The sequence below is a fragment of the Vidua chalybeata genome, chromosome 3, assembly GCF_026979565.1.
Source record: "Vidua chalybeata isolate OUT-0048 chromosome 3, bVidCha1 merged haplotype, whole genome shotgun sequence".
Taxonomy (NCBI): domain Eukaryota; kingdom Metazoa; phylum Chordata; class Aves; order Passeriformes; family Viduidae; genus Vidua; species Vidua chalybeata.
This window is the reverse complement of record NC_071532.1, coordinates 6,815,854-7,104,211: the sequence shown is the minus strand read 5'-3', so window position 1 is coordinate 7,104,211 and position 288,358 is coordinate 6,815,854. Positions and strand designations below refer to the sequence as shown.

Below are 288,358 nucleotides of genomic sequence, written 5' to 3'. Positions count from 1 at the left end.
AGTCACTGTGCCAGTAATCATACTTATTGCAGAGGCCTACACCTCCTTTATTCTATTTACATAATCCTAAAACCTCTCAATACTTACATTAATTTACAGCCCTTGAAAGACAGTGTGTCTACACATTCAGCATTTTCTCTGTGGAGGAAATAAGCAGTCACTTACAGGCTATACCATTCTTACCTGCACAGAAAAATTGGTTAAAATCTGTTCTGGATTTTGAGCAGAAAAATTCAGTAGTCTCTTCTACATTATCCCCTGGTTACAGCTAACAATGGCGTATAGTCAGGGGGTCAGGATGGCAAATTCACTGTATCAGGGCCTAGAAAACATTGAGATTCCCAATTTGTGGCCAAATGCTATCACAGTTACACAGTTACTACTACACCATTTCATCAGGTAAAGCACAATTGCTGGATATCTTTTCACGGTCTGACAGCCTGAAATGTAGCACAAAGGTGTCAAATGACACAAATGAGAACAAATGGAGATACCTCAGGTGCTTCAAAATAAGATGTCAATATGCTGAAAAATCAATGCCTAACTCCAGCAACTCAAGTGAAGGAAATAAACTTGCCTGATTCCTCCAGCTATCCTAGCTAGAAGGAAGATTAGTAGGAAGCTGACAGACTGAGCAGGGAGGTTGTCAGCACAGCTGGGTCTGAGCATCACCCCTTTCTGGGGTGCTGGTACCTTAGTATGGTGCCTCCATCAACCCAGCTGGTCTGGAGAGGTCAGAAAACTGCAGAGGACTTGCTGTTATGAGTGTGCAGCAGCTTCATTGTTTTTTGTTTTGCTCTTTTCTGAGCATTGAGAGGTCTCTACAGGTGACACATTCTCATTGGTGCTGGCCCAGTAATGAGAGGGGCTTCCCACATGGCTGTCTTGCAGGAATCTCTAAGACACAAGGATCAGGGGTGGAACCCTTCCAGCATTAATTCAGATTTATTTCCAGCATGCTCTGATCAAGAGGGTGTAAGGCCAGGGTAAGCACTGGCATGGTCCCTCTCCCTCACTTGGGTTCAGATCCTCATTGCTCCAAGTTTTGCATGGCTGCTGCCATCACACCTCAGTTAAGCCCTTGGCCCTTCTTCTTGTGATCTCACCTCACAGATCCATGGTGTTTTGCTGTGGTCCTTACCCACGCACCCAATTCTTCCTTTAGATATCAGGAGCTCCTGCCTGGTGGTCACATTGATCTAAACAGCTAGATTGCCAAGAGACCAGAGCTGTGTTCTCAGTTTTTGGGACTTCCTCCTTGGGACAGCAGGTATTTTACAATTACCCTTATATGAGCATAGCTAACAGCTTCCACACTCATACTGGTCTGGTAAAACTGGCATCCTCTGTGTTTTTTTTTACCTCTCTGTCTTCCAAGGCAGTAACTGTCCAGTGTGTGGTAGGTACAGCTATTGTGGTCTTTTTAAACTTGTCAATGTTTTTAATGCCTGTATCATCATAAATCTGCTTGCACATAGAAACCTAAGTCTTGAATTGCAGATGACTGAGGTTATTGGGAGGTTACAGACATGTCTCAGTAACCACACAGTTACTGAGTTACAGGTACTGCAGGCTCCTGCAGCTGGAACACAGCTGTTTTTCAGGTAAATGTCCAAACATTTGGATGCCTTTGTAGCTTGGCTTTGAATCTTCTGGCAATGTAATATGGGCAAGTTTGCTTTAAAAAGAAAAGAAAGTTAAAGGAAAAAGTCTTTAAACAATATTCCTAGTATTGCCTGCTTCCAGCATGGCATAAAATAGATTTCCTGGATGCAGTTCCGCCTGCAGATCCAGCTGGCTCTTGAAGTGTGTAAGCATGAAAAACAGATTATAAGAAGTACATATATATCTTGTACCTATCTAAAGGAACCCAAGTTATCTTAGAAATTGATGCATATAGAGATCACAAAATCTGCTCATGAAACCATTCCCTCTGGCATTAAACACAGACAATGTTTAACAGTACTAAGTTAAAGGTGTGATGTTTAAGACACAGGAAATCTTTCCAAAGTGGAAAGAACTTTCAAGGTGAGCCTGGGGGAGAGATATTCATGTCAAGATTTGGCTGTAAAATATGGTTAATGCCATTTGTTCTTACCACAACTGCTATGGGATATTTAACCACCAGAGGTAGCCATGACCTGAGGCTTATATCTGATCCTGGAAGCAGCAGTGCCATGCAATGTATTAGATTGCCAGAACCATTTCCTTCTTGTAATGAGGTCTGCCATTCAAGGATAGATATAGCTTGCTCTTGCCCAGCTTGTGAATCCAACTAGATCACCAGTGCACAGCTGAAAAAAACTGGAGAAGAATCTGCGTGTAGGAGGGAAGGAAATCAGCTACACATAGTCACATTCCAAAAGTGAGAATGAGCACAGAATGCCTTTACTTTTTGGCAAAGGTTTGGTCACAGCTTTGGGTGTCAAAGCCAGTTTGCTCCTTGCTAACCTGCACCTGTAATCAGCTGGATACATATCCATCTCCAAGAGGAGAAGGCAGGATGACATTGGCACTTTCACACCTCACAACTGACAAAGTCATTTAGAGCAAAGATAGTTCAGATTTTGCTCCAGTGTGCAAAGTTTGCCCTTTGAATGTTGTGATTTTTCTCTAGCTAGTCTTAGGGATAAGAAAACACAGCTGAGTCTTATCCAGGCCTGGAGAGGCTGGAGCACATCAGCTGCTTGCCATATTGCTGGAACACCTGTGGCATTTGCTTTGAAATCTAAATGCAGGCTGTTCACCTGTATTGCCAAGTACAACAGAAGCTTCCTTCTGGCTGGCAGGGTGGTATTAATTGAAAGGGAACACCATCTGTGGAGCCTTGGAGAGCAGCAGTCAGAAGAAACAGGTAGAGAGGTCACCAGGAATAGTCTTGTTCTCATCTGGGGGCCTTGCCGCCTGCATCTATTACCCATAATTTCTAATTAGCAGATGTATCTTGGGGAAAGCTACTCCTGTTTGCTTTCCTGAAGATGCTATTCTTACTAAGAGATATTTTTGCTGAGCCTTGTAAGTTCATTTTGTAAGCTTTCACAGGCATTTGGGGTGGTAATGGTCTTGGTAGCCCAATAATTAAGGAGTTCTGTACCTCCCTGCTGCAGACTGCCCCTTGTATTTCCCCTTTCTTCTCAACACTGCTACCAGATAGTTGGAGATTTTTCACCCTTTCAAAAGCTTTGTATTTCCCCATCTCATTGAGCACATCTCAGCAATGCTTAATTAACCTAAGGCTTTTCAGGCCCCCTTATTTGCCCCCCAGAAGATAAGTTAAGGACTTGAACATTTTCAATAAAGTGCTTGGAAAGCAAATCCTTAGAGGCAAGTCATAGGTGCAGGAGAATGTTATTTAGTGTTATTTAGTTGTTTGTTCTTTCTTCACTCTCTTCCTTCTGCTTGTATGTCCTCTTATCTGTACATCCTTCTGCCCAACCTCTTCTTGTCTTTCAGAACATTTAGGGATGCCCCTTGTTTTTTAGCAGTGGTTGACACGAGCTGATGTCTGGTACTATCCAGAGAGCTCTTACCCTTGGGCCAGTTCCTGAATACAATTGTTTTTAACCTGTTTTAATCTGTTTAAATCCCCTGAATAAAAAATGGCAAATATAATTAGCTAACCAGTACTAGGAGACAGTTGAGTTAAGGTGTTTTGATTTAGGGTTTGGGATTTTTTTTTTCTTTGTGTAATTCCCACACTTGCTTGAAACCAGCTTGTAAGCTTTATTTACAAGATCAGCGCAGTTGAAATGAAAGTCTGGTCAATTAACAGAAAAATATATTTGCATCTTGATTTGTGTTTGACACTGAACATCATTTGTTTCTGCATTGTCACATATGCTCTTTTATTATTAATCTTTAAGCTGTAACTGTACAGCTGCAAATGAGATTAAAAAAAAAAAACACAAAGCACAATTTTTTCCCTTCTTCCCTCCCTCCCTACAAAACATGAGAGCTAGCTGCTTAACCATGTGAAGCACAGATTTTATGTGGAATTCCAAATACCTCAGAGATAACTGTCATATAATTTTGCCACATAATTTCAGTGGCTGGTGTTTTACATTTACAGGTAGATGAGAGCATCTATCCATCAGGTGTTTGCATCACTAGAATTAATGCCTACTAGTTTTTCTGCTCAGGAGATAAATATTTATATATCATTAAAATGGTTAGCTGTATATACATGGAAATGTCCATGGATGATGGGGGAAAATGTGTGAGAGGGTTTCCTTGCAGTCACAGAGGACGTGACCTCAATTACTGCAGTTTTTTCCCTGACACTTTCCTTCATGTTGTACATAAAGTGGTTGCTGCTGAGTGCTTGCTGCCCAGAGGAGGAAAGTGCCTTATCTAAGGCTAGATTAAAATGCTCCTCACATGCTATTCTGATTTTTGGCATTTTTAAGCCACTGAGGGAAATAAAATGCAAAGAGTGTGTCTAAATGAATGCACAGTGTAGGTTTGTGTCATGGGGGAGTGTTATCTCTGTAATGGTGCTCCCTCCATTTTCATAACTCAGGCTGTGGCTGAAGAGGAGCACGGCACCCCAGTGTATTAACATCCCTGTTTACAGACCACGTGGCAATCTTTGAAGTGCTAATTGGCTTCCTTTTAAGTGAGTTGTTGCATTTTTCTTTTCTATTTGTTTTCCATTAAAAGGAATGCTAGTATTTTTTTGATGGCTGGTGCTTAGTGGAGCTCCTCTGTATATAGATAACAAATGAGTTATGTGACCTGACATTCTCCCTGGGACTGTGCTTAGAACAAAGCAAGCCAGTGGCATTTCAAAGCCTGCTTTTAAAGTAGCTGGTTATATACTCTGTTTATCAGAATCACTAGGAAATGCCATTTCTCTGGTATTTTGCATCTTCTCTTAATTGCCTGGGAGGTGGAAAAATCTTTGGGCAAAAACTTATGGCAGGGGTGTTGGAACTAGATGATCTTTAAGATCCCTTCCCAAACTAATCTATGATTCTATGACCCCAGGACCCAAAGGACACATGTGCAGAAAGCTTGAAGCTGCTCCATGCTTTCTGTATCCCTGTGCTGTCCAAGAGCTTCAAGTAGCTGGGTCTGCTGCAGGCTTTAGGAAAGAAGAGGTGAGCTCTAAACCTTTGAGAGCAGCTACTGCAGGTACAAATTTCTGGGCATGTTTTGGAATTGACATCTTGATTTTCCTCTTCCTGCCCTGCTGCTGGGAGTTGCTGAGGAGGCATTGCCTGGAGCAGCAGGGGCTCCCCAGTTGCTCACTGAGCACCCCTGCTGCTGACAACGTGGAATAAATCAGAATGTGGAGGGTATGTGCAGAGGAAAGCTGGAGGAAGGGGCAGGGGCTGGTCCAGCCTTGGCTGTGCTCAACCAGTGTGGCTGAGGACACTAGAGGGACTGTCACCCATCATCCCCAAAGCCTTGGTGATGAGGTTTGTGATGATGTTGTGTTTCTGCAAAATACGTTGTCTTTGATCCAATACTCCATATAACCAGGAATTTTGTTTTGGCAAGAAGGCAGCTCTTTTCCCCACATTTCACAGATTTCTAGTTTCTGGAGACTTCACAGTTTTGTTGCTATAAACCATTACACACTGAAACTGATTGGCCCACTAGCAGCCCTTGGCAAAATTTTTGAAATAAAGCCACCTTTTTGAGGCCTGGTATTCAAATCACTGCTGTGCTCCCCTTGGGAGGGATGGCCTTTTGTTGTAAGCGTTGTTTTGTCACTGGAAGCCTGCTTTCACATGGCTACACCACCAGTGATCCAAGGACTGGACTGTAATGAAGAATGTCAAAAAGCACTGCTGCATGGGCTTACTCCAGGGAAGCCATTCTGTGCACAGAATGTGATCCATGGCATGTGATCCAGTTCTTATCATTTCCTTCAGCTATTTGCACAGTTCTTTTGTATGTGGGCTGTGAAAAGAGCTGCATTAATTCAGGGTTTGTAAATTGGAGGACGGGCAGAAATAAAATGAGTCTAAACTTTTAGGCTTGCTGTAGTAAATATGCCATGAGATGAAGAGTAGATAAACTGATTTTAGAGAACTTTAATTTGGGTTCATTTTCATTATACTTTCTATTGTACATTAATGGTTACACTGTTAAGTTGTCACTTAGAGTATGAATTGCTGTCTGTTAAGGAAATGAAACTTAAGTGAAGAATTTTTCTGATAGGAAATATAAATAGGAATATAGAAGGATAAGCAGGATCTTTTTACCTATTAGTGCTATTAGTATTAATTAGGACTTTTACTATCATTAGTGATTACTGCTGTGTAGTCCAGTCTCTAAACTTAAACTGGAAATACCATGCAAAGTGCCCTTCACAATTTTCTTTATCCAAGGAATGCACAGCCTAAATTCCATGATTTTGCATGCTCATCAGCCTAATTGAGGCATCCCTTTCAAGGACTGCCAACACAGTGGCACCACTGTCTGATACATGGATTCTCTGTGACCAACTGGCTTCCTCCAGCTCTGCTGCTTAAAAAATAGCTTGCTTGCCTCTGCCAGAAGTACTTGTGTCATGAATGACCAGTAAACATATTCTTAAATGCTTCCTGCTGGTAATCAAGAAGCAGTTCCTCCTTGTTCCTCCCTCCATGAAAATGTCTGACAAAATTGAAAAATACTCATGTCCTTTTAAATTGAGGGAGGTTTCACTTTTTCTTTTAATTTTTAACAGCAATCTGGTAGCTTCAGTTTATAGTTTTGGCAAGAGCCAGCAACATTTCTCTGGAAATCTTGGGCTTCACAGGATACATTTGTATGACTCTCTGAAAACATTACATTTCCCATTATACTATCTGTTCTTTTAAACCAGGAAAAACAAAGCATCATTTGATTCAGGAGAAGGTTTGATTAGAAATATTTTCGTAGACTACACGTGTGCCTTTGCAGTGGCTTCCCTGTACAGCAGGACCACCCCCTGCCTGCAGAATGCAGTAGCTGCAATGGCTTTGTCACTGTCAGCTTCTGCCAGTCTCCAGCCTGAGCTAGACACAATACTTCCAAATTATGGCAGGTTTTATCAGGCTGAGGATCAGTGCTTGGGTCCCTCATAAGATTTTCAACCAGTTCTCAGCATTGTCATAGATATCCAGAGTGACTTAAAACAGCCCTTTAAGGCACTAGGCTTATTTCTTCCCTACCACCCCAAATAATCTCTGCACCTGTTAAGTGAAATGCCACAGACTTTTTGGACTTAAAGCACATCTCATGTATGGACCTCTTCTTTGTGCTTACATCAAAATAACTGGGCAGCTAAGTTGGGAAGACCTAGATTTGCTATGAGCTATAAACTTTCTAGGCAAAGACCAATTTTCTGTCTAACAGACCCTCCCCTTTTAGGGTCTGTATCATTTAAAATAGGTTCTATGTCAAGAGAGCCATGCAAGTGTTTATTTCCTGTATTTTCTTAGATGCATAAACATCCAGTGCACAGTTGTGAAAGAAATTTGTTTGGTCTCTTCAGATTGTCAGATTGATGTATTTTAGTGCACTGAAGTGTAGTAAAAAATGGAAATTGTACAACTATGAGCCATCTAGACTTTTAAGCCTACTCAGGAAATCAAGATATATATCTGAAATATATTTATATATATTTAAAGAAATACAATAAAACTTGTTTTTAAGATGGTGAAATTTGCTATTTTCAGTGCCCAACAAAGCCATGATTCAAGGCCAGTGACTTAATTCTAGGTGACACCTCTCCTAATCCTTTATGGCTTAATCCTTCAGTTTTATCTGTGACTCTGAGGAAATGTCTGTCAGGGCTGAAGTCACCTGCATCAGGAGATTAGCACTTCTGCATTCTTTTGAAATCTTCAGTAGCTCCCATGAAAGTAAGAGTTGCCAAGGTATCTGTAGAGACTGTGGGCAGTGGCAATCCTTACACCAGCGTACAAATTCTTGCAGAGCTGGGCCATGTGAACATTTGTAGAGAGCACACCTGTTACCTCTAATTCTTACCCTTGGGCTATGTGCTGGCAAAAGCTCTATATTCTTCCAACTGTGGGTATTCAAGAAGAGAGGAAATATTGCTGCTTTTTGACACAAAGCTGGAACCATTATATCAGGTGATTTTTTTTTTTATTCCTAAGCTCAAAAGACTTGAAAGATAAATAATGGAAAGGCTCTAGGCATCTGCAAGTTCCTAAGCTAAGAAGGTCTTATTATAAAGAAATTGTAAAGCATGGTCTGAATCCAGCAATCTGAAGAATTTAGCTTGAGGAAGTGTTTTTAGTGTTTGCATGTCACCCTGCTTTAGCAGGACAGAAGTCTGCCACTATCAGCTGCTAATACAATTATTCTCTTCTGGTTTAATTGGTAGAAGTCTTGACTTTGGTGCTAAGATTGCAAAGACAAGCCCTTATGTTTTCTGGCACCCCGTAGGAGGGAGCTGGCATTCCAGGAAGGGCTAAGTATTCCAACATGCCAGCCTGGAATTCAGTACTTTTCTATGGCCTGTGGTATTTCTGAGTATCCCACAGCCCTAGCTGCTACGTTCTGGCTGACCTACAGGACAGCTCTTAGTAAGGAAAGAGCTCATCAATTACAAAGAGGATTTGAGGAGATGTTACTGACTAGTTTCAAGGAAAATTATAGTTATCTTTTTAGACTCAAGTCCGCTAGTTTTCATGATAGACACCAGTTTTATTAGGAGTTCTACAAATTCTCAGATTTCCCTCAAATTCTGTTCAGGGAAAGAGAATGGAAAAGCCAGGTTGTTGGTTATAATGTCACTTAGCTTTCTAAGCACAGATTAAAGAAGTGCAGTGAGAATTGGCATGGATTTTTAAAGTCCATGTTTAGGATTCAAAATAGGTGCCCTGAATTTCAAAAATGCTGAGCACATCCAAAACACTTTATGAAGTGAGCCCCCTGTGAAGCCAGATGGAACTGGTAGAAGCTTGAAGCTTTTGAAAAAAAGGGATTGAAACTCTATTTTAAAGTGCTCTTAACATTAGTCCGCTATTGTTGAAAATGTTGACCTGTGTGTGCTGGCATCTGGAGCAACCTCTATGTTAAAATATAGTTTGATGGATAGAGGGGATATGATTTCCAGTGCTAAAGGGAAAATCCTGCATCTTTTTGAAAGTATATTCTCTGATAAGAAACATACAGAGATGGTTGTGTGCTCCTCTTTTCCCCCCTCTTTTTTGTTTCTTAAAGACTTTTGTTCAGACTCCGTGTTATATGGTTTTGGCCTCCAGTTTATATTTGGTACCTTGAGGTATAACAGAACTTTGAGAAATTTTCAATAGTATGGAGTGAAAGCAGGATGGTTGAGGAAAAACATGCCTTAGCTTTCAAAACAAGCTGCTCCAGTTTTTACCCAATGTCACAGGAATGATCTAGACATCTATTAGCAGAACTTTGTTCAACTTCATATGCCTCTCCGTGTTTGTAAATAATGTGTTCTATTTTAAGCTGCAAAATTTAGGTTGGGGTCTCTGGATAAATATCAGGGAAGAGTCTTTCTCCCACATTGTATATTGTTACTGCATTTCAGTTAGATCCATACACCCTCAGCTGCTGTCCACCGCTACTTTGAAGCTCATTCTTCATTAATTTTGGTAATAGTCTTCTTGAAAAGGAATTGAACAGAATATTTTCTAAGGCTACTCTTTTGCTCAGCAGTAATTTCTTTCAGAAGCAGTGGCCTCAGAAATAAGTGCTTGCAAGCCAGAAGGATGAGAAACCCCATCAGTACATTATCATAAGCTTGGGCAAAGCCTCCTTTTGCCCTGTGTGGATGGAGTGGGTTCTCCATGAAAGGTGAGGATGCTTCTCTGAGAGGAACTCTTCTAACTTTCAGCTCTTGAGTGGTTTGAGGTTCTCTGAGGTTCTTCCCCTCTTCCCCATCTTTTCCTTATAATTTCTATTATAAATATTGTTTCTGTTCTCTACAGGTACCCATCTGCTTCTTGCCCTACTGCTCAAAGCTGAGGACTGACTCAGTCTCCTTTATGTTTGGAGTTATTACTTTGGAACAAAATGGAAAGTTTCTTTCCCCTTTTTTTTGAAACAGTGTCACATTCTGACAAATCTGTCCTGCTTAGGAGATCCAGGATCTCTTTGCTATCAGAGTCTGATTTTCTGTGGTTTTCTCAAGATCATTTGAAGTGCTCAGAAAATACAGTGAATAAAAGATTGAAAAGGAATAGAGACAGAGTATGTGCTGCTGATGGCAACACAGGCTATTAAGTTGTTCTGGTTTTTAGTGGAGGGACCAAAGGGAAAGAAAGGCCTATTAAAGCATTTGGGCTCCCACATTGGTTCATCAAAATTAAGGCCAGGAATCCTCACCACAGATTAATGGTGCAGAGAGGAATTAAAGCTGCTGGAGAGAGCTGTTGTGCTAGCAGGTATGCGGTGATGAGCCTGGTGAGTGTGTGGAGAACAGTGATATTGTGATGGGAGTAGAGGTGCAGATATCATTCTGGCAGGAAGCTGTCTTTCAACAGGCTGGCTCACATGGCCATGGAATTCAGAAGATATTTCTGAATGCCCAGCATCATTCCCTCTGGTAAAAGGTGTGCCCTAGGAAATATGTAGATGTTCTAAGGCTTACACAAAAGGGTCCCCTAGTGCTCTAATTCCTCACACCTACACAATTCTCAGGATGAGGCAGGTAGTGATCAGGAACTGAACCAAATCACTCATGAGTTTCACAAACAGCAGGAAAAAAATGACAGAATGGTAAAGAGAGGTAAATAATCATACCATTTCTGTTCCCTTCACTCGTCATAATGCTACTGAGCATACTATTTGCCTTCTTTGTAGGCAGGGGTGGAGCATAAGTGCTTTGGAAGTCATTCAGGACAGGTGATCTACTAGTTTGATCACAACCAGGCAACATTTTAGTCGTGTTAACAGCCAGCAATTGAGGGATGAGATGAAATTTTTTGGGTGCTCCATTTCAAACATTCTATGCTTCAGGTTCCTTCTCTGATGAGGGAAAACAATGACATGGCCTTTTACACATTTTTCCAGAATTAAAGAAAAAATCAAAAAGGCTTTTCTTAAAACAATGTGCCTTGCATTCATCAAGAGCCTGCTATGTGCAGGTTTATCCTGTTTTTAGAGAGAGACAAAATACACAAAGTGCTCCTGTTGGACATGAGTGGTTTTAGATGTGCCAAATTAGTGTGGCTCTTATGGACTGTATTGCTGAGTGACAATCCTCACTAGCCTCCCATACTCACCTTTGGAGAATGGTTGGCACAATGGGATTTTACTAACAGTATGTTTAATAAAAGGCTTGAAGGGGATAGGGATAAGCAGATCTTAGACACTTTTAAATTGCATTTTTTTTTTTTTTTAAATTGCTGTTCAGCTTGAACTGGGAATAACAGTGGCTGGGAGCAGCATCATGCCTTTAGGTACAGTTGTGTGCACAAACAGAGAGCTGAGCTGACACACACTGCACTGGAGGAAAAGGGAGATTCATCACTCTTTGTTGCTCTGGAAAACAGAAGTACAAACAGAAGCTTACTCTGGGAAGCCAAAATGCCAAAAAGGAGGGTACACACTCCAATTAATAATGAAGGGGCTGCAACACAAATCCAGAATGATGCTCACTCAGTGCCTTGAAAAGCCCAGAAAAGCTGGTACCATAAACAGCACACCCTCCTTTGAAATCTCCGTCCTGGAATTTTCTTTCATCTCTGTGGAGCATAATTGCTGGGGACAGGGTGGTGGTTGATGGAGGTGTCGTATTCCTGATATAACAGATGGAGTTGTTTGTTGTTTACTGAGCCACGCTGAACAGCGAGAGGCATGGTGGTGGCAGTGCCATTCCTGCAGATTCGGAACTGTCAAGCTTGACCTGCTCATTGCAGAAGGACAAAAATGGAGAAAACTGCCCTCCAGCTCAAACATAAAGAAGTACAGATGGAAAAGGATTGCTGTTTTTTTTCTTAGTGCCCCAAGAGCAGCAGGTTGAGTGCTTATACCTGTAAAGTCATACAAAAAGACAGCACAAATATTTGATGTGGTAGAATCCGGTCTGATTAAAAGGGCCAGTCATCCCAGATGGATATCAAACAGGAGTCAACCAGAATCCTTGTATCACAGACAGCTTCCGTTTCTAAATGAGGCAGCCTTTATAATGTTACTAAAATACAGCAGTAAACCAAGGATGTGAAGGCTTGACAGTCACATTAGCAAAGTGCTACAATGAAATGACTGGAAAGAAGGAAAAAAACAACTCCGACTATTCGCAGAGCAAGAAAATGGGAACTGGTTTTGACAGAAAAGACAATGCAGCTGTTGGTCAGAAGAGCTTTGTCTGTTTTTTGGGTTTGTTTTTTTGGTGTTTTTTTTTGGTTTTTTTTTTTTTGGTTTTTTTTTGGTTTTTTTTTTTTTTGTTTGTTTGGTTTGTTTGGTTTGGTCTTGTTACTGCAGATGAAAAAAGGTGTGTTCCAATTTTAAACAGAGAAATTTGGATTTTTTTTTTTTTTTAATGTGCCTGACTCTCAGAGTCTTGTGATTAGGGGAAGCATATTTACAACTGAACTCAAAACAACAGTGGGTATGAATTGGAGAAATCTGGATTGTTCAGTATAGCTGAACACAAGTATAGAACAGAAGTAGAAGCAACTCCTTTACAAATAATTTACAGCTAATGAATTTCTTCAGGTTGCACCTTGTCTGTGGGCAGGATAGTATTTTATTTGAATTCCTGTGGCAACACCCAGAATTGTGAAGCAGACTAGCTATGAGAATAATGGCACTGCCATTTTGCCTGTAAAAATAGTTTTCAGGATTCTTGTAGTATTGCCAACTCTTTTCTCCCTCAAATATTCAGAATGATCTTAGGGCCAGGATTTCCCACTTATTACAAGACTTCTATAATTGGGGATTTTTAAAGATTTAAGTTACCATGGAGTATGTGATTACACTGACAGAACGAATTTACACATAAAACCGGTTCTTCTGTTTGTCTTAAAGGGGGTCTCTGACATTATTTACAAGCTAGAAATTAATAGCAGGAACCCAGGTTCCTGGTTCAGAGCCCACTTGACATCCCTGACTCACATCCAATGTCAAGGCTTGTCTCGAAGGTTCTGCCAGGAGAACCCCCCTTGAAACTCATCAAAGAGAAATAAGCATCCTTAAGGTAGGCAGCTCAGGGCAGAAACTGAGTTTTTGGGTTGTAACAGCTCCTAAGCCTGGATTGCTGCCTGCTTTTGTTGCTTGAAATAGATGTAAACCTTGTGCAAAGGGAGAAAGAGGATGATGAGGAAGACAAGGGTTATGCTTTTTACTCATTAGAATTTACTGGGGATTCATAAAACAGATGCCTAACCTCTATGTTTGGGCAATTTTAAAATCAATGCTAAGGTACCGAGAGGTACCACAAGAGCTTCATGTTAATCTTGTAAACAGTATGTGAATTTAGAGGGGGGAAAATCATCTCTAGAGAAAATGTTGTATTAACTGTAAGCACATGGAACAAGTGATTATTAAGGGAAAAAAAGAAGAGATTATATAAGTGTATACAGATTTCTGTCTTCCTGGTATATACTTGTCTTATGCATTGGAAAAGGCTGGGAGCCCTGCTCGCCCATGCCAGCAGCCCATTGTTTCTCAGTGCTGAGCTGATTGTGTGACCAGTTGGCAAAGGGTTCAGGTAATGAGCTCTGGCAGGAGCACAATTGGAAATGAGAATTGATATTGAAAGCGGTATCTCCTGGGCTCCCTCCCCTCAGGAGCTCTCGGCTCCTGCATGGAGACCTAACACCCTTTGCTTGTTTGTGCTTTAACCTGAAGGAATTAGATCGAGGGAGAGGCCTCATGAATAAATTGGTTGTCAAGGCAGTTTCTGGTATTGATCAAATTCTGCTGTTTATGTGAATTGGGCTGATCTCAAAGTGAACTTGAATTGACTGCACAGCAGGGGAGCTATTTTGGATAATACCCTTCCCACATGCATGGCAGTATAGTGAATGTTCCTGTGTCCATCCCATAGTAATAATGAAGGAAGAAATTACATTTATATTAAGTGAATTTGTAAATTTTCCCAGAAAATGAGATGGTAAACTGTGAAAATCTCCTCCCAAGATTTGCAGAGGTGCTCAGGTTAGTAAAAGTTTAAAATATCTTCTGCCTAGGTTGCCCCTGAACATTGTTTCCCACTATAATTTTCTTGCTGACAATATCCAACAGTGAACTCCCAGTGTAAAAACCACTGATACTGCAACAATCCCCTCCTAGAAAGGATGGGGAATCAGAGTTTCAGACATGGAAAGAAGGTGAAAAAGCAGAACAAAAGCAACTCTTCTGACAGTATTTATGATCCTAAACCTCTGAAAAAAATTTTGCAGATCTGTTGATGCCGTTGTTACTCTTCCTAGCCTCTTTCTAGGTTTACCACCCCCCATCCCATGCCTGATGTTATCACTGCAAATGGAAGACAACTGGAACTAGGCACGTGTGCACAAATTTACATATGCACATGTGTCCATAAAATTCTCTTTCATTAGCCTCCATCATCACCTCGCACTGTGCCAATAAACCTTTGCACCTGTCAGCTGCATGAGAGATTTCTGAAATGGAAAGCAAAAGACCTTTCAGCAGTGTGCTGAAGCCAGGCATGCTGGCTAGTTAAAGTTCTTGTGATAAGGGCTGGGAACTTCATGTGGTCATCTTCAGGCAGTGACAAGAGGAGAAACTGGGAGGCCAGACATAACCTGTCATATCATATCTCCTTTATTTGGTTAATACATGGTGGTTTAGAGGAGTCAAAGATTCAGAGGTAGCAGCTGCCAGTTGGAGCATGTGGGTGTTTAGCAGACATCCCAAATACCTACATCAGACATCAGGGTGTCTTCATGGGTAGAGCTGCATCCACTGCAGGCTTCACTCATGTAGAGACAGTCAGTAGGACAAAGAGGAATGTTTTTAACATGAAAGAGTAGATTTAAGACTGGATATTAGGAGGAAATCCTTTACTCAGAGGGTGGTGAGGCCCTGGCACATATTGCCTTGTGAAGCTGTCATTGCCCCATTCCATTAATTATTCAAGGGCAGGTTGGATGTGGCTCGGAACAACCTGGTCTAGTGGAAGGTGTCCCTGCCCATGGCAGAGGGATTGGAACTAAATGGTTTTTAAGCTTCCTCCCAGCCCACCTGATTATTCTGAGATTTTTCAAAATTTTGTTATCAAAATGCATCACAATCATAACGTCTGTGTATCTTCCTTCATTAATCAGTGTTTTCATGGTCCCTCAAATTTCATATTGATTTTGCCAGGAGAAGTCAGGCAGGGATTTTGAAACACCTATTCAGTCTTGTACTTGACAAATTCCTGCTATATACATATTATTTGTGTCGGGTCACCTGGGTTTACCTTTTGCATGAGCCAAAAAGACAGGTGGGTGAGCACTGGGAAATCTTGGGGAAGTTGGTACATAAAAAACCACAGGAGATAACCACGCTCACTCTCATGAATTCCCTGGAGAAGCATCTGGAGCTTGATGCACCCACAAAGGGGCAATTTCAGGCAGATATGCAGCATTCACAGATATTTACAAGCATTTTGTTTGCTTCTGTGGGGAGATGTTTTTAACCAGTGAGGAAGAGGTGAAGCTGGTGATATGATGATCCACTGAAAAGTTTCTGCGTGAGAAATAAGGACTGTTAAAATGATAAGTAACATTTCTATCACTGTAAAGTCGTCCATCCCCCAAACTTGGTAGGACTGTAGGTCAGGCATTGGAATAGGCTGCCCAGGGAAGCGGTGGAATCCCCAACCCTGGAAATGTTCAGAAGGTGAGTGGATGTAGTACTTGAGGACATGGTTTTGTGGTGTACTTAGCAGTCTTGGGTTAACAAGATATAAAAGATATAAAGATATCTTAGATATCTTTTCCTACCTTAATGATTCTATGATTCTATGATTCTATAGGTAGTGTGGCAGAAGTTGCCAGTGAAAATCGCATTGGCCATCACAGCAAGCAAAGAGAAAATTAAAGTCTCCATTATACCATTGTTTTGCAGATAAAATTAGAAGGAAAAGTGGCTGAAATTTTCAGTAGTAGATACATTTTTATGGACAAAATAAATGTAGTACACTCCGGTGGACTTAAAAACCCCACTTTAGAATTCCACAGGAGAAAGAAGGAGCTTTTTGAGACACAGTGAAGGTTTCATCTGTGTTGTTGAACGGGTAAATTATTTCAGTTTATGAATGAAATGTTTCTGAAATATCTGAGTCCTTACTACACTCCGCTGTCTCATTATAACCACCCACATGCCTGGATCCCTTAGTGACCAATCACCTGATATCCTAGAGTTCTGTCACAGGATGAGCGCAACAGGCTTTACAGCGGCCACAGAAGTAGAGAAGTAGCATGATGGAATGTAAATAAAAATTGGCTTTTTAGCCAATGGCAGAATAGTAGAACTCTGTCTAAAACAGCAAATTCATTGTTTTTCCTTTTCAAATACTGTTAGTTTGAATCTAAGCTTCCAGACATGCCTGGGGCAGAAGAGATAAAAATATTGAGTTACAGTGATAAAATGCATTTTCCTACATTCATATTCTAGTTTGTGTTTGGCTACCCGATGTATTTGAACACTTCACTGTATTTTCTTTCTGCTGGCTATAGAAACTTTATAACTGTGATTAAGTCTCCATCATATATTTCATTTTATGAGCAGAAGGGATTCTTTAAAAGTGATGAGAAAGGAATGGTGGGGAGGCAGAAGCACACACCATGATGTGATTTTAACAATCTCAGTTCAAAAATAATTTGAATTGCTAAAAATATTCAGGCAATTGTTTTCAAGTCGTGTTCTCCCTATATCCTTTGTCCTCTTCTCTAGTGGGTGCCACTATACAACAGTGGAGTCTACAAAGGTAAGAGCTTGCCAGAAGGAAAAAAAAAGCCAGACATGAAGAGTCTGAGAATTAGATATTAATCAGGTACTGTGGGTATTGATTTTTCTCCTTCTTTGGCTTATATTACAGGGATAAAAGAGCAAGAGGAAACTTCCATGGAGCCTATGAAAATTGACCTTGCAAGTCAAGCAGCAGATGTTTCAAATAAGGATGGTATGTTGTTCTGTTATTTTCAATTAATTTTTTAGGGTAATGGCTTTAATCTGACAAAGAATGTGTTTAGATTGGATATTAGTAGGGAATTGTTCACTATGAGGGTAGGGAGGCAGTGGAACAGGTTGTCCAGAGAGCTGTGGATGCCCCATTCCTGGAAGTGTTCAAGACCAGGCTCATGGGGGCTTGGAACAACCTGATGGTGAAAGGTGTCCTTGCCCAAGGCAGGGGAGTACAACTACATGGTCTTTAAAGTCTTTTCCAAGCAAAACCATTCTATGACTCTGTATATTGTCCTGAAGTTGATATCTAGCATTGCCTTTCTGGAGTTTGTTTCTATGTTTCCTCCTAAAAAAAAAATTGAATTATATTTACAGTCTCTTCAGCTGAGTCTTTCTGAGAGTTTACACCACCTCTACTGTCTTGTGAGTCTGGTGGAAGTAATTTTCAGCACTGTAGCCCTGCTTTTTAATTTGATTGGGTTAATGTGTTCAGTTGATATGTTCTACACTGCCTGCCTTTTAATTAAGTAATATTTTAGACCCACTGTAATGTTGGTCTTGATACAGAATTGGCCAAGAGGTTGGGGGTCTAACTGCAGTCAGAGGATTATTTCTGAATATTTTTGTGCTGGTGCCTAACTCCATCAAGGGGGAAGTGTTTGGAAGTATAACCACTCTGAACTTGTATGTTAGTCTCATTCTTGGTCAGCTGTGAGACTTTTACTGTTAATAAAACAACCACAATTTAGTTGACCCAACAGCAGTTCCAGTCAGGTTTGTGGACATAATCAACACATAATTCCTGACTTGACAATTATATTCCTCCAACATTGATCTTGGTGAGCCAATGACCCATCTGTGTGGCAAATTCCATCAAGGGCTGAGTACTAGGATGCTACTCAAAATCTACAGTGTGAAATATCCTTGTAAACAAAAAATAATTTACTTCCTTGACTCATCCTGTGTGTAAAGAAATTATGGTGGGAATCAGCATATTGGTGCTTAGGCTTTGGTGAGGCCTTTTTCACTCATTTTGGTCAGCTCTTGTAGTGTAACAGAGCTATATACAGGATTTTGTTGGGTTTTACACAGAGGGGCATTTTTACTGCCCCAAACAGCAGTGGGTTTGGGATTGGGTGTCCAATCCTTATTTTATACCCACAGACTCCTCCCTGTAGTGAAGGCTATTTTTTAACTCTTTCTTTAACCTCCTCAACATTGATATAATATAAATCGAAGGGACACTTTTATACATCTCAAAGACAAACCAATTATATAGTTTTTGCTATTAGTTACACAAAGAATCTGATGCTGATTTCCTTTCTCTGATGTCAGATTGTGCTGCAGCATTTGAATTGGTGACTGATTAGATACTGGCCTGTAAAGAAGTTTGCAAGCACAGGAAAAGCAAGTGTGCATAATGAACTTTTCTTTATTAAAAAATGCTAGAGATTATGCTATTACAAGTAGAAGTGCAGAATAAAGCCAAAGGAGCCTTCTTGACTCATTCTTTGAACAAGCCCAAAAGTCACAGCACATTAAAGCATTTGAATTGTGAATCCATGGGATACTTTGGGCTCCTTAGTGAAAACAAATACAAATTTACTAAAGGAATATCTTAAGGGATTTCTGGCTGGAAAGGAAAGTGATTGCATAGCTGTTTCAACATGTGCCCATAGGACAGGACAGCAGGACCAGCTAGCAGTTTCTGAAATGAGGATCTTGATAGGTTTCTCTGTTTCAAATCTGGCTTGTCTTGTAACGTCTTCTATATATGACTCATCTTGTACCTTCCTTTTCTTTGAACTTTCTAAGTTATATGAAAGAACAGGAAAAGGGTGTTTGCTTAGACTGCCAAAACGTATTTCACTTGTCAGGGAAGTTTTTATTTCTAGACAGCTTAAACTGCTATTAGGATTATGTTACAGGGTGATTTTCCTTGTGGACATACACTGCATGTTAAAAAAAAAAAAAAGAGAGGAAGGATCTAACTCATTCCCTTTAACAGTAATTTTTATGTAAATTGCCAATTTTTTCTCTGGTCCCCTTCTTTCCACCCCAGGAGAGCTCATTGCTTCAGAGCTGAAAGCACAAGCATGTATCACTGCATCCCCCTTGGCAGCCCGGCTCTTGTGGTTTAATTTCACGTTCAAGGGCACAGTGGAAAATGCATTAGAGATGCAGAGAGTTTAGACAGCTTAGGTGGATCTCGATATTGTTCATCCAGTGGGCAGGTCCATGAGGGTGATATATTTGAGAAATTACTATTATTTGAGACCTGGGATTGATTCTCCATCAGGAAAACTGTCAGAAGGTGCATCTGTAGCCTGGATTAGGGCTATGTATACAGACACATACTTGTCCTGCCCATTTCCATCAGCCATCAGAACAAAGACCCTTGTATATTAAATTTCTTCTACCCAGGACAGATTTGCTGATTAGTTTTTTTTTAATGACGGTAATCCCCACCTTTGGTGATTAGGTTCTTAGATGGTATTTCCCTGACAGCAGCCTTCTTTTTCCTTCCCTTCCCTTCCCTTCCCTTCCCTTCCCTTCCCTTCCCTTCCCTTCCCTTCCCTTCCCTTCCCTTCCTTCCCTTCCCTTCCCTTCCCTTCCCTTCCCTTCCCTTCCCTTCCCTTCCCTTCCCTTCCCTTCCCTTCCCTTCCCTTCCCTTCCCTTCCCTTCCCTTCCCTTCCTTCCCTTCCCTTCCCTTCCCTTCCCTTCCCTTCCCTTCCCTTCCCTTCCCTTCCCTTCCCTTCCCTTCCCTTCCCTTCCCTTCCCTTCCCTTCCCTTCCCTTCCCTTCCCTTCCCTTCCCTTCCCTTCCCTTCCCTTCCCTTCCTTCCCTTCCCTTCCCTTCCCTTCCCTTCCCTTCCCTTCTTGCTTTCTCTTTCTCCCTTGCTTTTTCCCTCCCTTCTTTCCTTCCTTCCTGGAGTCTTCCCTCCCTCTCTCCCTCCCTTCCTTCCTCCCTCCCTCCCTTCCACCCCTTCTTTCTTCTTCCACCAAAGCTCTAGAGATTACTAAGGCAATTTTTAGTTTCCAGCTTGTATTAGTCAAATCAAAGTTTTCACAATGGGGTTGCTACATCATCTTTTTTGTTTCAAGCCTGTGGGAAGCTGCATCCTGATTTAAACCAAAACACTAGTATTTTGGTGTCATCTGCTGTCCAGGTCTACAGCATAATACCCTAGGCTAAAGAAATGCACTAATTCTCTAGCAATTACTTTAACTTGGCTCTCCAGTCTCCCATTTGCCTGTCTTCTCCTCTTACATGCCGTGCTGTCATTGCTGGCTAGCTAACCTTTAAGCACATAGCTGTCTTGCAGGGATGAGGAATAATGTTGCACTGCCAAAGCACATCCCCCAGGTCAGCAACAACCACAGTTTTGTTATGGATGGGAATTATTTGCTGGGTTATTTCTTCTCCTCTTGCAAGGAACTTTCTTTTGGGGGAGAAATCCCAGCCCAGTCATCATTTGAGAGTTTATCATTTTGTCCCCCAGTGGGTCAAAATTTAAAAGAAATCAGTCTGAGAAAGTCCACATCCATTGTTCAGAGATGTCCATTTCTGGCATAAAAACCATCTGTGAAGGTGCAGAAGGAGGTGCAGGTAAAACTGAATTTAGAAGATATGATCTTTTTGCACTCCAGGTGCTCCTCAGAGTTGTTGGCTGATGTAGCATATTATGGGGAGATGCAACCAGACTGCTAAATTGAGTTAGCAGTTTAAAACCTCGAAAAACCTTGCTTATCAGGGAGAAGCCCTATTTCAACTTGTGATGTGATTGGATGTAGAACACCCAGGGTTAATGATGCCTTTCTGACACCACCTTGTGCTGAGAGGAACAGAGGATTGTGAGTCACATCCCCACCATACCTAGTGGCAGTTCTTCCCTGTGTTCTTGTGCTATGTCCTTCACTGCTGTGCTTCACTATGCTTCCAGCTAAACAGAGAGAATTGTGTGGAATCATAGTGGCAAATGTTGGGGTTCACTCAGTGGTCTGCAGAAGCCCATCCTTCAGTCAGACCTCCCTGCCCTAGTAGAGCTCATGCAAAGAGCTGAGCTCCAACACAAATACGAAGGAAAAAGTTCATCTGGAATGCTGACAGAGCCTCACCACAGGTCTCGAGTCCAGATTTATTTTGCAGGAGGTTTCTGTAGAACATGAGTGAAGGCTGACGGTATTTTCAACAAATACTGCCAGTGGGGCTGTCCAGCATGATGAGGCTGGGAGAGGATGCTGCTGTCAGTGTGCAGCAGCCTTCCTTCAGTGATTTTTTTTATTAAGCGTCCTGCCTTTTCCATGAAAATATTGTTAAAGAACACAAGCTTGTTAAATGTGATGTGCATCAGAGCTCTGTAATCAGGAGAGGATACTTTTCGTATTATTCATCACATACATCCAAGAAGCCATTACAGTATCTTCTCTGCATATGGGTGATGAATAATTTACAAATAATTAATCAAAACTGTAACAGGTACATTGACATAATATTGATTTAGAAAAGACATCATACTGCCTGGCTAGAAGTAGCATCATTATTGATTTTGGGGTTTTTTCCCTTCCTCTCTCCCATCTTAATTTCCAAATCTTCTACTCATGTTTGAGGTTTTTCCCTGTCGCCCATATCAAATGCCTCACAAATCTACAGGTGATAACACAACACAAACCCAGAGTAAAGAAACAAAAAATGGTTTTACTATAAATGCTTCATTCAAATTCAGTGCAGAACAAATACTAGATATTAGTCTTAAAACTGCAGATATTTATGTTTAGCCTCGCTATGATCAATCACACCTGCCATAATTTAGATGACAGTTTTGACAAATGTCATAGTGAAATTAGTTTAAGCCTTCTATTTATTTTTTTTAATTTTTTTTTAGTTTGGTTTTTTTTTTTGTAATTTTAAATGAAAATAAGATTGCCTTTTAAATGGATCTTACACTAACAAACTATTATTGTAGGAATATAGTAGCATTGCCTCTGAATCCTCCCCTAGGTTCCAGTAATTTGCAGTTCAAGAACTTCTGGAAGCAGCATCTCTGTAACTGAGATGGCATCAAAAGTGTCACAGCTTGACTCCTGTAATTTAGAGGCATGATTTAGTGGGCCTTGGCAGTGTTAGGTTTTTGGTTGGATTCAGTGATCTTAAGGGTCTTTTCCAACCTAAATGATTCTATTTTCTATGGAAATGGATTTATGTTCATCCTGCAGCTCAACCTGAGTCCTATCAGGGACTTTGTCAGAAGCCAGTGTTTGAATCTGAAGGTCAAGGTTTGAATCTGAGGGTCAAGGTTTGAATCAGAGGGTCAAGACCACTTAGTCCAGCAAAACTCTAGATCACTCTTTGGCAATACCTGTATCTCTGTGGCTCTGTATCTCATGTATCTCTTCAGAGAGACATGAAGGTCCTTTTGACCTTGAGCTGGACTCCTTGGTTGGGTGCCCAAGTCAGACTGGATGGATGTGGACCAAAGAGCAAATCTAGAGCCAGAGGCTTGCATTTCTAGTGATGCTAAAGCCTTCCTCCTTGCAGGACTGTTTCTCATAGTGTCCAGGGACCTCCAGGTTAGGATGGGTCCCCTGAGAGACCTATTTGATGACTTAAGAGATTTCTTAATGCAATTAATGTCCCTTTTGGTTTAAAAGCAGTTATTACTCCACATGATAAACTTAACGAGTATCATTAATAGAGTTTAATGACCATCTCATTTCTTTTTCAGCTGAAATGAATAGTCAAGTTGAAAGTATAAACGATCCAATGGAAACAGAGCAGAAAGCTTAAGTAACAGGTAAGATATTCACAACTATTTTTTCTCCCCTATTTTCCATACAGTTTCTGTATGAAAACTTGCTTTGAAAGCACCTAAATTAAAGTTAAAATTTAACAAATATTTTTAAAAAATAGGAATACCTAATACAAAGGAGAAGTAATTGTCTAATATGGCCTGTATTGCATCATAAAAAGGAAAAACTTTATTTGTCAAGCAAATATTATTGCAGCAGTCTGCAGCTCTAATGGATGTAGGTAGTGCATGGTCTTAGATCATCAGAAGGCAAAACAGCACTGAGACAAGGAACAGAAGAATGAGTGAGCAAACAATTTTTGGCATTGCTTTGGAAAATGACAGGCAATTTATACTGGTTGGAACAACGCTCAGTTCTCTATGAGCTGTGTTCTGGGAACAAAAGGTTCACACTGTAAGGGGCTTGTTGCCCTTGGCTCTCCATACCTAATGTCTCTTCAGCAATACCACTGAAAAACAAGGCAAAGTCAGAGAGCTGTCTTCTGGAGCTCTGCTGCCTTTTGGAGCTTTTTATGGCTTTCCACACTAAATGATAGTGCTGTGGCTGGAACAGTGGTGGCTGTTGAGGAAGTGTTTTTCATAGGCATAAATAGCATTTCTTCTGGACTAAAATGAATAATGTAGTGGGAAGATAGAAGGCCAAGTCTCATCCCTAACAAAAATAAGCAGGAGCCATTTCTCCCTCAGAAGTGGTTTTCAGTGCTCACTGCTTCCTTTGGTGTAGGGTTTTTGAGAAGTACCAATGTCATCAACAGCAACATGCTGTTTTTACCCTTGTAATGGGGTTTCATGTAGCACAAGAGCAAGGTGCACAATGGTAGCATCTGTAACACAGAGATTTAAAATACAAGGTCTTATTATTGAATGTGACTCTTGGTCCTTATCAGCATACAGGTGATGTGCTACTATACTGCTGGAGTGAGAAGTAGCCCTGATGGTGTCCCATTTAAAAAGTACTGAAGTAAAAATAGGATGCACCCTCAAAATATTAATTAAAATACAGCATCCATAACTCTTCCTCCCACTCCCTTAGCTTCTTGCTCAAACAAAAAAAGAGGAAATAATGAAATCCTTAACTTAAAAATACATCAATATGGTAATACCCTTCTTCTGTTTAAAAAAAGGTATTTGAATATTGCAGTTTTCATGTGGCCCTTAAGCAATCTATTTCTCATGCTGCATTTTCCCATAGAAATTATTATCTGTAAATGTTTAGGGCTGGAGTAATTTTTGCTCATGAATTAGTAATCAATTAATAAATCTCTTCAGTTCCACTGCAAGATGTGGCATCTTTCTGATGCAAAGGGGCCAGATCCTGGGCACACCATGTCTTGCTCCGCAGTTCAATGGCACGCACAGGATTAGAAGCAGGCATCGAATGCATTGCAACTCACTGTCAAAGTCATCCAAACTCCATTGCTACTGTTTTAATTACTAGGAGTGATCCCCGGGGAGGATTGATCAGCCTGTTAAACCTCAGAGAAACTCATAAGGGTTGTTCTGGAGCAAAGGAGGTCCATCTGCTTCCTATTTTTAGTACTTTAATGTGTTGTTTGTCACCAAAGCACCTGCCAGAGATGGGCATCTCTGGTATCAAGCTGTTGCTTGGTGGTGCTCTGGAAAACCAAGACACCCTGATAAGCACAGGTAATTTGCTCACCCAATAGTAGCTGTTATACATAAGCTGTGTCACACAGACACATTGGACAAAAAATGAAACCATAGGCATCTGTTGCTGGAAACATGAGATGTGGGTTCTGTGCAGACATTTGAAAATTTTACTTTTTTCTTTCCACTTTTCTCTCTACTGCTGTGGCAAAGGAAGGATGCAGGAGAGGAGAGACCCAAGGAAACCCTACGGGCAGGCGCTGACATCCTACAGCATCATTCTTGGCCGAAAAGAGCACACAGAGATGATCAGCGGGTTGGGAGGGGGGGAGCTTTTGGGGGAATGAGTCTTTGCTTTTAATTTCTCTTTGTTCTTCATTGCATTTCATTCTGTAAGTCTGTTGGAAAGAATCGTAATGTCACAATGTTTTGCAATTAACCCTGCAAATTTACAACCCTGCAATTTACAACAGTTTCTTCTGAAATGTGAGTCCCTCTCTTAATACTGGGTCTTTTTTCCTCCTGCATCATATCATCAGTAGCCTGTTTCCAGGCCCACCCCTTTTCTAGCATCTTTATCTTCTTTCCCATGATCAGCCTATGCTGTACCATGTCCTTACATGTGACTAACACATGTAGCCTCAAACAGCCAGCACCCTAAATCCTGATTTTTCCAGTTAGTTCTGCACATCTCAAAACCAGTGCTGTAAGTATGACCTTTGGGTACATGTAGACAACAGACATTTCCTCAATGCTGGAAAGACTCTGCATTAGAGGCATCTTTAAATACAGCTCCCAGCTTTAACAGCTTTACACAGTAGCTTTTGTGAGCCCTCATTACATTTTCCACTGCATATGCATGGATTTTTATTTTTTTTTAAAAAGCAATTAACAGTTATTTGGATAAGAATGTCTCTCCATATGTCAATTGTTCTGCCAGTAAATGCTGCACTGAAAATTTGTAGAAAAGGAACAAAAGGTTTTCATGTACATTTCCCAACTGTACTGTAACCAAAACTGATGGAAAATACACTGGATGGAAGAGCATGCAACCTTTGTCCCTAGTGGGATGTGCTACAAACTGTATTTTAAAGTGCTGCTAAGAATTATTTGGTAATTTTAAGCAAAGTAATTGATTCTAATTTGATAATTTTAATAAAAATAATTGGTTCCTTACTCTTATTTTCACCCAAAATATTCCTGAATCACAGAATAGGTATTTCATATCGGGACAGGAAAAAAAAGTAAAAAAAAAAAAAAAAGGTAAGACATATCTCTATCCTCCTGTGATCTGGGTGCATCCCAGCTAGAGCAGTTTCAATGGTAAATCCTGTGCTGGAGTAACAGCAAGTCAAGGTTGACCTGAGCGTACCTAACATGGGCTATGACAGGCAGTGGTTGTTGTTAATTCAAAAGGGTGTCAAGGAAAAATAAGGATTAGAAAGGAAAACAGGAAAAGCATCAGATTACACGCAGAGAGTATAGGTCCTAGAAAGTACAGCTCCCCGCCCACCTCCCCTCCTCCCCTTCTCTGTGGCACTCCAGCAGGTTTGCTTGAGGTGGGATCAGAAGGGTATTTCTGTGTGCTGCCTCCTGTGGTATATTCACCCAGGCGTGACTAGCACCAGAGGGGCTCTCAAGGAGCTTCTTCATCACCTGGAGTGGATGAACAACTCCAGATCGGATCAATTGTAGGAGTAAATGAGCTAATGTTAGACTATTAATCAGTCTGAGAATTTTGCTAAGATTACCTGTATTTGGTAACTACCATTCCTTTGGCTCTTGTTCTCTCCAAATACTCTTGAAGGGACTCCTTGCTCCCTTTTAGGTGCCTCTGATGCTCTTCTTTCCCAATCTTGGGGTCATGCTTGACAGAACATGTCTTTTGGGATGTGGACTCTTCTGCATGGTCCCTCATGTTTCTGTGTATTTCTCATACTGTGTTACTATGATTGAAACAGGCTGTTGTAATAGGTAGATCAGGAGTGGATAAATACATCAGGAGGTGGTATAAATGTGATACCTTCAACAGACTATCCAGTCCCTTGAATATAGTTCTGTACCTCTTCTGATCGTGATTCCCCATGGCCAACATTAACATTAGTGGTCATTCAGAAGGAGATAAAGATCCCTTAAATGTCTTGTGAAGACTGGCAGTTAAAGAAAAAAAAAATAGCTGCAAAGATGCATCATATTAGACACTCTCTAGCCCCTGTCAGTAATTTTATTTTGCTTTTTATTTAACCTTGGTAGACAATAGTGAGTCTTCGAAACAACCATTTGCCCAGTGATGTGTCGGCAAAGCATGAAGTCCAGAAAGTGTAAAGCAAGGAAACCTATGAGTAGATTAAGTCCTTACTGTACTATTTGCAGCCTTGTTTATATCTGTCTTCCTTTGGGTGGGTTTTGATTTGAGTTGTTGGCATTTTTCACTGCTCATAAAGTGAGTATACTTTGGCAGCATGAGTTTTCAGCTGTGTTAATAACAGTCGATGCAGTCAGTCTCTGATGTTCTTCTGGAGATGCAGAAAGGTAAGGGGCTGGTTTTGTAGAAGAACAAATGTTAGATGGAGAATCACCACACTGGTATTTATGTCAAGGATTTTGATTTAAACTCACAATGTATTCACAGTAGGTGGTGTAAAGGGAGTAGCAGCTTTTGGGTGCTGATGTTTGCATTCAATGTAAGAGGCTGTGCTTGATTGTTGTTTCTCCTGTGTCTGAAAGTGCTCATCCCTACCATTCCTCAGGCTGGTGACTGCTCCCATGATGACATCCAAAGGTGATACTGAGACATAGTCTGTAATAATGGGTCACTGCAGCTAATTGTCACTCTTTCTATAAAGCACTGAGAAAGCCTCTCTTTGAATTAACACTGTTCTGCTTTAGGACTTGAATTAAATTATATTTAAAAAAAGAAAAAGTTTTCTCTATATGCAGTGCATGCCAGCTTTGCTTTTAAAATTACAAAATTTAACAGAGTATGTGGATCTATTTTCTTGGGGAATAGGGATTTTTATCATATTGTTCATCCAGGATTTGCCTTACCCTGACATTTGTGATATAAGTTTTAAAAAAATGTAAAAATTGAAAAAGGTAATTTTCTTGACCAAAAAATATGTTTTTACTTCAATGCAAAGAAATGTAGAATGTTGCTTGCAAAATGTCTTCTAATAGATGGTCTAGTAGTTATATGAGTTAAAATATGCCTTTCTTGTTACTTTGTCATTTACATGCTGAACCTGAGTCTCATTACTTTCCTTGTAGCCTAAAGAACCAATGCCTTCATAACTACCTTGTTAAAGCAAATAGTTAATAAAGCTTGTCCTGAAGACAAGGCAATGCCACTCGTGTGTTTATGCCCTCCTCACCATGCCAGTGGTGCAGAGGTAATTTTGGTTGTCAACGGAGGACGTTTTGGTTTGGATGTGCCATCAGCAACGCATGCAGCTGGACCCTCATTAAAATTTGTCATTTGGCAGATTCTTGTAATAACCAGATATCTCCTGGCAGGGGGGATTTTTAGAGGATCTTACAGCTCAAAGGGGGAAGGCATCTTGACTGGTCCCAGTGCTGCACAAGAGATGTTACAAAACCTGTCCTGTTGCACTAAATCCCAGCATCTGTTATCTGTCAAAGAATACTCCATATAAATGCAATCCACAAGTATAATAGAGAATTATGTGTGCTAGATGTTATCTGTTCTTTCTACCATCACTTATTTAAAAAATGGATAGGTAGAGGATACCTCAAAGATCACAAAAGTGGGGTTTTTTCTTTCATGACACCGACATCGGTGAAACTGTGTGTACCAACCCGGCCTTACTCTTCTCAGCCAAGGTTTTAAACATCAATAACTGAAGTGAGGGGGCTGGGCTATGTGGGTTCAACACTCTCCAACAAATGGCCTCCTTCTCTGAAATTTCACCTTTCCTTGTGTGCAACCCTTGGACTGCTAAATGGAAGAGGACAAGGTACAGGAGATGCGTGGCCGTGGGGAATGTCTGCCTTTTTGCTGTATGCAGGCCCCAAATGTACGTATGGTCTGAGCTAACGTGAGAGAGAGAAATACCAGAAATAGCTGTGCTTCTCACTGGCTTCAGCTGTTTTCACTTTATGTCCAGAGCTGTACAGCAGTGGAAGCACCTACTTTACCCACACTGTAGCCAATTTCTGCTGCAAGAGTGTGTATGTTTTAAGAGAGAGCAAATAAATTGCCTTCTTAGCTGAGAAAGTGCTGTCCATCCCACCCTTCTTGGTCAGCACAACATCAAGAGGAAAAAGTCCATGCCATTGGAGTATGAAGAAGGGCATGTGTTTGAAGTGGCGCAGATCTTCACAGAGATGGATGTTTTTCCAAATGATGTGGATTAGGAGAGTCTTCTTGACAAATTTCTAAACAAGGTCTGAAAGGGAAGGTGTTGAAGTGGTGGATTTGTGCCTGGGAAAGTCGTCTGTGGATCTGATTACATTGGATGTCAATATATGTCTACAGAAACAGAGGCTCTATTACCAATTTCCCTAATCAGCTTCTCAGAGAGAGTCTCCAAGAGAATTCCATATGAATCTCTTCAGAGGGTTATGTGCATGCTTTAAATTGGCTTTGATTCCTCTCCCTAGCCCCTGCACACAGCAGCTTCCAAAGGGGTCATTATGACCTTGGTTTATTTGTAAGGTAGAAACTGTGCTTTGGGATTTTAATTAGTCTTGAGGGTGGGCTTTTTTTTTTTTTTTTTTTTTTTTTTTTTAAGTAAAACTGTACAGAGACATTTAAATACCCCATTTCTCACTCCACTAAAATTATCAGGAACTCCTTAAAGTAAATGTCAAATCACTATTAATTGTTTCAGAATTCATTGATAAAATATTTATCATAATGAATGCCTTCAGAAAAAAAAAAAAAAAAAAAAAGATTTCTTTTGAAAATACAGACGGTGGAGGAGGTAGTTGAGGAGGTTGCTCCATCTGGTGGCAGCTCAGAGTTCATGGTTTGGGGGGCTACTTCTATTTGCATTACACAGGTGAAATTTTCCTCCAGTTTAACCCTGTTGAGCATCATCCACTCCGTAGCAGAAGAGCGAGTCCATGCACTCGGTTGATATTGGAAAATGTGGTTGGCATTTGCAACTAGACACACCTCACCTATTAAAAATAGTCACTCACCTATTAAAAATAGTCAAACCAAGATCTTCCTGGTTTTCCCCAGGAAAAAACAGAACAAGCTTTTATAAATAATTTTAAGTGCAAGTCTGCGTCGCAGTGCTGACACCAGCTGTTGCACAGGCCGGGGAACCTCTTTGGCCTTTGCCCTGTTTGTACAAGTCCTACTTATTTCACACCAGTTTCCAAGTACCTGCTTGGTAGAAGTGTCCTTCTGGATCGGAAATGTAAGCCTAAATTATAAAAGACTTTAATATATTTTTAAACTATATCACAGCAGCAAGTCAGGAAATTGTTTTGAAATAAAAGCAGAAACAGAGAAGTAGAGATCAAATCACAAGACAGTTGAAAGAAGCAGCAGAGACACACAAATCCAGAAGTACACAAATGGGCATGATGAAATTAAAAATCCCCTCTCTGCTCAATGCGCCCTTCACAGCACCCCACAGCAGAGGAGGGTGTGTTTATTTTTTTCTGCAGAAAAGGGAAATGAGAGGCCAGGTGCTGAGGAGACATTGATTACCTCTTGCCCCCAGTCAAAGAAAAATTTATGTGTTGTGTTTACAGTAAATACTTTGTGCAGTGTAAGATTCATTATAGTTCATTATGATAAGATTTATTATGCTTCATTATGTAATGTGTTGTATCTTGCTAATGACATTTACTAGACAAACAATGTAGTATGATATAATTCCTATATGGTATGACACAAATAAAATATATGATATAAAGGAGTAGTATACAATGGAATAGCATAGGGATTATATACTACATAATACAGAGTGTTCTGTTGTGTGCAGTTATATCCCAAGTTACATTTATCTCATATAAAACACCACTATTGTGCTACTGTATATATAGCTACATATACATTGAATATTAAATATTATATAGCTTTTATGTTATCTATGATATGTGGTCTAAACCACATACCAGTAGACTGCTGGTATATATTATCTCCATGTTAGATGATACCAGGATGGTTTAGTTTACGTAATACAAAATATTTTGTATGCAAATATTGACTTTATGTTACAGCTTTTACCTGTGTTTAGGGATTATAAAAAACCAAGTTTGATAAAATGAGTTTTCTATAGAGCACACATTTTAGGTGCAGTACACATACAGCATATAATAACATACATTATACGGTCCAAAGTACATTAACTACCCATCATCCACTATATATGGTTTATAGTTTATATTATTATGATTATTATTATGTTTATGTTATATGATGTGTTATACAGTATTTAGATAAGTTTTACTATAGGCTGTATTTTATATCTTGTATATATCTATTGCACATACAGTATGTCATTGTAGATTTTTTTTTGGCAGTATATCCACTTAACAAAATTGAACAAAATTCTCTGTAAAATGTCATGTAGGATCTATCACATCCCAAAGAAAACTCCCAGGATAGCTATATATGCAATCCCCATGTATAACATAGAATATGTAATATTGTACACAGGATTTTATTGAGAAAATTTATAGCAGAACAATAGTATGACATGAGACCAGGAGTCAGAGAACAAATAGGACTCTGTGGTGAAATTGATTTCTATCATGAGCTAAAAACAGAAACGGAAGTTTTAAAAACCATGTTAAAAAAAAGCACTTCTAAGTGTTGCTTTGTTGCTGTTTCCAGTCAAGCCTAGCACAAACTGTAAAAGAGGAAAAAGTAGAATCTAATGTCAGGGAAAAAATAAAGGCTGTAGTCCCCTGTAGCTTTCAGTGGAAGGTGTCAAAACTTGTGACACAGAGAAGACAGACCTTCACACTTGTTTTTTTTCTTGACACAAAGGGAGCCCTGGATCATGTTTTGGTTTGTTTTTTTTCTGCTTGACTATATTAACATACAGTTGGATGTGGGGCAAACTAAAATTTTTTAGCCCAGTGAGCACCACAGCAGCTCACTGGAGTTTGAGCTAGCAGCCACTAATCCTATCTCACAGCTGAGGGCTCTGAAAGAACAGCCATTGGCCAAAGTTCAGGCCAACATTTCAGCAGGATGCTGGAGAACTGGAGGGGGAGGGAGATGGGGATATACCCGTGTGCTTGGGAATGGGAGGCAATGGTAGACAGTGGCAGACAGAGACTAATCCAGCTGTGGAGAGCACATGGCAGCCCTAGCAGTCTGACCCCAAAGAGGGGAAAAAAAAAACCCACAAGCAAGAAAACAAAAACCACAACAACAACACTTTTATTTAGCCAAAAAGAGAACAGGACTGAGATAAAGCATTGCCTCCTTTGCTTCAGCAGAATTACCCAATTCATGAGCCATTTTTTCTGCTGGCAGAGACAACCTGCTAGACCTTCCCTGCAATGGCTGGCCTTGTATGTCAAGCAAGGGAGACAACATGATTGACACTGCTCCTGCTAAAACTCTGACTTGCATTGCTGAACCCCGAGGAAAAGAAGACTTAAAGACGTGATATGCTTTTGGGCTTGGTGCCTTCCCAAAAACAGCTAAAAGAATAACAGTGCCATAGGAAAGGGGAGTTAGGAGGGGTTGTGGGCAGCAAATGCCTGTTTTGGTTCAGCACTGCTGCATAGCAGACACATCTCTTAAGCCCCCTATCCCCAGGGAGCTGCTTGGAAGAGTTGATGTCCCAAAGACATCTGCAAATCCTGGGCTGCCTCTGTGATGCTGGGTTTCCATGATCCTCTGAACCTCATCATGAGCCTGAGCCTCTGGTAGTCAGCATCTTGTTCAAGCCAATGTGAAAAGAAAAGCCCACCTTGCAGGCACTTGGTCAACACAACCCAACACTCACTGTCTCCAGTCAGCTGAAACTAAAACCAAGCTTAAACAAACCACTTGTTTCAGTTAAGGTGCAGCACTTCATATCAAAAAAATACCCAACTGTATTATTTGATTTACCTTGTTCTGCCTTTACAATCTGTCAGTAACCTAGGGCATGGAAAATCCAGGAAACTTAAGAGGGGTCAGGAGTAACCCGTGGTCCTGGTAGTGCCAGTCATTAAACAAACCATCCAAAGACACCCTTGCTATGAACAGGCCAAGCACAAGCAGGAGGTGTCCTTGGCAGCTGTGGAAAGGTACATCTTCATGCAAGATGTAGAAAGAGATGCAGGGATTTGCAGCCCTAATATTAAACAAGGGAGGACAGAGCAGGGAAAGCAGCATACACAGCACAGGACACCAGTGAGCACCAGTTCTAGTGACCTAGGCCATCATCACTCCCTCAGCCTTCACATGAGCCTCAACACAGCAGAGCTAAGAGGAGAGAAGCAAAAAGAGCAGTCCCAAAACCTGGATAAATTTACATCATCACACACATCAACTCTGGGCCTGGTAAGGGAGGAGACTGAGATGCCTGCATCCAGCAGAGGTAGTGATGGGAAGGAAGAATGCAAGGGAGGCAAGGGCAGGATCTCAGAAAGCCAGGAGATGTTTCTTCTTTCCCACACTTCTTACACAGAAGAAGCCAAACAAGCATGTAGTGTATGACTGTATCCCTTTATACTCCTTACCTGCACATAAATAACCGAAATTTGAAGGCATTTATCCTGAATCTTGTAAAATTGTTTTCTTCACTGCTTCTGCAGAGCAGTCAGTGCCACAGGCCAGTTGCCTGTCCAGAGGATGCATTTTTTGTTGTTGTTGCATTTAGCACCTTCCCATTTGTTGGACATCTGCACCTTGGGCCACATTCATCATTGTTGGTAAGGGAGGATGACTTAAAGATATCTTGTTTCTCCTTTGGGTAAGGCATCTTATGGGCTGCAAGCATGAGAAGAGAAGGACAGACAATACAAATAATAGAAACAAAGAGAGTGGCTGGATGTTACAGTAAACTTTGGATTTAGCACAGATTATGCTGGGTACAAAATAGAGTTGTTGTCTATCAAGGAGATCTACCAAATGTCCTTGGCTCAAAAAAAAAAACAAAAACAAAAACAAAAACGAAAACAAAAACAAAACAAAAAAAAAAAACAAAAAAAAAAAAAAAAAAAACACCCCGGAATAAAAAAATATAAATAGTTAACAAGAAGAAAAGTTAAATTGGTTAAATTGGTACTTAAATTGGTACTTAGTCTCCTTTTCAGGGTGCTGTGTATTCTCCTCTGGTCACTGCTGCTGCCCATCATTGAGACAAGCAGCAGAGCACAAACTAGGAGGAAGCAGTCAGGTCCTGTCTTTAATGTATTCCCTCCAGGTGAAGGTCACACCCTGCAGTTCTCTTGGATAAACTGCCCTAGGCAGTGGGCAGGCACTTCTACAAGATGTTCAATGCCAGTCACCATTCAATCGCTCACTCCCCCACCAGCAGGATGGGGAGAAAATAGGAAGGGTAAAAGTCAGAAAATTGTGGATTGAGATAAGAACACTTTAATAAGGAAAGCAAAAATCATGCACACAAGCAAAGAAAAATAAGGAACTCATTCACCACTTCCCATGAGCAGGTAGGTGGTCAGCAATCGCCAGGAAAGAAGGGATTCATTACATGTAATAATACTTAAGAAGACCAATATCATAACTCCAAACTCTCACTTTTTTCAGCCCATTTTATATACTGAGCATATGGTCCAGAATATGCCTTGGGTCTGTTGTGGTCAGCTCTCCTATCTCTGTCTCCTCTCAACTCCTGAGACTTGCAAAGCCAAGTGCATTTCCTGAGAAGGAAAGGGAAGAGATACTAAAATAACTATGGCTTTCTCTGAGTGGCTGAGCATAAAGGGAGATTTTAAAAGAAAGGCATGTTGAAAAAACCCTCTGTCAGAGCCCTTCTGCCGCTTGCTTAACCCACCCTGTAATGGGCAGGGGAGCCATGGCTGGCAGGGTGACAGGAAGGCATTTTCCTCCCAAGGATAGACATCACATTCTCACAGCATTCCTGACTGTCCCTCCTGCTCCTGCCTCCTTCTCCTCCACTGTTTCCTAGTCTCACAATAAATATGTCACCTCCAGGCCAGAAGCATCCCCTCGATTAACACCAGCTTCCACGTGCAGTTAAACAGCCTCAGCTTCCCCTCCAGGACTTGGGCTGCAGCAGCTACAGGCATCCATAAAAATCATCCTTTGAATCAGATCTGGCTACCAAGGGGGGAGGACTTCAGAGGACAGAAGAACACATGGAGAACTTGGATCCTTTAGGAAGTGAACCTGAAGTTACTCTCCCAGATCAGCAAGAAACTCCTTATGCCTGAGAATCAAAACAGTGGGGTCCCTCTTATTGCTGCTATTAGAGCAAGGTTTGTATCACTTAGGAAAGCTGACAGCCTCTGAACACTTCTGGTTTGTGTGTGTGTCTGAGTATTTCATATATTCTAGAGAGAATACTTGACCTTGAAGGGTAAGGGTGTGCAAGGAGTGGTACAAGCAAGTTCATGTCCCTGCGTGCTCATGCTAACACTTGGGAGAAAGGCGAGAATTAGTGGTTTATTTCTTGACTAGCTTTTTACACCCTTTTAATTTATTTATTTAATCTCATGATTTTCAGTTAAGCTTTTCATTTTTTCCAGGAACACAGAGGGATCTGAATGGGATTAAGAAGGGATGTGTCACATAGCAAATATGTCTTGGGCTAGTTCGCTCCCTGCAATCCCCTATGGCACCACAAAATCACCAGCAACAACATGACTTTGGAAGAGATCCCTCAACCTCATTACACTGGACATGTGACTACATTTTATCCAGTTTTCCCAAAGCCTAAATTTATTTATCCAAAATTATCAACATACAGAAAGCCCCTTTTGTTCTTGGGTCTGGGTTGCACAAAGGTGAGATGGGTGACACTGTGAAAAACATGTCTCTTTGAAAAAGAAGTTTAAAAAACCCACTCCAACCATGAAGAGGAGAATTTGGCATCACATGATGAAGCCATGCATGGAGTTCGTTTTTACCCTGATTCCCTTATTGTGCCTTGCTACTTCTTCTCCTCCAGGACAGGTTGAGGAAAAACTGGATGGGTGATTTCATTAGCATCAACATTCATTACTGAAAAGCAAGAGATAGGAAGGGTAGAATAATTATTTTAATTTTCCTAGTAATTTATCAAACTACTAGTTCCTCAACATGCATCAGTCCCTCATTTCCTACCTCTCTTTGCAGTGGTAGCCATGCAGGGGCTCATTCCTGACCTGTGAACCTGCATGTCTTCAGTTCAACACTCACTGCCTTGCCAGGCTCACCCTCTGCATCCACTATTTTATTTTATTTTCCTCTGTTCTATTTTCTTTTCTTTACATAGATCACCTTAGCCAGTTCTCTAGCTCCATGAAGTGATGAGGAATCCTGCTACCACAATACATTATTTTGGCACAGAGCATGAGGAAGATGTAGAGGGGTCAGAGTAGCTCTGCTGGAGGGTCTGTATCATCCTATGTCCCTGAATTCAGGAAACAGCCCCCAGGGAGTCAAATAAATATCAAATTGATATTATACAGGAGAAACCATGGCACATTTGGAGTCTGTTTCTCCCCTTGGCATGACATTAGATCTGCAGAGAGAAAAAACAGGTTCTGCAGCTGATTTCTAAGAAGTTTTTAGTCTAATAGCTATCAAGATTGGAACTTTCCCTGTGGCATGTGGTCCAGGAAGAAGAAAAACTGCCCACACAACACCAGCAGAGAAACATGCTGTGAGGAAGAAAATAAGGGAAGGCTAGTGGCACAAACAAATTTTAGCAATAAATATGGCCATGCTGCAGAGAACACTCATTTGTATATAATTAATGGGGATCTAGGGAGACCTTTAGCTATTTGCAATGAGAACTGGAAACATACCTCAGAAAGTACACCAGCAATGCTGTGGGTGTGAGAGCACTTCCCACCACTGCACCCAGGAGCTCTGTGCTCCACGGACTCCCATGCTGCATCCTTCCTGCCCTATGCTGGATGTGCTTTTACTGTGCTGGATGATTTATCTCCTTGCCTCGGGGTAATAAAAAATATTTGTGTGCTTTGATGTTTCTGGAAGGGAAAGGAAACATTTTCAACCTGGAGAAAGCCAGAGAACGTGCAGGCGTTTACTGAGCTTACAAGGCCTGCACTCCAGTGTACTGTGCCAGTGTTTATGTGTGAAATTAATTTACACAATAAGATTTTTTTAAATTATGCCTCATTAATGCTCAGCTATGCTTTGTCTTTGCACAGCTGGGGAATCTGTGACTAAACACACACTGCTAAGTTGTACAGGAATTAAACTGACCCCAGCAGGACCAAGTGCCATCCTGGGCATGGCCTGGACTTGAACCTGAGCACTGAGCTCGGACCCAGCCTTTCCTCTTTTCACATTGGGCAAACCCTCAAAATAGGGGATTCCAGTGCCTGGAAAGGTCTCTGTAGCTGGGAGCCACTTGGTGCCTGTGCCAGGCTGGGAGTGTATGGGGAACTCAGTCTCTTGCTTGCAGAGTGAATGGCAGTCCCAAGGTCCCCTGGTCCTCTGGCCCAGGGACCACAATGCTTAAGAGAGCTGGGAGGTCTATCCTGGTGCCCAGTTCTATGCTGGAATGCAGCTCCTAGACTCATACACTTATTCTCCCAGAATAATCCTCAAATCACAAGGATGGGGAAACAGAATATTCACAAATGCTATCAAACAGATGAAGAGGAAATTAATGGGCATCTTAGGGGGCATCTTACCTTTATTATTTTTCCATCTAAAGAAAGTGCGTCTAATAAATTTTTGTTTCTTTGAAAAATGTGTTTTTTTCAAAATATAGAAAGGGTTTTTTCTAAAACCCTTCATTTTTTTAGAGCTGTTTGCCATGACAAATCAGACAGAGGTCTGTTTTGTGGTTACCCTGCTAAACAACAATACTATGGAGGCTGTGATCTCATACCCCTCTCAATCCTTCTCTGCTGTCATGCCTCAGTGACATCCTCCTTTCCAAATTTCTGTTGCTTTTATACACCTATATACAGACAAAACAGTACAACCTCCTCCATGTTCTCCCTTGTAAGAAGTTCAAAAGTTCATCAGAGACCCATCCTGACATGAAATGCTTTGCAAAATAACTAAGTCATCTCTAATTAAGTGCAAGATGGCAGTATTCATTTAAAGATGTCATCTCAATCAGAGCTAATGGTGTGCCAATCCATCATTCAAATATAAACTTCCTGCCTCTCCAGGAATCAATACCTGCAAATAAAACTATTTGGCAATTTAGATGGCTTAATTCTTATCAAAACTCCAGAAATCAGAAAGATCTCAAGAGGAAAGTTTAGATGGGTATTTGAACAACCAATGCTGGTGGAAGGTGAGGAGAGGAGAGGAGAGGAGAGGAGAGGAGAGGAGAGGAGAGGAGAGGAGAGGAGAGGAGAGGAGAGGAGAGGAGAGGAGAGGAGAGGAGAGGAGAGGAGAGGAGAGGAGAGGAGAGGAGAGGAGAGGAGAGGAGAGGAGAGGAGAGGAGAGGAGAGGAGAGGAGAGGAGAGGAGAGGAGAGGAGAGGAGAGGAGAGGAGAGGAGAGGAGAGGAGAGGAGAGGAGAGGAGAGGAGAGGAGAGAGGAGAGGAGAGGAGAGGAGAGGAGAGGAGAGGAGAGGAGAGGAGAGGAGAGGAGAGGAGAGGAGAGGAGAGGAGAGGAGAGGAGAGGAGAGGAGAGGAGAGGAGAGGAGAGGAGAGGAGAGGAGAGGAGAGGAGAGGAGAGGAGAGGAGAAAAAGTGGCCAATTGTATAAAAATATTCTCTTTAAAAAGTCTGAATCAGTCAGAGGGAAAAAAAAGCTTCCACAACTTCACAGGATTTCCAAGGCATTACAATGAAAGCAATATTTGGAAGTGACCATCATCTCATCAGGGCCCATCTCCACTGTTCATGATTCAGGCCCCATCCTGGTAACCTGTGGGTGAAGGAATCCCATTTTGAAATGAGGGAAAATCTAACTTCATCTGCTTCTCAGGGAGCTATGACAACCCCTTTCTTTTGGCAAGTTCCTCTCTTTGCTTACCTCAAAGACTGTTGTAGTCTCTGAGAGACCGTTGCTTCTCAGAGCAAGATTATCACAATTAGAAAGCCCCTGATCAGATCCCCCATTAACCTGATGCACATTTAAATAACACCAGGAGCCACTCAAAAGCTCCAATGTTCTGTTGAGAAGGAATTGGACTATCCCAAATTTTGACATTTAAATGTTTAGAAACCTTTTTGTCATCTTCTTTACTGCTTTACATTTTCCTTTTCCAAGTCTTCCTACAAGGTAGAATTTGTGGAGGACTGGCAGCTTAAGCTGTGAAACAAAAGACAAGAAGACACCAGCTGGAAGCTCAGAATGCTTGTTTAGGCATTTTATGCTGTCTGCTGCTGAGTGACCCCAAGCAGGTTCATGCTTCATGATAGCCAGGAATTATTGCCCTTTTATTATTCTCTTTGGGGGAAATATGCCTTTCTCAGGGTTTGGGAACATTAGGGGAGGCCCTACAAGTACTCATTGCCAGGGGATAGCTAGACAAACACAGCTGCAGGGAGGGTATAAGACTGCATTAGGTTTGTATATACTTTCTCTCATTGGCAACTAACTGCCAGGCGCCAAACATAAATAACTTTGTGACAGGAAAAAAACCTGAGACAAGGTATGCTACAAGACAGGGTGTCTCAGCATGGTCAGGTTGCTGCTGGAGGCATTTGAGGCAGATTAACCTCCTGTGCAGTGTTTTTAAAGACTAAAAGAATGGAGAAGGCCAAGAATTAAGGAACTCATTTATCTTTATACATCTCCCTGGGTCCATTCTTCATTTGGTCTCTTACAGTGTCCCTACAAATGCTACAGGCATTCATGCAAGGCAAAGCCATATCCATCTTTGAACCTGGGTAAGGTGATCATTGGCCACTCCAGGACCCTCTGGATCCCAGTCACTGTGGTGAAGTGGGACCCAAGGGTCATCCACATAGATATGTGAGCATATCTAGGATGAGTCTTGAGGCACCTTCATCTCACAGTGCAAGCAAAGCTCCCCTCGGGCATCTACACCCACAGGGTAGATGACAACCTGGTTAGGTGGTATGGCACATGGCCTTGGTTAATCCTCTGAGCTGGAACTCATTCTCCTCTCTGTGAACTCTACAGTAGAGAGGCAGGTCTACCCCTTTCTCTGACAGAGGCACCTCTAAATGTGGATGGGACTTAGGAAGGACCCAGCATTGTTGGTGTCCAATTGGGAGCGTCAGAGATATTGTGTTGTTCTGATTCTGGATCACATTGTCCTGATCAGGATTATTTGGTGTTTAGCAATTGAAATTTGTGAAACTTCTGATTTAGAGCATCTAGCTCTGCCCCTAACCCTTTGCATACCCATGCATAAACCAAAACAAATCCCCCTAACCCATGATGACAGGGTGCACTTCAATCCTGCATGCTGTTTCATCAGCATACCTTCCTGCAGGGAGAGTTAATATCTTTAGTGGGCACAGATCTCCTTGGGGCATCCTTGGTGCATACTGGAGGGTCAGCTAATCGAAGAGGCCACAAGACACCCCCTGCTCATCTAACAGCCTCAGGAGTGACAGGATCACTCAGGACATGAGGCATGTGCTCATCAATCACACTGCTGTAGGGCACTTTATAGTGGCATTAAAATATTGTAGCACATACAAAGTCCTAAGAAATGGTTAGTTTGGGCTTGGAGACATTGTCTGTGTGCAGCTGTGGATGGTGAAGATGGTGTGAGTGCTGGAGGCTGCACAGACTCTTGCAAAGACAGTGCTGAAAGCAAGCTAACAGCACTACTCCCTGCTGTTGGAGTATGATGACCATGCTCTGTGCAAGTAATCTGCTCTCCTTTTAAAACCCTGCAAGGAAAAAAAAAATAAGAGGTTTTGCTGCAGACTAAGCTTTTTCTGTCAATTTTGACTCAGAGACAAATTCTGCTCAACATGAGCTTGCAAAAACACATATTCACTAAAGCAAAGAGCATACGCAAATACAGAAATAAAGATGTATATGCATAAACCAAAACAAATACCAGAAAATAAGGCAATAATTCTCTTCTTATGAAATTAGAGCATTGACATGATAATTTTCCTCATTTGAAGCACTAAACAACCAAGTCACAGCTAATTAGCTGCAATATTCATCAAATATGCCGTATTGATTACAACGTGCTCCGAAACCAATCAGTCTTTCCATTTTAGATATTGAGCCATAAGTGAAGCATCAAACATAGCCAATGTTTCCTGATTGCTATTGATAACTTCACACTCTGTTCAAACACCCAGAGACCAAAAAGATTTCAAACCCATCATCCTAGTCCTTTAACACCACATCTCTCTTCCCATCCTTCTCGCTATCCTTATTCTGGGGGATGTGCAGAGTATTGTTATTTTGGGGAATGTGCAATGCACTCAATGCTGTATCAGCCAGAAATGTGGTGACAAAACCAAAGTATGACTGCTGGTCTCTGTGGATGCTTGACTGGCATTTAAATGCATTTTTAAATACTGGAAGGGGATCTTTAAGCAGTGGATCAGCTCTCAAAAAAGGAGAGATTTAGGAGAGAAAGGGAGAGCTTGTTTAATTTTTAATCTGCTTTAAAAAAAAATTAAATCAGCCCTTAATCAAGTGAATTTATATTTCAATCAATTGGGCCTTATTTCCTGGAGAGCTTAAAACACACACTCATCATATTTCTCCAGACAGACATACATATGCCCTGGAGTGAGGAAAAAACAGGGTAAATAAGCCCAGGGTTTCCCATCTAACTGATTTCCCTCTTCCTCCCCAAAGCTCCATTATTTAAAATATATCTACTTGGCATTAAGAACTGGCACACATGTACCCTTTCCCTTCTAGCTCAAGTTTAAATGGGAAGGTAGGTCACAGCATGCTTTGGGCATAGGCCAGGGGAGGTCACACTGCATGTGATGAGAAAACACCTTTTACCCAGTGTGGGGGTCAAAGAGGTCACAGTCCTCATATCATCTGAGTCTGTGGTCTGAAAGACAGAAACAGCAGCTATCACCTCTGAGGGGACATTTGGTACCCATGCTACTGGAGAAAAAGTGCTTGGTGAAACACTTTCTATGTTTACCCTTTTAGGCCAGTTGCCCTAATTTGGTGGGGAAGGTATTAACTCCTTGTTCTGAAAATATAGGTAGGTAATAGCAAAGAAAACCCCAGCATTGTATGGCATTTCTGGCAAGAAATAATTTACCATTTGGAACCATTCAGAGAGTCATAGAATGGTTTGGGTTGGAAGGAATCTTAAAGATTGCCTGTTTCCAAGGCCCCTGCCACACCTTCCACTAGAGGTGGAAACTCCCTGAGTCAACATGCTCAAAGATCCCTCCAGTCAACATTTCCAGAAATGTAGCATTTGCAACTTCTCTAGCTAATTTCCCAAGACTCCTCAGTCTATTAATCACAAGTGCATGTTATAGTGCACCAGCAATACACGAGACTTGAAGTCTAGAAAGATGAGCAGCATGTTATGATTTAACTTAGTGAATACAAAAAATTATTTTCTCAGTTGCAGGCTTCAATGAGAAGCTTGCAGCAATTGTTTGGGACTCCTGGACAATAAAGAGATAAACTGTAATTAACTATATGGAGAAGAAGTAAATATTTTGCTTGGAGTGAATATGGCATGTTGTCTCCCATTCATTAAAAGCTGGGAACTGAAGAGTGGATTTTTTTTTTTTTTTTTGGGGGGGTGGTGGTGTAAGAATCATGTTTCCAGTGAGTTATGAAATATAAAAAAAAAAAAAAAACAGAAGCAGATAGTGGAAATTCTTTAAATGCAGTCATGCTTTCTGCACAATTTCTCTCTTAAAGAAAGGCTGTTAGGCATTTTTAAAAATGACAGTGAGGGAGAGGAAGAAAACAAACAACCAAAGAAAAGAGAATGGAAGAGAACAGCCCCCAGACCATGACATTTGTTCACAGATGCGCCAATCTCTTTCCCACTAGATTGGATGAGAGCAGAGCTGTTCTGCTTGTCAGGCTACCAGCTTCCCGAGCACTTACACCATATGTGTACAGCTGATTTAAATGCCTCTTCCAACAAAACTAATTGCAGAGTTTCTCTCCATTGTGAATTGGATGCTTTCTCAGCTTCCTTTAAATTTTCAGCTTTGTTTTCAGCCAAAGCTTGTTCTCAAACTTGGTGTGTGAGCCTGTAGCAGAACTAGGAAGGGACGAGGCCAAATGATGAAATGGCACTTCCCGAAGACACTCCTCTCTACAGAGCCCTTGGGCCCTGCTAGTAGGGGGCAAGAGGCTGAAGGAGTTTGGACTGAAGGCTCCAGAGGCCTGCAATGCTAGCAAAGAGCAAGATCCAAGAAACCTACAGGGGGGGAAAAATTGATATATTGGCTTATTTTGGAAGAAAGATTTTGGATGCACTGACTATAGAGACCAGATATTATCACCAAGCTTGAGATGTGCTGGAAGCTCTCCAGCAAGACAGAACTAATTCAGAGCATCTTAAAGCAGCTGACAGACTTATCTGCACTTCATCTCTTCTGGATAAAGTCCCTGAGAAAACTTCTTGAAAACATCAGGTTCCAGAAAACTTGTATGTTTCTAGAAAGCTCTCCTAGATTTTCATTTAAGAAAATGTATAGCTATTGGTGGGCTCAAACGAGACACCTTGAAATGATTTAAAGAATGATTGAATGTTGAAAAAGTAAATTTTCAAATAAAAATATGAAAGAGCAAGAAGTAAATTTTGTATTTAAAATATTATCTGTATTTTGTAGTCTTTACAAAGAGATTCACACATCATTTCTATTCCTTCCCTTAACCATCTGATTTTGAACAAGATATAGCAATTTGCCACAAAAGAAAACACCCTTAATTATTGTTTGAGGCCAAAGTCTTGTGGAGTCTTACCCAATGGGAGCTTTGAGGAGGGGGGGATTTTGTCTCAACCCCAAAGGCATCACCACATATCTCATTACAAAGATACTTATCATCAGACTAGAAACTGACTCATCTGCTCCTACAGAAATTGCTGTCAAAGCATTAAAAAAATATTTGGAGTTCCAGTTTGGATCAATTCTATTAATTGAATTTTATCTCTCCTGCTATCTTCTGTGCAAAGGACATCAGATTCAACAACACAGACCATTTGGATGGCCTGAATTGACACGGATCCTTCAGAGACAAAAAGCGTACAATCCAATATACACCAAACAATGACACACGTTTTCTTCCAGATTTTCTTATGGAATCAAGGTGTCTGAGGATATGCAATTTAGCCAAGAGATCATGAGCTTCATGCACCCAAAGTCCAGAGGAAAAATCTTGGCACTCCTGACGCTGAAGGCAGAGCAATCTCAATATCAGGGGCCCCATGTCTGGGGCTTGACATGATGTAGGAGATCCCTGGATTTTTGGAGTCATGGGATATTGTTCTTCATTTCTCAAGACCCTCTTGTATTTGACAGCTGCCAATTTGCCTGGGTCTTTCTTGACACTACCTTCCTCTGCTCAGCTCTACAGCAGCCCCGCTAACACATTGCCTGGGTTCCAGTTTATTGTATGCTTTAAGCTCAACTCCATCCCATCTCTTTCACATTAAGATCCCTCAGTCTTTTCTCTGTCCCTTCTTTCAGTATTCCTAATCAAGGCAATGTTATTAAAGTCAAAAGTTCATGAAGAAGCAACCAAAGTACAAAGTAGAGTACTTATAAAATGAGCAGTCATTTAGCACAGTGGTTTTCTTCTAGAAAGCAGCAAAGATTTTGCACCCATTATTTAAGAAAATCTGTCTGCAGCTTTTAAGAATCAACATTTGAGAAGAGATGATGGTGATTATTTTTAAAAATCTGTACTCTCCCACCAGTCATCTACTCATAAAAAAGAACAAAATTTTCATTTTTATTGTTGCTCATCCAGTTTCTTCAAAGATAAAATACTTCTTTTCAGGTTTTTATCTGGTGAAAACCTTCATGAGCAAGAATTCCCTCATTAAGATGATAAAACTATTTCACTTTACTGAACCATTCCTAATGTCCCTGCCCTGGTTCTGAGGCAGCTTTAAGCTCTAAGTCATGCCAAAGCATTTAATCTTGTAGTTAAAACCATACAATTCAAGAATAAGAAAATAAACAATATTGAATAATAATACTAAAAAAAAAAAATCTGACTGAAGCTGGAAAGAATTTGCAAGAATCCATGCCTGGTGGAGTTCACCTCAGTGCAGCTCAATCTGACTGTCCTGAGGTCTTTCTTTTTCTTCTCCCTACCACATAGTTATTAGCAAGCTGTCTGGGGGTGATTTTATGATGATACGCTGTCGCTATGACTTAGTGGTAGAGATAGAAACGAGATGAGACATTTCTCCAAGCAGTGAAAAAAGGTACCAGTTTATCCCCAACTCCCAGTTCATATCGGGTTTGACAGTAGTATTGTGCCCATCTCTAATTGGTCAGGAAGTAGCTGCTACCCCATTTGATCGGTCAGCACACCAGACGTGCTTACGTAGCAGCTAATGTGAGAGACAACTCCTCACTTTAAAAATTTTAAAAGGTTTATTACCCCTTAACAAAAATACAACAAAAGGACTAAATAAGGAAAAATTGCAGTGCTGGGCATCGCCCTTGTGGCTGCCTACCACATGGCGGGTTCATCTTCAAAATGGATGCTCAGTCTTTTCTACGCCTGGGCTTGCATCAGCCAACCCTGGCCGCTCCCAAAGTCTGTCAGTCAGCTCTTCTTTGCCGTTTATTGGTGGAGATTGCTTTCTTGTAACTTGATTGGAGGTCAGATGTTGCCATGCCGTGCCCCCTTAGCAACAAGCTTTTCTATTCCCAGCTGCCCCATGCAAGGGGCACATGTGCTCACCTTCTTTCTACCTGTCCTAGACAACCCAGGCTGTCTGATGGCAACAATACAGAGGGGGAAAAGGGAACTATGGGGAGAACAGAGGACATCTAAACTACAATAACATAACTATACATCACTAAAACTTTTCTTAATATTCACACAATAGTCATCCCTTAATTGTGAGATCCAATCATCTCATTATCCATCTATAACACTTGTGTCTTTTTAGATACTGTTTGCATATTTCTCTTCTATGATCTAGGATAGTTTATACAGGTGTAAGTAACTGTCACAGTCTTAGGATTTTTTTTCTCAGGAGAACAAGCTGTTTTCCACTGTTACAGGATTCCATTCTCAAGAAGAGCTGGCAGGTACGGCTGATCAAGTCAGAGTCCAGTCTGTGAGGCCTTACAGCCCTGCTGTTCAGCCATCACAGTATTACTCTATAATACTCTATTCCCTAATCGTCTGCTTTATGGCTGCTGTAGCTTTACCCGGCGTGGGCTTTGTTCAAAGACTCTCTGTGGAGCGTGCTGGGTGCAGTGCTGACCAGATGACAGATTGTTGCTTTGCTAGATTAGTTTTTTCCTAACTTAAGCAAGAAGTTTCTTTTTTTCCTTTCCCTTGGCTTGGAAGCTTCTGGCAATCCTTTCGGTGGCTTCTGTTTTGTTTTCTCTTCAACTGTTTGGCTTGGTTTTGGTCCGAAGTCAGGCGGTCGTCGAGGCAGTTCACTGGGACCTGCAGGGGGAATGTCAGGGGCTGCTCCAGCCAGCCTGAGACCTTGGGAAAAGCTGAACCAGCAAGAGAAAGGACACCAAAATCCACCAGGTTTGTCTGCTGTGAGGAGGAGACCAACGCCAGAAATTCAACAGGTTCCCATCTGTTGTGCCTGAGCCGCTGCATGAACTTTTTCCCTTCCCTGAGACAAAGGGAAGGCCACCGTTTTGCCTTCCCAACCACGCAGCAGCCAGTGTGTTTCTCTTCCCCGGGCATTTTTAGTGTTTTGTTCTGCTGTGGGTGGGAGCGGTGGGGGGCAAGGTTCTGAAAGTTCAATATCTAGCATTTATTCAATCTTTTTTCCTGTGTTGTGCAGGCACCTTGTTTGTTAATAAACAGTTGTGTTTTTTTCACTTTCACCCACTGGTATTAATTTCTTTCATTGGCAGAAAAAGGAGATTACTGAATCCCTTCTCTTGAGAAAACAATGCTCATTCCAGAGCGTTTTTCTCTAAATTTGTCTCTAAACTGAGACACATGCCATGTGCTCTGGCTATCTTGTATTTGCTTCTCCTTCTTTGACCTTTCAATATCTCGTGGCTATGTCAAAATAGATTTTTCCCAGAGAATTATCGCAGAAAGGAATTGGCTTGCAAAGCCCACTCCAACATTTCTGAGCCAGGACTGAGGTAGCCTTATTAGCCTCCATGGGATGATAACACATTAAAAAGCCCCCTTTGCTGTCTTATTTATTACCCACAATGGCATTGCATGGAAATATTAGAAGATACAGTATCCACAGAGATAGGCTAATTTTAATGATTAACTGAGGAACTATTAAATTTGACTTCACTGCTCCACTGTCATTATGGAATTAGTATTAACAGCCATGTACTTACTGCGAGATAAGTAATGAGACTTGCTGGATATGACAATGCCAAGGATCTGGATCTCTGTAATTATAAACTCAGTACATATAATTCAGAAAGAAAAAAAATAATTTAAAAATCTCTCATGAGCCTCAGTTAGTTGCCAAATTGTGCTTGGGTCCCTGGAATGTGAAGCCAAATAATTTTATTTTTCCTCCCTCTTGTCTTCTCTCTGAGTCTCCTGCTCTCTGTGGTTGCTTTTAATTAAGCCTGGATAAAATTAGCAGACAGAAAAATCAGCACTTTTAAAAATATCTCATTGCAGGATGATGGCAGGACAGCTTCTTGAAAACTCCAGCAGTTTTTCATTGCAATGGCCATAAAGAGTGCAATAATGTCAAGCCTCCTGGATAACCTGTCATGGCTGCTTAGGAAAACAGAGGACCAGAAGAGAGTAAATCCAAGACTTGTGACATTGCCCTTTCCCCCATCTAAGTTGTACATTGGTATGTTAAAATTTGCCACTCCTTGCTTTGCTGGCAATTCCCTCCACATGAAACACATCCCTCTTTGGTGTCCACCAGCACCATACTGTGTGTCATTTTTCTTTGGCCTTTGACTTAATTTCTACCTTCTTTCTGGCCCTTTTCAACACCATTCTGACTGCATCCTTTGTTCAAAGCATCTCAATCCTCCGGTGAATAGTCTGGTGGTCTTGGAAGATCTAAGCTCCCCCCTCATCACTTGTTTTGGCTGGTTTTACTTTTCTGTCATGAGCATCCGATCCACCCACTGGAGTTTCCTATTCTCTGACATCCATTTATGCCTCATCATCTCCTCCACAATTGCATTTTTCACTTTGTCTTCTCTTGATCTTCCCAATCCTTCTAAAACATTTGTTTTCACATGTATTTCAACTTTCTCCTTTTCTTTACTTGCGCTAGCATCCCATGTCCTTACACCATCTTCATGGCAATGCTCACTTTTAAATGATTAATCTTCCTCTCATCCTGAAGACCTCCCTGCCCCTTCAGGCTCTCACATATCCAGTAGATGAACAACTGACTCTCTGGACAGATTAATCAAGTATGAAATTTTTTTCCATGATGAGTCGTGGTCCTCTTCTGCCAAAACAAAGAATATCCTGTGGATGGCAGAGGGTCTAAAATGGAGGCTCTTACAGTACAAAGAGACGTCTTGGACTTTGATCTTTTTTCTCCAATCTTTTTCTCCCCAGGGATGATGGATGAACATAGTCCTCGTTCTTACCATCATTTCATAATACCCATATTGGCTTGATGTGTCACCTTCTGTCCAAAATTGAATTTTATCTCCAGTCCTGTATGTTCTCTGTTATCTTCCAGACAGGAGTTACTTATCACTGACCTTGAATAGCAGCTCTTGCCCCCAAAAAATCTGCTGCACCCACCTGCAAATTTACTTTCATTTCCTTTTTTTTTTCTTTAGCCCAATCATAGTGCAGACACCTGCTCTGTATTACACAAAATACAGAAATTGTTTTTATTTTAAACCCTCTTCTTCTTCACAAGATATAGCCTTCACAAGATACACTGTTTGGCTACCTGTAGGGAATGTCTTTGTGATTCTCTCTTTTTCCTAACTTCTCTCTCTAACATTTACAACAACTACATTTGATACAATTTTAAGATTTTATTTTTTAAGTGAAAATATGGGAGAGTATTTTCACTCCAAAATTCTCATCAAATACTCCTCTTCCATGGTTTCTCTTCATAGAGACATCTCTATGGAGTTGATAGTGTCTGTAATGCATCCTAGAAAAGTTGTCCTGACCTGTTCCAGAGCTTCCAAGAGATGCCACTATGAATGTGTTAAAGCTGATTCTAGAGATGCCCTTCAGTGTCCACCCTGGCAAATTGTTGTCAGGAGAGCCGAGGATCTGGCAGCAAATAACTGTTCCAATTGTGTTATTGTTGACAGTATTTCTGTCAACATAAAGTCTGCATCAAAACAGAGGGAGAAGTGCAGGTGGCAATGCAGTTCAATTGCTATGGATTTATCTCTGGAGAAAGAAGGGATTAACAGACTTTTCTTAGATGACTCTGACTTGTGCCTCCTCACAGACAAAGTTACAATGGTTTTTTTTCAAGACATACAGCTTTGGGATTTAAAAGAGTAAATTGGCAGTGGTATTGTAATGACAACACAAAGCAGCACAAGGACAGAAAAGGCTGCTGGGATTCACGAATTTGGGCCCTCACAGTGGGAATAAAAATATATCTGTGAATGAAATAAGATATTCACTATTTTTATGGAGTAATTAAGAAAAAAAAAAAAAGAGCAGGCTAACACAAATCTGTCTTTGTTCAATGGGGTGTTGATTTTATTTTTTAAATTCACCCTGTGGTGCCAGAGTGCCCACCTCTGTATCCTAATTGCAGATGCTGTGTGTGCTGCTAATGGATAGTGTTTCAAGGTATCCCCTAGAAATAAGTATAAATTGCTGTAAGTCAGCACCCTTGAATATGTTGCAATATTTAAAGTCAATATGTGGGATACTTGTGGTCCTGTTGCTCACCTGCCTGTCCTTTCTCCTCTTGTGCCTCCTCTTCTGCCTCTTGTCAGTAGCAGCTTATCTCTGGCAGCCCAATCAGGGCTTTTTTTTAATCAACTGCTGTGAGTCCATGACCAAAACAAACCTTGAAACATTTTGAACAGACAGATGATGATACAACCGGTCCGAGGTTTTGAGTGACTGCTATTACCACCTACTGTGCTTACCTTTCTTCAGCAACAAAGCTACAAGAAAAAAAGAGAGAAGCAGAGGGAAAAACTGCATTTTCTGGAGTCAGTGTTCTAATTTCTCCTTTTTGACATTTGCACATACTGTTTTCTGTTTTGTCTTCAAGAATATAGGATATGCCCTTCATAACAAAAGAAAATGAAAGTTGAGCTGTTCAAGTCTTTTCAGCATCCAAAAGAGGTGCAGGAGTATGGTGAAAGGTCTGGAAGAGAAGCTGTATGAGGAGTAGCTGAGGTCACTTAACTTCTTCAGCCTGGCAGAGACTGACAGGAGACATCATTGCAGTCTTCAGCTTTCACACAAGTGGAAGAGGAGGGGCACGGAGCTCTTCTTCCTGGGGATCAACGACAAGACTCAAGGGAATGGCCTGAAGCTGAGTCACGTGATGTTTGGTTTAAAAGTCATGCAAAGGATTTTCACTCAGAGGGCATTTGAGCACTGAAAGGGGCTCCCCAGGGAACTGTTCACAGCACCAAGTCTGACAGATTTTCAGAAGTTTTGGACAATGCTCTCAGGCCTGTGGTGGGGTTTTGGGCTTGCTCCCTGCACAGTCAGGAGTTGGACTTGATCACCCTGTGGGTCCCTTCCAACTCAGGATATTCAGTGATTCTCTCTTTGTCTCCTGTCTTCCAGGAGATATTTGGGTCACCCTTCAAGTTAACAGACAGCTGAATCAGGGGACTCTCCTTTTCTTTGAAGAAAAAGAAAGAAAAAAATAGCATTTTTTGAGCCATTGAGTGTCTAGAAGTCAAAAGTTATCATAGAGAGATCCATGTTGAGCTACATGGCATAACTTAGTGCCAAAACAAAGTTATCACCCTGTGGTTCCCATAGCCATTTATTCCCTGTGCCAGAAAAAAAGCAAGCAGGGATTGACATCATGGCAACTGTGCATGTTCCATTGCACAGCTTCTCTGGGGACACCTCTGGATGGCCCTCTTGCTACTGCCTGTGCACAGCCTGCCTTGCTGCCCACATTGCAGTAGTCAATACTATTTCCCAGCACAGCTCAAAAGTTGTTGCCCATTGGTTTCTCCACTTCTGTTTTATATTTTATCCAAAGTCACAGGTCCAGACAACCAAGTATTTGGAACCCTTCCCTGGCTATTTGCTGGACACAGTTTATTGTGGAAGCAAATCTTGTTCAAGTGTTAATTGACCTCCTTTCTTGTATTTATTATTTTCAGCAGTTTGCAGAATGAAAGTGTTTAATATAACAGGTATTGCTTGCTTTTCTTTCTGTTTCTTGAGGCAAAGTTGGTGTCATCCCTAAGTTTCTCCTCATAGTATCTCCTCATAACAAACCTGAGTAACCTGCCAACTTCCCCAGCACGGTGGGAAGTTTACACTCTCCCTCTGCACTCTGCTGTGTGGCTGCTGCACTCTGGTAGCAATTAGTAGATACAGGGTCATGGAATGAAGCTTCAGGAAGGAGATGGGGAGCTGCCTGTAGGTGAGACCTGTTGATTGGTGGTGGATTTTAATGCTGTGGCAAATAAGGGAGATTTTTCTATGAGGCTTTCACCTATCCTCTGCTCCCTCTGGCTCACTTCTTCAGGCTGCTGGACTCCAAAAATACTTTCTCAAAGCAAAGTGATGCTGCAACATCAAAAATAGGAGTAAAATGATTAACAATAACTTCACATAAGCAGGGAACAAGATCAGAACAAACTGTATAGCTGTGAGGACTTCTTAAGGCAGAAAATTCACAGGATGAATTTCAAAATAAAAATATATGGAACAAGCTTAGTTAACTTGCCACCTGAATGAACATTATATGGACAAATATTCTGTACATATGCACCATTCTGCAGCATGTTTAATTTGTTAAGCACAAATGGATTCAAAAAGTGAGCCTCTTTATCTTCATTAAAACTGATGAGAATGAATTGCAAGATGTGGCATTATTATTCTGGCATGATTCACTTCATGTGGAAATCTCTGAAGCATTAAGGAGCACAAATAGGCTGCAGCATGGCCACGTTAGGCTTTGCCATCACCACCTTGACAAATCTGAGCCTTTTTTCTCCTGCACTGCAGGACGCCTTAAAATAATGGCAATAGCAGCAGCAAATAAAATCAGGCACAAAGCTCTCTCGCATAAGAAGGTATTAGAGGAATTTGCCTTCTGTTTTCAAAAAAGACTGCCACATACCCAGTAAGCAGATGCGTACACAGCTCTTCAGCCTTTGCAAAATATTACATCATGTTCCTCATTTTATGGCAAAATAGGTCATTAATTTTGAAACTGCTTTTTCTAGGCTTACAAATATTTTAATTGATTTTTTCTTCATTATAAAGAGGTAGAGCTGTGTCACTTTTTGCTTTTAGGTTTTCTGTACTACATACCCTTCTTTTGGGCTCTCTTCCCCTTGTGCTGTCATTGCTCACAGAGCTTTTCAAGGCTTCCTGAAAATGGCCATTACTTGAGCCATCAGTCTAAATTAAGGCAAAAAAGAAATTTAAGAGTGAGCAAAGCTTGTACACAGATTGCTCCAGCCAGCAGGTGCCTGTGGGCTGGGCAAAACACCCTTGAGTTTCATAGGCATAACCAAAAGACTTACTTTGAATGTCAATACCCCAACAAAGTCCTACGAAATGCTAATGACTTGGTGACAATGATGTCACGGCTTTGGGAAAAGGCATATATGGGACTGTTAATGAATTTGCACTGTGTGGACAGAAGAGTAAAATGCTACAGCTGGCAGTAGAGACAGTTTTCAGCAAATCCTTGCTTTCACGGTGGAACCTGTCACTGCATCATCGGGCCCCCAGCCGGGTAATAATTAGCATTGACTCCATGATTCACAGAGGCTGATCAATCTCTTTATTATATTATTCTGTATATAATTATTAAGAAACCCATTGCTTTTATAGACAGTTACGATCATCACTGGCTAATTAAGAAACAACCCTTTGGCAAACAAATCTCCATAACACATTCCACATGTTCACAATAAGAGGTGCAGCAGTTTCTCAGTCTTTTCTCTGATCTTCTCACAGCCCTCTCCCCAGGAGGAGAAAATTGTTTCTCCTGGGAAAATTGTTTCTCTCTGTGGCCAGAGAGCTGCTGCCACAGAACCTTTTGATGTAGCCCTATGTGGATGCCAAGGTCCTTAAACACGAGAGTCCAAGCAGTCAAGTGAGGCACCAGGAGTTCACCGCTGTCAGAACAGCCTTCCCTTGCACGTATGCAAACACAGCAGTAAATTGGTTTTGTCCCTGGGACAGTGCAATGGCCTGGTCATCTGAAGCATCTCAGAAGATTTTGGCCCAGTATCTCATTAGGACAATCCCCTTTCCACTATTAGTTTGTGATGAAGCTGCTCCCATCTCTGGTTTTCTGGAGATGAGCTAGAGTTCACAAAGAGAAACCTCAGAAATGAGACGTCCTAAATGCACATGTAGAGTAGATTAGACCTTCCATATTATAGCTCCATTACAGCAAATCCACAGCCATTCATGGACACAAGCAGAGTGACTGCCATTTAAGAATCAGACTTCTTCTTGTGGCCAAAAATATGTCTTCCCCCCCAACTCTCAATTAGATCACAATCACAGCATTTCAAATCAACAACTCATCAACACCTCTATGTACTTGCTAGCCAGGGATGGAACCTGAGTTTCATTCATTCATTCATTCATTCATTCATTCATTCATTCATTCATTCATTCATTTGTGAGAAAAAAATCACTCACTTTAAAAATTTTAAAAGGTTTATTACCCTTTAACAAAAATACAACAAAAGGACTAAATAAGGAAAAATTGCAGTGCTGGGCATCGCCCTTGTGGCTGCCTACCACATGGCGGGTTCATCTTCAAGATGGATGCTCAGTCTTTTCTACCCCTGGGCTTGCATCAGCCAACCCTGGCCGCTCCCAAAGTCTGTCAGTCAGCTCTTCTTTGCCATTTATTGGTGGAGATTGCTTTCTTGTAACTTGATTGGAGGTCAGATGTTGCCATGCCGTGCCCCCTTAGCAACAAGCTTTTCTATTCCCAGCTGCCCCGTGCAAGGGGCACATGTGCTCACCTTCTTTCTACCTGTCCTAGACAACCCAGGCTGTCTGATGGCAACAATACAGAGGGGGAAAAGGGAACTATGGGGAGAACAGAGGACATTTAAACTACACTGACATAACTATACATCACTAAAGCTTTTCTTAATATTCACACAATAGTCATCCCTTAATTGCAAGATCCAATAATCTCTTTATCCATCTATAACTCATTCATTCATTCATTCATTCATTCATTCATTCATTCATTCATTCATTTATTCATTCAATCATTCATTCCTTAATAATCTCCTTTTTTATAAAGCTGTTGCTTTAAATCCTTCGGGCAGGAGCAGAGGCCTGTGTGGAGTTTTGAAGATGATTCTTACAGACTATTTCTCAGAAGTGTCACTGCTTGTGACCCAGCAACACTGCTCTCAGTTTCCTTTCTGCAGTTCAACAGCTGGTCCCCCTGTTGTGGGTTAGGTTTCTCAGTGAATTTTTTCCCATTTGTCGCCTTAAAAGACACTGGGAGGAGGAGATGATACCTCAGGGAAGGATGGCAAGGTAATTGAGTTAACAAAAGCGTAGCTGATGGCTCTGGCATAGCACCAGAATGGTTTGTGGGGAGGAGAGGGGAAGTGAGTGGCAGTTTTTAGCTCTGTGTGTGCAGTCTGTCCATGCAGGGAGCGGGAACAATTGTCTTGCGGTTTTGTCCTGGACTTTCTTGCCAGTGACCGCTGCTTACAAGACAGAGAGAGGTCCCAACCACCCCCTGTTGACTGAGACTTTGGCCATGGGCAGGACTGAGAGAGACCAAGGCCTCCTGCCTGAGTTTCAGGACAATTTCCCTGCTTCATCTTGTCCAAGGCCACCAATGTCCCTCATGAGGGCTCACACTCCTGCTGGACAGCAGTGCGCCACTGCAGCCCTTGGCTCAGCACCTGCCAGCGCTCCCTGCCTGGTGTGGTCACAGCTGGAAACAGTGCTTAGTGCTTGGGAAGTGTTACAAATGAATCAGTCAATTTAATTATTAAAGTGTTATAGGTAAAAATTAGTCAAGCCAAATTTAATATTTAATAAAAATAGATTTTTATTACACGACCAAACTTCGGTCTGAGATAGCCACAATCCAATCAAAAAGGGGATTGGCGCTGGGTGAGACACAGGTCCGACCTCTACAGCAGAGGGTCTCCTATGTTCACACTGACTGTCCTGTCCGAGTGGTTTTTATACAGTTTAATCTGCCTGAGGCAGAGTTCTTGGAGATCAGGCTTTTCTTTCCTTTCAGTCTCACATATTCATAGAATTTCTTTTCTCTACATTGAGTTGAACAAAACCATGTCCGGAGAGCGATGTATGTCCCTGATTGAGTTACGGGAACTTGGCATTGAGATGTATCTCTCTGGTCACACCAGCTATCTCAGTCTTAGATAGTTATCAGGTTGATCATCGCTTGGGAGTTACTTGGATCATTTTGGGGAACGACCCATCTCCGGCCAGCTACATTTATTCGTTTGCAAATGAAGTCCTCCTCCCTCTTGTTGGTTTAAAGATATGTGAGGTAATCCCTTGGCTCTGATTCGCATGCTTAAAACTTTATACAAATATTTCTTGGCAATATAACATATTATATCTATATATATCCCTTTATAGGCATGAATTATCCATATTATACATAACAAAAGGAATTTATTAAATCAAAACAAAGTAAAATTGGAAAAAGCCACAAGCAAATCAGCACTGAGCCAGGCGATTGGTGCTGGGTGAACTGGGTCTGGATAATGCAGCTCTGTACCCTGGCAGTTCATGGGGTACTGATTTCACAGTGTCTTTTTTATACTGTTTCCAGACTTAGAGGGATTCTGGGGGGTCTTCCTGTTTCCCTTTGTCCTTTTTCACATATTCATGTGTGTTCTTTTCTTGTGGAGTTTATAAACAGAGGTTTTCCCAGAATACTCTGATTGTTGAAATCCTGTTAGCTGGTAATCCCCTCGAATATCTTGTTCTGGCAACAAATATTCATGTTATCATTCAAGGCATATCTTCTAGACAGAATAATCCTTCAGAATAGCCATCTTTTGAGACAGAAATTCATCCTGTGTATATCGCTCTTTCCTGTCACTTGGTTCCATTAGAAAGGATACTGTATTTTTTAGTCCTGAGCACGAATTTATTCTAAATCATATATTACAGGAAGTATCTGTTATTGTGATGCTGTTTGTTCTGTTCTGTGGGTGTTTTTTGGGGGGTTTTGGGGTGGTTTTGGTTTTTGTTTTTTTTTTTTTTTTTGTTGTTTGTTTTTTTGGTTTTTTTTTTTTTTTGGTTTTTTTTTGTTTGTTTGTTTGTTTGGGTTGTTGTTTTTTTTTTATGGTAGAAAACTGTTATTCCTTTTTCCTACATTTTACATGGCTTGGAAGCCACGTAATTTTCAAAGTTGTAACAATTTGGAGGAAGGGGATTTTCCATTCCAGGAAGGTTCCCTCCTCCCTTCGGAGACATTTGTCTTTTAAATCAAGACACCCTCCCATCTGTGATTTGGATCTGGAGAGGGTAGGTTCCTCTGGCATACCAGGTCCAGCCTTCATCAAAGATAAAATTCAAGACCCTTAACTCAAGAGCCTCTGAGGCTCTGGTTCAGTTTGCTGTTGAGAGGCCAGGTGTACCCAACAGATCCTCGTATCAGATCTTGACTGGCTCCTCCATTAATTTCTTTTTCCTTCTCCCTCAGTTTTGCTAAACTCCAAATACACGCCCCTTATCCTTGTGTGTCCTGCTGGTGCACCCTGTGACCTCTCTCTTTAATGTACTGTCGAGGAAGGATGAGGAGGGAATCAATCCCAGCACATTGGTTATTAGATTTTGAGGAACCACAGGCTTTTTCTGGCATTTCAATCACAGAAGGAGACAGCTCTGTTCTTTTTCAGTGGAACTTATAAATATGGGAATAAGGAAAACTTCAGAAACAAAAGGCAGGGAGAAGCGAACAGGCTGGCTCTGACCTTTGGGGTGGGTGCTCGCTTGCTCACTAGCTTTGCTGGTATTAAATCTGTAAATAGATGCATATATCCAGAGCAAGGTTTTTCCTTTGTGTGTTTGCTTTCTAAAAAAACTGGTAGACAAACCAGATTATCCCTTGGGTGTTTGGCCACATCACAGCTTCTTAGGAAGAGATTTGCATATTAAAATGTCTTCTCTCTGCTGGAAAACTTGTAGCTTCTCCCTTGGCACCTCTGGGTGCAGTCCTTGGGCACCAAGGAACAGATGAAGGTTTTATATTGCCATGTCTGTCCGCAGAGGGATAGGGAATGAATGATGGGACAGGGGGAGCACAGAAACCCCCCATTCCCTGAGGCAAAAGAGCAGGCAGGCACCCAGCTTAATTCAGAGAAATTAATATTTGGCTCATCAAAAGACCTCAAGGTATCACTGAATACTTTCAGGGGGAAACCCAGGCTGGGGAGCTTTAATTAAACTAAACAGCTGGCAAAAAAAGGATAGCAAAAAAATGGATTAAAAATATGTAGTGTCAACAAGATGTTAATATAAATATTAATAATTAATATAAACCTGAAATCTCATCAGGGATGAAATCCTTCCCTGCTGTTGCAGAATGCCCAGCTCCTCATCCTCCCTATCAGCTGATTTAGGATTAAAAGATCTCACCCTGAAGGATGGGGAAGAAGCATGCCAGAAGGGATTCATGGTCTTGTTGGAAGAGGGAGAAATTTCATGGCTGGGAAGCTGGCTTTCCTCTCACTGCACCAGTGCTGGCTGGTGGCCAGGTTTTCTGGTGCTGCCTCGCCTTGGCTCGGAGCAAGGTGCCAGAATCACTTCATCTTGTATTTTGGAGAGTACAGGAATGGATTTTTCTTTAAACTGTCTCCTTTCAGACAGCACAACTCGACTCTGTCCAGATTGTATAATTTTTCCCCAGGCTTCTCTGGACAGTGTTGTGATATTTTGCTTGGTACAAGGATTTTGCTGCCCTTTCCCTGCTGTCTGTGTGAAATTGGACCCTCTTGCTCTGCTCTTGTTTGGAACCCCAGTCTGAAAAATGTTGGCACTCAATTTGCTGTCAATTTCATTATTTTTTATGGTCAGCACTGAATAAATTTATCTGGAAAGTTGCCTCCTTTGTTTAAGTGAGCATGGGGGAACCTGAAAGTTCTTAAAAATAAAGTCTTATAAAATAATCAGACACATTAAAATCTGAGTACTCTTTATTTCACAGTGTCTATCATTCAGCAGCAAACTCTGTGCTGTACACTACAGCACACTGCAGCTTCTAAGTGAACCTGAGGATTTCATGATTCCTCATAGAGGGGTTTGTCACATGACTGAGACAAGCCTAAAAAATCAATGGGTGGATCAATGCAAGTGAATATTTTACCTCTGCAAAAGGCACAAAGCATCATCCACCCCATCTCACAGTGCCTGACTGCTGGGGAAGGTTATCTAGGATACTGGCAGACGTGTGTGGAATAAGGACTTTCAGAGGAGAAGGTTCAAAATTAATTTCAGGGTTAGTTTGCTGATCTTCATGGTTACAGGGGCATGTCTTCAGACACGGTTGGTTCAGAGGCACCCTTTATGGGGTTGAAAACCAATAAGCAGATGACAAATCACTGGCAGAAGTGTTTGCTGGCCCACAAGAGCAACTCGTGCAAGGGAGGCCAAGCATGACCTCACTTCCTCTATTATGCAGTGCCATGCCAGCTCTGAAGACCATCACAACCCTTGGTGCTGGGCATTACAACATGCTTGGTTACAGTCCTTGAAGCAGCACATGTAGCTGTGATGTGCTGCACATCAAAAGTCAGTGTGGAGTGAGGTTTCCTCCCCCACCACGGGGAATTGTGACGATGCATGCCAGAAGTCTCCCTGGCCGTGATGGGGCACGTTGGAGCCAAAGGGACTGTGCCAGGTACCTGCTCCTCAGCCACTCACCTCCACAAGTTCTGTGCTTTGCATATTGCCAGTCCATGAGAACTTTTAAATAATCATTGTTTGAGGGAAGGATAATTACTACCTCTTAGTTTGCCCACTGACATCAATGCTATCAAAGAAGCCAAAACACACACTACCTTTTCTGAGGAATTATCACACTGTAACACATTACCTTTGGCTCTTATTGATCCACCCATTGAGCATTATGCAGAGCTGTCGACAGATAAGACTGAAAATATGAAACAGCCACCTTGAAATGCTGGTACCATACAAAGCTTTCACTGAATACAAATCTGAACATTCAGACTGCTCCTCGCAGATAGCCTAATATTTTTCTATGTTAACATTCCACAATGAAAGGAATCAGTTATTATCTATCTGTCCATATAGATTTGATGCTGCATTTTTGGAAGCTTAGTCTTGTTCTTTCATTATTGAGCAATCAATAAAACATTTCAGTAGGAGCATTTTACGATTACATAATGCAAAACTTCATATATGTTTGGCTTCAGCTGATCCTCTGTGTTGTTCTTTTGTGAAGGTTGGATTTATAAATATTTTTCCCTATGACTATGAACTAATTATAAAAAGCAGCCCTGACATAGAAATCCAATCTGTTCTTTCACAAACAGAGCATTGTGTTTGCTGCTCATAAGGAAAAACAACAACAACAACAAAAAGATTAACAATAACAAAAGAAAAGTCAGATGTAAATATTTCATATATTCATTTTCCTTGAATAACTGTGACTCTTCCCTTTTCAGGAAGCTACAGAATAATTGTCACAGCAATATTGACAGCTCATTGAGGGAACTAGAATTGAAATACAGTCCTAGCTGTGCAGGGGGGGGGTTGCATCAGTGCCATAGGTTAGTGTAACTGGAGTGATGGTCCAGCCAGGCTGCGAACACAAGCAGTCCACAAAAAAAGGCATCAGTAAGATTTTACAGCAGTGTTTGAGGCAGTGGATGCTGCTCCTTGTCCTCCCAAGTTTTCTTAACTTGATCTCCTTTTTCCTCAGAGAGATTTATCACTCTCTCTGCATGGTATTATGTGTCTCTGTATAGCTTCTCCAACACTGGTGTGCCAAAAAGAGGTGAATAAGACAGTGAATTTAAGCAAAAACCTTCAATAACACATACCTGTTTTGCCAGTTGATGGGTGCGACAGGAAGATCACAGACACCAGTGGAAAGAATGCTCTTTTTTTACTATTAATATCAAGGCAACACAGAAATAAAATTATACATTTAATAACATAATAAGCTTACTATGCACTCAGTTCCAGCAACATACAAAATAAGCAAGATACCAAATCATTACTACATGAGAAAGAGAATAGTGGCTGAGAAAGTTACATCACCAATTGCGCTAATACATTGCCACCATCCAGATCTGCAAGTTGCTGGGGAGACCCTGCTGCAGCGACAGTTTGGAGGATTTTCCCAGGAATTGGGAGGTCCTATCAAGGCATCCACTCCTAAGTTGCTGCAAGAGGGTCCAGCTTTTACAGACCCAGATCAGCAAGTCAGAATGACTTGGATATCTTGCTGTGCAAAAACATCTGGTGGTACACTTCCCAAAGTCCCCGGACCAGGGATTGGCCAGAGCCCATGCCATGGCTGGGAGGGTTTCTTAAAATATCTAGTGGACAGACATTTGGTGATACTGGCTGGGAGGGTCTCTTAGCATATCATGCAGACAATTGCACAAGATCATGCAAAAATCTCTAAAGCATCTGGTTTGGCATTAAAACAGCTAGCATAAGTGGTTTGGTGAGTCTGTAAACAATGTTTATCTATTTTTAAGTAAGTAGCATAGGGGGTATTAGTTATATAATGCACAGGATTCATCTGTAAGTCAGCTCTGGCTTGGGCCTGTTGTCCAGACTCTAGCACTACAAAACCCCCTTTTAAAAAGTAATCAAAACAGAAGCTTCCAGATTCCCTAGAGAACTTGGCATATGTCCCCCGGGTCAGCATGAGAAGACCTGGGATTTTTTCTTTTAAACACAAATATGCTAGAACGCAGTATGGTTTTATCTAGTTTTATGAAGGATGTTTTCAGCTTTTAAAAAATTTTTGTGAGGGAAAACTGTACCTTGACTACGGATTAAAAAATCAGCATTCTCCACTAAAAATTCTTTTTGAAAACAAATTGTGTCTTTACAGTGTGTTTTCTCACAAACATTCTGTGCACAAGAAAACTCTGAGTAGCTCTCTGTGAGTTGCTTTTATACTGTGTCTAATGGCATATTGCTAATTCCAAGTACATATAAAAACCTATGAGCTAGACATCCAAACCACCAAAAGACTATCTAAAGAAATACAACAGTGATTTTATCTGCCATATAGTTTCTGATATCTAGGATTTATTTTAGTATTGTTTCCCAGCCTTTTTCTGTAAACATGAAGGGTATAAACCTGGAAGGAGCAGGAGAGAGGGACACTTATTTTTTGGCATCTGGGAGATAATGATAGTCAGGATTCTGAGGGGTGACCCACCCACTGTTTTCTAGGGCTTTTATGATATTTCTCAGCCGTCTTTACTCCCCTCTCACGTCTATTAGAAGAAGAGATCAAAAATCTGTGTTCTTTTCCAGGCTGCTTTTTCACATTAGTAAGGATGGCAACATCAAGTCCTTCTGCTCTTTCATGATGACTGTTCTGACTGGTTTCTCTCAAACTTAGCCCTAGCTAAGACTGCTGGCAGGAGCCTGCACTTCCAAGGGAGCAAGGTGATTCCTCCAAAGCCTTCCTTGCCACCAGCACAGCCTGCTCAGCACTGTGCTCTCACACTCTGTGGTTTTGTTAATTGCTTGTTTGCTTCCATTTTATTCACTAAGATTTAAAGACTCCCCTGCCTCCCTTCTGAGGTTGGAAATAGAGGACTGTGTTCAGCTTTTAAGGTGTGTCTGAAATGCTTTCAGGCTTTACCTTCTGTCAACCACTGAATACATCAAGCTCTTAGTGCCAGCGAACATACTCCGTCATCATCAGACAACAGTGACGGTGAGCAGAACATCAAGGTGTAAGAATAAGAAAAGATGAATATCAGTTAAATGTAAAATGTAAATGTAAAATCTGTAAGAACAACAGTGCACTAAAGAAAATGTCAGAGACACTCAACAAAGTGTTAACAGAAATGTTTTTTCAGACTTTACTGAGTTAAGCAAAAAAAAAAAAAAATTGAAAGCATGGCCAAGGAGTCATCAATGCAATAATAATTTTGTAATTCTCTCTGCTGAGACAATCGCTCTGGAAAGGACTCTGCATCCCAGAGCTTGTCAACAGGTTCTTGGTAGAATACCCTAAATCCTACCAATGGGAAACCCATGGTCAGTAACTAATAGGAATATAATATGCCTGCTCTTTGGAAACAGCACTTCAGAATTAAGAGAAAGAAAAGGTGCAAATAATGCTTTTCCAAACATCATCCATGGCAGGCCATGCATGGAATGGAGTGGAATGGAATGGAATGGAATGGAATGGAATGGAACCAGTGTTTTCAGTTGGAAGTGACCTACGATGATCATCTAGTTCAAGTGACCACTTCAGGTCTGATTACAAGTTCAAGAATGTTATTAATGTCATTATTTAAATGCTTCCTAAAATGACAGGCTTGAGGCATAGATCGCCTCTCTAGGAGGCTTTTTCCAGTGTTTCTTATTTCTCAGCTCCCTAATATCCAGTCTAAAACTTGCCCCCTTATGCCTCTGGCCCTGTGGCCCTTGGGATCCCCATGAATTCAAGGAGTATTTACATATGGCCAGAAATATCTTCAACATCTTCTGGATGCTGACACAGGGAAAATAAAAGGTTCACCAGGACAAGAACATCGAATGAGGTGCATTTGAAATGTGGCAGCCCTGAAAAAGCAGTGGAATTCCAGAATATAAATGGAAGTGAGGAGCCAACAGAGAGGGTTACTCTCTGCAGCACACTTGGGGTCATGAAGTGAAATTGGCATTTCAGGACCTGAGGGCCACAGGAGAAGTTTCAAGTATCAGTGCAACCTTGTTATTTTTAAGTTATTTTTCTGGTTCTCTTCAGTACAGGTATTCTGATTCTGTAATCAATTGCCCAAAACTTTTCTTAAAGAAATGTAACTTAATGAATCTTCTGTAATTAAAAGAACTGATATACTGTGGCATCTCTGAAAGCATCTGTCCTCAACCAAGACAGGACACCCCTAGATCAAGTCACCAAAGCAGATTTGCAGCAGAGCCTGGTTTCTTCATTTTTTGAGATAGATTATATGCCTCCCACTCAGCTGTAGCAACAAGTGAAAGGGCCAGTGATGAGAAATACCATGTCAGGGCAGAAAAATCTCCTTTGACGTAGAGAAGTAGGGGCTTAGTTAGTTCACAGAGAGAAGTGTGTACATCAAAGAGCCAGCCTGTCATCTGCATGTTAAATGCCTTAATTAGGCTCTTGGTCTAAACACCTTCAAATACCATGATTTCAGTAACAAACAAAATAAGCAAGATACCCAGTCATTACTATATGTGAAAGAGAACAGTAATTGAGAAAGATACATCCCCAGTTGCTCTAATATGTTGCCATCATCCAGACCCACAGTTGCTGGGCAGTCTCTGTTGCAGTGGCTATTTGGAGAACTGCCCCAGGAACTGTGAGATCCTAGCAGTGCATCCACTCCTAAGTGAGATCTCCAAAGCTGCTCCAAGAGGCTCTAGCTTTAATAGACCCAGATCAGCAAGTCAAAATGATTTGCATATCTTTTTGTGTGGAAACATCTGGTTGGTAGTGTTTTTCTCCCAGGTACTTCAAACTGCAAGTTGGATGCCTGCATTAGAACAAATTCACAGTTTTCCCCACTCACCAACCCAACACATTTATCGATCTCCACTTTTCTAATGTTCATGTAGTTATTACTACTAAATAATGAAACAAATAGATATATGATAGGCTAAACATACATATAAAACATAGCAAAAAAACAGGTATTATATTACGGAATTACAGTCTTATATAGGCACTAACAACATCCTGGGCAAAACCCAAAATAATGCAGTTTTTCCTTTGTGGTTCTGCAAGACACAGTGAATCCACAGTCATTCACTGACCTCTCCTTAAATCCAGAGGGGTTTGGTTCTTTTTGCCCCTCACTGGGTTTTCATTTGGCTAAGTTGCTTGTAGCACCTGTGGCATAAAAACACCTATGAACAATTAGCCTTCTGTAAAACACTTATAAATGGAATCATGCAGTAAGTTGTAACAATTTTTTGCTGGAGAAAAAACCCACCACATCTATTAGGAGCACTTCTAGATGCATATTTAAAATTCATAAATATTGAGTTTTGAAATTCTCTCTTCCAGACTCAATTACTCTTACATATGTGAACTCCAAAAAGCTGGAAACAAATCTATTTTTAATTTAGGCAAAGAGGCAGTTTCCAACTGTATACACCTAACTCTATGTCTATAAAAATAGGTCCTTTGCCCCCAAGCCTTGTTCACAGTATGTGTGCCTTCCCCATGGCCTCTCTGAGGGAGTGGTAGATTTTAAACCCTCATATCTACAATTCTCTCTAAGGCCCTGATAGTTTCTAATAAGGAGAATAAATTATTGATATGGACCTAATGTGTGCGATTGTTTCTGTAAAGTAGCTCACAAGTACGGAATTAATTTTAGAAAACAAAATAGAGGGAATTGTTATAGTGCTGCAGCATTTGTTCAGAAAGCTTTGGTCACAAAAATGCCTAGCCTAAAGTATTTCCTAGTACAGGGGAAACTGAAGTATTGACTGCATAGCAGTTATAGGTCTTGCAATAGCTGTGGTGTAAACTGGTCAAAAGAAGGAATAAATCAACTTAGTAATAAAGTCAACAAGCTTAAAGTTTACCTTTTCCTCTAATGCTTCTGGCAATGGCTACTAAATCAAAGATATCATAACAAATTAGCAAGATATGTTACAGCAAAAATGAAGTTTAATGACACACATAAATTGCTGAATTTTTTAATCAATTCTTTGCAGCCTAGGTCCTTAAATATTTAACAATGGAGGCATAATGTAAAGATTATCTCAGAACAAAAAAAGGAAATTCCCTACTAAAGTTGACAATGTGGAAAGGGCTTTTTGCTCTACAATGCTACAGCATTCTCACACTAATTTCAGTTGGCGTTTCAGTGCCACTTAAATTAAACCACCAAAACAAAACATAACTCCAAATGAACAGATTTGTTCATATCCTCCTACCTTTTTAAAGGTATGAAATGGAAGACAGGAAAATTACTAGGAGATAATAAAATTACAGGATCCCTATTCACACAAATAAAGACTCCTCTTGGGAATCAAACCCAACATATTTTGATGTTCTTAAAATTGCTATGGCTCCTTGCAAATTTTGCATGCTTTTTTATGTCTCCATTGATTATGCAATATCTTTAAGATGCAGAATGTCTTCTCAGAAAAATGTTGACTTTTCTGAACCATTTGCCTTCTCCAGGAAAACAAAACATTTTCTGGTGCAAATCTGGCCCATTTGAAAACATCAAACACCAGAGTAGACATGAGGGGCAGAGGCAAGAAAAGAACACAGACAATGTATAGGTTTTTAAGCTGTGTTGAGTACAATTCATGTTCTTGTCTAATTTTATGCTGCTGTAAAGCAGAGGACACTAACGGTATGCTCCAGAAATTCATGGAATTACATTCATATGAATGAAAGGAGGAAGAAAACAAATTGCTAAAGCAGCTGCAGAGAAACAAGATGGGTGTCCAGGTATGCCTCTGAGGGCAGAGGTATTTGTGAAAAATTGGGCAAAGAGAGAAATGATGAGAGGATATATATTTCCAAGAATGAAAACATAGAGATGACTACTGGGACCACTGCTGTCTAAGGAGAAAAGCAGCCTTTGTAGAGAGAAGGGGTCAGAATGACTCCTGCAAAACTTTACAATCTGTCTGCAAAGCCAAAATTATTAAATTGTCTATGCGATTAAAAGCTGCTATGCAAATTTGAATACTGGCAAAACAAAACTGTGGGATGAGAATCTCTTGCTAGCTTACATAATGCCATGACATCAACAACATTTGTCAGGAGCATTTTCTTGCCCGTTCACCTTGGGATTAATTTTCAGCAGATTTGTGTTCCTTTCTGTGTATATGTGCCTCTGTGATTTTGAGGGGTGAGCCCAGAGAAGTCAGTGCTGACTTCTCTGCAGATGGGCTTTGCCCCTGCGGTGTTGGCCACTGAATCTGTGTTTCTCAGCCACTCTGCTGGGCCTTGTACAAGACATCTGACCAGCCTCCCTATGAAGACAGTGTCTACTTATCCTTGTGCATACGCCAGCTGGGATACGAATGTTGCATTGGGCTCACTGCAGAGTGCTTAAATACAGGCAGGAACTGTGTGTGCTCTTCTCAGGAGGGGAAACCACCTTCTGCTGCTTGCAGGAAAGCTACCTGGTATTGCCATGGTGAGGGAGCAAATCCAGCCCAGAGCTACATGATGGGGCTGCTGCAGCATCCTAGAAACAACAGGTAAAATGCCAGGTGCAAGAGATCTCAGACCCACACCCAGAAGTTCTGTGGTTGGAGATGAGTCTCAGTTCTGTGAGTGCAGTGCCAGATGTGTTGGGGCCATGGCGTGGGTCAAGGCAGCTGGGCAGAGACTACACACTCCATACTTCCTATAATTCACTTCACATCTTATTTGCTAAAGATGAGACCATAAAGTGCAAGTGGTTTTTCTCACAGGGGCTCATTGATTACTGCCTATTAATTGTATTTATGTTGTTCCAGTATTTTTAAGCCCCGAGAAATAGGATTTTGTTATGTGACACTCTCCTACTGGTAGTATCCCAATCCTTATAATATTCTCTCACTTGCAAAGAGTTCACAGTCTGTGTGAATGAAATGCCACCCAAATGGTTCAGCACCTTGGAACAAGGATGAATTTTGCTATCAAGTGTGCTTTTTCTGAAGTATGAACCAATGCTTTGATCAGCAAATTCCCAAAAGGAATGTAAAGAGAATACTAAGTTCAGTGTGCTGCAGGAGATCCAGAGAGAAAACTGTGCAGTGCTCGCAGAAGTCTCTCTTGCTGATGTTCTGTGGTGAATAGTACAAAGAATTAAACACCATACTTTCTCCTTTCTTCTGCAGGCATCCAGGTAAGAATTGAACACAAGCAGCAATTTCTACCTAGCTTTCTGGTGAGAGGCCTCAAAGCATCCTTCTCTACCAGATACACTTTTTCTTTTAACTGAAGGCTTTCATTTTCACTCCTCATGCTTTGCACTTGCCACCATAAAATCTTGGTGTTACTCTTATGCCACTCTGGCTAAGACATGTCCCAACGCAGTGACATTGGTGCCAACAGTGATCACAGAATCACAGAATAATGAGGTTGGAAGAGACCTCTAAGATCATCAAGTCCAACCTATGCCCTAACACCTCAACTAGACTATAGCACCAAGTGCCATGTCCAGTTTTTTTTAAACACATCCATAGATGGTGATTCTACCACCTCCCTGGGAAGACAATTCCAGTACTTTATTATTCTGGTTCAAGACTTCAAGTTCATTTTTACAACTACACCATTGTTCTGGGTTTGATTTTTGAGTGAATTTTCTCCCACCTGCTATCTGGAAGAAGGGCTATTCCTTGCCTGAAAGACAAATAAGGGCAATCAGAAAACAAAAGATGCAGCTGGGTGTCACAACAGCCCTGGCTGGGGGCGGATTTCAGGTGATACCATGAGAAAAAGGCAAGGGGGCTACCCTGGAGGTTTGGTTGGGGTTTTGGGCAGTCCCATTCCTGGGTTCAAGGAGGAAGTAGCTGCTTTCTGATTGCCCCCATTTGAATTTCAGGCAATGCATTGTCCTTCTTCCAGATAGGAGGTAGGAGAAAATTCGCTGAAAAACCAAACCCAGAACAACCATTTATCTCAAAAGCATGCACACACATCTATGTGAAAAAGCATTTTAAAGATGTTTTCCACTATAATGAGATGCAGAAATTGTAAGCAAAGCTCAGAAAGTGACAAGATGAACTGTCCTTGCTCTTGAAAACAGCTATGAATCAACAAAAAAGGACCCTCTAATTCATTCTTTAGCTTTTTAATCTAATTTTGTTTTTGCATGTGATAGGGAGAACTCTTCCTCCTTCCCTCATGTGGTTCCCCCAGTGGACAGGATTTAATCTAAAAGCAAGTATGCCAGGTTGGATGAGGAGAGTGTCTTCATCACCTGTGACACCAGCAACAGACAACACACCAGCATGGGCACTCTTTTTTTCTGACACCTTGCAAACGAAAGGACAGGGATGATGAGAGGGAAGATGTGAGCAAAGCTGGAGCACTTCTGACTCACCTGAGATGACACTGAGCTAAGGTTGGACAGGCTGAAGGAGTGGAGAGCAGTCACAGGTACAAATCAATATCCAAACACCTGGCTCTAAAACAGGTTTGTCTCACTCTAAAGTATTCATATGGCAATATGTGGAAACCTAGTTCAAAACACAACACAAGACCCTTCCAACCACATCAGTTCTGAAAGTCTGTGACTACCACAGGATTTCTCCTCCTGCTGCAGCCCTGAGCATGTCATCCTTTGTCCCTAAATCTGATACACCATGAGTGAGCAGTGTCTCTGCACCATCTTGGGATCTTGGTATTTGGGGAGTTCAGTCCTACTAAGGAAAAAGCAAAATATCCAAGTGAAGCCCAGGATGGCAACATTTGTTCTGTTGAAAAAGAAGTAGTTCACTCTGCACCAGTCCCACAGTGGTGGTTGCACATTTGAGAATGCACTGGAGGCACCAAGGGGTAGGTCTGGACATGAAGTCAGCCAGGCACAAAGGCATTTAAAGAAAACTGACCCAATGGCTGAGAATTGTTTTCCAGACACGTATTTATCTTTCCTTGGCTTCTTAGGAAGACCACTGGGGTGCTTTTCTTTTGCAGCAAGGCCATGCCCTGCCACATGCACTGAGCAAAGGACTTCTCAGCCAAGGCGCTGCAAAACTGAGAAACATTCGTGCTGCAAGTAAAAAGGAGAAACATCAAAACTTACATCTTGGTGAAGCCCATTTGATGATGCCTCCTGGTTCCCTGATTAATCTGTCCTGGAACGACAGCGTCATCTCTCGTATGCTCTGGTTTTTTTTCCTGTTTTGCTTTTAGAATCATAGAATAATTTGGGATGGAAAAGACCTTTAAGATCATACAATACAATCATTATCTCAGCCCTGCCAAGTCCACCACTAAGCCTTTTTCCCAACTGCCACACATACACATTTTTAATTACCTCCAGAATATTTTCCTCATGCTTTATCCTTTATTTGACTGTTTACAGTCTTTTGAAGTTAGTATGAGAGAACAGATTTAAAGTTAATATTTAGGCAGGAAGAAAAAAGCTTTTGTGAAAAAAGCAAACATTTTAAAGGAAAAAATTAAACTTTTATTCTTCCCCATCTATTTGTCAATTGCCTACTGAAAGTGAGTATTTTCAGCATTCCTGACATTCCTGAATATATCCCCCTGGAGGAAAAAACAGACCAATGTACCTAGTTAGTATGATTTATTTTAACATCACATCTTTTAGTTTATAGCTTTACCAACTACCAACACAGAGGAGCAACATTACACCTATGGTCTGCCCCAGGACAACCTGGAGACATCTCAGCCATGTACAGAAAAACTTCAACAGACAGATTTGTCCAGAGTAGCTAAGACCCCCAAAGAAAACCTGAAAAACAGGTAAATTTTATTGGATTATTTATTTTCACTTTGCCTACTTTCTCTGAACACTGTCATAAATGCCTTGGGCATTATGTAAGAGTGGACTTCTATAAGAGCTCGGGGCAGAGTTCAGCACATGGATGCTCCTTCTTCCTGGTAGATCTGAAACCTTCCTGCTATACCCTTCTCCCACTGCCAAAAGTTTTTTCTTTTATTTAAAAAAAATCTTAGCTATGCATTCTAATGAAGAACAACAATTCATGAGCAAGAGGTGTCTGGGACTGTGCTAATGGAGTGGCATTACTTGCTGTATCAAGTGCCAGAATAGCATTTATTAACCATCTCTGCTGAGGCCTCAAGAGTTCAAAGGTGGATTCTACAGCTGGGACACCAAAAGGGGCAACAAGAAAAATCCCACCATTAATTAAACATTTACAAAATATGTATTAAATTTTAACTTCCCTTGATGCACAAGATAATGGAGGAGGATTGTTGGGATTGTCTGGTTTGTGTTTTTTCATTTGGATTTGTTCGGATTTAAAGACTTATTATGAGACTCAAGATCAATAAGAAATGCTTTGGTGCTTTTTATTTATTTTAAGGGAACTCTACAGGCATAATGAAAAGTTTTAATCTTATTTCAGACATGTAATTAAAAAAAATGCAGCTTCTAAGAAGGTCAATATGGCTTGATGACAACATTGATTTTTGGAATATTACTGATACACATACTGAGATTTTTTTTTTAAGATGACTTTCATCCCTTCAAGACCTCTGTCAGATATAATTTAATTGGTAAATACCTACTCTAAATTAAACTCACACAATAATTACAGTGCCTCATCACGATATATTTGAAAATTACTCAAAATGTTTAAAAACAAGTAATAAATTTACTTTTACTTCACCTTTGGGACTAGACCTTTGTTTGTGATGTTTACAGGGCACAGAGGATCCCTAAAGTGCAAACTTGGTCCTACTGAACTTCGGGTGTTTTGAATATTGATTTGCAGGGGACAACAATTTTCACGGTGGTTTTTAAATCAAACTCCACTGACAAACTGGGTCTTTCTTGACTGTAAATTGAGGCTTATAGTTTGCTGTCTATCTCTCATAGCCTTACTGTAATTCATGCTTAGCAAGCACTTTGGGAACTTTAATTGAAAGGGTAAGGGTGTTTAACTACTCATTATTGTACTGCCCAGAGAGAACACCAAGCTTGGAGCAGGGATCACCGCTACAGAATATCCGTCTGATAAATCTGTCTCACTGATTTTTGTTTTCGTTTATGGGACAAAAAATTGGGAATAGCCTCCTGCTGGGGCTGGAGTGAGAGAATGAGCTTGCAGTCAGTGTGGAGGGCTCACTCAAAAGCACAGATCAGCTGTCACTCAAACACCTTTAGGTTCAGCCTACTCAGGTCTGTGTGTGGGGACAAATGGTCTGGCTTGCCTTAGCCCCACTTTACCAGCAGAACCAGCCATTTTCCACGAGTACATTAGTACATTAGCAACGCTGCCAACACAACAACCTGCTTATTGCATCTCCCACTCAGCCCTTCTGTGGCTCATTTAAATGATTTCACACTACTCCTGCATGCAAAAGAGATTTGTGGCTGTAACCTTGAGGGGAAGGAAAATAAATAAAAGTTTCATTCCCACAGAAGTGAAGGATTTCCAATGGTAAAGCAGCCCTCACTCAATAGGTACACCTTGTTAATGGCTTTCACTAAAGAGAAATCCTAGCTGTGGCTCTCTTTAGTGATCCTGTAGTGATGGATATGGATTGAAAACAGTCTGATTTATTAATGGTAAATAACACCTACAACTGCCACGATCCTAAATAATCATGTCCCCCAAAGCGTACGGCCTTCAGAAATGCTTTCTGAGAGATGAGGCCCAGCTAATGTAATTGAGTATCACCCCATTTTAGGGGACTTAGCAACACCAAAGATTACAGAAGATGATCTATTAGCTTAAGAAGTAGACGCAGTGTCACATATAAGTAAATTCTTGGCTATAACCGTAATTTTAAAAGGTGTTAATGAACACTAAATCAGGTTAAAAAGCTATTCTTGTATCTTTATACAGCAAAGGAGGTGCCAGCAATTGCTGCAAATTTTCAGACAAAAATAGGATCTTTGTTGGGTTCGGTTTGTTTTTTTTTTCTCAGCAGACAAGTGACAAAGGCTCCAAGGACATCTGTCGGCACGCTTGCAGATATCTGGGTTTTGTCCTGCAAATACCTCCTGGTTGTCATTCTGTGCAAGGACAGGCTTTTTGCTTGAAAGAAAGCTTATACAAGAAAAAGGATCTCAGGCACAGATGTGCTTGTGAATCTTCTTTGCTGGCCTCCACTGGGATATTCCTTGATGGGGACACACGGAATCTCTGGATTGAAAGCTTGAATGGGGCTTTCATGAAGCAAATGCCAATGCTGATTACTCCTTTTCTGATGAGCATCTGCCAATACTCCCACCCCTCCAAACATGATTGCTTTGGAAGCCCCATGCCCAGGGTTTTTCCTGTCCTGCCTGTGCACCCAAAAGATGCACAACCTCAACCATGTCATGCTGAGCTGGCCACGAGCTGCCTCAATGGACCAACTGCACACGGGGAGAGCACCTTCATGGGGTGGGATTGCAGAAGCTGCTGCTCCTGCAAGAGACCAACCAGAGTCTTCACTGCCAAGAGCAAAATGAAATCATTGCTTGAGACACATGGGAGATGAGACTGCAGGATTACCCCAGAGCCAGTGAGCCTCTGCAGGCAGGCAGCTGTGTGCCATTACTCTCTCACATGTAAACTTGAAACAAGGCCTGGAGCAGAGTTTGAGCGCAGCATTTCGGAGTTAAAAATCATTCCCTGTTTCCAGCCAAATGCTGGCAGATATTAGGGACACATCAGAGTTGCTGCTTCGCTGCAAATGGAAACCACTAATATCATCATCTTTGAGTTCAGGAAGGGTAGATGAAATATATCAGAAAAAAACCAAAATAGTAATCCCCATTGTATAACTCCCTGACATTCTCTCAATTAATGTGAATTAATTCCTGTCCCACACATACATGGATAAATATGTAAAATGTACCTTATTACTTGGCATTGCAGCCTGCTGTCAATTTGAATTAGAGACTCTCCACAAAGTGCCAGGCAGGAATTTAGCTCATAAAGGGGAAAAAAGATTGCCACACTTTATACAGTGCTATTTTCCAGTCATAAAAGGTAAACATTCCTAAACACCTTCAAAACTAAATCTCAAGCAGAGGAATGCACAGAGGAGTATCAGGTCCTGGTGCTCATCTCATCAAAAATGGTAATTCCTCCCTCATATCCTAAACTGGATTAATCATCTTCAATACCAGCATTATGAATTAACTTCTCATTGACTTCAGGATTTGAGATGTAAATTAGTTTATACTTGTGAGAAGTAGCACTGCATCAGACAAATGCTTTCCATGTCACCCTGAGACACCTGCAACAGATCTTGTAGCTGCATATACTCAAACTCCCATTTTCCCCCCAAAGTACTTGGATTTCCCAGTTTATAATCTGTGTTACTCCAGTGAACAGGTATTGGATAAGAGAGGACTTTGAAGCAAAGCCAAACACTGTGTGACCTTACGGGGCAAAATCAGAATTACCTGCATGGGCCTCCCTTTCCCAGGCTACCTGAGAAGAAAAGAAAAGAAAAGAAAAGAAAAGAAAAGAAAAGAAAAGAAAAGAAAAGAAAAGAAAAGAAAAGAAAAGAAAAGAAAAGAAAAGAAAAGAAAAGAAAAGAAAAGAAAAGAAAAGAAAAGAAAAGAAAAGAAAAGAAAAGAAAAGAAAAGAAAAGAAAAGAAAAGAAAAGAAAAGAGGATCAGCAGAGGAGGGAAAGCATTATTTCCCTAGAGCAAAACCAGCCCTAGGTCTAGCAAGCAATTACACTCATCTTTCAGTCGAACTGTTTGTCTTTTCATTCACATTGAGAAAAGAGATTTTTGTCAGACTTTGCAACACTTTTTTCTCTTTTCAGTAAATATGTCCAGAGGAAGCTTAACCTTCTAAAAGACAGTTAATTCCCTAATTAAGCATTTTCCCCCTCTCTCATCAGTAACAGTGAAAATATATCAAGACATATTCCCTGTACAAGCTGCCTGGCAATGGCAGCTTTTCTTTCTAAATCCCCTGGACAAATTCAGTTAACTGCAGTAAGAATATGAGGGATAACATCTGAGGCCCCTCTGGCCTTGCAGCCAGGGACCAGAGATGTCTGTTCTCTTTGTAAAGTTTTCCATCTGCTCCCTCTGATCACAGAGAGAATAGAGGGAAGCACATAGTGGAAGTGAACCGTAACTTATACCCTGCATGAGACTTCACTTCCAAATTAAGAGAAAAACAAGGGAAAAAATGGGAGTGCTTCTTTACAGTAGAGTTTGCAGTGGCAAGCAGATGCTGGGCAGGGCAGATGGACATGGGCAGGCTATGAGCTTGATGATTTGGTGCTGGAAGAGGGAAGAGCTTCGGTGGTTTGAATTTTCCCTTGTCTCACTTTTGGTTTATAGCAGGTAGCAATTGCTCTTGCCTTATGAAGCAGACTGGGAGAAGCAATGGGACTGAATCTATGCTTAAGATACCACATTTTGGTAAGTCACAGTCTATCTAAGAAAGTTCTCTTTTGTTTAATTCAGCTGCATAAATAATTTGAATGAGACATTTCATGCAATGAGAAGTACGTCATTTGCCTTTGAGACTTCAGGAAACGTCATGAAAATTATTCACTGTCTCTGGGAGCATGATCCTTCTGTGAAAAAGCTCCTGGCCAATCCCTCCTGGCCAGCCATTCCCAGGTCATTTCTCAACAAAGAGAGAGGGAAGCTGCTGCCAAGTCACAACTGGGATTTGGGTTCCTCCTGTGATGCTCAGCCTCGTGGAAGCTCTTTCTGTACCTCCCAATGCTCAGCTGGTCTCTAACATCCCTCACAGTGGACAGAGAAACCAGCTCTGAACGCTAATAAAATACCCAAGTGCCCCAGCCCCACTTGCTGCATCGGTACAGTGTGTTTGCTCTGATCATGCAGCTGGGTGCTGTGCATGTCCTGGACACCTGTCATCTGCCTGCAAATCCTCCTGGCAACAATCTCCTATAGGTAATCCTGCCCTTTTACACCTTGAGATGCATTATTATTATTACAAACTCTGCTCCCAGCTACCTTTCCCCATGCAGAAGCCCAAGTTCAGCTAGAGAGCCATAAGACACAGCTACACAACAGAGGAAACACCACAAAGATATATAAGCAACATGACAGTGAATATTCTCTAATTATGTTGAAAAAAGAGGCGAAAAGCTCACACCAGCTGACACTTGGCTGCATTGCCATGGTGCTAATTGGCTGCAATTAATAAGGTGACAGCACTAATACTAGAAAGAAGCCAAGCCAGAAAGGAATGTCACTGATTAGCTAAAAATTAAGGTAAACCAAGAAGATCTCCCCATGCTACTTACACTCTGCAGCCAGCCTTGGAAAAGCTTGCCAGGAGAGGGGCAGGAAAATGTGAAAGAGAAGTCCCAAAATTCACAGTGCTTCAAAACTGTTCAGAAAAGTCATAGGTTATCTACCAACTCCACGTACACCATAAAAGCCCGTGGCAGGTGCCAAGCACAGGTCTGAAAATGAATAGTTGGTGTTCAATGTTTCAGCCCTTGGCCTGGCTACCCCCATGCTCTGAGGAAGCATTACATTCTCATAAATGCAATTTTCTCCTATTTATATTCTTAGGTACAACCTAAAATTCTGAAAAGACAATTTGCCAGTTGTCCAGAGGGACAACAAGCCCATAGGATTGCAGTATTCCTCAAAGACTGGTAATTTCCCAAAAGACAAAGACTAAACAAATCTGGCTTTTCATCTACAGCCTCCAGTAAAATCACCTTCAAAGAGTAAGCTTGGGAAAGCAGCATCTAGTCTTCCTTGTTTATCCACAGCAGGTTCAGCCATGTGGCAAAGCCCCCTTTCAGAAGTCCTAAAACAAGAACTTGGCATCAAAGCCTCCCTATTCCTGCAAGAGAGGAGATTATGACCATATAGCTTTGAAGTTGAATCAACTTCTTGGAAGATTCATATTCCAAGACCAAGGTAATCTTCATCTTCCAGGCCTACCTTGTACTCAAAGTTGTAATCTCTCAGAGATATAACATGGACAAAACTTAGGTGAAACCAACATAAATGAAAGTTATTCAGTGGCCTGTAATATAATCATGGAGAAGATCTGTAATTTTTAAAGAATTTTAAAAGAAAACCTCAAAGGCTAATAAGGCCTCTCCACCTGAGCTCTCTGACTTCTGATTTTTATCAGTCCCCCATGCCGGATTCCTCACTCTGTGCATAAATAATCTTCTTGCAAAAGAGCAGTTAACATTCTTGACACTAATTCCAAAGTACTATTTTTGAGGGAAATGTGCATAATGCAATAATGAGATGACCTAAGAAATTAATTAAAAAATAAAAAAAACAGCATAAAAAAAGCCTAGCTCTCTAGTCCTAGATACTGAATAGGACTGAAGACAATAGAAGGGGCTGTGATGTTTTCCAGTTCTGTCAGTGTGAATCACTGTAGTGAATTACAGACCTGCCATACAGAGCAGAAACGTGGTTACGTGCCCAGAGGTGAGAAACGTGGATATCATTGCTGCGAAGACTTGGCTCCTGTTTGCAGGTCAAGGAAGGGATTCAGAGCGCCTCTATAAGCCTGGATCAGGTTTCTGACAAAGTCATTATGAACTTTTAAGCACTAAACATCCACTGTTCTCTGAACACCTCCCAGATCTAAGGATTGTGTGATGAGAACACCGACCACAGCATTTGGCTTTGATCAGGTCAGCACAGCCTTTTTACCACCCATGATTCGGCTGATTTGAGCAGCACAGAAACAGCCCTCCTGTTCTTGCCTCAGCGTCATTTGCACAGGATTTCCAAGGCCTAGGGTTGCTTATCTTCCATGTCTTCCTAATTTTGCTTTCAGGTGAAAGGCTTGCCTGTGCTGTCAGTCACGCCTTCATTCTTGTGGTCCTGGTGAGAGAAATCTGCTGCATTTTATTAGGCTCTTGTAAATCTTCCAAAGTCTGAGGATTTTATCAACTTCTGTGCTTCATCTTATCAGTGATCTCACCCTTTCATCTTGTCCCATTCACTCCCTGAGAAAACTTCAGCCTTCAGAAGTCCCCTGATCCCACATTTCCCTCAGCTCTGCCATTCTCTCGGTTTAGTCTGGTCTGGTTAGTGATGCTGTTCACCTCTGATGCAGGGGCAAATCATGCCTGGATCTCAGCAGATGAAGGGATTGCTATCAGTCTCTGCCTTGTGCCTTTATCCAAGAGGAGGTTCAGGAGCAAGCAGAAAGGGGTTTCTCGGAGCCCTTTACCAAGCTGATTTTGCAGATCGAACCTGCTTTAATTATGCTTGTGCATGAATTAAATATCACCTCTTCCCCAAGCACACTTTTTACCAGGTGGGTACGGGGAGCAAGCACAGCTGATTACAGTATGATGTACATTGGGCTGCCAAGGGAAACATCCCATGCTCCTCCAAAGCCTTTTATTTTTCACAGGTTCTGAGATGAGTTGATTTCAAGCATAGCCATGAAACCTGACAAGCACACTTTATACTTCTCAAGCACATCCTCAGAGCATCACCACCTAAATCCTCTGGCACCTTTACAGAGCATATTCCCCTTAACCCTTCCTCAGCACCTCTGTCTGGGACATTTGAAGGACAGGTGGAGGCAACAGAGTTTGCTCAGACAGACATATCTATAGGAGAGTAGGTTATCAACTGCACATCAAAGGCTTTATCAACACAATTGTGGATCATAGCATTAAAAAGGAAGAACTAGAAAACTTTGAGGAACTGGGAAAAGTTGAAGCAGAAAGAAGCTCCATATTACAAGGAGACTGTCAGGCACTTGAGGTTTAACAAAACATTTGACCTATTTTGGGGTGCAAGAGATGAGTGTGTATTGAGGGGAGGTAATGTAAAGCAAAAAATGGCAAGATTTTGGCAAGGGAACAGGGCTGAACTACCATCAGGTCACAGAAAATTTCCTCCTAAATGGTGGTGTAAACAAATACTTACAGAGGAGCCAGAGATGCCAATATCAGTGCATAGCCACCACTGCTGCATCTACTTTTACACAGCAGTGAGATTCCTGGAGTGTACTGCTTAACTCTTATTGCTGCTGTGATTTTGTTTGCCATATAAATTGTATCTTGGTGAAAAATCATGCCTATTATTTCTAGGCAAGAGGGGAAAGGAGCACCGTGGGATGAGATGCTGAGCCGATCTGACCGCAGGATTTGCTTGGAGATTGTGTTTGATCACTTCCAAGCCTCCCTAGGCCATGTAATTCACAGTGACCACCACCACCTCTCCCAACAGGTGCTTATTTATACACGGAAATCATAAAATGATCACAGATACCCTTGGAAGTGGTCAAGGCCAGGGGCCACAAGCAAACTGATCTAGTGGGGGACATCCTTGCCCATGGTGAAGGGGCTGGAACTAAATGAATCCTATCAGTTCTAGGGTTTTATGTTCATTCAATAATTTTATTCCTGTATACATTTTACCTCAAAGGAGCTTGGCATTATTCAAGCAAAAAAACATTTTTAAAAGCTAGCAGGAGGAAGGCACTCTATTTTGCTCTAACCTGAATATTTTCTTGAAAACCTGTGAGCCAAGTCAGCTGGGGAATACATGGAGCTGCTCTTCTTCCTGGGGGATTTCCTGGCTCAGTCTTCTTGATATCACTTCTCAGCTGTCAGTCCTTTTCTGTACACATGCCCTTCTCCATCTTAACCTTCAGGCTGGTGAAATCCCCAGACAGATAATTTTGTGGTGAAATAACTGGATAGTACAGGGTTCTATAGGTCCCACTGAGAGCAGTGCATATGTACAGACCATCACTCATGGAAAAGTGAGGCAGAATTAAGAAACATCACTATAGGAAAATAAGACCAAATTAGTCCAAATTCACAGAAACACTCTATCACAAGTATATCACAAAAGACAGTTTCACACCTGAAAGGACTTTTCAATCCACATCTGAAGGGTAGTATAAAAATGTTACAGGTTATTTAATTTGGCCTTTCAAATAGTATAAACTGGAAAGTCAGCCCCAATATTAATCAGAAGATAGATGTTAAGTCAGTCTGAGTTCTTTTTGTTGGATTTTTCAGCCTGCACTGCCACATTTCTGACCATTTTTCTTACGCCATGAGGACTGAAGTAAAAAAAAAAAAAAACACTTTTTTGATGAAAGCTGATACTCCGAGAGAACCAAAAAATTCCCACTGCCTGTGGTGCTTTGTAACCCCCAACACCACGAGACACAGGGTAGGAGTTCACAACAGTAAAACCTCTGCAGGGCTGTGCCTCCATCGCAGTCTGAACCCTCATCATTGGATTACTTCTCCCAGAAAGGCTCCTCTGCAAGGTCTCACACTGTTCCCTTTGAAAGTTCATCAGATTATGTTATATATCATGATACACAATAACAAATAAAATGCTATTTGCCTTATCCCCAGAAGGCAACTTTTTAACCAGAGAATAATACATTATTTACAAGATTTCTTAGAAACATGTTCAAACATACAGAAAAAGGATTCTTTGAGCACAGTGAGTCGTGGTATGAATCATTATTCTCTCCAGCTGCTTAATTACTGTGAGATTATGAGTGCATATGATGGTCTGCACTTTTATTTATGAAAATATCCATTATTTTTCTTTTATGTGGAGCCAGGGCACACTAGGAAGCCTTCCACAGCTGAGCCCTCTATGCCTACAGTATGACTTAGGTAAAATATGCCATCAAACACTTTTGGATCATGATGGATTTAACTGCTAGTGATCCTGGTCTAATCATAAAGTGACTTTGAAATACCATACATTTGAAAAAAAAGTCTAAGTTTTTCATGAAACAGGCTTTGGGCATATTCAAGTGATAGGGAGGAATGTGTCTTGCTGAGAACAGCATTTTGAAGTTGCTCCCATCTGGATAATGAACGATTAAAGAACAAATGAGTTAAGCCAAGTTAAATGCGTAGATGTGCCCTGACCACCCTTCATCTGTGGAGCACCCAGAGCATTTCAAAAGGGAGGAAGTACTTCTGTGCAAAGGAGTACTAGATACAGATCTGCATGCCCCCAGCTGCTGACAGTGCTCAGAAAAGCCCATGTGAGCATGCAGGCAATGGGTGTGCGATCCAGCAAACTCATCCACATGGATGGCATGCATCAGATTTGTAGCCCTGGGTTAAGAGATGCATCGTTTGCAGTTAGGAAAAAGGCACCTGAAGATTCATCTCAGACTGGTGGATGCTATATGGGAAGTACCACAAGATCTAGTACGAAAGCATTTGCCCAGAGAAAGAAAGTCTCCTCTACACCAGGACTTATTTTCCAGGTGGTGTGGCAGAGAAGGGATCAGGCACATTCCCCAGTCCCTAAATTTAAGTGCTGTGTTAATTCGTATCTCCATTTCAAGGCTGTCGCCAATGTGGCAATTGTTGTTGCATCCTTTTCCTGCACCCAGCTCTATGTTTGCATGATGGGAGTGCTAAGAGCTTTTGAGCTTCTTCTTCCATCTCACACAGGTGGGACAGATCCATACTTCACACCCCTTGGGGAGGTCACGGAAAGGATTTCCATTTGGGAAACTCCTCCCTGAGTTACACAGCCCTTGATGAAGAAATCGATGCAGCACTCTGAATAGATAATAGATAATTAATTACAGTGGAGAAAAGGCAGACACTCCTCAGACATCTGTGCTTTTCCTTTTTAAAATCAAAGGAATGGCAGTAAATAAATAAACATGGAGGAATTGAGGACAGAAAAGGCAAATAATGTCTGCAGATCCCCTGGAGCTAAGGGATTCCCCAATCACCTGCAGAAACACCATCTGAGAGAAAAGCACAGACAAGAAATGAAAGTGAATATATTTAGCTCAAGAGGAATTAGATGCAAACTACTGGCATCTGGCATTCCAATTTGAAAAGCACATCCTGAGAAAGGATACCAAAGGCTAAATGCTCTTTTTTCAGTTTGACAACCTGACTTCCATTTGAGACTATGTCCAGTAAAACTTAGATCACCAGAGGAGCTGCAAAAGACAGCAATGCTCTGACATAGTTTTTTAGCTCTGGACATTACTGTGTCACTGTGAACAGCAGGGGATGCATAAGGAGGTGGCATAATGCTTGTTTGCAGAACTTTTATGGCTAATTGACATTACTGCAGAGTTCCCCAGACAGTCTCTGGTAGCACTGGATGGCTGAGCCATGGATAACTGTCTAATGCTGCCTCCTGTGGTACCAAAAGGGGGCCATATTTCTGACAGACTCCAGCAAAGAAGTCACAGACATAAATATATCTAAATGTGTTAAATCTGAGCAAAGACACTTGCAACGTATCTTTCTTCAACCAATATAATTGTCTTAGACGTTGCATATTTCCTTTAATTTCCACATTCATTTGAGACAAGCTAAATCCCTAAGGGACCATCAAAGGATCTCATTTAAGAAATATCAACACATACAAAGGAAAGCCTTCCTTTCAACCAGAAAGACCAGCTGCAGAAGCTCAAAAGGGCTTTTTTTTGTTTTGTTATTCTCTGTGTTTAGCTCATCCATCCAGGGAAGTAACAGGATGTGAAGACAAATTGCAGGAGAAGGAGAATGTTGTTAATGATTTCCCTTTCAACTGCTTGCTCAGCTTTACCTTTGCTAGGAAGGATTACCTGTTGCTGAAAAAAGATGTCATCTTCACTCAGATTAATTGCACTCAAATTAATTACTGGCATGGACCAACACTGGCTATGTGTAACATTATTTCAGCATGTTAAATCTAAAAAGTTTTAAGCAGAACTTGCTGTAATAGGACAGCACATGGTTTGTCCAGTTAGGTATAGAATTTTCAACCCCTTTACTCACATCTAAATAATCCTTTTAATGTGATCTGAACCACAATGCTTGGATTTTCGAACCTTTTCTTTCTCATTACATCTCCTCCCTTTATGTCTGCTTTTCCTGCTTTCCAACATGATTCATCACAGCATGTTGCCCCGAGCTTTATTAGGTGACTTGTGGCAGCCCATTTCCCAGCTAAGAGCCCTGCAGGAGCAGTGTTCTGTGCTGCTGAAATTCCATCCCCCTAAAATATGCCACTTTCATGATTATATTTCCCCACAGCTTGTGTTGAGTGCCTCACACTCTATAAAACGCTGTAACACCGCTGACTTCACCCAAGGCCCAGCAGCAGGCACATGTTGAGGATTGAAGCCAGCTTCAACAATCCTATTTAAGATTTTGCTGATGCAATGAGGACAACAAACCTCTCCATCTACCAAAGCCTCCAAGAAAATTCATGTATGCTATGCTGGTGAAGCCATCAGGTGACACAGCCTCAGGGATGATGCACTGGTGCCACTCCAAAAGGGAGAGGACCACAATTCTGCCTCCGAAGTTTTGTGACACTGGGGTTGGGATTAGCATTAGCTTCACCACCTGTAAATTTTCACTAAGTTCAGCACATTAGCTATGTGCTCATTAGCTATGAAAGAATATGAGAAGTGGAGATGAGAAACTAAGAGAACCTTAAACATTTCACTCTGTCCATACCCAAACTCGGCACTCAGCAATGTTGCAAGTGTTCATTTGCCACCAGCCTGAGGGACCGCCCCGAGTCAAAGTGCTGAAGGAATTTTTCACCAGCAAGGCTCTACCTGAAGATCAGAGGAGCAGAGCCAAGGAATCAGGTTTCCTCACCTCTAACTGCAATCTGCTTTGAGAGGCAAAGCACTTCTGAGCCTGGCCAAAGCTCTTTACAGGCTAAACCAGGACTCCTGAGCTTAAATAATGCTCATTAATGGTATATAAAGGGTTTCCTTTCACTTTTCTTTCACTGAGCTTGGTGCTTGAGAGGACAAAACTGAGCATTTAGGATCACCGTAAGCAGAACAACTTTGCATACAGGGAGCTTAAATGATTTCTCATACAGCCAGAGGGCAAGACACAATGATTATACCAAACAGCTTGGCATTTTCCCTCATCTCTTCTGTCTTAATAAATCAATAATGTGGAATGCAAAAAGTCCAGAAGGCCCTTGTCAGCTAATCTCAGCAGACCCTGTCTCTGGCCACATCCAGACCAGCCTTACCATCATGGGATGACCACAACATGACTTTGTGGCTGCTCTGCAGAGTCCCAAACTACAGATACAAGCACAGGGCAGTCCTGTTCATGGTTCTGAGCAAAACCCAGACACACACAGTTCCTCTCAGGACCAGTCCTGGAGACTGGTCAGTCAGAATCGAGGCTGCCTTCTTTTTGCAGGGCTTACTTAGGCAAAGCTCTGTTACATACCTCACGTGGCAAACTGGGGCGTCCCACAACTAGAACCCAGGAGAAGACAGCCATGGGCCTGAAGGAAGACAGCAGGATCTGCTTCACAAGCCCATGATCCCATGTGAGCCTCTTCCTTTGAGCTGCCACCACAAATCCAAATAAATCCAAATAAAGCCCCAAAATGCCTGATCAATATTCGATCAACTGTGCCCAGCACAGTTCAGCTGCTTTGTGACGATCATGTAGCTCCGTTACCAAAGGTTCTGTCAATATGCTGGTAAGCAGCAAGAAAGTCAAATTAGTTCAGTTCATACATATTTTAAGTACCATGACCTACATTATCAAGCTCAGGCTTCAAATATTTGTAATGGCACAATTAGCCCCAGGCACATTATCTCACTAGTATCAGCAACTGTATATATTTATCTACAAATCACACAGAGGGGTATTAAATGTTGCTGTCACTGTTGTCAGGGAAACAAACTTCTTCTAAATTTTTAATTTTTTAATTTAAAATGCTGTGTTCTAAGCAGGGATAGTCATTAAAATTGTATGAAGATAAAGGAAAAACAAAATCTGGTGTATCTACCTATGGCAGAATTGATGTACACTGTAATTACAGCAGGTTACTGAGGGAAAAATGGAGCTTTCATGCAAGACTGTGGTTATGAATGTTTCTGCACATTACTTATGATTACTGTTGCTTAAGAAGAAAAAATAAGTTATTGTGCATGTGTAAATTCTTGTCGAAAATTGTAGATTAGAATACACAATTTACCTTGTGTACTGCAATTTTAATGTAAATACTAAGATCATCACCATAAAAATGGTTACTCAGTAGAGACAGACTTACAATTACATAAATGGTAATTTGTGTAGTAAGATGTAATAACTGATATCCTAATTTAGTACTTTAACAGAATGGGTGGTACAGAGAATACTCCCTCTTTGAGCAAATATCTTCTAAAGCCTCCAGAGATAAACTATCATATCTGCAGGGAAAATTGCTGCAATGTCTTGTCAAGGCATTTCTGTAGAAGCAAAAACAGGCAAGAGTAAGAGGAAAATAACATAAGGTAAGACAGCCAGTCACCAGCCTTACAGACCCTAGAATTACTTGTAATCTATGTTTCACTGAGCAAAAGACAATACATATAAATATTTTGTGAGTCCACTCCTCCAAAAACCTGGATGCCCAAAGATTTACCATCCTCTGCAAATCCAAACTCACTGCCACATTCTCTCCACTTTCCATCTCCTTGTGCTAAATCACATCCAGAGTTTACTTTTCAAATTAATGTGGTCTGTGTAGTCAGAAAATGATGCTGTGTTCCCAGTCCATATTAGAGCAGTGCAGGAAAAGATAAAAATGCCAGTGCAGAGCTGGGAGAAGAGGTGGGCAGCACTTGTCCCAGGGCTGCCTGCACCCTTGGGGTCCTCCTCACCATCTGGCCAGGACTCTTCTTTCCATGCCATGCAGTAAAGATTTGGCAACAGAGTCAGAAGGGAAGTTTGTTTTTCTGCTTTTCCTGGCCTTGTTTGTGTTACCTGAGCTAATGGCTGGCAAGGAGGGGCTCTCTGGGGTACCCCACGTGGCCGCAGAAATCCTGGCTTTGATTTCTCAAACATGCAAACCATCTGTCAACAGCTCCCACACTGGGAGCACGGGCAGGGGGATGCCTTGGAGCCTTTCAGTGCTCTTGTGTCCTGGCATGGCCCTCTGGAACCTGGATGTGCCCTTACCCAACCCTGCACCTGGGCTGGTCCCACGTATGCACAGTCACATGGCCAGACTGGCTGCTGGGGGACGTGCCCAGAGCTGGGGGATGTGCAGGGGAGCTTGGCTAAACCCAAGAGCCCTCCTGCAGCCAGCCACTCCAGTCTGCCCAGTCCACTCCAGGCCCCTCTGGTGCCACCAGCACCATCACCCTGCAGCTGCACTGAGGTTAGAGAACTGGAGGAGCTTTTTTATAATTAGCAGTTTTGGATTTGGCCTATGGCCTGTTAACATGGCATACAATTCTGCTGCTTTCCACTCACAGGCCCTTTATTCTTTTTCCTTTTTAGAGCTGTGAATTTGTTTGGTTTTCTCTCAAGTCTCTCCCTGACTAAGAGACCTAACAACATCAGTTCTTGGACATTTTTGTAATGGGGTTAGTAAATCAACATAATCTACGCCATTAGCTGCAGATTTAACCCCTTGGTGTGTCAATATGTTCCCAGCTTCAATGACTTCCACTTGATGGAGTTGGAAAACCCTTGACGTTTTGCACCAAGGGGTTAATTTGAAAAGGGACGAGAGTTCAGTTTCTGTTACAAGCTTAGGTTCAATAATAAGGGAATCGCAACTTTAGGTTACCTGGAGACCAACCAGTGTAAAATTTTCCTTGAAGGTGTATTTCTGTATGAAGGTGAAAACAGGGGGACATCATAAAGCTGGAGGAAGAGAGAGGAAATACAAAACAAATGGGTACTTCAGGTCCCTTATTTTTTTTCCCCCAGATATTGCACATCTCTGCAATATGTAAGGGAACAGTAAAATTGCACAAGGCATTGAAAAGGGATGAAAATTACATATGCCTTTAATAAACAAGACAAATGCAACTGAAAAGTGATTTACTTTAAAAAGGACTTGACCAAAGGAACCAGAGGAATGGAACATCATTGTAACCTGCAGAGAAAACACAGAGCAGCTCTTTCACCATGACTTGTGGGAAGTGATAGGAAGTTAGCAGTGTGTCCTGAGTCTCATCAAGCAGGATAACCTGGGGAAGGGGTGTTAACACATGGCTGTTGGGGTGCCCAACTGGCACCATCACCTTTCTTGGTCCCCTTTTGCCTCTACCATCCTGCCACCACTAATTTCTTGCATTTTGAATGGGTACCTGCCAAGGGAAGAAAAGTGTCTACTTGAATGGTGGATATTGGCCAAAGTACAGACAAATCAAAGGCTCATAAAACAAATCAGTTATTTTAAGTTCAGTGTATCTTGTCCTGGTTTTGGCTGGGGTAGAGCTACTTTTCTTCCTACAGGCTGGTACAGTGCTGTGCTTTGGATTTAGGACGAGAAAATGTTGATAACACACAGATTACCTGATGCTGAGCAGTGCTTACACTAAGGCAAGGACTTTTCTGCTTCTCAAAGCACACCACCATGGAAGAGGCTGGGAGGGGCACAAGTGCTTGGACAGCTGATCCCAGCTGGTCAAAGTGATATTCCAGATCACATGGTCCAGCATAAAACTGGGGAAAAGCTGCTCGGGAGCCACTGCTTGGGAATTCGCTGGGCAGCACTCAGCAAGCGGTGAGCAACTGCACTGTACAGAACTTGATTTGTGTATTCAAATTACTTTTTCATTACTATTATTACTACCTCTTCCATTTCTGTCCTATTTCAATCTACAATTTTTACTTTTTTTTTCTCAAATCTCTCCACCATCACACAAGGGGTGGGAAGTGAGTGAGCTCCTGTGTGGTATTTACTGTGGTTTAACTGAGAGATCTCCAGTTAAACCAAAACAGCACCTTCCCAGAGAGAGATTAGAGGTTAGGATTAGAGGTTGGATTAGGATTAGATTGGAGGTTAGGATTTTTCCTTTTATTTTTTCTTTCTCTCAGAGAGTTTTCTCCCATTTGTTGCCAAAGAGATGGGAACGATACTTAAGAGAGAAAAGATGTGGCCAAGATGGGGTAAGGGCTCTTAGCTGGGGGCTTTCTCTTGGGAAGGGCAGAGATACCCGAGATTTTTGCAGGGGGATGAGGGGCTGGGCTTAGCTCCTCTCTCGCTTTCACTCTTGGGACTGGAGGTGAGACAGTGCTGCTGTTGATGTGGGGACAATTCACTGCCACTGCAGAGTTCCGTCCTTCAGTGCTTCTCCTACCGTGAATGAGGCTTTGCTCCTAAGAGTGGCCATTGAACTGGGACCTTTTCAGCACATGGGAAGGACTCTCACCATCTATTCGGGTGCCTCAGGGGAGAACCCTGAATCCCAACCCCTTCCCCCCTCCAGAGGGAGCATCTCCTGGCTGTTTGCAAGAGCCTGGCTGTCGCTGCCCAGCCCCGCTGGCTTTTTTCTGCTGCTGCTTTGGGGTTTTTTTGCTAGACTTGAACCCAACATCCCATGTCCGCCAGGCTCCTGATACTGCTTCGGAGTTTATGCTACACTTCATTTGCCACCCTGGGCTGTGCTCACATCTGGTGTTCCAGCCTGCTGCTCCAAAGTTCCTGCTAGAGTCTATCCTGCCATCAGGATTGGCAGCGGGACTGGCTGCACCCCACACGCCCCTGTGAGTTTGTAGAGGAAATCCCTTTTCCATCTCCCCTGCAGGCCCGCCCGCCATTGCCCACATGGAGACAGCGCCCCCTGCAGGCGCGGGGGAATCATCGCACCTGCCCTGCCTGGCTGGGAGCCAGCAGCGCCCCTGCCGGCTGTGCCTGGAACTGCACCGCAGGGGAAAGTGCCTGCAGCCCCGAGAGGCTGGGACTGCGTCTGTGCTGCTGCTCGGTGCTGCTGGTGTTGTTTGTCTGCCTTGTCTATATTTATATATTCTAGTAAAGAATTGTTATTCCTTTTCACACATCTTTTCCTGAAAGTGTCGCACTGCGACACGAAATAACTCACACATTCACGCTAGATGCAAAAGAGGGGAAGAAGAGCAAAAGGGGAGAACTTTTTTTCTGACCTCGCAATATATAGAATTCCAAAAGTGGCAGTGGATTGGAGGATGAAATTGCCACCTCTCCAACCACACTGGTCAAACCAAGAGTCCATCAATTCTCTCCTCCCACAAAGAAGAATGCAAAATAATCATTATTTACATGAACAGTGTGAGAAACTCCAATAGAAATATGTAAACATCAGAAGGCATAGAAAACTTTTAGAAGAACTTTAAAACTTTCAAAAGAACAGGGCGACATGAAAACCTTGTAATTTCAAAGTTATAATAACTTGGAGGGAAGGGGATCGCATTTTCTATTCCAAGGGAGCTTCCCACCTTCCCTGGCAGACACCTGGTCCTTTAAACCAGGACAGATACTTATCAAGAAATTTCTAGCAGAGAGCTCTGTGCAGCCTTAATAACCACAGCCAAAGTCTTCATGCCTGGATAATAAATCACTTAACCCAAGAAAGGTCTCTTGTTGCTGATTTTCCAGAGTATCATCAAGGCAATCTCATGTAGCAGCCTTGTCAAAGGTAATTCAACAGTCTTCAAAATGGTATAGTGAAAATTATTATGTGGCTTTTGTCCTGCAGTGTGCAGGATCCCAGATGAGTGCTAATAAACAGGCCAAAATTTTCCTTGTAAAATCTCATCATGCTTTTAAAGGCCCGATTACTCAATATGACTTTTAAATTCCACCCTTGATTTAATTCACACAGAATGAAATAAATGTTGCCAATACACCCAGCAGAGTCCCAGTCCCCTAAAACCCTGTTCCATCACTACAAAAGAACAGGGGTAGTGAAATCCCCTTGCATATGAAATGAGCTGTGCTGATAGACTTGACAAATTTGAGCAATTCTGTGTCCATTCAGTAAATAGTGTTATGCAAATGTTAAGTTATCACAGATTAAGAAGTTTGTGATACCTTTGTTTTTCGAACAATCACTTGGTTTTGTTCTGTTTGTTTGGTCTGGGGTTGCTTTTCTTTTATTTTCTTGCAACTTTTTTTGCATACTTCCATTTGCCACTGCCTTTTCTAACAACACCAAGAACTCACACTATAGACACAGCCAGAGTCTGGCATATAATTAAGATGTTAAGAGGTAACTTCATTTGGGCACATAAACCTGAGCACCTGCTTATGCAAGCAGGTGCCAGAATCAATACGCTCAGGCAGCTTGGAAGCTTGTCCAAGGTTCTGATTTTACACATTGCTCAGCAACCTTTCTGTGTTGGAGCCCAGAGGGTGTTTGCTGTACCTCCTGGAAGCACTTGCTTCCCAGAACTGGCATGTTCCTTTATCCACATTGCATTAATGAACACTCCCAAGCTCAGAACAGTACAGATCTGAACACAGGACAGACTGAGATATGTATTTAATTGTTCACATCCTCTTATGCTAATGCCTCTGCATTGTCCAGAACTCTTCTCCTGTTGCTCAGCTACTAAAATAATGAGAATTGGAGGTGGTTATGAATGAAAATGTGCCATGTTTTTTTTTTTTTTTTTCAGCAGTAGAGCATTGCCTTCTTCTCTTGAACTCAATGAGAAAAACGATTCGATACACACATCATTAGTTTCCACAGAACAATTCTTGAAGCTCTCATTATCAGTAGATTCATTTTGCACTTATTATCAGCATGCTACTCTGCACCATGGAAAGGAGTCATTTGCAACCCATACATCTCCAAGGTATTCACATTTGGGAAATAAAAACAACCATGATGCAGAAGTCCTGAAAACACACTGATTTCCCAGGCAGAACAACGACACCACCATTAACGATTTTCACTTGCTCATTTTTGAGATTCTGATTTCTGTTGTAATTCCCAATACCAAAAATCAAGGACACCAATTTTTGAGAACACAACTAAAATGTGGCTTCAGTTGATGATCTCTGATCCATGCCTTTAAGGAAAAAGAAGAACAGGAGATCAGAACAAGTTATCAGAAGATGGTAACTACCATTTGTCATATAATAAAGAATTTGCTTTCTCTTCAACTCTTCCCTGCACATTCTTATAAACCATCTGTAAAATAAGACTACAGACAGGAAGTAATTGAAAACTTACAAAGAACGAGAACAAGCCACCCAGACAAAACTGTCATGAGAAGATAGAAGCAGCTGGCAAAAGAAACTGAGGACTTTGAAAAAGTCTGTATACTTTTTTCTTAGACCTATTTCTTTTTCTGAGACCAGTTTCAAAAAACAACCACCAAAGTACTGCCAAAACTCTGTGTGAGAGCAAAACCTGTGCTACATACTCCAGTGTCAGCATAACTTCAGAGAAAACTGTCAGTATTTATAAAGAAAAAGTTTCAAAGAAGAAAAAAGATACAGGGTTTCCCATGCTGCCACTTGCATTTTTGCTTCTAAGACTTGTTACACACTGCAAACATGAGACTAAAGCTTCTGGTCCAAAATCTTGCCTCCATTTTGTCAAACATTAATGTTCACCCTTAATATGGCTTCCCAACACATTCCTTCTAAAACTCAATTTCAAAAAGACAAAAGAACAGTACTGCTTGTGATCAGGTATTTTCAGCCAGTTGGATAAGCACTTTTATGGATTTAACTGCACTAGATAGGTGGCATGAGGAAGTTTACCTGTTTCCCACACAATTCATTTTCAGGTCACAGTTCACTTTCCCTACCTGTTTCTTTCTCAAGTTGCAGCAGGGGAGGTCTAGATTAGATATTAAGAAATATTTCTTTGGTGAAAGGGTAGTCTGGCATCGGGACAGGATGCCCACGGAAACGGTAGAATAACCAGCCTTTGAAATGTTCAAATAAGGTGTAGATGTGGCACTTGGGGACATGGTTTATTGGTGACACAGTAGCTCTGGGGTAATGGTTGGACTTGATGATCCTAGAGGCCTTTTCCAACCTTAATTGATTATATTTTATGATATCTTTGTTCCTAATCAACTTTGTTTTCATTGTATTAGGAATAAAAAGGTACATCTACAGCAGCATTCTGGTCTGCCACCAGTAATAACAAAGCACTCTCTTAAAATAATAAAACAACAATTTTTAAAAGTGGCAGGATGCAGTATATTAGAAAAATTCACTTTACAGATTTGCCAAGAAAATATATCTTTATCAGACTTTAAGCCTTTAACTGGTTTGGGGCCTGTACAACTGCATTGATCTTAATTGCTCATGAAGCCTGTCCTGCAAAGGAATATCTTCTATTTCCCATTATGAAGGTGGAAGACAGAAAGTTTTTGCTCTTTAGTCTATCAAACATATTTTTTTTCCAGAATCTAATGAAACACAGAGGAAATAAACCCAAGGATGGACATAAGAATCTTGCAAGTTAAAAATATATTTTTTTTCCAATTCTGGGGCTTTGGTGAGCTGGGAGAATATAAAATTTTGAGCTTTATCACAGTCTAATACAAACCTATTTCTTATTCCCACCTACAGGAGCAAGGAGATTGCCAGGAGTCATTTATCAGCAGGGCTTTGAAGGCTGCTCAAACTCTTGCCTATGAGCAGCAGCATATTGAGAGGAAAAGCACTTCCAGTTAAAGGAGACCAGGGTCAAAACCAATAACAAGGCTTTCCTCAAAGTTTTTTTGCATTTAATCATGTCACACAGAAAAAAAAAAAAGAAAAAAAAAAAAAAAAAAAAAAAAAAAAAAAAAAAAAAAAAAAAAAAAAGCCAAGCACCATCTCCAGTGTGGTTTTTAGTCTTTTTTGGTGCAACCCTATTGATGAAAAACTGCTGTAAGCTCAGCAAGGATATGAACCAAGTGGTTTGGTGACTTTAATGGAGGCATGACTTCAGTTGCATGGGTAAGTGTGATAGCCCAATTATAGTAAAGTACTTAAACACACACTTTGCTTGAAATATATATATAGGACTGATACATAAGTTAGATTTTACTTGAGGACATTTCTCAATTACTTAGGCACTTGAAAAAAAAACACCACGCATACAAGGCCTGAAAATAACTTTCACAATGTTGTTGAAAGTGTCAGTATGTTGAAAATAAAATTAATGGATAATTTTAGAGCTTGAGGATATCTACAGAGAAATGCAATTGGAACATCTTTAAAATGGCTAGCTATATGCATTTCAGCTTCTATTGAAAACTTCTCATGAAATCTGAGTTTAAAGACTGTAGGTTATAAATAGCCATCATATTTTTTACTGATGTAATTATTCAAAGATGCCTCCTAGCTTAGCCTGAGCTTGCCATCATTGATTAAACTCTGGATACCAGTGAAAGATAGGTAAAAAGGTGGGAAAAACTGGTAGCTGGGGGTTGTGGTCCTAATCTCATGCTTACATTTGCTACATTTTAACTTGATGACATTGTAAATAGAGTGATTAATTGACCTTTGTTATTTGCAATGTACACATTTAACACTGCAGGTCAGATAAACGAGACAACATAAATTAACCATCTTATAGGCAAGTTTACACCACTGGAACATCTGGTCCTGAATCAATTTGTACTGTTGACAGGAATCCAGTACAAGTCTTCTTTTAAATTCAAATGAAAAAAATATTAATATTCAAATTTTTCACTTGACTTAACTCTTTATCACTTTGAGTTTTTCTTAACAGGTGCTCCAAATCCAAAGTGACACAAAATACCTCTAGGAGTCCTGTTCGCTTTTGCCTTTTCATAACCAGCATTCACCATGTGGTGCAATGGAGTTCTGCTTGGCACACTGGTAGTTTTACAGGGAAGACAACTGCAGGAAATGTGTTTATCAGTGCAGCAGAAAAAGCAGTTTACTGTTTTTTGGCCTGCTAGGTCCTTTTACAGAAGTGGCAGACAGGAAATAATGCTCTACAGTTACACAAAATCATTTTTGTAAAGACTCTGAGGCATTAATTCTTTATCATACCTCATTGCAATGAGGTAGGAAGGGGAACAGGCCAAGGGAGAAGGAGAAACAGAATAATCAGTGGCTTAGAAGTGAGATTCAGAGTCATTTATTTATCATCCCTAATTTCTGCCTCTGAAGCACTCATATAGGCATCAGAGCAAGACAACATGCACTTACCAGTCTTCCATTAACCTGCTGCAACAACAAACTCCAGTTACTCAGTTCACCATAGGAGCCCAGCAAGCACCCAACCTCCACTTTCTGATCTGGGAAGCACAAGCAAAGCCAAAGGGCAGAATGAAGAAGGAAGGGAAGACAAAGCTTTGTGCTCAGGAGGATGAAATGTGCACAGAGAGAGCCTGGAGAGGTGTAATAAAGGCACTGGGCAGAGCAGGGATCACAAGGTTGGGTCCTTGCCAGTGATCAAGCACAGGCAGTTAATGCTCCAGTGCATGAAGAAGTCCAGGAATGTCCAGGATCCAGTGAAAAAAAAACAGTTTGGGAATCAACAGGTTTGATCGGAATGCTTAGCTTCCCAATTGAAGCATTAAGATACTTGTCAGAGCCAGATAAAGTCAGACATATTCAAAGGCAATAAATCCTACCCTACTAATAATAGGGCCCAGAAATTTTACCCCAACTTTTGCTTTTCCTGAAATGAATTAAAATTATGAAAATACTCTCAAAATTTAAATCATCCATTCTATTTTTTTCTATTTCTTTTAAAATTTTAATTGAAGATGCTTATTGTGGCAGGCTATACTTAGTAATGGAACCCAGTTATCTTTATACATCAACACAGAATCATAGAAGGTCCTGGTTTGGAAAGGACCTTAAAAGTCCTCTAGTTCAAGTGCCCCACCACAGGCAGTGACACCTTCCTGGTGTTTCTCATCAGATTTCTCACAACCCCATCCAGCCTGGCCTTGAGTACCTCCAGTGAAGGGGCTGCCCACAGCTTCTCTGTGCAACTTGTGCCTGTGCCTCACCATCCTTATAGTCAAGAATTTCTTCCCAATATCTAATAAAACCAGCTCAAGGCCATTCCCACTATTCCTGCATGCCCTTGTCTCTCTCCAGCCTTCCTGCAGGCTCCCTGTAGGTATGGGAAGGGGTTCTAGAAGGTCTTCCCAGGCCACCAAATCTGTCAAGCATGATTTGTCTTCAGTGAAGGCATATTGGCATTACCACATTATTTAAATTACCACATTATTTACCATGAGCCTTAGCACAGTTTCCAAAAGGACCTGCTCCATAATCTTGCCAGGCACTGAGGTAAGACTGACTGACCTGTGGTTCCTTGGGTCTTCCTCTTTTCCCTTTTTAAAAATGAGGGTTATGTTTCCCCTTCCCCAGAGTGCCATCGCTTCTTAAAGATGATGAATAGTGGCTTAGATACTTCCTTGGCCAGTTCCCTCAGGACCATCAATGTATCATATTAAGTGTAAAACACTGCTGTTCCTATAATTTAGGTCATGAAATAAAAATGCCACCAGTGTTGTTACTTTAGGTTTTAATAACAATTTTCAATGACATTAAATAGTTTGATTACCACAACCTACCAGTGGTCAGTGATGTCAACTCAGAAAAAATGCTTCACACTCTGAACAAATGGCACACAAAACTTACCTTTCATTATGCATTTTAATAAATGGAATTAAATTCTGATTTTTATACAACCAATTATACATTAACATGTACATACTCAAGTCCAGTCACAGTGTATACATATTTTTGAATCTGCAGCAATATAAAATGAGTTCTACCCGTATATACATGTGCAAGTCTGAATAAGTCCTGAGTCATTTTAAAGTACTATTATTTAAATCCTGTAAATTTTAACTGATGCAAATAAACCTCAGGTTTTACAACTATTGTGAAGAAGCTATTTAAAAAACAATATATAGCACTTTGCATCAGCTTTATGCATAGCTATGAGCTCTGTACAGTGCAGAGTTTCCATTTACAGTCCGAATGATTACGAAATCTGAAAAGATGCTGACCATGTTATTCGGTAACTATTGCTTCCTTTGCTTCTTTATTAATGGTGAATGATTTGTTCAGCCTCCAAACAACCAGGTGTGGAGGACTCTGACAGGGTTTAAATTATATTCTTTCTGCTGCACATATTTCTGTAAGCATTCAAGTTACCCAGGCCCTTTAATTCTTCTGAGAAAAACTATACAATTATACAGTCAATACTCAATGTATCTAGAAGGGAAAGAAAATGAAACAACAGTGGAGTATGATCCTTAAACATGACACTATGCTATAAAGAAACAAAAGAGGAACTGTTCTTTAAGGAACAGCTTGGACAGAAACCAAAAGGCCACTCAGAAACCCTCTGTCAGCATGACACACTGCCATGGTAAACATGAGATGCTCTTGAACGGCCAGAACAAATTATCTGAGCAAATGGGAAGGAAGCACTGCTGCCAAGAAGGGGATCCAAACTCATTACAAGAGTCAGAATCTTTGTACAATATTAACAGACCAACTAACACAAAAATGTCTGTGTACCCCATGCCAGAATGCAGGCACTAACTTGGGAGCTGGTACAGGACACAGGCTAGTGTGGGGGCATGGCTGTCTTGAATTGGCGCTGTTTGGATGCAACTTTCCAGGTGTGTAGGAGACACTTTTTTTTTTTTTTCTTTCCCTCATTCCTCTCACGCAAAAGTGAAGGCACCACTCCAACTATACTCCTCCAGCATAAGGATCCTGGCCCAAAACTTAGCTGGTCCCATGGCTGCTGTAGTCAAAAACGCCTTTCCTGAAGAAGGGTGAAAATTCACAGATGGTGTATTTTGACAACGTTAGCCCCACTTTATCAATGTTCAGTGGAGATGATGGAGATTTCAGCATTGCAGAGAAAAAGCTCCTGAGGTACTTCTGTGGAATGAAATATAAAATGTCATAAGGTTTACTTGATCAAATTTATTACAGCCATTTTGAAAAATTAAACGAACAGCAAAAAATCCCAAAAACATTTCTATGGGATGTGAACAGTCCTTTCAATAACCATCAGCATTTATAAAACAGTCTACTGAAATGTCTGTATTAAGCTCAGGAAAAGCAGAAAATAAGTATTTTCCACTTCCTTCTTACGCCCAGCTTGGCAACTCCTTTATTCTGTGGTTGCATGATGCTTCCTAGTTTATTCTGCAGTCATGTAATCATGACGTGTTAATACTATTGTCTAGCATTACCAAACACAGCAGGTCCAAACCTCAGATCCATGTTGCAGGATATTCACCACATATGGACACAAAAGGATTTTAAAAATCTTTCCCTCAAAAAACTTCCACAATCCTTGCATTGATTGGGGTTTGTTTCAATGACATCTATCTGCAGAAAGATTTGCATGAATTCTATATTATGTCAGAGCCTACCAGTATCTTTTCATTGAGTTGCTCTCAAAATTTCCTGGTTTTTTTTTTTTTTTTTTTTTTTTTTTTGTTTGTTTTTGTTTTGTTTTTTTTTTGTTGTTTTTTTGTTTTTTTTTTCTTTCATTTCGTTTGGTTTGGTTTTTTTTTTTAGGTCTTACTAATGAGAAGCATATGGGAGACACTTCCTTCACTTCCTTCCCTTCCCATAAGTTAATATTCAGCAACCACTGTGCAAATTGCAGTCACATTTGTACCTAGAGAAACCGGGGGATGTACTTTGACACAGTTTTCACACACCTGAAAAAGCTTCCATTATATGTGAGTTCATTTGGATGCAACTTTCCAGGTATGTGTGATTTAATAACGTATAACATTTTATAACTTTTGAACAAAACACTAGGTAAAAGGTTTGATCAATAGATACTACAAATACATCCAGTGTCACCCAAACACCTGCAAGGGAAAACTCATCTGGAGCACAGGGATAAACTCCTTTTCTGTACTACAGACTGACCACAGAAAGAGATAACTTTCAAATCATTCATTGGTCTTCAGTTCCATGGGAAATACATTTGCAAGCCAGAGAAGCACATTCTCCTCTGAAGAATACAACATTTAGTTATTTGAATGCAGCAGCTTTGGGGTCATAGAAGTGCTTTGTTCAGGAAACTGCCCTAATTATTCACTCCTTTCTCAAGAATAATTCCTCCAAACTATAACAATCTGCTATCTTTTTAAGAAACTAGCTGTTTCAATATTACAGAAAGAAGGAGAACAAAAAAAAAAAAAAAGCAAACAACAAAAAAAAAAGCAGCTGAGACAAAACCTATTCTCTTGGCAGAAACAGTGAAACTTTCTATTTCATTCAGATCTGCCACAGGTTGTATTAATGTTCATGAAAAAAATTCATTACAAAAATGCCTTCAAGATGAACTGCAATAGACTAAGAGGGAATTTAAAGTGAGAAACAGAGAAACATTTTTCATAATTAGTTCTCAAAGGAGGCTTCTTTACAAAAAGTCCCAAACCAGTAATTCCTGAAGGATGAATATGGTAGAAAATCAAATGTAAAACATAGCATTCTGTTAACGTTTTAGCACTGTGCTGAAAAGTTACTGCAATAATTCTAGTTTATGACTACCAAAGGCTCAAAGGTACCAAAATATCTCACTGGACACATCAAAAAACCTACTGCATTCACCTTGATATGTATGGCCAGGTAATTGACTGTGATGCTTTTTCTTTGAAGCCATTACTCATTGTTTTGGCATGATAGCTCTAATGGCAAAGTAAAAAATCCCTCTGCTCTAAGCATACACTTATGTGACACATGAGGAACAGCAGGTACACTTCTTTTCCACATCTGTGCTCCAGAGTTGATGAGTGAATATCACAGATTCTTTGAACACAAAAAAGATCCTTGGGAAAATAGCAACAAGCAGATACTAACAGATAATGATGGAATTAATTTTGTATGAAGGTTTCCTGCCATATGGCTTGACATTATGTGCTCTTCAACAACCACCTCTGAACACATTAGCTGTCTTATAAAACCCAGATCTGCATTTACCCTGTTTGCAATGCTGGTGTGTTAATACAGCCCAGAGCTGCTGTGTCCTTGACACAAAGAAGCTGTTGCTTCATTGAAACACAGGCTGCTCTGCCCAAAGATGCTGGCTGGGAGTGTTCCCCTGTAGTGAGGAAACAGTGACTGATGGCAGAAGTGCTCACATCACAAGCGTTGATCAAAGAGTTGTGGCAGGGCACTACAGGGAAGGCTGTTCTGTCCTGTCGACTGCAATGGACAGCAAAATGGAAGAAAGAGACAGGAGAAAAAGAAGAGTGATCCTTGCAATGTATAGAAAGATGCTTCCCAAATTCAGATGTGACAAGGAGAGGATAAGAGTCACAGCAAGCTGGGAGAGGGGCAGGAGCACATCAACACCAAGTGCCAGAAATGACGAAAAGTTCCTTAGAGATCCAGAAGAGATTCAGCATGGACTTTGTTGCAGCCCAGAAAGCCACTGCAAGCAGCTGGAGTAGGAGCAAGGCTGGATGAAAGGATCTCTGCCGGCACTCCGTGGACAGGAGGAGAGCTGTTTTCATATCTTTTGTATTAAAATCCAGTTCCAGCAGCAGATACAATTTTTGTCTATTTACTGTCTATTTTGTCATAACCCTGTTGTGTCTAGAACTCTTTTGCTGTGTCCTTGAAAAACAATTTCTTAGCAGAGATTGTCAAGCTCAGGATACCTTCACAGGTCCAAATTTTATACATATTAATGATGTGATTTCCTACTGATAGCAACATTGTCCCTGGCATGTAAATTACTGTGTAATAGCTACTAGGTTTGTATGATTATCTAGGAAAGAAAAAACTAGTTAACTGCCAAAATATTCCAACACGCTTGGTTTTATTACTCATTTTTGTTTGTTAGACTCTGGCCATTTGTTCTGGATTATTTAGTCTGGTAATCAGTGTTCTTCCAAATGCACTTTGGAGTTTCATTTCACTAATAGCATCTGACCTGCTATGCTGCTGGTTTGCTGGAAAATATCCTAATGATACATTTGTAAATGGCTTGATGTGAGGGCACAAGACCTGGCACTGTAACAGAGATATAAAATGGGCAACTCATACATCGATCATGTTGGTTCTTCTGGCTAAACACACACTCTCAGGAACACCAGCTTAGAGAACGGAAATACTCTGCATGTACAAAACAAGGATAGAAAGCCAGGTTAAAAACTAATCCAAAATAGGAAAAGCAGTGGTGTTTGCCCTCTCTGAAGACAATGCAACCTTCAGGCCCTCTAACTTAAAATTTATGACAGCTGTACCTGCAATTTTTAACTCTGCAAATGAAACTAAATTGGAGAAAGTAGTATGAGGCCCAAAGGCTTTTCTTTCTTTACCTAGTCTGAGTAGTTTTTTCTCCCTTTTAATTATAGCAAAATGGAAACCATTTAAAAAGCTTATTAAAAATCATTTTAATAGGGTTCACCTTTTTAGCAATAGGCCAGTGCTCATCTTGCGCTCAATTCATCAGCACAACAAAGTCATTCTAATCATTTTTGCACTACTTTGTGATGTGGGGATTTCATAATTTTATACATTTTAATATAAAGCCATAACTTAATTTAAAGTTATTAAAGTTACTACAATCAAAAAGCTTTCTGAAATGTGAAAGTCTTCTTATCATACTTTCAATTGTGGCATATTAAAGAGTAATTCAGTTCAGTGACATTGTTCTCCTAATCCATTACTAACAGTGGTAGCCTCAGAGACCAATAGCAGAGCTTAGCAAGAATTGGATTTTTTCATTAAAATTTGATGTGTTTAAAAACTCATCAACTCTGGTACTTTCAGAAAGTAAAAACACTTCGAGCTTTTGTTTTCATACTGCTATTTCTAGCAATTTCCTAAAAAAAAGTCAGTGCTTAAAATACTTTAGAAGATACATTTTAAAATTGGTATTAGAAATACGACCTGCTAAAATATGCCAGAGCTGAAAGCACCAAAAAGTTTAATAAGATAAATTTTACAAGGCTTTGGGGACTTCTTTAGACAACAGTTCATTTCCTGTGAAACAATACCACCATTTCAAGACCTACATATCAATCAGACAGTCAAAAACTTTACCACAAGGTCACAGAAGATCACTGGTGACAGAGGCAGGACTAATTAACTTGATCATCTAATTTCTAACATAGGCTCCTCTCTCCCTTTAATATAGATGCTAGTTCCTCCCTGCACCAATCACATAATTATTCTGTTGACTAGTGTTAAGTGCTGCAGGCTTGAAATCAGATCTTGATTTGAATTATCCATAGAGCAAAGCATACACAGGTATCACAGCTCTTTCTATAGGATACAAATCCGATTACCAAAAAAACCCCAAAGCCAGACAGATTGAAGCAATATCCCCTCAGCCTAAAAATTAGGTATTTGCACAGTCAGCTCTTCCCAAGAAAGACTCTAGCCCAAAGCAAGCAGACAAGCACATGATTTGCTTACAATCTGTGACCACAAAAACAAGGATCTGTTTAAAAGACAAGGTATGCAAAGGGAGCCTGCTGGAATGCAGAAATGAGAGGGCATGTCCTCCTGCATTTGTCTCCTAAAAAGAAACTGTTGGGCACATGCAAAGGAAAATCAACATTTGGAGATCCTTCTCCAAATTAACCCATTTTCTTTATTTTGGACACTTCCATTGAAGTGTTGAAAAGAAAAAAATTACTTCCAAGGTGGTTTTTCAAAATACTAAATACTGCAGAAATGCCAGCTATGGTGTCTAACTATATTCTACTGGCAAAAATAAAGCTGGGCAGAAATGGCACTGACAAGTGGTGGTGTCCCAGAGACTTCAGGCTGGTGAAAGGCCCTGCCTAGGGACATGTTTCATACAGAATGTGGCAAGAAAATATATAAGTTTCCAAGAAAAATCAGATTCAAACTTTTCATTGGATCTGCTTCTTCCTTCCTTGTGTGTTTTTTTTTTTTTTCCTTTTTTTGGGTGTTTTTTTTTTTTTTTTTTTTTTTTTTTTACTGGCAAAGAAGAATTAAGACACTGTATAGGGAGGTAAGACTGGAATGTAGAAGATGGGAACTCATAGGAAAAGGGCACCAAGCTAAGCCAGCTTTGCTTCATCCAAGACATGCACTACATCTCAATCACCAACCAGGACTGGATTATCTGGGTCAGATATGGAAGACAGGGATAGCCATTAGCCACAACATAAAAAATTCAATTACAAACTGAGCTCCAAGGGAGCAGGTTTTCTTATGAAAAATAACCCAACATTACATGCCTAGACATATTCAAACTGTCCAAACTGAGGTGTTTTGAAGGCAGTGATCCCAGCAGGCTCCTGCTACAGCTGCAAGTATAGCTTGCCTTGTTACATACATACATATATATATATATATATATATATATATATATATATATATTCCTTTTCCTAGATCTTTGTCTGAAAGCCCCTTAATTTCAAATATATAATCATTTGGAGAGAAAGGAAGATTCCCACCTTCCTTGGCAGACCCCTGGCTTTTAAACCAAGACACTGGGGCATTAGGACTGAGTAATGGCTCGCTTAATGCTCTGATAGGTCTCCAAGTAGTTTCACGTCCATTTCTGGATTTATTAAATTTGAGCATGCAGGGAAAGAATTTGCAGATAGCAAGACTATAGAATGTGAGGTACCATCACTTTGGAGGACAGCAATCCAAAATGATGGGGGACCATACCAGATTACAACTAATACCTTCACCTCCACCAATTCCAGATTCTGATCAATTCTTCACTCATCAGATATAACTTGCTCAGAAACATTTTGGTCTTTTGTGGGCTTTTTCTAATAAAGAAGACATGAAGTTTCAATTCTTTTCCCCAACACTTTGACATATATTGCAAGATATTATAAAGCATATTTGAGCAAAGTAGGTGAGCAGAACAGCATGTGATATTCAACATCACAAGTAATATTTCAGGCCCCTCAGGAAGTACCTAATGTCAGCTGTGGATCTGAACACATTTATCTCCTGCACATATCCTTAGGTCATTCTGTGTGGTTTTGATTTTTGTGTGTGTGTTTTTGTGGGAAAAAGACTTACTGCTTGGGAGACTACCTGATGCCTGAAGGCATTTCTGAGAGAAAATTTCGGTAATTATGACAGGATCACCTAGCCCATTATCTTCTGCTGAAAGACCCAGATGGCTGGGCTCTCCTTACAAAAAAAAACCTGCAAAATTAAGACACTGTGAAAGCTCTGCAAAGGTTCCTTGAGGAGCCAAATTTGACAACTGCCTCCAGAATGTGACTTTTCCTGGTGTCAGAGACCTTGCTCAAGTTGCAGACAATTTGTCTACGCAGTTTTTAGAAAAATAAACACAAAACCACATGTTTGAAAATGGTAATTCACCACTGCAATAGTCACATTGATGCTGGCTAATTTTTTGCCTTTTTTCTTTTATATATCCTCTGTATTTTTACACATTTATTTGTAGTTTTGTAGCTTATTATTACATTCACAGCTAGTTTTCCCAGTACTCTTCCTTGCCCTAACAGGCAGGAAGACAAAACTCATTCCAAATTCTCTATCCTGTCTTGGTTCTTCTTAGGAACCAAGGCCAAGAAAGAACTCTTTGGGACATATTTTCATAAACTAGTTCAGTTTACATCTAAGGGGGGGAGGATTTAGAAGGGGCTTTAACTGGGGGGAATTGCATTACCACTTGTGGTCCTAATTGGTGATTTTTATCAATTATGCTAATTTGCTAAACTTCTAAAAATGGTACTCACTCTGTGGGGGTGGGCTTTTGTAGACATTTTCCATACCTGCCCCTGGAGGCCTCCAATAAAGACCAGGCTTCATATTACCTCCTATACTAATATTATGTCAAGAGTGTGTATTGTTTCATGTATAGGTTCTTAAGGCATCAACATCATATTAATAGAGGGAGGAGTTATTTGCTTCAGGTTGGCAGGCATTAATTAACCTCATGGCTGGATGAACACAAACCAAGAATAAAGGATTGGCTCATTTTAATCAAACCCTTCCTGCTCACTTTGATTAGGTCTAATCAGAAGCAAGGCTTTTTAAAGGTAATGCCTAGTAGTCATCAAATAAATAAATAGACTGAGAACATCCCAATCAGTATCACCTTACCCTGTGTTTGCATGTCTTGCAAGTCTATGTACAACTCCAACACCCCTATCAATTTTCATCTAAGACAAATTCTATGTTGTGAGTTTCCCTGAACAGAAATAAAGCAAGTAGGGCATATTATGCTAGGTCACTTTTTAAAAAAAATTACTAGCAAATATCTTGCAAATTTGACTATGACACAGTCAAACTCTTAACTTGTTAGCTCCTACCAAAAATGTAATGTAGCTCTGTCCTGGGGTAATCCATAATGTTATTCTATTCCAGATCTATCTGCAGCCTCCACAAAATTGTTACTGTACCCTACAAATGAGAACCCTGTTTGTGGAGGGGTTATTATCATGAGAGCTTTTAAAATTGTCACTTCAGGCAGCTTCCAGCTCTTTTGCCATGTGGTATTCACTTTGCAGGCTACCTGTCTTTGTTCAAGCAAAGGCTTTCCTTCGCTTTTTGGGTTCTCTTTCTCTTTTCATTCTTTTTTTCCTTGGCTCAGAGAGTTAGCCATTTTGAGTTGCCTTGGGGCAAATTCCACAGGCATCCACCTGCTGCCACTGAGCAGGGCAGCCCCACTCCAGCCCAACCTGTCCCAGCTCGTCAATGGCACCTGACCAAAGAGAGAGGATCACAAGTCATCCAAGCTCACCCAGACACCTTCCCTTTCCTGCCCTGTCATCTCTTGCCACAAGGAATGTGAAGTCCCACTGTGAGTTCTAGCCCTTGATCCAGAGAATACCTGTCAGACCTCCTGTTGTCAGTGAGATAAGCAGTCAGTGGAGGTGGGCATGGGAGGACGACTGACACCACCTTTCCCTCTGTCCTTTGAACCATGTGTTTGGCTGCAGAGTGCCATCCTGGGGGTTTGGGGATGTCCCCAGCATTTTCAGATCTCTTCATTCTTGGAGGGGTCCACAACTTTGCTGAAGATGAGCAATGCAATGGACATTAAAAACAACATTGAAAGCAAGGGATGGTGGGACTATCAAGCAGTGGGATCCGCATTTAGCAAAGACTACATGGTTAAATAACACCAGAGATTCCACTAACCAAGCTGGCCCTGCCCAATCCAAACCCCTGAGTACAGCAGACAGAGATAAAGTCCTTGTCGTGCATATGAGAGGTATGTTAGGAAAGACTGGATTAATTCTGCCTTGAGCAAAGGTAAGCCTATCCATGGGATTGTTTTTGCTCAAGGACCTGGTTACACTTGGTGGGTTAAGCAGAGGGATGGGGAAACATGTCATGCACCTCAGGGGAATTTGACTATGGGTGAAAACAGCCTGTAATGTTGGAATGTATCACTGGTTGCTGAGGGTCACTGCCACTGCATATTTTAATTACCATGGACAATGAGAATGGACTTGTCCAATCATATCAGTCATGGAGCAAATGAACTCTGTCCATATCTGGGGGATGGTCACTGACCACTGAAATTGTATTTGTATATAGTTATATGTAGATATGTATAGATAGGTGTGTTTACAGTTGAAATGTATTAATTTGGGCATTAATCAGACAATATGGGATAAGGGGTGGAATGTCCTGCGGTAATCCACAATGTTATTGTATTCCATATCTATCTGTGCCCCCCAATATTGTTGCTGTATCATAAGACTATCAAAATGAGAACCTTGTGTGTGGAGGGCTCATTATCGTGGGTGCTTTTAAAACTGGCACTCTCAGGCAGCTTCCAGCTTTTTTTGCCATGGGGTATTTGCTTTGTGAGTTATCTGGTCTTTGTTTAGGTAATGGCTTTCCTTCCCTTTTGGGGTTCTCTTTTCATTTTTTTTTTTTTGTCAGCTCAGAAAGTTAGGAGTTTTGAGCTGCCTTGGGGCAAATTCCACAGGCACCCTCCTTACAACACTCCTTTGGGCATGTTTAGAGGTACCTAAATGACTCTGGAACTAAGCAGGTAAGACTCAAGTTTCTTTAAGCAGCTAAATTGCACTAAAAAATACCAGGACTTAGATTTTTAGCCTCTTGGGAAAGTCTCTCTATGTTTTTCATGCACAGCCTAGTGCAGATTCCTTGAATCAAAGTTAGATTCCACCAGAGTTGCACAGGTAAAGCAGATTTTACCTCTATGTCTCCAGAAGTGCTTGAGTGACACTAAAATTTAATTTTACCCAAGGTGGTACTGAAATTTACTCAAATTCATATATCTTTTTGAATTTTCTTAATGTGCAAGCATTCTGAGAGATGCCAGTTATGATTCCAGGTGAAACTGCTCTCTCAGGTTTTCAAAACCCAAACTATTCATTATAGCTGTTTGGAGTATTTTTCTGTGCAAGTCTAATGGCATGAGCACATTATGCTGAATTACTATTATGCCACATCAATTGAATAAACTTCTTAAGTCAGTCTACATCCCAAATTACAGTCTTATTCTGCCTAATTTGTTTCAAATCCACAGGACTTCTTATTTCTTACAATGTCTGCATGGTAAAAGCTTTTATTTATTGGCTCTAGGCAGCTCTAATGAAAACTGAATTGTAGGCTAGCAGGGAAGCAAAAAAAAAGGCAGCAAGGGCTGTGATTTACAGGTGGTCTATCAGTGTGAGTCTTTGGAAAGTGAATGACCATTCTGAAAAGGATCAAAACAGACCTGACTAGTGAAGGAAACCAATCTCTTCTCCAGAGCACATGTCAGAACAAGTCCTGTCAAAATTTATTTAGAAAGAACAACAGGATTGAATTTAGCATGCATCCCTGGGCCGGTAGTGTGTGACAGTGTGTCATCTGCTGGAGTGGGCTTGGCAAACACCTACCAAACAACTTGACATGCATCACCCTCTGCTTCCTCTGGTGAAATCCCATGCTGGAGGATGACTGATACTCTTGCTTTGGAAAGGGGTAGTACCAGATTCAACCCAGTGTCTTTGGCTGACCACTCCTTTTATTCATCTGCCCATATCTGTATGTGCATAGCTGTTAATGGAGATTGCAATGAAGGTACACAACTTCAAAACTTGGTTTGCAGGAGTATGTTGGGAAATTTATTCAATCCTGACAGCAAAACACATCAGGATGTGGAGCTAAACTGGAGCTCAAACTACATGCTGCCCCATTTTCTAAACTTACTAAATAATGATAAACGTACCTCCTTATTTTCTGATACTCTGAAATATCTAAAAAGGAAAGGGAAAAATAAAAAAGCCTTTAAATTGCAAATCCTATTTAATTATTTGGTTGTAATGGAGACAAATATTTGATCACAAAAGATAATTTTTGAGGTAGGGTCCTGAAGCTATACCTAAAGAAAGAAACACTGAAATTTTTCTAAAGATATACGTGCATTATGCCAAGTTACCTCTAGTAAACTCTGTGCAAAGCAAGGCTTCAGAGCTGATTTTGAATTAGGCCCAGAGTTTGAGCAAATGAGACCACACTTTCCATTCTTTCTGCATTCAGTAGCCTGTTGAACCAGAGCTTAAAATTAACTCATCCAGAAAATAACCTCAGGCTACTGTTCCTTCTAAATGACCATCTTTATCATGTGTTTGATTACAAGAATAATGTCTTGCATTGTTGTGGGCTAGCTGAAGGTCTACAGTATTTAATCAAAGTAACATTTTATTGGTATGGGATCAACGGCTGACCTTTGCAAAGTTCTGCTTCTTTATATCTAGTGACTGTAACCAATAAGTAAAATTAATTTTATTTATTCATTTTTTTGAAGCCAACAGGGTCTCACACAGGAAGCAGAGCCACCCTAAAAAAGATTAAATGCTTTGCAGCTGAGAACTGCTGCAACTCCTCTTTTAGGGTTGATGCTTCAAAACCAGAAAAGCCATGTGCCTTGAGCTGCCCTAATGATGTGGTGACGGATGGGAACCTGACACGTGAACTTGCTCTCAGATGGCTAACTGCAAAGTCTGTCTTCCAGCAAGACTTCAGTGCTGTTCCTGAAAAGCAGTTATTTTTGGTTTTAAATTTTTCAGCGGTTACTAGAGGATATGAAAGGCACCTGGTGCAGACTGACTTTACCTAAATTAGAAAATGATCTATGACACGGATTTCATGTAACTGAGATTCACAATAAGGGCCAGCCACACACACTCTTCTCTTGTCTTTGTGGATGCATCTATGCTCTTTCCTTCCCTGATCCCTCTGTATCCCTATTCCTATAGTAGGAAATTAAAGCCATCACTCCAAGATATCACATTCTGTAGCTCAGACTATGGGTATGAAACAATCCAAACACCAACATTTGCAACGGTTTGCTTTTGCACCAGCAGTGCTACTGGTGTGCATTCGTATCTGTGAAAAAAGAGAAGAGTTTCCTTTTATTTTCCAATAATTATCAAGTTGTATTCTGAATGTGCTCTGGAGTCCATCTTACCTAGATTCTGCTAAGAACAGTAATTACCACCACACTGTCAGAGGCAAACATTCATTCTTTAAGAGCCAGGCTGGTGAGTAGCTGCATAAAGCTCCTTTTAGAAAGCTTTGGCATTGTTGTAAGCTGATGCCTGTGTCTAATAATTTCCTTTTAGCAATCACTTTGAACAAACGTGTATACTGTACCTTTGAAAGGTCTTTGTGACTAGTCTTTGTGACAGGAAAAAATATCAAACAGAAATGGTAATTCTAACCCCACTTGATAGGATTTTTGCAATACAGACATCAATTTGCCTATAACTACCATAGGTTTTAAATATATTTACGAATGGGGTAGTGAAACAAAGACTTCTGGGGAGCACTAATGAAGTTCATACTGAATATTCAGGTGATGAATAATCAAAAATCACAGTAAAATGTTTCGGTCTTCATGACTTCAAAGAAAACCTCAATGTCTGAGGCAGATTCAAACATTCTATTTGCTCAAATTTGTTGACAAATATTTTGAAGGTTTTTTCCTTCTCAGACATTTCTACTGCTGACTTCCACCAAGGTATTAATTAAAAAACTAATACGACACTTAAATAACAAAAATGAATCCAAGTTCAAGAAAAAGGTGCTATTTCCAGTATTTCACCTTTTCCTTAAGAACCAGATTCCTGGAGCCATCTCAGCATAATGTTACTTTTAAAGAGGAAACACGTCACGGCTAAATTTAAAGCCTTATTAAAAAAAAAGCCTAGAAATCATCACCTCCAAAGGAACTCAAATGAAAATACAAACTAAAAACTAAACAAAGGATTTGACTTCTAAGTTAATCTAATTTTGGAAGGTTAATTTTAGCTGAAGGTAACAGCAATATTTCAGCCAGTTCAGTGTCTACAATACTTTCCCCAGACAGTTTTACAGATTGGACAGCAAAATTGAATTATGCAGCTCATTCAAGATTTATTTCTGCCTCCTGCATTAACACCTCTCATTGAAATCCTCATTGGCAGACATCAGGAAGTGAGGAGGACAATTATTAATTTTAAATAAATTGAGCATGTCTATCTTTTAAAGAGGTTCAAAGTACCAAGAAAAAAAGAAGAGCAGAGGCAATGCCAGGAAGATGTATATGCTTCTACAGAACTCAACATAGGCTCACATCACCATACTTGTTAGCAGGCTGACTTTTATTCCCTGAGCTCTGTAAGTGGCAGCAAAAGACAACACATGACTCCTACTGACTGTTGAGCTTTATTTCTAGATCACAGATCACAGGATATTCTCAACTGGAAGTGATCCACAAGAATCAAGTCTAACTCTCAATGGAATGGCCAGTCTGGGGATGAAACCCCAGCTAATTTTGGTGTTACCAGCACCACACTCTAACCAACTGTTGATCCCTAAAAACCCCACCAGAGATTTTGCTTGTTTCTCCCTTTGCTCTCTGCAAACCAATCTGAGGAAATGCAGCCCTGAGAACAGGGAAGAGGAAACAGGGAACAGAGAGAAGGAGACAGTCTGAGGCTTGGGAGAGTTTTTGTTTTCCTTTAAGCAACAACCTGTTTGGATTTTTTTGGCATAAAAGTTGTTTTTTTTCTAAACATACTGGTGACAGCAAGGGCAAGAAAGAAAGTCCACAAATGCAAGGTTTCTGACCACAGAGTCAAGAAACACAGCTCAATCTGCTGTGTCAGCTTAGACTCCTGCCCAGTTTCTCTGGCTGCACAATGGGAAAACAGGGCTAAAAATAATCTTCATTACAACAGCAAAGCATGAGTCTAAGAGAAGAAGAAAAAAGAATAGTCAGGGGAATGGTATGATACAGGAGCACAGTATCCACAGAAACTGGGATTTCAGGAAAATTTCTTTTTAGGGTCATTCACAGACCTAGCAACTCACCAAGGAATAAAAGATACTTTGCAGTTAAAACAGGAATAGATACATTCACTGACTCAAGTATTTCTTGTGGCAAGCACTTCCGTTACAAAGCTTTTCCTTAAAAAAAATACAAAAAAATGAATATACATTATCTGAATTCACTTTAAAAAAGAATCCTATACTCTTACATACTGATTTCTATTTGCAAGAAAAGATAGATACACAATAACTTCTGTTCCTTAAGTTTACTCAGAAGAATTCTTGGCTGTGCCATTTAAGGCAGATTAGTCAGGCAAGGTTGGCTCTGAAGTGAAATTACAGTCTTTAAACTGCAAAACAATTAATTTAGAGTTTTGACCTGCAACAGGTCCCTGATGAAAAGCTAAATTAATAGATAGCAACAGGGTATTTTGGGTAGATAATTTTAAATACAGTTTAGATGTTTTCTCTTAAGATGTATAGGTAAAAACTTGCACATTATTTTCCAAAGCTCTATGGTAATGTCAAATACAGTTCAAAGGACTTGATTTTATACCAACAAACACCAAAGCAAAAGTGTTTACAGTGCAACCATATATCATGTTGGAGATTAAAGTCAAGTTCTCATGTTCATCTCACACAAAAATACTTCATGTCATGTGCTTTCCTACAAACAAGGCAATGTGAAGCTTTCAGTTAGTTAGCATTTGTACCAGCTAGGATAAATAAAAGAACTTAATGTTATACACAAACCTTGAACTTACTGTGATTTAAAAATCACAATCCTTATAATTTGGGGCTTTCTGGATTCTTTTACTCCAAGTAATTTCACCTCCATTGTGATTAAATATGCCCACTTCTAAACCCAGGCTGAAATAAGTAACACTACATCTCAATCTTCAAACAGAGCAAACTCCACAACAGCCAGTCCTTCGATTCTATTTGTCTGGAAAGGTACCAAAAACCCCACTGCTCTTCTCAGTACTTCTATTGTGGCAAGAATCCTAGGGATGATATGTAGGAAAAACAGAATTCTCCCTAAACTGTCTTGCAAAGGGACAAATCTAATTAGGCACAAGGAACTGCAGTTGCTAAGAGATGACCTGTGGGAAGCACTAAACTACCCAAAGTCATTTCAATGCAAGAAGGTCAGAAAAAAATGATATGGAGTTCCAGGCTATTTAAGATGCATGAATACCTAATGTAAAAATTGTGTCAAGAAGAGCAGAGAAATTTTTTTATCAGCACCACTAGGACGACTGGTCCACTAATAATCTTACATCACAGAATGTTTGTTCAGAACACTTACTGGACTGGTATTTCAGGCTGTCATTTATTTTTAGTCAATAAAATTAGCTCAAATGGTGAATAAAAATACGCAGTTGTGTTGGTCTGCTAACTGTACTTCTGTGGTATTCACATTCTCTGAACAGAGAGAGACATGATTCTCTCTCCTGGGATTTTTCCTGGGATGTTGTGAGATGCAGTAAGAAAGCTCAGAGAAAGAAGAAAACAATTCTTATCTCTATTCACTGTGCCTGTTGTTTGGCACATGTGGAATGTGTTACGGAGATTGTTTACTGCAGAGTGATTTGTTAATTGGACACCGGTGAAGGTTGTTTGGATTGATTGGCCAATTGGGTCAAAGCTGTGTGTGACTGTCTGGAGACAGTCACGGGTTTTTCTTTAGTATCTTTTTAGTATGGTATAGTTCTAGTATAGTATAGTATTAATGTAATATAATTTAGCTTAATAAAAACAATTTATTCAGCCTTCTGCAACATGGAGTCAGAGCACACCATTCCCCATGCAGGGGGGTTGCACTGCTTCAATATACTTTGCTTTTTCTAAAAATACTGAATTAGCCATTAGCTCTTGACTAAGCAAGTGGAACAACCAAACAAGCTTTTATACCCTATTACAGCTATACCAACACATCACCTGTGAAGCTGGAAAGAGAATTGCAAAGGGTTTTCAGCAAATCAAGGAATAGGTTCAGGTGTGAAAGTCAACTGAATACAAGCCATGTTTCTACTTGATACCAAGGACTAACGCTTTCACCTTCCACCTGAGCAAATTCCCATGTGAGAAGCATGCTACAGTCCAAAAGCCAAGGATCCAAGTCCCTCATAGAGACAATCCCTCCATTTACCACTCTCCACTGACGTACGCTCAAGGCTCACACTGGACTGAAGGCCACAAGGCATGAACGGCCAGGATTTGAAATAGAACTGGTGCCTGGACCATCTGCCACTATTGTGGCATAACTGCCACTTTTACAGCACAACTCAAGACTTTCTTTGAGCCTTCAAAGCATTACATGACTTTGGAAACCATCACTGCTTAGGTGTTTTCTCTCACTCTTCACCAAGGAGGCTGCAGCTGTGTGAGCTTGCCAGGTATTGGCAAAGCCAGAGCAAACCACTGCAAAATACATAGTGAAAAGAAAACACCATGATTAGAGATCTAGACATCAGGAGGTTTTGATCAGCCTGTTGCCATGAATTCCTCATGGCAAGGATAGTAACACTGGCTTGGCTCCTCATCCTCTTTATCTAACTTGCCCTTAGCCACAGCGCATCTTCAGTTCCTCAACACTGTGAGTTGTCAGGACTACTTAGTGGAATGGCCAAGGGGCATACAGCAAAACATATTCATGTGAACAGTTGCTGTGGGAACCCAGGGCACAGGGAATATTTTTCTGTCTGCTCTGAGGGGTCCTGACCCCCAGAGAAGCACTGACTTTGACCCTCATTCATGCAGAAAGCTTCCAGGACTTCAAGATAGACTAGGGTCCACAAAAGTGTGAAACAGAGAGTAGTATAGCATGTCACTTGGGTGAGAAATTTAGGTTTTAGGATTTTTAGTATGTTGTAGATGGGAACAAGATGGAGGTTTTAGGGTGGACGCAGGTTGTTCTTCTTTGCCTTCTTCTTCATGAGTTTGGGTGATGTCTTGTAATTGGACAGAAAGGTCCGCATTGCAGGCTTCGAGGGGTCAGTTATTGGGTTAAATGGGAAAATAATCTAGGTGTCATTTCTTAATTGGATAGCTTGGACTTAAAAGACCTTGTAACAAGAGATTGTTAGCCATTTCTGTGGTGCTTTTCCAGCGTGCAGAGTCTGGTATAGATGGCGTGCAAAACTTTAGATAACAATAAACAAGAAGCTGAAGACTGAAAAAGTCCTGTGCGTCTCCTTTTCCTGGCACAGAACCACTCCAGGAGGGTTTCCCCCCAACAGGAGAACTCCCAGGGAGGGGCCCAACATGGGGCCAAGAAACTGATAAGTTGCCATACATTCTTATGATTGCAAAATATATAGACAATAAAGTTTTAATGACCTAATTTAGATAAAATAGATACAACATAATTTTAAATTAAAACCTGGCTGTAGAGCTGTAAGTACTACATGGCCATGATCAAAGCATCACTATACACAGCAGTTTTAACATTAAAATAATTGCAATAAAATTTGTTAGTAAACCAATGAAACGTCAGGAAGATTAAGAGATTAATTTTTTACTGGTAAAAAATATGTAAATTGAGTACTAGTCTGGAATATGGGCATGCCTTTATGCTATCTATCGAGGACGTGAAAGAAAAAAAAATTCATTTTGTGCTTCATGTAAGACAGCCTGACATCAGAAGTCAGTGGGAGGATGTTTTGTTGGTAGATCAAAAACAAGATGAAGTACGTAGAAAAATTTCAAACCACCTAAGAAAAGATTCCAGTTGTAAGCAATCTACTTTTATATTAATTTCTCTAAAGCTCTACCTAATGCTATTTTAGCTCTACAAAGAATATAATTCTTAATGACTTGCATGATCAAGTAATCCCCATGTTTCTGCAATATAGCTGCAGGGTGTACAGTTTAGTCTTTGATCATGCCTCTTCTTCTTCCCCAAAACCCAACCTCCTGCCCCTGGGCTGCCGTAAAACATGCATTAATACAGAAATATAAAGACCTAATGTGTTCAAAATCATGCTATCCACACAGCACTGTAGCACTACCAAAATAACTCAAACCCTCAAACTTAATAACCTTGTCCACAATACCATTAATTTTTAAAATTATTTGAAAAAAAAAGTATACATTCACAAAGCTGGGTTACAAAATAAAACTCAAAGATGCCTAAATATTGCTTTAGTTCTGTCATGAGATATTTGGATATACTATGATAAAATGGTAAATCTCCAACTAACAGATTGCATTTAAAGTAGCAGTATTTTTTTTTAATCTTGTCTTGCACAGAGATCAGCTGTTTACAGTGAACATTTACCTCACCCACCACCTTTCTCCCTTAAATAAATCTATCTCCTATGAACATCTCTAAGAGTTCCTTTTTTTTTTCTAGATTAGGAGTAATTTATTTTTTAAGAGATGTTTCTTTACTTTGCAATGTACTGCTGCCATCTCCTGTGTTAAATGAGGCAGCAAGTAACTCGATACTTACAAACAGGCTATTTAATTTTGATCATATGGGAATGGCTTCTATTGGTTCAGCAGGGAGTACTCCATCTAAACACACAGCAGAAGCCTGTAAAAAGTTGGTATTACCTCTAAGTGACACCGTCGTTCTGCAATCACTCGCTCATCCTTGTTTCCAAAGAGCTTCTTTGGAGGGAATTCTAAAGTGGCAACCTGGAAGGCATTAAAGGATGAATCAGCATCACAAGTGACAAGCTCAAATGAGAAAATTCTGCTTAAACTAAAAAGCAGCTAGGAAGAAGAAACTGCCAAATATTCATGAGCTACACTATACGCTATTAGTAAATATCACATTGTACATTTCTACTGAGGTTATTGCGACCCGCTCTGTAGTATTGCTAAGATAATGGTGCATTTTGTCATCAGAGAGTGACTGAAAAAAAAAATTTAGGCATTGGACCATCACTGTTTGCCCACATAAATATTAAAAATTTGCAATCCAAATGTGATGTGATAGTATCATATAGGAAGTAAGAACAATTTCTGCAGGAAAGTGTATCTTAAAAGACTGCATTTAGTCTCTTAAAATCTGTGGTCTCCAACTGTGTGGTAGTGTAATTTGTTTGGTTTTACTTCTATTCTATCACAAATGTAAGATCATTGGATCTAAGAACTATCACTGAAGTCATGCTCTGGGAGATGCATCATTGCTGGACTCCAGCCAACATCTGACCTGAAGCTTTTGTAGTGCCCTGAACTACCATTTCTTGTGACTCAGCTGAAGCTCAAGGCCATTCAAATGTGTGTCCACGCTAGAAGCTGACAGCTTCAATTTCTGAAGAGAATTCACACGTGCAGGCAAAATTCTGCTTTATCACACTGAAAATGAGAAAAAGGCAATGGCACAACTGCTAAAAACAACTATTCAGATCTCTACTTTTAGTTCTTGCAGAGAGGTGTTCAAAGCTATCTCCTCATTTCCTTTTCCATCCTATGGGGGAAGGGGGGCATTGAGAGAGAGAGGAGGGAGGGAACTCAGACCCCTTTTTGTACACCAATAAATAAAATGCTTGAACTAATTAAACCCAGCTATGTCTGGAAATCACACAAAAGAGTTGGTAACAAGTACCACTGAACTTGGTCTGCTAAGACACTGCTGGGAACAATGCAGGAGAAAGCAGGTCCTCCCCCCATAAATTGTGTTTGCACTTGAAGGTAAATAAAATTAATTTTTTTCCCAGCACTCACATCATGAGGTAGAATAATGCAACCTCCCACTGGAATTGCTGGAGTTGTTTTGCAGGTGAAATCCCTCTGTAAAATTGTCTTCTGCATTAATTCTCCAGGTTGTTTGATGATATTGAACCAGTAAAAAAGATGCATCATTTTCTAGTCTATCAGCACATACAGGACTCTAGAGAATTTATGGCTGGTTACAGGGAGCAGACATATACTGATTTAAACGAGGAGCTCCATTATTAACATTGAATGCAAGCATCTTTAAAATACAGAAGAATTCTGCAATACAAATGATTTATTCCTACTCTCTGGTTCAACTCCAACTTCGATAATTTTAAAGAAATGTCTAGACATTTTAAAATGATAAAAGTGATGTGGGGCACCAGAGGACATGGAAGAGATGTCTGCTCTCTATCAATCTTGCCAGTATGTCCCAGTTATATTCCTCAAATTTCTCCAACCAACTCTCTTCTCAGTGTGCCTGCTTCTTCACATTGGCAGGAAAAACAGTACACAACCAAACAGTATCATATTATAATGTCCTGGGGACGTATTTTCACTGCATTACTCTCTTCTTCAGCTATAAATGATTCTAAGTGCAAATATTTTCAAGGACTTCAAAATCCCACATCTGCAGAAATTGCATTTTATTAAATAGTACTGCATCATGACACTACCAGGAACAAGCAAGGTAAAACAACTACCATCACAATCTCCTCCTGGCCATAGGGAGATTTTTTTTTTTATATTTATTTGCTAATAAATACTTTCATTATAGAATTTTAAAATAGTGTCTATTAAAAACCAATTTGCACAATTAACCTACCACTAGAGCATCCTCAGACCTACTCTGTGGAGTCAAAGTCTTAAAACAGGAAGTATTTCCTTATCTAAATTAAGTTCCATCTGAACAGGAATTTGGGGGCTAATTCTACATAACTTTGGGATGAGCAAGCTGTTGTGCTAAGCTTTCTGGGTGTATCTTAGGAGAAAACCAGTTGAATTTTATAAAACCAATGTGTTTTGTTTAACAATTTCAAACAGAAATAGCTACTCACATTGTTTTAACATTTCTTAACTCCCAAATCACTACCATGCACATCTCTCTGAAACCAAACCAAAGTCCATTAGTATAATCATGAATTTAATATGCAAGACAAAGGTCTCAGCCATGTTCTGCAATGTTCAGTGTCATAACATGTACCTATATGAAAATCGTGAGTTTACTGCTGGTCAAGAAGTGAGGATTTGCATACTTTGTACATAATAAAAGCCACCAGAATGTCCGTGTGCCAAACTATTCTTGACATACATTTATAAAGTTAATATACTTGTAATATGCCAGTGTTGCCAGTGTGTGTATAGAATACACCTATTATACATATATAAATATGTATATGTCACTTGGAAGGATTTTTTATCCTGCAGAGGTATGTTATAAAGAACTAATCAATTACTGCAGATGGCATCTCTACAGGGCCAGATGCATAAGTTACACAAACCTCCAGCCTGCTGGAACATTTGTGTCCCACACTTTCCCAACGGTCCCCTGGCTCCTCTTTTAGCCAAATGATTAGCAGATGGCTATCTCACAAATAAAGTACAAAGACCATTTCCATCACACAACAAATGCCCACCCATCTACATAACAGAAAATGCTCCAGCCACAAATTTCATCATCACTTCAGCAACCCAGTTATTTCAACGGGCTCTACTCCACTACATGGCCACAGTCTAATGCCCACCAAAATGAGAAAGAGACATTCAAAACTCTGCAGGCTTGAGTTTCAAGCTATCCAAACACTTAATGCAAACATGACAGCACTAGTTCCTACCTACTTTGCAGCTTGAAAATTATCTTTGTAACATAAGAAATGGACGTATCCATGCAGCAAGGTGAATTATGCAGTTCTCTATATGACTGAAATTTCAGTGTAATAGGAAGCCAGTCCACTGTACTATATTTATACAAAAATGCACTATTAGTATATTTACCTGAGATAGTGTGCTTATTATATATATACATATATATACATATATATACACACACACCCCCCATTGATCTTTGACATTCTGACTTATTACTTTAATGCGGGGGAAATATGTTGGTGCATGAGCCCCACAAATATACAGAGTGACAATAAAACATTCTTATCTCATCATAATTTTGGTTCCTAAAAAAATGAATTAAAAGAAGCTCAGCAACACAAATACACTGAAGTAATGATAAATGTTACAATAACTCTTTATAAAAATCCTCTGTCCTAATGTACGATTTGATATACAGATTCTGAACATAATTGTGTGAGATTCAGCACAGCAAGGTTCAATAGAATTTTGATGTTTATTTAAAATACTTTATTCATTTAAGCCAAAGTGCAGTAGCAAATATTTCAATAAATTCAAATTTTGCTATCAGTGGTGCTACAGCACCTTTATGAAACTGTACAGTAACTTCAGTGGAAATAATCACTCTTACAGGTTAATGCATGCAGTACAGTATGTGACTGGGCAGCATTTGTTCTGGCACTGAAATATGTAAGAGATCCTGTAGGTATGGATTTTGCATCAAGATGTTTGCCTTGGCTCAAACACTGTAAGGGAATTTCACACTATCCAGATTCAGGAGTATAAATTATTCTTTTAGAATTAAATGTCTGTGTACCCTCTGGCCCCAATTAATTCTTCAAGGGTCTCACCTTGACGACGAGATGAACGTTTTGCGACAATGCAAGGCGTCACAGTGGCACTCGACAGGTAGTAAGGGAAATAATTCTCCTTCCATGGAATTTCTGAAGCATACTCCTCCCTCCCTGTCCCACTTCCTGCAGTGGCCATGGAAGCATTTGGCAAATAGTCTTTTTTGGCAGGGATGTTTTGTCATTTTCTAGGGCTGCTGATGAGGTGATGTATTTTCTGTCAGGGGAAATTAAGAGGCATATTCCCCAGCCTGATAGGAAGAGAGGGCTTGAATGATTTCCTGAGAAGCTTCTGTATATAGCGTGCAGGATTTCTAATTTTTATTCCGACAGCAGAAGCATCTCCCTACTAAAATTAATCACTGCATCCCTGCAACCCAAATTTCATTATATCCATAGGAATGCACACACATGCATACTTGTACCATGGGCAAGGCTGGGGCTATGCTTAGACCCAAAAGGCAAAGCCAGATCATATATTTTAAAATAGTACAGAGAGACCTCAAGACTGCATATCAGCACTCCTAATGTCTTTTAGACATTAAACATTTTACAGTTAATGATGTTTATCCTACCTGGCAACTGTTGCTAGGCAGTAGCAGTTGTAGAGAGAGGCAAACAGTAATTTGCAATTTACTCCCTAATTTCTTTACAATAAATAAAGGCCACATTTTATTTCTAGGTCTAGCATTACTTAGAGGCACGTTATTTGTCTGCCTCAGCAATATTATCTGTAAGAAACAATACTTACCTGCCACAATGGAGTATTTGTGAGTTAGTACAATCAAATTTAGACAGTATTAGGTTCAGTCCTCATGCAGAAAGTGCTTCATACCCAGTACATGTTATTCTAGTAAACTTTAAAAAGCTGAATGGATTCCTCTTCTTCTCCCACATTCCAGTCAGGAGACTAGTTTTTGGCAGGTGTTTAATGCTGGTAAGAGCAGATGGCAGATCAGCAAGTGACCCTTTTTTTGTCACCTGTTCTATCTTACATTCAACTCTGATCTTAAGATTCTGGGAACAGCACATACCTATCAACACCTATATGGAAGCAAACCCTTTTAAACTGAAACCATACTTCATAGTCTTCAACCACTGAGCCCCAGGGAGAGATGTGAATTTGGAGACTGGCCTTTTGGAAACCAAGATAGTGAAAATGAAGGCTCCAATACCATGAAATGCTCTGCCTAGGATGGGGTGCACTCTCATTTCAGAACCTTTATGAAAAATAGTCATCAGCATTTGAAGAGTGTCCTTTAATTTCTATTATAATCTGTTGGAGACTCTTCACTGACAGTATGTCTCCTTAGGGACCTGCTGGATTTAATTCAGTTCAGGGATTTTATAGTACAGCAGAACAGAACATGTTAATGAAAACTGTTGTACAATACTTTGCAGATGATATTTCAACACATAGCGGACCAAAGTAAAATACCACATAATACAGCCATGTAGGCTTGTCACTTCTGAAACATGAAATTGTTCCAAGTGTTATGTTCCCTAAACATTAAAAAAATTCCATTTTCTGACATCAAGCAAAAATCTACAGGATTGAAACATCTCATTATTTTTGGCTGGTACAGTCTATGTTTTAGTGCCTACAATAAGGTAAAAGACTTTTTTAAGAAGAAAAACAGGGTAGACGTTGATGGGAGTCTGAATCATCTTTAACCTTTCATCTCAAAGTCTCTTTTTACTTCAATGTTTTGATACATTTAAATGGGGGGAAAGGGGGGAAAAAAGAAAATTAAGGAAATGCTAACTATTTAAAAACTCAGTCATCTTTAGTTCTCATGTTACTTTTACAACTCTGAATTTTCTCATTTTTCAAAGAGTGGTTCTGACTTTTGATCCTTTGTACCAGAAATCTCTGTCACAGATGAGAAAAATCAAAGAGAAGAACGTGGCACAGTTTTGCAGCCACTGTGGCTACACCTGACTTGATTTTGCAGGGAGTAATGAAAAAAAAAACTCCTACTTTTAGCTTTTGATGCTTAAACAAAGTAACTTAAGCCTCAATATCTCAATATGTACTAAGACTCCCAGAGTCTAAAGATACTAGACAGAAGCTGTATTTTTATCTAGGAACCTGTACCAAGTATTTAAGGATTTGTCAAGGTGAAAAAAAACAAAACCAAAATCAAACCACCACAAGCCTAATTCCTATATTTTTATTTATATTTTGTCTGAAATAAATTACCTTTTCTACACAATTTCATCAGAAAGCAGTAGGCAAAGGTAAAAAGTTAACACTTACTGGACAGACAAAAGGCTGCTTTATAAATTCTGAAAACAATGAAATGGAGATCAAAGAGAAATAATTTGCTATAATATCCACTAAAAATGAAAATAATAAAATAACATATAAAACCATCAAAATATGACAAATCATATTTTCAGCTGATATAGCTCAAAATTTAAAGTTGAGTGAAGAAACCTCTGAATTTATTCTCCTTTAAACAAAATAGCAACACAGTCCTCCATTGTGTGAACCCTTCAGTGCTCTCCCAACATTTATGCTGCAGGTAAATCATGCCCTCAGAGGAGAGAAGGATTAAAGACATTATTTTCCATTATCAATTAATTAGGGAGAGGGAATATCCAGGGAATTATTTTCTAGATATTCAGCCTGTCACCTACTTTTCCTCTTCTGTTTCTAATACTTTCTCTTTACTTTTTCCATCTCTCCCAACATGTTCTTCCCCCACTTCCCAGCTTGTCTCTGTTTCAACACTATGCTTCCCTCCATTCCTGCATGACCTACTTAATTCTTTTCCTTACTCCAGTGGCCATTTGCAATCCTCCCTATTATCTGCCAGAAGGGGAGAGGGATTTGATATTCTCAAGGGGCAGCATATCCAAGGATCTGAAGTGGACCCATATCAGTCTTCTAATGGAGTGAACTCCCCGGAGAAGGCTGAACAGCAGCAACAAAAGTCACCATTTATTATAACAAACAAGGGTAATTAACCTCCTAAACTGAGGAAAGCTCAAATGACCAGGAAATAGGAACAGAAAAAAGGATGTTGGCAACCTTCCTCCTACACAAGGGGTCTCTGCAGAGGGGTCCTCAGTACCAGCCCAACAGTCAATCCTTCACTGTCTTTGAGGGGAGCAAACTCTGTTCCCAAGGTCTTTGTAGTATTTCTGAGAGTGAGGAGCTGCTTTCAGCCCATCCCTGCTGTGTCTCAGCTCCCAGGCTTACAGCTCTCTGTTGTTTTCTCTCCTTGCTGCTGCAGGTACCAGGGCCTGGATCTCACTCAAAACATACACAAGGGAATAAGCATTTCCCTTCCTCCTTGGGTAAATCTACTCTGAAAAATCTTAAATCAACTGGGTGGCAAATACTTCCCTTCTGACAAATCCAAGAGATTGCAGCAACATACTGGAGTTTTGGGGATTGGGTTTTTTTGGTGGTTTTTGTCCCCTGGTATTTTCTCTACACAATTTATGCCACAATTTCGTTTCTAGTCCCTTCACAGCACAGCTTTTTCTCTTCAAAGAAGCTGTTTTGCCCCACGTACATAAGAATATTCTTTTCTTTCTACTATCCATCCTTTTTGCTCCATGGCAAAGGTTTACATAACCACAGAACTGGTTTAACCTTTTCATTTCTGGCTGGCAGGGGCAACTCCTGGTTTGCATGTTACTTTGTGCTTGGCCCCTAATGCCAGCAGCCCACTGAGTTTTATTCCCAGTGAGTTTTATTCCCTCCAGCACACATCCCATTGAGGTCAGAGTGCACTGGAGACCTTCCTAGGCTTAACCTGCCAAGCAGGCAATTTGGCAACTTCTCCATTTTACTTAGACTGGTTACAATTCCTTGTTTTTTTCCTACTTATCTCACTGCAACACCATGCATATTTATATCTATTGCTGTATCTACAGCTATCTATATATCTATCTATCTTAGTACCAACAAGTACAAGCACTTACATCTCCTCCCATAAATATATGCAGTTCTGTTGCAAGTCAGGATGCTGTGATTAACCCCCAACAAATTGGTATTCACTAATAAATGAGCATCATCTCAGGACACAAGCTCTCAAAGCTCTACTCTCTTTAGTTCTGGGTAATTCTCTTTGAACTTTCAAGATCTTTTGCCAGTTATCTCCCCCAGACAGGCATAATTGTTTCTCCAAAGAACATTTCAAGTCTGTCTGTCCCACTTAAGAGGGACAAGAACATAAAAAGAGAAATTCTCCTCTGAATCACCCTGAAACTTCCCTATGATGATGCAAAATGACCAAAGAGGATTAGACACCAAAGATTTCTCACTTTGAATCATGCCTACCTGTCCATCAAACAATCATTTGCAATTATCAAAATGGTTTGAGAACTCTCATATCCATGTTCCTCCTTTAAACCAGGATGATGACCTAGACTTAATCTGCAGTTTTGGAGCTGTGGTAAGATGTGGAGCCTGTGGTTTATCAATGTAATTTTAACTCAATTTAGTTTGCCTCCTGCTACTGAGAAAAATCAAATTAACTGAAGCCAAAGAGATTACCTTGCACAACAGGAGTATTTTTCTTAAAGCAATTCTAGACTACTTGGAATAATAACATACCAAATTAGAGCCCTAAACAGGAGTCTATATAATATTTGACAAATTACTTTATTGTTTGGTTCTTTATAAGCAGTACAATAACATTTAAATACAGACTATCTATGAAAATGAGCAATAGGATGTAACAAAGTTCATGCAAACCTTGCATATTTCTATAAAATTATGCAGTTTGGGGATTTTAATCTTTTATAAAAATCATAAGCTAATATAGCCAGGCCATCTTTCTAAATAGAAACCAATACCTGTATAGTTCATAGGATACTTGAATCCTTCATAGGATTACCAATGAAGGAGAGACAGACAAAAATTGGCCCAAATGGCAAAGAAAATATTTTAAGTTTCACATGCAGGCTGTAAAGAGACAGAGTAAGATAGTGCAGTAGCAGCATAGATCAACCAAAGGATATAACTGCCTTACAGGTAAATCAGTCAAAACCAAATAAGAACAACTGAATTTGAGTTGTAGATGTGTTTGGAAAATAAACATGAAAATACCTAACATACTATGTCTTTGCAACCTTGATTTTTGCTCCCTTGTTTGTCTATCCCTTGCCCCAAGAGAGAAGTTTCTGGGGGGAAAAATATCAGCATGGCATGGCAGACCATCATCTAAGACAAGGGTATGTGCTAACCTAGAGATTAAATGGTCAAGTTAATACCTACTCTCTATGCTCTTAGGTCATGATTTTGCCAGCTAAACATTAATCTTTCTTCATGTAGCTTCAGATCTTGGTTACTTCTTTAAAGAAATAGCAAAATTTGCTGGTTTTGTGGGTTGTGTCTTCAAAGTTCAACACATTAATCAATCTTTATAAAGATGTGACTCAAACCGCACTTCTCAAAAAGGCTATAAAGTTATTTTCTGGAGATCTCTGTAGGGTTTATTTTTCTTTCAAAAGCGATTTGGGATTTGATTCATTATCTTCCTGCTGGGATTTCCAGCAAGGTCAAGGCTGTATCTGCAATAACACAAGGTGGGCCATGCATCAACCCCTACTTTCACCATGGCTGCATACAACCTTGCCCCAATTCTGCATCACATTCCTGCTGATGACACAGTGCCCATTGGGCCACTTGACTCCACACTGAGAAGTCACAATACCATTCGATTTATGCAACAGAAACAGGCTCAGAGAAGGAGATTCACCACAGCAGTTTTCACAGCTCTCCCTAAGATTTGCTTGTTGCACATGAATTCATCGCTGTGACATCTGGCAGCATTTATGACACATCCCCATCTCATGTGGCTGACTGATGCCATAAATTTCAATCACCCTTGCCTTTGAGAAATGTTAATAATGAAAACTCATCAACAAGCAGTAATGATTTGTACTGCTGACTAGATGGATGCCTTTCTGACTACTCAAAATTAATGGCAGATCTCAGGGTCTTAAAGAACAGCTGTCACAGAGAAATACACCTGCAAACAAACATGCAGTATGCCTTCAAGTGTGATTTGTTAGAAGACATAAAGTGCTAACCCTCACAACAAACTGGACTGATTACAAGGAGAAGTTAGATAGCCTTCTGCATAATTTCAAGTGCTAAAACCAGAGAAAAGGCAGTGCAGGCATGCAAATGCAAAGCTTAAAAGGAATTACTTAGTCCCCCCAACAGTAAGAGTGACTGATAGTCACACAGTATACACTCATTTTCACTTGTCATACAGACACTTTAGAACTAGCTGCTTTATCACAGACTTAAAAACTAGCTGTAAGCCTCATACAAATTTTCCTTCCACTATTGCTGTTGCCACTAGGTAAAGCTTAAAATGACAGGTAACCAAATAAATGTAATAAACCCAACAGATATATTTGCAAGAGCTTGCTTGGCAAAGGATTTTGAATGTGCAGGGCAGAAAAGCAACTCTGGGTACAGAAAGACCACTGTTACTATCAGTTTCATGAGGAATACCATATTTAGTACTGCTCTTGAGAGTTAGGATGGTGGGTAAGAATAGATATTTGTTTCCAATAACAATAATAATAATAACATTTCTTAATCAAGCACTTAAAGCTAAATGCTTCATAAGCAAGACCCACATAGACATGGAAATCTCAAAGACACAGTCATGAAAAAGCCAACACGATACTGAACCAACATTATTACTTAGGGCAGGGGAGAAAACAGGGATGTTTTTTACAATTTCAAGAATTTGGGCATAGATTATTATATCAGTAATTTCATAATTCCCATCTATGTATCAGATGCTTTCTAGAACAATGTTTTTTCCCAACAAACACTGCTTCACTGAGTCTGTGTAAGAGCCATGTTGCTCCACCTACACAAGTTTTAGTAACCCAGGAAAACACAGGAAAGCTAAAAGAACACATTATTTTTTCCACTGTTTTTTACAGCAACTTTACAATGAGTTACAGCACATAGGAGCCTCAGGTACAATCAGAATGGAAATTACGCTACTCTACCTATTTAAATAAAGCCCTGCAGTACATTAATTTGCAATTACTTTACATTACTGGTACTATCAAAAAACTGAACTTAAAAGTAAACATCTCCTTATTTATTCCCTGATTTAAAAATAAAATTGGAGTTAAACGTAAAATGAGTAATTTAAGGATTTAAAATACTGTTAAAGCTATGTTTCAATTTTTTTTTCTACAGAGGATATAAGAAGACTACGACATACAGTGTTCAGAAGTGGTTTTAAAGAAATTTTTAAAATTTCCTGGAAAATATAGAGTATACACCCAGAAAGCTTCAGAGTACCTGCACTGCTGACAGCAGTGCACAACACAAATATCAAAGCTTCATTAATACCCAGTAGTACCTACAGGTAAGTATGACAGAAAATAATGAATTCAACAGAGAAGAAATTAGCCAAACAAAAACATACCTTTCATTCCTTTTATTATTCACAGCATTTTACCCAATTATAGATAACCATGAATTAATCAAATGTTTTAACAATATGTCCCAAAGTTTGGCACCCATTAGAAGAGTGCTTTTTCATCTCACTCTCACTCACATCACTAACATTCTCACACTGAATTTTGGCTTTCAGACATGGCCAGACAACTTACCCTCCAACACTATTATTCCTGGCTTTGGTTCTGAAATATATCCTACAGTAAACTGGACAACATCCTCTGCTTTCAGTCTTCTCTTGACATCTTCAATTCTATACCTGCAGCTCAATATTTTTCCTGAAAGCCACTTCTTTGTGTTTATTTTCATATTAAACCACAAGAGATTGTATTTTATTGATTTTTGTCATGCAGGCATGTCTAATATATATTTTTTGGCTTGGGCTTTCTTGCTTTAGCCTCTCTAGAGTAATTGATGTTTCTCTTCTGTAAGATGAAGCTTTCTGTAAATTGAGTTGCAGAGACAGATAGTAAAAGACCCTTCCACTTTTTTTTTTAATATATATTTACATTACAGCAGTGAAGAGAGCTTTACAGGAAGATCCCTCTTTGAATACAAAACAAGGTATTTAGAAACATATTTATTAACTGTACTACCACGTGCACAGGCCAGAGAAATTTCTTTCCTTCCTTTCTTCTAAAATCAAGTAATTTTTAACTGAGAAACACAGTATTATTTTCACCATATTGAGTCTGAAAGGTCATTAGCAGGAACATGATAAAGTTATACCTAAAAAAGACCTTTAATCAAAAAATGCATTTGTAGATTGTAAAAATGGTAACCTTAAGGTTGGTTTTAGAATCATAGAATGGTTTGGGTTGGGAAGGATCCTAGAGCCCATCTCATTCCAACCTCCCTGCCACTGGAGGGATGCCTTCCATTAGACCAGGTTGCTCCAAGCCCTGTACAACCTGGCCTTGAACACTTCTGGGGATGATGCAGCCACAGCTTTCCTAGGCAACCTGTGCCAGTGCCTCATCAACCTCACAGGGACTAATTTCTTCCTAGGATCTAACCTAAACCTACCCTCTGTCAATTTAAAGCCATTCCCCCTTGTCCTGTCTCTCCAGACCTTTTTACAAAGTCCCTCTCCAGCTCTCTTGGAGCCCTTTTAGGTACTGGAAGGTGCCTCAAGTCTCTCCAGAATCTTCTCTCCCTCAGTCTGTCTTCATGGGAGAGGCACTCCAGCACTCTGAGCATCTTTCCAACCTTCCTCTGCACTCTCTCCCATGCACCCACCTATTGCCCATAGTGCTCTAGATGCAGCCTGGGATGCAGTTGGCTTTCCAGGCTGCAAGCACACATTCCTGGGGCACACTGGTGTCATTGGCAAACATGCCCTCCTTGTTAGGGAGCACAAGGCTCAGCATAGCACTTATGCTCTTTTACTCCTCTAATGTAGCTAGAGAAACTGTAAGCCATAAATGTAAATTAAAATGTGTAAAAAATGTTACTAGATACAGAAGGGGAAATTTTTCAGAAGACTGCCTTTATTGCAGATGACATCAGATAGAAGTCACCTGTATCTTAATCCCATTTAGATAATGAATCACTCATTTGATGAATACAACAATGCCTAAATAAACAGCTAATATTCTTACTGTGCTGCAAAATCTGCAATCTGTGTTTCCTTGTTCATTTTCCTGGTGGTTCCAAAGAGAGGAGAAATCTGAAATGTCCTATTCAAAAGCTGCCTCATGAAGCATAAGAGAGCATGGTACAATTCTCCAGATTTGAGAGTGAAAAAAGTTTAGCAAACAGTTTCACATGTGCAGTTGTGTCAGTTATACCACCTAAATATGTAAGAAAAAAAACACAACAGGCAGTACAGCTGGAGCCTGACAATTTTTGCTACTCTCTATGCTATTTGTTCAAAATTAACCAGGGTATTTTCACAAAACTAGAGTTTGAGCTGGGTCACTAAATCAAGTGATATGAAAGGATTCTACTTGAAAGACGTACTTAATCTAGCAGCATATTCCTGACAAAGCCAACAAGAACAAGCTGTTCTTTACAAACCCTTGGAAGGCAGTGAGACTGTCACTAACAGCTAATGATTAATGGAGTACATATCCAAAAGTCCACTGAAGGGAGGTAGTAATAGAAAAAAAAGAAACAGCAAAAGCTCCAGTCCTCCCTTCTGCTTTTCACTAAGCAGCACAAAAACAGATACAAGGCTAAGGCATTCCCCAAGTCAGCCAATAGTCAGGAACAGCTAAGAAGTGGCTCAGTTTCAATGAGCACCTAAATCTCCAGCCATATTGTCTAGGAATTCTTCTCAGAGGCATTCCTCTCTCACAGATAGCTGTTATCCATACAAAACTGTTTTACTGATAACACAACATGAATATTTTGATATTACGCACATTCCATAGGTAATTGAGTAGTGCCTTGAAAATCAGATTATCAAATGATCAAAGCAATTATTCTGTCAAATAGTTCAAAAATTATGAGATGATGGACTCACACCTCTCTAAATGCTTTTTTTTCAATTTCTATGTTACTCATGTACAAGACTTTTGCACAGCACAATCAATGAAACCTGGCATTTGGTTAAACTTGTTTCATTCTGAATCTATCAGAAGACCGATAAAGCTCAGAGAACTGTTTGGAAGTTCACAAGTTTCACTTGCTGCTAGGGAAAGACCAAAAAAGGCCGGGTCTCATCAACAACCCCAGGAGGAAAGAAAGGAATGGAGAAGCGATAGAGAGAAGCTGTATCTCTGCAGAATCATATGTACCAAGCCAAGAAAATTTTGCTGCACAAATCTAGCACCCAAAGCAACAACAAACACAAATTAGTCCCCAAACTGGGTTTTTACAAAACTCTTACACATTCAGATTCAGTATTGTGACAAGAAATTGTCACAACAATTTCACACACTGAAATTCACACACCGATTTCATTTTCCAACTCTGAACTAGATGGAGAATTGTGTATTATGCTGGAAGCAAATATGCTGGAGGGTTTGCTGTTGTCTCTGATGCTCGAGTTCTGGTTAGCAACTATGAATTCAGAGGGACCATTTGGAATAAATACATTTCCCTGTAATCAAGCTTTCACTGAACTATATGATATGGGTAGCAGCGATGTTTTTCACACTTCACTTATTGGAATGAATTCTCCTGTTCATTTGTAGAGAGATGTACTAAGAAATATGCTAAAATTTTTTTCTAAAAATGTTAGCAGTCTCATGCTGCAGAAAGAAAGGCCAGGTGAAGCTTTCAAGGACCTACCACTTAAATCTCATCTGTAAGCAGTGGCAAACTTGGGTTCATATGGAAGTAGTACATATATAAACTGGCAGGCTTGCAGACTGCTGTGAACATAATATAATTAGGAATGGGAGCTGGAAACATGCATGTGACAAAATATGCTTCCTGTGTATGCACTTCCTGGCTGTTCTGGGTGACAAGAATATGAATGTTAAAATTAACTACATCATAATTACCATAATTTGTACTGAAAGAAGCCGAAGGCTATAATCACATGCTCGTATAATAGCATTAAAGGGTTTACACACAGATATGTGTTCTAAAACTTATTACCTTTTTTTTCTTTCAATATTTATGGAAAGATGTATTACCAAGCCTACTAAATTCCCAGGCTAGAAAGTAAAAATGAAGCGCTGTACTTACTTTGGATTCATATTTCAAAAACTATTTTCTAAATGCTTTTATACATATAATTCTGCCAGAATACATATCATGGCATTTGCTATTTCCAAGCATATCAATGTTACAAATAATTTTTATTTTCACCTGTGCCCTAATACAAAATTTCCATTAAAAAAAAAAGGCTTTTAGACTGTTTATATATTCTTGGTGTTTGTCCTATGGTTCTCATATCAAATCTCTGAGTGCTATTATATTTTACCATTGTTTAAAACCAAAACTACAGTACATCAGTCTTGACTATTTGGAAAAAAAAAAAAACCAAACCAAATTTGCTACTTGATATCCAGACACCCAGAAACATCCTTCCAGTTCAGCCAAAACACCATCAACAAGCTTATTTCTTCACTGGATCAAATATTCAAAGAAATAGAAGAATCTTAAAATATTATTAGAGACTATGTTTACAAAGGGTCATAGGGCTCCATGAAAGAACCTGAACTGAGAATCCATATCCAAATAAACCTGAATTTTCTAAAATAATGAGACAGCATTTGTAGCAAGGTATGTACAATCATGTTCAGTATTATATGCTACACCCTGCTCTCTCTAGTGCATGTAACCCCTGATTTTAAATTGCTTCTTAGTCTTCAGAGTTTCTAGAAATCAATGTCAACAATGAATGAATTTGTGAATAGATTGGGACTTCAGTCACTGCAGGATCAAGACTTTGGCATAAGTTCAGCAGTTTCAGAACAAAATAATTTTCAACATTGTCTTAGGAAAGTTCTGTTATTTACAACTATACTATTCTATGCTATTTAAAACCAAATACTAGAAGAATCCAAATGTCCAGAATTTTGCATTCAATGTGAGCATATTACCTACAGCTTATATACTAACTAAATATATAGTTACTAATGCCAGTAAAGTAGAAAATCTAATGGTAAAATCAGCAGTTTCAGGCCAACCAGCTCTCATACAATAAGCTTCTGACTTCTGTTGCCAAATTAGCTCCTAAACTCCAGGAGCTCACTAGTTACATGGCAACGGGCTTGCCAGCCCTGCAAGCCAAGTAACTCCATCACAGAATATTAACAAAAATTTTGCATTCAATAAAACTCTTCAGCTACAGAGTTATAAACCAGAACTGGAGCAGTTAGCCAAGATCCCAGCCCAAACACTGCCCCAAGTGCTCTGCACAAGTTTGCTGGCTTACTGCTCCACTCCTGGTTTAATTTTGTTTGCATTCTTCATTGGAAGGGAGAATTCTGCATGTCTGATAAGACATTAAAAATAATTTAATCATTACATGAGTACACAGAAATTGCTTAATTATCCTTAAGATTATTGGCGAGGGGGAGGAAGAATAAAAATCCCCAGATTCACACCAACCATGTTTTCAAAGTTAATAACATATTGCATTTGTCTGTCAGTGATCAATTCCAGAATCCAAGGATATTCTCCTAAAAATAAATGACTTCACCTCAAATTCATCCCCTCTCCATTATCTATGCCAGCCATTCATGTTGAAGATTTCTTCCACTTACTACTTATCAAGAGCACCAGATGTATGGACCTCTTCAAAAAGAAACAGAGATCCTTCCCTGGCAGTCACCCAAAAGAGTAGTACAGAGTCAAAAGGAAAGGATAGTGAGATCAGTCAGTGGTGGCTCCATAAACAGTTCGTGACTCTTCATTAATCACTACATAGCTGAACTACCTGAACAATAAGCAATAGCAGAAAAGTGTATCAAATGAACTTAAGAAACAATTAAAAACCTGGTGTTGGCTCTATTTTAATAGCAAACATACACATTACATGTTGGGTGGTTGCGAATATGAATGGATGACATAGGTATTGCTGTCACTGAGATGCAAACATTTGTCTTTCTTCACTGAGATGCAAAATATTTTGGATGAAAAACAGAGTACTTTTTGAGTTTTGAAAAATCTGAAATATTACAAAGTATTTTAAAATGTTTTAAAATAAGCTTGCAACAAATGTTTTGATTTCAGTATGTTTTTGAAAACATTCACTTAGTACTTCTGAAAAATCTGAGAATTATGTTCTGCTCTTTGAATTTCATGAAATTCTTACAGGTTATGACCCATATTTATTTTTAAACTCTAAACAGTCCCTTTGTGCCTAGACCCCAAAAGACACAAATATATACTTATATACAGACCTCCATAAATTAAATACAGATATTACATAAATTATTACATTCTGTTAAATAGGCTAGAAGTCAATAGCTGTGGCATTCCTGCTGAACAGGACACATGCATGTCCTTATGTCCATAAATGAATCTATAAATGCAAGCATGCCTTATAGCTTCTCCTTGGCAGCTCTCCAGGGATTTTCTAATATTTTAAGTCAAGAATCACTATTAGCAATAAAAATGCCTCTATGGAAGGTGCTTTCCTTAGCAACATGTAGAGATTTTTATGCATACAGAAACAGTTTTCAAGATGACTGACAGGGAACTCAATAAGCAGAGGCTACAGTGAAAGCCCCACAAAACCTAGATGCAAGTGGGACTTAAGGACTCCCATATGAAGGAGGGACTTCATAAACCCTGGATTTGGTAAGGAGAAAGACAAATAGGAGCTGTTTCTCTGCTCTCTTTTGAAAGAAAGTAGAGACAAGAAAGTGTTAGGAGAATTAGAAAGTGTTAGGAGAGTGAGACTTCCCTTGCAGCAAGATGTGGATCAGGAAGGAAAGTTTTCTGCAGAAACCAACATTCTGGTGCTATTCCAAAACCAATAACTGGTAAGAAAAGATGAAGACAGAGAGAAAACCAGGAGAATCTAACTATGGAAGTTCTCACTTCTCTATTGAGAATGAAGATCCATTTACTCTCTTCTCTAATAACAAACAAAAAGTGCATTCATTAGAGAGACAACTGCAACTGAAAGCCAAATATGGTCTTAATTAAAAATCCAAAAGTAATAAAATGGTCATTAACAATCTAGCAGTGCAAGAAAGCTGGAGTTGGGCAAATGACAGTCATGTAGGCCCCCCCAGAAACAGACACTGTTAAATGCTTGGTAGTTATCTATCACTGGCTCAGTCTCAACCCTGCTGCAGCTTAAGTCTTTCAAAATTTTCACGTGGCACATTTTAGTTAGATAAGCAGTTGTCAGCAGCCCCTTAATCACATTAGAAGAAATATGCAGATATATAATATATCTGACATCTTTAAGACCAGAAGATATTAGGTAAGTTTCTGATTTCAAAGAGATACTTTTTTAAAAAAAAACCTTCCTAATACATCAGTTTGCCAAGATATCCCTTTGGGAATTCAGTGGCAGAAACATGAAATGCAAGATCAGCAAATTATTAAAATACTGATATAGTAACTCAGAGCTGAGCAACTAATGAGCTGTAAAGTTCACTTCTAAAAGCAGGACACTCATATATTAAACATGCCCACAGTATTTTCGCTATTCATTATAAATATTAATTTAGAGTGGGAAGGTGAACTGTGCAAAATAAAACTCAACTCTGATAGATTCTGATAAGATCCTTTTAACGATCAAGTTTCTTTGAAATAATACACAGTGACTAAAGACACAACTCTGACAAGTTTGGTATTAAAATGCATTTTAGCATCATCCTAAGTGAATCCTAAATTAGCTCAATGACTGATGAGCAGAAGCAGACAGATGAGTTTCAATTTACCACACAAACTGAACTGCTACTTACACTGCAGAACTAATCCAAAATTACCATAAATTACAGCTATTTAAAATAAAGGTAAAAATATGGAAAGCCATCAGTCATTCACATATGCAACACTGTTAATGAAATTCCTTCAAAGAAAACAAATGCCTAATCTTTACTGCAGCACACAATATTTTGTGTTTCATCCATCACAACATGCTCTTCCCCTCTGATAAACAAGGACAGAGTAGTTTGTAGAAATGCTGACAAGTAGAAGAAACTCACTACATATTATATAGGTCTCTTCTGCCCCCAAACCTGCCATTCCCTGCTCCAAGTCTCAAAGCAGGAAGGGACACAACACAACAGCCTGTACTGTGTAAAACAGAGAAGACATTGTTGGTGCTGCAAGAGTTTCCAGAACAGGTACTTATGTGCCAGTACCTATCTAAAAGCACTAGCTCACATGATCAAATGCTTATCTTGCTTCTCCTAATCTTTAGCATGCTTGGTATTTAGCAAACGTGAGTGTATTTGAAGCTCTCTGATCATTCAGTGAAAGTTGTTGTGAAGTGAAAACTCAGTCAAGGCTGGATAAAGATACTATTGGCAACCTTGTAAGACTTGGTACTTGCAGTGACTTACAAAACTTCTTCACAAACGAACAGATAGCTTAATAGAAGTATCATGTGTTTCCTACATGGAAATTAGACACTTCTGCTTTGGCATAACTAACTAATAATTCTGTTAACGCACTAGATGTGAATCTCAGTAAGTTTACCTAAGACACAAACATATGGCAACACAGAAGTGTCAATAAGGAACAAACTGACACATTAAACTGGCAAATGTATTGACCTAGCAAGCAAAACCACAGACAGAAGATAAAAGAAAATAAGCTGCCAAAGAAAATTGCCTCTATAAGCTATTAAGAAAGTGTGCAGTGTAGAGAATTTAAAATACAGATAAAATCCGGTGGAAAAAAAATCCAGAGGAAAAATATTAACTATGAACTTTGTTAACTACAACAAAAACAACTTCAGCTGGGAAGACTCCAAGATGAAGAAAAGTATGTACCTGTGCTCTGGGCTGGGATCTTATCCTGTTATACACACTTGGATGGTGGACTTCATTTTGACCTAATAATACTACTCATGCTGTCATGGTTCTTCAAAACAAACAAATAAGTAAGAATATAAAAAACCTACTCCCTCTTGAAACACCAAAAAAAGCCTGAATTTGCACTTTCAGTCACAAATACTTTATTCAAAAAGGAGAAATTAATATGCTGCAGCACACGGGACATTTTAATAGTGGCTTTAAGAACATTGGATTCCTCCTGAATCCAATTACTACCTACAAGAAGGAAGCTGATCTCCCTCTGACACAATCATTAAAGAATTCAGTTGTTCCTCAACGTACTGTCAGGACCAATAACCAACTCTGAAGAAGACTACTCTAGCACATTTTCTTAAATGAGGAAAATCAGTCTACACAGGAATTCAGGTGACCCTTTTTCATGTCAGTTGGATGACTGCCTGGCTCTTTTTTCTAGAGTTAGATGCAATTAGGATATTCCTGTTGACAGACTATAACTCTAACACCCAAAAGGAAATGGCAGTTTATTTAAAAAAAAAAAAAAATTGTACTGATGTTCACAAGCAATATTTTTAAAAGCATTTATGTACAGAGAACATTTCAATTTCCCATTAAAAACTCAATTTTACCTTAAAAAAATTCTGTCGTTAAAAAAGATGACTTAATTTTTTTTTTTCCTATCTCTCCTTTTTCTTTTTTAAACTTTTTCTTAGATATTTGGTGCACAGTACTTTCCATTTCTGGTTTTCATACTGTTTTGGAATGGGAACAATCTTGAGCCCCAGACCCAAGGTCTGTTCCATGCTCATTTCATTTTTAGCTTAAACCATATGTTAACGAAGACCAAGAAAGCATGTGCACACTATTGTATGTCTCTCCTTCTTCATCATATTCATATTTTTTAATATACTGCCCAAGCTTCTTTACTTGTGCTAACTCTCAAATCAGGGTCACTTTCATTGCTTGAATGATTTATTTCTTCTAATATCCAAGGGAACATGTAGGAGGGAAGAAAAATGTTAATAATTAAAAGTTAGATGTGAAAACTAAAAACTGTAATTCCATAAATGCTCACTCCAATGAACTAAAGCTTCATCAGGCACAGTTTCTCATCCTAAATGCCCAGAGTCTCTGAAGTACTCCGATCAATTTTTCATTTTGCAGAAACTTGAAAGTCACTATTACAAAAGGGGATCTGTGAAGCAATGCTCTTCTTTCAAATGAGAAGTTGTCAGGACAACAGGATCTGACTACAAGTATCTTGCAATGAAAAAAACAGCAACCTCCAGGGAATGACGCCAGTCATCAGTAAAGGGAATTTATGGCCAGGAGCAACACACAGAGTCACAGTTTCATTGCAACATCTATCCTGTATCGAGCACCCTTGGGTCTCTGAAGTGCTGAAAGGCTTGTCAGTCTTACGGGACAGACGTCTGAGACAAGTCATAGAATCATAAAATCATTTGGGTTGGAAGAGACCTTTAATGGCCATTGAGTCCAGCCCCCTGTCATGAGCAGGGACATCTTCAACTAGATCAGGCTGATCAGAGTTCCAACTAAACCTGTCCTTGAATATATCTGGTGATGAAGCATCCACTACTTCTCTAGGCATTGTAAAAATTTTCTTTCTTACATTCTGAATCTGCCTTCTGCAGTTTAAAACCATTACTCCTTGTCCTACTGCAACAGCCCTGCTGCAAAATCTGACCCCATCTTTCTAATAATCTGTCCCCATCTGTTCCCATCTTTCTAATAATCCCCCTTCAAGAACTGAAAGCCTGCTATAAGGTCTACCCAGACCCTTCTCCAGGCTGAATAACCCCAGCTCTCAGCCTCTTTCCAGAGGAGAGGTGCTCCAGCCATCTGATTAACTTAGTATCCCTCCCTCTGCATCCAACTCCAAGAGGTCCATGTCCCTCCTGTGCTGAGGATTCCAGAGCTGGATGGCTGGGCCAGAGCACAGGTGGAGAATCACCTCACTAGACCTGCAGGCCACTTTTTTGATGCAGCCCAGGACATGACTGGCTTTCAGGGCTGTGAGTACACATTGCTGGGTCACACCAGCCTCTCATCCACAGCACACCCAAATCCTTCTTGGCAGTGCTGCTCTGAATCCCCTCATTCCACATCCTGTACTCATACCAGGAACTGCCTGCACGCAGGTGCACTTGGCCTTGTTGAACCTCATAAGATTCCCATGGGCCTATTCCTTGAATTCATCTAGGTCCCTCTGGATGGCATCCCATCCCTCATGCTTGTGAGCCACACTCAGCTTGGTGTCATCTGCAAACTTGCTGAGGGTATGCTTGTTCCTTCTGTGTCAGCTAATGGAGATATTTAACAGCACTGGTCCCAGTATGGGATCCTGAAGGATACCACTTTTCACTGGTGTCTGTGTGGACCTTAAGCCATTGACCACCACCTGCTGGATGTGACCATCCAAGCAATTCCTCAACCACCAAAACAGCTCATCCATCAAATTCATCTCCTTCCAATCTAGAGAAAAGGATTGTGGGGACCATGTGTACTGGGATGATCCATAATTTTAGTGTATTCCATATTTACCTGCATGAAGAATTGTTAGTCTCCTTAAGACTCTGCAGACAGAGACCTTGTGTGTGTGAGGAGGTGCTACTGTGGGTATTTTCAAAATTGGTCCTCCCAGGCAGCTTCCAGTCCTTTGCCACGTGGAATTTGTTTTGCAGGCTGTTTGGTCTTTGCTCAGGTAAAGGTTTCTCCTCCCTTTTTGGGATCTCTTTTCGTTTGTGTTCTTTTCCCCCATCTCAGAGAGAGAGTGCAGTTGGCAGGTCTGAGCTGCCTTGGGGTGATTTCTGTGGGTGTCTGCCAGTCGCCATGGGCTCCAGCAAGCCAGTCTGAATCAGTCAGCTGCCTGCTTCAGGAGACAAGGCTATGGGAGCAGAACCCCTCTCTTTCTGGCAGCTTCAGCTTCACAACCATAGCCATCCACAAAGACTGCATTTTGCAATTAGAAACCATTTCAAAGTGAATTTGCAAACTCCGCTGACAGCAAAAAAAGCCAGAGAGTTCCCAGAGCCAGGCCACCCCATGCCAGCACCCACAGAATGGTCCTTTTCCCCTCATCCCACAGCCACAAGTGCAGAGCACAGCACCAGCAGCAGAGCCTGTGAACAGGAGGAAGCAGCAGGCCGACCCCACAGGAGCCGGCAAGTCTTTGTCTGCTGCTAGAACTGCTCTGTAAAGCTCCCTGCTTCCAAGAGGGATGTGATGGCATCTTGTCCCTTTGTCCTACAAGCCTGAGGCTATCCCTGCCTCGTGCCATCTCAGGAAAGGCTCTTTCTGTCATTTTGGGTCTCTGTTCCAGTGGGGTTGTGAGTGTTTTGCAGTTTGGTACCTAGAAATTACTGACCTTTTTTTTCTTGCCTTGTTGGCATTCTGTCTATTAGTAATGTGTTATTTTTCCACCTGTATCTACTCTTATCTTATTCCTTAATGGTGGGAAGGGATTGGTTGGAAAGAAGGGGAAAGTTGCTCATTTCAGAGTGCCCATCTCTTTAAACTGTCCCAAACCAAGACACCATGTCAAAGGCTTTACAGATGAAAAGAGATGACATCCATTGCTCTTCCCATGTGCACCAATATACCCACTCCATCACAGAAGGTCACCAAGTTGTCAGGCAGGAACTGTGTTGGTGAAATTGTGCTGGCTGTCTGAAATCACCTCCCTTTTTCAGTGAACATATTTCAAACCACTTTTTTTCAAGTCTCTACCCTTTTCTGTAAAAGAAATTTTACCAAAACTTACCTCTGGGTACTTCAATTTTAAAGTTCTATGCAATTCTCGAAAACGACTGTACCGCCGAAACACTGTCCATGTCTCATCCAAGACTGTTATCTAGAACAGACAATACAGAAAGAAGAAACAGAAGTAAACCCACACAGTGTAAAATCCATGCAGTATACAAGGTTATAAGATTAAAACGGGCAGTTCCTAGTTGTCTTAAATCTAAAAACTTTTACAAGTTTACTTAATTTTTCTTTCATTACAGTGACAGAAATGTATTTAATAGGGAGCACTGATTACAAAGCAAAAAACACCTGAATGCATTTATTCCTTAATCCACCGTGGTTTGACAAGACATTAGAACATCCCCAATACCTTCTTCATGCAGCTATTTGACTCTCAGTATTACTATCAGTGGGTGTTCCATTAATGAATAAATAACATCCAGAATAAGTGTAGTGTAGCCTCTCAAAATATTCACAGAAAGTTAGATTCTTATAAGTAGATACTGACAATTAACAAATACACATTACTTGGACAAACAGAGTTCATTACCACATAGAATGGGATTCCAGTTTGTAGCGTAAAATATTATACCAGCTTTTAGTAGAAGATATTCCTTTAAGACACTCTTTGTCTGTGTCTTCAAAATGGTGATGAACATTCCATTTATACAGGAAGTTTTCTTAAAATAAACATAATTACTCCTGTGGATAGAGTGCATAACAACAGGAGCAAAGAGGAAGGGCAAACCAACCTTACCATCAGTTATTTGCAGAACTGAGATACTAAACACTGTTTGAAATTAGGTGACATTAATTAAGGACATTTCTAACTGGGCCATGAAAGTGTTGTGACTAGAGCATTTGACTTTTCAGACAAAAGTCAAAAGACTTTGTGCAGCTCTGGTGATCTAAAGCTACCAAGAAGCCTAGCTGCAGGGTGAGTGAACATTATTCTACACTGACTAACAGAGATGGAGAGAGTCAACTAGCATTGCTTAAAACTGAACACTGCTGCTTTTTTAATCAAACAGGTCTAAAATGTGGCATCACCCCTGTCTAGGTATGGTTTTATGCAGAAAGATAAAAAATAAGCAATTTCACAAAACACATCTCACAAAGACACAGGCTTTTTAATCTTAAAGTGACTCCTAAAATTACCAAGTAATTCTCTCACTACTGAGTGAAAAAAAAAAAAAAAAGTTATGGAGGCAAAGAAAGTTGCAATGGAGTAGGATAACTGAATAAGAGAAACAGAAATCAGAGCAACAAAGTCAGAAGAAACCAATCAATGCTGCTACCCCACACTTACAACAAACTCACCACTGGTCCACTCTTCCATCCCTACTGCCTTTGCCGCTGAATTTGGAATACAGATATTAGGGGAAGTGTTTTGAAAAACAGAAAATATTGCGTGTTTTATGACAAGAGGAATGAGATTTGGACTGGGCCTTTTCCTATTTTTACCTTAATTTTAAACTAAAGATTAAAGCAAACAAAACCGGCCTTCTCAGAACTTTTCACAAGCATAATAACATAGGTTCTTCCAGCATGTAACCACAATGAAAACTCATTATTTCTTAAAAAACTTCTCTTTCATCTCACGAATAAGCTTCACTGCTACTATGAGTCACCATCCCTGTAAGTGTTCAAAAAAGGATGGATATGGCACTTGAGGACATGGTTTAATGGTGAACATGTTGGTGCTGCTGGGTTGACATTTGGACTTGATGATCTTAAATGCTTTTTCCAACCTTCACAATTCTGTGATTTTAGGACACCTGCACAACGGACTACATTCCCTCAAAATATTGTTAACAGTGTCTCAAACTTTACAACTCAGGTGAACAGATTTAACATTCATAGGTAGATTTAACTAAAAAAAAATTAATAACTCTTCAGGAATATGCATGTTATATTGATCTCAATTAACCAATTAACCATCCTGTTCTGAATTATTAAGGCAGAGGACTGTGTGATTTCAACATTCGAGTAGACAATGGTCAAGTGTAATAGCTACTCATAAAGCAAAGATATTACTCATGCTGCATTCTTTTTGCTTTAATTCTGTCATTTAATATTTCAGAGTTGTGAAAATTTGATGTGATAATGCCATTTTTATATCAGTTTTATTTGAAAGGGACCTCTTTTTTTCCCAGGGGTTTTCACAGAAGAGGAGCAACCTAGCACAAGGCATCCTGGACTCCTCCGGATGCACAGCCTGGGGAAGAGCAGGCATGTCATGTTGGCTGTGCATCAGACAGCTGTCTAGGTGATAGGGTGACACCAAACTTACCCAAATCAAATTGCCTGCAGCCAATTATTTATTAGCTTTCTTCTACAAAGCTTAATAACTTGTTAGAGATGGACAGGAAGGAAAACAGCAAAGCCATGCATCTTTGCCGCTTGAGAACTGTTTTTTGGTGGCTTGGTTTGACCTGATTTGGTCCTTGTCATCTTCTTTGTTTACTTTCCAAATCTTTGTAATGAGACTTGAAGGTAATTACAAAATTTTACTGTTGCTAGAGCTGGCACATTTGAAAAACTAATTTTAATACTAAACAAAGTCTTAACTAGCCCCCAAAGCTCAGCAATAATGCTATTAGGACAGAGAGAATCAAATTCCACCTGTATAAAGAGAATTACAATGCACCTGGCATAACAACAGCATTTCTAGAATATGGCCTTTTACTCCTAAAACTGATCCAACAAGTCTAGGCTGGGATCATTTTCTCCCATTAAAAAAAACTGTATGAAAGACTATACGCTCTGTAGGAATGGGAGAGGGACATATGCAGGTGTTTTGAACAAGTAAAGCAATTCTGAAAAGCCCTTTGATTTTTTACATAGTTTGCTAATACAGTTACAAGTATTTTCTTAAGAACAAAAACAATATGGTTAAGTACATCTGCAAGATAGATTTTGGAATATTCTTATCTAGGCACTGCTGTGATCCCACACTTGCCTCAGAATTGTGGGTTGTTTTGTTTCTGTCATTCTCTCATTTCACCATTTCCTATGTAAAACCTATAAATCTGAAAGAAGATGTCACAGTCCTGTCTCCTTATCTTTTCTTCTCATGATGACTGATAGAAAATAACCCAGGAGACATTTTCAATCAATTGCACTGTAAAGCACATCACAGAACTTGTCCTCTTTCTGCTCCATAGCAACACAAGTAACACTATGACTGGGGGAGAAAAAAGCAATATTCCACCTCATTCTGAAAGTAATGAGAAAAAAACAGGAAATGCCTAATTTCTTTATCTAAGCTGGTTAAACTGTCTACAGTCATCATGAGAACTCATATTTCTTCATATTAACCTTGTTGAAACTGTTCCTCACACTAGGAAAACAGCATCTGAAAAGCTAGAAGTTTTCTAAAAACTTCTTATAACCTTTTTCTATTTTATTATTGAGGATATTAATCAGATAATGTTGACAGAATATTAGACTTCTTACTAATGTAGGCAGTTATGGGGCATGCATCATTTTCTAAAAGAACTATGCATCAATGAGAACTACCTCTGCTTTACTCCCACTCTGCAACAGTTCACCAAACTCAGAAATAAATTTGGCCTAGAAATGTGGACTTTTTGAACAGATTCAACACAGCATCTGGCTGAACAGAAATGCAACTGGATCTGAAGGAAAGCACTGTTCTAGGGTGCATCTGCCTGGATCTTTTCTTATAGAGCACTTCTCAGACATCACTAAAAGGCTTCGAAACACAAGAAAACCAGTTTTGAAAGAATATCAAACAGGATAAATAAACAGAGGAAACTCAAAACAATGAGAAAAAGATGAATGAGAATGAGAAGGCTTATCTACAACTTTCAGTATTGTTAGAGGATCCCTGCAGGGCTGTGCTTGATTACAGACTTCGTTGCCATCACCTGCTCTCAGGAAACCCTGCGTGTCTTTATGAGAGCTGGAGTTCCACCTTCCCTGCTGCCTTGCTGCTCCTTCTGCCAACCATAGGTACTGTCTGCAACCATAGGCACTATCCATAACAGATGCCAATGGTTTTATTGATGCAAAAGCTCTTCCCTCACTGTTTCTAGCACAGCCTTGTCTAAACATCCTGACACAACATGAAAGGAAGGGGGAAATACATGAATAGTTCTCTGGCATACTAATTCAGCTCTAACAGAAATATGGTTAGACCTGATTAAGGTATTAGTGTTTCATCATGTCTTTAAAGACAACACATAAAACTGTCACTCAAATGGAAGCTTTTTTGGAAATGAATCAATTCATACAGAATACTTAATAGCAGACTAGCACAAACAGCTCCATGACATATTCCTGCTGCAAAAGAAGGTGCTGTCTGAGCTCTAATAAATTATCAGTTTCTTCCTGTTTTGAATTCTCTCCAGTCAGTTCTTGTAGGACTCACTCAACATCTTTAATTAGGATCTGTCTCCAATGAAAGAACCTGAGTGGACAGAACATCCTGCTGGCCTATTCCCATACGTGTCTATATCAACAAGATGCTGACCCTGCAATAAATTATTGTTGGATAATATGTTAGGGTTGAAAGACCTATGAATTGACCATGAAGCTGCCAAGGAAAGTGGAACTCATTCTCTGTCTTCTGGCATTTAACAAAATAATCTTTACCACTGCATGTCACAAGAAGAAATTTCTGTATTTGTTATATACAGAAATTTATTATATTTGTTCCTCTGTATAACAATATGCAGGATTTAACTACAAACACAATGACTAGAAACATCTGTTGAAGAAAATACCTGAGATACCTAGGATTCACAGTTTTGGGGACTGTCTTAAAATTCAACTCAATCATTACTTGTGCTTTGTCAGGCTCCAAAGTGCTATGACACATAGATAGATCAGCTACCCATTTTCTTGAAAGCAAGAGGAACCTTGCTGAAGAAAGCTTATTTAGGACCTAGAAAAGGAATGGGGTTAGCAACACCTTAGTCCTTTCCCACAACTGACATATGTTTCAGATGACCTGAAAATAAACTTGAACTAAGTGAAGTAAGGTTGAAATCAGGAATTATTTGGACAGCTGACATGGTATTCTGACCTATGAGGAAGAGATTAAATGAACAGGTACATTTAGTCTCCCCCCTCTGCCATATTTTCTTGATTTTTAAGGCAAAAAAAATATACAAACCCAGTACTCCAGGTGTTCTAATTTTCTATATGTCCTAGGGTGATATCATGATGCTTGTATCCCCAGTTGTGTGTTCTGTTTATGCTGGATATTATATTCTGTGCCTTCACAACAGGCTCTGAGAGCGAAGGCAGGGAGAAGAAGCAGCACCAGAGTTTGTTATCAGCCTGCACTCACTCCTCCACATTCTGCTGGAACACAGAACTCCACTGTGTTGTCTGGGCACAGAGGGGGCAGAACAGGGCCCTTCTTTGCTTTTTAGTTAGTTTAGCTAGCTGAGGCAGAGAAGTTTTCCCTGGACTGGTTTTCTTTCCCTTTCCTTGGAACTATTCAAACCTGCTCCAGACCGGGACCCAGGGAGCAGCAAGAGCTTGCACTTTGTGGCCTACTCTGGGCAGCAGCTTTTCCCAGTGCTGGAGGGACTGTTAACAGAGCTACCAGCCACAGGAGAGATTTTCTGAATTTGTCATCTCTTCAGAGCAGCAAATTAGTTTTGTCATCTGGTATTGTTCATTTTTTCTGCTGGGGAGTGCATTGCCTGTTAAATAAACAAACAGGTTTTTGCCACTTCTCTGAGAAGTGGAACTGTTTCAGGGGAGTGGCCATGTGGGTTTGCTTTCTTGGGGGGGCCCTTTTGGAGGTTTTCTCCCAAATTTGCCCTAAACCAGGAATAACGGTAGGAGCTTCTGGAGATTAATACAGATCAAAGTAGAGCTGGGAGCTCTGCATGGAAAACATTTAAAACAGAGAAATTTATGGAAGGTCTGTGGATTGGAGCATGAAGCTAAATTCTGACTACAGCAGAAGTAATCCACTGTGACATAGAGACCTGGAGGGAAAGGAAAAAGCATTATCTTTTTCATTAGATTGATTCATGTGATGGAATGACTATAAGAAACATCCCCAAAACTGCCAAACTGCACACAGTCTTTCAACTGCTCCTTCATGCTAAGATCTTGTAGAGGCTTACATGGGGTTTTACCAATGAAGGGAGAATACCTGGAAAAGAAATCCACCAACATATTCAAAACAGAAACTACCTTTTTACTTTAGCCATCTTCACTAAATCACATGTGCTGAAAATTGAGTATAAGAGTCCTGGGGAAGTTTCATGTGCACTTACTCATCTCTCAGCATCTCCCTGGCTCCAGGCTTTCACCAGCCCCAAGAAAATCAAAGTTCAACAGGCAAAAGGAGCTATTCCACCCATAAACAGCATGGTATGTTTCAAAATGAAAATTTAATTAGCATAAACAAAGCTAAGACTGCCCATCTTAATAAAAGTCTTTTCAAAAGAGAGCACAGCTCAAAAACAGTCCTTTACCCCACGAGGAAGATCACTCCTCCACCTCACAACAGCTAATGAAGCATCTGGCAGGACATTCAGTAAAGGAGGCTGTCAGTTCTGGCTCCAATACCATGTACATCAGTTATGCTACACATATGTCCACACACATTGAGAACACATTTCCAATTAGACTTTAGATATTGGTTTGAAAAAACACTGGCTGCATACCAGAGGAAACAAAATTAATATGCTTTTCCCTGCCCCCCCCAGCATTTCTACACAGAAAACCAACTGAGAGTTTGGAGAAGCAACACCTTGGAAATGCAGAGTGGGAAGAATCAGAACAATAAAGAGAGTGTGAAAGGGATCAAGCCTTTGTCTTGCATATATGCAAAATACTTAAATAAAGCTTTCATGCTTTCATTTTTTCAGGTAAATATTTCAAGTCTAAGCCTTTTCTATAGCTGCATCTCAATAAAGGGCTTTCCTATAACCAATATGCATTTAATCCTCATCTCTGGAACTCTTCAAATCGAACTGACATTGGCTCTGGAACTGCTCACCTCAAGAATCTGGCCATTAGCCTCTTCTGTACAATCAACCCACTTGGAAAATACTTGTCTTTATAGTGTCCTATACTGTGCATTCTTCTGAAGTCTCTTATTTAACAGTATTGAGGCCACTTCAGAGAAAGAGAACCAAAAATTGCACTTAGTGGAACAAAAACATTAAAGAAAAGCAAATGATAAGCACTTACCTTTATTTCAAACTCATAGTGTTCATCCTTTCCCTGCCCACACAGGACATACCGTGGAATACTAATTTTAATTGGGTCCTTTAGGTCATCTGGATTTGCTCCCAGTGAACGACAGACCATCCGCTTTCATGTACATACCAAATAGGGAGAAGAAAGGAAAACCAAAATCACTACATAAGGAAAAAAAGAAAAGAACTTCACTGAAAATGAGAAAGTGTTCTTGGTCAGAGGAGCAGGCAAAGAAAAGGCAGAAGTTACCTCTAAAATGAAGGAATTATTTGAAAACAAAGTGGATCTTGTCTTATAAGCAAGCCCTAGCATATTTTTATGCATACAAAAATTAAGGTGAAGTGTATAAAAAATATTCCTTTATTTGAAAAGGCATTTTCAGCTTAGATATCAAAAACAAGGGAAAGCAGAAGACTTTTTATTACCTCCCTTTCAAAAAAAAAAATCAGTGTATTAATCAAGTTTTCACAGTTAGCTTTAACTTTTGTACATCTCTATCTTTTATAACAAATGTTTACAATATCATGCAAACCTGCAGGGGTCTAACCAATTCAGAAAGCTCTTAAACTTTAAAAGTTCAAATTTATTTTATAATTAAATAAGCAATCCACAGTCAGAATAGTTTCCTACTATTTTTTTTTTATCATATTGGAATCCCAGAAAACTCAACTATGATAAATTCACACAGTCTGGACAAAACAATCTAAAAATTTATTTCCATTGAGGGCTCATTCCTCTGACAACCAGATGGAGTATGTAACTCTGAAATTATGCCAAAAAGAAAACATTTTTGCAACTGAAAAGATTAATGCTCTGCAGTCACTATGCCCAAAAGTAGCATAAGCATTCAGAGTGAAAAAAAATAGAAAAACTGCCTTTAAGGAAGTCCTCTACTTGCTCCATTGAACATATTTGGTCTGAAAACCTTAATGAACTGGCACTTAAAAAAATAACAGCAGCATGAGAAACATAAGTTAACAACCAAAAAGATTGAAAAACTATCACTTCAAAGTTATGACTGTGTTATATATTTGTATTTAGCACTGCTATCCATCACTTGAGCTGTAACTGTATTTTCAACATTCATCTTCTTTATAGCAACTCCTGGTGACTTCCAGGACACATGAGACGGTGTAGGAGCTGGAGAAGAATTTGAAACTCATTCATAAACACCTCTGCCTGTTACAGAGAGCCTTTTGACACCATCATGGCTCTCAAGAAGAGAAGGCTGTTATTACATTGCCAGTCAATTATAAATGACAAATTAATTTCCCTTAGCATTAATAAAACAAAGAAAGTGAATTTTTATTCCACTGAATTAATCTAGAGTATATTTACCACAAACTTTTTCTTTTTATTTTTATTTTAAGAAACCATAAAAAAAGTTTGTTTGAATGGAAAAATATCTTCAGCGACCTTTTTCTCACAAAAAATATTGTCTCCTGTCCATTTTGCTCTTCTGTAATTACTGCCCACATTACTAGCTTTTCAGTTAAAACTCGTTTCTGGAGCACTGAAATGTAAGCTGCTCTTTCCCTGGGGGAAAAGAAGTTAATTCCCCTGAAAACAACATCATCTGTTCTAAAATAGCAGTAAAACCGTAAAGCCACTCTTAAAGCCACCTCTGTCAACGTGTAATTTATTGACAGTCATTTTCAGAGAACTATTACAAACAGCTAATAGAGAGGAAAACAATCTCAAACACGAAGTGTTGAGGAAAATGCACCCTAATGCATTAAATAATGCTTTGATATTCATAAACAATGATCTTTATTTTTACTTCACATAGTAAGAATAGTAGAAATATTAGAATAAAATATACTGCTATGAATTTTTTTTTCATGAAAGTGCAGAGTATTCATTGAGTTAATTTTTTAAAAAGTACAGAAGAGAAAAAGCGTTATTGGGAAACACAAAATGCACAAACATTTAACTTTGGCGTATAATCAGAAAAAAAATTGGTTTCAGAAACTCATTTCCTTTAACAGCCTTGATCAAGACAGTTCTCTCAGACAGTGCCACTCAATGTTGACTTTGGGCAATGCCCAGAAGAAATGCCATAGTGATGTCAATGAGGAAGCCACTTTTGAGCAGGACTGACATGATGATATTAGTCTGTCTACTCATTTGTGTACACATTCTTTAGTAAAAAAAACCCACCGTACCTCAAAATAACATGACAGATTTTGCTCATTTCTGGACTTCCTTAAGGAAGTAAAAATGTAACAATAAAAACCCCCATAACTCTTTATCCAAACAAGTGTTCATCCTTCCAGACATAACTTCCCTACCCAATACAAGCTATTTCTTTTTAAATCCCATGTGAGTTACATTATCATGTCCTAACATATGGTAAAAACAAATGGGAAATGTTCTTATACTAGGAGAGAGACTGAAATCTAACTGTAGTGTAGTGTAGTAGATTTCACCTCTGAAATTCACCTCTGCTTGGCAATATGCTTACAGAATTTAGAATTTCAGATTAGATACCACTGTTTTTTCTGCCAAGAACCATCTTCCTCAAACAAGGCAGATGGCATATTCAAGCAACAGGATTCAAAAGATATTCAGCTCCCCTTACAAGGGAAGAAACAAAAGATAGGAGATAACAGCTTATTTATTATTCCAACATCTGACAGGGCTAACTGGTAAAATACGCCTCATCCTAAGCTAGAGGAAAGCCTCGACTAATGGAAATATTCCATTAATGTCCAATAGCCCCATTTTTTCTTGGGATGTAGTAATAAAAAGACTGAAAAAAGCAATCTCACAGCATCAACAACCCCATCAGTAAGCAAGCAGAGAATGATGAAGTAAGGCCAAGACCATTACACGGACAGAACTCTAGAGTTAAACTCACTCCATCTGTCAGGCAGTGTCCCCAGTTGTCAACTACCTCGTTGGAGCATGAGAAACGTGCACACAGATGGTAGACCCCAAAACATCTGTCTTGCCACAGCAGCATCAACAAAGGTTGAAATGCTATTTAAAGCACAACTCCTTTCGACTTGTGACAAATTTTGATATGAAAGTGCAATAAACCTTACATGTAAAACTCTGGAGAAGAAGAGAATTGTCAATAATTGCACATATAAAAGCTGTAAATATCTGTAGTATTAAGAGCATACAGTGAAAGTAAGACTTAAAAAATCTGCAGATGTTTTGAAATATTGAGATCAAAGGTATGAAGTAAATGAGGAGCATGAAAAACAAAGATTATCAAAAAGATTAAAGAAAAAACAATCGAGGAGGAATAGAGAAGACATTAATGAAGATAGATAGTATATGGAAGGAGCTAGAAAACACAGCCAAAATGGAAATCATAAGACAGAGCTGTAATTATAGTTTTCATCCACCTACCATCTAACATAGAAGCATTTAATTTCCTCACTTTCCCAAGGAATTGTATGTACAGCATATCAGAGATACACAAAATGCAAGCACTCAATTAATAATTACTATTGCTTAGATGTGTTTACACAGTCTGTGGTATTCCCTTGGAGCTCAAAGGTCCCTTTCCTCTATTGATTAAAAAAAAAAGGGGGGGGAGGGGAAGGATTTTATCAATAATTATTAGCCTTTTATTTTGAATATATCTAAACTTATTTGGATTTCAATACCTAGGCAAATGCATAATTAGCCAAATGGCTTCTTCACTTGAACTGAATGTTAATTTCCAGATTTCTGAAGGGATATGCAAACTGCTTTGAAGAATTGATGGGATGACTGTCAGATGAGTATTTATTTCTTTTTCACAGTACTTAGAAAAAACAATTCCTGAATCAGGTCCAACCTTGTTCCTTTTAGAAAACACAAGCTCAATTTTTGTGCACTTCTCTTTGTCTGGCAAAACTGCACAATGGATATCATTCAAGCTGTACAACCAAAGGCTGTCAAATTGTGATTGCTGGCATGAAGCATCCAAAATGTTAGGTGCAGAAAAAAAGATACTATTTTCCTTTAAGAGACCGCTATGAGTAGTTGTAAGAACAAGGTTCCTATACACAGTCCACTTAGCACAGTCTGATATAGACAGCAGTACATGAATGTCACCTAATGAAGGTTTAATACTTCCCATATTTTCATAGAGTAAGTAAACCAGGTCAGCTAACTCAGTTTGAAATTTACAGGGCAATTGTACTCCACTTGAAAAAACTAATTCATTTACATCTGAAGTCCAGTCCAGTGAAATCTGCATCAAATCGTTTGAGCTGGTGATTTATATAAACATCATCACCCAAACAATCAAACTGTAATAATCAAACTTCTCATTATGTCACTGCAAATTCTTTGAGTGAAGTGTTTGTTATAGGTAAATATTGTGAGTAAACCATTTCAGCAGAACACAGAAGTCGAATATTCCATCCAGCAAAGCCAACTTGAATCTCCTTTATAGTGCTGATAGGAACCTCATGAAATACTGGCAAGGAACTCTGGCAGGTGCCTTGTTCAGTTGACAAAACAACAACATACAGAATGGAACCACACAAAAGCAAGCAAGCAGGTCCCGGATCCAGTTTTCTGCAACTGCCAACAGACACCTTTCAACTCCTAAACCCTAACAGAAATCTGAAGCACAGATGAAAAATTCCAGTACCTTTTCCAGAGAATAGGCCTGAAGTTTCAAAAATACATCAGGAAAATGCACAAAGTTCTGTCTTAACACTAAACCGTTTTCTAGCTCTTTTTTTTTTTCCAATTGCATGTGAATTCTTCAGGGGATTTTCTCACAAAGGCATCAGAGATCTCCATGCTTATGCACATTGTGAGAGCCTCTTGCACAGAGGATTCAGGCTGAAAGACATTTTCAGTATGAGGCTTTAGCACCATCACTAGTGTGAGATATGTCTTGATTCATGCCCGACTTGAGGAACACATTTACTTGCGAGTTTCTTATAAATGGCAGATTTTTTATTAATGATATTGCTTGGGCACATCTCTTACTTGCATCACACAAACTTCCTAACTCCTTAATTGCTGCTGACCAGCTGACTACTAGTATCTTTGTAAAAGTAGGAAAGCTGACTGAAAAAATATCCCAAAATGGAAGTGTGTTCTGGTCTTGCATCAAAAAAAGAAGCTATTGACTTAGAAGAAACCAAATCAGAGGCATTGTGTGTTGGAAGCTGAGAATTACTAGATTGGTCTTCAACTATTGGCTGCACTGTCTTTAATGGGCTGTTATCTTTATAAGTTTTTGTTCCAGAATGTACATTAGACCGAGAAAAGAGAAGGCACAATATGCTAAAGCCAGTTTGCTCATTAGCACCCATTAAGGATCCTGCAGAAGACATCTGTTTCAAGTGGGAACAATCAGATTCAGTTCTTGAGCTGTCACAATCTGGAGAAGTAATTATTTTAATCATCAAAATGATTGAAATTTTCAACCTTGTGGAGTGAATAAGCCACATTATTTAAGTCATAACTATGTAAAGAAGTAGATTAAACATTCTGATACAGAACATTCTTACTCTTTAAAGTATTGGTACCTTTAGAGTGAATTAAACTACTTCTAATGCCACAATGACATGCAAAGCTCTCCTGCTCTGAGTTAAGTTATGCCTTCATTCTGAAATGCCTTCTTTGATGTACAAGGGGAAGAATGTCTTCCAGAACTGGAGAATAAATCCAGCATCTCTGTATATGCCTTCTGTCTCTTATGGTCTCTTACTCCTGCATTTTCTCCACACAACTCCATCTGGAGGCACAATTGCCATCTTTAGACAGAAATGGAAAGCCACAGTGTGGCTGTCACTGTTGACTTTTCTGTTAAAAATTCCAAAAGAAGAAAATAAAAATGTCTTTGTAAAATCTTCTGACCAAAACATTTAACTGAGGATTGATTTTTATTAGATTTATACAATAATTTAAAATTGGTACAATCTCTCTCAAAAAACCCAAGAGCAGTGATTGAGATCTGATTAAGGAACAGTTGATCTTTTCAACCCACCCCTGCTTTTTCTTTGTACAGTATCCATTTCACTTGGTTTATATATGCTTTACTCAAAACACCCAGGAAAGTCAACAGGCAATGCAGAAACTCATAAGCCCTCACTTTTTTTCCCCACACATGCACAAAAAATGTAATCCCATACTAGCCAACAGAGTGCAAAAAGTCCAACACAGCTGAAAACCAACCATATAAAGTCAAAAGAAGTACAAATTTGAGGTGTTGCAGCCCTCCCATTGTTACAGTTTACATCCATGAAGGTTCCTAGGATTTACTCACCAAGACAATAACTGTGTTACAAGCAGCAGTTAGACTACTAAATATGGTAGGAGGGGTCTAAGCCTCAGTTTAAAAATACATAAATACATGTAGGAATCCTTCAGGACACACACAGCCTGCCTGGTTCTTCTTGCTGCCGTACAGACACTCCTACAGCAGTTCATTGTGAATCAAAAATGTTACGTGTATTCTGAATTCAGACAATCATTGAATTAAATGAATTTAATTTAAATTTAATTTAATTAAATGCTCATTAAACACTTTTCTCCTCTAAAAATAATGAAAGGAATACTGTTCCAAATTCAGAATCATGGCAAAACAATGAAGAAAGATCCACCCTAATACCACACCTTTCAAACAAGGAAAAGCTAGGTATAATCTGAAACAAAATCACTTTGATTCCAGCTGGTAAGATGCACTGCCATCTCTGTTAGCCATTAATCTTGCTGTGAATTCAAAATTCTAATTGTGCAGCTAAACATTATGAAATTTAATTACAGGGCATGCCATAATTTAAGACAACCATGTCATTCTGACAAATTATGACTTACCTCATACTTCAACTTGCGCTGAACAGTGCTGTTATTGTGCCTCTCATTATCCTAAGCACAAAAAAAAAGGTACAGGAGGTTATTAAAAAGTGCTTTTCTTGTATAAGTTAATTTAAAAGTATTAGAGGAAGAGACATTATAATAGACAAAAATAACAATCAATATTTATTAAACAACTGGCTTAGAAGTCAATCAACCCACTCTTTGGATCAATTAGGTTACCAGTTTTTGAATAGGCATTTGTTTGTAAGTATGAACCTTAATTTTCATCAGTTAAATCTTTTCTGACATAAAATGACGATTTGATTTGCAAACTTCTTACTGTCATTTACACACTCTTTCCTGCTAAAAAAAACCCCAGAATACAACATAAAAACACCACTGGAAATAAATATATTATTAAAATTTAAAAACTTATATCATACCTCATTTACTCTTTACATTTTTTAAAAACTTTTGGTAAATTAAGAGTAAGTAAACACAGGAAAACATAGAAATTACTGAATGACAAAACTGAATCAGTGGATAGAAATGATCCATTGAAGGTCAGGATCTCCCACCCACTTCTGCTCACCTTGAAACTTTCTGTAGACCGGGACACACTAACATCATTATCCTCAGCTTTATGGTGAATATTCTGGAGCCTTCTCTGCACTTCTTGTTCAATAAAGGCATTTATCCTTTAAGATACAGAAAAGTGTGTGTGTGTATGGAAAAACAGTATTTTCACATAAAAATCAAGACAGACTAAAAGGCTCTTTGAAATGCTTTTAACCCTAAGTACTGCACAGCTCTTAACTGGCAGGCTTAATGTTAGACCCGTTTTATCCCACCTTAAAGAAGGAACACTGACTTTTGAACAAGTGTTCATCTAACAGGTAAAGGTTAAAAAATTTTTATTAATTAAACAAATTACTGGACCACAGGGTCAACCACTGCTATGACTGCAGCTCTACACACAAGAGGCAGTGAGGGTACAAGTGATGAAGAAGAAAGAAGGCTGGGGTTGCATCTTTAGTAACTTAACAGTTTGCCTTCACTGCTGCTGTGATATCAGCAACTTGGACTAGCAAAGGTTTGGTCTTCAAACAGAAGGAATGTTCCAAGAAGTCATACTAACAACTGCCATGTGTAAGTGTAACAAGGGAGAATAAAGATTTTAGTGATGCCAGGCAGCTATCCTATTAAAACAAAGTTTAAGACAATTAAATTTACTTTGTTGCCATAAGCATATATGAAGCAAAACCATATAGACAAGTAACTGTAAACTCAAAACCAATTTAAATACCTTTCAACCTACAGTTTCCCAACCCTGTATTCTAAAACAAACTGTACAGGAGCAACAACTGAGGCTATTGGCTACTTACAGCAGAACATCAATTTTATTTCCAGACCAGTCTTCCAGTACAATCACAGTATTTAAATCAAATTCAACCCTGGCAGAATGGTCTTTCAAAATATTTCTTTTCTAAAGCTATTGTTTGCATTCCATTTCAGGAATGCAGATTACCTACCTATCATCAACCAGTGGGGCAGCAGGTGTCTGTGCCTTTGTTGGGCTGGCAGGGGAAGTGCTGTGGGAGAGTCTCTCATCTAATATTCCATGGTTTCCTTTCTGAGCTCCATCACCCTCATATATTTTTTGCTTCAGCTGCTGAATTTCATGGTCCAGGCTATAAAGATATTGTAACATGTAATTTGCTTTGGTTTAGAGTTGATTTGAATAGGTCTGATAGGAAGCAATGTGCCTACCACTGGTATACATGTACATAAGATTGCAGATACTAATATTTATGAAGGTTTAAAAATCATTATTGTTCTTTAAGCACATTTAGACCAGACAGCTCAAAACCACATTCCAAGAGTAGTATTAAGTCAAATAAAACAACTTTGATAACTTCCATAGCAAATCTGCACATCAAATATTAACTCCTAAGAACTAACCTATCTATTAGAATCACATTAATAAATTCTAATTTTTACAGAACTCTATCAATGACCTTAGATATTATCTTCCAGTGTGAAAGTAAATGAAGAAATGAAGGGGTAAAAAATGAAAAACTCAAAATACAGCACTAATACAAAAAAAGCCCCCAAAGAAAACTAAAACATTGATGTGGCAAAACTTCTCTATAAGAAAATCTTTAAATTGTGTACTAAACATGTACATTTTCCAGTTGTTCCATCTGTATGTATGTTTTTGAAAATTCACTTAGAAAACAGACATATAGTACTTATTGTATATATACAGCAAAGAAATCATCTCTTGAAACCTCCTTGCTTTCTTTAACAAATAAATTCAGTTCCACCCAGATTTATGCACAGAGTACAACATGCAAAATTAGGTACTGTGTTTCTGACTAAAAATGCCTAAGGCATTTTGTATGAAATAAGAAGCACTTATTGCAATATTCATCATATTACAACAAAGTAATCTTTAGAACACCCTTTTCACTTGTAAAGTAGCTGAGATTAGATTAGTAACACAGTAATAATCTTCCCCATTTTCATTACAATTTTTGTCTCCAAAAGTAATTCATTTTCTAGAGGTTACTTAGAAATCAAATAATAAAAGTAAATAAGCTCTTGCTTAAAACAGGAGAAACTATGCAAACCTGGGATTCTACCACTTCTGGTACAATTGTAAATATCTAAACTGAAATGCAGTTCTATATTCTATCCTGGGGGTTAAGTGAGAAAATTAGAGAGATGATGAATGCTGCTGAGGCTTAGGTTGAATTGTTCACTTCACTTTTAGAGTGCTTTTTGCAGCACTGCCAGAAGCCATCTATTTCTTTTGATTAGCAGCAAAACAATCTTGTGTCCTGAGGGTAAGTGGATGAAAGATGGCTGATGTATATAGGAAAGTGTTTGCATCCATGGAAAATCAATTTAACTACAAAAATCAGATTTACATTAAAGGAGCAAAGCTCAGCTCTTGATTTGTAAACATCCTACAATGACAAGATATTACTTATTTAGCTGCAAACTCAGCCTTGTGATGCATCCACCAGTGAGTACATGGAACTGTGCCCTGTCACTTGCCTTAAAGATGGCTCTAAAGTTTATGTTCATTCTTTATGGCTTTATGTTCATTCTAGTGCCCCAAACCTCTGTCAGTAAAGCCAAAATGTGTGTATATATCCCAATTAAAGTTAATCTCAAAATTATCATTTTGGGAGTAATCCCTGTTGTCTTGGGGTGATCCACAATGATATCAAATACCATAATTATCTGTGGCCAGAAACTGTTACTGTGTCTTTAGGATCCTGAAGCTGCAGACCTGGCGTGCAGGCATTTTAAAAAGTTCCCCACCTAAAAGGTTCCCCACCTTTTCACAGCATGGTATTTGCATTGCTGACTGCTTGGTCTCTGCTTAGGCAAAGCCTTTTCTTTTCTTTTTGGTTTGTTTCTTTTCTTGGATCAGAGAAACTGCAGTAGCAATGCTTGAGCCATCTTGAGAACAAATTCTGCAGCCGCTTGTCCGAAAACCAGGGGCCATCCCACCGGCAAAAGTGAAGCGGAGCTGCCCGCTCCAGCCCAAGCCGCTGCTAACCAACGCCAAGCCTTGGAGAGGACACATTTAGTGGCTTCAGTCCAGCTGCCATGCCTGCTCTGCTGTGCCTTGCCGTGGGGAAGCTCTTCACCTGCTGCTGGAGCTGCTCCGTGAGGCTCCTGCCCTCCCCAGGCGGATCTGACACCACCTCGTCACCGCGCCTTGCAAAGCCCGAAGCCGTCCCAACAGGCCCCGATCGGAACGCGTATTTCGGGTATTTCGGGTCTGTCTTTTGATTGAGTGGCATGGTGAGGTCTAGCAGTTCGATATCTAGCAGTTATTTTCTTTTTTCCCCCCTGCCTATTGGCATTCTTTTTCTTCATAAACTAATGCTTTTTCACTTTCTGCTATTAGTATTAATTTCTTATTGGTGGAAAGGGATTGTTGGAACTCTTAAAGGAGATAACTCATTCCAGAGCATTCTCCTTTAAATTATCTCAAACCAAGACACCTGTAGGTTAAAGAATTTTGAGCTTCCATATGATTCAAACAAATAAAAACATTGTGATGAAAAAAAACATTATGATGAACTTGTATAGCACTGAAAATGATCATTTCAATTAAACATTTTCAGATAGTAAACTGATTTGAACAAGAGCACATCATTACATAATGGGATCTAGATAAACAATAAGAAACATATATAATCCATATGCTTACTATGGCATCATATACTGTGAAATGTAAACTCAAACACAAGAGCAGTAAGTAGCCTGAAATGTTTAACATATTCTCATGTATCTTTAGATCTTTTTCTTGCCTCAACATTCACAAAAACATACTGAATTGAATTATTCAGGCCCATGGGCTATTCACTGAAAGACTTCAAAGTTTTACTTAGATTTTGAAGTAAACAAGAAAAAAAAAAACAAGGAAAAAAAAAGAGGAAAAAAAATCTTTTTACTTCCTTGGTATCTTCTCCAAACCTCAGTTTTCTGGCTGACAACATATTTTTTCACTTATCACACAACTCTATTTTTGTGGAACCTCCAGTTGTTTATAGCTCACTTTAGTCAAGTGAGATGCTTGGTGTAGAAAATGAGACTTTATGTTCACAATTGTGGAAAATAATGGCAATATATACAAAATGATGAATCAGTATTGAAAATGCATAACTCAAACCCAAACAATGTAGCTACAAATGTTGAAAAAATGACCTCTACACAGTCTATATAAAGCAACTCTTCTAATAATGGTTTAAAAGGAATGGAATACAGAAGAGCTCTTCAATCTGCCTTCAAAAGGCAAGTTTCTTCTTTTAGGTGGTTTTTCCACATATGTTTGAAGGGCTTATGAAAAAATATTCAGATATATTAGTGAAATATTTGAAAAACAGATGACAAATGCTACCACAGAAAAAAAATACCTCATTTCTTCCCTGACAGTCACAGGTTTTAAAGCTCCAGTATAAGCAAATCAGGTAGCACATTTAAAAATGGCAATTCTGCACTTTTTCCATACTGCAGGGATTGAACACATTAATCTTAGTGAATTTCTACTCAGGTCAAAAAAAACCCAAAATATTTCTTCCTCTTCTTCCACAGAGAAAGATCCTTCCCTACCTGACTGACTTTTCTCTGAGCCTCCCATATTTAGGCTAAATGTTATGCAACATATCTTGAGTATAACTGATGACATTGCTTCTGTACCTAAAAGGGATTGTCACCACACTGGGCAGTATTAAAGCCTCTGTGTATTTTCCAATAAGCTTAAAAAGCAACATCAAATTTTACACGGATATAGCTTATTTTTATTTAGCCTTGAAACCAGGGCTACTAAAAAATTAAACATTTACCCCCATTTACTTTTAATGCCAGAAGGGTTCAGTATATCACCAGTTGAGAGGGACACTTGGTAACAGTCTCCAAATCTTGAATAAACATCTAACTTGTTACTAATAAAGAAAATAAAACGTTATACAGAAATAATTTTAAATAAAAAAGTTGTTAGTGCATTTGCTGTAAGGGAAGAACATAAGGATGTCTGAGCTTTCTACGTAAGTAAAACAATTTAAGTACTATGATGGCTAATGCAAATAATATCCTGCTGAGGATGGGATAAGTATCCAAACATACCAGAACTTCATCAGTGAGCAAAAATTCTTTAAAAAGCAGTAGAGTTACAGTTTTGGGTAAACTACTTGAAACCCATGAAGAAACTCAAGTACTGGGACACTGAACAAATTGTGCTCTCAACATCCAAGGTGTAAGATTATTCCCCTTTTGTGGACAGGTTCTGATAAATGGAAGGTACTGCAGCACTCACCGTTCTCGGTCTTGCTCAAGAGCTTTCTGTTCAGCTTCCAGACTAGCCTGCAGCCCTGCCTGTTCACCACAGCTGTTGTTCAAGGTGGCCAACTTCTGTTTCTGCTCTTCAATTTCAAAGTCTATGGTGGAACGACGCTGCAAAGCAGAATGCCTCCTTTCTAACTTAGCAACAGCTTGCTCCAGTGCCTTTCTCTGCTGCTTTTCCCTTGATTCAAGGATTTCTTTTTCCTTTTTCCGAACCTTTCCTTCCTGCCGGGCTACATTGGCTGCGAATTCAAAGGTTTCTTGTAGTTGCTGCAACTGATTTGTGCTAGCCCTATACTGGGCAAGCTGCTCTTCTTTTTCTTCTATTTCTTTCTCTATTTGATAGAGAGTATTATCTAACCCTAGCAAGCCCCTGTCAAGTACTTCAGAAGCTCTTTGTTTTTCCTCCAGCAGAGCTGGCAAATGATTACTCTTCAGGTACTCAAGCTGGCGTATTTTAGACTGGAGCCTGTATTCCACTGGCTTTATCTTGTCAACTTCTTCAGCCTTGAGTATGGCATCCATAAAGTTTTCATCATCTCTCTTGAGATTTATATGTTCTTCATGTGCAAATTTTAAGTTCTCCAGAGCTCTTTTTTCATCTGCTATTTCCTTTTCTAGGTGATCCATTTGTTGAATTAAATCTTTTTCCAAAACAGTCAGCTGTTCCAGCTGTTTTCTTTTAAACTCTACAAAATCATGCAGTGCTTTTTCAAATTCTTCATGGCTTTCATCACCTTCAGATCGGGCTTCCTTGACTTTCAAAAAAGATTCTCTGATCTCTTCAAGATTTCTTCTCTCTTCTTCTAGTCTTTGGACATCCCCTCTCTTCAGGAGCTCTATTATGACCTGCTTCTCTCGAAGCTGTTCCTCTAGGTGAGCCACCAGCATCACCTGTTCTCTTTCCTGTTCTTCAAGTCTCTTTTTTTCTGATTCCAGCTTAAGGTACTGCTCATCTTTTTCCTTTTTCAGTTTTTCTAGTTCACGAAAAATCTGCATTTTCTCTACTTTTTCATTATGATTAAGTTCTTGTAGTCGCTGCAACTCCTCTTTGACCCGGGCAAAAATTTCTTCCTGCTGCTTTTTCTTTTGAAGCTCTATCTCCTGTTGTTCCCGCAATCTCTCCTCTTCAAATTTTTCTCTTTCAGCCAGCAAATCCTTTAACCTGCTTTCAATGTGAACACTTCTTCGTTTCAGACTCTCCTCCTGTTTTCGTATTTGCAGCTGAACTATTTCTGTCTCTTTGCGCTGTGACTCTACTTCTTGCTGCATTCTTACAAGTTCTGCTTTGTCAGATTTTTGTTTTTCTTCCATCTCTTCTATTTGTTTCCTACAGTAAAACATTTACATGAAGTTAAAAAGGTTTGGACTAAGATTTTTGACTATATATAACCATTTATTTTTTTAATAGTTTTGTTTTGCTACAGGTTAAGATCCTTCATTGCTTGGAAATAACTCAATGCATGAGACAAATCAAAACGAGATTCATATAGTCTGTGTCAGTATAAAAAGCTGTGGATATATAAAGTTATATGAAGACATGTTATATAGCACTTGTGTTATTAAAAAATTAGACTGTATTAGTTCTGTCAAATCAAATAAAAATATTAATAGAACATATCCATGCACACAGTGCAGAGTAAATACGTATTTTTTTTACATACATGTATTCTCATGCACAAAAACTTGTATAGAAGGACTTGATTAGCAATTTGCCTCACCAAATTTAAGCCAACAGATGAATTAAAGCAATGTTTTCACTTATGTATTTCAAACTGAATTACTGATAAACAGGATTGTAAGATTTGACAAATTATTATGTTCTGTGTAATCTCTCTTACTTAAGGGTTACCATTATCTCTATACAACTAAAGACAACCTGCAAGTCAACTGGCTATTTTGCCAGAAGTCAGAAGAATTAAAGTAAAGAATTAAAGCAAATCAATTTCTGCAAAATCTGAATTCAAATTCCACCAACATAAAAAAAACCCAGTAAGTATCAATGATCCCGTGTAGCATTAGTTGCTGAATAGTATCTTTCAGTGCTTCAGAGCTTCAGGATTTTTCTGAGTTTACTTCACTTAGTCCAACTGCATAAAGAGCTCTATCAAAATGGAGCACACCATCTAAAGCTGAGAAGGCAGAAAGGTTTTCAGCTTTTGAATCTAATCAGTGCTGAGATCTGTAACAAGGCACAGCTATCACTTCCATAGTCTTAGCAGCTATGATGAGCCAAAACAATAAACTCAGTTTGCCAGCTAATATCAATGCTTTCTTTTGAATTTCAAACCAACTTGCACATAATGTTCTGAAAAGCATGATTGGTATGCCTGTTCCACACCACAATTAGATATGAGAAAAACAGAATATAACACATGAGTCTCTCCTATCACACTTCAATCCAAAGACAAATAAACCATAAAAAAAGAGATATGAATTAAGAAAGTAATTTGCCATCTTTTAAAGTAAAACCATGAAAATAAAGAGCAAGGGTAATTAATATATTGTATCTGTACAATCTATCCAGAGTTTCTTTGTTAAATATCAGCTCCAATTCAGCTATTCAGGATTGTCTGCTTGCTGAATAACACTGTGATTCCAAATTCATGATGCAAAAGAATTTATAACTTGTATATATAGACAAACATACACACATGAATACCACAGAGAACATGTTACCTTTTACTTTCTAATTTTTCAAGCTCCTCTCGTTGCTGTCTCTCGAATTCTAGCCTAATTAAAAAAATAAAGAATATAGCAAAAAGGTTGTTTCTGAGTATCACAAAAATAGGAAGACATGATGCAATTTTCTGTCTGTTTAGATGATAATGATACAAATGAAGTTTTGTAAGACTACTTCTTACAAGAACAGAAAATAGTTCCCTCATTAAGGTTACAAATTAGGTATCATGCTGACATGAGTATAAATAGAAAAAAAAATAATTTCTGGGGAAAAAGTATTCAAAAAGTAAAGTGAAGCAAGACATATAATGATTAGCATAGCCTCTGTGAGTTAACTACATGCAGACATGGCAATCAATACACAGAAATGTAATTTCTCTACCTTAGACAGATAGGTCCTTTTACAGGGAAAAGACTGCCATGGGAGGCAGGGGGAAACAGAGTGATCAGTTGAAAAAGGAATGGATAGAAAAAACATATTAGCAGTACAGAATACTTTAAAATCAACAGCACTTTGTTTTATTGGAGGTTAAATTGGTTAGATTCATAGAACATTTATCATATTACATCTCAGAAGAAGAATTCAAATAATTATTCTTTCTAAACATTTTTCAAATGCCAATGACAGCTAAAGTAATTCTCTTCATCCTATGGTTTATTAACTTATCCATTTCTGAGAAGGGAAAGGGCTGCAAAATTACAGCAGTGTGTGCTAATAGTTCTGCCATTTCCTTCTAAGAAAAAGAAGAAAATCCCAAACATTCCTAGGATGTAATCAGTGGGGGTTGAAAAACAGCCCCAAACAGCATATTCAAGCACAGAACACAATTCAAACCCATTCATTTAAAAGATGTTGAGATTTTAATGCATTTAGTTTGACAAGGTTCTGAATAAGCATGGGAGAGTAGTTTATGTAATTGTTTTATATCAGCTTTCATTACAGGTGTACACAAGTATTTTTCTTCATTTCGTATGAAATATTTATCTTTTATTTATGAAAATTTTTAATAACAAATACTAAAAAAGCAGAAAGAACCTATATATGGATTAAATTACTCAACCAAATACACACACATTCAGTTATTTCAGGCTTGTTACAGCATAAGGATATGCAGGTTAGTGAAACAGTCCATAAATATTGAAAAAAAATGCAAGACTGCACAAGTTAACTTCAAGTTTATCAAAAACTGCAGCTTAAGACATCGTCACCACAATTATATACATAGGTTTCTAAAAATAAGGAATCTTTAGTATTTCTTTTTCAAGTCATATAAATGCATACAACAAAAAGAAATTGCCCTTGGAAATATGCAAATATTACACTAATAATGTAAATTTACAAAGCTATTGTAAAAAAACGTGATTCCTGCATGTTCAAGAAGCATCTTTCTAATGGCTGCAATAAGGGAGAATTACTACTTTTACAAATTCCGTATTTCATTTTCCCATATTTCTCACTAATTCATTTCAAAAACTGTCTTCTACAATCCCTAAGTGATTAGCCAATGTAGATTTTTATACCCAGATCCAGGCATTCCAGCTTTCATGTAACTGTCTCACCAAGAGTCCCATCACATTTGCATTAAACTAAGGTGGGCACTTTACAGCACAAGGATAGATGACAATAATTTAGTATTTTTAATTTGATCACAATTGGTGCAGCAGCAATGCTGCAGAAATCCACAAAGTGGATGCAAAATCCAGAGAGTGCTGAAAGGGAACAAGCAGCAATCTTGGGGGCTTTCAGGAAGCAAAAACTTAATCCAGGGGTTAAGATGTGCTTTGGGTTTTATTTCCCCTTTTTTTTAATTAAAGCTATACCACAAAATTTCTCCCTTTGGCTGTGATCTGCTATCTGAAATTCAGAGCTTTTAGCTATCACTTCTTCCCTAGGGCTTGGCTGATAAAATGTCATAATTATTTCAGTCCAAAATAATATAGACCCTGGGGAATATAGCTCTGGCTTGTGGAAACGCAGGTTTCCTTTGGGCACTATTTGATGTAGACCATCTTTCCTTAGACAGGTGGCAAAGAGCAATTTGACTGTCTTCCCATGCTTTGTTAAGCCACAATGAAGGAAAATGTTAGATCAGCTAACATAACATGCAAAACCCAGAGCAAAACCTTTTGGTGTTTTGACTGTCCTATAAAACACATGTTGGCAGATATATTTTTTATAAGCGTAAAAATGGTAACTAGCTTTTGACTGAGATCTAATACAGAGAAATGAACCATCACAGCAATCAGTCTGGTATAAAAACAGATCGGTGATTAAAAATTCTCTGATCTTCTCTTCGAAGAATTGTCCCTAAAACCCTTAACAGTGGTGTTATGACAATCAGTTTTACCTTAGACTGAAATGAAGCTGGAGGTGCCCAAAAAGTTGTTCAGGAAAAAGGAGTGAATTGTGCAAATCTGGTTCTTTCTTCAGTGAAAATGGTTCTTCTCCAAAGTAAAATACAGATCATTACCACTCCAGTCAACAACCTCCAAACACAACACTGAGGTGTTTTAAAAATGCATTGCAGACCACTAAATACTTCTGTGAAGACAAGAATGTCTGCTACCTGGAGACGCCTAAGGTGGTCTGAGCTCCAATGAAGGCTCTCCAACAATGAGGTTATTCACAGTGTCTCCATTCTCTAAGTGCAGCCTTTCTTCTGCAGGGCTAAGAATGTTTCCTTAGTCTTCCTTAGCTGGCTGCCTATATTCTTAATATATTTAGGAACTAAATATATTTGAAACCTCTGGAATATTTGCTTCAAACTCATTGTGGGCTCAAAGTTATTTCAGGACAGAAGAGAATTTGGAGAGGCAGGACAGGTAACTGACTGAAGGAACCTTGCTTCTTTAAAAAGCTGCTACCAAAAAACCTCAGCATCACAAAAGAAAAACATTAAAACCACAGAGGTTATAACAAATCACTGTCAGTTTTATGAAGCACGCATGCAAGACTGATGTTTTTGTGTTTAGTCTATCCTAATAAAAATCTTTTTCACATAACCTCTATTTCCTTTATTCATGTGAGCACTGCTGTGAATAGAAAAATCATATTAGCTTGAAATTAAAAAGAAACACACAGATATTAAAGACTAGAATCTACTTTTTCTTCTTTTGTAGATCTGCCACAAAGGAACTTAATCTGATCAGTGTTGAATTAAATAGACACCATTTTCCTGGAAAGTGTGTCATATCTAGTGATAACAGCAGTGTAGATAAGCTGCAGGGAAATGAAGTCAGTTCTATCCGCACAGTACTACAGTAGCTTTATTTGCACAGCACAAAAGTGCAATCTGATACTACATCTGTTTGTAAAGACTGAGTACTGGCAGGACTACAGATGTTACAATGCCGTTCAGCATGCCAATTAATGAGATTAGTTAAAAAAAATAACAAACCAAACCCCCCATACTAGACTGTCAGAGGCTGAAGTAGTTCATGCCTCAAACATTGATTAAAAATGTTGCTTGTTATAACAAAAACTGCATAAAGAAGCTACAACCAAAGAAGCCTCCCTGAAGATACCTGACTGGGACTTTGGACTGTAAGTTAAACCACTAAGATTAGATAAAGGGAAAACCCATTCTTCAATCATCTCAGGCCTGGGAAAAACAAACGAAGCTGAAGGAGAGGAATGCATCCACAAAAAAGCCAAACGCAGCAGATATTCTTCCCTGGCTGAGTTTGCCAGCAGAAGCCAGGTTTACACAGACTCCCCCCCCCGGAAATTATGCGGGGGTGGGTGGAGGAGGTTTCGGATGTAACCTCTGGTTAGAGGCACTGAACACCCATCCTCCCTTACACAAACTGGCCCAGATGTGGAACCCCCAGTCCCACAGGCCACATCCACAGGACATTCTCATGGCAGGCAGCTAGGGGGGGATAATCCATCAAAAACCCCGCAAAGTGCTTCCCCCCAGAGTCATTCCTGAAGCCCTGCACCACAGGACTGCACATGATGCAACAAAGACAATGGCAAACTTCCCCACAACAGGGAGGTGCCTGAGTTTTCCTAACTAGCCTGAGTGCATATCAACCCACTGGATTCTGTGCTTTTTCGGGGACCTTCACCAGCAAGACCACCAGCTGGAGAGGATCAACAGACCATCGTTGAGATTCATGGAGTGGTGATATTTTCCTTATTCTGTCTCTGTCAAGCCCTTTTTGTCCCCCCCCCCCCCACCTATTTTTTATTTCTTTCTTTCTCTTTCTCTCTATCTTATATTTACTATCAAATAAAACCCATACTATTGTCACTGTTATATGGTCTCATTTGCACCTTAATTCAGGCAGAGGCACTTCTAAGAACTTTAGTAACCAGATCATGACATAAACTCATGACAAGACCAAGGTTTCTCATCAGTAGTTTTACAGTTACAGTATCATGTAGCTAAGAAAAGGTCCACAAATGAAATCTACATAAATCTACATGCAAAATTCTATTTTATCCAAAGCTCATTATCTGAAGCAGTGTTCCATGACACTAGATTAAAGACAAAGACTGAGAAGAAGTAGAAAAAAGAATTTTGCACATTAAGCCAAAATTTTATGCAAAAGAGTTTCCCACATATAGGAAATCAACAGCCAAACAAAAAGGCATACACAAGAAAAGACCATCCATCTGAAAACACTATTAAGGACAATGCTGGTTTTCACATGGAAAGTATCCAGAAAGAAAGATCCACCATGTTGCTTTCACAACTGAAGTAATACCCCACAGGCTCTTCTGCCATTGATTGCTAAAGATGCTAGATCTTACCAGAATCTTTATTGCAACCTACAAAAGTTGCAAATTTAGCTACCTCTTTAGGTTATTAATACTGAAATTGGAAGGAAAGGCTAAATTAACAACAGACAGAATGCTAGTCAGCCACAAAAACTGCACAGAAAAAAACCCAAAGGGCCAGCTACTGAATCGTGGCCCGCACTGGTGGTCAGCAGTATAACACCATGTTGAGAGAAAATGATACTCCAATCTGTTGTAGGAAAGGGTCATAGCATTGCTCCTGATAAAACAAAAAAATAAACAATCCCCAACAAACTAGATTTAGTGTAGGATATTCTTTTTCATTCTGCACTTTTCCAGAATGCAAGATGCTCCACCCCATTCCTTGGGTACAATTACCCTGCCTTTGATAATCAGAAAGATGATTTATTGAATGTTTCATCCAGGCTGAACATAGTCACCACTAAGAAGAATAACCACTATAGCACACCACTTGCTTGGCAGTATTCTTAGCTGGAAGTAGAGGGTTTGGAGTCTGCTTTATTCAAAACACAATCAGAAAAATTCCTGTGCTGTTTGAAGAGGAGATGTCAAAAAAACAGCATTAGCATCAACATAAACATATTTTAAATTGTCAGGGTACCCCAGCCTAAGCTGAAAAGCTGCTGTTGCCTAACTGCTGTCCATAAAGATGCATCAATTACAGAAGGTGCTTTCTTCTACTGATTTGTAGGGCTCAGGTAGACAGCAGTGCAACCTTCAGAGGCTGCCTTTGCAGCAGTATAAAAGCAGACAGAACAGTAACATTTGAGGTTTGGAGTTTTTTGCAGGGTTGGGGTTTTTTTGATGGGTTTGTTTTTTGGATTTTTTTTTTTTTTGGGGGGGGGAAGGGGACACACAGGTGTTTGGTATTTTAAAATCACTGATCTATTAGGACAACACTAATGCCACATGGCATGAACCATGTATATTCTTATGTATGGTCTCAATTATATGAAATGTGTCCTGGGCTGCATCCATAGCAGTATGGGTAGTGATCCAGGGAGGTGGTTCTGTCCCAAGGCTCTGCTCAGGTGAGACCCCACCTGGAGTGCTGTGCCCAGCTCTGGGGTCCCAGGACAGCAAGGACATGGAACTGTTGAAGCAAGTCCAATTGAGGGCCACAAAGATGCTCAGAGGGCTGAGCACCTCTCCTATGCAGACAGGCTGAGAAGTGGCATTGTTCAGCCTGGAGAAAAGAAGGCTCCAGGGAGAGCTTGCTTCACTCTTTCAGTACTTGAAAGGGGATGGGGACAGATTTTGCAGCAATAGGACAAGTTGCTGCAATAGGACAAGGGGTAAAGGTTATACACTGAAAGAAGGTAGATTCAGAATAGATTTAAAGAAGTTTTTTACAATGAAGGTAGCGCAAGTTAAAATTACCCAGAGAGGTGGTAGATGCCCTGTGCCTGGAAACATTCAAGATCAGGCTGGATGGCGCTCTGAGCAACCTGGTCTAGGCAAAGATGTCCCTGCTCATGGGCAGGGGAGGTTGGAATTAGGTGACTTTTAAAGATCCTTTCCTGTCACATATAGGTAAAACCTTACAAAAGAAACGCCTTACAAAATCATGGTTCAGGCCTTGCTACTTTGGCTAAGTATAGCCAACAGCTAGCCTGACAAGTTCCCTTGAGAAAGGAATTGTAACAGTGAGAATCAACTTACATATCACTCTATTCTTTTGGGAACAGATTGTACCTGTGAGGAGAAAGGCTCTTATCTGTGAGAAATTGCTCTTTACCCAGGCGACAAGTATGTAAACATCATTAGAGAAGAAAGTTTTGATGGACATGTACACTAGCCATGACCAACCAATGAACTGCATTGCAATGAATTGCTGACCAACTGAAATTAAACATGGTGCCTTCTGATAGCCATATAAATATGAGCTGTGTGCAGTAAAGATTCGGCATAGTACACAAAGAAACAGGTGTCTCTGTCTGCCTCTGCTGCAACACCTTCCAACCCACATGATTCTATGATTCAGAAGCTTCCTCACTCAGAAAAATATGCACATTACAGTGAGTACAAAACAACTTCAGATAGTTTTTACTGCTCACAAACAAGTGACCTGGCATTCCTTATGTATTATGAGCCTTAAGCATAATCCTTTCTTGTGCTCACAAATTAAGCAGAAAAAAAAATAGCTATTCATCCAAGACAGTTCATAAATATAAACTGAATGCAGACTAGTGGGAGAGTATCAATAATTAACCCTCTGCTTACAGTTTTTAGTTTAATAAAACACAGGCATTAAGTGTTCAGGAACATTATGAGTATTTCACCTAATGTTATTCACAATTTCAAGAGCAAGAGTACTCTCTCAATCATATCCAAGAAAGGAAAATTCACAAGAAATGTTAAATGGGAAAAATGGCAGTGTTTTGAAAAATTGCTGTGTACATTAACAATCTAATAATATTATCCATACTGTTTGATTTCCAGAAAAGCAAGGCAAGATGCAAACTGATAAGAAAAAAAAATAAGCAGAAGAACTTGCAATCTATTCCATCATCTACCAGACAATCAAGTAACTCTCCATATTCTCTCTGTTTCTGGTGGGCTTTTTTAATAAAAGGAAAACTCCTTTCTGTAAGGCATGAATTTGGCATTATCTGAAGACAGTAAGACTGCTTCGGCTGGGAAATAATTTTTAAGCACACCTTCAACTGGGCCTTGTCCATGCCATTACATTTTGCTGTAAATCTGAGAGACTAGTGAGGCAATGCTGAAACAATCTGTCCTACTCTATGCTGACTGCAGAGTTAAGGACAGTACAATCCAGTATAATACAAGTATTCGTAACAATATTATAGCAGAATAACATTATCAGTCAGGGAAAAGCCCAGGATAGCTCAACAATAACCAGAGGTAACAACAGCCAGGACCCCAACTCACAAAAAACATAATACTAGAAACTGTCACTGAAAGTTTTTAGATTCCTTGTTTTAAAAGCTGAAGAAATAGAAAAGTATACTTATATTATGGGGTTTTTTTTATCTTCTTTATCATCCCTATCTGAAAATAGAATGTCCTTTATTAGCAACCAGTTCACAATCTTGAGATCTCTGTAACTAGCTCAGTAGCAAAAGACTAACAGTCACATTTGAAGCAGTGTTATTAAACACACTCCCTGTCTTTCAGACATCCTTTAACTAGAAGTTATTATTACCTGTCCAATCTTCCTAAAGGATAAAGAGAGATTCCCAAGTAAAACTTGGGAATAAAGCTGCACTATCCAAGGATATAATTCAATTTACAGTCAATTTTTCAAAAGCACATAGGTGTTAAATCTCCTCGTCTCATACTCAAAACACAGGCCCTAGCTATTGAAAAAAAAATTAGAACAAAACACCACCAATTCTCTGTAAGTCACTTTAGGGACAGTGAAAAAATCCCTAAAAACAGTTTCTCTACCATATGCATTCTATGTCATTGTAACTGCATAATAAAACTTTTTTTCCATATTTTAATTTGGCCACTTACTCAAGAGAACACAAGACATTAATTTCTCAGCCTTTTTATGCTTGTATTGGTATTATATGAACTCAAGAAATCTTAATTTTCAATTCAAAATGCATTTTTCTCAGGAAAAATAGTTAACTTGTAATTCTGAAAAAAATACAAACATAAAATTTGCCATGTCATTATTTTGCTGAACTGCTTTTGTCATAATGCTTCTGCAACATTTCAAACAGCTAAAATGAAGAATGACTGGAATTACAGCAACTGTATTTTAGAATATACTCACCCTGGATTATAAAGCATAACTGCTGACAAATTCTCACAAGATTTAGAAAGATCAGTCATAGACAAGCTGAAGGAAGATAGCAGTCCACTCTAACAACAGACCATAAAATAAAAGTATTAGACATGCTTAAAAACTCTTACTTTAATGAAATATTAAGTAAAGCACATGAAGAGAATGAAAAAAGGCATCCTACAACAGTCAAGACATGTCTATACTAGAAATAAAGTTGTGAAAAGTTTTACCAAACACTGATTTCATCTCACCTTTCTTTTCTCTCTTAGCTTAGCAGCTTCTTTAGGGTGGTTAAAGCGAAACATATTGGTTCTTCCAAGTAATATAACAGCACCTGATGAAAAAAACACACACCACTAACTGACAACATTCTGCAGCTGGAAGTACCAGGTAATTTTTGAGACATGCAATGTGTAAGCAAAGACTTCCATTAAGCAAGAACTAAATGAAAATGCATTTTGACAAGTGTATAACCGTGCATAGTCACAGCTACCTTAACTGATGCATTCAGTTATTCCTTCCTCTTCCTACTTAAACAAAACTGAAACCCACACATGTTCACCCACTGCATGAAAATGACTGACTCAAGGTCAATCATGTTCATGGAGTTCAGTTAAAGAATAAGCATAGGGAGAGGAAGCAGCTGCCCCAATTTGATCTATATACTCTTTAACAGTACTGCTTTGGAAGCCACCAGCAGATGTAGATTTAACAGGAACATCCATAAATGTGACCAAGAACAAACTTGTCCATCTGCTACTGATCACTGGTCAGGTTTGAATCCAGCTACTCTAAAAGCTCCAGATTTCCATTATTTGCACTCTCACATTTTTCTTCTCCACGTGGAACAATGAAGCTTATTGTTATTCAAAACAGGATTATTAGACTTTAATACCCAACAGTTATTTTTCTGATGGAAGAACTTTGAATAATTCATTTTGGTCAATGCACATCAATTATTATGTTTAATCAGTTAAGGTATAGTCACAAATAAAGAGATCCTGAGCAATTCTTATTGTATTTTAAAGACAATGGTACCAAGATTAATACTTCCCTACCAAGAAGTATATTGTTATAAGGAGTGATGTCTCACTACTGTCATAACATGGAAGTCTTCCAAGTTCACCACCTCAGAATCAAGCATTTATCTGTCAGTCAGTACAAAGCAGTTTTATAAAGGACTCTGTTACACTTATGAAAAAACTGTTCTTAAACTCATCACTACAAATTCTTACCATCTGATGACATGATGTCCTTAGCAAGGAATGCTTCTCTTAAAATTAGCTTAATTAGGAATATCAACTCAAATTAGGTAATAAAGTCTTAGCAAATAAATGGCAAAAAGCACTACAATCACTTATTGCTTTCTGCACAATACCTCAATTTTGGATTACATTTGCAGTTTACCTCAGTCAAATCTCAAAAATAATTACCTTTCATAAATCTGTAAGAAATTCTTTCAGCTGCTTTCAAGTGAAGATGAAAGTAATTAATTGCAAACATTTCTGACCACTTCACTAGGTGGAAGCAATGTAAACAAATTAATTAGATTTTCAGAATTAATAGTTACAGATATGTGTCCCTATCTTCATAAATTTCAAGGAAGACAGGAGAGAGAGACTTGACAGGAAGCATATGAGAGTCAGTCCTAAATGATGGGTCATTTGAATAACTCCTAGGGTTATCAGAATAATAACAGAAGGGTTGACAGTTTGGCCCAAACCCCTGAAAATATGTTCTGAGGTGAGGATATATTTAAGGTAAATGACAGACTGTAATTGTGAATGTTAACTCCGTTACCTTTACAAAAACACCACATTAGCCAGAATTTGCAAATGATCAAAGAAATCCATAGAAGGAAGTGGCAATTAATTGCCATGCCTCTTATTATTTTTGAACACCATTATGGTCTAAAAATTTAACACATTTTCAAATGAACAGCTATTAATGATGAACGGAAACATTTAAATACATCAGCAGTTAATCAGTGTTACCTAAAAGCAGGTATTTAAGGACCCTGTCAATTCATGCTGTGAGACTAAATGCTAACACAGCTGGGATAAATAGATTCCACACGAGTCCTTGAACTAGTGATTTCATTAGTTTTGTACACCTAATGTCACCTTCCTCTCAGACTCAGTCTCCTTACACACAAAAGGTCAGCTTAGGCAGCTGGTTTTCACAACTCAGCAACCCTAGCAACCCTTTCCCCTTTGAGTTGCAAATTTTTGTCTAAAGAAATTTATGAGGGAAAAAAGTCATGTCTCCACTTTTTGCAGGACAAAAATCAAGTTGTAATATGCATCTGAAAGAGGGAAATAGCATCCAAACTCTTACTTTTTTCTGAGGCACACTGAATATTTTCTACCTGTAAAATGCTGCAGGATAAAGTAAAGATGATTCATAACAACTCAGTTTTTACTGTTTACAGTGTTATTTGCTATTAATCTCAATGTTTCTGTTGTTAGGAATTTATGCTTAGATTTACTCAAACCTAAGACCAAGGAGGCTGGGCTTTTATTTTTTTTCCCCCTGTAATAGAAACAAGCACGTATGCCTTTCTCTTTGCATGAAGAAATAGGCACTCTAAAAAAAATAAGTCAATGCTATCTCTCTACACCTTGCTTTCTGCAAGCAGTCTTTATAGAGTATTTGTTAGAGTTCAGAAAGGATGCAAGAATCCCCTTGTTTAACACTGCATTCTACTTTTGTTATCCTAAGCTTTCACTGAAATCTTTTCAGAGAAGCAATGTGAGACTGTTTTTCAGCAGCTGAGCTGTGTCACAGCCTCACTCCTAAACAAGGCTTTTTCAGTTCCTTGCTAAATGGGAAGATATTCTGGGCGCTCCTGGAAGATAAAACATCGAGCAGCTCTCCTGCAGCACTCACCAGCTCACTTGTCAGTCAGTCCTTTCCAGGCCAACACAATGTATCTTTGTTCTCAGCTGTCCTGGCTGCTTCTTAATTTCCAGATTTTAAAGCTTTTACATTAAAATTGTTGTTCTTTAAACCTCCTAAGGGTTAGCGTCCGCCTTTTTGTCATTTCCTATAGCTGCAGCAAACAGATACTCAAGCTCAATCTCCTGTTGTACATGAGAATTTGGCAGTAGTATTAAGTAGGACTAACCTGAAACTTGGGGAGAGGGGCAGGGGTGTCTCTGGCATTCTTTTAGTCCTGTAGATATCTATATTATTTTTCTTTTAACATAACAGCAATCTGGCATGGAGTTCACTTTGTGTAAAAACTTACAGAATCAAACGGTAACTATCAAATCATAACCAAGATTATTAGGTTGTTGGGGTTTAGGATTTTTCCTTTTGTTTCTTTCTCTTAAGGAATTTTCTCCCATTTTGTTGCTAAGAAACAATAACAACTGGTACTTAAGAGACAAAAGCAGTTGCCAAGCTCAGGGGAAGAGGGCACTGCACTTCTCCTATCTGAGGTTTCTCTTGGAGGAGCAGACAGAGATACCAACGAATTTGGCTGGGGAAAAGGGGGCCTGGGTGCATCTCCTAGCTCTCTTGCTCTCTCAGCTTCAGAGGAAAAAGTCGAACTCCTGCCTGAGGTGGGGGAGAATTCATTGCCACTGCTGGACCCCAGCCCTGCCTGGTTTCTCCTGCCACAGGTGAGTGAGCCTTTGCTCCTGAGAGCAGCTATTGAGCTAGGACCTTATTGGCACCCTGCCTCACTTGAAAAGGACCCTCACCATTTGTTCAGGTGCCTCAAGGGAAAAGACCGGGACCGACGCCTCCTGGGAAAGCGCAGAGGAGCCCAACTACCAATGCCCAGATCCGCTGCCTTCTGCCACTGCCTTAGGCTTTTTCACTGCACTCTAACTCACACTACCTGCCTGCCGGGACACCCTGCGGCCCCTGCTACAGCTGCTGAGTTTCTGCTACCCTCTTGCTTGCTACCCCAGCTGTTGCTGTTCCAGCAACCTCTCCAAGGTTCCTGCTGCAGCCCATTTTTGCCACCCGGCCCGCCCGCCATTGCCGCGTGAGGGAGACGCGGCCGAGCTCGCTCCGCAGCGCCCCCTGCAGGCGCGGGGGAATCATCGCACCCGCCCTGCCCGGCCGGGAGCCAGCAGCGCCCCTGCCGGCTGTGCCCGGAACTGCACCGCAGGGGAAAGTGCCTGCAGCCCCGAGAGGCTGGGACTGCGTCTGTGCTGCTGCTGGCCTTGTTTGTCTGCCTTGTTATCCCTGTACGTACTGCTAAAGAGCTGTCATTCCTTTCCCCATATCTTTGCATGAAAGCCCCGTAATTTCAAAGTTATACTAATTCAGAGGGAAGGGGATCATATTCTCCATTCCAAAGGAGGTTCCTGCCTTCCTTGGCAGACACCTGTCTTTCAAACCACGACAGAAGTGGTTGAAATTAAAAATGAATTCTCTTTTCACTATATGGCAATTCTTTGACAACAAAAACACTATGAGGTTTTCCTGGTGGTTTTGGATTGTAGTTGAGAAGACATTAAATTAAAATTAATTAAACAATAATCCATTTATAAACATGCAGATTTTTTACAGTGCTGCTGCCAGGAAGAAGCAAAGAGGTTACCTAAACAATGACATTATGCTAGGTAATACCTTGGTTGAGGTGTGTGGGTTCTGTAATCTGAATGCCATTCACAGAACACTGTGCTCCATTCAGTGGGATGAGGTTCACAGTACCATTGAGATTTTCGAAGATGCAATGCTCACTTTCCAGATCAAGGCCATGAAGAACTAAACACAAAGAAATAAGATAACATAATTAGACTCCACACAACTAGTAAGATTAACATGCTAATAATAATTTATTAAGAACACATTGCACTACATATCAGAGAGTATATCTTCTCTTTACTCTGGACAATGTTTTCTCCCTTTATCACATCCTGCATGCCTTAAATATTTATTGTTTTATTCTAGTGGAAAGAAGTGTGCTGGGTTGGTTTTGCTTTTTTTTTTGTGTGTGTAATGGTCTTTATTCCTGTGCTTTGATGCTTGATAAGCAAATGCTCCTTTCTTTCCAATAAAAAACAGAAAAGTACAATTCACATATTTGTAGAAAGAGATGCTTTAACCAGTTTCACAAGGAAATAATGAAAACTTGCAGACCTTAGGGCAATCATGCTTAAATCTGAAAAGACAGGATAGAAGATGTCATTTTAGACAAAAGGATGGCTGAAGTTCTTAAGTCCAATGGCATTCAGGGCTTTTATCAATCAGTTATGCTACTTTCCATTTTTCCTTCAAATAATGTGTGATTATGGGTATTAATACCACAAGGCATCACAAGTTTGGTAATTTCATGGAATTTATTAGAGTAATTTAAATCCAGACAACTTTTGGCCCATGAAAATTTACCAAACCAAGTTATTTGATTCTCAGATTCTCACCCAAGAGTTAAAGGATGCAGTTTACTTAATGAAACTGCCTTCCAGGAACTTATGTAAAGCTTATGTGATAGGACAGTCCAGATCTGGCAGTTAGTTGCATTGGTAAGAAATCAACAGAAAAACCAGTAGATTTTTACCAATTTTCAGAATTTTTTTAAACTCAAATCTGAAGTCCCAAGACTATCTTACTTATAATAGTCTAACAATGCTGTCATTGTACAAAGGTTAAGAGAATGATTTTTCAGTAATTGCGACAGGTACTATACAAAAAAGGACAGTATTTTTACATGATGCTATTTCAAGAGAAGAAAGAAATCAATTAGTAACAGGTATACGAACATACTTAAAGCCCACAAGCTATGCTAGAAGGCATGCTCTTTGAAGCAAATCACATGCAATTCAGCTTTCAGATTTTCTAAAAATTAAAATACACAAACCACAGAACAACTAACTGAAAAAGGGAAAAAAACGTATGAAGCTTAGTTCACATATTAGGATACTGGAAGAAGAAAGAATATAAAAATGCCAAATTCCATACCAATGTCCTGTTCTGTTGTAGCATCTTCTCGGCCAACGTATGTTTGGCCCTCCTAATTAAGAGAGAAATACACATTATTTCCAGTTGGAATCTCCTTATCTCCCCCACAAGAATATAATTTATCCTTCCACTTTCTCAGGGCAACCAGAATGAAATATATATTTAAACATACATGAAAAAAAGGAATCATGTAGCATTTTCAAAATGCTTTCACAGTCTTTATTTTATACCATTATAAGCAAATTCAAGTTTTAACTGTCCAGTGCATAACCTTTATAGTTTTGAGACAATCTAGATTTAGTTTTTAAGGTCAAGCTTTATAACATTGTTAATAACAAACCAAAACACACAGATAAAAATATGAAACACCTATAGCTGGGTAACCAGTTGACTCTCAGGATAAACCTAAACAGATACTTTAATTTCATCATTTCCAACCTCTTAAGAGCTTTTCTTACTGCAGCAGACAAGCATGAAGAGCTTTTCTTACCATAGTAATGTAATGAGCACTATATATAGATAGCAAATCAATACTGTAATTTTTCTACTGAAAAGAATCACAAGGCATATAAAGGCTACAGAAACTCAGATGTGTATTTACCTTCAAGTGGTACAAGATGATACCAGTACTGAGAAGATCGTCATCAATGCCAATGAGATGAGGCAGCTCAGAATCTAACACAACACCTATCCCTTCCTTCCTCAGAGCCAAAGTTTGTTCCTATAAAAGACAAAAGTCTATTTATTAGGATGTGCAAGAAATACCCCTCTTCTGTCTCTTTCTAAACCATATTTAATGTAACTTCTTCTGTGTAATATCACACAAAAGGAAGAGCAATTTTTTAGAATTCTTTTGATTTTACATTTTAAACATGACTTCTTTACTTTTATTAAGCATTCTAAGCTTACTGTTGAGGAAATCTGTGAAGGCGTTATTTGAAGGAAACCAGACAAACAGCTGAACTATACCACAGAAAGAACATAATTAAGAATGTAACAAAGTCAAGTTGTCTGAAAGCAAGCTATGTGCTACCGTTCACAATGGTAAGGAGAATTTCAAACTCCACAGCATTCAGTACAGCTAAAGAACAGAAAACTGAAAACCTTCCAGCAGACCTTTCAATAAGCTGAACCTTGCAGAATAAAAACTCCAGACCCCTGACAATTCAGTAAACCTAAGCAGCTGAAATATCATGCAATGGAAGAGAAACGCTGCCAGTAGTAACTAAATGTAAGAAATATTCACAGCACATAATTTCAATTATTCAAAATTCCTTTGGGCCACACTGTACAGACATCTATAGGTTGAAGCACCATTCAGCAGGACTTCAAGTGGGAGATTTCAGCCTTGGATAAAGTAATGTATTGTGTAGTACACAATAGTCTATGCAATAAAAAAAGGTAATTATAGCTTTGAAATCTATTTTAGTATTTAAAAAGTTCAATTTTCAAGTTGAAACAGAATCCTATTGGCTTCTAGGCCTGGAAGATTACAACAATAGAAATTGTGAATGTCTCCACACACACACAATCTTTCAAGACAAATGTGTTTTTTCTGTGTAAAAGGGCTAAGGCCTGACAATCCATGAAGCAGAGGCAATGTCAGCAAGTATTCCTGTGTATTTCAAGGAGCACACTTTTCTCCTGGTGCTAATAGAAATGGAAAATAAGTTTTGTGACAGCTGCATAACTAGTCCTTTTCCATGTCATCAAATGCCTTCTCCAGAGCCAAAAAGACACCACACTGTTTGTAAGAAAAAACAATACATAGATTGCTATATGTATTTTCCCAAATACAGCAACTTGCAAGTCTAAAGAAGAAAGCAGATGTAAAATCTCATTTCCCTGCAGAAAAAAAACATTGTCAATATTGATGCTGTCTAAAAATTTCAAGTATGGATACATCTGGGCAAGATGAGATGATGACACAATATGTAAGATTCTGCAAAACAAAACTGGGAAACACTACTCTGGTCACAGATGAATTAAAAAGTTCTCCAGCATTCAGAAAGAAAAAAATAAGCTGTGATTCATGTACAGCTCAGACATTTACAATGCACCCAGATATTTGTTCCTATTATAGAAGAGTCACATCATAAACCTAAAAAATACAGCTTAATTAATTGCTCAAGTGAAAAAGTAATTTCAGCCAAAAACAGCTATCACATATTAGATATTTACTGAGCAGCATCTACTGTTATACATAATTTATAATGATCCCACATGACAAGGAAGAAGACAAGACCCTGAGGACTGGTGATCAGTTACTGCTAGCACCTTCAGCCCAATGGAATTGATAAAATATTAAAAACTGAATATTTTTTCCACAGCAAAACAAAGCATTTGCCAATGTCCCTGACAGAGGAAAAAATAAACATCCCAGGAGACAAAAAAATTATCACTGGGTGAGAAAAATAGCTCACAAATAATTAAGAATAAAGAAACAATATGATTCTTTATTTTCCAGTCTTTCAATATTCAACATATTCTTATTATAATAAGAAATTAATCATGTATAATTGTGACTTAAAACAGATGGATTGCTTTTTTATTCAGATCTAAAATTAAAGAACACAAATTAATTGAGTTTCTAGAGTTGCATTTTGTACACGACTACCGTTCACAAGGAGAATGCATCCTGTTAATGGAAATTTTATAAGAAATGCAGCAGATAGTAACTGTGATTAACTATAATATTTTTTAACTTAAAACGGGCTGTAAATAGCCTCTTATCTTCAGATACAATTTACTAAAACAACCTGAATCTTAATCAGATACCTGATTAAGGTACTAGGTTTAAGTTTAATTTCATCACTAGGTTCAAGTTTAATTCCAAATTCAAAAGCTTCTGCAAAGATGCCTCCAAAAGCCAAACTGTGCACTTCTGCCCCAAAATGAAATCACAGAAACATCACCAACAATAAATCTTTATTACTCTGTTCTCTAACAGTGAGAGAAGGAAAAGAAAAAGAGCCAAAATAAGTAGTCAAACTGTCCCTTTCATCCTCGACAGCATAGGAATAATGTTTTTGAAGAAGGACAGACCTCTTTTGAAATAAATTGAAGGTCTGTAAGCTGTTACGGGGCAGAGAAATTATTAGGTTTAATCCACTATTTGATTCACTTCCATTTGTGCTACATAATCTTAAGTGATGAATCCATAACTCAAATTACAAGAGCATGAAAGGTCACTGTCCCTATTAAAAATTACTAATTCAGAAAATTTATGAAAATCTCAAGATGCAGTTGAAAAAAGCTGAATATACCCACATGCTTCTTAGCTTGAACTATCCTTGAATAGAAAAGTATACACATACTCCCTCAGTATTTAAGATGTGTTCACAAGCTGGGGAATATAAAGCAAGCCGAGTTATTTTCCACAAAGGAGCACTTTGGTTGGTACAAGTGACCACTGTGATAGGAGCAGAAAAAGTTTTTTCTTCTTTGGCAGCTATTAGATCAAATGGACTCACTTGAAGAGTAGAAACTCAGAAAGTAACTCTGAGACAGAATACAAAAAACTACATATTTAAGTCAAAGTTAAAATAAAGGGATTATATAGTATATTTAAATTCTCATCTTTTTGAATTCAGCTCTGACTCAGCTATCAGAACTAGACTGATACGGTAAATTCATTTACATTTATATGAAAGATATAAAAGCTTTTGTGAAAACTCATTTCTTCTGTACTGATGTAGTAAGTTTATTGTATTAACTGACACAGTGGCACCACTAAACTGAGATATGATCTGCTAGTTTAAGAACAAATCTGTGACTGAAGTACTCACTTGAGCTGAAAAGTTCATCATCATCATATACAACTACCCATTATCAAGACCACTACTGTGACACACAGGATGTCTTTAAATGGATCTCTTTGAATGTACACACAAAAATAGAAACACACAACTTTACTTTTTTTGGCCAACAAGATACTGAATTAAATTAAAAAGGAAAGTAAGTCCAGAAGGCATTTCTAACATTCCTTTACCAATCTAATAGTAGAGAAGAATATTATGCTGCTATTGTCCCAGCACATATTAAAGACTACATGTAATTAGTGCACTGCAGTGAACAGTACCTCTCAGGGGAGTTCAATTTTTGTCAAACTTTCCAATGCAAAAATGCAATTCCTTTATTTAAATATTGAACAGATAGCTGCTGGTACACAGTCCTGAGAATACACTGTACAGACTTGCAGTAAAACATGACTGCATATTTTACTTGCAGTAAAACATGACAATTTACTTAGCCAGTATGATGTTCATATTTCTACATTTAAATTATGAAGAAAACCCACATAATACCAAATTTAAAAATTATGTACAAAAACATGCAATGACAAAAGTCTTGGCATTAATATTTAACCAGACTATGTATGAGAAAATTCTTACGCTAACAAGTACTTTGGGTGCATTTGATTTTATTGAAAATATGCTATTATATCCCAAGTTCACAAAAATGTCTGACCATACTCAATGGCCTGGCACTAACATTGAGTCCTCTATAAAATGTATAGATGTAAACTGTACACAAGTGCAGTTCTTAATTGGTCTTCCTCCAGTTATGTATTCAATTCACTTTGCATTTCCTTTAAGTCACTGGAAACAAATGTTTCATACTTACAAGTAAAAATATTCCAGTGTTCAGAATGCAGATGCTCCTGAAAAAATTTATTTCCAAACCCAGCAGATACATATTAAAGAGACTATGCAAACAGAGAGAGGAAATAGGGTGAAGCAGCCTCAGCTGCCATAATCAGCATGAGTGAAAATTCAAAACTTCTCTCACTGAAGTCAGAAATTGATATATTCACCATTAGAGGACTATAGAAGATTAGGTGACTTAAAATCACAGTTCCATTGCAGAGGTTCTGGACAAACACAGGAAGCTGACGGCAGTACTGCTGGATTACAGCAAAGAATATATGGCAATATAGACAAACCCACTTCAAACCCAGTTCAGATATGTGCTCTAAGAGGGCTACACTGTTTGAGTTTCCAGAGTTAAACTTTCCACAGAGAAAACGAGATAAAAGTGTGGGCAGGACTGTGGTGAATGTGCAAAAAACCCAAGGGGGGAAATTCCCAAACAAGCGGTGCTCACTTGATGTTTCTTATATGAGGAAGTAGAAAAGAAAATTGATTGTCAGGAGTTCCAAACAAAGAGCAACCCCTTGTTCTTAAATACAAGGACACTGCAGACACCAATAATTTACATGGCTGCAAGAAATTACCTGGAAAAAAGATGATAAAAGGAAAAGAGGTGCTTATGGACAAAGACACAGGGTATCCATTGCTTGGGTTCCCTAACTTCAAGAATCACAGACACAGAAAGCATGTGGTGTTTTCTGGAGAAGGATTGCTATCTGCTTGCCCTGTTTTATACTCTAAAATTGAGTGCAGCTGAATAAACCATAACTCACCTACATGGAGCTTATTCCCATCATTTGGGTGGTATAGTCCTAATGCAGGCTTTGAATGGATTCAAAATTGCAGGATATAAGAGGAATATACTGCAGACAGACTTCTGTTTCTGTTTACATAATATAAATTATTAGAATAATTCTAGATATAATTCTTCTCAAAATGCTACATAAACAGAATGACTGCTCCTGTGAATTTTCAACTGCATTGCATGGTAATTATTATATTTATAAATGTGACAGACAACTACTGAAGTTGCATTCACAGTATTAAGAGGCAAGTGGAGAAAAAAATTAGTAAAGCTGCCATTAAGCCCCAAAAAACACAAGAAAGCTGATTTGATTGGTTCTGTAATTAAAGGAAAACCTGAAGAATTTTACCTCTGCCTGAAATGCCAGCAACATTTTTCCAACATGAGGAGAAACAACTGAAAAGTGACCTCCTGTGTCACAAGTGCTGTGCCCAAACACTGTAACAAGTAATTTTATAGATTACATTCAGTCTCTCATCCATTATATAATGCAAAATTATTGCAAATATTTGGTCTTGGTAATAGCCAGTTTATACTTGAGCACTTTTCATCACTATTGACATTCAGCTGAAATAATAATTTTCCTTCTCCAGCCTTTATTCATTGATACTGGCAGCAGTGGTATCTATTCTCTATACTGTGGTTATGCTATGCCAAACTCCAACCATTTCCCCCCAGGAGATGACCAAGCTCACCATATCCCAGGGTTTAGCACGCCCCTTCTCAAGGTCATCTTCTTTGCTGACTTCCATGGTGTGTTCCCAGTGTGTATAGAATTTTGCCAGCACCAGGTACACCCCTCTTTTCCACTCTCTGCACATAATATCTATCTGATCCTTCCAGATTCATGAGTCTTTCATGCAGATGTAGCATCTCATGACAGTAAAGTCTCATGACATCCTCCTCCTCTTCCACAGTGTATTAAGTCCTTTGAATTGCAAACTATTTACCATGAACAACTCTCCTGTTATCTTTAGACTCACTCAATCCTGTCTCAGATGCTCTTCTAGAAAAATTACCTTTAATACCAGCAAACTTCACCAGTTAATACATTTAAAGAAACCATAAAACATGATTAAGCCTAAAAATGTGCACCAGGACCACCTCCCAAAAACCCCTACAACTTCTCTCCCCTCCCAGTACCACTGCTTCCATCACATCCTCGGTATAAGCTTTTTTATTATATTTAAATCCTTACTTCCACACTACATAAATAAGGAAATAGTTTCCTATACATCCCAGGGTCAAATGCTCCATCAACATCCACCAACATGAGAACCAGTCCCCCACTGTTTCTAGCAGGGATCACTGTTAAATAGAACTAGCTCCAGCACACACTGAGCAGACAAACCAGGATCAGACAGCTCAAGAAAAAAATCAAAGATGACAGACAACATGACAATTATTCATTACATAGGAAACTACTATTGTAAACCGAAGAGATTTACAGAGAGTTATGACTATGATTTTGAAAGACATGGCAGGAAAAAAAAAAAAAAAAACACCATTTCAAAGAAGTCTTCTCAAGAAAAGCAAATTAAACTTTCCTTACTAGTCCAGCAAATATAAGTTGTTCAGAAGGCAGTATCAGACAAGTTTTAGAGCCCTTCCACAATTCACTTCAGCATAACAAACGTAGAGTCAGAGCAACAGTTCTGAATTTAACTTTAAATACTCATTTCCACAGGGAAATAATTAGCAAATTATTTTCCATTCATTTTATTTTGAGAATAGAGTTTATAATTACTTTTCTGGAAATTGATGAAGGTGTGATCACCTTACCTTCTTTCCCAGACATTATGTGCTAGGTATTGCAAGGTCAGTTAAAGAAAATACAAGCTATCACTTATGTGATGCTTTTAATGCAAATTAAAGGCCTATTAAAAGGTCAAAAATCATAAAAAATATATTCCATTTGATCTCAAGGCAAACATTTGAGGATATTACAAAAAGACAGGATAGAGTGCCCTTTAAAAACTATCAGTTTGATTTTGTGTACCCAAAGCATAAAATAATTGGTGCGTTAAGCTGGCACAAATAGCATTAGCAACTGGTGTCCATCATACAGTGACTAGGATTTTTGATACTATTCTTTTGTAAAGCAGGTAAACTCAGCTGGGGAAACTGAACTTTTCTTATGAAAACATCTTCCCTTTATTCTAATTCCAGTAAAATAGATCTCATCTAAAAAATATACTCCAATTCTATCATTAATATTATACAAGATCAGCATATAAAAATACAGATATAAAAACTGTATAATTATACAAGTCAATGGCTTGAATTGGTCTGAATTCTCTAAATTCAATCATTTCTAGTGAAATGATTGAAAGCCAGAAGATAGACAGGAAATGCCCATGTTTTATATTACCCATCCTTATATTACATGCAATGAAACTACAGTTCATTTCACAATTTTAATAACAAAATGAAAATGAACAAGTCATTCCAACTTGCAATAGCCCAGTACAGTAATTAAACTGCTTTAAAGGACAACATAAGAGGACACCAAAAGCTTCAGCTGTAATTGCAATACAATGACCTCAATTTCAATCATACACAATAATGAATCACACATACAGATGCCAAACAAGATCACAGCACTCCTTAAAAAGGTAGGTTGAAAAAGAGGATAGACACAAAAGAAGGGGAAAGGACAAGATGACAAGAGTAGAAATCCAGAAATATAGTCACGGGAAACAGGTACCATATGGATCAAAGGGAAATGTCCTTTAAAAATAAATTAAATAAAAGCAATCTATATAGACATATCTATAATCTGGCATCGGTCCCTCATATCAAGGGCAAAAGAATTATCATATCTCCTAAAAAACAAGAATACTGAAATCCTATTTCATAGCCAAGACAGACATCCCAAATATTGACTGAAGGGTAAAGTTCCCGTCACTTTTTTTGGTATGTTCAGCAAAAAGTGAATTGAAAAATTCAGAAAGGAGGAATCTCTTGCACTGTACTATGTAATCTAGACTACAATACATTATGGCATTCTTGGCAGATTGCAGTTGCTGCCACATTTGAGTATTTTTAAAAATTATGGCCCATTGAGTCAATGAAAGGGAATTAGCACATCTTTGCCAACTACTAACAAAAAATAAAGTTTCCTTCAAAGATGCAAACCTGCTGTCCTTTTAGGGGAAAAATGCAAAGCAATCTACTCAAATCTCAAGAAGGAACCACTGACAATTGCATTTTGCTAACTGATCTGAACCTTAACTTAGATAGCCTTTTTTGCATTCTGACAAAAACCTTCAGGAAAATACTTTTTGTTAGCTAATATAAAACATTAACAGAGGAAGTAGTGTTCTCCAAAGGAGGTACGGCATTTGTTGTATTTGCATACTGTAAGAAATGAGGCAAGTTTTATTTCTTCAGTGGATAAGCTTTATGTTATTTTTAAAACCTTACTGAGATTTCAAAACGTGAGTGTGCAAATGTGTGTATCATGGCAGCCTTGTCTCTCACCTGAATTCTCAATGACTCCTGACAGGTACTACTGCACCTCAAAACTATAGATCTACTGGAGGCGATTCATTCCACTCTGTAAATGACTTCAAAATAAAGGATTAATGGACTGATATGGTGTAAAATAGAACACTTTTTAACGACTTATAATGATTGGCAAGTGAATAGCAACAGCTGTAACAGATGGAGAACAAATCCTCTCTTTCATTCCTAAGCCTTTGAGGCATACAGTACACCAAGTTTCATAATTTCAGAAGTTAAAGAAGAGCTCACAATGGGTCTAAATCTAACCATTTGAACAAAAAGCACACTAGATGTTTGAAATATTAATTTAAATGCTTCATTATCATAAACTACCAGGAGCACATGAAAAATCTCTTTCAAAAATGCTGCCAAAAAGGACTATGTGACACAGAAGTAACCTTGAATTTAACATGTACAATACATCCTTTCCTAATGAAAGCAAGGTAAGAGGTGTATTAAGACCAACAAGATCACTGGTAAACAAAAGCTACTTGTTGAAACCAGGACAAACTTTGATATTGCTTTACCAAAAGCAATCTATGGCATTTAACATTTAAATATGTTATTTTATTAATAGAGAAAACCTTTAGATTTACTGTGTAAAGTAGCTTATACTTAGACAAAACTACAGAGATTTAAACATAAAACCAAATATAACCAAATTCTCTCCCAGGCATATTTCAATTAAGAGTATTAATGACTGTTTAAATTCAGTTAATCGATTTAGGTCTTAAGAGACTAGCAACCTGAAAGGAAAATGGCCAAAAGGAAATTCCTCAGGAGGAAACACTCTCAAATTTCTCTGGGTTAGGGATACAGTAAGATACAATTTCCATGGGTTAACAGAAACTTAACCTTAAAATTCTCCTTTGCCTTTTTGTTATGTTCCCTGTATATGACTGTAACTCTGGAACCCATCAAGGTAAATCAGACCATGGCCTGCTTCCTTCCACAAGTTCATGTTGGGTTTTGCAGCCATCTCTCCACTGATTGAAACCAGAGAAAGAAATAATAAAAGACAACAAGGCGATCACGTAATTAAAGACTGTTAACAGAGACAAATGGCAGGCAGACTACTGTAAACCAGCTGGGCACTTCAAACATCTACATTTCAGCTGCTCAGAAGCATGACTTCACACTTACCACATTATCAGCTGCACTTCTCAATGGAAAAAGCTTTCCTTGCAAAGCTGAGATATGCAACCAAAACTGAAACTATATGCTTCTTTTCTTTCACACAGATAATTCTTGGTTATGTGATGGTCTGCCTGAGTACAAGATTTACTGTTTTCCCCAAAATTCAGAGAATCCCTGCAGCACATAACTAGCAAATTAACAAATTCTGCAGATCAATTGGCATATCAATATTTCAAAGGCTGGTTTTCTCAGTTCTCATCAAAAAGCTGTCACCACAGAAGCTGCAGAAGCACAAATGACAGGCAGATCCCACTGGGGGAAAAAAAACACCAAACAGAAAAACCACACAAACAAAACACAAACAAGCAAACAAATAAACCAAAAAAAAAAGCAAACAACCCAGACAACTATGGACATGTCATCCCTTCATGCAAAACATAATGCACAATCGGGTATCCTGACTGTTTTGTTTTAAGTTTTTGCATAGCTTATCTTGTTCCTTAGAGCAACCAAACTTTGCATGATGCCTGGAAGATGAGATTTTGAATTGTTTCCCTTAACCAGAAATTTTTCTTGCAAACATCTCCACAATCAACCAAAAAAAAAAACAAGACATAAATCATCACTTTTCAGAAGATTCAAATATGTTCTTTTCATGAGTCACATCAGTAGCTTTTTTGGCCTGCTATCATAGAATCATAGAAGCATTAGGGTTGAAAGGGACCCTCACAGGACACCTTCAACTAGATCAGGTTGCTCAGAGTTCCATCCACCACCTTGTCAAATCCTTGTGCTGACCATGCCTTTATCTAGTCAAAAGTATAAGTCTGATACTGTAACCTGAGCTCAGGAATGCAAATGAAGGAGGATGCTAAGAAGCTTCCAAGGGCAGGTAATAAATCAATTTCACTCCTTATAGCATCAAACTGCTTCTTCAGATAATCAAAGGTCTGAGCACCTTTGGATTGCTACAAAGAAGTTGAAACACCATTCTTGATGTTTTGAAATATAACCCATCTCAGATTTGTTTCCTTATGCTCTGTGAACACAGCAACAAAATAAGAACAACAAGGGGCAATGAAAAACAGCTGAAAATAAAAATAAACTTGCAACCTTTGACAGTCAAGGGTTTAGAGCAGTGTCTGTTCAGGAAGATACTTTTTAATAGACATGTACCATAGAGAAAAATCTGATAATTGAATTAAACAGATTCAGAACAAATCCTTCAGCCACAGTTTGCCTAGATGTTGCAAATAGGACTTTGAAAGAAATTAAATGTGAGTATTTAACAAGAAGTTCTACAGAAGTTGACATTTTGATGATGATTAAGTCCTTGTCTGGTCTGTTGTGGATTGATTAGTTTTCTAATTATGCTTTCTGTATTTGCATAAGGGCAAAAACTCCAGACATAGAAATTATATTCACGGATGAACTATTACTAGGCCAGAAGCTGCCTGAAACCACAAGTCTTTTACTGAAAACATTCCTGCAAAACAATGAGACTTCTTTCACAGAGGAGGAAGTTGTGCTTGGGAAAAGAAAAAAGCAAGTGGCCCACAGAATTGTGTCTAAACCCTGTATTTTAAGATATTGATACAGCCAAATCCACTTCAAATGGGAATTAGACACCTAAAATATATTCAAGCACTAACTGATACTTCAGCACCTAAAACAGGGATAACCTGAAACACTAGCCCATTACCCTCCAACAAATAAAACTGAATCTGCACTCTCTTTAACAAGACTCTTATTGAGTGAGACAATCACAGCTGACAATATATTTTTATGTCCTTCTGGGAAGACTGTAGTGGAAAGAGAAGGATATTAAGTTACATTAGATTGTCAGGGTTCAGTATACTCTATACTATATCTCAGTAACATTTTCATACTCAGAGGGAAAAATATGTAAGTGTACCAGAAGAAAAAAATCCTACATCATAAAGTAATCTTTCTATGGACCAACTGGGAAAACCTACAAGAGTCAGAAGAAATATCTGGAAACAACAGAGATATGTTCAGAGTGTCACAAAATGTGGAATGTATAAAATTTTCATAAGAAAGCATGTCCTTTAATGTTAAATCTTTGTTACACTTTCAAGCCTAATCAACAAGAAGGGAGATTCCACCCATAAATCAGAGCAGCACACAAGCTCTAAGTGATGTCCAGGTGTTAGAAAAACAAAGTTCTCATTGGTAAAATTGTCTAGTTACAGTTTAGGGCTGGACATGCTTCAGTGATCTCAGACCTAGGAGGAAGTTAACAAACCTTGGGAAGAGGAATGTACCACTTATAGTGGGCCCAGAGAATGCAAAATTTATGGGTCACAAGGACATATGGCAGAAATTCCAAGATAAGAAAGAAACTAATAAACCAACTCACCAATTGTGCTGAAATCAGCTTCGACTGGGTAAAATGTTATTTCGGCAGGGGCAGATCACAATCACCAACCCTAGAAATCCACAGACCCAAAAGAAGAGAAAGCCTGAGCATACAGACTAATTCACATGGGAAGTGAGAGAATCATTAACCAGAAGAGGGAATACCAATTAATAGGAGAACTAGGTGACTTGTAGCCAATGTACACTAATTCCTTTGTTTGTTAAAATGTATAAATAAATAGCAACAAGTTCTGACAGCTGGTGTGTTTGATTTGTGGAATACCACCAGGCACCCAGGGTTGTTCAACTCTGAAATAAATGTTCACTCTCTAGTGTGTAATTACTGGTTTGTTGCACACCAGGTAACGCATCTGATTTTTGTGGACAAGAGCTTTTCATGCTTGCATTGAGGGCTTAAACTACCAAAGGCTGAAGAGATAGAACAGACCCAGTCCTTATTTTTGAATGCTGCATTGCCATCAGAAGATAGACATTTCATCAGTAGTTTTCTAGACAACTAGCATATACATAGTAACCTCCCAATATAAGAAAATACTGGAAATGGATGTCAAGAAACAGTAGAAATGCCAGCATTAGGGAAGTTATTGATAAGAAGGTTGAAAATGGAAAAAGATTTCTCTATGCTAAGAGAGGAGGGGATATGGAACACACCATCAGTGGAGGTGTATGCTTTATAACTTGTGCACATGCCAAAGACACGTTTGGGACTATCCTGGGACTTCAATAAAACATTTTTGAAAATTAAAAATAATGTTCTTCCTTTATAGGCAATAAATTATTTATATAGCCATCAATTACGAAAAGGGATATTGATTTACTTGTGCATATAGATGTTGGGTAAGGCACAAACTCTTACTGTGTCTTCTCCTTCTAGATAATGGAAGAAAGAATTAATACTATACTATTGGCTGTACTGGTTTCAGTGCATTTAAAACAAGAAGTTTAGTAGAGGTATGACACTTCATTCTTCTGAGACGAAGAAACTTCTACTATCCAATACTACAAAGGAAACCACCACTGCAGAAGCTTCCTAAGCAGTTTCCCCCCATTTCCCAGAGCATTAGATTGTAGCACCCTCATCAAGCAAGAGATGCCAATTAAAAAGTCTGCAAAAAGCAAGATCAGAAAACTGCAGTTTTGTTGTAAACAGCTTACTGTGAAAATGCAGGTGCTCCTGCAGCAGCCCAGAGAGGCATCAATAGCTCTCTGCAATGAACACCAGTCAAAAAGTCCAATGCAGAATGTAGAACTGCTTAAATGAGCAACTGCTAAGACAGTGAAGCTAAATTATGGAAAATGAGTGATGTAAAGAATAAGGAAATTACAGAGCAGTTCTTAGTCTCATGAGGTCAGCTTACCCTCTCCATTTTTCATTATTTCTCTTTCCATCTCGGAACAGATTGCCACGTGCTCACTGCTGACATATAGCTGGCTACTAATACACAGAAACCCTACTATTGTGGTGGCACACCAAAGCACCTCTACATTTAATGTGATGCAAGGATTTATATAAGAAGCCCTAGCATAACCAAAGTTATTTTTGAGGAAATTTGGCCTTCATTCCTGGAATTCCAACAACCAACTTAAGCTGAAATACCTGCTCCTTAACACTTCAGACTTTTTTGTACAGATAGAACTACTTCTGACATCTGAGAAAAATCCCTTGAATAGAGCTGCAGGATTTGGCTAATTGTAAGCAGAGGTTCTTATTTTGGCTTTCTGGACACTAGTCTGTAAAATCCTGTTTTCCAGTGGCTTATAAAACTTAACCCATCAAAGCTTCTATTTTCCATGCTGCAGCATCTGCTGCAAGCTGGTTCCTGTCCTCACTAGCCTGATCTAAGGGAAAGCTATTTCTGTTTCAAGAAGTAAAGCACCCAGAGCAAATTTGGTTTGTCCCAAGTGAAGGAGGCTTCAGAGTCTCGTATGTGTGAACACACTGAGGACACACTAGCCTCAAAGGGCAAGTATGCAGAGAGCAACACCGACATTTGGGGCAGAGAACAAGACTTGCCATTACTGATGCTACCAAACAGGCGATATTATACCTCCTGGCTAAGAGACAGCACCTCCAGCCTCAGCATTCTTCATGCTGATAGCTAAAAAGGGGAAAAGGCCTGGTTGGAAGACAAAGAGACAGACTATTTTCATTCATCTCTTCTTCCATATGCCTTACAAAACAGCCTTTAATTACATGATAACATATTTTCTACAGGACCTGTAAATAATTTATTTCATAGACTTTATTCTGGGAATGCATCAAGAAAGCAGTGGACTATTATCTACAGGACTCCTATCTCATTTGTTGCTAAAGCTGGATGATAAATGAATCAGGAAATTATAGAGAGAAAAAAAAACCTAGGCTCATAACAAATACATTTATTAATTTTAAAAGCTATTTTGCTATTTTTTGCATGAAGGGCAATAGGAGAATTGTTTCACTTATCTAGAGTTCTGTTTACTGTTTACCTAGATATTAATCTCTACTTTTGCAGAGATTAATCTAAAGTAATAGATTGCTTTAAATCTGTGAATTCCTTCCTCCGGATCAACATGTAACCCACGCTATTGAATAGAATTGGAGGAGGAGGAAGGACTATGCATACCAGCAAGCAACAACCACCAAGGAATAAAAACAGAGTTCAGGACTAGCAACACAACAGTGAAGACTTTTGCAGAGGAATATGCATAGTTAGATGCACATTCTTGACTGGTTGCAACAGCCACAGTCTGTGCTGCCACCTGTGTTTAAGACTGTGTGAATCAAGGCTGATGCCCAGCTGCTATTTAAGATGCCAAGTCAGACGCACAACAGTACTATGCACTCAAAGGTATCAGAATCACACAGCAATAAACTCCTAAATATACTTCTAAAACCACCAGCAGAATAAAATGGTTCCAGCATTTCATATCACATTGTCATTAGAAACAGCTTGTTTGTGAGGCAGATATAAATCTGGGGTTCATCTAAACTGTTGATGTTAGAATGCTTCTTTCCCATCCCATAGCCAAATCCAAAGAGAAATTTACATTTTTTCTCCCTCTTAATACTTCTCTGCTGATCCTTTGGGAGAAACAGTTTTTAGGATATATTTATTTTTCTTTCAGGGGCTTCCACTGATTTCAATTTAGACCACCTTCCTGGTACAAGATAATTAATAGGAAAGCAGAACAAATGCCCAGGAGGAATTGGTGAACAAGTGGCATCTCAGCTGTAGAAAGGATTTCAAAAGCAACCCATTCTGACTGCCTTTCATTTGAAAGCCACCTACAAGCTCTAGTGATGCATTAAAGCTAAGCATGGCCTGAATAATCTACAAATGCAGGGCCTCACATGGAAGAAGGAGGGCAGTGAAATATTTGGCAATATGGCTGCTCCCAGACACTGGAGGGCCTCTTTTGAAATGCACAGCCTTATCAACTAAACTGTTCAACCCTGGCTTAATCAGTGATTGGCGAGCTCAGAAACTGTAGTCCCCAGTTGTGCTTCTTTTATGGCCCAGCTGGTGACAAGTGGAAAAAACAGTTTAAAATTGAAACAACAAAAAAAAAATCAGTAGCCTTAGGCATCTCTTGATCACAACTTTCTAGCAGAAACTGAAAGTTAAAAGTGGTCAGTCCACCACAAAGGCATCACAAGCAGCTATAGCATCTGCAAGAGAAAAAGGAGATTTTTCATCAGATGAACACAGGTGGCAGAAAGACTTGAAAGCAGACAATTATTCCTTTTGAAATCTACTTTTGACTGCTGCACTGAGCGTTCCTCAGGTGGCTGGGACCCTTTCAATACTGCTTCTATTAGGAAAAGAGCTACAGTAGATAAGTAGCACCAGTTCCCAGTTCAGTACTTTGCTCTGACAACAGCAAGCCAAGGCTGAGACAGACAAACTTACTTAGGTAAAGTAATAATCATCACTTAATAATGATGTCTGTTCAGTCATAAAGTATGAAAAAACAACGTTTCTTTAAAGTAAAACAAATCATATTTGGATAATCTCTGTCCAAACTCTAATTCCACAGGAGAAATCTTCTGATCAGAATAGATCATGTTTTAACTACAACCACTGCTAGTAACTGCTACACTTGGGAAATAAATACATAAAGCACAAGGCTGGGTATAATATAACAAATCCTAATAAAATTGAGAGCTAAACTTGATATTACTCATCACTGCTCGGGAGGCAGGAGCTGTGGGTAAATAATGTAAAAGGACCAAGAACAATAAACACTCCCTTGTTATCAGACAACTTTCTTAAAAAAGATTAAAAAAACCAAACTTATTAAATTTTCATGTACTGAAACTCAATTATAAATCTACAGAAGTGATTGATCAAGAGAAAAATGTTAAAAGAAGCAGTTATAAATAGGAACTGCATATCATTGCCACTGGTGTTTCAACTGCAATATCCAGTGAAAGTAATTAGCAGGAGTGGCCTGTGTCCAAAAGGCTGTTTGCCTTCTTAACTGCAATACCTGAGAAAATAAAAGATACTGCCTCTCTCAGATCTTTTACATCTCTAAAATATCAAGGATACAAATTTAAGAAAATAAATGTATTTTAAAGGCTTTAGCTAAATTTTTCAAACATTCTAGCTATACTGTCAGTTGGAAAAGAGGGTTGAAAAATGCACTGAAAAATAATTGCAATAAATCTTAATGTACAACATCACTTTGCAGTGCATTACAACTGTGAATTGTTGTTTAGAAGTGATTTTGTCAGAATAGTTACTCAGATTCTTCAGGACTTGCTCCTAAAGCAATGTTCTGGCATTCTCATAAACTTATTTTAGTGGATGCAAATAGCAATGAAATTCAAGATACTGCAAATCATTTTCCCTTAAAATATATGAATTAAATCCAAATTAAGCATGCAGAAGAATTTGATTATTGTATCTGCAGTGACATCTAGTGCAAGAAATCAAAACCACAGTCAAACAGGCTTCTAAAGAAAAGATGCTATTTTCATTCATTGAGTGATTACTGACCAAGATAAACAAGAATAATTAACATCAGCCCTCTTGAAACTTTCATAATATCTTTTCCTCTGCACAGCACTCAAGCCAGCTGAAGGCAACTCTATTAAACATAATATGTTAATAAGAGACTACTTCATGCGAATGTGCATTTTTCTTTTTCATACAAATTCAGTTTGATAAATGAACATATATTACATAATTGCTGGAGGACAAACAATTGTTGAGAAAGCCAATATCCCTAGGAACAGAGCTGCTACTCTATTTATTCTATGAACTTTTCTAACAGAAAACAAATTCAGCAGCAACATCTGACTTACATTCTTTCTGCCAGCTCCATAGCTGTGCAATCCTGTGTTAATTTTGCAGAGATTTTTAAACCTCTTAAAAATTCAAGCAGATGACATAGCTTTTAAAAAGGAAACAAAAACTGGACACATGCAGTAAGAGTTTTCTAATATAAACAGATGATAAAAGAAGTTATAAAATATTAAGTAAGGTTTGTTGAAGTCAAAGTACAGATGTAATTCTCCCTTTAGAAATAGACAGATATGCTTCAACCACTGCCAATAACAGACAGTATAAGCAAAATGCAACACCAGTATGTCTAACAACAAGTTTACAAAAAGTATTCACTTACTGAAATAGAAAAAGCCTTCGAAACAATTCCTGCCAAACATACAAATAAACACATATGCCAAAGCTGCAAATGCACACCAGTCTTGTAACACCATTTTTTTCATTTGACCTGTAAATACAACCAATTTTAGAACCTGTTCTCCACAGGTATGTGAGCAGAGGTCTTTAAAATTCACATGCACTTCTTAAAGGCAGGATTAAAGTCTATTTACTTTTTACAAGTCCTAGAGTTCATTTTTCAGGAGCGGAAGAGCTTCTACAACTCCTCTATCCTACTGCCATCAAAAGTAGGAGACACTAGAATTTTAGGTGAAAGCAGAAGGTGCTAATTGAGAGCACTTCTCACCTGAGGACTGAGCTTGTTAAAGCAATGATATGAAAGAATGAAGAAAACAAATGCTCAAAGGGCAACATACTGGGGTAGAACACAACACAAATGAGAAGAGGAAAACCAGACAAGTGGGTCACAGTTAATAGGTAGTAACAACAAGGCATAAAACAGCAAAATGGTGATGTATGCCCAGTGTTTCAGTTGGAAGAACCAAGACAATAGTGTTTTAATACCATTCAGCAAATGTGGTTTAAAGATTATCTGGCTATGTAAATAAATGTAGACAAATGCAACATTTATATAGAACACAACAAACTGCTTTTGACAGATTTCACTATGGTATGCAAGCCACCATGGAAAGCAAAATGTTAAAATAAATTATATTTGCTTGTGTCACCCTAATCTACACCTCATAACGAGCAACACAGCTGCTCTGAGTTTTGGTCTCCTACTGTCTTTGCTGCATATAGCCAAGATTCCTAAAGAAAGAAAATTCCCCTGCTTAGATGAGTATGTCCACCAAATTAATTGGTATTAATCTGTATTTATTCATCATGGCAAGTCAAGAGTATTTCATTTTCCCTAAAAAGAGGCATGATATAAACAAACAGTAGATGTTAATGCTTGAAGATAAGCAGTTTACATAGAGTTTACATACATGAAGTAACAACCATCGTTAAGAAATAAATATGCACTATTAAGCAGTAGTCAACCAAACAGCACAAAAAAAGAATAATCAAATAAATCATCAACAGTGCTCAATAACATATTTGCACACCATGTGGTAAAGTGCTGCAGCATAATTATTGATGCAAATGAGGTGGTGTCACTAAATCCAACAGGATAAAGCCAGCTGAAGTAGTGACTAGTTAAACTATTGATCACACGAATTCGACACACACACACAAAAAAAACCCTTGTCCTTTAATAGACTCTGATGATAGATCCCTCTGCATACTTTGACATTGGTTGACCACCAACACACAAAACTAATGACGTGGTTACAATCAAACAACAGGATAAGCAAATAAAAGGAAACTTTATATCTACTTCAAACTAAAAATAATTTTAAAAGAGCATTTAAATACCTTTACACTAGCTACAAATGACATATATTAAAGAGGCAACAGCTCAAAGTCATACCAATTTCTACACAAACAGAAAAAGGGAGAGAAATTTACAAGGAAGTTGGGAAGAAAAACCAGCAGAGAATTATATAAAGGAGTGCACATTTTAAAAAGATTAATCTATAAGCTGCTAAAGGTTAGAGAAAAAAATTGAAATGCACAAAGGATGACAAAAAAAGGTGACACTTAAAAAAAAAGATCTCTAGGAGAATGACAACATATGCAGTCAAATAAAGCAGCCACATCAAAAGAAGTTTCGTACCAATTCATTAAATTACCAATTAAGAGAAAAAAATCAAAAGTTGGATAGGTTACCCTAACATCTCAGATCCCACGATTGATCTTTAGCAGAACAGTACAAAAAGAACTAAGGAAAAAAGCAAACATGATTTCTTCCCTCCTCCTCTTCTTTTTGGGAATGTATATGAAAGAACATTAGAAGAAGGCAAAAAAAAAATCACACAAAGATCCAATGTGCTTGAGATGAAAGCTAAATGCTCCAGTTAAGTGCTGAGGTTGCAAGACATCTGAAGACAGAGACGTAATGTAAAGCAACACTGTTCTGTGAGGTGCAATCCTTTGGTGGTATTTAAAGAAATAACCCAAAGCCTGTGGACTTAAAACCAAACACTATCATTTTGGACTCTGATGCAGTATTTTACCCAATGGTGAAGCATCGTCCACATATTTATTAAATTTATTAAGCATTCAAATATCCTTGCTTTTATTAAAAACAAGGACGGACGGCAGATTTTAATACTAAGGTTAGAGTGTCAGTTTGTATTACAGTGAGAAGATCACTACTAGACACAACACTTGGCACTTCAGGCAGATCAATACCAAGAACCTGCCATGCTACACAATAAAGAATCCTTCATACAGAATCAGCACAAATTTAAACTCTGATGTATGCAGTGTCCTAAGCTTTAAATATAGAAAATGAGAAGATTTGGGCTTTAGGTGTGAGTTGACAATAAGTCAAACTCCAGAGGAAGCCACCCACAGTCACCCTCCAAAAGGATTCTTCCAAAAGCACAAAGGAAAAAGAGCACACTATCAGTGCTACCACCCCCAGCCCAAGATACATCCAATCTATCATCAATAGAATGAAAGACTGTACAAGATGTTCACAGCTGGTAGCGGCATTCAGCCACTGCACACTACCCCAAATCCAAAACTGACAACATTTGCAGATAGGATAGTTCAACATACTCAGTCTAAAGATGGAAAAACGTAACTTCAGGTTAACTGTGCACAAATGTCAAAGGGGATAAAAGCTACCAACAGAAATAAGGAAGAATACTGGGATGCACATGTCAGATGCACATAATAGAAAAATTGAAAAATTGAATTTTAAGCTGCCAAATACTTTTTATCACAAACCTGCCCTCACATGGATTTTTCTGTTCCTTGGCACTTTATAGCTGAAGAGTATTTTCCATTCTCTATGAATTATTTTCAAGGTAGCATTTAGATGCTGCTGGCGTAATTTTAACAAGGTTCAAAATAACTGGCAAGGGTAAAAAAAATTAAGAAACCTCTTCCTTGCAAAACACCATCTATTTGTCAGGCATCTTTGCCTGATGAAAGCACCGTATTCATTGAAAGCCAGGTAACTTTTTCCAACAATTATCTGTTGATCTAGTGGAAGACACCAACATGCCCTGTGATTCTTACTTGAATTCTACAAGTCTTATGCAAAATCCTTTCAATTATTTTAGATTTAAACATTAACAGATTTTCCCATCAGCCTGTGAGATCAATTCAAAATTATGTGGACTTTAATATTTAGAAATTAGTACAAAAAAGCATAACTACATACAATGAAGTAGGGAATCCCATTCAGCTACAAACAAGTGTACTTGTATCTTGCAGGCATATGCCTAAAAGATTTGGAGCAAAAAGTGTTAGAAACTAAAAAGCAAATGGTTTTTAATTCTCCAAGCCTTTTGCAGGTCAGGAATTGGAAGGCACCAACTATCTCTGGATAGCAAAGCCAGACTTCAGTGATGTGGACATACAAAGACAGTCTCACTTCTCAGAGTGCCAAGACAATCTGTTTTTACAAATTACGTGTACGGTCTCCGTGTGCAAGGGAGGGATGTAAACAACGAAACAAAAACCCCAGTGAACTCACAGAGAATCCATAACAAAAAACACCACTGCTCTGCAAAGTTTAAAATCTGCTTTCTGGTGACTCAGCCTGGCAAACTTCCAAAAAGCCTTTTCCTACTCATATGCTGTCAGTGATTTCACAAATCATTAAACAAGAAGTGAATAAAAATATGGATACCTTCAGTGAAATAGTGTAAAATAGAACAGTGCAACTAAGAAATCTTCTGCAGATTTGCAGGGTGTTTGGGACAAAGGAAGTTTAATCAACTGCCTTTAACCCAAAAGTGGAGTATAAGGTATATTTATACACTCAAAATATCATCCTATGAGAGTACAGTTCATACAGAAGCTGCAAGAATCATGCTGAAAAAGGTCAGTACTAGAAAATCAGAAATTACAGCTTCTATGTTTAAGTCCTTTAGCTTCAAGTATTTAACAAATGCAGCTTTCCCTTGTTTATATGTATTGTTCAGTTAACACCTCCTGATTCTATAATTTATGTGCATGAATCAGTGCATTTCCAACATGGAGCTTTCAAAACTTCCCATATGCAACATAATGTTCACTTCCACAATTGACCAAAATTCACAAACACTGCATGTGACAATGGACTTCCCAATCTACATGCGAATAAAGAGAAAATTAACGAAGTTTTATGTATGTATAGATGCTTCAAAAAAACGAAACAACAAAGATGTAGCTAAAATATCTCTGATGAATATGCAATTGATAATTCCCAGTTCAGTATCTAGACAGACATTAAACAGTCTGTTCATCCTTCCAACTGCAAAGTAGTTACCAACCCTGCTCCATTCTCTCTGCTATATGTGCTTTACTTTTATTTTTAAGCACAGAGCCATTCAACTCATGTGGAAGTCAGATCAAAGACAGTGGTAGACGTGAAGAAAAAAAATTAAGAAACCAAAAAGTGATACAAGAAAAATCAAGTTTGAGATCAGCAATACGGATAATTAAAAAATTACTTCTAAATGCTTGCTTGAATTGCACTACGAACAAGTTATGTTCAGCAAATCCTGAAAGCTTAAGCTTAATTTTCAAAATTTTTATTTAACAGAACTGATAAAACATTTGGCACCAAAAATGTTAGTTAACATGTTAAAAAAAAATTGTGGGGATTACTCCTCTGTGTATGTGTGCATGCACACATGTGCTTGTACAAATGCATGGAATCATCAAGTAGTCCATTAAAATATAACCTCAGACTGCCACCTTAATCATGCACCAAATACCAATATCATGCACCTGGTGAAAAAAATATTACCAGGACAATGGAAAATCCATATCTATTATGCACTGCATCCACTGAGATACCCAATGCAAGATAGGAAGTGATTATTCACAGGTCTTGTTGATACCACAAAAATACCAAGGATATGAGGGATCCACTTGTCCCTGGCCCAGACTTTCTGCATTTGTAATTCAATAAAACCATTCAGCAATTTAAAGATTTGTTAGAGAGAAACTGTTTTGCACTGTGGGGTCACTATGGTGAATAGCACAAGGAGCTGAGACACAGAAGATGACTAGAAAAATAATTTTTTTTAAGGAAAATAATAAGGCTAGTTCAAATGCCAAGAGGAAAAGATATTTATTTGCCTTACTTTCAGAATATCTTGAGTTTCATTCCATTTGTTAGTCCACTCTTTGGTCAGTTCTTGTACCTATGAAAGAAAACAAATTGTGAAGAAAATCACAGCTCTTCCAAATTTCTTGATAAATGCATTCTCAAAGAAGTACTAAGTATTTGTGTAATTCTTTGTGAAGTTTAATACTTAAGCATTTAGAAGAGCACTGATGCTCCTGCAATAATTGCCATTTCTACAATACTCCCTCAAAACACAAAATTCTTATTTACACTGTAAGATGAAAGGAAAGTCTGGGATAATTACTTTAAATAATTGTCTACCTTCAAATAGTTTCATAAAGCGCTTTAGTCCTATGAAGTTTACTGCCACAGACTGATCCCTTCGCTATAAAGGGACAGCTCCTTTCCCATGGCACAGGTAGGCATGTTAAGGCAAAAATCCCATCCAGAGGATAGCATGCAGAGGAGAAGGCAGACCAGCAGGCTTCAGGAGAGAACCAGAGCAAAGTTTGCTGCAACTTAGAAACTACCCACTTCATTGTCATCAGCACAGAAGTGAGAAAATGCTTGCAAAGGCATTACAGACAGGGAGAACGCTGGGTATAAAATCATTTAGGTTGGAAAAGACCTTAAGATCATCAAGTCCAACTGTTAACCCAGCACTGCCAAGCCACTACTGAACCACATCCCTCTGAAGTGCCACATTTATAGGTCTTTTAAATATCTCTAGAGATGGTGAATTAATCACTTCCCTGGGCAGCTTTTTCCAATGCTTGACAACCCTTTCCATTAAGGAATTTTTCCTGATTTCCAATCTAAATCTCCCCTGAAGCAACCTAAGGCCATTTCCTTTAGTCCTATAGCTTTTTATCTGGGAGAAAACTGAGCCACACCTGGCTACAGCCTCCTTTCAGGTAGTTGTAGAAAGTGAGGTTACCCCTGAGCCTCCCTTTTTCCAGGTTAAACAACCACAGCTCCCTCAGCCACTCCTCCCTCACACTTGTGCTCCAGATATTTCCCCAACTCTCACTGTCCTTTTCTGGACTCACTCCAGCACCTCAGTGTCCTTTCTGAAATTAGGGGACCAGAACTAACACAGCACTCGATGTGTGGCCTACCAAGTGCCAAGTACAGAGGAAGAATCACTTCCCTGATCCTGCTGGCCACACTATTGCTGATACAGGCCAGGTGCCACTGGCTTTCTTGGTGACCTTTAGCTGCTGTCAACCAGCACCCCCAGGTGCTTTTCCACGGGGCTACATTTCAGTTCCTTTTCCTCCAGGCTGTGGTGCTGCCTGGTGTTGTGAGCCAAGGGCAGGACCTGGCACTTCACCTTATTGAACCCAATGCCGTTGGCTCCAGCCCATGGATCCAGCCTGTCCAGATCCCTCTGTAGAGCCTTTCTACCCTCCAGCAGATCAACACACCCACACACCTTAGTGCCATCTGCAACCTGACTGAGGGTGCACTTGTTCCCCTCGTCCAGATCATCAATAAAGATATTAAAAAGGACTAGTCCTGGGGAATACCACTGGTGACTGGCTGCCAACTGGATTTAACTCCACCCCTTTTCTTGGTTCGGCCATCCAGATATTTTTCTGAAACAATGCACCTGTGTAAAGCCATGAACAGACAGTTCCACCAAGAGAATGCTGTGGGAGACAGCATCAAAGGCTTTCCTAAGGTCCAGGCAAACAATATTCACAGCCTTTTCCTCATCCACAAACCAGATCATCCTCTCCTAGAAGGAGATGATGTTGGTCAAGCAGGATCTGCCTTTCCTAAACCCAGGCTGACGGGGCCCGATTCCCCTGGTTGCTCTGAACATGCTCACTCCATGACCTTCTCCCAAACTCAGGTCAGGCCAACAGAATGCTTAGGATTTGTCCTTCCTGTCCTGAGCAAGCAGTTGTCCGCCTCTGTAGGCAACTTTCATATAACACCATTGCACAAAGAAAGGAGTCTTCAATGCCGTTGCTCCAAACATCTCCCCATTTGCCTGCAGCTATTTTTTTTGCTCCTTGCAGATCAGCTCCAAATTAATCCATGACAGCTACAGAAGCTTCTCTCATCTCTACCTGCATCTCAAGATTTCAACAAAGACAAGTAAGCACACTTTTCAATGCATTACTATAATTCCTAGTGCTGCTAACTGGAACATAAGAACAAAATAAATTTCAAAAGATTAAAGAAAAACATGAAGGAAGTCTATCACAGCTCTATTCACCATACCAGAACATTTTGTATTGCTCAGAAACACTTCATTTCATTTTTAATTAAATCTTTTAAATGAAACATTTTTAAATTAAACTACTCCAAATTATTCTTATATAAGGAAAATAAACTCATTAAAGAAAGTCACCATATATTTGTCAGGCAATATAAATATGGTGATAAAGTCTTCAAATCTATACAAACAAATTAGTTATCACACTCATTCAATTATAAAAAAGCTATAACCACTAGCAACATCTACCAAGAATTTTCAGTAATTATGTCTGTTGTAATTATCATTAATAGTAATCACATAACCTTTTAACAAGGCTGACAAAGGTAATAAAATACACTCCATAAACACCCCAGACAGCAGGGCCAACACTTCTGAGCACAATAAGCAATGGTTACCATCAGAACATACATAACATATTCTAATTAGCCTATAGTCAGCAATTTACATTACTGAGCTACTCTCAGATAAAAGCTTTTTGTTTGTACTCAAAAAGACTAAGGATATAAATAAAGCAGGATTCTCAAAGCAAGACATAAATTTTCTAATTCTAAAGGTCAAAGCAGTACCAGTGTAAACTTGACCATTTAAACCAGCTAAGGAGCTGGTTTATTTAAAGGCATCATATCTACATTTGATTGGCATCTTTTGGCAGTATTCAGAACTAAATATTTGCTGCCATGTATTTGAATAATTCCAAATATTTCCCTCTTGCCTCTTCCAAAGTATGACTTTTACTCTTTTTTTTGAACCCATTTGCAACAGCTTTCAAAGCAAGCTAATACACAGGGAAGAATTAATACAGAATGATACAATAAAGAATGAAAGATTGCTAGTCAGAGAAATGACAGTATCATTATACCTAAATTCTTCTGGATGCTGTGAGTTATCCAAATTGTCTGAAGATTTTTTCCAGCCTCTACATTTGGCTGGATTATTGAAAAAACTTGGTGAGAAGCACACTGTGAAGTAGCCTAGACCTAAGACCCTCCCCAAAAAGATAGCTAATTAGGCACTGAATATCTTTGTACACACCAGATTTAAATACTGAAATTTTCTAAAAACCTACCCCACACCACAAATTATTTCAAATTACTTCAAAGCATAGGAGACCATTCTCCCCATAATCTTTTGCTGGTTTCTCTACACACTGAATATTTTGCTACTGTGATTACTTGCTACTTACTACTGTGATTTAAGTAGCTTTTCCCTCTCTAGTCTATTTACAAATATACTTTTTTAGTAAGGGAAGCTGGCCAGGGAACAAGTCATTTCATTTCATTTTCATAAACAGAACTGCTACATAAATATAAAATATGTATTTTGTTCTTAGTTACAATGTTATATTAGTAGGATAACAAAGTTACTTATTCACACACCTACTTTTTTTTTTTTAAGCATCAAGGCAATGCTACTGGTTGGAAAAAACTTAGTTGTGCATAAAAAAAAATCCTCAAAATTACAACTACTCCTGCATCCAGACCACCCACCTTTCTTTGATGTTTAAAAACTGCTTTATGAAATTATAACTCACCCTTGCTTCATTCTGCTGAAGCTTTTCTTCCATACTTAAAGCTGTCGGAGAATCCAAGAGTGCAATCTAAAACCATGAACAGTAAACATCAACAAAGAAAACAGTCACAATTTCTGGGGGAACCAAATGAAATACAATTGTTCAAGTTTTCTGAGTCTTTAGCATACTTTAATATATATAACTTGAACTTTAATATATATCATTTTACCTTGAAATACCGTAAACAGAATAATCAAAATCCTGTCAAGGCAGGTATTTTAAATACAAATTGGCTTGAGAGTACTATTTTCACTCACTACATAGACATGGCCACACACATGGAAACCAGACACATTTATTAGAGGTAACTCCTAATACAGCTCTCTTTATATTTCTAAAAAGCATGAAATTTTATTATGCATGAATAGTTATCCATTTTGCTTTAATATGTATGTATACTGCTTTATCTTTAATAACTATATCTTAACATAACTGGCCTTAGAAGAGGAAAATTACTAAACAACACAAACACACAGGCAGTACTCATTGTATGTGACCTTCTACACTGAATCCAGAACCATATTTTGGTAAACAGTATCTTCAGATCTACAGAAGCATTTGCAATACAGTGTTCAGGTGATATAAAGGAAAACAGAAAATAAATTATACAGAGATTTTTACGTATACTGCACATACGTAATACACCACCTGCTGTTTTAACAACCATCACAAATTCAATAAAGTTAAGCTTAAGTTCTCTATTGTCTCCCACACAGCCATCTACCACATCCTACCACTGAACCAGATTGATTGTGCAATAACCACTATTTTACAGCTTGAAACTAGGTCAAAGCATTCAACCTTCAAGGGGGTCTACGTCAAACTTCAAGTTACATCTACTTTGCTAACTCTAAAACATCATTTGAAAATAATTTGTTTTCCCCTCCTAAAGAATACGAAAAAAACAGAAGTAATTCAACCTCATAAAGAGTTTTTTAACTGTTTGTAACAAAGCAGAACTCTCTGTTTCAATCATGTACAATAGCCATTTCTGCTTCTAACATTGCTTCCCATCCCCTTTTTCAGCAAATTTTTATATAATGAAATCCAGCTGAAGTCTACCCTTCTACTAACAATGGTCCATGCTGAACTGACATTTCACATTGCACAGACCATCGAAAACAGAATTACATAGTTCTAGAAACTAATCTAAAGTAGTACTTCAGATACTTCCAAACTATATTTGCTCAAGTATGAAATCTAGCAGATCTGAATGACATTATGTAGAAGAGACAACTGGCCTGAACCAATTGGATATTCTTTATTGTTACTTTGGTTTTACCACCCTGGGAACACAGGAGAAACTAAACTTAACTGAGCATGTGCAGTGATTGTTTCCAGCAGATCATACTGACCAAACAAGAAAGAGAATCATGCAAAAGTGAAACAGAGCATTTTTATTTTCTTACACTACTACTGAAAATATTTTTACATATTTAGAATGTTATGTGCCTTCTAATGTACTGCACAGCCAAACACAAAATGTATTGTTTAAATCCATTCATACTCTACATTTTTATATTTATGCATCTTGAATACTTTAAACCTTCTACTTCTTTTAAGATACTACACAAAGTACCTCTTCAGTCCACGACAGACCCAGAAGGTATGCTCCTGCTCAGTCTCCTTATGTTGTGTTGACTACCTGTTCCACAGCACACTACAATCCAGCTCAGATTGTATTAGGAGAAACCTAAAAGATTTGGGAAGACAATTTTCCCCCCCTTATGTTAAAAGAGGTAATCTGCTGGCCATATGGAAAATGATTCCATCAGGAAACTAATATTCATTCGTAGCCTCATAGACCTTGTTTACTCAAATCAATATAATGAAAGATAATTACATTCTAGAAATAGATGTTATAACTCAAGGAAAATTACACATAAATTCCAAGTAAAGCTAACCTGATTCCCTTGAGCAAGCAGGGCTTTTAATCGGGCTATTTCAGCTCTCAGCTCACGGATCAGTTTGACGTTAGGATCCTCATTAATAGTAGGCTTGTTGATGATGTTTTTGGCTCTATTTGCATAGCGAAGAGTACTTAAAGTTTCTCCATAATTGACATCAGCAGGTGAAATAGCTAAGGACATGAAATCAGAAGCAGTTTATCTAGCACCATATTTTCATTTACTGAAGTTAGTTTATATTCTAAAAGTCAGATAAATTCAATGTGGGTGAAGAGACAGAAATATATCATTTACCAGTATGGATGTAATTTGTCCCAACTCTTCACCATTTTCATGTCACTACAACTTTGCATAAATAAACATTGTATGAGATAAGTGTATTAGGATAATCAGCTCTAACAACCAAGTATTGCAAAGAAATCTTGCTGTCAATCTATTTAACATTTACAGTTCCCTGGTAAACATAAATATCCTATATGAATACTTTGCAGGTTTTCTTGCAATTTTTTACAAGATCAGTCGGGAAAACAGTGAATATTTTTTAAGTATCAATGTAATCATTGAAAAGAAAAGATATTCCAGGTAAAACACAGTAGGGAAATTAAACAGCATTAAAAAAAATAACCAGACAAGAGAACTAATACAAGAGAAGAGCTTCTATAATTTACAAACTTAGCTGTTCTCCTGAGCTGCAGGCATCTGGCAGCACACAGAACTGTCAGCTATCTGATGCATCAAAAGAAATTAGTATTATTTTTCAAGCAACCTAACCAGGAAAAACAATGCAATTTAAATGCAAGTGCTAATGCTATCCTTCCCTTAATTTTCCTAACAATATATATGGTGTTCCAAATTAAAAGGATAATTAAGGCATCCAAATAGATGAGTGGAAACACAGAAGAAAAAAAAAATCCAGAAATCTTAATGATCAGACTGAACAAGAGTTCCAGAGAATCAGACAATGAAAACACCTAAAAAACTAATTAAGCAACTAAAATAATCTGCCCTTTCTCATTCTCTCAAAAACAGTAAGTATTTTTTTTTGTGGTAGAGACTCTCTGAGCTACAGGAGACGCACTTCGAAACAGCCTATAATTCCCCTAGCTCACATTCTCACTTCCCTGCTTTATCTACTGTTTCCTCTCCGTTACTCAATTATTCTCTTTCTGGGAGGATGTTACAATATGTTACAGAAATATGACAAATCATATCCAGACATATTTTTCTACAGCCATTCCTACAGTTTAAAGTGATCTTCCTGCATTTTTTGTGCTTAATTATAGAAAAGGCAGGACAAATGTATGCGGACAGCTTGCTGGGCAGTTAGGGAATTCTGCCACATTACCAGGAGAGTTACTGTTGAATAAAAGATCAACCATCAGGGCTCTGCCTAGCAGAAGTATCACTAATAGATGAGGAAGTAGCTGAAAAAGAAGCTGGGTAATGTAATCATTAGTATAGGCACCGAAAGCTCACTGTGTTTCTAAAACTTCTCTTCCCAAACCCTCTGTCAAAAAAAAAAAAAAAAAAGCAAAAAACCAAATCAAAACAAACAAAACAAAACAAAACAAAAAAAACATGGAACTGCAAGAAAGCAGCAAGAAGAAAGTTGCCAGCACAGCTTTACTTAAAGAACCAGAAAACCAAAGCAGAGTCTGGTTCAAAATCATCTACGATTCTCCTAAACATCCCCAAAATCCTACAACAAAGGAACTGCTATCCAGAAAATTTGACTGGTTCTGAAGAACCAGAACCTGATCTGATACGTTTTATTCACTCAATTCTGCTATCCCACATTCCCAAAAGTGGACTGCACCAGTTAAGACCACATTTCACTTGAGTAGGAAAGAGTGAGAGAAATTCCAGAGCTGCTCTTCTCCTCACATGCAGCAGTACCTGGACAAGTTTGGCAAGTGGGCCCAGAGGGACCCATTGAGGGTCAATAAGTCCAGGTGCAAGGTGCTGCACCTGGGTTGGGGCAATCCCACATAAAGAGTACAGACTAGGGAAAAGAACTTATTGCAAGCAGCCCTGCAGAAAAGAATTTAGGGGTTCTTTTTGGTGGGTGAACATGAACCAGCAGTCTGTGCCCAGGGCCCAGAAAGCCTGCCACATCCTGGGCTGGTTTTAAGCTAAAAGCGGAGAGATTTACATCAGATATTAGGACAAAATTCTTTACCCAGAAGGTGGTGAGTCACTGAAACAGTGAAGTTCTAAGGTGTGAACAACAGGACCTGAGACAAAGTTGACATATAGGTGAACCTTCCAACCAAATGTTATACATATATTTGGTCGTTAAGAGAGCATCGTTATATATATGTTAATTTATTGGCAAAACATGTCTTTACCCTTACATATCTAGAAACTGGGTAAGGCTACATCTGGCCTAATTAGGGGGTGTATTACAATCAAAGACAATTCCTTTGGTTCCTCCTTGAGCCTATGCCAGGTTTTGGGAGGAAGCCAACAGGAGAATGAAATTAGAAATTACATCTGCTTGTTTGTTCAACAGTATAAAAACTGGGCCACTGTCATAGTGAAGTGGAGGAGCCTCATGGCCTGAGGTGGACGCACCACAGGACTTCCCAATTGCCAGATGTGGTTCTCCAGTCCTTTGCTGTGACAGCTTCCCCCCACAGCTGATGTCTCTCAGACTTGGATGATGAATCTTTATTAGGGTAACCTGGTGATGTATCTTTCTTAATCACTATAGGCTATATTCTGTATACTATAGAATTTCTTTCCTAGTATTTGTATTTCGTAGTTTCTTTCTATATTCTTTCGTAGTAATGATCAGATGCTCTTCTTAGCTTACCTTTTTGTAATTCTTAGCTAATTACTATGTGCCTTGCTTAGCTTATCCTTTTGTGATTGTTTACAGTTTTACATAATAGTAAATATAGTTCCTTAATTTGGTGTCTGTCTCTCTGACCCTACCCACCAGCAAAACAAGGCTGGGGTGGATGGAGCTCTGAGCAAACTGGTCTAGTGAAAGGTGTCCCTGACCATGGCAGAAAGGATGGAGCTAAACGATCTTCAAGGTCCCTTCCAACCCAAACCATTCTATGATTGATTTCCAACATCCAAATCCTCACCTCCCCTAATACATCATCCTGGCTTAATTTTGTTTTTTTTGGGAATGGAATTTCCATTGCAATTTTTTGACAAACCTGCAATACATACGACATAGGAAGGGTTTTAAACTAAATGATCCTTGCAGACCTTCCTATGGGTAAAAAGGAAACCATGAGAGTTTTCAAGATAACTCATCATACTTAAATTTAGACAAGAAGTTAAAATGTTGTGTGCTTTTAGGTTAGATAAAAGTGACCATCTTTCCCACAGGATGTCAAAAGAGACCAGGTTGCTACTAATGCAACAAAAAAAAAACCAGCTTGGAACAGCAACTGATTCACACACCAGTATAGACCAGATGTACAAAGCTTTAATTACGCTGTGCAGAGTGTAAGTAAAAACCAGAATGTTACTAGAAAGCTCAGAAAGAAAGAAAGAATATGTGTAAACCATGTTCTGCCTTAACAAAACATCTGGAATCTAAATATTTACACCCACTCCTATGAAGCATGAACTATTCAGAATTCAAAAAGAGTAAATTAAAAACACTTACTGGCAATCATAATCGTTTTGGAGTTTCCTCCTAGGCTATCTTTTAATAGCCAAGTCAACACCGAGTCCCTGTAAGGCACAAATACTTGTTTCTTCTTTGAAAGAGGATTTGTTGCATCCTGAGATAAATCAGCTGTGATGAGAAGATAGAAAAAAATTAAAATTAGATATTTTCATTCATTTTCAAAAATGTGATACGCCATTATTTGTGCAAGTAAACAAAGGTATTTAATGACTAAAAACACCTCAAGACAGACAAGCACAAAAACCAGAGACTTACCTAAGGCAGAAATTACGTTTCCCAGAGTAACTAGAGATTTGTTAATATTCCCTCCTTCCTTTAATCTAACCCCTGTGGCACCAGTGGCATCTGCTCTCTCACTTCCAGCAAGATCTATCAAATGAATCTTGCTAACAGTTTCACAAGGCATTTCAGAATCAAATTTAGCCTAAAGAAAAGAAAAAATAAAATAAAGTATGTTAAGCTAATAAATACTGCACTTTTACTGAATCAAATTTAGTGGCCTTTTTCATGACATGACTGAATTTAACTTGTTTACAATAGGAGATCTTGAGAAGACAGGTGTATTAGAGATGCCACTGAAAGACATCTGATAATGAATGGTTGCATAAGTCCCATATTAGTTCTTTAAATTGTAATATTTGCAACTTTTTAGCCATTTACAGACAAGCTATGACACTGTGAGTTGTAATTTACATGATGCAGAGACCATGTGCTGCATTAATTTCATTAAGCTTACAATATTTGTATTATATTCATATATTGCTTTCAATAAGTTATAGCATGCACAGACAAATTTACACTCAATTTCTCCCCCACCTCCAAGTTCTCTTCATCTAGCAGGTCATCCATGGGCTTTCTAAAAATCCCCCAAAAACAACAACAAAGAGCAGGAGCCATTAGAAAAGGAGTTTGCTACATATAAACAAATAGATCCCTATGAAACACGTCCAATCTCTTGAAGGAGTTTATTTTTGTTACCTGAGTGAAGTTGATTGTGAAAATGGCATGTGACCTGCTACTAACATCATTCATTCCAGTTGCAGCCGTCGTCCTATTTATATTTCCTGCATCCATAAGTTCCTCAACATCAGTATAATTTTGGACTAAATGTTTAGACAAGTCTGAAGAAAAGCAGAGTGTTACAGTATGCTCACATATGTCCTTAATTTTCCTTACAAAAAGATTCAAATTACACTCACTACTGCAAACTATTGCTGCAATTAGTGTTTATTGTTGTACTTGTTTATCACCTAAGGAAAGGAATGAACATTGGACAACTTACAGATTTACAGTAAAAAAGAAAAAAAATACACAGTCTTATTAAATTATTCAGTGGAATAGCATGAGCATAATACCACAAGAGACATGAACCTTCCCTGGTAGAGAACAGATTAAGACAATTAGATCCTAATATGTTTTCATTTCATCCAAATATCTAAGATTTATAAATTACAGTCAACAAACTATTAAAACCAATTGCATCTCTTAACATTACTTAAAAATGTATTATAAATTTACAGATAAAAAACACTGTAATAATTTCTGGATTGGGAAAGCAAGTAGAAATGCAAAATTTAGAAGCTGTTCCTTCAATGCTTTTTACCAAAGAAAGCCACTGCATCCGTCATAATTTATATTTTAAAAGATAAAATGCCCTATACAATTAGACACTGAATTTTAAAACATATAAAGGTAATAAAATATGTAGTGTAAAACAATTCAAGTGTTTTTACCCTCAACATATGGCCCTTCTTTTGGATGCTCCCGTATTCGTAAGTTATTCGTTTTTGATGACTTCCGTCGGAGAAGATCTCTCACACGTTCATTATAAATTTCCAAGTAACTGAAAGAAAAAGAATAGAAACCCACTGACTCATTCAAGAGCCTTTTATAAAAGGAAAGCCATACTAAGACAAGTATGAAAGCAAAATGCTCAGAGAAAGAACACAGACCCAAAGTTAGCCTAAGACAATAATGACTACAAGGTACTGTATCATAAAGGAAAAAGCCAAAAAGGCAAGAAGAAAGTGGAAAGAAAGCAGACATGAGCAAGAGCAAGATCTCCTAATGTTAGTCCAAAATAAAGGGTAAAAAACAAGGAAGATGCTGTCCAGTAGCAAAGGCATTTGCACTATCATATAAATGATGCAGTATGCTCAGCTCTTGGCTTGAAGGTACAAGTACTGCACATTTTGACTACAAGTGCCAACAAAAATCAATTACAGGACTGAGGCCAAGTGTAAAAAGTTATTTTTTAAAAATATGCACTTTTCCCAGAGATAAAGTGAAACAGATTGTTTGTAACTGAAACAAATTTGATAACCTGCAAACTCTCAGCATGCCAAGACCTACCTGACTTCTGTTCGAAAGGATGCCTCATTCCGCTTTGTTTTTTCACTTATTTTGCTGAATAATCCTTCACAAATTCGAGGTATCAAACCTGCATCACCCTGCAATAACAACAAGTCTTAATTCCAAGGCTATATATGCATGCATAATATATTTTGAAAAATAAAACCCTACATGACTAGTGGAGAGTTTAAGACTCCAGAAAGGGGAAAAATCAAAACTTCTCAGCAAACACTTTCTTGCCCTTTATTTAACTGCAGTCACCTGGCCACTTTAACCTTTTTGTGTGTGGAATGTACAACCAGCTTCATTTCTTTGCTACTGGAATACATTTTGTCCCTCTCATTCAGTTTGAATAATCCTAACTGCCCAAAGGCAGAGACTGGCTCCCCAGAGTAAGTCATGAACTGCCTTATCTCACCAGTGTCTTTAACTGCTCCTATCTCATTTCAATGTGGACTTGGCAACGACTGCAAAGAACAGGACAAGATGGGATATTTTCATTCAAACCCCCAATTCCCAGGTCACAGTCCTTCCTGTGTTGAAAAGGGCAACAGGTCCTCTGAATAAATTAGTACACGGTGACAAAATTAAATCTTCATTCATCATATCCCACAGTCCAGCCAAATTTAATTTGATATTAACTACTGAATGTTTGTCTCTGCAGATAAAAGAGTTTTCATGTATTAAATGCTTGGTTGTTTTAATAAAGCAAACTGAGTAAGAGCTATCCCACTGAGATACCCAGAAACTTAGCATGTAGCTTTCCTTGCTGGTCCAGGAAGAGCCCTCTCCAGCCAAGCAGTAAGCTATAGTGAGGGCTTTCCCCAGCAGCAGAGGAGCAGGAGAGTGCCACACAGGTCTGGTCTCATCTGACATAGGGGTGCTCGCTCCCAGCTGCCCCATTCCCACCAAGTATGATTAGGCACGTGACCAACTCCTGCTGAGGACATCTCCTCACCGCTTCAGGGAGACTGCAGTTAACACTTCCTCAGAGCAATGGCTCCCTGGAATAACAGGACAGGATGTACACATACAAATGAGCTTTGGGGTAAGAGCTCCAGGCTCAGGAGCAGCTCACAAAACAGTCTGTCAGCTATAATTTCCTTCCAGTCTAAACACATGTTAGCGATTCAATGTGATGGATTATTTACCACTGCAACAAGAAATGCTCTTGTGTTTAGAGTCAGGGGCCTTGTAATTAAGCAGGATGCAAATTAGGACAAGCCAGACTACACATTTAAATGTGAACATAGACTAGGCACTCCAGGCACCTAAGAGTTTGCCTGGCGGGATTCTACAGATAACTGGCAACAAGAAAGCACAAAGCCAAAGAACTCCCCATGCACCAAACTCTGTCAGAGCTAGTGCTCCATAGGCAAAGACTTCTCTCCCACTTGGACAAAAATCCAACCCTTTCTGCCCAAGCTTAATTGAGTTTGCTCCCATACTGGTCCCTCTGCCCTCATTCTTCAATTTTCCTCTGCATTCTCTGTCACAGCAATCTTGTTCCAGGTGCCACCTCTGAGTTCCTCTTCCTTGTTCCTTTGCCCAGATAAAATTCCCAGTTCATCATCCAGTCACTGTCAGTTTTTTAATTATACTTTATCCCTCCATTCTGCCTTTTCCCAGCTTCTTCCTCCTCTTAATCAGAGTCTCTCTATCCTTCTCAAACCAAGCTTCATTCTTTGAAATAATAATCTGTTCTCTGCTCCTATCTTTCCTAGTTCTTCACATGAATGCACCTTGGGTTAAAAAAACCCAAAAGAAATCCTAGATTAAGGGAGAAACTTGCAGATAATACGGCTTTTTTTTTTGAGACACTTGCCTCTGACAACAGAGGAGCAGCCTTTGCCAGTATCTGTCAATTATCATTCTCTATTTCCAGGTAAAATTCCATGGGTCAGTGTTGGAAATTCACACACACATTTTTTTATTTTATTTTTTTTTTTTACACAACAGAAGAGGGAAAATACTTTTCTTTCATCTTATGCTTGGAAATACCTGAATAGTTTTAATTAAAGCTTAGGGGAAAAAACATGGAAGATCTATCACAAAGTTTTAGGCAATTCATTAGTGTCTGACATAATCCAGCAACCACAAAGAGAGGCTCAAAATAGGAAGTACAAGCTGTAATTGAGTAATTTCAACCTTAGCAATATAATGTTGAGAAAGGAAGCACACACAGTTCCCAGAGAATTATGCTAGTAAAATGTACATCTTAAAGAATGCATACTCTTTATTGGAAACTATATTTAAACACTTTCACCTTTTCACCCCCTAGAGCTGAAGGGCAGGATCAACAACAGCTTTGACTATTTTTTTTTTCTGGCCTACAGAGTTTCCAGACATGAAAATCAGAAGAACCCAAATAGGTAGTTCATTCAAAAGCTGAATTTTCTCATTAAAAGCCTGTTCTTCTGTGCTATCTAACCAGAAAAATCCTGATTGCAATTTAAATGTACTGAGTTTTGCCCATCTACCTCGACCATAAGGAGCAAATTATTCTCTTCCTTTCTGTAGCAGCCTTTCAGGTCTTAGAAGATTTTTAATCCCCCATAGTCTTGCCTTCTCTGCATATCCAAGTCTGAATTTCCTGATATTTTATAGATCTCTGCTCATTTCAGTATCTCTGCTCAACATTCTAACTGGCCTATATATTTCTTGAAATGATTGCTGTACACAGAATTGCAGAAGAAGCCTTCCAGAGCCAAGAACAACAAATATTGAAAACAAAATGAGAACAGAACCCAGGCTTTTTAAATAGAAGTAGGGAAGAAAGAATACTTACTTACAATTCAAGTTTTCTTATAGCACTGTACAGAGCCATCAATTTTGAAGCATTTAATTTGCCAGCTGAGTATATTTTATATGCACTCTATACAAAGCCAGATTAAAGTATTTATGTACCATGCCAAGAAGATTAGACCTTTATTACTGAATAGTGTCAAACAAACTCCAGCATCTATTCATTTGCAAACTGTTTTGATAATTACAGTCATTATATATAGTGAGGCAGTCTCATAAAAATGTCACTTTTATAAATTTCTGAAATAGAAATACACACCTAGGTTGTGAGATCTTTTCTGGTGACAAAAGTCTATTCTGCTTATGACATTGAGGTAAATATCAAGCTACGTCTTTTGTAACAACTGAAAGAAAAAGATTTACAGCTAATTTACTCTCCTAAGCTAGAGGAGGTGCAAAGAGCCCAATCTTACTACATTTCAGAAGAGTGATCTATCCAAAGAAGGATAAGTGTTAATATTGTCCTTTTCATTTCTACTGGGAGAAGACACAATACATTTCTTTTCCCAAGGATTAAAGAATGAAACCTGCAGAGGCTGCCTGGCAAACAAGCTTCATCAGTCAGTCTTTCTAAGCTGCTCCACTCCCAAAAGTTTAGTGGGTTCTCTCTGTCCTTGGACAGTCACAGAGGCAACTGCGAGAAACCACTCCCATCCTTCATTCACAAACTGCCAAATATCTCCTATCACACCCTCCTCTTCCTGCAGTGCTCAATAGGACATAATCCTTAAAATTAAATTTCCTGTATAATCTCCTAAGGGTTTGATGAACTACTGTCATGCCCAACTTCTGTTTCTCGCCTGACAGCCTTCTCTAAGGACCTATTTTAATCTTCTGAGTCCTCAAAAAAGGTCTAAAAAGCATATACCTTCAGAAAAAGCTGATCATTAATTTTCTCAAAATCACTATTTCCTTTTTTTTTTGTCCCAAGCTGGGCATAGAAAATCAGCAGTAACATTAAAAATTTTTGGCTTTGTTACTGAATAAAAATTACTGGTTAGAAGGTGTGATACATGGAAGGGTTAGTAGCATATAGACAGAAGCAGTATTAAAAATTCTATAAAAAACATGCGCCTGTAACAGTGTAATTTTAATCCATTCCAACAAAAATATACAGCTGCTCACTTGATGTGGCACAGGAACTGGACATTGTCTACCTGGAATTCTCCAAGGCTTTCAACATGGTTTCCCACAGCCCGCTGCTAAAGAAACTAACATATTATGGTCTAGACAAGGGGTCTGTGTGGTGGGTGGGAACTGGCTTACGAGCTGCACTCAGAGGGTGGTGGCAATAGCTCCTTGTAAAACTGGAAACTTGTCATGAGTGGGGTCTCCAGGAATCAATATTGGGCCCAAAGCTGTTTAACTCTTCATAAGTGACCTGAACAATGGGACCAAGAGTACCACAACAAAGTCTGATGAAGACACCAAACCAAGTGGGGAAATCAATGCTTCAGAAGGGACAGCCACCCCGAAGGAAGACCTGGATAAACTGGAATTGTGGGCTAACAAGACCCTTATGAAATTCAACAAATATAAGGTCTTGCACATGAGAGAACATAATCCAGGAGTGCAGCAAAGGCTGGGATCTATCTGGCTGGACAGCAGCTCTGTGGAAAGGGACTTGGGGGTCCTGTGGACAGCAAGCACAACATGAGCAAACAGTGTGGCAAAGAAAGCCAACAGGATGCTGGACTGCATCATAACAACCAGGGCAGAGATGAAAAAGTCATTAGTCCACTCTAGTCAGCACTAGTCAGGCCACATCTAGAATACTGCATTCAGTTTTGGTCTCTGCCATACAAAAAAAGATGTGGATACGCTGGAAAGGGTCCAGATAAGGGCCACAAGGATGACCAAAGGACTGGAAAGCTGTCATGTGAAGAAAGGCACAGAGAGTTGGATTTGTTCAGCCTTGAGAATAAAAGGCTTAGAGGAGACCTTATAACCATGTTCCAGTATTTAACAAGTGCCTACAGAGAAGATGGAGACTCCTATTTACAGGGAGTCACATGCAAAAGACAGTGGTAATAGATACAAATTACTCCTGCAGAGAATAGGACTGGATACAAGAGGATCATTTTCCATGAGAACAACCAGCGATAGGAATTATGTCCCCAGAGGAGTGGTGGATTCCCAACAATCAACACTTTTAAGATTCATCTGAACAGGATGCTGGGCCATCTTGTCATGACCATGCTTTTGCCAAGAAAAGTTGGACCAAATGATCCTTGAGGGTCCTTCCAACCTGGCATTCTGGGTTCAATGAAAACACAACATACCGCATTTCCCATCATGGTATAGGACTTTCCAGACCCCGTCTGTCCATATGCAAAAACAGAGGCGTTATAACCTTCAAAAGCCGATTTAAGCACATCCGTACCAAGATTTTTGAAAACCTAAAAAGAAAAAAAAAGTTTAAGCCAACAGAAGCTTGGGGAAGATGATTGCCATCAGCCCAGCATGGCAAATATTGAAAAATACCACAACACAGTGACAAAACACATATTTACTATAGGAGAGGAAATTATTTCAAATAAAATACTAAGTCTTACTACCATATTTCATTTACAGCGCTGCAGTGGTTTGGTTTTTATTTGTTTCTCTGTCACGGAACACTTGACATGTCAGATTGCTACTTTCTTTTCTAAAGCCCCAATGTCTTTCAGCAATCTCAGCTACTCCATTCACTTTCATTATTATTCATTGTTATTATCTTTTTGTATCTTATATTATTATGTATATTATTTGTATCTTATGTATCTTATATTATTGGTATCATATGTTATTATCTTTTGTATCTTCACCAACTCTCCACATTCTACAAATATCCAGTCCCCGCTGAAAACGAAACAATTCCATGATTCTGTCAGTTTCTTCCTTGGTCTTTTTGGAGGGTTTTGTTGGTTGGTTTTGTTTTTTTGCTTTAATCAGGTGTAAGAACATGACCCATAATCTTCTCTGTATTTTCCCCATAAGTGGCTTTCACATAGCAATGCTTTTTAGGCTAGCAAACATGGAAACTTGTTTTTAATGTAGTTAAGTGACCCTCTTCCATCATTTAACCCCTTCTCTTTTCTCCTCAACATGTAATAACTAATAATGATCCTTCCTCCACATCCCATAATATGGGACTCTGTTGCCACCTAATAAATTCAGCTCTCACCAGATGCCTTCACCACCTTCCTCTACAATACTGGCTCACTACAACATACCTCACAGATTTGCCTGGCCTTTCATCATCATTACCCCTCATTTCCATCCATACCCCTCACTGGGCAAGGAGTAACACTTGGTGTAGCATTTCTCCCAATTAAAATATTCATCTATGTCTCACCATCTAGACATGATTTTCAAAAATCTCATAGATGCTTCATATAGTTTAGCTACGTGTCTGCACTTTATGTGGTTTATATTCTCCAAGAGATACAAGCCATTTTTAATAGCAAATGGCACAAGCACAGTTATAATCTCACAGCTTCTCCCTAGAAGGAGTGCTGGGTAATTTCCTTAATCACTAATCTTCAAAGGTGCCTTTGGAATACTTCACTTGACCTTCCCTCCAGCAAAAGAGTTACAGTGCTGTAACTAGTTATATCTCTAAAGAAGAAGAACATAAAGATCAGCCAAAGTACTTTATTCCTTCCCCTATTTTTCTCTGTGTCCAAGTCTTTATGCACTACTCTTTTGATGGAATTTTCCTTTTTAAAAATTTGTGTATGTCTTGCATGTGATTTGAGGTAGTGCATAGGACAGGTACGGTCAGCCTTGTCTGAACACACAAAGGTCTAACACACAGGTTAGAAGCAAAGACTGTTTGGTCTTTGCTTCAGTTTGTCACAAAAGGGCAGTAAATATCAAAACTCTATTTGTTTCTTGGTCAGGAATACAAATTAAGAAGCTTGATGGCAAATTGCCATCCCCATTCTAACTGTGGAATACTAAAGTATATTTTGCATCTACAAGGCATATTAATAAGGTATGCAGTATTAGACAGATTTCCACTTCTTATTTTTCTGCCTTTCAAATGGAAAAATGTAAGTCATGAACAAAGGGCACTAGGCAACCACATCACCAGCAATCAAGATCAATTTTATTCTCTGGCAAGATGAATGCGAAAAAGAGGCCCTTCTATGCCATTGGTGCAGTAAATTGTAATTTCTGCAGGAACTTGGTAAGAGCTTAACTACAAAGTCTTCCAATTAAATATGAAATCATTAACAAAAGCAAAACAGTAGCTTGTGCAGTGTATATTTAGGACTTGCACTCCTATAGTTTAAAAACTCCTTTTGTTTTCGAAGCGCTGCCCACAGTGTAATTAAAACGACACCTGAGAAACACTATTTTTGTAGCTGAGCAAGAGAAGCCCACACTCCTGCCAGTACAGATAAAGGAGGTGTCCAAGGTTCTAGAACACACTTTAACAGCACAATACTGAACACAGACATTGAAGCCATGTTTATGATTTATCCTATCATTACCAATCATAAAACTCACAGCTCATAAATTACTGCTCAAGGCTGCTGCAGCCATCAGTATATGGGCATTTTAATTTATTTTTGTTTCTACAGACTCCTGACATAGGCAAGTTATAGTAATCTTGCCTCTACCTGACCCACTCTGAAACAGGCAAATGGCACCAGAAAGAAAAATTTGGAAAAGGGGAACTTATCACTTATATGTGGAAACTGGACATCAATATAGACTACAACTTGGATATCTATTTGTATGTATTCAAGTTTACTTTGCAAATGTTTTTTTTGACAAGAATTAACCAAATTGTTTCACAGCAAATTTGGATTCTGGAAATAACCTGCACTGTAACAGCAAGAGCCTACTAACACCATGAATCTCTTCCTGGGGTTCCTCTAATGTGGTCTTGTCTAACACAGCTTTCCAGAAGTATCTAAAGGTAGGTACCTAGAAGATCCAAGAATTAAATATCCATAAATTTAAGTCACAACTGGTGCATGACAATAAGCTTCATTTAGAATCAGAGCAGAAAAATACATGATCAAAGCTGTTTTAGTTAAAATAAATAATTAACTGACTCTGTGTGCTCAATTTAAAGCATTTGCTAAAATTCTAGCAAAGCAATATGTCATGAAACACTTGCTTAAAAGCATTCACTAGAATCTCAGGTTCAAATCATTGCTCTCAAGTACATTACTACCTCAATTTGCCACAGTACTGAAGTAATTAGGGCATTTCTACATTGATGGCCAAATAAAATGTATGTTTCCTGGTATTTCAAAAAATAGCAAAAAAAAGTGTTACTTAAAATAACATCATCAAGAAACAACAATCCAGAAAGTTTAAGAATATATATGATCAAACCCTAATATCTCACTGAAATAAAATAAGTATTCAGAAAATAAGAGGACGTATCACTTACCCTGATGGTTAAACAAAAAATTCCAAGTCTAAATTCCCCATCAGTTATAGTCATTATATATATATATATATCTATAGATATATATAGATATATTTAATGGCAAACTTGTCATTCTCATAAATATTTTTAAATGGCTTCAACTTACTGTTTCTTATGACTAGTTTTAATTGTGAGGCTTTTTAGGATTAGCCATTCCAGCATTCCTGATTTCAAGGGTTCCTGAACAGATACATTATGGGATACATACTGCATCCCATAACTTCCCAAGAAGGTAAGTACCCAGCAGGCTTACAGGATATTCAGTAAACTGTTGCATTATTTAAAGGGGAAAGAACTACTCTTAGTTGAGGCTTACAGCATCAAAACCAAAAGAGAAGTCAGCAATCACAACTTGATAAATTAATAAATTTAATAAATTTAATTTATTATATAAATAATAAATTTATTGGGAATGGGAAAGAACCAAAAAGTTCACCATTCACATGAAATGCAAGTTCACAAAGGATCTGTTTATCTGAATAATGTCTATAGCTCCAAGTTTAATCTTCTGCTCTGACTGTGCAGAAAGAAAAACTGTTTTGTCCTTTCCTAAGGTAAATACTCAAGGGAGGAGGAAAAAAAAAAGAATCTTCTTCAATGTGTACCAAGGCTTTTGGACCAAGGGAAAAAAAAAAAAAAAAACAAAAAACAAATCCACACCACACTTCAACCAGGTAAGATTGTTTCTAAATGAATTAAAGCTATATGCTTGCTTCTCAAAAGTGATTTTTTTCTAAAAAGCTTTTCAAAACCAATTTCAGCTTAGAGATGCTTTCTAACTTGACGTTATACAATACCAATCAGACAAAAGAACTTGAAAGAAGGCATTCAGCCTGCTGTATTAGAAACCACACCACTTACATTGTTAGATAAGTTTTTAAAAAAAAAGAAAAAAGCAAAATTCAAACTCTCAGGTATCTAGAAAATTTCTGAATTACAGAAAAAGTACTTTCAATGGAAAGAAGTTTCATGGAATGCATCCAAGACAAAGAAAAGGGAAAGGGGAAAGATCAATTATTAACATCAGAAATCCTACCATTTCTTGACAAACATAGTTGGGACTTTTACTGTCTGCTGAGAAATAGGAAAAATCATAGGTAAATGTTTTCGTTCTTTCTCGTCCTGTGTCTCCAGTAGCACCCTCTGGTATCTATTAAAAAAAAAAAAAAAAGAAAATAGAGCTGGTACAACACATCCTGATGAAGTAATTAAAAACATTTGACAATAAATAATCAGAATGCGAATCTAACGTAATGCTATGTACATTTATAAATGTATAATGACAGGTCAGATTATGATTCCAACAACACTGACAAAATTAGGAAGAGGTATGCCCTTCAGTAAGACACCTCACCTCCTGCAGCATAGCAGGAATTATTTGAATTTTAGCTTACTGCTTCTAACCCTACAGCACATTTTTGTCACAATACTTGGGTTCAGTTAAATGGGTCCATATAGGCTGTTATTATAATCAGGGATTATCCTACACATATAATTTATAGAAGCCAGAGAGATGCTTGCACTATGAACAGCACTTCAACATGGAGACATAATTAAAAAGGTGTGACATACCTGCTGTTTAAGGCAATCATCATGTTCAAGACACGACAGTTGACACTGTACTACTTTGGCAATACTCACCATGCTCCAAATCATTCATAAGAAACTACACACTGAAACTCCTTTTCATATATTAGTCATGAGAAACTATCTTGCAAAAACCTATTTGTTGCACATGGCTTTTCTTGCTGAGAGAAATGTTAAAATATACCATCAAAAGGTTATAGCAAGTGATGGGTACTTTGGGTATTGTTCATTTTCATGGCAACTTCAGAAGACTTGTAGAGATGAAGCAGAGATTTAACAGCTATCAGAAACATAGCTCTATTCTATTTTTGGCTTTCATCTCCCAGCTAAGTAATGACCTGAGTCATAAACCTTTGAAGAAATTATGAGCTAGAGCCTATAGAGTGGTCTTCAGAAAACCACAGAGTAGCAAGTTAACAGTGTAACCTGGTTTCCCCAAAACAGTATTTTAACACTGTATTTTAACAACTAGGGGCCACTGCCCACAGTGCAGCAAGCATCACTGTTTTGTCCAGTCATATTTTGGCAACTATTGAGTTACAACTTCCTTTTATAAATTGTGTTTACTCACCTTTAAGTTTGTGATTGTTGTTTTATTTTTTTCCATTGAAATAATAAACTTTGCATTAAGATCTTTCTCCCTGAAAAAAAATCAAAAACAAACAACAACAGACTTGAGTACGTTAAATAAAACATACCGCAGTTATCCAGAGTCATATTTCCACCCATCAGCCTGCCACAGTCAGTTGTCAGATTAATTAATTTTTATTTTATTTTTTAATTCTTGTGCCCAATATTTATTTACTTCTATGGCATATATTTGAAGCACTTGGGCTTGCCTCCAAATTCCTTCATTTTTAGAAACAGAGTAGAAGTGTGAGGAAATCCGCTTCAGAAATTTAAATCTGCAAGTCACTTAAGTGGTCTGTTCTTAATTGGAAGTACTCTGATCCAAAGCCCAGTTAAGTCAAGTATGTGGCTCTAAGGAAGGGCAAAACAGAACACAACAATATAAGCCCCAGCTTCTCAGCAACATTCCAGCAGCAGCAGTTCCCACTTATCCATATAGTCTAGCTAACAGGGACTGAATGTTTAAACCACAAAAACCTAGTATTTTAAAACTCTTTTAAAATAAGAAATAAGGTACCAAATATGTGTGCTGATGCATCATAGCAACGAAGGAGAGAGACTGTACTACCAACAAAAAATTACACAGGTTTGTGGCTTCCCAAAGCACAAGGATGCCAGGAAGGAAAAAAATCCAGTTCCAAAGAAGAGTTTTCATGCACTTGCATTTATTTCACAATTGTTTCCTACTGTTTTCAAAAATACCATAAAAGATTGTGAGCTTGGTGTCTAAACCCAGCATGTAACAACCTGCTTGCCAGAGATGCAATTTCACTATTGTTAGTCATAAGAGCAATACAGGCTGCTCCTGAATGACAACCTTGAGCACAACACCTCCTGTGCTAATGAGAACATGCACAGGGAAAAAAAGAGCCAGAAGGGAAAGATGCGCAGCACACAAAACCTCCCTCTTCAAACGTTGACACACCTGTCCCACAATCATATGCTAAGTCACCTGACAAATTGGTGTGCCAGACCAGTGCAGAGCAAAGCAGAGGGTTTTAAAGCAATAAAGTGCTGCTTCAACATATCACACTCCTGGATATTTGCTTGCACCAGTACAAAATGCAAAAGAGAAACTTCTTCCCAATAACAGGACAACCAAGTTCAGGATTTTAGTCTTTTTTCTTCTTTGTGGTGCACTAGATGACCCAACTCTCTGTTCTCCAGCTACTCTGTTCATATTCAGTTTTCCAGCAGAAATAGTAAACAAAAGCAAAACCCATTTTAAAATCTACATTAATGAATAAAGATTAGGCAAATAAAAACACTTAAGTAAGTATCAACACATTAGGTTATTTTCTAGAGCTAATGAAAGGGAAAATTGTAATAATTACAGCATTAATTATACAATTGAATTTAGATGTACCATGGAAAACTTTGAGGCATGTCTTATGATTACTGGATCTAGACTTAAGATACTGAAACACGAAAATACAGCTACAGATAATAAACAGGGAAATGGAAAAAAGTGTCCAATGGTATTTTTTTGCAGGAAATAGATCTTGGCATTGCAGTAACGCAGCCTGTGGATGGCTCCCAGTCATCCTGCTTCTTCCACAGCCTCTACCTGTCTGTAGCTATTTGTTCAGCAAAGGTGTACCAAGTAATTTGGCCCAATTAAATAGTCAATCCTACTATAAACATTTCTTTCAAATACAAACTGTAACTTACTTCCTCTAGGAAGTCTGTAAGGACTCTAGGCAGGAAGAACCTTGGTCCAGAATTATTGCTTTTTTAATATTCATTTCTTCATGCTTAAGTCATTCAAGGGGAAATAATCAAGTATGTCAGTGCTTTCTTTCCCAGACCTAGCCAGCTCTCCATATTACTCTGCTAAAGCTACTCAATAATGGAATACTGATACATAACATTTAAAGTCTAACACCCATATATGAACTACACAAAATTCTGAGAAGACTAAAGTAATTAATTCTGTGATAATACTGAGAATATTATTAAACATTACTAAAGAATGAGGATTTCAAAGTTTTTAAAAAAGGACCTTGGAAAGCACTAGCCAATAATACAATTCATAAATAGAATTTTGCATTTTTGAAAGAGAAGGGATAGTGAGAGGACAACCTAAAACAGGAATACTAGGATTAGAATAAATAAGACAACCTGAGAGAAGCAGAAGAAAAAAATAACAGGAATCAAATGCCCAAGCTTCATTTTAATATGAGACAGCTGCATATAATTTATTGTACCCATACAGAATTTAAGAGCATCTCATAAAAAACAATTTCTTGCTTGATGACAGTTATTTCTGGGCACTCATTTAATGCAGTTCATCAGGGCCAAGTCACTTTCATAAAGTTTTGATTGCAAGTTCCACCTTTGTTAAAGGTTGTCCTGGTTTGGGACAGGTTTCCTCTAAAGGGCAGGATCCAGCTGCCCCTCCCCTAACCAGTTTGGAGATAATCTCCTTGGAGAAACGTGGAAAAAACTGTTTATTTAACATGCAAAGTATTCACAAACATGAAAAAAATGAGTAAGATTAAACAATAAAACCTCTCATTGTTCCGAAGAGATGGCAAACTCAGGAAGTCCTTCTGTGGTTCAGAGCGAGTCCTTTCGTGGGGCGTGGCTCGGCTCGCTCAGTCTCTCTCCGTCCCTCTGAGGCTCTGGCCCGGCTGCCAGGCCACAGAGCAGCTTATGGGCTGGAGGCTGGGCAACTGTCCTGGTGTTCTGGACCAGAGAGAAGCTGAACAATTCCAGAAAAAAAACAATTCTGGAAAAACCTTCATTGTCATAGCTAACGAGGAAAACCAGCAAAAAAGAAAACTCCCGTTTCTCTCTCTCTCTGCGGCAGGGAACACAGACAACACTGCTAAGTGCTCAGAGAAAGCTGAACTCTTATCTCCATGTTTTGAAAACAGCATCAAAAAAATCCACTTCTTCTCTCTCTGGGCCTAGCTTAAAGCTACAAGACCCATTTCTGAGCAAAAAGACAGATGATGGGGATACCAGCAGCATGAAGTCACCCCAGGACGAGGTTCAGGCTGTAAACAGCTTACTGCAGTGTTGGGTAACCTTCAGGGCTAGGATAACCCTCCAGCACCCAGCAGCTCTACCAGCATCCACAGGAACCACGTGCCCTACCTCATCCAGAGAAGAGCTTCAGCCAAAGATTCTGCCCCTGCAAATTCCAGCCTCCATCACAAAGCAATATAAAGAGACCAGCTGCCAAAACTGGCTCACAATTAATGCTTTGATGATTTAAGAAATCCTGCTTCCCTCCTGAGCCAAATCTGCTCACACAGCAGCGCTCAGGGACAGCCTCCAGGATGTTCTCACTGCTCTTTAATACACCACATGGAGCTCCAGGATCACAAGGGACGGAAACTCACAACCTGTGATCCCATGGCTCCTAACCAAATGTCAAAGTGATCTTGCAGGCAAGTTTCTTGGCACAGACACCAGAAAATACACCAGCCCAGTGCTCTAATTGCCCCTCTACTATTGCTCAATTCAGCTAGTCATCCAGCAATTAACTGCAAGGAGGAAAGAGGAATGCGGAGGGGGGGAAATCACAGCAGGGCAATAGCACAGCATATCCTAAACTCCCTGAGACCAACACAGAAAAAAGGTGAGCAAATCTCTCCAAATCCTAATCTCCAAGTGACGCCATGGTGTTGACTAATATGGCTACAAGGCCATAATTAAATGGCTGAAGCCATGTTTACACAAACACATTAAAGTTAATGCCTGTACCTTGTACATCAAGCAGCACAACTGCAGTCAGAAGTCCTTCAGACTCAGTTTGAAAGGAGTCCTCAGGGTATCCAGTGACAGCTGATAAGGGTGGCAGCACTCCCTTGTTCAGGAGAGCTCTGGAGGCTCCTTGACAGCTGCCCATTTTCTTTGACAGCACATCTTCATTATCTTCAAGACCTCCACTATGCTGTCAAACTCAGCTGACATCAGCCAACAGATTCAAAAGCTCTAAATGAGCCTGGGCTGGCTGACAGATGAGGTGTGCCAGCTCTTGAGTTTCACCTCACTTCCAGTCAGACAAGAAAACAGAAGAAAAAACTCCTGGGGACTGAAATTAAAAGAAACAGCTTCCTAATGATCAGTTTGCATTTGTCGCAGTAAGAAACAGAAATTCTGCACCTATTTGGTACTTTAAAAGAGAATTTTGTCATAAAGCATATTTTGTATGGGCATAGGGTTTTCTGTGATCAACAGAATCTTCATCATTTGCTTGTGCAGATTTATGACGATACCTCCATTCCCTTCTACTGGTAAAAAAAAAATGGCAAATTTTAAAAAGAATTAAAAGAGAGAATTCTGCTAGTCTCAGGAATTTCTCCACTGTGCAGCTGAAACCAGAACAATAAATCCAGTGACAGAGAATGCAGACACAAGGAAAATCTTGTATATGTCATGAAACTGAAATAATCTCTAAGTCTATACTAGTAGACATATATTGGTTCTTGTATGAAGGACAGCCTAGATTAAACACTTTTAGCCATAAGAATAAATTTTACCAACAACACTGAGAACCAGCAGTTTAATATATTGCAGTAATGCTCCTAAAATATGAATATACAGGTGTCTTTGTGCTGTCTTCTGTCAAATGATATCCAGTGTTCTTGGGAAAACTATGCACACTTGCAGTAACACATAGAGATAGATTGATCATTATATTAAATCATATACCTGACCTGCTTTTTAAATTTTTTGTAATAATATTTTAGGTAGCTCCACCTTCCAAGAACTCTGATCACAACTGGTGAGTGGCACATATGCAAATTTTTAAATCATAAGGAGCAGCAAACTTAAAAGTTATTGTATCTACATGCACCATGGTCAGTGATCTCCCAATAACCTGGAAAAGGTTTAATCTTCAAGCAAAAGACTACCTCAGTGGCAACTTTCCTGTTCTGCCTGCATACTGACCAGACCAGGTTCAGTAATGGTCTTAACAATGGGAACTAGTGCTGCACAGCTGAAGTTTTAAGATAGCCACATGTGTGTCGCTGTTGAGGAAGGAAGGGAACAATGAAGACTCCAAGTAAGAAGGCGAGAAGAAAACTCCCCTTTATTTCAAATACACCGCTCTATTTATAGCGAACATCATGCAGACTAATTTCATTGGTCTTAAAGTAAAAACATCTCTCACCATTGGTGCCCTGTGAATGATGCACGGTGGCAGAACATATCTATAAACAATGTGAAAAACAAGAGAGATAGAGAATTATTTACATTCCTTTCCAACTCTTTCCCAAGCCCAGCCTGGTTAGAAACCTCTCTTTTTCTCTCTGACTGAACTGAGAATACGCATACATGTGAATCATCTTCTTACACATTTCTTACACAATAAAGCAGCCTTGAAGAAAATATTGCAAAAGCCCATCTTTGGCAGAAGCAACATAAAATATAACCTCAAACACAACTGCTGATATGAATGACATTCTGGACTTCTGTTGTAACTATTATACCACTATGAAGGTTATCTAGGACTCCTGGATTTCAGCCCATGTGATACTTTGTGTAGTTTTTAATATCTTGTTTCTTCCAATTTGTTCTTTTAGCTCTCCGATCCCAAGTCAAAGACAGTATTATCTTAACCTCTTGTGTACAGCAAAATATGATTCAGAAATTCACAGTTGCTCTGCAGTGCCCTTGTCTTTTGGGGTAGGAAGTCCGCAAATTATAAATTCAGGGGGGGAAAAAATTGTGCCTAACTTCATGGGTCTTTTAGCTCCTCAGGTAATCCATAGGGCTTTTCTACTGTCATGTTTTTCCTTTACTGAGACACACAGAAACAATCTGAACTGAACAATAAATGAGCTCAGTTATCTGAGTACAAATATCTTTCCACTGTATAAGCATACAGAAAAATTATGAGTGTACTCCAAGTTTCTGTATCTCATTATTGCTTTGTATTTACAATATAAACACTTCAGAGAAGAGTCTTCATAAAGCTAATATTTGAAGTGTCTGACTCATCAACAATAAGAACTTCAGCCCACCAGCAATTAAGATGCTGAGTACCATCTATGCACTCTTTTTGTTAAATAACTCTGAAAAACTCTCTCTCAGTAAATAACCCTGGCTTTGTACTCACAGCCTCTGCAAAACAGAGTACTTTGCTCTTCAATCAGCTGTTCTCACCAATAATACCTGTCTTTCAGACACTCAGACTTCTAAGAGTCCAAGGGCTCAGTTAGGTTAGAAGAGCTGAGTGCTAATCCCATTTATTTAATAACTAGTCTTAATTTCAAATAAACAAAGGCTAAAAAACAAACAGACTCACTTTTCTCTTACTTCAATTCCTCAGGAAAACTACAGTTCAGAGAGACTTATTCACCTTTTTTTTCTTCTGGTCTATGGGAATTCTCAAAAAAAACAGGAGCTAAAAGTATTTTATTGTTCATCATTTCAGTGATATAACACGCATACTTAACCTGGCAATGTGTTTGATAATACTAAAATAAAGGATTCTAAAACCAGGCTTTTAAGTTCAAAATGCTTAAGATCAGAAAGTTTTGGGGATTGCAAACTGTGCATGAGGCCAGTCTAAATACACTGCCCCATATGTGTCCATGCTACCACTGTGCTCCAGCTCCGCTGGCATTGGAAGGTCTTTGTTCTTCAATGCTATGGAGGGAGACAGACAAAACAAGGCAACTATTGTGACAAATCCACATGCTTGAAAAACTTTTGAAGTATTTGCATTAAAGCACTAAAGAGAACAGAAAATAAGCACATGTAAGCAGAGGCTCTAAGTGGACTGCCTGACCTCTGATGGTTTATGGAAAATTAACTGTCACTCCCAGCTATTAACTCTTCAGTTACTGGGAGTCCAGTACTTGGCTGAAACTCGTTGGAGCTTCTTCTGCAGGACAGGTCCGCTCCAGCTTTGCTGCTCACCAACACAAGGATAAAGCTCTGCACTTGGGGACTCTCCTTCCTGATCCATCTTCTTTGCTACATGAAAAGAGCAAGATCAAATTTTAAACACTACATACCCCATTTATTCTCACTGCTGTTTTAAAGCTGTGCAAAAACCACTGAAAAGGAGGTGTGAGATAGAATGGCAAGCACAGGAGCTACTTAACAGTCAACCAGGTCTAGTCTCACCTTCCCATTGAAGCAAGATTTCCTCTAATGACTTCCTTAAAAGGTATTAGCTCTATCCAACTGCCTGAGCCTCAGGAGATTCTTACACAACCTGCACTATCTCACCAGCAGTAATTTCTTAGATACTGTTTAAGCTGATCCATTATTAGCTTCATTCCATTACTCAGGAGATATTTAGAAGGAGCCATAAGTAAGTATTTAATTTCACTTTTCAGCATTTAAGCCCTGAAAATACATCTAGATTTGCATCTCCTAACCTATTCTAACCTAACTGCTATTCTGGTAGTTATAATACATAGAGTATACATGTAGCTTGATATTCTTTGAATCAAGGACTCCCATCATTTTTGTTCATCTTCTCCAATTTAATTCAGATAGTGAGACTCCAGAAACGGGATTTTAGGAGATATTAACATGGGGGCTTGCTGGGGGAAGCACCAACCACAGCTTCAGTGCTTGGCTCTGAACTGTATTTGCAAACAAGGATTACACTTAGTGTGGAGCACACTCCTAAATTCAAATCCATTGCTTCTAAGCAGAAAACCTTCAAAAACTAACCACTGAGAGAAAGGGCACAGAAAGAAGACAAAAACAAGTCACTAACATTCAAAGACTGTGTACTTCAGCACAGCTGAGAAACTGTATAGAAACAAACACCAGAGAGTGCTGGCATTCTCTAGTGCTAAGCCTCTAAGTTTCAGCTCCCTAAGTTTCTCTAACCCCTAAGTTTCAGCTCCCTTGAGCACTGCTGACATTTGCTATTGTGGAAAAGCCTAAGTAGAGTCCAACAAGTTTCTCTCTAAAATATCCTGACCTGTGGCATCCAAATTCCCAGTCACCTCTCATCCTTGCTGATGGCTTTTCTATTTGACTTAACTTCTTATTTTAGCAAAGGACACTCTTCTCAGACCCTGCTCCTTAACCCAGCTGTCCAGTACTGTGTTTTAGCACCCCTTACAGGGTTACACCATCTTCAATTTATGCTCTTCAGAAGAGCAACTGTTCTGCTTTACACCTGCAATGTTCTCCTTAAACTCCTGAGTAAAATAACTTGGGTGTTTTTTTCCTCACCTCCCAACTTTTTCCGTTCTTACATAAACAGAACTGAACTATTTAGATACCTCTATTTATTACTCTTACACACAAAAAAGGCCTCTAAAATATATTGATTGTAAGATTTCTGACAGCTCTTATTCTTATATATGACAACCAACACTTTTCTGTAAGGCCACTAGGCTCTGGGGTTTTGGGTTTTTTTATTTTCTAGTCCTTCAAGTCAATGCTCTGCTGTGAGCAGGTTGTTGCTTCTGCTTCAGTTGCTTCAAAAGCAGGTTCTCCAGCCTTTCCTCATTTTTTAATGGTCTGTCTACAGCCTTATAACCCAGCTTACTACATCCCTTTCTCAAACACATGATCTGTCTAGATACCATTTAAAGGGCTCTCACAATATACAGCACCTATGATTCCAAGCAAACACGCAATTGCATCTTCATTCCAGAACTACAGACAGCAATAACAGCAGCCAAACTACCATCTCTGAGACCTTTACAATCCTTGAGAGCATTTTTACCTAATCACAAATGTTTATGTCATCATTTACTGCTGATATCTGTTCTCAAATAACACATTCTCACCACGTCTGACATCAAGTACCACCACAACCTTGGACCAAAAGTCCCTGCAGAACAGGTACATCTGCATGTCCTACTCACTTCTCTTTACTCTCAAGTTTTACACCTTGAACATATGGCCACGCAAAAAATCATGTCATTTCACCTGCAGGGTAAGACACAGATCAGATTCCCCACTTTGTAACCCACAGCTGAACAAGTACTAGGTAGCAATTATTAAGGAGAGATGACGTGGACATTGTCAGGCTGATGTTCACTCCTCTGCTGCTCCCTGTAGTAGAGGACCTATCCTGAGAAGATTCATGACCATACTGTAGAATAGAACTCTTCCTACAGTTCATTCCTTTTGAAGAGATGAAAGATAGAAAGTAAAGACATTTCTTGATGTATCTTACAAAACTAAGAACACTTATTCTTTCAGACTTCAAGTACTCTTAGTATCAAGTTTACATGATCCAAGAGCTTGGATCAGTCTACACTGTTATGCACTGATCCAGTGCCAGCAACAGAAGCAGCACACTAATGAAGGGACTTACACGGACATATATGCATAGCTTACTTTCAGGGAGAGAAATGTATCTACTTTTAAAAAGGGAAAAATCTGCCAGAGGTTATTAAATATGTTCAAGGTTTTAACCACAAAACGTGGCAAGGTAAAAAAGCAATATTCAGAGCAGTTAGTTCATCTTGCCAACTCAGCATCAAAGTAAATTTTTACTGGATTCAAACTCAACTATATAAAAAGGCAGAGGCAAGACAGATATATATTCACTCCAGGCACACCAGAGCCTCACCCTATGCTTAAGGATCTTTCAACTTCTTTCTATAGTAGAGAAATTGTACATGATTATAAATCAAGCACCATTATTAAAATGGAAGTTCAAACAGTTACCACAGGAAATAGCAAACTCAGCTTGCTAATATATGGCTTATCCTCATCGGTACAGTAGTTCAGAAAGTGACAGTATTGCAACACTTGGCTATATTTAAGCTCTGAGTTATGTTATCTGAGATCACTCTGGACACCTCTAAAGAGCAACAACCAGTAATGAGTGTTTGGAAACAGATGCAGTAAAAATTTCCCTGTGTACTTCAGAGACAGATATATTTAGCTATGAGTGTCCTTCCTTCTAATCACTCCATCATTCCTCATTTCACCTGCGATACATTAATGTTATACACATTTTGTCAAAACACTCTCTTTATAGGCTTATGAAAACTAAAAATGTACACAGTAACTTGAAAATGAAAAATATACAGTAGCTCGTACTTAAAAACTTGTAATTTATGAGACACCAATTCATTCCCTCTTCCCTGTATTGACAATCTTATAATACATTTTCCATGCATGTTTTTTGCTTCTCTTCTCAATTCTAAAAAGCATGGATAAGTAAGTCCCTACCTAAAATACTAGGAAACATTCAGAATGGAAATAAAGAATTCAGCTGGCTCTTCACTGTTTACCAGGTTATTTCTTTTTCCTGCTACAAAAACACTCCAGTCAAAAGTTCCTTGTTAAACAAAACAGCTTTTTTTATATCTCTGTTCTTTGCATTGCTCTATTAACTTGAGCCATTGAAAACTCTGCTATTGATTCTACAGCCTGGTTTGTACAAGCAGTTAAAGATAAGATATTGGTCATAGATTTCCCTGGGTACTCTGTCTCCAGCTCTGCATGCAGAGGAGTTGCTTAGACTTACAGGTGTAACCCAGAAGTTATCCAAGAGGGCCAACCTTACAGCTAATGAATAATCACACAGACTGTATTTGTGGATTAAAGTATCAGATCTTAACCCAAACAAATCCCAGATTCATTCAAAAGCTGCCTCTGCAATAGAACATAATCTCTCTGTCTCCCCATTACCAAATAGAAAAGCTTTTAATCTTCATGCCATAATTGTGAATGGCTGCAAAACCACATACAGCACTATGACAGGTACTTCTGCCACTGGTCACTTCTGTTTGGAGAGCAAACCCAAGGAGTGTGTACATGCAGGAGAAAAATAACTGATCATTTAAACATGAAATCAAATTAGAATTTCTATTTCATTATATTGGCAGATATAATGAAATATATCTCTCTTCTATAAGAAGAGAGCCATGAAAAAGTCTAGGCAACTCATTTAAATGAACACCTAAAAATGCTGAGAGCACTGGGTAAGCACAGAGAAAAACTTACTGCAATGCAGACCCATCTTTGCAAGTAAGGACAGCACGACCCTCATTTAGTTTGTTCAGCCAGTTAAGCACAATAATTAGTTTATGCAAATACAAGAAACAGACGAAAAGGGTTAAAAATCTGATAAAGCTTGCGTGCCTCTATTACTTCATGAATTAAAAGCCAAACAGAACAGAGCTATCAGGCGTAAGAAATTGAGAGCCACAAGAATTTAGCGGAAGTATTTAGAAGAATCAAGTTGATATTTCCTTTACTGAGTATCAAAACAGTTTTTTGTATTTGGCATATTTTAGATGGTTTTATTTAACTGACTGTCTTGGGGTGATACATAATGGTAATGTATCCCGTAACCATCTGAGCGCAAAACTTGTTCCTGTATCTTTAAGACCCTGCAGCCGGGAATCCTGGTGGGGTGGGGGGGTTAGGGAGTTGGCTTTTGGAGCAGGCGTTTTTTAAAAGCTGCACAGGTTCGTGTCGCGGTTCAGCACGGCGTGGTCTTTGCTTCACACGCGGTTCGATTTTTGCTCAGGCAAAGGTTTTTTTTTTTCCTTTCCTCGGCTTGGGAAAGCTGTGGTGACGATCTTTAGGCTGCCTTGAGGGCGAATTCCGTGGCTTCCTATCCGAGAGCCGGAGGCATCACGCCCTAAGTGCAGAGGAGCGACTCCAGCCCGAGCTGCCATTAACCGCGTCCAGGCGGGAAGAAAAAGGACACCGAGTGCCCCCAGCCCGGCTGCCTCGCCTGCCGTGCCCACTGTCCTCTGCCTCGCCGTGGGAAGATGGGACGAGCCATCGGGCCTTCCTCTAGTGCTGGAAGTGCGCCATGAAGTTCCTGCCTTTACTGATGCCACATTGTCTCTGTTCCAGTGGGGTGGTGAGGTCTAGCAGTTTGGTATCTAGCAGCTGTTTACTTTTTTTCCTACCTGTTGGCAACCTGTTTGTTAATAAACCATGGTTTTTTACACTTTCCTCTATTAGTATTTAGTTCTTATTGGTGGAAAGGGATTATTGGAATGATAAAGGAGATAACTCATTTGTGAAAAATGCATACTTTATGATTGGCTTTTTGCAAATATTACAATTAATTATACGTGTAATGTTAGAAAGTTATGCTGTATTAATTCTCTTAAGTAGTGTATTAAATATATTTTTAGGTTATAACACAATGTTAAAATAGAAACTATGCTATGTAAGATACTTTTTAACTAGCTCAAGAAAGAGATGAGATAATCAAGACATTCTTCGCACAGAGATAACAGCGAAAGGGCCCATAAAGAGTTACTGCCTCCTTATCGGAAAAGACAAACGTTCTTCCACCTTCTCTCCGTCTTTATGGAACCACCAGGATTAAGGGGAAGGAGTTGACAAAAACCAGAGAAACTCTTAATTTGCAAGGAATTATGCATCATGTATGAGATCTATGAATATGCAACAGGTTATTGCTTTTAAGGGTTATTCCTTTGTTCACAAGGCATGTCAATGCTTTTCGTGACTTAGTGTCCAAGAGCATCCGAACGTCCGTAATTCTTTGCTTTTTATTGTCTTGTAATTGTCCTAACTCTAAATTTTATTACTCTAATTGCATTACTATTTTATAACCATTTTATTATTATTAAACTTTTAAAATTTTAAAAATCAAGTGACTGGCGTTTTTCACACATTCCAGCATGTTTTTCTTTAAATTGTCTCAAACCAATACACTGACAAAAGTATGAAAGTGGCTTCCTGGAACACTAATTGAATTCTAGTTTACATAAAGAAGAAACATGACACAAAATGGAAGCAAGAAAATACTACTTTCTTCTTTAAAGACTCTGAAAAGATGAAAATAAAGCAGTGCATTTATTTGAACTGTGCAAATGCTATGCATAATAAAAAACAGAGAGCCAGAATTAGGTGAGGCTTATCAGGATCCCAGATATCACACTATGAAGAAGACAGTGACTAGTAACCAGTCACCCAAAGTCATCTGTTCAGTATGTGAGCAAATAGTGCCTCAAATATAATTACACTTCTCAACAATCCCATCGTATGAATGTTTCTAGTGACTGTGCTGGAAAATGAACCTTAGAAATCACGGTGTCCAAATCCATTACCTTGCCAAAGCAAAATATACCAAACACCCAAGCTCACTGCCCTTCCATCTGATGACAAAAACCAAGGCTTCAGCCAGCTGGCAGGTTTTTTTGCTGCCTTTACAGAAACATACAGACTAAAGGGCTGTCATGGCAATTCAGTGTTGAATGAGGGAAACCAAATGACAGATGGAGACTCACCAAGTAACTGAACTTTCTAAGCTTATGCTACAACTGGTTTCAAAGCACTAACTGTAAAGCCATTAGACATACTTTCATTACATTATGCAGAGATAGAATCAAAATATTTCAGTGTAACATCTGTGTAACACAATTTGGGATGGTACTCCAAGAAGAATGGTTAAAGACTTAAATGGTTAAGGACTTGACAGGTCAAGTCAGAGAAAATGAAGACTAAAAATAAATCACAGAAGAAGAAAGCAAAAAAGTTAGTTAGCTATGCAACAGAATAAATAATCCTTAAACGACCCTCTCCCCATCACGTTTCATTCCAAAATCCTTGTTCATGACTTAGTAGACAATTAGCAGTGCTGTGACACCACAAGGTGCAACTGCTCCATAATGCAGGAGTCTTCCTATAACCATTCATCAACTGTCTTCTCTAATTAAAAATGACTCATGAAATAAGCTCACTATATTATTAAACTTCAAACAAACCAAAGCAAATTTAACTAAATAAACTCCATACAGTATCATGCTAAGGCTTTTGAAATTTAGTGCTGGAGAATGAACACCTGGTTGTAAAGTTCCTTTGAATAGGTAGAAAGGCCTTTCCTGTGTAAAATTCTCCAGGGAGCCAAAAAGGCAAAGGGAGCACAGCTGAAAGAAGACATATGCAAGGGAACACTTGCCAAGGTGCCCCTGCCTTGGCAGGGGGGCTGGACTGGATGATCTCCAGGGGCCACTTCCAACTCTAACCATTCTGAGAAACCACTAAGAAAAATATGATTACTGCTCCTGGCTTACAGTTCAGCATGCCTTTCCTATTGCAATAAGAAAAGCTGCTGGATCCTCTCAGGCTTAGGCTTAGGGTTAGTAGTTTTACAAAACACAGCGTGAGTCCAGCAGTGACTGATAGAGAGGAACACCAGTGACTCCAGTGCTGGGTCCCACACCAAACACCAACTGTGCCTCTAAAAAAAAAAAAAATCAATCCTTAAAAGCAACATCCCAGGGCACTAAATCCTGCTTCCTTATAATGTTTCATAAACATCTAACATCATCCCATACACTCCAAGGTTTTAGCAACTTAAACGGGTAGGTTCTTCACAGTTTGCATGGTCAGACACCAGTTTTCAGAGTAAGCCTGCCTGCTGCCACACAGCTGTGACAAAGACCATTTTATCACAAACCACTTTCATTGTTTTCTTGGTATGCTCAGATCCAGTCCCATCCAAGTTATCCTCCCACATGCAACAGAGTCACCAGGGCCAGAGTCTTTGTCTGATCTTCCTTTACCACAACACTTGCAAACTTCCACTCACAGGTCTGTGTTCCCACTGCCTACCACAATTACCAGCCTTCTCTTCTGCCATGTGCTTTCCACACCTGTGTCTCTCAGATCACAGGTACACTCCTCCTGTAAAACCTCTCCATGATACCAAAACGTTGCACATAACAAGTCTTATTAATACCCTGAAGACCTATGCTGTTGTCAGAGATTCTTGAAGGAAAAGTGGAGTGTATACATAGAATAATTTTTAAATTTTTTAAGAACCACATGGTTAGACCTGAGGGAGAGGGTAGGAGGAAGCAAAAGGGTGTGACAAGATTATTCACCAACCCAGACCTCCAACCACTCAGCTCCATCCACCTAAATTATTCAAAACCAACCTGCAATATTTCCCCCTTCCTACCTTCATCAGCTTTATTCTTGTAAAATTTGTCTTTCCCTCACTGAAAACAACAAGATATTGAGCAGCTTTCAGAATGTGACAAATTGTGTGTTTTAAACATCTGAATCAGATCAAGTGGGAGGAACAGTAGGAGTCTGATGGGCTGCCTGGGCTTTAAACCACTTTTCTTTTGAACTGGCTACATGACTTCAGAACAAGGGAAGAGGAAGTAGAATTGGATAGTTTTCCTAAATTAGTTCCTAAATTAGACCATTAACTCTGTCGTGCACATTATGCACATATTTCATGAAAGAAAATGGTGTTTATTTCCCAGACACATCTCAGGAAGTGGATGATGAACTCCTGTCCATACAGTAAATGCAGTAGACTGCCTGGTTTATATATATAGATATATAGATAGATATAGATATAGATATACATATTTTGAGCATAAGCTGATAACCTTTAACCATGATGGCTCCAAATGAACTGGACAACAACCTCCCTCTCAAGCAGGTAGAAAAAGCTGCTGTTTCCAGATAAAGTAGCTTTCTTTCACATTTTAGAAGCCTGACTATACATCCTTGGCAGGTCCCTCCTCTGAGAGTTTTCTATCTTCACCAGAGTAACTTTTCTGTCCTTACAGAAGGACCAAAGCAATGCTTCAGACCACGACAGTGAACTCCCCAGGCAAAGACCCGCTCCTCTCCGCTTCACCTGGGGCCACTTCCCAACCTCCCGGCGAGGAGAAGAGCTCCCAGCAGTCGCTCCTGCTGGGCAGAGCGGCTCAGCCGAGCGCCGGGAGCCCCGGAGCTCCCGGCAGAGCTCCGCCCCCGCAGCGGCTGTCACCGCCTGCGGAGCCGGGACACGGCGTTCCCCGCACCCCTTGTGAGCGACACCGGTTCCGGAGCCAAGGCCGGGGCAGCCCCACACTCACCTGCGGTTCATTGGCCGCACTCGCACGGCCACCTTCACGGAGGCCATGGCTCATCCCCGCCGGCCCGAGATGTCCCTCGCCACCGCCCCGCCCGCCAGGACCGAGCGAGGCCACCCCCAGCCTAGGCCGTGTCGCTATGGCGACCGCCACCCTGCCCCGGCGGGCGGTACGGCGGCCGCGCAAGGACAGATCACCTCTGGCCGTTGGTCTGCCCGGCCGCGCTGGGGCGGGGAAGGAGGAGGAGGAGAAGAAGGAGAAGGAGGAGGAGGAGCTTTGAGAGGAGGGGTAGATATAGGTACTGTGGGGGGGCGTATGGTAATTTCTCCATAGGGCCACCCACCGCAGTATATTTATTTATTGGAGGAGTATATGCTTATATATATATATATATATATATATATATATATGTGTGTGTGTGTGTATATATGTATATATGTATATATGTATATATGTATGTATGTATGTATGTATAGTCATATACACATATATGACAGAGTTGCAGATTCATTTAGGTTGGAAAAGACCTCTGAGATCATCGAGTCCAACCTTTGACTAAAAACCGTCGTGTCAACTAGGCCAGGGCACATCCAGTCTTTCCTTAAACACTTCCAGGGACAGTGACTCCACCACCTCCGTGGGCAGCTCATTCCACTGTCTGATCACCCCTTCTGTGAAGAAACTTCCTGAAGTCCAACATGAACCTCCCCTGGTGTGGCTTAAGACTACAAAGGGGTCAACCCTCACCTGGCTACAACCTCTTTTCAGGAAACCACTTGGTTATATGCATATATATACACATATACATATATGTACAGATATATACACAGCCCTCTATAAATATGTAACTCCCCATTATACATAGAGAGAAATTTTTATATATGGGGTTACATATATATATTTAATATAGAGAGCATATATATTATATATATATGCTTCTATCTATATATGAGGAAGAAAGCTATATATTTCTATTTATCTCTGTATCTATCTGTCATTTATATCTATATGTATCTATATGTTTCTGCATATATCATAGAATTATTAGGATTGGAAGGGACCTCTGAAGATAACACAGTTCAACCATGCCATCAAGGCAGGGTTACCTATAGCGGGTGACACAGGAGCACATGCAGGTGGCTTTGGAATGTCTCCAGAGAGGGAAGCTCCATGACCACCCTGGGCAGCCTGTTCCAGTGCTCTCCTACCCTCAGAGTAAATAAGTTCTTCATGTTAAACGGGAATTTCTTGTGGTTATTTTGTGGCCATTGATCCTTGTCCTGTCACTGGGATCTATTGAAAAGAATTTGGCACCCACCTCTTGGCACAGAGATATTTGTCTGTATTTATGAGATTCCCTCTAAGCCTTCTCTTCTCCAAATTAAACAAGGTCAACTCCCACAGTCTCTCCTCATAAGAGATGCTCCAGATCCTTAATCGTCTTTGTAACCTCTGCTGGAACATCTCCAGCAGCTCCTTGTCTCTTGTCCTGAGCAGCCCAGAGTGTGGCCTTATTAAGGCCAAGTAGAGAGGGAGGATCTTCTCTGTGGACCTACTGGTCCCACTCTTCCCAATACACCCCAGGATGCCATTAGCCCTCCTGGGAGCAAGGTTACACTTTGTGTTTTTATTAATATTAATGTTTTTCTTCTTAGCTACATATGTGTACATACATATGTGTTTGAGAGAAGGTGTTAAAACCATGCCTGCAATCCCTGTCACTCTCTGCCAGCCTGTCCCTGGTGAGATGCCACCAAGGTTGGGCTGCCACCCATGCTGGTACAGTGGGGCTGGGGACGGAGCCTGGAGCCAGCATCTCACCATGTTGCAGCACCTAGAGGGATGGGCTTGGCAAAGCAGACAGACAGGCAGCACTGTCTCAGCAAATGAAGGAAACATGAAGCAGAAATGGAATACCTAGTGGGCATCATGGTCAAATAATAATATTTAGGTACATGACACAATAAATCTGGGCTGTTATTGTTTTATGGCAGCTCTCCTGCTAGGTATCAGCACTGACTCCCTCCTTTGAGTGTAACAAGAGAAAGCTGATTATCTTCAGCTTGGCAAAAAGTGAGAAAATAAAAATATTAAATTCAAATTTACATTAAATGCAGCATGCTGGAGCACCTCTCCTACAAAGACAGGGTGTGAGAATGGGGTTGTTCAGCCTGGGGAAGAGAAGGCTCCAGGGACACCTCGTTGCAGCCTACCAGTAACTAAATGGGCTACAGGAAGGCTGGAGAGGGACTTTTGACAAAGACATGGAGTGACAGGGCAAGGAGAAATTACTTCAAACTTACAGAGGGCAGGGTTAGATTGGATATTAGAAAAAAGTTCTTGACTATGAGGGTGGGTAGGCACTGGAACAGGGTGCCCAGGGAAGTTGTGGATGACCCACCCCTGGAAGTGTTCAAGACCAGGTTGGGTGGAGCTCTGAGCAACGGTGCCCCTGCCAATGGCAGGGGGTTGAAAGGAGGTGATCTCTAAGGTTCCTTCCAAGAAAACAATTCTGTGATTCTATGAAATAACAAATCTTTTGTTTTGTGCTGTCAGTGACTGGAAACTACTCGCAGGCTGGAGACACCATTCCACTGTATGACCACAGTTTTGTTCAAGCCACTAAGCTGTTGACAAAGCCAAAAAACCCAGTTGCCAAGACACAGAAGATATCAGACCCAAACACCTCAACTTTAGCATGACTCCTATTAACAACCTATTGTCTCCAAAAAGGAGAAGGAATAAGAAAAGAGATGTGACAGTAAAATCATCTGACAAACACTGACAAACAATTAGCATCAATGGCAAGCGAGACCTCACAGATTAACAACTTGACCTGGGAAAAGGAGGAGAGCAGAAAAGGGAAAGTGAAAGACAGAAAGACCCCATGCTTACACTCCAGCGTGTGCAGGAAGAACCAGGGTCAGAGAAACACAGCCAGGACGGAAGAAATTTAGAGGATGATTGACTGGTGGAGGTGATCAAAGAGGATGGAGTGGAAGGCTATCAAACACTGAATGACAGCTGAAAACCAGGACAAAAAGAGATGCCAGGGGGCTGGAGAAAGGAGAGGACGAAGAAAGAAGGCATAAAAGTGATGTCCCCGGCAGTACACAGATCAACTGAAAGACAAGGTGACATTTGAATAGAAAGGTCAAGTTCAAGGAGTGGTTTTATGGCAAACTAGAAACTATTATATGTTCAATTTTCTGAAGAAAGAGGAGGAATGAGAACAAGAAGGGGCCAGGGCAAGGAGTTAGAAAGTCTAACTGGTGCAGCAGCTTAGAAGAAGGAGGAAGAAATACAGGACCATATAGGAAAAATGGAGGAAGGAACAATAAGTGAGAGAGGGAGAGAACAGAGCACATTGTTGGAGATCCAGGAGGCTTTCAACAGCCAGACAGGACATCTGACCTGCAAGTCAGAGATTAAAAACTCTTCTGAAGTTTTGGAGATGGAAAAGAAAGTAGTGAATTTCTAATGTGGATTTTTCCTGAGGTTTTCAGTGATATGAAAGGACAAACACAGGGTAAAGATGCAAGGAGGGAGACAGCTTGTGTTGCTGAGATAAACTCCAAGGGTAAGAGAGGAAAGTCAGAAGTTTTGGCACCAGTGTGAGAGTATTGTGTGCCAGAGATTACAGGAGGAATGAAAGAAGGAAAGGGATCCGTTCTGCCATGTCAGAGAGGTGTTACAGTGGAAGAGAAAGAACAGGGGTGTTGGGAAATCACAGAAGTAGCAATATTTGCTTAAAAATCAGCCATGGACTGAGTCACCTTAGTGAGCACAGGAGCTGACACACTGCAGCAGCCAAACATTCAGGCAGGGGAAACTCCACCAGTTCATTGGGCAAACTGATTAAAGCCTATTGAAAACTTTATAGAGGACTCTGGGAAATGTGCAATAAGCTGACAAGGAATAGCAAAAACACATTACAAAAATATAAAAACAAGCTAAAAATTGTATAAGAAAAAGATAGACGCATGTATAAAGCATTCATGTGCATCTGTAAAAAGATGTAAACCCATGCATAATAGATAAAAGGATAAAAGCAATGGTAAAAGCTACACACGGCTTCTAGGAAAGCCAACCAAAATGTAGCTTAAGTTCTAGAGCATCCAGTAACTCCTCTCAAACAGTTGTGCTTTCCCTGTTTCTGCTTAGCAAAGCTTTTGAAGAAGCACACCTTGTTCAGTAAACACATGTCCACGTGCGGTGTTCTGAGACATAGAGCCATCAAGGGCATATGAGCTTCTCCACACTCAGAGAGTGTAGATATTCTCAGTTCAGTCAGAGAGAAAAAGAGAAAGATTTCTGCCAGGATAAGCCTGGGAAAAAGTCCAAGAGGAATGTAAACAATCTATTACCTTGCTTTCCGTTCATATTGTTTATAGATATGTTCTACCACACTGACCTAAGTCCAGTGTACCAATCAGGTGAAATGCTTTTACTTTAAGACCAATGGAATTAATGTTCACAATGTTCTCTATAAAAGACAGAAGTGCTTTTGAATAAATGCTCATTTTGCCTTCTGAAATCGTGGGAGTCATTTCACCCATCCCTGGCTCAACAGCATCAAGAGAAAACACTTTTCCACTTCCACAATGAGTGCCCATTGGAGCTGGACCAGCAAAGGCACCCAAAACACACCTGGCATGAAGCAGTAAGATATCCCCAGGCTTTCCCATCCTCCTAAAATTCTCCACAGTTTGCTACTTCAGAAAGTTCTTTCCTTCACCAGGCCAGGACATGAATGCTGTGTGCAGTCTATGGAGAGTAAAGCCCAACCTGGTTTGGTCCAGCAGTGTTGTTGAAGCCTTGTCCATGGGATGTAACCAGCACTGAGTGTTCCTCTTTCTCCTGCCCCTTGGATCAACAATGAGTTTGATTGAACTTTGCTTGAAGCTCTCACTGGTTCAGTCTGCCCCATGAAATTATTACACACTGTGTGTAACATCTGCCATTTTAGTCAGGGTCAAGTGAGTTTTACAAGAGGAGGACTCAAAAGGAAGGCTGCTTTCCTAGGGTTAAGCTGTTTCCTGTAGTTAAGCTGCTCAGTGGATGTTCTAAGGATTGAGGCTGTAGGAGAGTCACTCTGTTCTCAGCCGGGCTTCTACAAAACTTGTCAGAAAGGATTATTTTTGAGACTTCTAGACATAGATCGCTCTTGGTTTAGAGACAAGTTTAGAAGAAAATGTTCTGGAATGAGTGTTTTCTCTAAAGAAAAGGGTTTCAGCAATCTCTTCCCACAGATAAGGAAATAATTGTTAGTGGATGAAAGTGAAAAAAAAACCCAATCCAATCATTTATTGACAAAGTGCCCACACAGCATGGGGGAAAAAAAAGAATAAATGCTGAATAGTGAATTGTCAGAACTTTACTCCACACACACACCCCCCCACATCACAACAAAAGAAAACCTAAACTGCCAGGAAAGAGAAAAATAACATCTGGCCACCTGGCAGGGAAGAACAAAATGGCAGAGGCTTTTGTCTCAGGGAAGGGAAAAAGTTCATGCAGCGACTCAGGGAAAAAACAAATAGGAACCTGGTGAATCTCTAATGTTGGTCTCCTCTTCACAGCAGATGAAGCTGCTGGATTTAGGGTCCTTTCTTCAGCTGAGTCAGCTTTTCTGAGGTCAGACCGGGCAGAGCAGTTTCTCGGGTCTCCACCAGTCCATGGCCAATGCTTCTTCCATCGATTCTGATCTCGAACCAAAACCAAACCGAACATTCAAGGAAAAAAACAAAAGCCACCAAAGGATTGTTGTTGCAGCCTCCAAGGCCAGGGAACAGGAAAAAAAAACAAAGAAACCTTCTTGCCTGAGCTAACAAAAAACAAGCTAGCTAAGCAGCAAAGTAACGCCGGTCCCAACCGCACCCAGCAGGCTCAGGAGCGAGGCTTTCGAAAAACCACGCCTGAGCACCAAAGCTCAACCTCTGCCCCCGGAGCCACCTCAAAGCTACCACAACCATTTCTGGGCACGGAGCAGCCAATTAGTGAATAGAGTACTATCATAAAATCACCCCAAGACGAGATCAAAGTAGAAGGCCCCCCCCAAAAAACAATATAAAGGTATGTAATTATACATACCCACACAAAGCATCTCAACCTCCTTTCCTTAAAAACCTGGTGAAAAATATAGCTGTCAGTTTCTAAATACTAAATATTTTACACTCTGAAACAACTGGCAGAATTACAAACCCAAATCCTAACCAAACTCAAGACACATGCGTTCCCAAATACTCCTCTGCTCCTTTGGTATCTCTTTAATAAACCTGTGGTTCAGATAAAATTAATGAAGCATTTCAACTGGTTTTCCTTGCATTGGCACAAAAAACATCTCTGCTCCCCTTCACTAGGAGTTGAGAAAGCAAGTTCCACCTGCAGTAGAAATTATCTTCAGACTCAAAGGTGGGATCTGTGGAGCTGCTGTGAATTTCCAGCCTGCTCACAAGAAGACAAGAAGTGCTGCACTGAACTAACTTCTGACCACCACCTCCCGCCTTTCCTTCTTGCTCTTATTTGGGCCCTTGCAATGCACCTGCACATTCAGAAACACCTTCAGGCACTTGTCATCCTTTCCTGGGATTGAAAAACAGGTTCCAAGCACACAAGATGGATGAAAGGCTGGACCTTACTAATAATGGGTGATGCTAAGTCTTTCATTCAGGCCCTTCTGATGCACACTCCCCTTGACAATGACCACTTGCCTTTCCTTGCATCCATATGCAGATAGCCTGGAAGGAATTAATGACTTGCCATATGGTTACGTCTTACCTGATATAATACTCTTGTCCTATCACAGTTTGAAATATGTTTCTAAGAAGGAGACAATGTCCAGGGCCTCTGTCTGAGTTTGCTGAGATACCCTTCCAGCTGGCAGATCGGGAAGGGGACAGAAGGATGGGCATCTCCCCCACCGTGGGACTCACCACTGGGCTGGAGCTTGTCATCATCAGTTTGCAGATTAGAAAATTAACATTTGGTAATTTGATGCAGAAAGGTCAATGCTCACTGCTAGAATGATGAAGAGAGTCCTCCCTGGAGGGTATTATCTTGTCATGATCAGTTCATCAGGAAAGTTATTCATCTCTCCAGTCCTGGGAGTCCTTTGGAGAAAACACTTGCTCAGCATCATCCTCCAACCCTGCTGCTGCAGGGCTTTTTACACCTGAGGTGCCATGAATACTCAGGTGTCATTTCTGCTGTCTCTGCTGAATCAGATTGTAAACTCTTTTATCTCAGCCAGAGGAATACTCCTTCTTCTTGGGCTGTTCTGATTTTCCAATCTGTCAAAATTATGAGGAATAAACAGTATTGCTGATTTCCAGCAGCATACATGGACAGTCCTTCTAGTCCATGCACACAGTCTGCTTTCCTGAGTTCATTCTCAATCCAGATTTCAGCCTGTATTCATACCCACTTTGCACAAATAACTTTTGTACATTTTTTAATTCACATTTGTATTCCAGTAGAGGAACTTGCCACGGATAACTTCTCAAGGGTGTGAGTGGCCCTCTGCTGGGCCTAGTGAAGCCAAGGCTTCAGTACAGCTTCCCAATTGAAGGCCAAAATGGAGCCATCTGATGGATGAAAAATAAGGGATATCCTGGTATTACAAATTTAACAAAGTACTATGCAAATTTACATTAAACAAGTAGAATCATTGCATTTCCCGCAGCTCTCAGCATGCAATTTCAAGTAAATAAGCATCAAGCCATCAGCTTGAAATTCTCCTTGGTAGCTGCGTATTTTTAATGAGCTGCCACTAATGCTGGGATTTGATATTTCCCACTTTGATATTTCCTGCCCTTGTCTGTTTCTTTTTAATGAAATGCCATGGACATCAAGCCAATGCACCTGCCAGGGTGTTGCCAGAGGATGTGGGTAGGAATGAGGACTTTGGGGCAGCCCAGGAGGGTCACTTGGAGCTGGCACTGCCAGCACCACCCTTGGGAGTAGCTCAGGGAGAGCAGCAGCAGGAATTGCAGAAGACAAGGTAGGGCCTTAGTGCCTTTGACAGCAGCAGCACCAACCACTGCTGTGCCAGGCGGCGTGCCAGTGCTCTGCTTGCCACAGCTGGGGAAATTAGCTTGAACTAAATGGTAGCAGGTCTGTTTCCCTCTCCTCTTTGTCATCTGCATCCAGCCCTCTTTTTGACATTCACAATTATAATGGCAATAATATAATTCAGGATGTGACCGTTCCCCCTGTGCTTGGCAGAGAGACCATTCACAGCTCATCCAGCATCTGGCTGTTGAGATCAGTGAATGCTGCCTGGCTTTCCAGGTCCATTCCTTCCTGGAGAGCCCATCACAAACATTTGGATACTGCACCATGAGAGGCTGGTATAGGAAAGAGTGGCCTGTTTCCAGTGCAGATAGCACTTGTGCAGGGATCCTCCAAATTCCTGGCCAGAGGTATAGGGAGATGGCTAGCTGTGTTGAAAGGTGTCCTCACTGGCACCCCCTTACACAGACTGTCCTTTGAGCTACGAGGCAGGGTGCAAAGGATTTACAGCCATGCAGGTTTAATGTTGGAGTGATGAAGCAGACACAACTCCTTGCCCTGCTGTGGAAAGACCCAGAAGCTGCCGAGGTGCAGATGCAGCAGGATCGAGAAACACCAACATCCACACTAAAAGTTTTCTGTTGTCTGCTGGGCCACAGGAAGGAAGAGTTTGTAAATAACCTTTGAGTTGAATCAGGGGAATCAACCAAGCAAAGACTCAAACCACTGAGTGTATATCATCATTTCTAAGCTGCGTTAGGCTTGATCCAGAACTGAACCAGAACAGCTTCAGCCAAAGCTTAGTTAGAACTGAACTACAAAGTCACCAGCCTGCCTCTGTTGCTTTGATCTCCTGATAATTGGCTTCATTCACTCTTCTACAAATTAATTTTCCTTTTGCTGTGCTTTCCTCTTCTGTTCAGTTTCAAAGCATTTTAAACATACTTCATGTGGAAATAAGCAAATAAAGTATATAACAGGGAAGCAAATGTACTGCTCACATTTAGATATATATTCTGGAGGAGACAACTTACTCCTTTGACACACAACTGTCACCTTGAACTCTAACTGTGAAAACACAGCCACTACATATTTTTTTCAAAATATTCATGGGAGATGGCCTTGCACAACGGAAGTTTGCCCTACACAGAAACTTTTCTCATTACGAAGAGCACTCTGAGTTTCGCAGAGTACGCTCTAGCATTTTAAATGAGTTTCTGGCTTCTTAGAAGTGAGGTTGTTTTTTGTCCCCTCTCCTGCTTCACTTTCACTTAAGGAGCCCGATAAGGGAAAGTATGCTACAGAGAAGTGGAAATGAAGAATAAGTGGCTGTATTTGACATTTAATTTCTGCACAGTTGGAAAGAGAAATGAGATTGTCTATTGTTCAATTCATTAATTTTCCCATCCAAGAACATCCAATCATCCAAAAACATAGCAGTATGTTGTTTCATTATTAAATATAATAGGGAGATGTTCTGATTATTTTTTTTCTTTTCAAGTTCTTATTATTTACAATTCATGGACAGTGGCAGTCTCTGAGCTCTCCCTTTTGCTCTTTTCTGATGCATCATTCAATTAACACCAAGGCAATCTGTTGTGTCCAAAAGAAAACATGACAAGGCCCGATAAGCAAGCAAGCAAACTGCAGAAAGATCTAATAATGTTTAATGAATTACTGCAGTGCCATGTTCAGAGATGTTCTCTTGGCAGCACCCTGGGATTTACACAACACATTAACTTGTCACTACTAGGGATCAAGAATAGCTGTATTTTTTGAGGCTATGTCAGGGACAAGCTCTTGGGTATGCCAGTGCAGTTTTATCCATGAGGCCAAGGAAATCCCTTGTGTACATACAGCACTGCCATTTACTCCTGGCTTTTTAAAACACAGGCAATGCATTCCCCCTTACTCCTCACTCAAGCACCCTTTTTATCACTTTTATTGGTGTTAAAGACAGAGGAAGTTTGAGGCTGCAAAGTCTCTTCCAGAGAAATCTCTTACAGATTTTCCAGTGAGACATGAGACTGAGTACCTACACGTTGCCATCTTGTATGCCCCAACAAGTCACAGTGCTGGAGGACCAGAGAATTTAGCACTAAGAACCATTTCTTCATTCTCCATCTGGAGAAGCAAAACAGATAATGCTCATGGCGACATCCTCAGCAAGAGATAAAGGCTGTGAAGAGCACCTGTCAAGCATATTAAACCTAGGAACTCAGCTTCGTTTGCTGTCAGGGTATCTAGATTTCAGGCAGCAAAATGTTCTTCAGTCTTCATCGACCTTGTAAGACATGAGGCTGCAGAGCAAGGCCATGAGTGGCATGAACAGAAGCTTTCCTGGAGGCCAAAGAAGATTTGGTTGATGAGAAAAGAATAATAATTAACCTTTCTTCTGTATTTCCAATGTTACATCTTTTCCTCGTCATGGCAGAAATTTCTTTTTCCTTTGCCAGACTTCCAAGGTGGTGGAAAGGATTAACTTAATGCACCTGCACATTTCATTTGAAGCCAGCAGCTTCATATGCTTATCTACCTAAGCATCTGTTCTCACTTCGCTCTTTGGAGGTGGGGTAAGGTAAGGTCTCATCTCACAGAGCTGAGATTTATTTTACATTCCTGAAGGCACATTGGCATAAATCATAGCCACCATGAAGCCTTTTAGAAAGCCAATCTGTGTGCAGCTGCTCCACATGATACTCTGGTGGGGAGAAGTTGAAGCCATGTTTGATGATGACTGTTAAAAATAGGTTAGAAAAGGTTGTAAAATAGTTCATAATTGTTAAGCATGTACTGTTAGTTTGGTTATGGTAAAAGGAATTACAAGGGTAGTTATAAGAAATACTTTACTCAATGTACCATATTACACCTAAGTAAAGTGCACCACCCCCCCAGTGAAACTAGCCAGCCTGTACAGAACTGTAATGGGCCAATCAAGCCTTAAACTTTCATGCAAATGAAAGGATCCAAAAAGAAAAAAACAGCCAAAAGGGACAAAAAACATCATAAAAAGGGGCATCTGACCCACTGAACCTGTGGGTTTTTTTCAAGAGGATGGAAAAAGAGAACCCAAACACTAGAAAGGACTCTGCCACACTGGGATTAAATGAGAAATAAGCCCTGAAAGGCTCTTTGACTCCTAGAAGCACTCCAAACATAAGGCAGCACAACACCTGCAGCCTTTTCCAAAGCCTGACAAGCATTAGGACCACTAAAAGAATGTATAGCCACCTCAAGTCTACCAGATGTGGTAAATTTAGAGCCATCTAAAGTACCAGAGTTAGTATGATTTACCATCAGCTCCACTGATGGTAAATCCACTGTGACTGAGAACAAAATTATTTAAATCAATAAATGTTTGAAAGAATGAGACAATCAAAATAGCTCATGATCTTTTTAGTATTGTACAGGGAGCCAGCAGAAACTCAGCATAAGCCTAGGCAGGACTTGTTCATGGGGTTTGCTACTGCCGTTTGCCCTAACTGCAGCGATTATTAACCATAAAACTAGCAATTAAATAAGCTTATTTATGGGTTTGTAGCTCAATGCTGGCATGGGTCTTAGCAATTTCAAGGCTGAGCTGGCTTAAGAAAGAAGCATTTGGAAATCTAAGAGCTTCTTTATAGTGTCTTATTGTTCATAGAGCTGACGGTGAGCTGCCAGTAAGCACTGTGGACATCCTCACTGGGCAGACCTCCCTCCTCAGGTAGCATTGGTGTCACCAAATCTCTTCTCTTGACATCCTGCTAGGAAAACCTGTCTCTGTTTTCCTATCAGTCTGCATTTTCAAGGACGTGTTTGCCCTTTCATCCAGGACATAGTGTATTCCCTCCCCATCCTGAGAGCGGGTTCCTCAGATCCTCAGTGATGCCATGAGCTATTTGAATCTCCTGTGCCCACTCATTTCCCTGACTTCCAGCCCAGCAGTGCAGCTTTAAGCAACCTAGCTTCCTACCCACCTCTATGCCAAAGTTTACCAAGGCTGTAGCAGACATCAGGTCCAACCTCCTACTGAGCTCACAGATACAGAATCATTTCCACACCTATCTCCACCTCAGCAGCACATCCAGATGTCTGTGGTTTTCATCAGGGCCCCCAGCACATCATTTCAAGATTTTCACAATGGAGGACTGGTCTTAGTGAGGTTTTTTTACAAAGAAGGGAAGGAAACAACTAGGCAATTTCATACAGCTAAGCAGGTAAGTCTTGGTTTCATTATACTGCAATGTATCACATGCATGAGGATTCAAAAGTATTGAATTCAAATGCACAGTGTAAATCACACCAATCACACTGCATTAGTATGCTGATTCCAATAAAATTATACAAAAACTAACCCAGTTTGAAAGAAAAAGGAAAGGAATGTAAGTGTTCTTGCACAACAATAAATCATACCAGTTCTCTGCTATTCTTCCCAGTTAAGAGTTGCAGTGTGGACAGATGCTACTCCCACCATTTAATACTAATAAAAGGACAGCCCCAGCACCCTAAACTAATTTTAAGCTGCCGTGAATGAAGACACAGACCCTCGTGCTTCCAAAGAGAATCAAGTTTATTACCATCATGCAAGGCCTTATGTACCATATGACTATGCTAGGCTTTTATATATGCTAAAAATACTCTGGCTAAAATTATACTTGGTAGCATTCTTTGTTAACTAAACGAACACATTGGCCACGTGGCACCTCCTGTCTTGCTGTCCACGCATTCCTCTGCATTCTGATGAAGTGTTGTTCACTGGAAGCTTACATGACTTGTTTTTGTCTTCATGCCAGCTGTACATTTCCCACAGTGCTTTTCTTGAATTATCAGAGAGCAAAGAGGAACAAAGTGAGCAAAAGCCTTCTACTTACTCTACGAGACTCTTCTTGTCTCCCACATTAGGCCATCTGTATGAAAGTAAAAGCACCACCAGCATTTCAACTCTTTCAATATATTAGCATACCCAAGATAATTGGGAATCAGCATGATGATAAATATAACAAATATGAGGAGTGATATCAATGCACCCTGAAATTTCAGATGAGCTTTTGCCACAGGGGACTGAGGCAGCAGTGTAATTCAAGAGATGCAAGGTCCTGAAATTATCAGCAGCAAAAAACTGGTCTGAGAGGGAACAAGCTCCACCATAAAGGAAAGGATAGTCTAGAAGTGCATTTTTTTACACTTGATAAAACACGAAAATGAAATATACTTATTTGCCATATATATAGCTGGATATAACAAACTACAAATGTAAGTATCTAAAATTTAATTCTGGTTCACTTAAAAATGCTAATTTATTTCTTTAAACAATGCAACAGTCTTCTGTTTCCATACACTAGAAGTGGGTCCAAAGAAATAAATGGTTGTGCTTATTATGTTATTGTGTTATTCCTCAGTAAAGGAAAAAGATGAGTTGTTCAAGAGAACAAGCAACAGTTGTATTAGCCACGATACAATGATTTTCCTCTGAAACAGCAACAATAAATAATTTCTTATTCTAGTGTATTCTTCCTCTGATTAGTGAAGCTCTCCTGACTAAATTACAGTCTGGCAAGCAGTATATTAAACAATCAAGAGTATAAACCGCCAATAATAAATGTCAGATGAATGTGTGGAGATTCTTTTCTTTCAGATCAAGCAGAAATACACTCAAACATCTTTTTAGTGATTATGAAAGCAGCCTTATTAAATGAAGTGCAGTACAATTTTCCCCTTCTGTTTCTGTTTGCCTCCCTGCCTACTACTGGGTGTTGGCTGACCCAAATGGGGTCAGCCAGGTTCCTTTTCTGAGTGGTTAAAATTACCTCAGGAGGTTTGAGTGAAGCTTTGCCAAGCGTGTTGCCAAGCTCTTATCAATATTAAATTTGTCCATCACATTGTCCATTCTCTCTGCTTTGTTAGTTTGCAGAGATCACAGATGAAGAGCCCGTGAACAGTCATTGGGAAATCCCTGTGGACTCCTCAGCTTTGGGCAGCAGCAGTTACTCCAATTGCTCAGCAAATCCTGATTTATAGGGAGCAATTCCTTCCCTTTCACACCTTCCAGCTGAATATAGATCACGAAGTTGTTCACCCATCAAAGAACATTTTCTGTCTTCAGTGTGAGTCTTCATGTATATTGACTTTGCAAGTGCTCACAGCGCCAGTTTGTACTTCCTAGGAAATCTCCTTATTTCTGTCACTTTGTTCATTGTCTTAGTGTCGTGGTTTGACATGGAAGTGAATTTTTCTTCAGGAAGTTGGGTCAAACCAATCAGTGGTCAGGTTGGATATTGGCACCTGGAGTGACTGCTGAAAGCATGGACACGCCTCTGAGAACACAGGGGGTTAAAAGCAAGAGCTCCCAGGGGAGCTGTCTCTTTGGTTCCGGTCATCAGAGAGTGCAGACTCCCCCCTGCCCAGCCATGGGCTGGGTGGGGGAGGGGAAGCCACGCGGCCTTGTCCAGGTAGGCCGAGGGGCTGAGGGTCTGGAACCCAGCCAGCTCCTGTGGACGGAAGGGTGGAGAGAAGTGGAGATGCCTTTGTCCCCCCCACCCCAAGAGGGAAAGAAACAGAGAGCCTGATGGCACCTGGAGATTTGCCAGCAGAGGAGAAGCAGAAACGGGGGGGGATGATGCCCAGTGTGGGAGTCAGGAATGCTGAGCAGAGATATCAGCCGTCCAGGGAGTCTGAACTTTTAACCCTTTCCGGGAAATGAGGGCTTTGTAAAATATTACTCCTCCTCGATTTGTAGTGGAAGAGAGACAGTCCGGGACCTGAGATGTTAGAAGAAGAAATATTTAGGTGGGAGGAGATGATGAAGTAGCTTTTGGCTGCACTTTTCTTGTTAGCCATAGACTGAACCAAATTCTCCTGCAATAGAGACTGCATTTTAGGGGGATGCAGTGGTGACCCAAGGAGACCTGCTTCAGCTTCTAACAGCACAGGAATGGCAAGAACAGAAGAAAGCTGAGGAGGGAATGGTGATGCCCTCTGTCTTCGGGAAAAAGATGATCTCTGTTCTTGGACCCTTGGCCCCAGGGGAAAATGGGGGGGACTGTAGTCCCAGGATGAGAAGCTGAACTGTTGTATCTTTGGGTCTGTGGCAAAGCATCCTTAAAGGAGCCCTACGAGCAGTCTGTCCATGCACGGTGGTGAGAGCACTGTGCCATGGAAAGGAGAGTGTCACACTGGCAGATTTTCTCCGGGCGGTTGCCATGTGTGACATGGAAACACAGGAGGTGGCAACTGTGTTTCCTGGGGGGGTCTGTGGTGCAAGAGAGACTTCTCTGTCCTTTGATAGTTTGAGTATTGATTATCTGAAGGGTGGTAATTTGATCAGGAATCCCGGGTGATGTTTCATGGTGGGTGTTTTGGAAATTGGGAGGAGGGGTGTGTTTTAAAAGGTCTAATAAAAAAAGCTTTATTTATAAGGAGAAATCTGGAGAGCAATGGTTTACAGGGTTATGGAGTGACAGGACAAGGGGGGATGGATTAAAACTGAAAGAGGACAGGTTGAGACCGGATATTGGGAAGAAATACTTCACTGTGAGGGTGGTGAGGCTCTGGCACAGGTTGTCCAGAGAAGCTGGATATTCATGGCTGGGTTGGATAGAGCTTGGAGCAACCCAGTCTAGTGGAAGGTGTCCATGTCCACGGCAGGGTGGTTTTACTAGATGACCTTTAAGGTCCTTCCAACCCAAACCATTCCATGCTTTCCCAAGTTGCTGCTCTAGGTGCTGCAAAGAGACAAAACTAGAAACCCCCCCCCCAAAAAAAACAAAACAAAACAAAAAAAAAAAAACACAAAACAACCCCACGAAAAAACCAAACAAAAACGAAAAAAACCAAAACCAACCAAACAAAAAAACCACAAACAAAAAAAACCTACAAACAAACAAACAAAAAGAAACCAAAAGAACTCCAAAAAACTACACCAAAAAGCCTCAACAAAACCAAACAAACAAACAAAAAAACCAACAAAAAAAAAAAAAACCAAAAAAAAACCAACCAAACAAACAAAAAAAAAAAACCAAAAAAAACCACCCAAACCACACTTATCTTCGCTTATTGCTCCATTAGGACGGGACAGAGCCAAACCCTGGGGCAAGAAATGCCCATTTCGGCCGACAACAAACTTCCATCCCCTTTTTATCCCCTTTTATCCCCTTTTATCCCTATCTCGCTTTTATCCCGTTTTCTCCCTTGCATCCCGCCGCTCCCCATCGGCGCTATCGGCGATCGGCGCATCGACTGCTCTGGGAGCGGCTTCGCCGCCTGCGCTGCGTCCCGGCAGCGCGGGACGCGCAGGCCGCCATCGGGAGCGGAGGCCGCAGAGGTGAGGGGCGCGGGGAGCCGGGCTCCAGGATCTGCGATCCAGCTGGGCGCAAGGAGGGGCTGGCTCGGGATTCCCTCTCTGGGGTGCCTGTCCTGCCGCGGCAGCCCTCTTCCGCCCGGAAAGGGTCGGAGCGGGGCGGGTGTGCGGCCTTGCGGGCGGGCAGACTTACAGACGGACAAGCCGCCCCTCACTCGCGGTGCCGCTGCCCGGGGCTGTGAGGTGTCGCCGGCATTGGCGGCTGTCGCGGCCGGGAGTTCGCTAACGCCTCTCCTGTGTGCTCTGCCCGCAGGCAGGTTCACAGGTGCCGCCGAGAATGGACATCAGGCCGAACCACACCATCTACATCAACAACATCAATGACAAGATCAAGAAGGAAGGTACGAGTGGCTGCCGGTCGCCTCTAGTTGTCCAGTGAAGCCTGGTCATGCACTTGCAGACGGCACTTGTCTTACAAAGGGGCTTTTAGGAGCTCCCGGAGGTCTCTGAAGTGCTGAGCAGGAGGTGGTCATGAGCCGAGCTCTAGGCAAACGCTTTCTTGTAATGAAACAGTAGCTAAAGCAAACAAATGCACCTCCCACTAGATCAGGTTGCTGAGATCTCGCTACAGCCCAGTCTTGAACGCTTTTAGGGATGGGGAGTCCTCTCTGGGAAACCTGTTCCAATGGCTCACCACCCTGACAGTAAAGGATATTTTCCCAATATCACACCTAAGCCTCCTCTCAGTTTGAAGCCACCCCCCCTTGCCCTGTCGCTCCAAGTCCTTGTAAATAGTCCTTTTCCATCTTGCAGGCTCCCTTCAGGTACTGGAAGGCCAAAGTTAGATCACTCCTAAGCCTTCTCTTTTCCAGGCTGAGCAACCCCAAATCTCTCAGCGTTTCCTCATAGGAGAGGTGCTCCATCCCTCTGATCATCTTGGTGGCCTCCTGGCCTTGCACCAGCAGCTCCATGTCCTTCCTGTGCTGGGCACCCCAGATGTGGATGCAGCCCTGCAGGTGGGGTCTCACCTGAGCGGGGCAGAATCCCCTCCCTCACAGGGTGCTGCCCACCCTGCTTTGGATGCAGCCCAGGACATGGTTGGTTTCTGGGCTGTGAGTACACATGTCCAGCCCCTTCTCCACCATCACGCCAAGTCTTTCTCAGTGCTGCTCTCCATCTGTCCATCCCCCAGCCTGGACTGATACTGGGGGGTGCCCTGAGCCAGGTTTAGCACCTTGCACTTGGTCTTGTTAAATCTCGTGGGATTGCCATGGGTTCAATACAGGGTGTTAAATTACCTGTTAAAATTACAAATTACTTTCTATTTTAATACGGGGCTTAAAGTAATTTTTAGGGAAAGTGTTTTGATAAAAAAACCTTTTTTTAATAAAAAAAATACCACACTGTAGTTAGGAGCAGGTGGAGAAGGTGACAGTGGACTGGTATTACCAAGTCTCAACAGCAATAAGGAAGAGGCAGCATTCTTATATTGCTAAAATAGTTCAAATGTAAGGTTTTTGTGTTAGAATGATTACATGGTACAGATTATTTATTTAGCTTGATTTGGATAGTACTAAGGTTTAATTTGGCATGTATTCAGGTTGTTGTAGATGATTAAAGTAAATCCAATGCAGCCGTAAACTGCAGTAGTCTCATACAAAATTAATTTGGATCCAGAATACAAAAAAATACTTAATGTGAGTGAGAAAATTGATTAAATAGTTACAACCAAAATTTCCAACTTTAATTAGCCTTTAGGTAGTTACTATTTTGCTGCATTCTTATTTTACATCATATCTCTTCACTGCTGCTTGCTTCAGTTTTGATTTTCTGATCAGTCCGAGATGGCCATCATGCATCATACTTATTGTGTGAGAGAGTGTGTGTGCATATACCTGTATGAAAATATGTTTTTACATACCTTTATGTAATTGTTCCTCCCTTGGAATGGTAGAATGGATGGCATTACAACTTCTTCAGTACCTGAATCCTTGAGGTATGAAACCAAATGTTGCACACCAGTTTACAAAACCTGGACAAATAAACTTGTAATGATGCAACAGTTTTGACAAACTCATGTACTCACTGTGTGAGCTAAAGCTTGTAAAAAACATTGTTCCCAAAGGAGTGGAAGTTTGCATGTGAGCTGTTATAATCTGTTTTCTCCCTTGGTCCCCAGAGCTGAAGAGGTCCCTGTACGCGTTGTTCTCACAGTTTGGTCATGTGGTCGACATTGTGGCTTTAAAGACCATGAAGATGAGAGGACAGGCATTTGTTATATTTAAAGAACTTGGATCATCTACCAATGCTTTGAGACAGCTACAAGGCTTTCCGTTTTATGGGAAACCAATGGTAAGTTATTTTGTAAACTTTGTAAAGAAGAAAAATACCCTGATGGTGTGATACAGTGTTTTGGTACTTGCACCTTGGGAATGTGCTCGCCTATGTAGTTGTTACCAAAGGATTACTCGGTGAGATCACATCCTGATGAGTATTTGCATTTGTGCAAGCTGGAAGGATGCTGAAGAGACTGCAGTTACAACACACACGCTTTGAACTTAACAGTTAGATTTTTTAATGGAGGACTTTTTATTTTTCTGTGCTGGATTAAAGTTTTTAAGGTCTTAAATACTTTCATTTTACTTATCATGTCTTTCATTGAACTGGTTAAATTAATTCTGTAATATTTTTGAAATTAGATTAGTTTCCAGTTACCTTATGTAGAGTAACATTAACTACTCATAGATTGGTAATGAATACCTAGAATGTGATGCTTCCTTTTTGAGGTAACAGTGAGAAGGATGAAGATCTCCAGTTTGCTTTCCAGATGAGACCACTTATTTTTTTTTATTGATGGCTAGTTCTGCTTGACTGTAGATCACCAAACCAAGTAACTGTACCTCAGTATAACTTCAGTGAAGCAAATATAGTGCTGGTTGATAGAACATGATTTAGAACATGTATTTCATAACATTCAGAATGGCACAGTTGACCTGCTTTGTTCTTGCCTGCTTGGATAATTAGGCATCTCTTAATTCTGCAACTGTTGGTGAGGTGTAACAATACATGCAAACAGCCCACAGCTCAGCAGTGGATGGGTACAATTCTGCCTCTCAGCTCATGGCTTTGAGCACTGAAGAGAGTAGTTGTGCTGCTGAGCCACAAGCTATTTGCCTTAACACCTTCAGATTCTCTAATTAAATCCTTAACACAGAACTTTGCAAACTCAGTCCACCATTTATCCTTAAGGGGTTTTGTGTTCAGTAGAACTCAATATGAAATAAAAGGATTGAGGCTTCATAAGCTTTCAAATGTACTTCCCTCTTTGAACATTGCCCGCAGCCTGTATACTCTAAGCACTAAACAAAAGCATTAAAAAAATCTTAAGCTGTTGTGTAGTTTTGTATTGAGGTAGTCTCTGATAAGAAAAACAATGTACAATTATTTATGTACATAAATAATAATGTTGCACACTGGTATAGTTATACCTGCATCTGCTTAACCTTCAGCCGTGGGGGGCCTTTGTCAAAAGAACAGCAGTATTTATGCAATCCTGTTGGGATTAAGGTGGATACTTGCCTTTTCTGTTTTAAGAAGTTTGGGTTTTGCTGAATTTACATTTCTGCAGAGATCTGAGAAATCACTGTCAAATTTTAACTCCCTTTAATATGGGACTGAAAACTCATAGTTTTAATAGAAGCTAGTGCTGATTTTCTCAGATGTCCTCGGTGTAGCTCAAATGTATCTCTCTGTAGGTGCTACCTTCACAGATGTTAAAAAGATGTTGTTAGATAAATGGAGTTCCAATTTCAGTGAGCTAAAGTTAGTAATTTCCATATTAGGGGTTTTTTTTTAGATTTCTGTAATTGTGTTCAGAAAAAATGATGAGAATTATTTACTTCATAAGTGTACCTAAACTTTATAGCAATGTTTTTAATAAAAAAGGTTTCTGCAAAAAAACAAGTGTAAGTACACAGTTAATGTAAGCGGTGCAAAATGTTCAGTATTATTAACTGCAGAATATACTGTTTTTCTTTTTTCTTTTAAAAAGCGTATTCAGTATGCAAAAACAGACTCTGATATCATCTCTAAAATGCGTGGGACTTTTGCTGATAAGGAAAAAAGAAAGGAAAAAAAGAAAGCCAAAACTCTGGAACAGTCAGCAAACGCACCAAATAAAAAGGTTATCCAGGTAAGCTGCTTCTCTGTTCAGAAAAAAAACAAAAAACCCAAACAAACAACCCCCCCCCCAAAAAAAAAACAAACCAAAGAAAACCACAAAAAAATACCATTAAAAAAAAACATACAAAAGCTATTCTAAATAATTTTTTAGGACTTGATATTGTCTTTTGTTACTTTTCAATTCCCTAAATTTGGGTCTGTTGACTATTTAGAGCTCTTGAGAATTTACTAGAAGTTGAAGGAGAGGGGGCTGGTTATGTAGTCCTTGCTGTTCCTTTTTTTTTTTTTTCCTTTGCTATTACCAGATAAAAATAAAGATGTAGGGCATAGGTACAACAAACCAAAGTAGAAACTAGCCTCTTAAGAAAAGGAAAAAAAGGAGAGTGTGCTTATCTTTAGTACTGGCTTCAATTGCTCAACCAGCTTTTCTCTTCAGTGTTTTAATTCCATGTTGCCTAATAAGGACAGAAGAATGGTAAATGAGAACAAGAGAATTAATTTACCTCAGATATTAGATGCTCCATGTTAGATTATCAGGAGTTAGGTTGGAATTTATCTCCAGTAAAGGTTGGCCTGCCTAAAGTAACAACATTTAGTAGCTTTTGTGCTGGAGTGTAGCAGAAAACATCAAGGCACCTGAGCAGATCCCACCAGTTTATATATTGGACATGATATTCTGTACTGTGGAATGTGCCTTTGGCCAGTTCTGGTCAGTTGTCCTGGCTCCCTCCTGGCTTCTTGTGCACCTACTCACTAGCAGAGCATGGGGAACTGGAAAGTCCTTGATACAAACAAGCACTGCTTATCAACAACCAAAACATCAGCTCGTTATCAGTGTTACTCTCATACTAAATTCAAAAACACTGTACTAAGAAGAAAATTAATTCTATCCCAGGTGAAACCAGGATAGCTGTCTAGGCCTTCATTTTCAAAACTACTTCCTCCCTATCTATTAAATGAAATTCTGTAATGTGGAGAAATACTTTACTCAGCCATTCAATTGATCAGGTAGTACTGATGTTATTTCTTTTGACTGCCTGGTTTTGGAGCTAAGCAAAATTCACACAATTTGTTCCCTTTAGGAAGTATCTCATAAGCACCAAATGTTCCTTGGATTGCAGCTGAAAAAAATCTTTAACATATGTCTTGAATTGTAGAGAAACATGGTGATATGTGCCTGTTTATTTCTAATGGAACACCCTTGTAAAACTATTTTGTATTTATTTGCTAGGGAGCAACACAGAATTCAGCCAGTGCCCCAGGGACTACACCACAGAATCAGGTAATGTTTTTTATTTTTAGCACTAAAAGCACTAATGTTTTTAATTGTTTTCTATGAATAATAATTTGTTACACATGGAAACTTGAGGATATATTTTACAGCTTTGTTTTTGTCCTATGAGACATTTGTCTAACAGTTACATGACAGTAAACAGAACAAATCCCTTTTTTACTATATCTGGTTGACAGGAAATGAGAATCTGCAGTTTCTCATTACAGAAAACAGCACTATTACCAAATCATACTGGATTCTTAAATTTGGATTGTGCTTAGTATCAGTTGAACGATTCTTAATTTTTTTTTTCATTGCTAAGAAGTTCCCTTTAACTTACTTTGTTCTAGCAACAGATAAAGAAAAGGAAGATGAGACAGGATGCCAAAATAGCTGTCTAAAAGCTTTATTTCAGGAGTTTGGGGGTTCTTTGCTCACTTTTTCTTTTTTCTCACAAGTGTCTTATTTTCCAAAGGATTGTGTGGAGATGTAGGAACAACTCCCTACACTTCATTCATCTTGTCTGCTCAGAGACTTTCTAAAAGATTCATGTTAGAAGTGAAGTGGTAAAGAGCCAGGATTTGCAGGAGAGCAAGTACCATGGAAGAATATTTTTGCCTGCCCTGCATCTTTCTTGAGTGCTGCCATTGCATACATAATCAACAGGGGAAAAGGTCTTGCTCCCTGGATTTTCAGGCACAATATGTGTTATGTTAGTTTGCATCAAAGCACAACACTGAGTGTTTGGGTATTTCTTTGAACTTCAGAAGTTTATTTTCTAATGGCACTACTTGGAATATTTCCGTCAGTAGAAGGAGATTGTTCTGCTGAGACTTTTTATTTGGCACTGCTTTGAGAATGTTTGAAGTTGGGGTGTCCAGTTTATTTTTATATTTATAATGTACTTGATGACTTGAAGATTCCAGTATCAGCAAATGACTACTCAGCCTTGTCTGTGGTGGGTGGCTACAAATTCATATTAGCAGGCAAATCTGTTACAAGACTAAAGCTTTAAATGGGTTTCTAATTAAGACATTTTAATTGAGCTCTGTAATAAAACCATGTGGATTTTGTAGGTTTTGGTTGATACTCAGTATTTTGGGTGTACTGCAGGTAAACTGGGCTTGGCTTCCCACTGCTTTCTGGAAGGATGTGAGTCCTTCATACATTCTACCACTGCCTTACAGGTGTCTTGAATAGCACTGCAGCCACTACTGTGGCACCTGGGTGCAGAGAGTACTGCAGTGTCAGCCCTTGACTAGTTGAGTTTAAATGTGACATCTAAGACAGTATGGTATTGTGATTTTTGTGGAAGTAGAACCTCTCAAATTAATATATCCATATAAAAGAATGAAGGGGCTCTGTCTGCATATTGATAAAGGTGTGGTGAAGCCCAGATAGAATGTTACGAGCAAAACTAAAGAAATGTGAGTCTTGGTTCAAATAATCATGCAGACAGATGCAAAGGAACTGTATGCAACTATGTATAGTCTTCTGAGCTTTGATCTTCTGTTGTTGCAGGTGCCTGATAACCCACCAAACTATATCCTTTTCCTTAATAATTTGCCTGAGGAAACAAATGAGATGATGCTGTCCATGTTATTTAATCAGTAAGTTTTGAATAGAAATGATTTCTCCTTTGAATTCTTCTGTACCCTGTGTGTGTTTTCTCAGTTGGCAAGCTCACTTTTTAAAAATAAGAGTTTCTTCTGAAGATATTTCAGTTGTTTGTCTTACTGCCAAGGTTACAGATGTCAGTTCTGATGACTGGGTTCAGAAGGCAAATCCGATCTTTTTCATAGCTGGTTTGGATTGTGTAATTTATCTGCTATCAATTTGCACTGAATTTAGGCTGGTGACTGTAATACTAAAGTCCATAGGACTGCAGGAGCAGTTTTAAAACTAGTTAGATTGCTTCTGTATTTGTACAGCTCTGATTAAAGTGCATCCACATAATATTCCTTAATGGAGGCATAGTTCTAAGGACAGAACATGTAAAACCCTTCAATTTAAATCTTTCATTAGCAATAACTATTGCACTAGTAGATGCTTCTGATAAGAAGCTACTGAAGAGAGATGTATTATTGAGCTAAGAAGTATTTTTTGACTCTCACCTTATTTTAAAGGTTTCCTGGATTCAAGGAAGTACGTTTAGTGCCAGGGCGCCATGACATCGCATTCGTGGAGTTTGAAAATGAGAACCAAGCAGGGGCTGCTCGAGACGCTCTCCAAGGATTCAAGATCACTCCATCTCATGCCATGAAAATCACCTATGCGAAGAAATAACTGTATGCTCCTGTAAAGGAGTTCTGTGGATAGGTGGTTTTTTTTTTTAAACACTGTTACTCTGGTCAGCTAGCATGTTTGCTATTCTCTGCAGAAGGCATAAGACTCAAATAGAATTGCCACAATGACCAGGGCACATGTAAAATTTCCACAGCTCACCCGGATAGTAACTTTTTCTGTTGAAATACTAATTTTTATAAAATAAAATATAAATATGCTGTTTTCGAGCCATGTTTTTTCCTCAAGTCTGTCTCATTATTGATTAGCCTTGCAGGGCTTTATTCAGTTTAAGAACTTTTAAGGTGGTCCTTATTTCTCAGAAGTGAGTGCTAAAAATAGCTGTCTTTCCAGAGCAAAAGTATGATCAGGGATTCTGAATGCCAGCATATTCAGAATAAATACAGCATTCAACCTCATTATCAAGGGGACAGCTGTTTTTCACTTAGGAAATACAGCTTATCATTAGTGTTTTTTTCCCCCCCAGGTATAGTTAGAAATTGATTACAGTTTGGCAGTAACGTGATTCAACTTGGTTTTGTCTTGGTGGCTGGCAGTAGAAGCAAGTCCTGAGAGGAAACATAAAAGTTTCAGGTTTTTAGCCAGGCTTTTCCAAAATACATGTCCTAATGCTTCTGGGTTTCTCAGGTTTGATTTACTTTATTTTTTTCTCATTTGTTAAAAACTTAATAGGTTTTGTGTGACATTAAATACATTGGATGCAGTGAAGTAATCAGATACAGTATTGTGAGTTGTAAGTGTGCTAAATATTTCAGAAAAAAAACCACTTTAAAAAGTTGTAGTGTTTTGTATCTGCACCATAAGCCACGTTTATTTGCACAAGACTTAGAAAATCGAAGTTTCACCTGCTCCCAGAGTACATTGCAATATTACGTCTCTTTCACAGTCATTTAAATTCTTTTTCATTCTTTTTGGTGATTTCGTGTATGTGTGATTTCACAAGTATTCTAATACTTGCAAATGAAAATCATTTCAATGTGCCTGTAAGAGCAAAAATGAGTTATTCCATCATAAACTTGGATTTTTCCTCCCGCAGTCATAAATTTAATAGATAATAATTATGCTGTCATTTCCTCCCTCTAGTTTGTGTGCACATGACTACCATTGCTTTTCACCCTTATTCACTTTAAGGGTTTGGAGCTGTCTGCAAAGGAAGTTAGGCACAACCTACAGGAGGTTGAAGGAAGGAGTAATGGGCTGGAAGGCTAGAGGAGAAGGTGGTGAGGTCAGCTGTGATGGGAGGGTGGTGCTAGAAGTTGCATGCTGCACTTTCTTTTAAAAGAGTGTGGGATTTTTGATGACAGGTGGCAATTTCTGCTGTTCTATCTGGGAACTGAAAGCTGGTGCAGCCAGAAGCTCTTCAGGCCTTCTCATGAATGGGGAAACACTGGTTCACTGGAGTGCAATTTGATAATTTCCAAACTTGCCCTTGGTTATTTCTAAGTGCTAATCCAGACCAGCCTGCTGTAGCCTGACTGCTGTGCTGTTGTAAAGAGGTTGTAAAGGGGACCTTTTAAGTCAATCTGTGGCACTGTTTAGTGTGGAACCTGCAAACCCTCGAGTTCAGCTAGGTAATGAAAAGTGGAATGGTTGCTGTCCTGGCATGACCTCTGTGTTTTGCTCTGACTGCATCTCCCTGTGCAGGGGATCTTGCCTGTACAAGTATGCAGTGCTTGAATTCTTAGATTTTAAATTTTAATTCATCACTTGAAAAGTCTTTACTGCCTTGCAGCTCCCTAATAATTTGTTACATTGCATCCATCTGCTATTGTCCCAGTAGGTCCTTTTTGTAGACAGGAACAGGGGAATCTCTGCCACTGAGGGTTTTTGGTCCATGGAAGATTGTGCTTGTCAGCGAGCATTTGTGAAAATTAAGGACAGAAGGATTAAGAAGGATGTAATTTCATTTGCTTCTTACCAGGGTCTGACTTAATTTTCATTCTCAGACTTTGCTTGAAGTATGATTTAGACTGTGGACAGTTCTAGGAGGGCTTAGAGTGTTTAAATAATACAGTTGCTAATTAAAACATTAATACAGAATGGCTTTGGGAGGAGATTCAGCTTTATGAGTCGGCCCTGAGGTTTTCCTCCTGCCTACAGCTCCTCTGGTGAGATGGAATGTTGCCCCAGCCCCTTCCTATTAGCCTGGTGTGTTTGTCCAGGTGTCTGCCTCTTCCATAAAAGATGGGGATTGCTGGACCTGGCATACACTCAGCAACTGCTGCAGCAAAGAAAAGTGACAAAAAGTGTTTATTTGATGATTTTACTTTTGTGTCTCGGATTAATGTGTCTTCTCATAACTGGAATTTTTATGGAGAAGCTTACCAGGAAGAAGCTGTGTACTGATGATGACTGTGTCTGTAAGTAAATTTGCTTTGACTTTGAGGACAAAATAGTTTTAAAAATAATGGTGGGGGTGAAGGGAAAACTACTTTGCTTGTTTAGCTCTGTCATATTTTTTTTTTTTTGTCAACTGGCTATGTAGAATGTCACATGCAGTTTTACCAAAAAATGGGTTTTTTAAAGAGACATTTTTCATTAAGTGAAAAGTGTACAGAGGGAATCTAGCTTTCAGTGCTGCAAATGCTTCTAAAGCTGTTATTTTGGCTACTGGAAAATAGAAAAATGCACAGCACAAATTCTTGAAGACTTTAACTGTTTCAAGATAACCTACTTTTATATGTAGTAATAGTTTTACTACAAGGTCACGTGTATTTATATTTCTGTTAAAGTTTGTATGTATTTGAATGCATCTACCCCATTCTTTTGTTGCATTTTTTTTTCCCCAGACACCAATTTCCTTGCTAGAGCAGAAGAGGATTATAACACTTCAGACTGCAGATTCATTAATATTAAGAAGGACCAGTTGATTTATGTTCACTCAAAACTAATGAATGAAAAAGACTCTGGGGAATTCTAGGCTGCAAGTGTAAGAGCTGATTCTTGTGTATATGAACAAACCAGAAGTAGATTAACACACATTGCTGTCAAGAAATGGATGCAAATGCTGAGCTATTGTGGGGCTTAAAGCAGCAACTTAGTTTTAAAAGTGAACGTTTAAAGTGGTTGAGAAGACTTGAAGGGCTTTAATATTTTTCTTTTTTTAATCAATAGCTATATAGTAATTATGAACCGAACCTTTACAGAATGGCTCAACAGTTTATTTCTGTGGCTGTTTATGAAAACAGTGGAGGAGAAAGCTTTTATCACAGGGGCCTTTAAAGTCTTAAATTTAAGGGAAGCAAATATAAAGACTGGCTGTGTTTACAAAAAAAATCCAGATAAACTATAAGCAGTATTCATTTACTCAAAAAAATGGATGCCTAGATCAGAACTTCTGTCAATGGTTTGTTTCATGTGCCAGCTGATTGGAACCTAGGAAATGTAAACCACTTTAAGAACACTACTGGTAACTCCTTTTGACTAAGTGATAAACCAGCTCAAAGCAGATGAGGATTGTTTTAAGATATCTCATTATACACCTCCTTCCTTGAAAGTTTATGGAGAACAGTAGAAGACTATATGGGGACAGCTGGTTATTTCCCTAGCAGTTCAGTGTCAGAACAACATGCCTGTCAAGAAGCAAGTAAGACTGCTCCTACAAGAGTAAGGAATTTACAAAGGCCCAGATGGCTACATAATTGTACTTGGCTATGTAATACTAATTTGCTGTAAAATTAAATCATTATTTTGGCAGTTGATTGTAAGCATATCACAGATGCTTAGGAATCCAATCTTTGGGCCTTTATACGGGCAAATAACCTCCATGAAATCCCTTACATAACCTGATACAGCAGACATTGTAAATGTTGCAATAAAGGCTTGATCCTTTAAGGTCATGTAAGTTTTACCCAAAGCTTTCTTTTTTAGATATTAAAGCCTGGATAGTGCTGTAAACTTCAGTATACTAGGGCACCTTCAATTAATTATATCTATAGATAGACGCTGTCATATAGAATTTGTGATTACTGTGAGACCATGCTTGCTTTCTCATTACAAAGCTAATGGTGTGTCAAAAAACTGAATTACAAGGGTTTTAGAAACACATTGGCATTCTGTGAATGTCGGTTGCATTTCTGAAAGAATGGTTGTCCCTGCACAATAGTGCATTTTACTCCAAAAAAATAATATTTTTACTAAATATTTGAAACACTTCACGGAGGAGTAGAAGAGGAAGGTCCTTTCTCAGAGGCCAGCATGGTTTGGCTTACAACTAACAACTTTCTGTGCTTGAAACCAATTTGAGTGTTAGGTTTAAAGTACTTGCCTTCATCCATCCTCAATATTTTTAGTTATATGCTGTTTTGCAGCATATGACAAAATACAATTAGTTTTTCCATCTTGAAATTATATCTGGAGTCTTCAATCCCAGGTCCAGATTATTAGATGGGTTTCATTAACACAGAGGAAATAAGTGAAAGGAAGACTTTTGTGTCATGTTAATAGTTGCAAGGATTTGCAAGAGACAAGCTTTATTTGAGGAAATAATGCATCTTGGTTAAGTGTTTGCTTTTCTTGACACTACATTAGGTTATTCTGAATTTGGCCCAGAAGCACTATGGCAATTAATTAGTCAAAGACCATGAAAGAACTGCTACATTATATTTTAAGCTCTTTTCTCAGTAATATGACAGCTAGTGTGCTGCATGGCAGGCTGAACTGGAAGTAGAGGTAGGTTAAAGCCATGTCTTAGCCTGAAGGCTGACTCAGTGCCCAGAATGGGACATTGTCAGGCTGCAGTGCTGAGCTTTAATTGGAAAGCCAGCGACACCGACTTCCAGTCCTTTCACCCTTCCTTCACATTCTTGCTATGCGGGAACATTGCAATGAAAACAAAGGGTGATACAGAGACATCTACTGATCTCAGCTTATTTTGCAAATGTGACTTCAAGGATCAGGCTCTTTGTTCACATTTAAAATAGTCTATAGCACATCTTGACCCATCTGTGTGCTTCCTGCTCCAGAAATAGACAAGACACTATATACCACCAAAAAATGAATAAAAACTACATCTAAATGCCACTATTTATTAAATAGCACTGCCACTAAGTATATTTACCTGTATGTATATATAAATGTATACATACAATTAAAATATATTAATTTGAGCATTAAGCCGACAATATAAGAAAACGTCCTAAAATGATACTATAATAGGATATCCTCTATCATCCTCACCCAAATTCTCTCTCAACTATACTGAACACAAACGACAACAGAAAAAATCCTTTTTTTACTTATTTTACCTAATGTCTCATGTGTTAGCCAAAGCGCAGAGTTTGGCCAAAACTGTAACTTCTTCTTCTAAAACTATTATACTTTACTCCGATACAAAATACCAAACCGCCACTTTTTTCATGCCAAAAAGACTCTCGCCACACCCCGTCGGCAATTACCTTCGCCCCTGCCGTTGGATGGACCCAGCAATGAAAAAAGGCAGACTCGGAGGTCTCACGACAGAGTGCGAAATGCATCGAGCAGTTTCCAAAAGGCGCCCACGGTATTATTCAAAGCTGTGGCTCGCTTACAGAGCAACACGAACGAAGCCTACAGACAAAAAGCCTGCGCGGTCGGGGCTGGGTTTTTCCCTCCTCCTTTCAGTGACTTTGGCAAGCACGCTCCGAAGCTGACAAGCCACAGGTGTCCCCCAGCGCCCCTTGCCGGGACTCACCCCCGGGCTGGCGCTGCTCCGCGGTGCGGGGGGGCACCGGGGAGGCCACGGGAGCGGCGGCACTCGGGGCCCGGGGGCGGCCCCGCGCTCCCGGCAGGAAAGCTGCTCCTCCGGCAGGCAGGGGCGGCGCCGCGCCGGGAGACCCCCGCCCGCTCCCCCTGCCCGGCGGGGCCAGTACCGGGCCCAGGGGGCCCCGGCGGCGCCCGAGCCCCGCGGCCGGAGCGGCCGGAGCGGCCGGGACCAGCGCAGCGCCCGCGCCGCGTCCCCCGCCCGCCGGCCCGGCAAAGCTCCCCTCGGCTCCGCACGGCTCGCACCGGCGCGGCTCCGGCAGTCCCGCGGCAGCACCGCCGCGCCAATTCCCCTTCCAGCTCAGCAGCTCCCCAGGCAATGCCAGCAGCTCCCGCGCCAGAACCTTTGGTGCCGGGCCAGGGGCAGACGAAGCGCCCTCAAATGCAGCGGCACACCCCGATTTCAACCCTTCAAACGCTGCGAGAGCTGGAGCTTCCTTCAATTGAACCCCCGAAACTGACGCCACAGGGGGTGCTCACCTCACTTCAACCAACACAAGGGCAAATAAATGTGTTCTCCCTTACAATTTCATCCCCTAAAACAGCAGAAAAGAAGAGGTTTTCCTCAAATTATGGTAAAAGGGGGATTTTAACCTCTATTCAAACCCTTTAAAAGGAGGGACAACAGGGCTGTCCCCTCAATTTAAACATTAGGATGACGAAAATGGGGGGAGGGGTGGCTACTCTCAAATCAACCCCATAATATGACAACAATATTTTCCCTTTCCATTTAAAATAGAACACAGGGATTGCCTGACACCCCTTTGATACCCCTATCACCATGGAAAAGGCAGGTTTTCCTTCAATCAATACCCTTTAAACCAGTTCAAATACAGACAATAATGGAAGAGAACTTGCTTCCCTCAATTTGAATTTCATTTGTCCTCATAATACCCATTTTTTTTTCCTGGGGGCACTGGGGAGCAATTGGCAAGATGAAATTTGAAAGGGAAAAGAGAAAAGTCCCTGCTACAAGTCCACTCAGGCTAACCTTTTGGGCTGCTGGTTCCTGGCACAAAGGTTTGTCCCTCGGCACCTCCTTTAAGCAATGCTCCACATATCCAAGTGCATCCAGGTGCCCCCCCAGACCCTGTCAGAAGCTCTCATTGTCCTTCCATGAGACAGCCCCGAGAAGCCCCCCATAAACCCCTCTCCTCCAGCAGCTCCATGCAAAAGTGAGCTCAGGCAAACCCCCTAAAACAGCCCCCGGCAGGAGCCACCCCCCTCATCGTCCTCACAGCTCACACCTGGGGCTGTTTCCACTCTCCAACAGCACCTCTCCCTCTCTAGCACACAGTCCACCTCTCACAGACATAGACTGGACAGAAATTTACTCCGGCTTTTCTTAGTCCATCTGCTTACAGGATTAAAACACATACATGCATTGACGGTCATTGAGGGAAAGCTTTCCAGTGGAGAAAATAGTCATTTTGGTAGCACACCCTGATACAACTTCAGAAAAAGCAAAATCAGCACCAACTCCTTAGACCCCCGATGGGGAACCCAGCCCTCCTTAGGACACCCAATGCAGCAGACATCAAAAAAGCAGAGGAAAAGTCAAGCTTGGAGTGGAAAAAGAGAACATAAGTACACCAGCCTTTAAAAAAAAGCCTTCACACAGCAATAGTGGGTACCAGTCACATTTCTTCTTTCCTTGCTTTCTGTGATGACATAAATATGAAGTAAAAATGCATTAAACACAAGGCAGAGCTAGGATTTTACAGGTCTTCATTTTGGCAGTCTGGATGACAAACACCTCTTCTGGGACCACGACACGGTTTGGGGACTGGCAGAGAACAGAGGCAAAAGGTGCAAGAGAACCCTTTCTACTCCCTTCAGCCCCTGCAGCAGTTCTTATCGTTTCAGGGCACTTGCTTGGTTCATTCCTAGATAAAAACGTTATGGCATTATTTTCAAAACTACTACCCACCTCTAGTCAGTTTCCTACATTCCTGTATACAAATGAGTGGATAGAGAGAGGGTTTCTTTCCAAATGACTTTAGAGACAAATTCCTATTCTTTACCAATACCTATAAAAACAAAACACTTGACAGGTTTTAGTATTCTACACACACCCGTCCCTGTGAGTTTTGTGGCAGCTTTGGGTCCCTCTGGGGACTCAGCCAGCATGACACCCCCTCATTCACCACCCACCTGCTCCTCCACCGCAGTGTGGCTCCCCCTCCTAGGGACCTTGGGGTGCCCCAAATGACATCAGAGCCCCGAGTCTTCACCCCCTTTTCCTCACCCCCAAAGAAGGTACAGAATGAGTCAAACTGCCCTGGACAGCAGCGCAGCAATTCCTTCAATCCCATTCCACATGTACATCCCCCCTGAAAGGGACTCTACTAGAACAAGAAAGGGGGGGGCAGCCCCCAGAAGGGTCGAAGTTCCTCCCCAGCGTCGCTGTGACAGGCGAGGGGCAGAAAGAGGGAGTGGCAGAGACGGTGGGGACGCGGCGGCACGGCTCGGCACGGCTCGGCACAGCACGGCACGTCACAGAGCGGGGGCCACTCAGCGCGATGTTGGGAAAGCCGCAGGTCCGGCAGCGTCGGGCGGTGTTTGACCGGCACGGGGGGATCCGCCGAGAGCCTCTGGCCCCGTGCGGGGATTCCTGCAAGGGCCGAGGGGCGCAGGGCTCCGGCCCCCTGGGCTTTATTCTCCGGTGCCCCGAGCCCCGCGGCTGCGGGGGAAAGAAGGAGAGGGGGGAAGGGAAGAAAGGAGGGAGAGCAGGGAATGAGAAAGGGTGGGGAGAGAGGTCGGGCTATGGAGGAAAGTGGGAAGGGAAGGGAAGGGAAGGGAAGGGAAGGGAAGGGAAGGGAAGGGAAGGGAAGGGAAGGGAAGGGAAGGGAAGGGAAGGGAAGGGAAGGGAAGGGAAGGGAAGGGAAGGGAAGGGAAGGGAAGGGAAGGGAAGGGAAGGGAAGGGAAGGGAAGGGGGAAGGGAAGGGAAGGGAAGGGAAGGGAAGGGAAGGGAGGAGAGAAAGAGAAAGAGAAAGAGAGACCAGGAGGGAGGAAGAGGGATGGAAGACAGAGGGAGAGAGGGGGAATAAAAAGGAGACATACTGTGCCGTTCAGAATTTCAAGAGGTGGCCGCCCACTCAGGGCCTCTGCCCTCTGAACATGAACGCTGGCCCTTTTTCCTGTGAAACAAAAATCACCAGCCCAGGTTCCTGATGTCAGTTTGCAGGAGGCCTTGAGACTTTCGAGGGAGCCTGAATTGAAGGAGATGGGTGGTTGGGTCAGTGAGACATCCTGCACCGTTCGGAATTTTAGATGGTGGCAGCCCAGTCAGAGCCACAGGTCCCTGAACATGAACGCTGGCCCTTTTCCTTGTGAAACAAAACTCACTACCCCAGGTTCCTGATGTCAGTTTGCAGGAGCCCCTTGGGACTGTCAGGGTCAGCCCAAGCTGGATGTGGTGGCAGGTTTGTTCTGGGAGACATCCTGCGCTGTTCAGAATTTCAGGAGGGTGCTGCCGACTCAGGGATACAGGCTCCTGAATGCGAACGCCGGCCCTTTTCCCTGTGAAATAAAACTCACCAGCCCAGGTTCCTGATGTCAGTTTGCAGGAGGCACTTGGAAGAGTCAGGGCAGCCTGTATTGGACATGGTGGCAGGTTGGGTCTGGGAAACATCCTGTGCCGTTCGGAATTTTAGGTGGCGGCCGCCCACTCGCAGCCACAGGCCCCTGACACAGAATCCGGAGCGCACACAAATGAGAACTGAGATTTCAGGGGGTGGCAGGAGAAACTAAATCCATCTGCTCGCTTCCCTTTCTTGCCATGGCCACACTGATGCAATTGGAAGAATTGCTCCTGTTCAGGAAGCTCTCACATAGATGATAGGAGGAAAAGCCACATGTTTCTGAGGTGCTAGCTGTCAGTGCCTCAGTTTTTCCTTCCAATTTCTAAGTAGTTTTGACTATTTTTACCATTTCAACTCTTTCTGTGCATGTCTGTGAGTGAGTAAGCATCACAAACTCTCTCCCTCAAAGCCTTGAGATACTGCCAAAGCAGAACTTGTTCATGCTCTTTTCTCCTGGTGATTTTATAATCTCATTCAGACTCTGAAAACAAACCCATACTGTAGACAAAAGACTGACCTTGGTATCACAGGGCACTTTCTGGGTGTGTGTTTTTGTCTGCTTTTCACGGCCTTTGGGTGAGCATGGTGAGGCTGAGGCCTGGGGCCCTCAAGATGGCACTGGGTATCCCCTGGGGCAGCAGCGAGGGGCGGTACTGAGGGGTGGCACAGGGTGCACTTCCCCCAAGTGATCGGAGAAGTGAGCAGCAGGGAAAGGTGTGGGATGTGCCCACGGGGAGGACAGTGTGGGAATGCCATGGGAAACTGCAGTCATTTAGCATAAGGCATTTCGCCAGAGTCCTCTGCCCCCCAATGCAAATGAGCACATGCCCATCACCTGTCAGTTTGTGATTGTCATCTCCTCAAGTTCTGGAAAGTTCTCTGTTCTTGTTGTTTCTAATGGTTCCCTCTGTAAACGACTCCTTCCCTTTTCCCTCATTGGCCCAGTTTATGCTACCCCATCCCTTACACCCTCTTCCCACTGGATCATTTGTACCCTCGTCACTCCATCCCTCCCCAGTTATATACTCTGGCCCCTCCTTCCCCGTGGCTTTTCAGAGTCTGCTTTCCCTGAGTGTGGTTGTCTCCCTGCTCCTATTTCTGCCTCCCTACTCCGATCAATCCTCAGTAAACCCGCTCAGATTCCAGCAGCTCAAGAGTCCTTCCGTCTTCCTGGTGGGGATTTTAATTACGCTATTCAGGCACCCATTGACGAGCTAACTGAGGGTTACCCTGTGGGACTCGGTCTGGGGTAGCCTATAGAAAGGTGCCCTGGGGAGAAGGGCAGGCAGAAAGGCCCCAGGTCTCTGCAATACGGGTGGCCAATTGCCAATTGCTGGCTCCGGGAGCCACAGTCAGGGCTGTGTCTCCTCCACGCTGCTGACACTGCACCTGTAGTGCCATGTCTGGCTCTGCTGGGCTTCCCAGCACAGACAACAAGGATATGGACACGCTGGAGCAGGTGCTGAGGAGGGACACCGAGATGATGCAAGGTCTGGAGCACCTCTCCTGCAAGGAAAGGCTGACACAGCTGGGCTTCTTCAGCCTGGAAAAGAGACTTAGACTTAGGCTCATCCGAACTGCGGCCTTCCAGTACCTGAGGGCAACCTACAAGAAAAGCTGGGCAGGGACTTTGTACAAAGGCAGGCAGGGACAGGACAAGGGAGAATGGATCCAAATGGAAAGAGAGTAGGTTTAGATGAGGGATTCAGAAAAAAAGACTCTCCTGGAACAGGCTGCCCAGAGAAGGTGTAGATGTCCCATCCCTGACAGTGTTCAAGGCCAGGCTGCATGGAGCTCTAGACAAGCCAGTCTAGTGCAAGGGGTCCCCAGCCACAGCAGGGGCGTTGCAATGATGTGATTTTTCAGGTCCCTTCCAAGACATACCGAGCCATGACTCCATGATTCTGGGATACTTCCCCTCCTCATCCTCTGGCAGAAAAAGAAACTTGGCACCAAGTTCCACATTGCAGACCATGTCTTTTGTCAGCCTGCAACTGTCTCAACAGAGGATGAAAAGACATTACATTACTGACATGATTTCCCTTTTCTACTTGAAAATTAAATGCTCCACTCCTGTCCACTCTCGCAAAACTGTCAGAAGAGGCAATTCTTCCCCATGAAATTCTTTGTCTCACCCAAAGAAGAAAGAAGCCACAAGCCAACACTTCTTTATTGCTACACTGATTGGTTACTTCTCTAATAGGAATTACTTTGGGTTTTTATTTATTGGTTTCTTTCATTCATTCCACGGGGCGTGCGGTGGCTCCTCCATTGGGTTCGCGGAGGCAATGGACGAACGGCTGCCAGCTCCGGCGGCTTAGCAGCAGCAGCAGCAGCAGCAGCGCTTCTCTCGATCAGTTTTCCACTCAACTTTCTGCTCGCTCTCTGTCCCCTTCACGGTCTAACATTCCTTCTACTCCCGTCCCGTCCCATCTCGTCCCATTCCGTCCGTGTTCCGCCTTTCCCAAGCCCAGCTCATGCCGCGTCCCGCAAGGTGCCCGTGGGTGGGCTGGCCCCCTGCCCGGCCATGCTCGGCCTGCCACGGTCTCGCCTCCCTCCGGACTGGCTGTGGCGCCTCTGCAAGAGTCTCTGGAAGAGTTCCTCACCCTGGTTGTGGTGGGGCAGCACCGTCCTCTGGCTCCACCTGGCGCGGGCTCTGTCCCGGTCCCAGCCCCGAACGAAGCCCCTCCCGCGGCTCTGCCCCTCCGGAGCCGCCCCACTGCCGCCCGGCTCCCGCCCAGTCCCCGGGAGTTCCCCCAGGAGCTTCCCTGGTCCGAGCTAAGCCGCTGGTCAGCTCGGCCGCCGGCCCTGAGCCGCCGGAGTCCGGGGCGGCTCGGCAAGCAGCAGCGCCCGCGGCGTTCGGGTGCCCCGGGCAGAATGGCGAGAGCGCAGTGCTGCCCGTACAGGCGGAGAAGCCTCCCCTGCAGCAGCCCTACCAGGAGGGCCCGGTGCTGGGCAGCGGCGGCTGCGGCAGCATTTACTCCGGGACCCAGCTCGCTGACGGCGCCCCAGTAAGAGACGGAGGGCAGCGGGAGACGGTGGGCGGCGGGCGGTGAGCTCAGCCCGCCGCTTGTCTTGGCTTGCAGGTGGCCATCAAGTGAGTGTCCCGGGATCGCATCTCGGAGTGGGTACGGCTGGTGAGTGAGCGGGGCCAGCGGGAGCAGCCGGCGGGGCGTGCCGGGCAGGGCTAAGGCGAGGCCCGGCAGGGTGGCAGCCGGGACGCTGCGAGGGGAGCGGGCGGGCGTGGAGTGAGCGGGGCCCGCGCAGCGTCCCGGGCCGGGCAATGGCGAGCGGCGGCGGGGCCGGGCAGGGGGTGGCGAAGGCGCGGCGCAGCATCGGCCCCGCTGAGGGCATCGCGGTCCCCCCGCAGCACAACGGCGCCCTGGTGCCCCTGGAGCTGGCGCTGCTGTGGATGGTGTCGTGCCCTGGCTTCCGCGGCGTCGTGCGGCTCCTGGACTGGTTCGAGCTGCCCGACGGCTTCGCGCTGGTCACGGAGCGTCCGCAGCGCTGTCAGGACCTCTGGGACTTCCTGGACGAGCGGGGGTTCCTGACGGAGCCCGTGGCGCGGGGGCTGTTCCGCCAGGTGCTGGAGGCCGTGCGGCACTGCACCAGCCGCGGCGTCCTGCACCGCGACATCAAGGCCGAGAAAGTCCTTGTTGACCTGGCCAAGGGCGAGGCGAAGCTCATCGACTTCGGGTGCGGCACGATCCTCCAGGACACGTTCTACACCCGGATGTCAGGTGAGCCCAAAGCCGGGGCCCAGCCGGGCAGCGGAGGTTCCCCCATTTGCTGGCACAGGGGGAAGAGGGAGGGAGGGAGGGAGGGGGAAATCCTCCTTCAGCCGGCTGCAGCCAAGTTGCTTTTTGGTGGGGCAGGGGCTGGCTGCCCCACCAGAGTGGATCCCCTTTGGCTGCTCCTGTGGCCAGCCAGCCACCATCTGGTCCCTGAGCATCCTGCTCTATGACCTGGTCTGTGGGCACCTTCCTTTCCACAGCAATGAGGACGTGATCTGGGGCCAGCTCTTTTTCCCACCCCAGGGGAAGGGGTGTCTCAAGGTGAGGATGCACCTTCTCACCAGTGATGGCCCTTTTCTACAGGAAACAAAATTCAGCCTGCCAGTGTTTTGAAGTCAGGTCAGAGGTCGTGTCTGGAGCTCCAAGAGCACACAGAGTCCTCATGACTGGACTGTGAGTTGATGTTGGCAATATTTGGAGGCTGCCTATATGCAAGTGCTCACAAAAGCATTGCTTACCATCTGGAGAAGCTCTCCTTCCTGTGAGCCTCACGTGCAACAGAGAGCAGGTGAATGGGAAGAATGGCACTGGTTGTGATGATGACAGAATAAAAAAACAGGAGCTGAGTTCAGAGGGAAAAGGACGTAGTAGGTAAGGAGACCAAGTTAAGTCCTGTGTGGTAGATTTTCAGTTAATGTGCTATAGGCAGAGCTCTGAGAACTTTTCCTGTGGTGTGGGCCTAGGGAAGGAGCTGAGCTAAGGAAGAGCTCAGCTGGACACTGTGCTTCAGGCTGTGCCCAGAGGGAACGGGGGGAGGTGGCCATGGGGAGAGCAGCCCAGAGCCCAGACCCACGATTGCCTTTGCAGCAGGGCCAGGACCTGCACTTGTTCTGGGTTTGCAGTAAGGTGCAGGAAGAGGCAGATGAACAACAGCTTTGGAAAGAAAAGTCCAATCAAAGGCTTGGGTACTTGGTTTCAGCCTTGCTGAGAAAGGGCCCAATGTATCCCTGACAGGAACTGACCCTTACACTGAAGTTTGAACAGGTTCAGATTCAGCTCTTTAGCTCTGCCAGAAATAATGGGATAGGAAGGAAGGGTGTGCATCTGCCCCCGCTGCCTCCACCCCCCTTCCTGGCCATGGCATGGGGGCCCTGGAGGAACTTGGGCAGGCAGAGACCTTGCAGAGAGCAGCAGGGCAGGGAGCTCTGCTGAACTTCCTAAATGCCACTGAGCCTGAGATGATGGAAGTGTGGGAGCTGGAGAGCAGCAAGCATCCCCAGAGCTCAGCAGCCTCTGGGCTCAAAGGCTGCTGGGGAACTGTAGGAGGGAAGGACAGCAGCAGCAGAAATGAGGGGCTTGAGAAAAGCAGGTTTTGACATCCTGCAGAATGGCTTTGTGGGAATTGGCTGGAGATCAGCACTGGCTGTTAGGTAGTGTTAGGGGCACGGAGAGAATAGTGATCTAAACCCACTCCCATGCCATCCAAAAGGCCAGTGGAGGCAGTGGCACCCCAAAACATCTTGATGTCAAACGTGTATGCCAACTGGGAACACAGCCACACTTGCAGAGGAGTGAGTGTGAGGTGAGCACAGAATGCTTCTAGGTAGAAAACTTTTGACTGTACAGGATCTTTTGGGTCCATTGTCCCCCAAATATGTCAGTGGTGGCCCCATTGTAATACCAAGTAGCAAAGAGCAGCACAAATGACACAAAGAAAACATGGCAAAAGAATAAGAGGAGATGCCCAGTGAGGAAAGGATGTAGTGAGACACTGGCACATCGAGTGAGCTGCACTCCCATAACCTCTAGGCTAGCAGGTCCTGGTCTCACATTCTCCTTTTGGTTCATTTACATTTAATTTATTACATTTTTTTTTAAAACATCAAAATAAAATATATCAAATTAAAAAGATGTCATCAAAATTTAAAGATACACTCAAAACACATTTATTCAAAACCATGAAAACATATGTACATCTGTAACTATTCTAAAAATATTCTATAAAATTCTATAGACTTCTAAAAATTCTATAAATCCTATTCTTGAGACATTCTTCGGACCGTCGGTAGCTTCTTCCTGCGCTTGGAGGAAAGAGAGCTCTTCATGGACAGGAGGCAAGGACTTTGTGGATAAGGGAACTTCAGAAGTCTCCAGAGAAATCTTCTTGGTACGACTGTAGCCAGCCCTATCTGCAAAGTGGAGACACCAAGTGTAACTAAGGCCGCAATGCAAACCTAATCTACAGCTCCATATTTTGTGGGACACACTTCCTGGAAACTTCTAAACAGTTGCACAGGGAAACATGCTCCTGCTGGCAGCCCATTGAAGCAGAGCACTGGGAAAACCCTGACCTACTTCCACAGAGCTACCACAGGAACAGCCTTGCTTCCCTGCTGACCCAGGAGAGCCCAGAGCCCTGTGCTTTCCAGGAATGGCTCAGCTGCACATGCACCCTCCTGCTCCTCTCCCTGCCTCACAGCTGAGCAGCGCTACAGCTCCACGGGGCACTGGGAGCAGCACAGCTCATTGCAGGGGGCACATGTAGGGCACAACTGTTCCCTGGGAATGTGCACAGGTTCTCCAGGTGGGCACAAGACCCCTCCTCCCACCAGAGATGGGCCCAGCTCCCCCCTTACCTCTGTCTGAGGCTGAGCCATGCTTGGCCTTCACCTTGTCCTCAGTCTGGAGTTGCTTCAGGCCCCCCATGCCACGACTAGGAAGGGCGATGGAGCAAGCGGGGGCCAATGCACACCCTTCCTTAGTGTTTTGTCATTTTTGGCACAGCTAAGAAGTCAAATCCGGAGGTGTCCAACTCAGCACTTGGTCAGCTTTCTGGAGAATATCCTGCCTTCACCAGCCCAAAATGTTGGAGAGGTTTTGCTGCACGTGTGGAGGCTTGCTGGCTGCACACTTCATCAGCTTGGTGCCCATCACCTCATAGAGGGCATTGGCAAGCCTGGTGGCCACCGTGCAGACGTTGGCGCTTCGGACAGGCAGCGCCTTGTTCTCCAGGAAGGACCAGAGCACGGGCAGGGCGTAGCGCTGGACGACTTCAGGACTCCTGGCATAAACCCATTCCACAAGCTCTGCCGGGAGAGAGACACAGCTTCTTAGCCACCAACCTCAATGCAGACAAGGATCTCCCTCTAGTTTTGCTTCTTGGAAGCCTCTCTGGCTCAGATCACTGAAATAGCACACAGAGCCCCCTGATCCAGAAAGAGGCAAAGCAGCTGATCATCCTTGAAACAGAACCACCAACCCCTCAGGACTAATTTCTCCAAGCAGAGCCTTGTCCCTGTGGCAGACTTCGTACCGTTACTAAATCATTTCACAATCCCTTTCTGCATGAACAATGACTGAAATGTCAAATTACCTTTTATTTCCATTAGCAAGTTGTCTAAACCCACACTGAAAGTTTGGAGATGTACCCTAGAGAGGCAGTTGAGAGATTTCTAACAAAGGGATATTTCCATGTTTGTAAATTTGATGTCAAGTGCCAAAAGTCCAATCTGACTCTTGCCTTTGCTGAGTGGCACACAGCAAAGGGCAGTATTAGAACACACTTCAAAACTCCAGCCCGCCAGGGATGGCTGTTGCTCAACAGCTGGATTAGAAACATCGGTGACTTGCCGGTGTCTTTGCCAGAATGCTTTTGTGTCTTCCAACACGGAGCTGTTTCAAACCTCAGCATGTCTTAGATAATTACCCAGACCCCATTGCCTTGGCATTTGGGCATGTCACATTTTAGTGGCATTTCCCCTCCCAATGTTAATGGCATTTTTTCTTATAATGTCCACTGAAATAGGGGCATTGAGGGAGAAAAATGCTACACAGGGGACTGAAATTTAACCAAAACACAAGTGTTTTCTCACATTTTCTCTGAAATCAGCTCTCTGCTCATTTTCTGAACTATATCAAAGACAGACAAAAATTTACTACCAACAGGCTCCTTGCATGTCATCAACATTGAAACAGCTCCTGAAAGTACCCAAAACCAATTCTGCTAAGCAGGAAAAGGGTTACGGTAACCCTTTTAAAATGGGAATTAATTTGACATTAAATGTAATTAAAGGCATTGGTGACTATTGAAGGTGGGGAAGAGCTGTCTGTTCCTACTAAATCTCCGAGAGAACATTTGCTTCTTCTAAAGTAGTCCTAGTTTATGGTTAATTGTCGCCCTGATTATCAAGAGTTTTCTAAAGCCTTCTGAGTTTACATTCTTGTAGAGAACTTTCCCACACAACTTTCTGTAAACAACCTATTGTTTTGCATTCTTTCATAGAGGCGGAGAAATTTGATGTACAGGTAGTTTGTCCAATGTCGTTGGAGAGGTGGCACGTTCACCCTCCAATCCACTGGCACCTTTTGAGAACTATAAAAGATTGGAGTCAGAGAAAATAAATTAGTCTCTTCATTGTGACCAAAGCTGTGGTGCATCGTTTTTCCTTGTGTCATCTGGTGACAGTTAATTCCTTTATTTGAAAAAGAGATCAAAATAGCTGCAGAACTAAATTCCCTATTGCTGGAGATCTACTTTATTCCAATGCACTAAATCCATGCCTCTGAGATGTGTGTTGAGTTTTGACCTAAGCTGTGACCCCCAGGCTCTGCACAGTTCAGCCTCAAAACTTTCCAAGCGAAAAGCAAGAGTTCTGTGAGGACAAAACAAACTGATTGCCCGAAACAGCCTTTGCCACCATTTTCCCTAAAGGATCACAGATGTCCCTGTGGCTCCAAGAGAGGAGCCAGCTGCGGTATTTTTAGCCCTCCTGCTCCTGGAGGTGGGTTCTGAGATGCCCCTGTGAGAGCTCAGCCCCGAGGCCGAGCACTGCCCCCATCTGAGGTGCTGCACAGCTCTGCAGCAGCCAGGGGAAACCTGCCAAATACACCTGCCCTGGCTATTGGGCAGGAGGGACAAGCTCAGCACGTCCCGATTCAGAGGAGCTACTCTACTGTCTATTCCCAGGCATTCCCTGTAAATACTCCCTGGGAAGACCTCTTGGCTTAGAAGGGGAGGCCATACCTGTGATACGCTCTGTGACATCCAGCAGAGCTTGGCCACGCAGTTGACTCCATTGGTAGCTGAACTCTTTCATCAGTGATACTTTATCTACAAGTGAAACACATGTTTCTGCTCACTTTTCTGAGGTCACAGGAGAAAGGACAGTGAGGAGGGAAAGAACAGGGGCAACCCCACTTTATAAAAATGAAAATATCTGTTAATTTCTGAATCCTTTTCATCTTTCCTTCCAGCCCACTTGACAAGGTTTTAAATTCCAAAAGCAAAGCTCAGCCTGCTGTACCAGGAGCTTTGTTAAAACATTTCACATCAGGGACCTGAAGAGTTCAGTCACACGTAAGCAGTGAAAAGGTTTTGCATCCCAGAGCAAAAAGGAAGAAGCCCATACTTGGGACACAGAAAGGCACTGAATCAGGCAGTTCCTGAGTTCACAGAGCAGCTGAGGTGGAGAAAGTGGGAACTGCCCTTGGAGACCTGCCTCTTCAAGACGCCATTTTATAGGCATTTTCCTAGCTGACATAAATCTGTGTGGCAAAGGAATTTAGAGCAGCCCCTGCCCATGTAGTTATTTGCTAGAGGCAGCTTGCCCCAGGCAAAACAACATGTGGAACAAGGCATCACTGACAGCTGGATTTAGACCTGTTTTTTATAAAGAAATGAACTTGGTGAATCTTAATTTCCCCTTTGAAAAAAGGAGACAAAGAAGAAAGATGGAAATAGGCAGGTAATGCTTATAATGTAGAGCTTTCCAGGTAGCTGCTTTGCAGAAACTCTGGTGGGCCAGTGCACCCTTCATGCCAACAGCAAAGTTGTTCATTTGGGAAGTCAAACGGGGCCCAAGCAAACTCCAAAACCCCTTTGCCTCTGAATTCTAGCAAAGCTGTATTCCGGGAGTTGCTCTTCAGACAAGCAGCACAGAGCCCATGGCTCCTGGGACTTTTGGGAAATGCTGATCACATTCAAGCCTGTTGGGGGACTGGTGCATAAAGACTGCACCTCCACAGCTTCTGGTGGGTGTCAGCTGGAGCATTCCACAGGCAACAGCAGCTATCAAGGCACTCAGTGCTCTCTTGTGTCAGAGAGACAGAGACACAGTTGAGGAGAGTGCCAAGGGCTCAGCCTCACCTAAATGAGCAATGGATCCTTCCAGTGCTTTCACAGCTGCAGCATGAACCCTGGGATCCTTTGAGTTCAGGTTCTTTGTTATTCCTTCCACCAAACTGATGATCACCGGGTTCAGGGCATCTTCCAGGAGGCCTATGATTTCTGCCAGCACATCCAGCGCCTTCTGCTTCACTTTCTTGTGGCTGTCAGATATTCTCAGGACAAAATAATCAAAAATCTGTGAAGAGAACATGAAAGCTGGATTAAAATGTCCTTGTTTGAAGAGTGGATGTAGGACTCAGTGTGTAAGAGACGAAAGGGATCCTTTCTCTCAGGCCAGCACTTGCTTGCACAATTCCACTGTTTTCCTGTGGGCCACTCACTGGAATGGTTGCGCAACCTCATGCTTGAAAGATTTACTTCTGTTTTTAAGAGGTTTGGATGGGGACCGAATAGTTGCTATGGTATTTCTCTCAGTCTAAAAATCATTAAATCAATTCCATTTATTACTGCAAAAGGCTACATTTGCTTTACAAGTATGGAAGCAGATATTTACAATGCCCATTTTTCTATACAGTTGCCTCAAGTACTGAGAGCAATTATGATTTTGCCAACACTATGGCTGCAGGAGATCTAAGTGTTATTTTGTTTGTCTCAGAACCTGTGTCTGGAGAAGTGCAGGGCTCTGATCAACTCTTCCAGGATCCAGACCATTTCTCTAACTAACAGGTGGACTTCTGAAATGTAATGTGCTGTACAGCTCTCATTAGAGCAGTTTCAGTCCCTTGACAGCCACATCATCAGGCACTTTTTTTTCTGGAAAAAGGGAAAAAGCATCTACTGGGAGGAGAAGGCAGAGATCTGTCCTTAGCTGTTTTCCTCCCTTTCTTTCCAAAGAGAAAAAAAGGCTCCCCAAGAAGGGTGAGCACTGTCTTTACCAGGAGGAATAGGGGCGAGGATGGAAATCAGTAGCCAGAGTTGTGCCTGTGCAAGACAAGATGGAGTTGACAGAAGTATTCTTTACAAACCCCTGTGTTTAAACCAAACCAGCCTGATACTTCTGTTCCCCTTGCAAACGTATTTTTAATCTGAATAAGGATTGCCACGCTTTCAGTTCCTGGATTCCCTTCACTTAACCCAACTGGGAGTAGGAGACAGAAGCAGTTACACCAGCAGAAAATTCTGTCATCATCTGATGAACAGCATCAATAGGCACGTGCCAGAAAAATACAGCTGGACTTTGGAAATAACTTGTCCTGAAGCCTGGACCTGAATTAAATTTGTCTGGGTAAGAGGGACCAGCCTGTCCCAAACAGCCAGGATGTAGTGCCAAGACACACTGAATTGCCTTTACTTCTACAGGCTTAGGAAAGGAGCTAAAAGAATGAACAATGAAAATACCATACGTACTTCGACAATGTTAGTGGAGATGAGCTGGGGGCTGTTTTTGCACAGGTCTAGGAGGAGTGCCACTCCTTCCATCCGTGTCTGAAACCCCTTGGCTTGCAGGAGATTGTAAAGCTTCTGGAGCGGCTCCATTTCTTCCACAGCTGGAAGTAACGTGACCTGGGCTTTTGCACGGTGTAGGAGGCGTCCATCAGAGGTAGACTTCACCCTGGAAAACAAAACCAAACTAGAACCTATTGGTGATAATACCTTCCATTAATTGTGAGCAAAATATCTTGAGGAGCTTTCCTATGATGTGATTTCAAGCTAGAAAATCACGAGGCTCTGAAGAACAACGTGGACCTTGTGACAATCATTATGGGAGACAATCTGCAAGTAACATTGTTCCAGTGCTCCCTCGGGAAAACCAAGGATGAGATGCATCTGATCTATCTTCAGGTGGCTTCCAAGGCACACTGGTCACATTGCTTTGTGGGGAAAGGGAGACGCTACTTCCAAGTTTAAATGCCTCCTCATATGGGACGTGTGTGTCTTATAATAAGGAGACTCATCACTCTGGAGAAGTGTCTCTATGACCAGGCATGACAATCTGGAAAAGTAGCTCAGATGCATCTGAACAGATGAACAGGGGCATATCTGAAGGATCCAGAAAATCAGTAACAGAGAGAAAAACAGAAGCCAGACATCCCAGAAGTATGGCCACATTTAATTTGCTTCCCTAGAGACTAGATCCACAGCTTAACAAAGCCACTGGGAACAATTCTCCTGGATCAACCTGTCTCTTCCATGAGCACGGGAGGATGCTAGCCGTGCTACTGAGGCATGTGGTCACTTTCCTGACACCACTGAGCGTGCCAGAGCTAAAAAACTGCCCCTCTGTTATAAGAGGAGCAAGTAGCTCTGCCATGGGCATGAAGAGACAGCAAGGACCATATTCCTGTCTTAAATGCTGATTGCAGCACAGGAGGAAATCAACCAATCATGCTGTCCATCAAGCAACCTATATGAAGGACAGGAATATCAGGACAAAAAGTCCACGTTGAGACACCTGTTGACCAAAGTTGCTCAGGAATTGCCTTGCTACTTACTACTCAAACTTGGTACTGTTTGAGGGTAAGAAAACCATGATTCAGCCAGGCCAAACCACATGGATGAGAACTGCATCTTTGTGGAATGGCATCTTGCTTCTAGACTGGGACTTCTCATCAAAACACCCATCTGGAAAAGACTCCACTCAGATGGAAAAAACCCTGGTTGAATTTACTTCTCCCAAGTCAGGCAGCAGAAACTTGTCCCTCTCTCCTGGCCTCCACAACCCTACCCTTGCCACTGCACTGGATTGTCTGAGCTGCAACCAATGGGTGCCTTTTTGTCTCTCCATTTTTGTGGAAAGCCCTGCAGAGAAGTTGTGTTCAGCGTAATGCAGAAGTAGACATTTTTTATCCTAGAGCATTTGTAGGGAAAGGAAACAATGTCTGGCAATGGTCATCTCGGTCAGAAAGTTTTTCCTGAGGAAGAGGCATGTAAAGCTTGTCATGTGCTTGGTCACATCTAAGAAAAGTGCTCAGTACCGTTTGCTAGAAGGCAATGTGGCCTGGGGCTTCTTTGAGCCATCGTTCCTCTTCTCCACCGGCTCCTTGACAGGTGGGCATTCGCCCTTCTGGTTTTCCATTGCCTACAAAGACATGGAGAAACCCCATCAATCTTTAGAATATAAGATAGGATATTGCCTGTTTCAAACACCAGTCAGAACCAGGATCACTGCTATCAAAGCTTAGGGAAACATTTCCTAACTTACAGAAGGAAACAGAGCAGAGATTCAGTGATGCCAACACTTTGTTTCCTATAGTGCAAGGCAGGTTATGGGTGCTACCATACTGAGCAGCAGTCTAAAAGCCCAAGTTCATTAATCTTGAGCATAAATCAGGAAAATTCAAACTGGTAGGCAACGAGTGCTCTAAAGGAAGCAGCAAAAAAAATTGGACTCTTCGGGGGACAGCCCATTGTGCTGGAAGTTGATTTGGTTCAACACTGACTCTCCCTGCTCCTGCACAAAGGCACACTCCCTTCTATATTTTCAATGAAAGAAGTAAAATCCCCCCTCCAAACAAACAAAGGATTTTTTGGTGGATGCTGCTGGATTCACCAAGCTTCTTCCAGCTCCACAGGGCTTGAGTGCAGGGCAGTATTCCCAAAAGACAGCTAGTAATTGTAGTAACTAGGCTTGACTTGTACATCTGTAGTATATTTGGAAATTTTCTTGGTACTACTACTTCTGGTGTCTTTTGCAAAGACACTGTTATCTTCAGTCTCTGTAATCTTCTATTCTCACTTAGTTGCTTTACTGGGGGCAGAGCAGGGAGAGTGTGGTGGAGGCCTTACTCTTAAATGTAGACCCATTTTCTCCTCTTTGCCTTTCTTCTTTGTTACTGATATTCAAAATCTTCCAAGCCCCACTTTTTTCCCTAATAATATCAGTTCCTTTGTGGCCTGCAGATGAACAGGCTGAGGATTAACAGCTCATTCCCAGGTGCAAAATGATTCAGCAGAAGAGGAATGAGATAAAGACAGATTGGGTATGTTTGATCTCATATTAGCAGTGGCAATACTTGCAGAAAGGAGACATTTCTCCTGCCTAGCACTTACTTTCTTCTTAATTCTTGTCAGGATATCTTCCAGGTCACGGGTGGAAAGAGATCGTTCCAAAAGCATTTTCAATTCTTGGTGACTCAGCAACATCTTCACCATCTCCTGTCCATAATGCCTAAGGAAGGATGGAAGGAAGGACGGGAGAAAGGAAGGGAGGAAGGGAGGGAGGGTGGAAGGCAGGAAGGAGGGCAGGTAGGAAGGGAACAAAAGAAAAGTGAACAAAGGAGGAGTGTTAACATAAGAAGCTGATACCTTAAACTCATCAGGTGCAATGCTTGCATGAGAAGGCATTACCTACTCAGCAAAGAGGGAGATTTCCCTCCACTTGACACTGCACAGTGTTGTCAGCTGAACACAAGAGACAAGAGGAGAATGTGGGGCCACAGAAAAATGCCATTTCAGTCTGAAACTGTGGGTGTTCCCAGAGAACAAGCAAAACTAGGAAACCACAGTTTTCTTCAAGAAGAAATTTGCAGGGCACTGAGCCACAGATAACAGCATTGCAGAAGGGGTTTAGAAAGACTGAATCCACTGGCTAACAACCCCAGAAATATTTCTAGGGAAGTCTTAATGAGAAACAGATGTTTGGGATCCTTCTAGGATGAATATTAGCCAACACTTTGGCTTTGTGTTGTGCACCTAAGGCCAAACAAAACTGTTTGACTGGCTAATCGGAGCTCTTTTGACCTCAGTAAAGAATCCTTCAAGACACAGGAAGTTGGCAATGCACCTTTTTGCTGGCCAACCGCAGGTTACCCACTCCAGTCATTTCCCCAGGCAACCCAGAGCAGTGGTCACAGCACCAAGGCTGACTGAGCTCAAGAAGCGTTTGGACAATGCTCCCAGGCACGTGGAGTGACTCTTGGGGTGCCCTGCACCTGGCCAGGAGCTGGACTGGATGGCCCTGACAGGTCCCTTCCAACTCAGCATATTCACTGAGTCTATGCCCCTTAGCCACACAGTGAGGTCACTTCTTATTTCCTTTAGTTTCCACTCATTTGTGGTTTTACCTTTCTAGCCAGACAGGAAAGGGTTTTCCTGTTTTAGGAGCTGAAATGAAGATCATTACCTTGTGTCCTGGTGACAGTCCTGAGCAAGCATCCCTGCCACGTGTGCCAGCCTCTCAGCCCTGGGTGTGTCTGCGAGCTTTGTGACTCCAATTCTCTCCATCAAGGACAGGAGGAGTTTGGCCGCACACTTCCGCACCTGGGCGTGGTGGCTCCTGGGAAGAGGAGAGCAAACCCTGGGGCACAGGGAGAAGGAGCAACAGCAGCACAGGCCTTGGCCAGAGCCTGCTCCCTGTCCTTGCTGGGGGAAGGAGGCCTGGGTTCTCCCTGCAGCTTCAGACACCTGTAGAAGGTTCTGTCCTCAGATAAACACAAAGCTAGCATTGTACAGCAGGACTGCCTGCAAGGAAGAGGGAGGAATTCAGTCTCCCTGCACCATCTGATACTCAATTTCTTCCACACTATTTTCTCTGAGAAAGATTAAAGGAATGGATCACATATGAATTATTAAGTAATTAAGGACAATTCATGTGGACCCATCAGAGGGCACCCACTACACAGAGCTGCAGCAGGATTGAGGCTCTTTCTACCCATTTCTCCCCAAATCTGCAGACCTTTGGAAAAAAACAAATGCAGGGAAAAGACGCTGTAGGCTGTGAAGTTGCAGAATATCCAGCCATGCAGCCTCTTTCTTCTGTGAGGCTTGGCAACAGATAAATCTGAGTGTTTTACCCTATTGCCCAGCTGAGGAAAGGGTGGCAGGCATTTTAGCCAGGTTGTCCTGTTCTAGAGAGTGCTTCTTGGGAACTCTCAGGCCCAGCACCAACACTTAAGGCAGCATTTGCTTCAGCTGTCCCATGGCACTCAGCCTGTTAAGGTGCAATTCATCATCTCAAGGCTAACATGAAACATCAGTTTGAATAGAAAGTAGAGCTCTAAGGCCAGGACAGTCGTACAAGACTCCTTTTGGCAGGAGCTGGGCCTGCTGTGCAGGCTGTGCCACACCCAGCACATTCTCCCCCATGTGCTCCACGCACCAGCAAGTACCCTCCTTATTTCTCAGCTGAATGGCATCATGAGGAGACATGGTTTTTCCCAGGGCCTCTGTGGTTAGCGCTGTGAAATATCCAACAGCGCTGACAGCTGCAATTGCAATTGTCCCTCTTCCCACAAAAGCACAAGGATCTATCCTTGGCATTTGCAGGCACTTTCACTTCCCCACGGTTCACCATGTCTAGGAACATCTGACAGACTGGGGGAATTCCAGGAAGCTGCAGGAAGCCAAGTCAGAGGAGCTTTAGTTTGGATATTGGGAAAAGGCTTTTCACCCAGAGGGTGCTTGGGCACTGGAAAAGGCTCTCCAGGGCAGTGGTCACAGCACCAATCCTGGCAGAGCTAAAGAAGCATTTGGACAAGAATCTCAGGCACACGGTGTGACCCTTGGGCTTTTCTGTGCAAAGCCAAGAGCTGGACTTGGTGATCCTGAAGGGCCCTTTCCAACTCCCCATATTCTTCAGTTCTGTGATTCTGAGAATAGGCCGCAGGAGGGCAGAAATAGGTGAGAAGAGGAAAGGAATGAGGTTGATGGGAGAATCAAGTCACTGAGATCACAGAAGATGCAGGATACAGGACCCTTCCCTCCCACCATTCCCATTCTTTCCCTCATCCCTTCCCCCAGCCACACACTAGAAGGTGAAGAATATCACTAAAAGAGGAAGAACCTACTTGACTCCCCTGTCGATGAGAGCAGGCATTGCTCGTGCAGGAGTCACATTCTCCACCATGATCCCCAGGGTCTGCCTGGCTGCTTTCTGAACAAACTCTGGGGAGTTCCACACCATCTGGAGAAGGACTGGAGCAACCTGATCCACCTCAGAGTCCATGTCCTTCTTCAAGGTTGCAAAGAACTCTCCCAGAGTGACAATTGCAGAGTAGGACACCTTGGAACGGGGGTTGGTCACCTGGGGAAGTCATGAGGGGAAACGTAAGAATCACCTTGAAAAGAAATCAGTTGCCTTCAACAGAAGTCCCAGGAAATGACAACACATCCCACTGTGTCCAGAGGAACATAAAAGCACAATAAGAGCACAAGCACAGAAAGCGCATACTCTGGCACAAATTTTGACCTCAGACCTGCTTACTGCAGGCCTAAGAAAAAGAAATTCCCTAAAGTGTTCTCCTCAATCCTTCTAAAAGGTCCACTGCTTTGATTTTAGGCCCTTTTACTAGAAAATTAAAACAAGGGCTGCTTTCAAATCATAAAGGCACAAGTCATCAAGGTAAAAGAGTCAGGTGCTCCTGTTCCAGAAAGCAACGCCCACAGTTGAAGCACTCAGCCAGGAAACAGAAAGCACAGCCTCAGGTCTACAGACTAATTTGCTGTGTTGAATTACAGCTTGGGCAGAGATTGGGATTCTGGCAAATAATGTCATTAGTGTCTCAGTTTCTGCATTTGCACGTTGCATTATAAAGGCACCTCACTCAAAGACAAGTGTCAGATACCCGACCTACCAGTAAATACAGCTACATGTACACACAGATCCTACAGACAGCTGACAGACATTAGAAATAGAAGGTCTAAAACCAGAAATGAAGACGCACCCTGAGCACACATGGAGATGAACAAGCACATACCTACTCTACACACCATGCATGAAGTAAGGGGAACAATTCAGAGCAATGTTCTCACCTCGCTGGTAACTGCCATGCAAATATCCCGAAGTCTAGAAAGCAGGACTGCTGAATGGGACTCGGCCAGCTGTTTGATGTTGAAGAGTGCCTTCTCCTTCAGCTCCCTGAAAGGCAAGTAACAAAAAGATTGCTATTTCTCTCCATCCAAGAACTAGGCAGCACGCTCTGAAATGACCAGGCTGGCAGCTCACCCAAAGCACAGGAGGTGCTTTTCAAGGAGCACTCAATGAAATTGTGGAATGCATAGCCACAGGATGGTGTGGCTGTCAAAAGCATACACAAATCCAAGAGGCAAAGAGAGGGGTTTCAGAGAGTCCATTTGTGGCCGTTTAAGAAGAGAGGCTTTCTGAAATTTCCGGCACATGGGGTCCCTCTGTCAGTGCTTCCTAGAAGCTGTGAGACCGGGCCATGCTGCTGTTTCTTGTCACCTCCCTGTACCTGTCCCTGAGACACAGTCCCATTGGGCTGTTACTGGGGCATTTTCCTTCTTTGTCAGCCCCAGCAGGCAGTTCAGCAGTGAGAGTCTGCACTGGCACTCTGGAGCTGAACTTCCCTCTTCAGTCTAGGCTTGTGTGTCACCCACTCCACCACACACATTCCCCAGAAAAGCAGCAGGATGTCCCAGAAGATTCCAGCTCTGGTTGAGAACTGTTGAAACTCTGGCTTTTCCCAAAACTCCCCTAGCTAAAATAACCCCACAACAGCAACATGTCCTTTAAAACTTGCAAACAACTCCATCCCCCAGCACTTGCTTTCTGCAGGCCCTGAGCCAGAGGAAGGTCTGTGAGGCATCAGGGCTGCAGCACAGGGCTGGTGACCGATCCCACAGGCACCCCTGGGTGTCATCCACACCCTCCACAGCTGCAGAAGCTCTCTGCACCTCCCAGGGCAGCAAAGAGAAATGGGGAAGAGAAAGCAGAAGAGAAAGGGCAGAGCAAAGGCGACTGCACAAGGAGATGCATTGTGGCAGATTTTTCATGCTTATCCCAGTGTGAATGGAGGCCATATCCCTGTGTGAACGAAGCATCCACCAGGGTGTGATCAAAAAGACACCAAAAAGAAAACCAATATCACCTAACATTTGTAGGGTTATCACCTCTGGGCCTCCTTCTGCTTGTGTATAATTTTGGTATGCATTGTGAGTATTGGCAAAACATCTCAAGCCCATCTGAAGCAGTGAGAAGGAAAAAGTTGAATTCCAAAAGTGCAAGATTCCTAGAGGATTTTCTTTCCTTTTCCTTCTCTTCTGCCATGAGCCCTTCAGGAGTAATGACAGGCTGAGGGACTTGAAAGCACAGCTCAGTCCATTTCTCAGAAACAGGAACTCCCCGGAGCTGCTTCTGGGACTCCCATGCAGGAGGTGACAGGGAGACCCTGTCACCTGCCATTGCTGTCAGCAGTGGGAGAAGAGAGAAATTTTACTCAGTCCCACTGGGCCAGTGGCCCAAGGCAGCCAAATCTGTGCACTCAAAACTGCTGCCATCCTGCTTCTGCCCTTCAGTCAGCAAATCATCTTGTTCCAGAGCTGTCTCTCTTCCCTCAAGATTTCCTTTGGAGCCCCATGGAGCAGCAGGTGAAGCGAGGAAACAGCCTGGACCTGCTGCAGCTGGAGCACTGCTGCAGAGCAAGGCCAAGAAAAGGCTGCTGTCAAATCTTTACCCTCTCACTGCTCTGCAGTGGTTTCACCAGTGTCCTTTGGCCCTCTGGGCTCTCTGGGCTCAGAGGCACTAGCAAGACACGCTTCTAACCTGCCTTAACGCTAAGAGGGACACAGAGTGAACGGGGCCTTTCTTACCAGTCATCGCTGCCGAGCAAGGAGAGTGCCTTCAGCAAGGACTGCTGTGGGTCTGAAGAGGCTGTGTCCTTCTGCCCCTTCCCACGGAGCGGCTCCTTTCGGCGCTCAGCACCAGTGGCCGTCTGCGAGGTCACTGTAAGGAGAGGGTCGGCCATGGTCGCTGCAGCCCCGGGCAAGGCACCCCGCCATGGAGCGGCCTGCAGCCCCATCTGCCAGCCAGGCTTCCATGTGGCACACACTGGCACTGGGTCAGAGACTTCCCTGCTGTCTGGCTCCTGGGGCTCCTTGCTTTCTCCCAGCCTCCCCCAGCTGGGCACAGCTCCAGGCTAAACCTCACAATTGCCCCCACAGTGCCAGCTCCCAAGTGCCACAGCTGCCACAGCCAGCGGCAGGATCCTGCGGCCTCAGAGCTCCCACTCCCTGCCAGACAGTGCCAACAGCAGGACGGGCTACCCCAGGAGGGAACCCCTCAGGTGCCTCTCTTGTCTCAGTGCCCTGATTTCCCCCAGCCCTGAGGACAGGGGCACTCTGCAACTCCCTGAGGAGAGACCTGCAGCTGCCTCGTGACGGCACCGAGCCAAGCCTGAGCAACCCAGCCCTGCTGGGCCTGGCTGAATCCCCACAGAGCAGCTACCAGGGAACAGCCATACCTGACCCTTCACACCTGACAGTGCCTCTGTTCCCAATGACTTCAAATACTCTAGACAGCAGGCAGCTAAGGGCATATAGATTTTAGCCTACTGTTGGGAAGGGAGTAATTCATGGATTCTTTCCAAGCACCATGAACCTGTCCTCTTTCAGAGGTACACACTGGCTGTATTTCAGAGATGCTGAGGTGAATTGTATTTGCCATCTAATGGATGTGTTTGCCAACTCAGCAGTTTCTAAGCTTTCTCT

The 288,358-nt window shown here is 40.3% G+C and overlaps 4 protein-coding genes across 22 annotated transcripts in view; 2 read left to right on the top strand and 2 right to left on the bottom strand.

Annotated features, from left to right (window-relative positions):
• Positions 1-27,814, top strand: part of MACROD2 (mono-ADP ribosylhydrolase 2) — an 852,188-nt gene extending 824,374 nt beyond the window's left edge. For 4 of the 6 annotated variants that reach the window (XM_053937065.1, XM_053937064.1, XM_053937062.1 and 1 more), the window contains 3 exons: positions 16,976-17,059; positions 22,786-22,854; positions 24,691-27,814. In XM_053937065.1, coding sequence (XP_053793040.1) covers positions 16,976-17,059; positions 22,786-22,847 — 146 coding nt within the window. In that variant the 3' untranslated portion in view covers positions 22,848-22,854; positions 24,691-27,814. Of the gene's footprint in view, positions 1-4,519; positions 4,546-16,975; positions 17,060-22,785; positions 22,855-24,690 lie in introns of those variants that run through there. The other 2 variants (XM_053937063.1, XM_053937067.1) reach the window with 2 other exon arrangements.
• Positions 27,815-93,782: 65,968 nt separating this feature from the next.
• Positions 93,783-234,800, bottom strand: KIF16B (kinesin family member 16B). Of its 11 annotated transcripts, none has more exons than XR_008430088.1 (28): positions 234,685-234,800; positions 218,859-218,928; positions 217,737-217,850; positions 213,549-213,665; positions 208,462-208,559; positions 207,843-207,952; positions 207,088-207,230; positions 206,365-206,533; positions 206,086-206,217; positions 202,455-202,630; positions 200,512-200,577; positions 196,767-196,826; positions 174,060-174,179; positions 173,459-173,510; positions 172,127-172,264; positions 167,791-167,873; positions 167,528-167,616; positions 159,009-159,062; positions 156,304-157,659; positions 151,997-152,155; positions 151,057-151,162; positions 150,483-150,533; positions 143,694-143,816; positions 136,522-136,611; positions 117,649-117,831; positions 116,898-117,148; positions 116,034-116,156; positions 115,257-115,304 (listed from the first exon to the last, which is right to left on the bottom strand). XR_008430088.1 is itself a non-coding variant. In XM_053938745.1 (27 exons), the coding sequence occupies exons 1-26, from the start codon at positions 234,729-234,731 to the stop codon at positions 108,616-108,618; spliced, it is 3,858 nt and encodes a 1,285-aa protein (XP_053794720.1). In that variant the 5' UTR covers positions 234,732-234,800; the 3' UTR covers positions 108,298-108,449; positions 108,571-108,615. The 11 variants fall into 11 exon arrangements, 4 of the variants coding, with proteins under 4 accessions (XP_053794719.1, XP_053794720.1, XP_053794721.1 ...); XR_008430090.1 differs by having other exon boundaries at positions 116,898-117,114; XR_008430091.1 differs by having other exon boundaries at positions 116,898-117,023.
• A 16,127-nt stretch (positions 234,801-250,927) lies between these two features.
• On the top strand, positions 250,928-258,940 carry SNRPB2 (small nuclear ribonucleoprotein polypeptide B2). Its single transcript, XM_053939631.1, has 7 exons — positions 250,928-250,996; positions 251,286-251,373; positions 253,152-253,324; positions 255,024-255,164; positions 256,386-256,436; positions 257,949-258,037; positions 258,554-258,940. Exons 2-7 carry the CDS (start codon positions 251,310-251,312, stop codon positions 258,711-258,713), a joined length of 678 nt encoding a protein of 225 aa, XP_053795606.1. The 5' UTR covers positions 250,928-250,996; positions 251,286-251,309; the 3' UTR covers positions 258,714-258,940.
• A 14,788-nt stretch (positions 258,941-273,728) lies between these two features.
• LOC128785187 (TOG array regulator of axonemal microtubules protein 2-like) overlaps positions 273,729-288,358 on the bottom strand; it is an 82,349-nt gene continuing 67,719 nt past the window's right edge. For 3 of the 4 annotated variants that reach the window (XM_053937477.1, XM_053937480.1, XM_053937479.1), the window contains 11 exons: positions 287,462-287,594; positions 285,665-285,770; positions 284,701-284,936; positions 283,038-283,190; positions 281,966-282,083; positions 280,891-280,994; positions 279,323-279,545; positions 277,934-278,150; positions 276,812-276,898; positions 274,425-274,874; positions 273,729-273,977 (listed from right to left, as the gene is read on the bottom strand). In XM_053937477.1, the coding sequence (XP_053793452.1) occupies positions 274,639-274,874; positions 276,812-276,898; positions 277,934-278,150; positions 279,323-279,545; positions 280,891-280,994; positions 281,966-282,083; positions 283,038-283,190; positions 284,701-284,936; positions 285,665-285,770; positions 287,462-287,594 (1,613 nt within the window). In that variant the 3' untranslated portion in view covers positions 273,729-273,977; positions 274,425-274,638. The remainder of the gene's footprint in view (positions 273,978-274,424; positions 274,875-276,811; positions 276,899-277,933; positions 278,151-279,322; positions 279,546-280,890; positions 280,995-281,965; positions 282,084-283,037; positions 283,191-284,700; positions 284,937-285,664; positions 285,771-287,461; positions 287,595-288,358) is intronic. The other variant, XM_053937478.1, reaches the window with a different exon arrangement.

Coding starts and splice junctions, on each gene's coding strand:
- KIF16B (XM_053938744.1), bottom strand. CDS start 234,731: ATGGCCTCCGTGAAGGTGGCCGTGCGAGTGCGGCCAATGAACCGCAG. Junction 218,929..234,684: donor GTGCGGCCAATGAACCGCAG/GTGAGTGTGGGG, acceptor ATTTTTTTTCAG/GGAGAAAGATCTTAATGCAA. Junction 206,218..206,364: donor AAACGTAATTTCTGCCTTAG/GTAAGTCTCTGG, acceptor TTCTCATCACAG/CTGATTTATCTCAGGATGCA.
- SNRPB2 (XM_053939631.1), top strand. CDS start 251,310: ATGGACATCAGGCCGAACCACACCATCTACATCAACAACATCAATGAC. Junction 256,437..257,948: donor GGACTACACCACAGAATCAG/GTAATGTTTTTT, acceptor CTGTTGTTGCAG/GTGCCTGATAACCCACCAAA. Junction 258,038..258,553: donor CTGTCCATGTTATTTAATCA/GTAAGTTTTGAA, acceptor CTTATTTTAAAG/GTTTCCTGGATTCAAGGAAG.